At 33.8% G+C, this 288,358-nt stretch overlaps 1 protein-coding gene across 1 annotated transcript; it reads left to right on the forward strand.

Annotated features, from left to right (window-relative positions):
* The first annotated feature begins 83,709 nt into the window (after positions 1 to 83,709).
* On the forward strand, positions 83,710 to 236,280 carry LOC146998075 (uncharacterized). The gene is made up of 2 exons (XM_085813250.1): positions 83,710 to 83,937; positions 231,660 to 236,280. Exons 1-2 carry the CDS (start codon positions 83,836 to 83,838, stop codon positions 231,819 to 231,821), a joined length of 264 nt encoding a protein of 87 aa, XP_085669376.1. The 5' UTR covers positions 83,710 to 83,835; the 3' UTR covers positions 231,822 to 236,280.
* The last annotated feature ends 52,078 nt before the right edge of the window (positions 236,281 to 288,358 follow it).

Genomic DNA, 288,358 nt, shown 5'->3' on the forward strand with positions numbered 1-288,358 from the left:
GTTCAGCCTGGCAATTTGCCTAATAGAAAAGAAAAAAATATTACAATAGTACAAGAGCATGGAGACTGTTTTCAAGGGAACAATATTGTTCATAATGATAAAATTCCTAGAAGTTTTATGAGCATCAAAAAGTGAAGAAATTTCTGTCAATTCACAATTCAACAAAATTCTCAAATAAATGAATCCCCGAGAAATAGTAGAACCACGAATGCGTCCAAGTAAAATAAAGGAGAAAAAATTTTTAGTAATTTTTGTTGTTGTTGTTGTTTTGTTTTTGTTTTGTTTTGTTTTGTTTAGAAGAGTGACAAAGTCTGCATTGGGGTGGAAAGGAAACAAAAAAGAAGTTTCTGATAAATTGAAGTACTGAAATTAAATTTATTGCCTGTAATTAGAATGTCGAGGAAAAGAACGAGCTAATCTAATAAGGCTGAATTTTGTTTGATTTTGAAGCTCAGGTTATCACGTTCTTAAGTTGCGGTTATCTAAAAATGTCTTTTTAATTTAAGTTCTGGTTGTTTTTCATGTGCACTGCATTATTAAATGTAACCCGATTTCAAGAAGAATTTGGTGATCAAAATGCAGCAATCTTGAAATTGCGTACATGATTAGATTTCTAGGAAATATCTGTCTCGAAAAATCTGTTTTTTGAAGGGAATACAAAAATTCTGATTAATTGCTGTTAAAGGCACACTTCAAAGTTCCCTTGGTTGGGTATCAGTTCACTGCAATTAAATAGTGACATATAAATATATATAGGAAGAGAAAATAATAAATTTAAAAAACATCTTTATAAAATAAGCCTTTATTGAAAACTCATTAAAAGAATTAATGAAAGCGAAGGGTGCTCTTGATAAATTTTCAGGATGATGACTTATATTTTTGACACTTTAATTCGATTGCTCGATTTTGTTTTTTCAAGTCCCACGTTTTATTATTCATGCTATAAAGACACATTTTGCAATAAGAACGACTTAATCTCTTGTTCCTATTAAGATTTCATAAATTATTTTTCTCCTTTTAGTTCATTAATTATTTTATGATTTTTAAATGGAAGCTTATTTTACAAAACAGTTCCTAATTTTTTTTTAGCCAAAATTTACAATTAAAAAAAAAACGAAATTAATAGCCCTTCTGGGCAATTTACCCAGAAGGGCTATTAATTTCATTTTAGCATTTTGCGTAGTCCACTATAAAACGGCGTTTCATTTTTCAGATTGTTGCCACCAAATATTAGGGCCCTGCATTATATTTAAAGAAATTAAATAATGAAGAATATGCATGTATGTATGTATGTATCTCGCCCTGCTAAAAAAAATGATACCTAGAGACATCAAATTTTGAATGACGTAGTCCTCCTCTCGAATATGGGCATCTGGAAGCCCAAATTTGGAATTTGTTTCATTATCTATTTCATATTTTGTAAAATTTAATGAATTTTTGATTAACAAATTCAACGATTTCAAAGCGAGCAATGACAACACTGTGCGGGGGAAAAAAAAATTATCTACAAGTGCGCGAGACGGTGTACCGGAAATTCTAAAGATATGCTCTTTTCGAATATTTTGTGATATTTTTGTTGAATTGAATTTTATAGTTTAAGTGCGAAGAACAATATTTAATAAAAAAGGTAACGCGCAGAACGTTAAAAAAAATGACCCTTTGGTCGTTTACCAATTATATTCACTTCCTCGAGCGAAGTAAAGAAAGTATTGTAATCACGAAATATTCCGGGTATTATATTTCAACGAAAATATCCATTTTGACCGCTATCGAATGCAATTTAACGATGTTTTTACGTTACATCTGTAAGTAAAAACTGAATTAAAATGAACTCAGAAGAGGTTATTTTTCGTGGCGTCTGTACGTACGTACGTATGTATGTATCTCGCATAACTCAAACACGAGTAGCCTCAGAACGTTGAAATTTTGTATATAGGACTGCTATAACACTTAGTTGTGTACCTCTTACTCGGGTTGCAATCGGCCGCACCAAAAGTGTACATATATACCCATTCTGTCTCTCGGATCAGTGAGCTCAGTTTTTTTCCTTCTTATGTGTTGATAAATTGTGCACGTTTTGCTTTAAGATGATTGATTTATGTTATTCTTATCTTCCGGTTAAAGGTTTTTTGCCTTTAGTTAATCTGCATGCAATATGTATAGAATTATCAGCAATTTTAAAGTTGCTTAAGTGCGACCTAACCCTTTTTTTACCATAGCAGCCATATTTGTTTGCATTTGAAATTTAGCAAAATAGTGAATTAAGTCTTTCTACACATTCAGTGTCTGATGGGACCAAAAGGACTGCCAAATGGGACCAAAAGGATATTTTGTATTGTATGTTTTTTATATTTTTCAATTATTAGTGAAGATATTTTAAGGTTTTATGTATTTTTGCTTTTCCGCGAAGTGAGAAGTGAATTAGTTGAATAAGAAATATATCTCTAATGAAATTTCGAGGAAATAAATTTAAATGAAATGGAGGAAAAAATGCGTAAAATTTATTATTACATACAAGAAAGTCATGTAGTGTACATATCATATTTTTTTTTATATTCCGAAAGTAAGAGTTGGTCATTATGAAATTCTGAGCAAAATCTTTTAAAAGAAATTTCACAGTTGTGCCCTAATAAATATTTCACATTTGAATACAGGGTAATTTAACTTTGTAACGATATTCGAATGTTCGACACCACAACCGAGTAATGTTTTGGACTTAGAGGTTTTTGTTTCAGGTTCAATCCCTAAATTTTCCAGTCAGCAGAATTTCTAAATTTTTTCAGAAATTAAATTTTTCTTGTAATTACTTTCATTGTAAGGGAATCAAAGAGACCTTTAGCCAAAAAGCAGCAAGCAAATAAAGTTTCAGTTGCAACGGATTCCTTAGTAACACATTTATGCTTTCCTAAAACAAATGGATAACAGTAATCAGCCCGTATAAGAAATGAAATTTTATTATTTTAATATCCCTTGAAAGAGTCGGGTAGTTTCGCACCATTCAAATTTAAAATTTTATTTGATAAACCCGCACATGGGGACGAGACATGTGCAGACAAACTATTTTCAATTTCTAGCAACTCGACTTCCCTAAGGAGATTAGGTCATCATTGTTTTCCAATTTAATTTTTAAAGACATTAAAAGCTTTCTTTATTGGAACTTTAGTCGGTATATACTGAGTACTTCTTTCTGAAGACGTATGAGATTTCATTTCTCAGAAACGTCTCTATAAATTAAATTCATTACAAAAGAGCAATGGAATATTTAGAAAAAAAATAGAAAAGTTTTCTTTTGAATTTTGAAGTTTTTAAAAATATGGGAATGATATACAATATTGATTACAATCAAATAATTACTGAACACGGGTACCTGAAGAGATTTAATTTGCTAAATAATAATCTTTCTAATTTTCGTAATGCTGAAGGCAATGCAAGACGCGTATTTTTGCCGCATATTAAGGAGGAGAAATATGGCAACTTAAAGGAGTTCTATTGCAACAAGAAAGAACTTAAATTTGCAAATGAATTGATAAATTGTGTAAATGGTAATAGGCACTGGCAATTATAATTTGATATTTTTAAGTATTTATTTCATTTCCTGGATTAATATCGGATAAAGGAGGTGCCGCTCACTTGCATGTTACATTACAGTACTGATGTACCTGATTTCGATGTTTATTCTTAGCGTTTGGAAGAGAATGTAGACAATAAATTTGATTTAAAAAATCATTAGACACACGACAAATATTTTTTTTTCGAAAACCGACCCTATACATTATTGTATAGTGCATTCTTTAATTTAATTCCTTTTATAACTGACGCAAATCTGCTATTAACAAATATCAGCTATTTTCTTATATTAGTGTTTTATGCTTTAGGGTACAATCATTTTTCTCTGCAGTGATTGCATTACCATTGTAATTGCCTCGTTAACTAAATTGCATTTAATTGACTGGACATTTTTTCATTAAAAGCATGCACATTCGGTTTTCGGTAGAATTACATACTGGGAAAGAACTCGAGTTTTAAGTTAAGTATTTACCTCTTTTTACAAGAAAATAATTTCTCTTTAATTAGCTTGTCTTAATTTTTTTAAAAGGTAAAATCAGATGTGCTTGTTGTATGGTTTCTCTGCTTTCTACTTAAGAAAAATCATGTCGTATTTATGTTTCACAGATATTTTTTTGAAGTTATTTTCTCAAATTTATCTTTGATTACTCTAAAATAAATTGCGCAATTAAGTGATCTTCTAAATATTTAGTACATCACATGGTTAATGCTGGTAAATGGCTTGTAGTAAAGGAATCAAAATTTTTGAAAACATAGGTTTTTAAGTAAGTGGTCGTTTCCTGCCTTTAATATGCGTGTTAAGTAAACTTATAAGGTTTACTTCCTCCTTCCAGCATGTCTTCGTAGTGTAGCGGTAGCACACTCGGCGCGTATTCCAGAAGTCCAGGTTCGAGTTCTGGCGACGGCGTTGCACTTTTTCACTTCTCCAGTTTCAAAATAACGGAATGATTCTACAGTGGCGCCCAAGCTAAAAGGTAGGGGACGATAATTCGTCACCACCAGGATTTGGTGATTGGTTCCCCTAATCCCTAGTCGCCCTTTAAAATGGGGAGTGTATAAGATAATTTCTCCCTCCTTGCAACATCCTTCGTTATTATCTATACAAACTATAATTACAAGTCCTTCTCCATTAAAAAATCAGACAGTTACTGTGCCTTTTTTAAGTCATTTAGGTTTTTGAAAGTTAAAGGCTCTTTATCTTTTTCACTTCGGCTTTCATCGTCTGTTGGTGTTATAAGATCTTCCAGTTTTCCATTTGCTATTTCACGATCTTCATTCTGATTTCTCCTTCTCCTATACCTGAAAGTTCTTCGCCGCCTATTACTTTTACAGTCACTGGCTTCATTTTCAGGTGTTGGAAATTGTTTAAAATAGTTGACAACTTATAGCCAGAAATGATGCCAGCAAACATTGCTTGTTGATGACTTCATTTGTTCCCATGAGAGGTCAGTGATTTCTATGCAATGTCGTATGTTGAATTGCCTCCAGAATGCATTAATGTAACGTGCTTTCCTTCGTCTAGTGCTTTATTTAGAGAGATGTAAATATCCTAAATATAGTACTTTGAATGCTTTCGTGATTCTTTGATCCATTGGTTGAATTAAGGCAGTGGTGTTAGGTGGAAGGAATAAAACCTCCACAACTGGATAGTAAAGACTGCAGTACTATATCCTGGAGCATTACCGGGATTTAAGAGAACATTAAAAGCTCAGGGTTTGCTACTCTAAGGAATATTTGACTACTTTAATGAGTGAATTTTTAAATCATTCATTAACCCGCGAGCACACGCACCGATCCGACGAACACGAGAACACGCCGCGGGTATGTCATACCCGAAATAAAAAAATCGTAATTAAAAATTTGTCGAAAAAAATTAATCGGTTTTTTAAAAGAAATTAAAATGTAAAACCAAGTTAATACTTCATTTTAGACAAAATAGGAAACAATAAGGAGAGGAAAAATTATTTACTTACAATTTTTTGAACATTGTTTACAAAATGAGGTCATATGTTCCATACACATACTTTTGCTACAATTTTCACAAATGAATCTAGCCTTTCTATCTTTTTTCTTGGAGTGCTCTGTACACCTCTTGTAAGTCATTTTAGGTTTTTGGAGGGCGGTCCATTGTTAATATGTTCATCGGTGGTTCGTGTTCGTCCAGAATCAGGAACCACAGATGCTCATCGTCGTTCATTTTGAACATTTTTTTAGCTGCATCCCTAAGGCTTTGAGAAAAGTACTCATCCCATTCACGAGTGAAATTTTCTCGTATTGAATCAATATAAATATTTGAATTATCAACTACATGTTTTAACATATTTTCATCGATAAGCAATGACAAGGACATCGATAAGAGGTGTTGAGACGTCTTTAGAATACTTTGTATTTCCAGGGAGTTTAGTTATAATATTTTTGGCGCCAATTCCAACATTAGTCCGGAATTTATTTTTATTCCAACATAAAACTCATTGCTACATTCCAGAGTTTCCTTTTCTGTTTCTGTATCTGAATAACTACTCTATATGGATGAATCATGATTACTAATTATATTCTTCGTCATCAACATCTTCCTCTTCTTCACTAAATGAATCCTCATCAGAAGAAACTGTTTCAAGGAAATTTCTCAATTTTTTCATCACTTCATCGTAAGGAATATACGGTGGCATGATTACAACTCAAGAAAAACTTATACTAAAAGCTTGAAAACGAGAAGTGCGAAGTGACTCACTGAGAAACGCCAGTACACGCGCGGGTATGACATGCCCGAACAATGCTGGTCCTAAAAAACCGTTGCACTCGCCACTTCAGGAATTTCCCTTATTTAAGTATGTGACCTTGAACTCAGTTACACCAAGTTTCGTCCTTTTATGAAAGAATGGGAGAGAAATATAAAAAAAGAAAAATGCACATGGGTATGACTTACCCGCCGCGTGTGCTCGCGGGTTAAAGAGCACTAATCCAACGCGAACGACTCTCTGCAGCGTACCACGTATAATTGAAATTCGTTTACTGCACATATTAAATGGAGATAATTAAGATAATGCATATGTGCAAAATCGCATTTCGCAAGTACGCGTTAGACAAGGGTGTTAACAGTTACTCCACTTAGAATAATCGCTTTTATGTAAGCTGTCAGTTCAGAAAGTGGTTCACAGATCATTTTAAGATTCTTCCTTCTAATATAAATGCGCGAAAGCACGCGAATGGACTTAGGAATGAAAAAGCTGAGAACAATGCTCCATAAGTCTTATATATATATATATATAAATTGTTAAACAGACTAATTCGTCTTAAAAAGTCAGCCTCCATCCATGCGGATCAACAATAATTAATTACCTTTTAATCTGTGTTTTTATTTTTATTTTTATTTTTTTTACTTTTGTGTTATTATTATAATTCAAATACAATTTAATGCCTCTACTAAGTTTTAGTTTCCATAGTTTAATGTCAGTTTTCTAAAGAATTAACTTTTAATAAATACCCTGTTACAATAGTTTTTCTGTTTACTTGCCAGGGAATAATAGACATTAATAATTAAAATTTATATTTATAATTTTCGCATCGTTAGCACTAGATTGGACATTAAAAGTTCATTTCTTAAAGAATTTCAGGTTCAAAACTAGTTAAAAAATTTTTGCAAATACCTTCAGATACATAGAAGATATAATTACTATCAATAAGTTTGAGTCTGTAGAAATATTTCAAATTGATTCTTTGCGCTGAACACTTAAAAAAGCCAATACAGGTAAAAAATATTAATTATCTAGATATGCAAGTCATTAACGAAGAGTTATTGGCAACATAATAATCAATCAAATAAATAGAATCAAAACTTAGCACAGAAATACACTATTTAAAAAGATGAACTAATTTTAGTTACACAAGAATCTGATAAAAAATAAAATTCCTTCTCAATTTATTAACTTTTCTCTTCAAAAATCTGGGTTTAACTTTTAATTTTAATCTTTAAACTAATTGATTAACTTGTTCTAAACCGAAAGGAGCGATAAGCCAGGATATTTATTAGTTTTGAAGATTTGTATATTTTATGTTTTAACTTTTAGAATATTTTACTGTGCATACTTCTGGTATTATCCTCTTAATAACCAAAGGCCAATTAGTTTCAAGGACCGAAATACAGACGAATTTGATTGAAGACTTTTTTTTTTACTATAATTGTTGCTCTTTTCTATTTCTTTGACATTCAGCCTGAAATAATTATAATTTTACAGTTTTTACTCTTAGCTAATTTGCCATTCTAATTTCCTGCAAATTGCTAAAGAGAATTAACAGTTTTCGGCAATTCCCCTCTCTCCGATACAATTTTGATTTTCTTGGTCAACAGCAAATCAGAACGTTTCTTTCTTAACTATTTCTCGCCAATTCAGAATGTACTAAGTGGAAGTCTAGTAATATATTCTCTCCAAAATATAATATTGCAACCGTAAGTGTCCTTAGGCGTTGTTTCAAACGAACCTCTTTTTCTAATGGGACAATGAGCAACTAAACACCACTGCAAGCATATTCAAATAAAAGTAAAAATTAAAATTACACTTTTTGCCTTTCTGAAATTAAGGTGTTACTTTTGAAAATTTTAAAACCGAAATTTTATTTGATTGTAATTAAACATCTTGCTCATGTATTACTTTTTTTGGTTTATAAGAATAAAATGAAATGCTTTTAAAATTGATTTTTCTCTTTGTTATAAGGAGTAATCCATTTTTTTTAAATTTCTTTTGTCAAATTGTAGATTGCGTAGGGAATTTTTTTCGTGTTTGAAATTAATTGACTTAAATTTAAAAACTTTATATGTTTTCGTAATTTGAAAGAGATTACATTCAAATATACGTAAGAGACAAATTCAATCATTCCCTTATTTATTGGTGATTTCGTAGAAAAATACGCCAATTTCCTTTTAAATGTCAGCCATCTTCCATGGGATCAGCATAAATCGTTATATTATGTTTTTTTTTTTTTTTTTTTTGGTTTTGGTATTTTGTATTACTATTATTACGAACACAGTTTAATACTTCTAGTTAGTTTTACTTTCCATAATTTAATCGCAATTTTGTTTGGTGTTGGAATGTTTACCGAATCCTTACGCATCCGGTTGTTATCGTTGGTGGCACGTATTGCCTCTGCTTTGTACACTGTGCATGTTTAAAATATGTGCGGCGATAGAAAATCCCGCCAGTTATGAAATGCGATCAGTGATTAAATTTTTGTTCGCAAAAAACTGAGACCAATTAAAATTTATCAGGAACTTTGTACGGTGTATGGAAACGACGTAAGGGTGAAGCCAGAGTGAGAAAATGGGGCATCAGTTTAAAAATGGCCGCACAAAGTTCCACGAGGAAGCGAGAAGCGGCCGATTGAGCATTGCTAATGCTGAACTCATAGAGAAAATCGATGAAAAGATTGCCGAAATCCACCACTTTACAATTTCAGAACTCTCAAATTTACGAACTTTTCCTCAAATTTAACGAACTTTGTTGTTTGGTGTTGTGCCTCAAGATCTAGGCTATCGCAAGTTTTGTGCGAGATGGGTTCCAAAACTCTTGCCAGAAGACCACGAAATGCAGCGCATGGCAGCAACTTTGACATTTCTCGAAGCGTACCACGAACAGTGAATCACTTTTGATCGTGTAGTAACAGGAGAGGAGACTTCGGTAAAGTTCGACACTTGTGTGTGCCTGGCTTGAAACACAGCTCTTCGACGATGACGAGAAACTGCATGCAGACGTCCGTACATGGTTGAAGTCTCTGACAACTTTTTATGACGATGGAATTAACAAGCTCGTGTAACCTTATGATAAGTGTCTTAATTTACGCAGAGATTATGTAGAAAAATAGTCGAATAATGTGCCTTCCAAATGTAAGTAATAAAAAATGTTTACTTTCATTTTTTTTTTTAAATTCTAAAACGTAAGTTACTTTTTGAACAACCTACGTATATGCTAAAGTCAGAGTTGCGATTGTACGTCATGTTTGTGCATATATTCTTTTGTCTCTAATGCTAAGTCATATCAACTGGCATATCAAACGGACTAAATCGCTTCTTTTTACTTTTATGTAATTTTCAAAGTTTCTTCCTCAGAACTTTTGCTTGCTAATGAACTCAATTATTTGAGATCAGTTTATAAGACCTAATTCTCTTAGCTATCATAAAGTAAACGGATCCTCCTAGGAAACCTGGCGACTTCTCGACCAGGCGTGAATAATACCAGCACAGAAGAAGGTATAATAGCCGCTACCAAAAATTTTCATCTTGCCATCAAAGAAGATATTGCTGTTAAAAATAACATTAATAACCTTGTTGTGCTTTCGTTTCATTCTTCTGTCAATTACAGAATTGTACGGATTCTTCAGAAGTTAAATTTTCAACCCATTTTCTCGTCTATCAGTAAAATGCATGGCTCGATTGTTAAAGGTTCCCTTTATGAATTCCTTTCATTTTTCTAGATGTTCGAGGGGCGATGTATCGGAAGAACAGGCAGTCAAGGCAGCAATGCGAAATGGTGGATAGTGAAGAAATGTTAAAAGTTCCATGGCCCATGCAGTGAAGCGCAGCAGCAAACCCTTGAGGACAAGGGGGGGAAGACAGGTACTAAAGCTTTAGAGAAATGACAATGTTTGTTGAGTTTGCCGGAAAGTCTATTAGGCGGATTAAGGAGCAAGATCTAATAGCACCCCAAACTATAACTTCAGATTACAGATGGATATTCGATACCCAGTCCAAAGCTCATTGTATCTGTCACTGCGGTGTCGCCAAACTCGGAGATGACAATAAGAGTGTTATAGATTGAATTCAGGTTCATCGGAAAAGACAATGTTGAGCTATTCGTTTATCCATGCCTGGGGCCATTTTTTTATTATTTTGCTTAAAGCACATGCAAGGACAAAAGCCAACGTGGAGGCTGACATCCTACCCAAAGAAGCAGCTAGGTGTCAAAATGCTCAAAACTTATTAGTGTTATGGCTTGGCTTGCATCTCAAAATACTCATAACCAACACATCTAAAGCTGCATGGCAGAACTGTGGGACAATGCGAACAAGGGAATAGGCCCTATCAGCTGTTCTCAAAGTAGGAATTACACTCAGTTCAATAACAAGAGAAATAACATGGTTCATAACAGAGCATGGCCCCTTTCCCACGTACTTTTATGTAAGGAAATTAGCTACATCAGATCAGTGTTTATGTGGCAAAACAGGCAGTCATGAACTCTACTGATTTAAATGCTTACTGAACATCATACTTCCAACCTAAGAAATGGAATAATTATTAACCATAAAACTTCCACCCTAAGAAAGCGAAATAAATCTTTTCATAAGATATTTTATCAAGAGCAAATATTGCAGAAAAAAATCATAAACATAATGAACTTTCTGGTTCGCAAGAGGCATGGAGCTGTGCAACAGGGCACAAAACCCAGCAACGTCTGGCGGAGCCCCACGTGGGCCAATGAAGAGTAGTTATCTGGATAATTAGTGTGGCTGGAGGATAGCCACATTGGCTATTGTTAAACAATGTGTATCTACCACATTTCATCGTATCCATATCCGTAACCATCTTGGCATTTAACACAGCACTGCAGCCGCACACGCCTGTGGTGTAAAATACATGGTACTCATAACGTCTTGTAAGATTTAGCACTCTGCAGGTAAGTCAAATGGTACCTGCTGACACAGTTTGTTATGCAACAGACCCTAATATTTGTGCTAGAATTCTTGATGCTACTGTGCAATTTATTATTACCAGGTGCACAACATATTTTTTTCCTTTGCTGTTAACAGGAGATAATCATTATGTATACGTTCGCATCATTATCGACTATTTTTGTCCAAAACTCCAATGTATCGAAAAGATAATCCGTAGCTTTTTAAGCCACAATTCTTTCTCTGCCAAACTGAGATTCTTGCTCAAATGACTGTCGCTTTGTTTGACGAAAGATTTCCTTTGAAGTTTCTGATTAAGAAGAGGAAGAGCAGAAGAGCACATATTTCCAATATTCAAAATAACGTATTAATCTTCCTTTTACAGTTGTTTTTATAGATGGCCATCTGCATATGAGCTTAAATACTAATTATTTGCATATTGTTTCAATGTCTACGCATGGTACAAATTTAAAGCACATCCGCTGATACGCCACATCCATTAGCTCCTTTTGAAGGTGAATTATATACTCATGTCCACATTTATCTTTACATACTCAAAAATAATGATATTTCATGAAATTACCAATCGGTATAACTCGTGTTTGCAGAATGTGTGAAAGACAAGTCTAATTAGCGCAATCCAATCAATAGTGAGCAATGGTTTCTGAAATGCATTACGTCATTATCAAGGCATTACGCCATCTTACGGTGAATCAAGCACTTTGGCCAAAATGAATATAAGATTTAACACAGCGCTGGATTTCCGTAAGGAATTAAAACGGTTTGCTATGTCTCCAAAGTACAAGTATCATCTGGAAGAATTTGTGAAGTGATCATTTGGAAGTAGGGCACACAATCATAGAAGTAGTGAGACGTATGAATATTTCAAGAGAGACTATCTCTGCGTTATAGAGAAAATTTTAAAACTCTTGATCTGTTATAAAGACCGTAAAAAAAGTAACATTATTCTTCACCCCCTGAACTCTTCGTATAACATATTATAACCATTTTTATTGTTTCACACAACAGTTTTATAAAATATGCAGTGTTCAAATCCTTTGAATTTATGTAGTGTGATCTTATATATCATTTCACACAAAATAAAAAATTCTAGTTGCATTTTCTGAGAAATTCGTGATTTCATGCAGAGATAATTTTGGATATGAGTGTATATTAGAAGTCAGCAAATTGATGGAAACTGTCTTTTTTAAATTTCTGGCAAGTAGTGGTTTTTGCAGTCGGACGAGAATTTTTATTATCCTCAGCTGTCTTTGCCTTAATGTGAACGCTACTAAACATAAAGGCATGGAACTTCTCTAGAACCACTTCCTAGTTCTTATTTAATACTTTCGCGTTTCTTCCATCATGCACACTTTCATTGCGTTAGAATTGAAAAAAGTTGAGATGTTCTTCAAAATATTGTATGCATGAAAATAAGAGTGCTTCTGATTGGACGACCCGGTCCCCCTTGTCAATGAAGACCATATGATCAATGTAGGTCGCTTCATTTCTTGGTAAATCTGGAGCAAATGGAACAAACGTATGGAGCAAAATGCAGCAAAAATGAACGCGAGCCTAACAAATACACTTTCAAGATCAGCGAGAAAAGGGTTTCCAGAAATTGATACAATGAAATTGCTTTAATAGGGAGATGAGAAGCCATCACCATTCTCACCCTCCGTTAAACCCAGCTCAAAAGAATTAACAAAGAAAGGAAATGTAAATAAAAACTCTCATCTTTCGAGAAGAATCTAGAGCAGCTTCTATGGTTATCAAAATGTTTATAGAAATCAATCAAGAATAGTATTTTTTGGTGATGTATCGGTACAAATCAGATTGTTACAAATGCTGATATTTCTAGCATCAAAGATACGCATGATACAAATAAGTTCCCTGCAGAATTTAATACGTTTTTTCTCTAGATGAGTTTATAAATTCTTCGAGCAATTCGCTATTTAGCATTTTCCTGTGCATAAACAGATCGAGTATTTTTACTTCAGTCCAAATTTATGTTCAGAGTAAATAAGATGATGTCTATACACTTACTATTGAATTTCCCAAAATGTAGTAGCTATAAAACTAGAAATCAAAAATAAAGAAAGCGGAAAAACGCATCACTGCTTAACTGTTGCCAGAATAAAACCTAAGCTTCTTAATTTAAGATGCCAACAGATTAATCGCTCTTTTGAATGGCTACTTGAGCTCTTTTTTATTCTTTTCTTTCTCTGTGCAACCACAGTTAATTTTAGCGGAATTTTATTTTACATTTTTTTGAGACTGAAAAGATTTGACGAAAGTTTTGTTTCCATAAAAAAATTGCTATAAAATGGATTCTGTGAACTGCGAATTAAATAGCAGAAAGGAGAGCAATCAAATAAAAAAAAATATTGGTTAGTGGAAATGCAATATGTTGGGATTTTACTGGTTCATAATGAGCTGAATGCACACAGAACCTATGACGGCTTGATTAAATTTATTTTCTAAAAAGCAAATCTGACATTAGGATTTTTGGAAGCCAGAGAGATGAAAAATGAGCAATCGCCTTCGCCGGGAATCGAAACATGGTCCTCTGGAATAACGGCCCAGCGTGCAGAACCACTACACCACGAAAGGACGCTAGGAAAGTGGAAGAAATACTTTATATACTCCCCTTTTTAAAGGGCGACTGAGGTTTTTAGGGAACCCAATTGTCAAATCCTGGGTGTGGAGAATCATCATCCAACACCCTTTTAGTTCGGGCACCACTGTAGAGACATTAGGTAATTTGGAAGCAGGAAAGACGAAAAATTAACAACGCTTTCGCGGGGAATCGAACCACGGATCTCTGAAATACCGGCTCAGTGTGCTGAACACCACGAAGGTTCGTTAGGAAAGCGGGAGAAATACCTTACATACTCCCCTTTTTAAAGGGCGACTGGGGTTTTTAGGGGATCCAATCGCCAAATCCTGGGTGTGGAGAATCCTCATCTAACACCCGTCCCTGTTCGGGCGCCACTGTAGAGACATTAGGATTTTTGGAAGCCAGAGAGATGAAAAATGAGCAATCGCCTTCGCCGGGAATCGAACCACGGAACTTGGAATACCGGCCCAGCGTGCAGAACCACTACACCACGAAGACACGCCAAGAAGGTGTGAGATATAACCTTATAAGGTTTCAGATTTTAAATTACGTCTAAAGGGACGTTTTTTAAACATTTGTGTGTTATATTTATTTATTAAATATCAGGTTCTTCGGACTTAAACCATAAAATTCAGTACAACAGCAATATCGCAAAATAGTATTAAAATGAGCATATCATTAGAATTTCCGATACAGAGACTCGCGCTGTAGATAAAAATGTTTTTTCTTTACAACGTTGCCATTGCTTGCTTTGAAATCTTGAGTTTGTTAATCAAAAATGCGTTAAAGTTTTACAAAATATGAAATCGATAATAAAACGCATTCCAAATTTCAATTTTGGGCTTCCAAATGCCCATATTCGCAGGAGGATTACGTCATTCGAAATTCGATGGCTCTATGTGCCGTTGTTTTAACACAATGCGAGAAATATACATACATTCATGCAGATTTTTCATTATTTAATTTCTTCAAATATAATGCAGAACTCTAACATTTGTTGGCAACATTTGAAAAGTGAAACGGACATTTATAGTCATTCAACGCAAAATCGCAATGCGAAAACAATAGTCCTTCAGGGACAAACCCCTTTGGACTAATAAAATTTGTAGGGTATAATTTTTAAATAATTTCCTATCACAAAAAGTATGGTTGCTTGTTTACGCGATGTAATTAAAAGTGGGTTTTTTTTTTTTTTTTTTTTTTTTTTTTTCACAGTCATTTATCTACTTGTATGTACAGTTACATTTTGTGACAAAATATTTTGGTGGAACAACATTAATATCTATAACTTCTATATCATAGTTTTGGAATTTAGAACTTAAGATTAAAATGAATGGTGAAACCATATGAAAATTCAAGTGAACAGTATATATAAACAGAAATCAAAGAAGAAAATCAAATCAGTTACTGTTATTCTGCTGAAAATATGCCACTAATGAGGAAGAAATGAAATTTGGAAATTTCTGATCTTAGTTTGATACTTTAAAGAAAATTTTATGATTAAAAGTTTATAAAATATGAAAAATTACACAAACGTTTGCTTTTCCTCTTCAGAATAATATTTTGCGATACCAACTCTTAAAACGTTTTATAATCTTTACTGTTGAATAAAATTAAAACTTAACTCAAAAGACAATTTTGACAGCTTCATTTCTTTTTGCTCTTTTCTCTACTTAATATAAATATTGTGATTATTGTTTTTCTCATTTCTTTAATTCTGTAATTCTTCTGATCTTTGGTTGAATTTTTAAATATTTTTATTTGAATTTCTAAAATTTTACTGTTATGAATTTCATTTCTTTTGGGTCTTTGTGGACTTGGATCTAAATTTATTACTTTTTGTCTGCAACTGTTTAATTTTTGGTAGCATATTGCGTAGAAATAAGATTGGGATATTATTTTAAAATACAAATTTGATTTATGTAATGTCCAAATATTCAAAAATATATTATTTAAATTAGAAAATGATTCATATATATATATATATATATATATATATATGTGTGTGTATGTATATATATATATATATATATGGAGAGAGAGAGATAGATAGATAAAGAGAGAGATAGTTGTATTACAAAATTCCATCACAATCATTACGTTGTATTCTGGATGCAGACGATAATATAAACAAAAATTAGATTTAAAACTCTTATTATAGACTAATTATAAAATCTTAGAAACTTATTTAAGATACTCATAATGTAAAATATAATACTTACTGAAAGATATTATGAAGATTTCCAGATAAAATTGTTTTTAAATTATTATCGATATACAAGCAACACATATTTATATTATATTCAAGGTAAGTAAACGAATTTTCCATCCTCTGTTGGCAATAGCATCTACTTATCACACCGGATGTTACACCAAAATGAAAATAATTAACACATGTTTACAGCGAAAAAAATATAGTCATTTATATTTGACTTTCTAGGAGCCTATATTCGTCAAAATGGCAAAGGACATTTTTGCTACTTGAAGAAGAGAAATGTGTGCCAGTGTGCTTCAAAGCAGACCAAAACCAGTATCAGTCTTATATTGATTGTTGCTTAATTTTAATTTTATGATTAGTATATTTTTCTCTCATTCATTCAGCAATAACAATTACAAGCAAGAATAGCAAGTACTGATGTAAGACTTTTAAATAATAGTAAGATTTCAATTTTTGTTTAGTTTCCTGCTTTGTCTCGTAATTTTTAGAAAATACATTTCCTTTTATTCAACACTTCAATTACTGTTAGGCTTTTACTATTAATTTCCATTTTCCAACCTAAATAAGACAGAATAAAATAAGTTATTTTTGTTGCTTAAAGAAGAAAGATCCATATCATTTTCATATGAAATATGTAGATACTTAATATACACTCTAACAAAAAAAAAAAAAAAAAAAAAAAAAAAAAAATCGACACACCAAGAAGGAATCATTCGATTGCTTTGAAATTTTGAATGCGTAAATGTTTTGACCAAATATGCAAATTGTTAAAATTTGGTGTCCTATGAATGAATAGTGCGGTCTCCAGCGCATCGGAACTGCGAATCCAGCAGATGTATATAAGGAGCTGTTAAAAATTTCTGTTGCATTGCGATTTAGGATACCTTTTAACGACTGTAAAATGTCTCGCTGCAGGATTCGAGTTCATTACGGGCAACTCTCAGAGTTTGAAAGAGGTCGTATCATTGGATTGAAAGAGGCAGGTTGGGAAATTCGGCGAATCGCTTGTCATAGCGATGCTGCGATTGGTGTCGAAGCGATGCTGCGATTAGAAGATGCTGGCAAGAATGGGTGTACAATGGCAGATTTCAGCGTCATGATAGTAGCGATCGACCTATGGCAACAACAAATCGAGAGGACAGAATGATTGTCAGATCAGTTGTCACAGCGCCTGATTCATCGCTATCAATTATCAGACTTGCGACCCGCATATGAGTATCCACCATGACCATTTACAGGCTGATAGAGGGAAATAGATACAGACGGCTGATAGAGGGCGTACCTACTGTTACGCCACTTGCCACTCACGCCGGCACCCTGTCGAGCCAGATTACAGAGGTGCTTGGCTCGATCAGGTTGGAATGATGCTGACTGGGGACGTATAGTCTTTAGCGACAAATCTCGCTAACTGTGTTGTGACGATCATCGAAGACGCGTCTGGAGACGCACAGAGCAACGTGCTGGTCCTGCTTTCACTGTAGCACGCCACACTGTCCCTCAACCAGCAGTTATGGTGTGGGGTGCCGTTGTTCTTTGTAGCCGAGCCCCTTTGGTCGTCTTTAGAGGCACACTTACAGCACAGCAGACATTCTAAGACCTGTTTTGCTACCGTTCCTTTGCAGTTCATAGCAACATGTACATACGGCACGTGTTGCTATGAAGTGTCTTACAGCTTGTTAAACCCTTCCTTAGTCAGCCAGGTCGCCAGATCTCTCTCCTATCGAGCATTTCTAGGATATAATGGAAAGGCGACAGCTTCTACCAGGAAATGGTGAATACCTAGCCCGACAATTGGAGCAAATTTGGAAGAAATACCACAGGAGATTATACGGGAGCTTTATCAGTCTATGCCACACTGTGTGGCAACTTGCATCCAGGCTAGAGGTAGGTCAACACCTTATTACGCTCGTTAATTTGTAACTATGTAACTCTGAAATAAATCATTCAATTGTTCTGAAATTTTCATTTTCTATTCTGTACATAATCTTCCTAGCCACCAATTTTTGTCTCCATCGTACAATTCCTTCTTGGGAATCGAGTTTTTAGTTATAGAATGTATAAGGTCAGTCAAATGAAAACAAGACAGATGAAAAAAAGTAAGTAACCTGTTTATTATTTCAAAATTAATCGCCATAACTGTTAATACATTTATTCCACTATGAGACATGATGGTCGATGCCGTCATGGTAAAGTGTTTTCGGTTGCCCATGGAACCACTTCATGGCTAGGCGTGCACCTCTTGGTCCGAAGCAAATCGAAGGTCACTAATGCCTTTCTTCAAGGCCCCCAAAATAATGGAAAGTGCAAGGGAAGAAACCTGGAATGTCAGGGATCGGGGTTTAACTACCCTTTCAGTCAAAAAATGTCAGGGTGACTTTCCCAGAGTTAGCGCATGGCTTTGGGTTTCTCCGTTGGGAGTGAACCAGTGCGCATTCCCCTGACGCTTGCTGCCTGGCTAAAAATGATGGTACCAAATTTAATTAACTCCATCATCATTGTATGTTCCATCCGCAAGAATATGAGAAAAGAAAAAATATTTTTCCTCATAATACTGTTCCAGGCGCTGAAGTGATGTCGATATTTTGTTTAACTTCTACTCCTCTGTCAGGCTGTGGGGTACTCACTGTGCACTCATTTTCTGTAACTTCAGATGCTCTGTCAAGATGCCATGAGTGGTATTGTGATTAGTGATTAAAGTCCAACATGAGCTGAATGTCCCTCATCGTCTGCCGCCGGTCTTCTCTGACGGCAGCATCCACTGCAGCAATGACAGAAGGATTAATGATACGATTAGTTTGTCCTAGCCGACTGCTGTCTTTCAATGACACCCGACGCACGTGTGACGTACATATTCGCCTTACACAGCAGACATTAGGCTTGAATTTTACTTCCTGAGACTCCTTCCGCAATAAAAAAAGGCATCACAGCAAGCTGTTCCTCTTTCTTGGCCTCCATAGTGATGCCAGACGCACACATAACTCGCTGACCTCACTTCGAGCCCGTCTAACAGACAAATGACATAGTGGTGAGCATTCATGCTGCTGCATCCTGATTCTCAACAGAGGGCGCTTCTATACGCAAACCTACTTCTGTTACCAAATTCTGCACCATACTCGTTATATTTCATCTCTCGCTTTCCTTTGACTGCCCCTTATTGTAAAAGAGGAGAAGAGAAACACGTTCATTAAAACTTAAAATTAGGCAAAACAACAAACTTGTATTTGGCGTAGATAAGTGAAACTCTATCGATTTCGAGGGCGAACAGGTACAGATGCCTTTTCGTTAAAAAGCAAAAACATTCTGCAAAGAAGGGAGAAGCCGTGATATTATTTATACCAAACAAAAGGGAATAGTAAAGAACACAAATAATTAAAATGTAATAATTTTAAAAGAGTTAGGAAGTACTGGATAGGAATTAATGTCATTAACTAACCAATACAGAACTTTTTGTGATAAAGAAGGTCATGCCAATACTTCTTTCTGAGACTGAATTACTTTAATTGGATTACCTGATATATTTAAAAGTTTTGCTATCTGTAACTGGTTCGTGAAAGACAGAGCTGAACCAAAGTTTAGCAAGCGTGTTTTGCTTTGCGTTTCATATTTTCCTGTACTTGAGCATTTGTCTTGAACTTCCCTTAAGCTGAGTAGCCCTGAATTTCTGTTATTAAATAGCTAACGTAACCGTCAGGTTAATGAATAAATATACTGACTTCCAAAAGTTAAGCACGGAGAGGAAAATGCTAATTTCCGGAAGCCAATCAGAATTGAAGAGGATGCAATTCGCTACAGAGGTAGATGGAAGTATGGAAATATTTTAGGTCACACCAATCGTGCTTTCATATCAAGAAATATGCAAAAAAGGCAGTCCTATAAGAAGTCAGCTTTATGAAGAGTTACAGAAGTTGATTGAAGTGCTAATAGAAGGAGTTTAAAACTTTCGTACAATTTGTTTTCAAGACATACGTGTTTCTATGACTTCCAGAAGACGAATGGAAGATTCTGAACGCTGGCGTGCTGTGGGGCGCATTGCAGCAGGACAATCGATCACAGATGTTGCTCTTTTCTTCGGCGTTCATCATTCTGTAATTTTACGTTTATGGAAACAATTCCAAATCACACAAACAGTTGTACTAAGGCCCTTAGCCAGTCGCCCAAGGGTTAAAACCCTCGCGGAAGATCGATATATTGCTATTGTAGCCAAGCGGAATCGCAGAGCGGCCTCCACACGTGTGACATCTATGGTTACAGCGTCCATTGCTAAGGCGATATCTGCAGCTACTGTACACCGAAGATTACATATGAGTGGACTGTAAGGCCGGGTACCTCGAGTTTGTGTTTCTCTATCCGTCCAATCAAGAGGGGCACGATTACAGTGGTGCCGGGAACATGTCAATTGGAATGTGTCTGACTGGGGCAGTGTCATGTTTACTGATGACTCAAGATTTGCTCTGGAGCCCGATGACAAGTGTATAAAGATATGACGAGAACAATGAACACGCAATCAGTCCCAAAACATCACCGAACATCACGCATTCCAAGGCGGAATCATTATGGTGTGGGAAGGGATTTCATTAGGATACCGCACCGACCTGCATATCTTTAAACGGGGTTCTTTGACGACTGTCCGGTATCGAGATGAACTCCTAGAAACCATTGTGAGATTGTACGCTGCAGCAGTTGGCCCTACTTTTGTTTTAATAGACGATAACGCAGGTCCCCATAGAGCTGACATCGTCGATGACTACCTGGAGAGTGAAGGGATTGCGCGTATGGCGTGGCCAGCATATTCGCCCGACCTTAATCCCGTTGAAAATCTTTGGGTTGCTCTCAGCCGTCCTGTATCTTCACGTTTCCCACCTCCAGCCACTATTATTGAGCTGGAAGCTGCTCCACAAGAAGAATGGCGATTGCTTAATTCTGCGGTGGTTGACCACCTAATTGAAAGCATGGTCACAAGGTGTAAACTTGTGTATACAGATGGGGGGGATCACATATCCTAGTAATGTCTTTTTTCGCTGTTTATTCATGTTACATAATTCAGTTTAAGTCTCCAGTATGTCTTTATCTGATAACTTACAAAAAATTATTATTGTTTTTATTTCTGTATATAATTATTGATTTTGTTTTATGCATATATGCTACATTATCTGCCGAATTTTGTGTGAATCAAAGCAGTATTTGTTGATTGTTTTTTTGCATTTTACATCTTCCTGCTTAACTTTTGGAAGTGAGTGTATAAAGGCTTAGACTTCATATCTGAGTCTGTTTCTCTGTACTTTAAAGTTATGACGAGACGTGATAGCTAAAGTAGTGAGAAACTGTACAAATATTTATATTCTGTCACGTAGGAAACAAAGACCAAGAGATACACATTTTCAAAGATTAATGCAAGTGATATGAAAACGAAGAAACGTCATTATGCCTTCCATGACATTTATTTCAAATTATAAGTTTGAAATTAATCTTTTCAAGACAATAATGTTCTATAAACTTGACGAAAACTAATTCCTTCACATCTATGACTAGAAGGGCATAAACAAAGAAAAGGGAGAAAAAAAAAAAAAACAGAAATGACAACTTCTGACTCTCATGAATTTATAACGCGATTATGATTCGACAAATATTACATTAGTTATTTGTTTTCATAAGAATACATATACACATTTCAGATGAGACGTAAATATTTTCTCCATAAATGTAAGTCACATGTCATTTTTTCCATTAACTCTAAAATCAGAAATAAAGTAAATATCGACTAGCCTTTAACTTTTACTTCCATTATTCAAAGCATTATCTAGAAATGTCACAATTTAGTATATATTATTTTTCACTCCCATTTTGCCATTTTTTTCTAATCAACTATGCGAAATTTTTGGAAGGTAGATTATATTACTATTTGTTCTACGGATGCATTTCTATTAACATAAACTATAGATTTTATCAAACAGATCTATATTTAGAATATTTTGAAATTTTCTTCCTGTAAATATTACGTAAGCAATTTGTTTTTGTCTGGCATAAATATTCTAAAAATGGAACTAGAATAGGAAATAGGAAATAGAAGTAGAATTAATAATTGACTGAATGTTAAAGTCAAGAATCGACAAGCATCGAAGTAATGGAAGTAAATTTGCAGGACTATACTTTCGAAGGTTAAAACAAAATCTTCTTCATCATCTACGAGAGTGATACTGATGTAAAAGTAAAATAACAGAAACAATTCTTGAACTTTCTTCTTAAATACTAGAAAGCGAACATTAAGAGGAAGCTAAGTTAATGAGAAAAAAATTCTCAAAATACTCATTATAGAGAAGGTTATTTAGCAAACTGAAATCAGCAGACGTCAAATAATTCCTTTGGCAAAATTGTTCTGATTTCGACTCGTTGAAAGGAAAGACGGGTAATTCGATTGTTTGGGAGAAGATTTTGGTTGATTTTTGTAATTTAGGACAAAGAAGTCTTTGAGTTTGGAGAGCGAAACTTCCTTTTACATTTTCTCATAGTAAATGTTAGGAAATAACATCCACAGTTCGTAATATATTAAATAGTTTCATATTTTGTTGAAGACTAGATGTAAGTAAATGGACGTTGTTTTATTAAAAAGTACTTCTTTAGATAAAAAAATTCTTTACGTGTGGGATGGTAGGTGACAGCTTTGAAAAGATATTTCCTTTACTTGACCAGCGTTATTTATAATTAGAATTGCCCATGGAATTCGTAACGGAGTAATAAACATACAGAATGTCTATGTGGCCTATATAATCGTTTCTCATGAAATGCCTTCGTCCATCTCTACGGGCTAGGAGATATAGAAAAATTAGAATTCTGTATCGGGTGTAGACAGTAATCGAGCTTCATTTCTTCATCTTTTCCCTTGGCATGTTGTTTTTATGATTAGTTCTGAAAATGTGGTATGAAATATCTTCTACCAATCATGATTTAAGATGACTTGAAGTATAGTTGCATTAAGTGACAATTTTGATAATTAAGAAAAAAATAACTTGTGAAAATACTGTTGAAAGAGGGGCAAGAAAGAGAAAGGAAATAGTCATCAAAATGTGAATAAATGTGATCAATCGGCTCTGTTTAAGAAAGAGAAAAAAAGGAAATAAAGATATGAACGATGTTCTGAGTAAAGAGAAACTGGAAAGCAAAAAGTGATTTAGTGTAAAACTGACAATAATAATAATATATTGCAATAAAGAAACGGAGGATTTAAAAATAAATTAGTTTTATTGAAACTGAGAGGAGATAATGTGATGAACTTTTAAGATGGAATTATACTTCCTTATGCATTACGTAAAACTGCCATATTTTTCGTCTGCTGTTTCGGTCTCTTCAACCTGATGTTCGATGGAGTGAGCCTGTCTACAGTAAGTAGAAAGGACAATGCTTCCTCGAAGATCTTGTTTTCAATTTCGTATCCGTTATTTCTCTGATCCATATTTTATCTGAATTTCGAAACCAATCCAGAGGAGTCAGTACAGCGATTTTACTCGCAGTAAAGCTCGGGGTATTGGAATCAGATGCTTCAAGTAAGGTGAAATCTGACAACGTTCAAGAATACTGATCTTATGTAAAATGAGACAATAATTAGTCTGTTATTACGATATGCTGTTGAAGGCTACCTAGGTAAATCAACTCTTGTCTCTTCGAGCTAAATATTTGTAATTGTATGCTGAGCACCATGACCGGCTTTATCCGGTCACGAGATTTCTTGTCGCTTAGTATACATTAGTTTAAAATTTATTTTGAATTTATTTTGCTTTCCTAGATTCTTTAATAACTGCCATCCTAATAAATACAAATTTATGAAAATAAATATTAAAATAAGTAAATATACAATACAAATTTAGCTAATAAAGGCTGTTTAAATACAGTGTTCTTTATGACGGATCCAAATATCTGCGCTGCTCAGAGGGTTAAAGATGTTCTTTTTATTAGTTAGCTGTTTTTCATAGCCTAAATATGTGCATGACTAACTGACTAACTTGACAACGATAATACAGAAGTAAATTCTCTTTGAAAAATGCCATTCGATTATTTAAGATTTTCTGGATATATTTATATGTTACCTGTTTTGTCCCCTGTAGATAAAGTATGTGCAAGTTCAAAAATCAAAACGAGTGAAATACAATGTTGCATTTACAACTGCAAACTCAAAAAGAGAGGGAAATGTGCTTTCGAATCAAGTCAAGATGAATTAGTGAAGTGTTGTGAAGGAGACATTTATTTCTAAAAAAAAATCCGAAAGCTTTTAGATTTCATATTACGCCCAAAGGGACCGTGTTTTAACGCTTTGCGAATTACCTTTATTTATTAAATATCATATTCTTCACAGTCTCGCGAGCTGGAGATCATTTTTTTAAAATTTTGTTTTGTAGAGTGTTGCCATTGCTCGCTTTGAAATCGTTGAGTTTCTTAATCAAAAACTCATAATTGCTTTACAAATTATGAAATAGATAATAAAACAAATTCCAAATTTGGGCTTCCGATGCCCATATTCGGCTGAAGACGTATGTTATTCAAAATTTGACTGCTCTAGGAACCGTTGTTTTATCACCAGTGAGCGAAGCATACATTTATGCAGATTCTTCATTACTTAGTTTCTTTAAATATAATACAGCCCTCTAATATTTGGTGGCAACAATTAAAAAAGTGATTCGCCTTTATAGTGAATCGACTCAAAATGCCAAAACGAAATTAATAGCCCTTCTGGGCAAATTGTCCCTTTGGGCTAATAAAAACAAAACTTTCCTTAAATTGAGGATAGAAGAACGATCAACAGAATCGAATTTCACTCTCTTAAATTTCATTTAATAACAGACTATATTATTTTAATAATAAGAATATTTTTATTATTTTTAATAATTAATTTCCATATAAAAATTAAATTTTTTCAAAATATTATTTTCGCTTGCCAAAAAAAATTTAATATCTATTAATTAACTTTAAAACTTTATGATTACTTTTAGAAATTTATATTGTTTTCTATAGATGAAGTTCGAAAAGCAGGAAATAGACGAGATATCTGAAATTTTCATTCCAAACGTTTTTAATTAAATCTTTCAGATATTTCTCTTTTTCATTTTATTGAATGAATCGTATATGGCTTTCAGCAAACAGTAATCTTGCTTTTGGATATGTGCCATTTAAAATGAACTAGTAAATCTCCAACGCTTATAATACTTTACGAAACTCAATAATTCTTATGATTGAAATGTCACAGTCGATCTGTATTGGTTCCGTAATTAAAATTTTACCCTAAAAACAATATTTGCTTTCCCTTCAATTTTTTTCAACTCGTTGTCATGGAGATAGCAGGCAAAAATGAAACGCAGGGGAGCAGTTTTGTTTTCCTTTAGGATAGATAAGCACTGATTCAAACCATGAACAGCATGACATGTGACAGGTAGTCCTACCGACACTTGACAAGGATTCAGTATCGCATACCCTCTCACATTTCTAATACGTAAACTGAAATTCTTACCATTTTATTAAAGTTCAAAGGAATTCATTTTTAAAATTTTTATTCATTAACCTCTTTTGGATTTAATTCATTAATTTTTTTAAAATTTCAGCATGAAGAATGAACAGTATGATTTCATGATAATACATTTCTTACTACGCATCGGCAAAAACGCAAGAAGTAATTTAAAGGAAGAAGACGTTTTCTGCATCTAAAAACTTCCTACGGGAAAAAAAGTCGTGAAGAAAGAGCCGAATACTTTTTCGAACACATTTTAGACGATTTTTAATGTATTTATAGAAATATTTTACCTAAAGGTTTTGGGTTTTTAAATGTTCAGTTTGATAACCGTTATTCATCATTATCTTTCTACACCGTAATTTTCAAGACAATAAAGCCTTTTCAGTAACGAAAGACGTATTTTATCCCATTCTTCTTGAACAGCTTTTAAAGTCCAAGGAGGGTTGTAGGTCGACGTCTGAACAATCTGCTTTTTCCACTCCTGAGGAAGTCCAAAAACAGAAAAATCTGTGGATGATACATCAAGAGATTTAGTAGGGATATGAGTGAAGTTTATCGCCTCGATACACGTTTCGTCTTCCATTTTTCCAGGAAATTAACAGCGGATTTTGACGTGAGGCTGCTTGCTTTGTCTTGATGAAGTTCTATTGATTGATGGCACTGTGAGTTAAGAGAAGGTATTTAATATTTGAAAATTGGGTGTAAAATATGCTCCTGATAATATGTGGAGTTGATCATAAGTTTTCTGCACTCTCTTTAATTTTTATTTGTCATTATATCAGAAACCAGCAACAATCATAAATCCTTTTGAAAACCTTTCTTCAGATTCCTTGAACCATGCTCTAAGATTTTTTCTTCTCTTTGATGATAATAAAATCTTTCATTTAAATGTATCCAAGATTCATCTATTATGACAACACTTTCTATTTTTATCAAAATAATTGTTTCTTGTAGAGAATTCTGTGCATGTTCTGCTTCTGACGATATGCCGTGGGGAAAGACGATGCATATTCCGTTTTTTCGCCTTTTAAAATTCAAATCAACATTAATCACTTTATGTACATTTGACACTGAGCATTTTAATGATTATGCAACTGATAATGCTTGACTTCGAAGATTTTCTTTTAACAGTTCTTACCTTTCCAACATTCGAAACATTCCGTTTTTTTCTTGTATTTTGAATAATTTTTCTCTTTGATACCGAACTTTGACGTGCCTTTCCTTCCTTATTGACAATATTAAATTAAAGACGGAAAGAGCACAAACACAGCTTTCCATCCATTGTTTGTTTATTTAAAAGTGAGATTTTGTACGAAAACAAAATTGTCAAATATCAGACCATAATTTACGCTTTCAAAAATGTAGTAGCAGTTAAAAACATTTCCAAGCAGGCGATCTTTTATACCAAAGCAAAGTCATCTAAAAAATGTACGAATAGAATCTGTACTTAAGCAAAACTACGATTAAGAAGTAAAAGAAGAAATTGAAGCACACTTGATTATTTATGGCAACTAACTATAAAAAATGGTGATTTCGGTTATTTTTTTCCTTTTTAGATATTCTAACTTACAAACATCTTGTTACGAAATGTCCAGGCGCGGTAGGATAGCTTCCCCGCAAAGCAGTTTTAGGGTTGCCATAAAATGGCGTGGGTAGGCAGGGTTGCCACATTTGGCGAGAAATCGTCCTTTGGCGACATCTGGTGAAAAATCGATTATTTGGAGACATTTGGCGACAAAATTGGCGATATACCATTGACGGATGGAGAACCTTCTGGAACGAATTCTTACCAGTTTAGTCCAGAATGTTCTCGAACACAAGCCGAAAGCTATATAAACCCTGCTCGTCCGCAGTCAGTGAGTGTGCCTCGTAGAGAGGGTGAGTCAGAGTGCCTCGTCTAGAGTGCGAGAGAGTCAGTATCGAGTTGGTGTCTGGTCTAGCGAATCAATCGAGTTGACAGCCGGGCAGCGAGTGCCGAGTGGGTCGTCGAGTTCACCGAAGGAGTCTCCTAGTGTATCGCGGTTAGTGCACTGCTGTACTCTAGTGCTTTGCCGTGAAGATGTCTCCACCGTGATAGCCCGATAACCTGGAGGCTGTGTCGCTGATCGTGTCAGCGTGTTTATTGTAGTTCACCGACGACTGTGAAAACGTGTTTTGGAGCTGTCCTGACAATACTGGCCAATAAAGTGTGTTATTTGATTCTTCATCAAGTGTCGTCATTATTCACTCCAAATCCTCACTAACCCCGTAATGAACGTACCAAAGGAAGAAAATAACGTAACAACTGGTGTCAGAAAAGAAAAACGCAACAATATGATTTGAGGACAAATATCTTTGTCTTTTCGCAGTTGATATCATGTGAGTAAGATCTTATTGCTGTGCAAAACTTAAGCGTAACCAAAAGTGAATACTTACATTTTGAAAGCTTGGAGGCTCTGAATAGGAAGCGTAAGAAACATTAGAAGAGTTCTATTAAGACTGATGGATGAACATACGCATATGAAAGTCAGCTTTTAACCTATAGAAAGCCTACGCTGAAACACATTAAAACTGCAATACATGCAGAAATCGATAACAGAATAGAAACCCAGAATGAATCAACTTCTAGAGATTTTTCATTTGAGATCTCGCCTGCTATTATCAGAAACGGAATGGAGTAATCATTTATAACGTTGCGCGCCTCTAACTAGCACGCAACCAAGAGGTGACTGTGAAAGCTTGTATAAACCACAGAGTCTTATAAAGGGTTTAAGTCCCTTTTTATTCAACGTAATAAATTACAATGGCGTCCTCTTGACGCTTACAGACTGTGCCCACTAGGCAGTCAAATAAAAATAAGAACCTGAAAAGAAAGTAAAGACAATATTCTAACTACGAGGCTCTCTAAAATAACTAACTCACCGCGTTTTACAAATACCGCAGCTAATTCAGCAGACTTGAAGCTCACTGGAACAATTGCAACTACTTCCCGCCAAGCACATAGGCCGCAACGCGGGGTTCTTCAATTCTCGATTTCTACCTCCGCGCTCGCTAAGTAAGAATAACTCTCTCACCGAACTCGTTTCCTTCTATTTAAATCATACTACTTCCGCTGATAATTTGAATGCTTGCGCGTTCTACTCAAATTTACATATTCTGGCATTGGCAGTTCCAGGGGAAAGTAAGGCTTGACAGGAAAGATAGTTTAAACTTAAAATAAATGTTAGTTAAAATAAATATAAACCGTACATTTGCCGCTGCCAGAATTTGGAAAACTTGGAAGCAGGTCCTAAAAACGACCTGTTGTAAGTTTATCTAATTCTGAACTAACTGGCGAAAGCCTCGTTTACACAAAAAAAAATCTTATGTAACAATTATATATTAAAATTCTGTTATTCGTTACAAAGCTTTCTTCTTACAGCAACTTTTCCTGGACTTCATCAATCAATCTTGGTCTTTCCTTCCAGCATCTGGAAGGAATAAGTATCAGTATCTTTCTACATACATTATAATTTACACTTTCTTGACACAATAAATTTTTGTTTTTAAACGATTCGTTTTTCTTAGTTATTGCTTACTTCACATTCATTCAATTTTTCAAGCATTAATTTAACTTTACCCTGGCTCTCCACCGTGTGTGGTGTCAAACGGGAATATTCGTGTTTTAGTCTTACAACACTTCCCCTAACCACCATGATTTGTTAGAATTCAACGACCAAATAGACACACCTTACTCGACATTCTACAACTCAATGAGCTACTTTAATATTCTTAAAAATTCAAATGTAGGTGGAGAACCCTACAAAACACATTCATTCTAACTTCCCCCTCATTCATCTTTAAACATGCAGGCTTTCGCTCTAAAGCATGACTTTACAGTTTAATACTTAAATTTTGACTTCATTGCTTTTAAGCATTCACTTTTAGCATCTACAATTTTATGCTTCTAGACTAAATTCTACTTTTACATAACATGCAAGTATTTACATACATTTACAAAAGTTTAATACATATGCTTTTTACAATTTACCATAAAATGAATAAGAGAAAATAAATTTTTACTTTACTCATTCTTCGCCAAGCTGGCGTCACTGAAACTAAAATTCTTATTAGTACAAGAATACGAAGTTATTTTTATCTCCGGCCAAATTTTGGCTTTAACATAACAGAATTAGTCTTTCGACCAACAGAAAATGCTTGTTTTTAGCTTAAAGAGACAGAAAATGCTTGTTTTTAGCTTCTACACTTAAAGAAAATAATACTTTTGCCTTAGCTAAATAAAGTAAAACAAAACTAAGTCTCAACCGAGACATATTGACTTTCGTCAAAACATAGAACTTCGTACTTATGCATAACATTTCGGAACAAAAGAGAAAAAAAATTTATAGAAGGTTTAACTTATCTTTGAGTTTTCGATGCTTGAAACTCCGTCATCCGTTTTTGACAAAATTGATCCCAAGTTAGAGGTGTCATGGATGTCAATCTTCTCCTTATTGATCTCCGAGTGTCGTCCCCGTTGCTCTTTCTTTTGCGTCCTCTACATGCTGGCCTCTTGACGGAGTAATCGTCTGGTTGTTGACCTTTCCGCTTCTGCCTGGGACGGCTGTCTTGACGTCCTCCGGTCTGGAGTCCTTCTTGAATTTCTTCTGCTCGTCGTATTTTTGTGCTTCCTGTTGGCGTTTCAGTTTCCGGAACGGCGGCCTTGCTGGTACCTGAATCTGTGGCCGTGTGCGCGTTCTCCTTGATGTGTCATTTCTCCTGCTATCCTTTGTAGGTGGTGTTTTTCTTTTTACCACGGTTTCTTTACCCGGTTCATCTGTATTTTTCTTAAACGCCGGAGTTTGAAAATCATTTTTTCTTTTTGATACCGACGTCCGGGTTGTAGAAGTGCTAGGTCTCTCTTCAGTTCTCCGTTTCTTGGGTGGTGGAATAGTTGTTGTTATCTCTGGACCTTCTACTTCGTTTAGACTTGAGTCCTGCAAGAAACTTTTAAGGATTTCAAAATCATTTGGATTATAGTATTTTTTCACCTGGTCGGGACTTGCTTTACAGATTTCCCCTCTCTCGTTTTTAAGATATAAGACTACTCCTTTGATTTCCTGAATTACATAGGGGCCTTCAAACTTTGGAGCTAGCTTTGCCATAAAATTGTCTGGGGCACTTGATAAAGAAAATTTCCGTTTCAATACTTTATCCCCAACTTTAAAATCTGCTTCACGGCGTTTTCTATCATAATATAACTTCTGTCTATTTCTTGCCGTATCCGAGGTTTTAAGCGCCTGATCAATCAACTTTTGCACGTCCTGTTGTCTAAATTCCTGCTCTCTTTGTTGCACAAAGAATAATTTATCTAAAGGCGTAATTAACTTTCTGCCTAAAATAATTCTGCTGGAGTTTTTCCCGTAGTATCATGATGTGCCGTTCTTAAAGCATAAGCTAACTCATTTATGTAGCCATCCCAGCGCTTCTGATGTGTGCTAACGTAACTGCGAATTATTTTTACAATGTTTTTATTAACTCTTTCTGCTATGTTAGCCTGTGGTCTATACGGAACCATTTTGATATGGCGTATATCAAGTCCATTGCATATGTTTTCAAATATTTGACTAATGAATTGTTTTCCGTTATCGCTAATGACTTTTATCGGTGCACCGTATTTTAAAATGTATCTGTGTAAGAATGCATCTGCGACTGTTTTGGCTGACGCGCGTTTAAGTGGAACAATTTCTATCCATTTTGAAAAATGATCTACTATTACTAAAAGAAAACGATTTTTATTTAACTCGCTCTGGGGGAAGGGACCAAGGAGATCTATGCCTAAAATTTCATTCGGAAATGTAGCGCGAATACTATTTAAGTACCCGGCCGGGCTGTAATTAATATCATTTATTAACTGACATTGATTGCAGGACCTGACCTACGCCGTTACTATTTTGTATAATTGCGGGAAATATAACGCCTCGCGTACCCTTTTTATAGTCTTTCTGACCCCGAGGTGGCCCGCTGTTTTTTTTTCGTGCAACTCCCTCAAAATGCTTAATCGAAGCGAGGCTGGGATGACTGGCTTATACTCAAGATTTTCGTTTGTTGTTTTCGTATAGAATAATAAATTATCTATTATTTCATAGGTTTTTGCTCTATTTCTTATCGCATCGATATCTGTATGCTCAAAGCTTTCGGGGTCTTTCAAATAAGCATAGATATTTCCAAATTCAGGATCAGCTTTCAGTTCAGTAATAACCGTATCTCTAGAGTCTAAAATTTTTGAAGTCAACACAGCGCATTTAAGTTCATTACCTTCATCGTCCAGTTTTATACGAGAAAGTGCGTCAGCTACATTGTTTTCCTTACCCGGTTTATATTTTATTGTGATATTATATTCTTGGAGTTTTAAAGCCCATCTTATTAACCTGGGCGTTAGGTTTTTTCCCGAGTAAAGTCTACCAACAGCCGCATGATCCGAAAAGACTGTTACTGGCGATTTGCCGAAATAAACTCGAAATTTGTGTACAGCCATTAATACGGCTAATGTTTCTCTTTCTGTAGCTGCATAATTCCTTTGTGTCTGATTCAATGTTTTACTAAAAAATGCCAGCGGATGGTTATTTTGCATAAGAACCGAACCCACCGCATAGTCTGACGCATCTGCCGCAATTTCCAGGTTTTCGTCCTCCTCAGGGAATTTTAAAACAGGGGCATTAATAAGCGCTTCTTTTAATCTTTCAAAAGCTGTGTTAGCTTCCGCTGTCCACGTAAATTTACTCTTTTTTCTTTTGATTACTAAGAGTGGTTCAACAATATTAGCGAAATCTTTTATGAAAGATCGATAGTAAGAACATAATCCAAGGAAAGAAGAAAGTTTCTTGGCGGTGTTGGGCGGTGGGAAATTCTTAATAGCTTTTATTTTTGAATCTTGCGTTTCTATACCCTTTTGCGAAATTTTATAACCGAGATATTTAAGTTCTTTAGTTGCGAACTTGCATTTTGAGGCGTTAATTGTAAGACCGGCCTCTTTTAATAATTTAAAAACTTGTTCGAGGTCATTAATGTGTTGTTCCAACGTACTACTCGTTATAATTATATCATCTAGATAAATTAAAGTTGATTTTCCTAGGACAGGCTTTAGAACAATGTCCATAGCTCTCTGGAATGTTGATGGGCCCCACACAACCCAAAAGGCATGCGTAAAAATGCATAAGTGCCCGATTTTGTTATAAACGCAGTTTTATGTATATCTTCGGGTCTCATAGCTATTTGATAGTAGCCAGACGTTAAGTCCAAAGTAGACATATATCTCGTCGATTTGATCTGTCTAATGATCTCGTCTATAACCGGCAAAGGGTAAACTGGAAATTTAGTTATGCTATTTAGTTTTCTATAATCGATAGCAAACCTCCAAGCCCTTTTATCCGAAGGAGGAGACTCGTTCTTTTTTCTACATAGTACGACTGGACTCGCGTACTCACTATTTATGGGCGTTATTATTTTATTCTTTAACATCTCCTTAATATGTTCTTCGATGATTAAGTCTTTTTGTTTATCATAGCAATACGGTTTAGTCCTACAAGGTTTTTCGGCATTTAATTGAATCTTGTGAGTCACGATCTGACAGTTTCCCGGTTTTTCTTAAAACAAATGAGAAAAATTACTCACCACTTGCTGTATTGCTTTACTTTCCTGGTCATTCAAATGGCTAAGGTCCAATTCAGGTGTCTCCACCGGTTCCACCACCCTCTGGTCCATCTCCAGCACCACGGAACTATCTTGAAAATTTAATTTGGCCCTCGCGGCCCTTAAAACGTCCATACCTAAAATAAGAGAGTGTTGGAGGTCTTTCACCACAAAAATTAATACTTTGAGATTTTCGTCTTTTATCTGTAAGTTTAATGATACTTTCCCGATGCAGTGACATGTTTTTCCTTGCGCCGCTATAATTTCCGTATTTCTGGTTTTAAAGAGTCGTATCCTAAAAAAATTCTTTTTGAAGAACTTTTCACTCATGAAATTTCCTTCTGCCCCTGTATCGATGAGGGCTTCTATTGGTACATCGCCAACCAGGATTTGTATAATTGGTAGCTGTGAATTTTTTACGATGACTGTATTTAGATGTCTATTTGAGGGTTTTTCTAAACCTTCCGGGGTCTGGATCCTCCCTTTCACAGGCCCCTCTAGTCGTTTAAAGCTTTCCTTTCAATCTGTGTCTTCTGGGTACGCGGATGCTTATTTTCAAATTTTCTTTTTGGGCCTTGACCTTCGAGTTTCGATGCGTTAGCTTGATAGTTCTTTCCCCCATACGAGCGATTTCCATTTCTGGTTTCCTCCTTCCTTCTGGTACTTTGAGAATATGTTTCCCCTCTCGCTCTTTCCGCTATTCTGCGATTTTGAAATTTCACCGTCAATTCGAAAAGTTCCTGCAATGTGGTTGGGTTTCTAATTTCAAAGTAGTCTTGAACAGCGGGTAACAATCTTGGTAATATTATTTCAATAATCTCCGCATCGGGTTTCTTGCCCTACAGCATATCCGTTAGCTTGATTTTTCGTAAAATAAAGTCCGTCAATTGTGCTGTATCCCGTTGATAGAAACTATATAGCTCGGCTTCCAGCCGTGCGCGATCTTTCACTATGGGGAAGACCTTTACTAACGATTTTTTGAAATTTTCAAATGTATACGTCGGGCTTCCAAATTCACCTAGAAGAAATTTGCCTATATTTTTCCACCATAGCGCGGCCTGTCCTCTTAGTGCTGATGTGGCAATAGCAACTTTTTGTCTTTCAGGCACAGGATAGAGCTGAAAGTGGTTTTCTATACCTTCTAAAAATACGGACACCGAATTTTTTCCGTCGAAATAGACGTTTGGCTTGATTGATGCTCTCAAAGTCTGGACCAGGTATCCAAATCCTTCTAACTGCGTTGTCATATCTTGGTGTTGTCCATCGGCTTCCATCCAGTTTTCGGCCATTTCAGTTCGATAAGTGTTCGGGCGCCAATATAACGTTGCGCGCCTCTAACTAGCACGCAACCAAGAGGTGACTGTGAAAGCTTGTATAAACCACAGAGTCTTATAAAGGGTTTAAGTCCCTTTTTATTCAACGTAATAAATTACAATGGCGTCCTCTTGACGCTTACAGACTGTGCCCACTAGGCAGTCAAATAAAAATAAGAACCTGAAAAGAAAGTAAAGACAATATTCTAACTACGAGGCTCTCTAAAATAACTAACTCACCGCGTTTTACAAATACCGCAGCTAATTCAGCAGACTTGAAGCTCACTGGAACGATTACCACTACTTCCCGCCAAGCACATAGGCCGCAACGCGGGGTTCTTCAATTCTCGATTTCTACCTCCGCGCTCGCTAAGTAAGAATAACTCTCTCACCGAACTCGTTTCCTTCTATTTAAATCATACTACTTCCGCTGATAATTTGAATGCTTGAGCGTTCTACTCAAATTTACATATTCTGGCATTGGCAGTTCCAGGGGAAAGTAAGGCTTGACAGGAAAGATAGTTTAAACTTAAAATAAATGTTAGTTAAAATAAATATAAACCCTACACATTATATTCGCTAACGTAAATGCTGTAAACGTTACGCTGTAGACGAGAATCCGATAGGCCTGGATATACTGATAATCATTCGCGTGTCCGATGAATTAATGGTGAGCTTTAGCTTTCATCACGTACCAGAGGTGCAATCAGGATTTTTACTGTAAGATCCTATAAATCACATTTCGCAATCAGTTTGGTAACTTCGTAGTCATTCCTGATGCTGTAAATAATACTGTGTATATCAAAATCATGACTAAATCAACATTATTCCTTTTTAAGTACTATTCAAGAAATAAATTATTTCATCCAGAATTTATTCTTAGATAAGCTGCACTGACATTCATCTTTACCAGATCCAAACTGATTGATCGTGCATCAAACTGGATCGAAAAGCAATGTTTTGTTTCCAGCATTCTTCTGCAAAAACCATAACTAAATTGCTTTTTCAAGTTTAGAAATTATGAAATAAACCTCCGCAACATATATTACCTGAAGTGATGACATGTTTTGCAATATTGAATGATTACTCCACTTATAAAATTACATTTATCTATTACATAACGCAGCAGCACATACTGAGTAAAAATATCGTAACTTCTAGAGCTTCTAGCCGTGTCCTTCACCTGACATAGCGAAATTTTTAGTTTTATTTCAAAACAATAATGGTGTTCATTCCTGAAATTCTCTCCTTTTCGGACAATTTCGTGTTTTTTTGGTCCAGAATTTTGCAACAATTTTTGCAATTACTTATTTTTAAATCACACTCATATTTCTACCAATTCTGCAGCAATAAAATGAAGCAAGGCAAAGGTATTGTGTTGCTGTTTTATGTTTGCTTTTCAATATGGAAGAAAGAGTGTTTCTGATTTCAAAACGTTTTTGTGATTTTTATTTTTAGACTGATTATCCCATATGTATATATAATGTTTCTTTTCTGTAAGCAATACACAAGCTGGCTCTTTCACATCCATCTGGTATATTTTCAAAATCCCCAAAGCAATTTAAATAGTGTTATTTGATGTAACGTAATATTGAATGCACTCAAACGTATTTTAGGTATTTAATTTCAGCGTAGAAATTTAAATCAATAAATCACACATTCTTAGGAATGATTTTTTAAAATTCGAATTTATATATGAGAAAAAGATCATTTCCATCATTAATCAAAATAACAAAATATTTTTTTCCTGCAAATATTAAATTAGAATTATTTTTTATTTTCAGCTTTCCGTACAAAATAATTTTTTAAATACAAATTAAAAATATTTTTAAGGAGCTAGTTTTAGAAGCAAAAGTATTGTGTTAACAACGCTTTCTTTGTATTTAATTTTAAAATGCCGCCACATTAAAAGAGATATTTTGCTTTATATATTCTTCGAAATAGTAGTTAGGTAATTCACACAAAAATATTACAGTAGTATAATTTAAATTATAAATTTTAACACTTAAAGTTGTGAATTTTTAGTTACATTATTAAAATTAAATTTTTTTACATATCTGAAATTTTCTTTCGATTCCAACAAGAAAATATCTTCGAGTTTAACGTAATGTTATAAGTATGATACAACCTCGCAAACACAGTTTTAATTTTGATAATTGTGTAGTTCTGGATAGAATCGTTATGTATGGTTTTAGATAGAGCTATACATAACGGTAATGAGAGAAAATACTGAAAGAAATTAGGAGACAAATGAAATAAGACAAAGCTAATAGTTTTTGCTACTAAATAAGAACTAATAGCTGAAACAGAATGCATTCGAGAAGAATCATTAGTATTAATTTATGTTAATTTATTTACACTTGTTTCTTGTTATCAGTTAACGAATGTTTTATTTCACAGAAAATTGGATTGACTAAAGGAAACCTGGATTCCTAAAAGGTTTTATTAATTCTTAAAATTAATCGTCATTAATATAAATAAATTTTTTCGCATGTCAGAGTTTACTTTCGATGATTACAGTAGTAAAATTCGTTTTCAAACATTTGAAAGAAAAAAAAAGATAAGCCTTAGGTTGCTTTTTCAAGACTAATTAGCTCAATTATTATAAATCTTACACTTTCATCACGCATTCAAGTAAACACTCTTCGAAATCCTTCTAGGGAAGAAAAGGTCGGCAACATGAATTTGTTATTATAAAGAGTGCCTCGATATTGAGTTTTGAAACTCACGGAGAATTCTATAATTTCCGACAAGCCGAAAAATACCTTATGAACGGATAGTGGGAAGCGAATTGTTGGCGAGTTTGGGGGTGAAAAATATTGTTCTACAAAAAGACTATTACTTGTGTAAAAGCTTTCACATAGAACTGATTACAGTAAAATGAATGACAAGAAGTACATAAACGGAAACGTTAGAGTAAACGACCGAATAATTTATTGGACCACCTTTTTCACGTATAACTGCTCTGAATCATTCTACATGCTTCTGGAATGCATTTACGTCGACAGAATACCATGCTTTGGCTATGCAACTTTTTAGATCTTGTAAGTTAGAAGTACTGACTGATACTGAAGTGTAAGTTAGTTATACTTGTAAGTTAGAAGTACAGCACTGAGGACAGGGCTGTCGGATGCGTCTTTCCACTATATTCCTCACATTTTCTATGGGGTTAAGATCCGGGCTATGCGGTAGCCAGGGAAGGTGTTAGAAGTCAGACTGCTGTTCCGCGTACCAAGTTTGAACATTTCTGGCACGGTGCATAGTTGCATTATCGTCTATGAAGTATCTTTCGACATCAGGGTAAAAATGCAACAGAGTGCACTTGATCTTCCAGTATATCTAGGAATCTCATGGCTGTTTGTTTACTCCCGAAAAACACTAGAACACCACTTCAATGGCAGCAAAAAATGCCCTATATTATGATACTCCCACCAGACTCTTGCACAGTGCGAGTAAAGCAAGACGGATTCATGGCTTCATGAGTTCTCCCCAAACTCGACGTCTTCCATCAGTGCAAAATAAGGTGTAGCATGATTCGCCTGACCACATTACCCGTTAATCCTCAGATGTACAGTGTGTTCTTTCCCGACACCACTGCAAACGAATTTTTGCATGTCAGATAGAAATGAATGCTTTTCTCACAGGCACCCGACTATGCATTCTCATCTTCTGCAATTCTCTGGGCATAGTTCGAGCTGAAATCGTTAGAAAGAGCCTTGGTTGACGATCTACCTCAGTTGAAACACAGTAAGGTCCCTGCTCTGCCGTACAATCCACTGGAGATGATGCCGATCACGCTCATGGAACAGTGCACGAACCGCAGTTGGTCTTCTAGAGAAGAACTGTGGGTTCTGATTCCAACTTTTGAAAACCTTTGATATGGCTGCTTTTGAGTACCCAGTGAGATTTGCTGTCTTCTAAATCGAGGTACATGCTAAACGGGCACCAGGAATAACCCTTTTTCAAATGGTAACAGATCTATTGTTTTTCCCATTTTACTTCATTCATCGTGAAAAGCACTCTTACACCTCACTTAGCATTCTAACCACGTGTAACCTACATCATAAAAAAACTGCATACTTCATCCCTAGCACGCATTCAAATGAAAATATCAAAGGTTTCTAAATTCATTGGCTAATGTGTGTATCTTAGGATTTTCAGTCTTCGAAATTTTTCCACCATAAGAGCTTCACAAAGTCGCGATCAATTTCGGCCACCTTTCAGTTACTGAAAGAAAGCTTTCAGTGTGTTTGAAATAATTCCTACTATACTTTTTTTAAAACCACGTTAAAACTACAGCTATTTGTTTTCGACAAGAGGTATTAAATACTGATCTTAATTTGGTAGTTGAATTTTCTTTAAATACTCTTCTGTGCCGTAGGTAATGACATTTGTTTTCAAGGATCTCATGAAACATATTAGTTAACTCTCTCACTATATTACTGGGAAAAAGTACGCTACACAAGAAAAGGAGGGGGACAGTTCTATATCTCTCATTCTACTTGGCCGATTGACGGAGTTCAACTTGTACTTTTCATGTCTCGAAAGCGCGACTTAGGATATGTGTTACATTGACACAAAATCGGACTTTTCTGAAATGACATGCCAATTTTTTCCATATTTCTATTCTATCACTCAAATTACGCCAAACTGGCAAGTTTTGTAAAAATGTCACGAGTAGTTTTTAAAAAATTGGCTCTCAAAATTTTAGCTCGTCAGTGTTAATTGAGATTGGTATATATTTATTAACATTTCTTTATTTTATTAGACTTATTTGATTCTTCCTTTCACATTTTGAAATTTAGGTTCATTCCAAATAAAACTCGCCCTTTTTTATGATTTTTTTTTAAAATTTTAATTATAATCTGTAAAAGTTTTACCATCATCTTAAAGTATATGTATTTAAGCATGCCTGCAAAAAATTACAATTTTTTATTCAAAATTTCCGAAGATATATGTGAATTTATATATTAGCGCGTTTTAGAATTTGGCATATTTGTTGAAAGCGATACTAACATAAATGTGGCGTAGGCACTTTGTTAAAATTATTTGAAAGGAGGAACGATGTGACTTTTTTCCGCTCATGCACAATATGAAATGCTAGGAACGGTGTGACATTTTTCCGGTCCTGCACAATAGAAGGGAAAGGAAAATGGATTGTCATATATTAAGAAGGTTCGCCAAATGAATTATTCTTGGCGCTAAGTGAAAAAAAATATGCCAAGCTAAATTTGTGAATTTCTCCGTAAACTTCGCACCAAAATTTGCAAAATTTAATATTTAGGCATAATTTGAATCGTAGAATCAAAATATGGAAAAAATTGGTATGGTATTTCAGAAAAAGTCCAATTTTATGTCAAAATACCTATGTTAGAACAATGCTATATATAAATTTAATATATATCCCAAGTCGCGTTTTCGAGACATGAAAAATGCAATTTGAATTTCGTCAATCGTCCTAGTAAAATGGGAGATATAGAACTGTCCTTTTTTCCCTTTTTTTTTTTTTTTTTTTTTTTGAGCAATGTACTTTCATATTCATCTAAATTTTCGATTTAAATCCATTTGTATGCAATCGATATACTACATCCTTGTTTGTACTTAAATATTAGAGCAACCACCCTGGTGAAGGTTTGCAAGTTTTACGGAGGAAAAAGACAAGTGACTTACTTACAAGTGTGGTTTTGTTTCTTTTCTTCTAGTTCTTTTTTTCTTTTGTTGCGATTGTTTTAAGAATAGATTAAAGAAATTGTCCTCTTTACCGATTTTGCTACAAAATACTGTATCCCTGTAGAAATGTTACCACATGTCCATAAAGTGTAAGAAAATCCCATAGGTTCATAATTAAAATGGAATTTAGGACAAAAAGTATTATGAATTGTCTATAAAATCAGGTGAAACTCTGAATAAATAAAAAAAAAGGAACGCATACTAAAATGGTAACGACTGTGTTTAAAACAATGTTATGTGCATAATTGCCGGAGTTTGGCGCAATCTGAGACTTTGGAGACTCCTAGTAAAGTTGTTGCTGTAATGTGTAAGTACGTCGTTATTTAACTATATCGAAAGTGTTCATCAAAAGTTCTATTTCTTTAACCTCAGGTAAGCTGACGTCGTGCCGGTACTTTTACTTTCGCCGGCGCAAATCTCGCCAAGCAGACTTTGTTGGCGACAGCATACAGTATACACATAAAAAATGCTAACAACTGTTAGTTCTAAGAATTTTTTATTTTGAAGACATAAACATTTTAATATAGTTTAAAATTTTGTAAAAAGACAATAAATTAGTAAGATATTAATTTAAGAATTTAATATGTTTTCATGGTTCAACATCCTGATTCGCCGGTTCGTATCATGTGCCCCCAAGTGATCTCATCTCACGTAAACTACTCTACAAAAATCTGATTCTCTCAGTAATTATCTACATTAATTTCAAGTTAAATATTAATTTCGAACACAAGTTTAAATGCGAGAATTATTTCAATCCGTACGAATAGCTTACACAGAAATTATGCAAAACCGCAGTGCCTTCTTGTTAGAATTGATGAATTTAATGAATTTAACCCTTAATTTAGTCTTTTCTATATTTTCGCCTTTGGGTGAGCGGTGTGATTGTATCCTAATTGACTTAATTACCGCGAATAGTCTTAGGGCATAAAATTTAACTATCTTTGTAAATATTCTATGTAATTGTATGCCAGTATTGAAAGAAATAATCAATCCAATAAGAAAAGGCTGCAACTTGTTTTGAAAATGAAGCGTAAAAGGTTACCAGCGAAGATATTCCGTTTGGCATCAGTTAGTTGTACCATTATTGGCGACTTTATCGTTTGCGCCGGCAAAACTGAAAAGTACTGTCGTGCCTAACAACCGTTTCTTAATCGTTCTTCTTTTCATGGTTGATTTCATGGTTTAATATCTGTTCAGTCTCCAAAGCCCCAACCATCTAAATTTCCCAGGCTTTCAGTATTTGTAGATTCAATTAACATTAGCAGCATGACACATGATATTCATTACGTGTTTTCCGATTTTCATTAAGAATTTACCCATCAAAAGCCACCTTTTTTATTTCTATAAATAATAATTTATTCCCTCAATCTTCCCTGTTAGAATTTTATGGTAATTATTGGTGCCTACTAGTAGAGAAATATTTTCACCGAACGTTGAACTCTCACACGCATCTAAGACATTACTTCTCGACTTCATTAAATCATAAATCTCCAAAGGAGGTGATCCAAAATCTACGTTGTTCACTTCGTCAATCTCTAACGACTGATCAACTCTGTTACACCAAAACGCTATTTAAGTTCATTTACCGTTAAGTTTCATTACATTATCATAAAAAATTTAAGTTCATTTTTTAATTTCTTGGCTATTTCGATCCGAAACGCAATAAATAATTACTCTTCTTTTATGCATTTTAAATATAACGATATAAGTAAGTTCCTTTTAATGTTTATTGATTCCTGTTAATGGTTATTTCATCACTAAACTACTAATTTCAGTATTGTAGAATTATTGGTCTACAATTTTTTGTAACTGGCTTAGCCTTTCATTTCCTGTAATGGAAAAAAAATATTTTTCATTTGCAATATGATTTGCAACTTCATTTAGTTCAGTAGACATTTTTACTTTATTTAGTTCAGTATTACCGACATTAGACTTTTATCCCCTGCAGAAAAAAGTAATATTTGAGTCAACTGGCTCCTTTGCTGCTTCTGCAGGAGCTATGTATTCCGCTTCAGTCGACGACAGGGTTGTTTCCTGCAATTCCTTAAAGTCACCTACTGTTGTTTTCTGCAATTACACGTAAAATCACTGCCTTGATATGTAAAAAAATATTTGGAGTTACTTTCTGTCGGTAGAGTCATTTCCCAAATCTGCATCCACATAGCAGAGTTATTTTCCTTCGCGTTTATATTTCCCATTTTCCTTTTGTATTTTCTTATATTTCTTCTCATTTAAGATCTCTAGTTCATTTGAAATATCTGAAGAGCCTTTTGACTTCGGTCAAGTCGGCTATGGTAGGTTTTGTCATTTTTCTGGCTAAGACGGACACTGCAGCTGCGATGTCTTGCCTTGTATTGACTGCTAGGTACGGTAATGATCCTATTGAACTTTTGCATATCTTCATTTTAATGTAAGTTTACGAATCTTTTTTTTGCTTATAATATCTTGGATCAATAGGAAACTCAGGTGTTTTACAATTATTAATATTGTTACGAAATGTCCAGCCGCAAAGCAAGTTTAGGGATGTAAGAAAATGGCAAGAGAAGGCGGTGTTGCCATATTTGGCTAAAACTCGCCCATTTCGCGATCAAACTGGCGATATAACATATACAGATCTAATTTTAGGCGCTAATCATGAATGCATTCCACGTGGGTTTGTTTCGTACGAAGTGCACATGTACTTTAAGAACATATAACATAACATACCTTAAGAACAAGACCTTAAGAAAAACGCCTTAAGAACACATTAACCTTCTTTGACGTAACCGAAAACTAGTGTATTATCATTCTTAAAAATATGACATTCTGCCCCCTTAATGTTCACTTCATATGCATTTTCAGTTACTTCTTTGTGGAGAATAAATTTCCAGATAGTTGTGTAACAAACAACACATTTTGATCCGTATTTTATCATTTTGGTGTTTTATCAAACAGTTTCTTTTTCCTTTACTAAACACTGCATATCCATTAACTAAAGTTATTCTCTCAGGAATGGAATAACTATCAGAATTGCTGAACAAGCTTTTAACATTGTGGCTCCAGACCAGTATTAATCTAAATTATCCACCAGTATCAATATAAATTATTCACAATTGCAAGACAGTGATGATTAGAAACTTCTTTCTTCATTAGAAGTTCATTAGAAATTGTCAATGCACTAATTAATCAAAGTAAAACTGATACAGTTTTAAATCACGACATAACACAACCACAAATTCCATCTATAAGTAAAAGCTATGAGGATAATGAGAGGGCAAGAAGCCCAATTAGTTTACATGATAACACAACTATCACAGATGATGAAAAAACACTAGATAAAGATTCTAGCTCAGAAGACGACTTCCCACAACGTTTTGGAGACAAAACAGTCCGAACAAAAAATCCCAGACAGGGTATAAAGAAGATTAAATTAGATAATTATACACAAATTATTTCTCCAGTCATAAATAATAAGGATAACAATGGTACTACTGTGCCGCAGGAAAACACACAAAATACTCATGAAGAATCAGTTATTCCTGAACCAAAAAGAATAAATTACCTCCGATAATTCTCAAAGAAACACAATTCAAATATAAGGCGTTAACAGGGTTATTCCATCAACATAAATATAAGTTCATAGGACAGAACATTAAAGATGGTGTAAAAGTTAAAACTTCAGATCCCGAAAGTTATAAAAGAATTGTTAGGATCTTAAAAGATATTCATATATTTTGCCAGAGGATAAGAATCTGAAAGTAGTAATTAATGGGCTACTTCTCACGACTGAAATTGAGGAAATTAAGGAAAATTTAACAGAATTAAATTATCAGGTTCTCGAAATTAAACAAATGTCACGACGTAGGGGTGGGGAAGTTCAGAAACTCCCATTATACCTCGTTACCTTACCTAAAAACGAAAATTCAAAACAAATTTATCATGAACGCTATTTATGCGACCTCAAAGTCAAAATTGTAGAATACAGAAGCCGACAAGGACCATTATAATGTTTTAGATGCCAGGGTTTTGGCCATACTCAGGCGGGTTGTAATTACGAACTAAAATGTGACAGATGTAGTAAAAATCATTACATAAAAGATTTTCCTTACAAGAATAAAAATAATGTCCCCTTAGTTTGTGTAAATTGCGGTGGCAACCACACATCAAGTTTCAAAGGGTGTGAAAAATTCCCCAAAAATAAGACAGAAAAGCCTAAAACTTTCTCTAATAGAATAGTTGAAGGAAAATCATTTGCAGCAGCACTTTCAACAGGTATCTACACAGATACAATTAATGAGGCCAAAAAAGTCTTCACAGATCTCGCTGAATTAGTTTCAGCAATAAAAACCGCTGGTTTTTTCCAGCTCACATAACAAGTTAAGGACTTGAACAGAAATAAACAGGAAAGCAATCAACCCAACATTACAGATAATGGGCCCACACAGAATTAATAGATCCCCTATCCAGATCATGATTTGGAATGCACGGAGCATACTTAATAAAATCCAGGAGTTTCATAATTTCTTACTTATATATGATATTGATGTTGCATTAGTTACAGAAACGTTTGCGAGTCCGTGCTTCAATATTAAGATCGCAAACTACAATTGTTACAGGTGCGACAGACTGAGTCACCGAGTTGGGGGGGGGTCGCTATTTACGTAAAGCACTCCTTACAATTCTGTCTGATAAGCGAAGATAGAGGAAATGGCTACGAAGCTGTTACAGCTTCAGTTTTGTTACCACATTATGTTATAGTTTATTTTATTGCATTGTACAATCCCCCACAGACTCCTATAGATCAGCATAAACTCGCACAGTTATTGCCCAATTTTTAACACATCATTTTAGCTGGCGATTTAAACGCAAAGAATGTAGAATGGGGGTGCAGGCGCACCAATAGAAACGGAGAGATCTTATTTGATTTCATTAATAATTATCCCATCTACTTTTATGCTCCTACTGAATATTCTTATCTTCCTGATGATCCAAGAAAAGGAGACATCCTCGATGTAATTCTCACTACCACATCAATCCCGATTTACTTAGAAGTGAATGTTGAATTGACCTCGGATCACGTACCAGTTTTATCCACGCTTGGAACGAATAAAAATACTGACGAAAAGTTCAAAATAGCTACAGACTGGAATAGGTATCATAATCATCTCATAGAAAATCCTCCTGCTATTAAGCACCTTAAAACGAAATTTGATATTGATTATGCAATTGATGTTCTCAACAATGGCGTCCTAAGTGCGTATAACAGAGCCAATGAGAAAATTCCTGCTGATAATTACAGCACCAGATTGCCAAGTAGCATTAGAAACATGATTAAACAAAGAAATAAATTACGCAAAAGATGGCAAGCTTGGGACCCTAGAGTTAAGAAAGACTTAAACAAACTCAATAGAGAAATTATAGCTTGTATTCATAGACACAGAGAAGAAACTTAGAACGCAAAAATAGAAAGTTTCAATGAGCCTAATAATGCATTCTGGTCATTTGCACGTAATCTTCGTGGCAAAAAGCCGAATAATAAACCGATTTATGGGGACAACAATATTGCTGTCACGAATAAAGACAAAGCTAATGTAATGGCTGAGTACTTAGAAAAACAATTTGTTCCAAATCAGGATCCGAGTGACTCTTTATTTTCATATGACATAATGTACTTTATATAAGATTCGACAAGCGGCCCAGGTGCCAAAAATAAAATAAATTATACGTCACCTAAGGAAGTTAGGTATATTATTCAAAGGATGAAAAATAGAAAAGCTCCCGGTTCTGATAATATTACTAATTTCGCTATTAAAAACATGCCCATTAACGTCATGACGAGATATGTTAGCATTTTAAATGCATGCCTAGAGCGAAATTACTTCCCTGATAAATGGGAAAATGCTAAGGTGATTTTGTTACCTAAGCCAGGTAAAAATGCTACTTCCTCGGAGGGTTATAGACCTATAAGTTTACTGCCCGGCTTGGGCAAAATTTTCGAGCGTGTCATATGTTAAAGAATTGAGCCCTACATGGGAAAGTTACCACATGAACAGTTCGGCTTTCGAAAGAATCTTTCAACGACCAAACAACTTGTCAGACTATGTGAATATATCGGCTCTGCCCTCTTCAAACATCAGTGTCGCCTTACTCATGCTAAACGTGGCGAAAGCTTTCGACCGCGTCTAGCATGAGGGGCTTATTTTCAAGCTTATCTCCCTGGACTTTGACAGAGATTTCATTTTATTGATTTATTCGTTCATCAAAAATAGAAATTTTTTTGTTAATATTGGAAATGATAACTGATCCCAGAAGACTTAACGCTGGAGTGGTACAAGGGTCAATTTTAGGGCCCATTTTATTTTTATTCTAGGTAGCGGAGTTTCCGAAAATGTGCACAGACCCAAATTTTTATTTAGAATGCTACGCCGATGACACGACACTTGCATATAAGTCACATAACCAGGAACTTGCCATTTCCAAACTTCAGGAGAAAATACAAGAAATCGAGCACTGGTGTACGAAATGGCGTATAGCCATCAACTCACAAAAATCTCAACTTAATATTATAGGGAAAAGACATTCTAGAAGTCCTTTTGAAAATAAACTAAAAATTTTTAACGTAAAATTTCCGGTTGTAAAAAAGGCTACCTACTTGGGAGTTGTTTTAAATAATACATTTACATGGAAAGATCATATCAATAAGGTCAGATGTAAGACTGCAGCTACTACTAATGATCTTATTCCACTGATCGGAAGAAATTCAAAACTTGATTTAAGAAGAAAAAGGCATATTTATACTGCCATTGTTAGACCAATTTTTTCTTACGCGTCTCCAGCTTGGGCGACCTATTCGAAAAGTTACCTCAAGAAATTACAGGTTACACAAAACAAATTTTTAAGACTTATCACGAATGCCCACTTTTACGTTTCAAATGAAACACTTCACAGGGATTTGAAAATAGAGAATATCGAGAATTTCCTTCACAATGCAAATCGTAAATTTTTTGATAAAGCGAGAAACTGCTCGCACATGAATTACTTTAAGGTTTTCGATTACGTCGTGTTTCCAGAGGACGCCAAGATCAGACCTTCAGCGGCCTTCCTCACTAGGGACTCTAATTTTCCAACATAGTCAGATTTACCTATGCAACATCCTCTGTTTTTTCTGTAAATACTGTATATAATTTTATTTCGTATTGTACTTTGAAATTATTCGTATTTGTATATATTCACCTTTGCTGTATTTTTATATTTTGAAATAAAATTGTGTTTGCATTATTCATGTTTTTTCTCCACATACCTATCATGAACAACATTATTTCAGACACTCCACATCATGCTGCCTCTCCTGGTCTTTGGCCTTCATGTTCGATTCCCAGCTTGTGACGTTCTGCAGTCACCCTCTTTTTCCCAATTCTGATACCTCCTGTCCCCCGATCCAGACATATGTATGTCATGCGTCCGTTGGGCATACTTGTCATGAGCCCTACACGTTGCATTTAAATGCAATATCTCGGCACAATTAATAATGAATGAATGAATGAAAACTTCTTTCACTTCATTAATAGCACTTGAATTCATGGCTGCATTTACTTGTGGCTTTCGATTACGTTTAAGGTTCCGTTTTAGAATCAGAGTTTAAATGTCCTGATTTCTTGCAAGAAAAACAAGTAGGTACTTTATTTTTATTTGGATTGTTACGCGTTGAAAAAAATAAGACTTTAAAGCTTTATTCTCGTCAACTGCGCCCGATTCTTTATTCTTATTTTGATAAGGGTAGTCTTAACTAATTCAGCAGTTAAATATATTTCTGATCGTGTGTAAGTTGCTTAAGATAAATGAAACGAATAAAGGTTTCTGAAATATTTTCATCTAGCTCTACGATTAGATCACAGTACAGTACAATTCCAATTATCCGAACTCCGACTAACCGAATCTCTGATTATCCGAAACCCTTTAAGAATTTAAGAAAACAAAATTAAGACGGACACGTAGTGTTGCATAATCAACGATTTCAGACATTAAAAGGAGCAAACCTACACATCGAGTCACTGCTTGAAAACGAAAATAGAAGTTTTTCAAGAAAATCAATGAAAAACTAAGATTTTAGCTTAGAACTTAGTTGTTCATTCTTTAAAGCAAGTAACGGCTGGCTAAGAAATTTTAAGCGCAGGCACGGTGTCCCTCAAACAGCTTACTTTGACCGAGATGTTCAGCAAGCAATGACTTTCAGTATTTGTACATTATGCTATATAACATGTACGTAAAAATGTTGCCGTAAAATTTTAATTAAAAACCTCTTTTTATTTAAAAATATTTTTTTCTTCCGTTTTCCCCATACTGTGCATACAGTAATTAATTAAAGTGCACGTAGACCCTTTCTTTGGAAAAAAAAACCTATTATCCGAAATTTTGATCATCCGAATGGGGATCAGTCAAAATTGATTCGGATAATCGGAGTTCTAGTGTACATTCTAAGACCATAAGATGATCACTCACTTGTTCTTCATTGCTGTAGTGCAAATTACACAGCTCTATCAAAAGTCCAACTTTTGTGGACAGTGTTGACTTTCATGGTACTGTCTGAGAATGTTCCATGTTTCTTTCGAAGTTATTCACTTTCCAATATGCCCTAACTGATTATCTTCCATTAAAAGTAGACCAGTTGCTCTAGTTTTCGGTCTTTCGAAATCCACTTTTCAGTTATTGAAGATAGAGAGGTTCTGTAGTAATAACGTTCTACAAATTCTTCTTAATCAGCAGAAGTTCCAGTTTGAATTTCCAAGTATAGTAATTCCGATCATTCAGCTTTTCGAAACACATGCGATTTAGATCCCTAAGCGCCATTATTGCGTAATTGTTGAGGACGAAGGAAGAAGCGAAAGTAACCACACTTCACCGAATTTAATCCAAAACACTGAATGAAAATTACCATACACTTTTATGAAAGACTTCTCCCGACCGTTGAGCCCATAATCTATTGAAATTTACTTCATCACAATGGATGAACAAAATGTTTATTAGGAGAATGAAAAAGTAAGCATTCACAATATGGCAATTTAGCTGTGGATTTGCTTTAAGTATGTTTGGGGTTAATGTGAACAATACAGCTAGCTGTATGAATCTCATTTACAAAGTGCCACTAACTTCCTTTCCCAAGTTATCGAGATGGAAGGATAATTGCATGCAGACCAAGTAGCATTAGTTAAGATTAAACTTTAATGAGTCTCTTCTTGAGCATTACAAATAAAACTATGCGATAACAGTCTACTTGACAAAACTAAAATTCACAGTTCAACGATAATCCTACAAGGAAACACAGTTCCTATTTTTTTATCAAGCTCGTGATTAAAATCACATTAAAATAAGCTAAGATTACTGATTTATACCAAAATGATTTCTTGCCGTCATGTACTTCGACATGGATAATCAACAGCTACTTCCTTTCGTAGTTCCATCCATATAGTTTGACATGCTTATGATCAGACTCGGCGGCCATTGTTCGTTGGACTCCAACTCGGGCGGGGATAGACATCAGACAACTGCAGACTAATGACTGACTATCGATTTCAGTTAATTGCATAAATCCCTACGCTGTTAAGTCTGCAAAACTCTGTGGAAGAAACGAACTCGTGACTACGTGATAGAACAATATGCAAACTGTCACAACAATGCAGCATCAACATTGCAATTACAGAATTAAGAGCTTAAGTTGCATAAATCACTACGCTGTTCTCAAAATCTGCTTAAGTTGGCAGATTGCGAAAAAACAAAGGTTACGTCACATAACGCTCTGAGAGACGAGCACAAGCTAATAAAGAAAAGAAATTGCATTTGTAAAGATCGTGAATTATGAATAAAAGAAAAAAGGGTTGCGCTTTTCCGGAATGGTAACATGCAATATCAAAGTGATATTCTTAAAATTTTGGGGCATATAAGTAATATATACGTATTTTGTGAGAGAGTAGCTAATATTTTTACTCTTTTAAAGTTTAAATAAACTTGTCGATTTTTACGAAAATGGTTTTAATTATTCCGAGTTTTAATTTCAAGAACCATTATTAACTGAAATTTAATAAAGTGCGAAAAGAAATGTGTTATGTATTAATCGTTTTTACTCGTATTTTCAAGCTTAAGTTGTTTTGCTTATTATTTCAGTTTTGTTTTGTAACTGAAAGTCCTAATTTTTTTTTGTTGTTTAAAGTCGGTTGTAAGTTTAAATTGTAACTTTTGTAAACTTTAAATTTTGGTTAGGTTGCTTTAAAAGTTTTCTGGAGTTGAAGTTGTTTAATTTTAATTTGAGTTTAGGGACTTAAGATATTTTTGGTTTTTGTATCTTGTTGTTTTGACCCTTAAGGTTGTTTAACTTTTAACTCTAATTATTTTAAAGCCTTGCTGTTGCACTTTTGGTGTGTTAAATTTTTTTTTCTTAACCTTAAGTAACTTAATTTGTATCCCTCTTTCTTTTAAAGTTAAACGAATACATATTTTCTGACTGGCGGTAGGATAAATTTATTGTATTTGTATTTCAATTTGGATAATATGTGTGTATACTTTAACTGTGGCTGAAGAAACAATTATTATAGTGCTGACATTTTTATTATTAATTATAATGTTGTGTAATTAGTAGTTTCATTTTTTTAAATTTCCCAAAGTCATTTTTGTTATTAACTTGGTTCAGAGATTTTTCACCCCTTGCCCTCGGCTTGGATTTCATTCTCGGAAACTCTTATCAGCGGTTTTACTGCACCCCAAAATTCCTTTTCCCAAACGAAACACCATATGGGGGGGTGAAGTGCTGGATGGATGCGCCATATGGTTTTTCACGAAAAGAGGACCCTGTTTTGCTCGACAGGCGAGCATGGAGAGGTTCTACAGCATATTTTATGGTGGGGGAAAATATCCGTTGAGTTAGAAGCTTTACATTGTCGATTGGGACCTCGAGCGGGGCTAGTTTCTTCCCCCCCCTTGTTTTCATCTGCGGAACGTGTTCACGCATTTTGGTGGGGCCTTGGAAAGTTGAATGATGGAATAGCGAAAAACGGCTCTTCTGGTAGTCGGGAAACCCCTTCCCGTGAAGATCGCTAGTGTTCAGGTTGCTGGTTTTGGCTTCCTGTTGTTCAACATCTACGCCAAGTTTTCAGAAAACGCGCCAACTATTAAAGTGGCTGGGCAGTGTTTTCGTGAGGAGAGGAAGACGAGGAAACCATTTTTGAATAACACCATACTGTTGAAGGAAGGGTTTAAAGGATATTATTATTGCTGTTTCCAATGACTTCCAAGATGCAGAGAGGGGACCAGCCGACGGCGTGCCATGGCAGTCTAAGAAATTAGAGAACTTGCCCGACGGACGCAGTGTAGCACCTGAATCGCAGAATGGCCAACATCTTGGTGATGACCGGAGTCCTGCCGGACGGAAGCGGCTGTGGGGCGGAGAGCTTGGCCTCCGAAGGGGTTGCATATTATTAATTCTCATATTGTTTTTTTTTTACAGAAGTAATTTACAACGAAAAATTGTTATTACCTGCTTCGTGAAAGTGTCCATCTGAGTTGTATAAAGTACCCAAAATTTTGTTTGATGCCTCCCAAACGGGAAAGGTGAATTGTTAAATTTGTAAAGAAGGTATGTAAACTTCAGTTGTTTCTTCAGATATAGGGCTGACTAGTCGCCACCATTTTAAAATGTAACTACCTAACTTGTAATTATTGTATTTAATTCCTTACATTGGACCTTAAACAATAATAATATCCTTTAAACCTTCCTTCAACAGTATGGTGTTATTCAAAAATGGTTTCCTCGTCTTCCTCTCCTCACGAAAACACTGCCCAGCCACTTTAATAGTTGGCGCATTTTCTGAAAACTTGGCATAGATGTTGATCAGCAGGAAGCCAAAACCAGCAAACTGAACACAAGCGATCTTCACGGAAAGGGGTTTCCCGACTACCAGAAGAGCCGTTTCTCGCTATTCCATCATTCAACTTCCAAGGCCACACTAATGTGTCATCATATCTGCAGACGAAAAACAAGGGGGGAAGAAACTAGCCTCGCTCGAGGTCCAGTCGATAATGCAAGTCTTCTAACTCAACGAATATTTTCCCCCACCATAAAATATGCTGTAGAACATCTCCATGCTCGCCTGTCGAGCAAAACAGGGTCCTCTTTTCGTGAAAAACCATATGGCGCATCCATCCAGCACTTCACCCCCCACATATGGTGTTTCGCTTGGGAAAAGGAATTTTGGGGTGCAGTAAAAGCGCTGATAAGAGTTTCCGAGAATAAAATCCAAGCCGAGGGCAAGGGGTGAAAAATCTCTAAATTAAGTTAATAACAAAAATTACTTTGGGAAATTAAAAAAAATGAAACTACAAATTACACAACATTATAATTCATAATACAAATGTCAGCATTGTAATAATTGTTTCTTCAGCCACAATTAAAGTATACACACATATTATCCAAATTGAAATACAAATACAATAAATTTATCCTACCGCCAGTCAGAAAATATGTATTCGTTTAACTTTAAAAGAAAGAGAAATACAAATTAAGTTACTTAAGGTTAAGGAAAAAAACTTAACACACCAAAAGTGCAACAGGAAGGCTTTAAAATAATTAGAGTTAAAAGTTAAACAACCTTAAGGGTCAAAACAACAAGATACAAAAACCAAAAATATCTTAAGTCCCTAAACTCAAATTAAAATTAAACAACTTCAACTCCAGAAAATTTTTAAAGCAACCTAACCAAAATTTAAAGTTTACGAAAGTTACAATTTAAACTTACAACCGACTTTAAACAACAACAAAAAATTAGAACTTTCAACTACAAAACAAAACTGAAATAATAAGCAAAAATACTTAAGCTTGAAAATAAAAACGGTTAATACATAACAAATGAATCTCAGCATGGAATGTAGAATATAGTAGATAAAAGGAAAGGTTTTATTAGCGAGCAATAAGAACATGATATTTCTGTAAATTCTGACATTCAAATTGAATATGGAAGAGCTTTATTGCATTAATCATGACATTCTTTCACATAATCAGCTAAAGAAATTAAACTTCAACCAGCTGTAAATGAGTCGGATTGCAGTTACAAATGTGACTCTACGTGGTTTATCGATCGGAGTCGCATCAAAAAAAAAAAAAAAAAAAAAAAAAAAAAAAAAAAAAAAAAGCGTAGATATTATGTGGTCACGCTTATTGTCGCTAAATAGCCCTGCTTGGTAACAGCTTTGCAGTCGACGTGATAATACGTAAACACCAGGACGCTTTTTTAATTTTTAATTTTACAAAAAAATGACACATAAAAATCAATTAAATAAAACAAATAATGTACAGGTACTCCTTACTTTATGACCTAGTATCTGTCTACTTAACGACCATTCGCACTTACGATCAATAGAGTCTTGACCTGAAATTCTGGGAATCTCCTCTCTCAGCTTGAGTGTCGTTCAGTGGCGGACGGTGACAGGTACAATGTGTATACTACAGGCCTGTTATGCACGTTTTAGTCAGTTTCATTCTGACAAGCAGTCACTGTGTGCCCACATAAATGTTTTGCATATCTGTAGCCCTAAAACACTATTGATGTGTACGAAAAGGAAAAGTATAGCATCATCTAGAGAAATTCTTAAGAAACAAAAAAAAGCTATCACCCATAAACTGAAAATAAAAATCATGCAAAACTACAAAACGTAAGAAATGGTTAACGAAATAGTATGTGATCTGACGTTGGCACATTCGACAATTTCAACGATTTTGAAGGATGAACTTAGAGTGAAAAATGCGGTGAAATCATCGGCAGGGATTTAAAGCCATAATAATTAAGCAGCGAAAAATTCTTATTCATGAGATGAAAAAATTATTGGTATGCCGATAAGCCTTTTGAAAATTCAAACTAAGGCAAGCAGTAGTTTTGAGGCTTTGAAGGCGCAAAATCGACAGAATCATTTACAGAAAACCATGGGTGATTTCAACGGTTTAAGAGAACATTCAACCTGCATAGGTGGAGAATCAGCGATGAGGCTCCAATCGCGGATGTAGAAGCAGCAGAAATTTTTTTTTGATGAATTGGATAGAATAATTAAAAAAAGAAGCTGCTGCTTGGAACAGATATTAATTGTTAATGAAAATGGGCTGTAGTTGCAAAAAAATGCTTGAAAAGTCCTATATGTACAAAAAAGCTTAAGCAATGCCAAGTTTCAATGCTGTTCAAGATATGATCGCATTGTTGTTGGGAGGGAATGCCATTGGGTTCAAGTTAAAGCCTTTTTGGATCTATCACTTCGAAAACTCATGTTCATTAAATAGCGTTAGTAAAACAATCTGCCTATTTACTATTGTGAAAATAAAAAGGCATGGATGACGGAACTATTAGTTGAAGCTTGGTTTTTGAGCTGCTTCTTACTCTCAGTCCAGCATTAGTATTTGAGAAAGGGAGTTCATTTTAAAATTATTCTTCTACCTGATTATGCTCCAGGTAAACCCAGCATCCTGATGATCTACACTCAGACGTAAAGGCAATGTATCTTCCTCGCTAACAATATACCGAATTGCTTGATAATCTTGACCAAACGTATGTAATTGAAACAATTGTGGTCCTTGCCATTACGCTTAATTTTGATGTTAAAATGAAAGACATCGCTAAATTAGTCATTATGCCGATGGAGAGATAACAAATTAAAACTGAACAGAATTAGAAGGGTTGCAACATTTGAAAGAAGAATAAGAGGAAAGAACTACAGATGTACAAAAGTAGTTCACGGTACACGGGGTTAACTGTGTGGTTCTCAAACATTAATGCGGCAATGTTAAAACGTAAGGTTATGGATCCAAATCCTAAGCGTTTTAATAAAGCTGAACGTGGAATGAGTGAAGTTTTAAAGTGCTATAGAGAAATTTATGATGAAAAAACGAAGATTACAAAGCAGACCACACTTAGTGTTTCTATTCGACTGTTACATCTAGGACCTCCTCCTCAAAGGTAAAACTTCATCGCCGTCAGTTCTCTTACTGGAATCTTCTATAGTTCCAGATAACCAAATAATAAATGGTAATGTGTACATACAAGCATGTTTTTTTATGAATCAATTTCAAATTTGTTGCATAATTTTTATAATTTTATATGGTTCCTTTATTCCCGGCACAAGCTCGTTGCTTATCGACCGATTCGCTAACCTGTCATAAAATAAGCGAGGAGTACCTGTCATAAAATATTTAATTTTCAATGACTTTGCTGTGTGTGAGTCTTCAGATTATAAATTAGTTTGATGTCAGGCTCTGAATTCTTGCAAGAAAACTGAATTCTTGCATGAAGCTTCTTTCGTGAAGAATGCAATATGAAGCTGATTTTCATATTTGGGTTTTGTTACAGAGTAATGTAAAAACCTGGCGCTGAACATATCCGTGGTCGCATAAGGAAGTAAAACATGAGTAGCTGGTATTGATAAGTTCGGATATTATTCTGACAAACTTACCCAAACTTCGTTTAATGGTATTTCTTTAAAAAATTAATATGAAATTAGGTCTCACATCGGTTCACTACGATTTCATAATTTTTCTAGGGACACTTAGTGAATGTTTTTAGAACACTAGTATTCCTCGGAACGCAGTCTGGGAAAAGCTGTTTTAGACAGTTCTGAATTCTGCGTTTCGGTTCTAAACACAAGCAACATCTAACCTGTGCTTTTTAACACTTGTGATTCGCCTTTATGAACTTTTGGGGTATATGTAACTACTAAACACCCATTTATAAGACTAAATTCTTTTAATAAATCAAAATATGTACACAGCGTTAGAAAAACATTAATCACAGTGATTAACAAAGTGTGTACACGAACTTGTCAAAACAGAAGGCAAAATTTCTTTTTTTTTTTTTTTTTTTTTTTTGCAGTCGCGCAGAGATGAGATTTTTATCGCGCATGCGTTAGGAGGAAAAATCGAGGCTTTGAAGAAATGTGGGGGGGGGGAGGTAAAAACCTACATCAATATCCCTTCCTAGAAAAAAATGCGCTAAAAATCTGGAAAAGAGGAAAAAATTAGCATTGTAGAAGACGTTTTGGAAAATGAAGATGATGTCCTGAACGAGTTTTGTAATTTGCTTTCATGGAAGCACTTTTTTCAGGTGACTGTTTACTGCATAGGCTGGTTGCTGTGATGAGGTCTTATTAAAGTCAGTTAAATAGGAGGTGCAGATAGATCTTCTGGGACTAAATAAGCAGGTTTTACCCTGTGGATAGACACAGTGATATCACGTACTTTTTTAGAGATGGTAAAAGTTTTATCGCTACTTTGAAGCATTTTATAAGGACCAGCGTAGCATCTGCAATGAGGGTTTTACTGCGTCTACACGTGGAAAAACATGAGAACATTTATCTAAATCTTTGTACACAAAGATCTGTTTTTTGGAGTGATTTGTAGTAACAGTCGGTCGAAAGTGTTCTATATGGTCATTTAATATTTTTAAAGTCATTCATAAGGAAGTCATTCTTCGGATTGTTGCTGTCGAGAGGCATAAAGAATTGTCCTGGAAGACGTAAAGTTTAACCATTCAGCTAGTGAGCATTTGAGTTCCTTTTTAAAAGCGGTTCGAAATCCTGAAAGAACTGAAGGTAATGCAATAGTCTAATGTACAGATGTATGACACATTATGGACTGTTTACGCTGTCTGTGCCATCTTTCAAATCAGCCGTTAGCTTGTGGGTGGTACGCGGTGGTATGAGAAAGGCGAATGCTAAAGTTTTTAGCTAGTTCTCGAAAGAGTTCACTTCGAAATTTACTACCACAATTACCAGTGGTGACCTCGGCAGGCGCACCAAATCTTGAGATCCAGCCTGCATAAACAGCTGTGGCGACGGTCTCTGCCTGCCCGTGTATCTTTCAATGGATAAGCTTCAGGCCAGCGAGTATACCTATCAATGCATGTCAAACAGTAAGGCATTCCTTGAGATGAAGGAAGAGGTCCAATCAAATCTATATTGATATGATAAAAACGTTCATCTGGAACTATAAAAGTAGGTAAAGGAGAGTGTACATGACGAGAGACTTTAGCCTTTTGATATTGTATGCAAGTTTCAGCGAAGTTCGTGACATTCGTTTTCATTTCGGGACAGACAAATCGGTCACTAATCAACTTCAGCATTGCTTTAGGTGCAGAATGGGAACGATTATGCAGAGCTGAATAGGCAAGTTTTCTGATTGTCTGGAACAAAAGGACGGATTTTACCATGTGAAATGTCGCAGTACAGTTCTACAGAATTCTCAAGCATTTTTAACTTCTTTAATTTCAGAACTGTATTTTCTTTGTCTAAAAAGGATTGGAGTACTGTGGCACTCTGCTGTGCTTGTGACATAGATTCATAGTTAATAGGAATGACATTAGCAATCATTTCTATGCGAGAAAGAGCATCGGCTGGTTCATTTTCTACACCACTCACATGTTGAATATCAGTAGTGGACTGACCTATGAAATTAAGTTGATTAATTTGTCGAGGTGAAAGCTTGTCATACTTTTGGAAAATTACTTTTGTGAGTGGCTTTGATCTGTAAATACTGTAAAATTCGTATCTTCAGATATCTAAAGTATTTAAGAGCAGAAAATATTGCTAGCAGGTCTCTATCATAAGTACTGTACTTTTAATCCGTATCGCTCAATTTTCTGGAGAAAAATCCTTATGTTTCCCACGTTTATGCATTAAGCTGTTGGATGCAAGCGCCTATGGCTTTGTCTGATGCGTCGCACATGAGAGCAATTTTCCTTTTTGGATCTGGATGGACTGAATTTGTAGCGTGTGCCAGAAGCTGTTTACATGATTCAAAGGCTGTTTCAGTGTCTATTGACCAATTTAAAGGTGTTTTGTCATTTTTCTTACTACTTCCCAACTGACCATTTAAAAGAAGTTGAACTTCAGCAGCATGGTTTAAAAATCTCCTATAGAAATTGAGAAATCCAAAAAACGTCTGAGTTCATTGGCAGTTTTGGTTCGGAGAAAATCTTGGGTAACTTAATTTTTTTCTCGTAAAGGATTGATTCCATTTTTATCTATAATGTGACCTATATTTTACTCGTTTCTGCAGCAAATGTGCATTTAGGAAGGTTGATAGTCAAATCATGACTTTTTAATCCCTTAAAACCTTCTTCGATATGACGGATATGTTCATCGAGAAATGATGAAGTAATCAAAATATAACCTATATATACGAGACAAAAATTTAAGTCTGACAGAATTTGATCCAGTACTCTTTGCATGGTTTGCTCAGTATTACCTAAACCAAATGTCATGTAGTTATAATAAAATAATCCGAAAGGAGTAACTATTGCCTTTTTTGATATGTTCTCTTTATTCATTGTTAAATGGGAATATGTCTTCTTGAGGTCTAATGTTAAAAAACAGATTTATTGCTCAAATTCGATGCAAAATCATGTTGATGTCTAATAGGGTAATTATCTGGAATATTGATTGAATTTAATTTACGGTAGTTCCCGCTAAGCCGCCAAGACCTTGCGGGCCTTGTTTTTTTTTAAACTCTATGCAGAGGATTACTCCAGCAGCTTTTAGAAGGAATAGAGATGCCTTTTGCACTAACTAAATGAATTCTGCTTTTGCGGCAGTCAACTTGTCAGGCGATAGGCCTCTAGCCTTAACTGTTACTGGAGAACCTTTAGTTTCGATTACGTGTGTAATACCAAGAGTATTCTTATTCAAATGCTCTTTTAAAACATCTTGAAACAGGGCATCATATTTTTTAAGTAAATCATTAAATACATAAAAACGGTTGCAAAACTGCATTTTGAGCACAATATCCCGGGATATCTTACCATCTAAGTCAACGTTAGTCATGCTGTCAATTAATTTTTTGGATTTCAGATTAGGAATAATATCATAATTACTTAAAACATCTGTGTCCAAAAATAGTCGCAAAACATTAGGAATAGTAAAAGTCCATGGAAAAATTCGGCGTAGACCTATGTTTGAATTGACTAAACGTTTTCCATATATATCAGTTTTGATACCATTTGCTGCAACTAAATTGAACAATGATGTTGGTTTACATCGTTCTTGTGGAGTAGGAGGCAAAATAGACAATTCAGGTCCCGTGTCAACCAAGAAAGGTGTTCGTAAGGATTTTTCATATACCAGGAGGCGACAATTATTTTGTCCTATGGCGTTCGTCGCCACACACGACTTCTAAGTTTCCGATTTAAAAGTGCAAGGTTTGTTGCATTTAACGGCGTTTTCGCGAAACATGGTTGTGTTTTCGGTTTGTTTATTCGTGGGCAAGGATCTAGATCTAGAATTAGAACGACCACGAGAGCGAGATCGAACACGAGAATACAACGTAAAACGTTTATCTACGTTTCTATTTAAATCAGGTATTTTTTCTGTAAATTATCTAAAGCATAACTTGAATTAGTTAATTTCGATTTGACGTCAATTACATGAAGCTGAGCAGAACTTGTAATGTCGGAGATGCTGTCAGCCACAGCTGCTAATTTTTTAAGTTCGATATCAGAAGAGGTTAATATGGCTTGCATCTGGGCTGGAAGGCGCTGAAACCACAAAGATTTTAGTAATTCAGTTCCGACGAGAGGTCCCGCCAGTTCTTGTATTTGTCAAAATAAAATTAAAGAATTGCACAAACTCGGTATCCATGTACACATCGACCTATTTTCAGTTAGAAAAGCATCAGAAAATTGCACAAACTCGGTATTGCACACTCTCTTGACTTTGTCCATGTATAAATCGATCTATTTTCACTTAATAATTCAAAGGAGCACCCAATTCTTCTTACTCTTGTAAAAAGCGCCAAGCAAAACGCGTCAAATAAGTGTGCAATTCTGCATTTCACATAACAGATGAGCGTTTTTCACCTAAATCTATGTCTCTCAAAAGACTTTTTAATTCCTGTTCTTCAGAGTTAGAATAAACTTCAATTAATCCTTTTTAAGAGTGTTATAAGCATCAATAACTGGAGGAGGATCAATTATATCACTTACTGGACTTAAGGTGTCAGTCTCGATGTGGCCCATTACGATATGGTATTTTGTGATATTGGCAGTTATCCCACTATTAAAAAATGGAGTTTCAATCTGGCGAAACCAAATGCTTGAACTATCTTCGAAACTGCGATACTTTAACTGAGATTCTGTTGATTTCAGGTGCTTGCGTTGACACGATAGTATCGTATCGTCATTGAGAGACATGTTCGAACGATTAAAAACGTGTTTGTTCTCAAGGCCGTAGTCACCAATTTGGGGCCTATGTAAATGCTAAACACCCATTTATAAGAATAAATTCGTTTAATAAATCAAAATATGTACACTGATAAAAAAATGGGACAGTTCTATATCTCCCGTTCTACTGGGCTGATTGACAAAATTCAAATTGCGTTCTTCATGTCTCGACAGAGCGACTTAGGATATATATTAGATTTATATATAGCACTATTCTAACATAGGTATTTTGAGACAAAATCAGACTTTTTCTGAAATAACATACCAATTTTTTTTACATATTTCGATTCTACAACTCAAATTACGCCTAAATATGAAATTTTGTAAAATTTGGAGCAAAATTTACGGAGAAATTCACAAATTTATGTTGGCACTTTTTTTCAGTTTGCGCCAAGAATAGTTCACTTGGCGCACTTCTTAATATATGGCAACCTAGTTTCCTTTCCCGTGAGAGGAAAAAAAGTCACCATCGTTCCTTTTTTACAAATAATATTCTTTATATTATATTTTTAATTATAACTGTTATTATTTTAAGTAATTTTTCTTTTTCGAATTTCATTTTAATTGTTTAAGTTGCATGGTTTTTTTCGAATTACTGTTTTAAAAATTTCTGTTTACCTATTCGAACTGCGTAAATAAAGGTGCAGCGTTTATTTATTTTTCAAATAGTTTTCTTTATATATATTTTTGTCATAGTTATTATTTTAAGTAATTTTTAAATTTTTATACTTTTATTTTAATTGTTTGTGTTGCATTGTCTCTTCAGAATAGAAAATTGTCTATTTTCTATTTGTTCCTTCGAACTGAGCTATTTGTTCCTTCGAACTGAGCATTTTAAATATATTTATTAATATAAATTTTCCAGAATTTGATTTTATTTATTTCAATTGCGTTTCTTTCGGAAGAATACTTTGCAAGCCAGACTACGATGCGTTTGAAAACTGCATATATTAAAAGAGAAAATACAGTAAAGTACAGTTGAAACGCCTTACAATGTTCCATTCAGAAAAGATATATATAAATAAGAGAGATGTATAACCGATATTTTAACTTAGGATGACTTGCATACACTGCTTTAAACAGTTTGATCATTCTGCCCATTGCTTTACACAATTGTATCCTACATTTGGTTTCTTAAAATGTTATTCATATTTTAGTCAAATATTTTATTTTTGAAATCGCAAGAATAAAATAGCATAAGATTAAAAGGTTTTAAATTTAAAAAAAAAATACAAATACTAAATTTTACGCAAAAATTTATTTTTTCTTCTCTTTTTCTTCAGGCATTCTACTTTATTCTTGCTCTTTTTCTTTAGGCATTCTGCAAGTATATTAAAAAGCATCCAACTTTTGTTAAATAGCTTGGTATTTCTGACAGTCGTTTTAAATAAAGTTATCGCCTTCCATTTCATAAAGGCCCACAAACGGCCGAGCGGCAAAGTCGCTGAACACTGGTCGTTCACTCCGGGGTTCGAATTCCGGTAAAAGGGGTTGGTTGCATGGGCGTTTTCGTGGATTTTCTCATGTGTACCGTGTATGCCAACTGGTTTCCCTTAGAAAGTTCTTCAAGAAGTATTTGGTCAGAGTCTTTATCAGTCTTTAGAGGCTAAACATTTTGAAGGTTTGAGATGAAAGGAAAGACTGGTTTCATCAAGTGGTTTTGGTTTATTTAATTATGACAAAGCACACTAGGGCTATCTGCCTAAGGGAAGGGATGCCTTCGGGGAGGACTTTCTAAGGCAACTGGTTCGTATACACGTTACACATGGGGAAAACAACCAAACGCCTATGCAGCCAGCTCGTTTGCGGGATTCGAACCTCGGATCGAACTACCAGTCTAAAACCGAACCATATAGTCTAAAACCAGTCGCTCTTCACTTTAATCAGCAATGATATCATTTTTGTCTTTTCTGTTAACACAAGCTGAATTCATGGTATTTGCTGGTGTACACGTCCAAGTGTCTTCTCTTTGAATACCTAAATTCTTTGAACTATCCTGAAAGTATATTCAAAAGCGCCCAACTTTTTTAAACATCTTGGTATGTCTGACAGCCAAATTTCCTCCCTAATTTTCTTCTTTCCTTTTACAGTTATTTTCAGTGCTGACACAAGAAATTAAGATTTTTCGATTGCTAGACTTCCATAAATTTTGCATTCTTGTCAATTTTTTTTTAAATATCAATTGCATCAACTGCGTTGCAGCTGAAGACAACTTTTCATTTTCTACACGTTTTAACTATAAACAAAGTATAGAGCAAAGCTCAAAGGATTAATATTTTAATTAAAAATTTTTTGCTAAATGACAAAAAAATAAAACAGTCCAGCAGTGTTTATTCTTCACCACCGAGTAACCCGATTCTTATATCGGCTGAAACAATCTAAATCATATTAAAGATCATGTTTTTTTATACAATCTATAATGCGAGAGAAAAATTAGCTTCTTAAAACATTCTTTTTAAGAGGATTAATATAAAATATTATATTTATATATATATATATATTTTTTAAAGCTGGGACTTGAACCAAACTGTCAAACTTTTAAAGTTTAATTTGCATGGTGGTTATAATTAAAGTTCCAGGTTGAAATGGTCATAAAAGGAAAACTACCGGACCAAATGTTATCAAACTTGGGAATCGTGTAAAGGAGGTTATGGAAATTTATTTTCCGCGGGAAAAAAATGAGTTGCAAAACTCACCGCCAGGGGAAAAATAGCGCTGTATACAATATTGTTAAATGAAATAAGAAATGAAAACATCGGTTTAAAATGTGTTTAATAGTTTCCGAAACATGTTACAAAGAATGTTCAATGTAGCTTCCAGCATTCTCCAAAATCAAGTTAAATCCTGTTACTGCATACTCAACAGCAGCTCTTAGCATATCAGGAGGAATGTTACGGACATGTCAGTGTATCACATTTTTCATTTCTGCCAAATTGTTTAGAATATCACCATAAACAGTGCTTTTGAGATAACCCCATAGCCAAAAGTCACAGAGGTTGAGATCTGGTGGGAAGAGGGGAAGTGTCGGCCTATAAGACGTTCATTCGTGAAATATTGCCTAAGTAACTGTGCGACACACGTGAGGGGGGGGGCAGTCCTGCATAAAAAATTGTAGTATCTAATATGCCACGTTACTGCAGTTCATGTATCACGAAACATTTTAACATTGACTCTAAGTGAGCTGCAATCACAGTGGTCCATCTGTCGACTGCTCTTCAGAGAAAAATGGTCAGTTATAAAACTAGCTGTCATTCAACACTAAATGGTGTGGAATGACTGCTATGCAATCGAATGCAGTAGAAGAATGCAATGGAACAAAATAGATAACATGAGGGATTTCTTTGGCCCAAATTGGCCGAATTCAGGCTTCAAAAATTACAAATTAGCTCTCTGTAAGAAAAGATTTCCAGATCATACGCATTTGTGCGAGTGATTTGCGATCTCACATTTTCTAATCGCTAATTCGTGGTTTTCACGGAAGAATTTCTCACTTACACGGATGGCGCACTCGACTTTTACCGAATTTAACGCCTTTAAATTGTAATTTGCTTACTTCAAAGTTTCTTAAGGGTATATAACACATCAAACCCGTGTAACAAAAAGTTAAGTTAGATTCCGACCCATATTTCGTTTAACAATATTGCATACAGCGCCATTTCTCTCCTGGTGGTGAGGTTTTGAACTTTCTTTTTTTCGCGGAAAATAAAGTTCCATAACCTCCTTTACATGGTTACCAAGTTTGATAACATTTGATCCAGTAGTTGTTCTTTTATGACCGTTTCAATGTGGAACTTTATTTATAACCACTCTGAATATTATTAAATTTAATTTGAAGCTATGCGTTATATGTATACCATGCGTAAATTTTTCGCTTTCATGGAAAAGTAAAGAATCGAAGCAAATATACTTAGGATAATGGACCAGAACTGAAAAATTTTCCCCTCCCTCCGAAAATCAAATATTGAAACTTCGACCTTGAATTTATTGGGTTATCAAAATATTGAATTTGACTTATCTTCCAAGTCCTAGTTCCGGCAACAATTCCGAATTACTTAAGCTGAAGTAAAAGATTTAGTATATATTCACTGTATGATAATAAAGTAATCAGAGTGTAATAAAAATAGATTATAGAATTTACGCTGATGCAACTATACTGTCCTAGTACCAGGAACATTGAGAACTGTGTTTACACACATGGAATAATTATTACCAGGTAGATTTATCTCTATCAAATCTTTTATATGATATATTCAGTATTGTTTTAAAGGAAATAATAGATACTTTACCATTTTTATGGCAATCGGTTTTTATACAAATTTTATAATGTGCTATATAAATGTTTTGTCATGAGTATCTATTATTCTCACCCAATTGCTGAAGTTTTAGATTACTTGGACGTAAATTGCTAAAGACTGTATTCTTTTCTAGCTTAATAAAATAGGATTGAAGGGGAAAAAGTTCATTGCTTTCTATAGTTATACAGCTTCTTCTTTAATGAAACTTGTCATCCTAACCATTTGGTTTTATCGCCAAGCTAAAGCAATCAACCCTGAATCGGAAGTAAAGAACGGCAAATGTCACCTCAGTAAACACGGATAAACTCGAAGCTTTAAACTTCTCAGAACCTGTCACTTTGCTGTTAACGTTTTGTCATTTATTTCTGGGAGGATCTGTCACAGCTTTGGAAAGCTAACATCAAATTTATTGCCAAAGGAAAAATGAATAACAATAAAAGCAAACTATTCTGATCTCTCAGTTTTGATTTCTTTGGTTTTGCATAGCTTAAGTAAATAGTAAATTTCTTTTTATTAAAAAAGAGAGCAATTAATGAAAATATACTGCCCTTTCAATTGCTACTAGTTTAATAATTTAGTAATAGTCTTGGGAGAAATTAAGTTTATTTTGATAAAATACGCTAGGAACGGGCATGATGAAAATATCTTGGTATAAAAGTGGTGTAATAATTAAATAATTTCGCAGATTACTATATTTATAACAAATTAAAATATCTTGATCCTTAATTATTGCAGTTGCGAAAGACTCGATTCCTAAAACTATCAAAATATAGTTATCCAAAAACTCGTTTTTACTTGTTGTCACGATTAACTACCATTTGGAAAATGTACGGGATAAAAGGGATATGATAAGACACATTAAGAGCCTCATACACCTTGAACTTAATTTTACACCTCAGTTATGAAAGTGCGGTACAGCACTCGGCAGGCAGCGAAACCTCAGAGACTTGAATTATGGGTCAGTTGAGGTTCTTCCTCTGCTGATGTTGGACCTAAGCGGGGGAGTATCACGTTTGTTTAAGAAATGGAGTATCAACAGCAAACGATCTCTTGTGGTTAAAAAAAAAGAGTTCTGCTTTTCCATAATGGCAACATAAAATGATATTCTAAAGATATTTGCATAAAAACAATTGAGTATTTTATGATAAAATAAGTAATATTTTTGTCCTTTTTAAAATTTAAAATTAATGATATTGTCAATAATTCTTTTTTATCTTGAAAATCCTAGTTTTCATTTCAAGAACCGTTATTAATTGAAACAAAGTTTAACAAAGTCCAGAAAGAAAATATATCTCAGGATGGAATGTGGAATGCAGTAAGAGTACGGATATATATGTATTTCGGTAGACAAAAAGGAATGGACTTCACACTAAAAAGAAAGGAATAACAACAGTTTCCAGGGCAGCTCTATAGAAGGTGAACGAATATTCCTATTAAAGAAATTAAAACAAAACACTTTAAAATTTGATAGAATTTAACAGTGAGTATGTATTTATAACGCAAATATTCAGTGACTAATATTATTGAGGTTATGGAGGTTATCTGAATATTATACCTTCACTATGAGTTTATCTTCACTATGGCCACTGAGCATTCAGGATCTATACCGAAATATTTAATGACTATTAACATCTAACTGAAAGTTAAATCCGCCCAGGTAAATTTTAAAATTAAACAAAAAGCTAGCTTTGAGCATAAGATACCTGATAGCATTCTAAATTAAAAAAAAAATTATTAAAAGCTTCTTTTTCCAAGTTAACCCATTAACCGCTGGTGTTGCGTTGACGTAACGGTCAAAATAAATGCGTATATAAATATAACTACCTAAGATATTTTATACCAGCAGATGATTTTGTGTAGGGAACATTATGAAGAATATTTCTGTAAAAAAATATTTGCCTTCAGCAATCATTTTGTTTATAATAATTAATCTCATACTTTAACCAAAATTTTCGACTGGGTATTTTTGCTGAAAATATTTAACGAAAGAATCGCCGTCTTTATGAGTGATCTATTTTTAGTCAAGGTCACCATTGATCAAAACATTACATCAGTCAGATGTTTATATTTGTGTTGGGAAGGAAGGGAAAACAGGTGTTGCATTGACGCAACGTCAGCAGGAAACGGGTAGTCAATCTCCTTTTTCACTCATTCCTTTCGATGTTCTGGTTCATGTTCTGGTTGTTTAAAAATGCCTATAACGAGGTATCTTACATTAGAAGAAGCCCTTCAAAGGTTTTTTTGATGAAGAAACAGATGATGATAATGTTAATAATGACCAGAATGAAACTGATATTGTTGTTGTTCCCCCAGAAATTGCAGAGGCTAGTGGCAAAGAAGAAAGGAATGGCAATGTTTTAAATAATGATAATGATATTTTACCAAATGATACTGCTGGGGAAGTTGAAATTCACGTAAGAAGTAAGTTTCAGCCTTCTAAAAGCAGTTATAGTCATACTAAAAAGTTTAAAAAGCAGAAGACAGAAATCTTGAAGTGGATAAAAAAGGAACTGTTAGTTATGACTCAGGAAAAACATGAAGAAAGATACAGAAGAAAAATTATAAAAGACAAAACACAAGGTAAAATTAGCCCACAGATTTTCGATTTTCTTTTTGGTTTAGACATTTACTCTCTTCTCGTTGAACAGACAAATATATACGCTCAGAAAAAAAGTGCCCAGAATTTATTGCATCTGAAGCCTATATGAGAAGATTTATTGGAATATTATTGCTTACAGGATATCTTTCTTTACCTCAAGAAAAAATGTATTGATCTTTTCATAAGGACATTTCTGTTCCTGTTGTACGAGAATTGATATAACGTTTGCAGTACAGGAATATGAAGCAGAATTTGCATTTGACAATAGTCAAATTGACAATACTGATAAATTATATGAGGTGAGACCGTATTTAAACTTACTAAATATCACCACTTTTTACTACTGGAAATATAAAGTCTCTTTCAGATTTCAGACGCGAGAATGCGTTATTCCTTTTGCAAACTCCTATTGAGAGTGTAGAATCAGCCAGAAATAGATCAGCAACAGGAAGACCTAGTAAATTCAGCATTCAAAAACATTGCATGGAGATAGCAGACATTTTATCGTAAAGTCCGTTGATAACAAAAGACTTTGTTGTAAAGAGTACTATAGCCAGACTGTTTATAGATGCAAAGTATGTAATGTAGCTTTACATCATGATTGTAATCAAGTTTTTCATGCTTGAATCTTTCAAATGAAATAATCTGTATTTGTAAAAGAAATACAATATATATTTTAACATTAAATTAATTACAAGTAAAGTGATTTGTAGATTTATAAAACGTTATACAGCTAAAAAGTAATCCTGCGCTCCACTCAAAAGAAACATCACACGAGTACAATCTTACTCACTAAACATTCGTAGTCTTATTCCGATGACGTTGCGCGAACGAAACACTCGCTTTTTCCCCAGGTTAGAGCATTTTTTTTAATTTTTAATGTAAATTTATGTTATAAATGCTTAATTTAATATTTGTTATTATTTTCATGAGAAAAGAAACATTCCTTGTAGTTTTGGCGGTTAATGGGTTAAGCAGTTTTGCTTAGCTGTAGACCATTAACATATATTTTTTACAGAAGTGTTTAAGTGAGTGTTGTTCAATCTTTTACCTTAAGAAACTTGTTCATATTGCGAATTTCATTTTCTTAAGGGCTTACAATGCTGTTATAAATTTCACATATCTAATACATGTAAAGAAGGATCAGAATTCTTTACAGCGACGAGTGCCTGAAAAATTCATTATTCCTTTGCCGGAAATCGACTTAGTGTCTATAATGAAGTTTACTGTCATACTGATCTCTAGTCCATAAACATGACAGAAACTTCATTTAGTTTTCTCGTATACAGTTAATTTTCTCACTGTTCTCTTTTATGCTTATATTATAACATTTAAAGTATTAACAACCGAACAGTTTAATTAAGGGTAAGTTTTAGAGCTCTTGCTCTAGAAAACTAAGGATAGTCAATATTCTCTCTACCGGCCACTAGTTGGCGATTTCAACATTCAATGTTTTTGTTCGATGATGAAGTTCAAGGAAGATGAAAACACATTCACAATTACACACACACGCCCATATGCATACGAGATTTCAGTTCTCTAGTTGATCTCCCCTCCCGGCCAGACTTTTTTTCCATATATTTATAAGGCTTTATCATTTCTCCTAGGTGTTATTTTGTGACTATGATAAACGTTCTGGGTTTTGTGACTACAGTACGGGACACGGTTTGTGTAAACAAGATCAAATCCAGCATCAAACATGACAGAATGTTTTTAAATTATGTCAGGATTATAATAAGGATTTTTTAAAGTTACTTATAGAAGTTCGATAGCTATCAAAGAGTACATGCTTGTCTCGTTCTATAATATTATATGATACTATTATACACTTTTTAAAGGTATTACTATCAGCCTTTGTCGAAAATTAAAAACAGTATAAAATTATGCCTTTGATTTGACTGATATTTTAAAGAGATGCAACGAAATAAATCACTTTGCAGCTTCAAGGAGCCGATAAAGCTATAGGATTCTCCACTTTGTAATTCTAAGTTATCATTGAAAGTGAAGAATCTTAAAAAGCGAACAACCGCTTGAGTTCGTGAGATAGAAAACAACAAGTAAGAAGGTTGAAACAACCCTTTATTATTACAATTAAAGCTTAATAAAACTCCGTCTTGGAGTTGTACAATAAAGCCGACACTTGGGCTTGAATTTAAGAGATTAAGAATTAAACTAAACTTATCTAAAAAGATATAGCCGAAGTTATCAAGATTCTAGCAGAGTCGGCCTTTTAACGTTAATTGATTGCAAAGCTATCAAGGGGCTAAAGTACGGCCGAGCGTAATAACAGCTTACGAGAAAGTAGCCTAAAATGGCGGACGCGTGCAGCCAGAATATCTGGTATCTCTCTCACTAAGACTTCAGAACTTCGCGGTTGAATACCGTTCTTCCTCATTAGCATTCAGACTTGATTCGAAAACTGCGTTCTGGGCGGAAGTGGTAAGTTGAAATTAAGAATCGATAGGAAAGGAAGTTTAACTCAAAATTTAACTGTTAATAAAATTAACATAATCCTTACATAACTCTCTATCAGACTTTAAATAGTCGTAAGCGAAAGGTCTTTAAACGACCTTGATTAAGACTTTAAAGTCTAAAACCTTTCTAACGTTAAACTACATACTTCTAACTCTTTCATTAAACTAGATTCACTTAAACTTCTGTTCTTAGGGCCAACTTTACAGCAATTCTAAAGCTAAACGAAAGCTAGAAAATTTTATAAATTTTTCCTCTGTTTCTCGAGAAATATCAACTTCTTTTAATCCAAAAGATATTCTGCTGCTTTTAGCCTTGGTCCTTCCATATCTGGAAGGAAACAATATTAGTTTTGTACTTCACAAAGATTTCCGTCTTCCTTACAATTACTCCTTTATTGCCTCATTCGGCCCTCATACACTTTCATTCATACTTAAACTTCTGTTCCCCCCGTGCTCTTCAGAAATTTGTTCTGAAATATACTTAGGGTACTTACAGTTAGTCAAAAAAGTCTGCGTACATCAAGAAAAGTAATATCAAATCCAAATTTTAAGGTGCGAAAAGGGTAGTTTCTTAAAGTTTTATTTTTTAAATATTTAGTTTCAATAAGGGACTTTGAAATTATTTAACTGTAATATTTTCATATCTAATAATTTACGCACACTAATTTTTAAAAGATAAGTGGCCAGAAATCAAAGCCAATAAATTTTGCGTACAACGCGAAGGAGGCAGGAGATTTCTTATCTAACTTTTAAACTTCAAACTTGAGAATGCAGAGAAGGTTACACTTTCAAGGTCATTGACTTCCGAAGCAAATTTCACGTTGATTGGAAGTTGTTATTTCTATTTTCTTTGACGAAAATGACAACCAATAAAGAGATTCCTTTAGTTACGAGACAACTAATTATCAAATTGAGAGAAGAAGGTAAAACTCTTCGCTATATTGGTAAAACCATTTAAAAACCATTTTCTAGTGTGCAAAAAGTTATTCAAAACTATCTTGACACTGGTAGTCTTGCTGTAAAACCAAGATTTGGGAGACCGAAGAAGCTAACGCAAAGAGAAGAAAGAAAAATTTTTTTACGAATTAAACAAAATCCTAAACTTTCTGCTGCAAGCATTGCAAAAGACATTTTTTTAACTAGCAACAAGGAAATTTCTCCTGGAACTGTACGAAAAGTGCTGCTAAAGGCCGATAATCATGGACGCAAACCTAGGTCTAAGCCATACATTTCCGAGACAAGTAGAAAGAAAAGAATTGCTTTTGCCAAAACATATTTAAACTCTTCGCAGGACTTCTGGAACAATCTAATTTGGTCAGATGAAAGTAAATTTATAATATTTAAAGTTAATGGCCACCCTATTGTATGGATAAAACCAGGAACAGAACTGAATCTGAGAAATTTAAATCCAACTGTCAAACATGGAGCTCACGGTGTGATGGTATGAGGGTGTATGTCGTCGAAAGGATTTTCCCATTATTGATAAAGTCATGGATAAGTATGTTTATCTGGATATTCTGAAGAAAAATCTACGAGACAGTGCCCGAAATTTAAACCTTTCTAATACCTTTATTTTCCAACAAAACAACGACCCGAAACATACAGTTAAAATTGTGAAGGAATATCTCCTCTATCACACTCCAAGACAGTTGCGTACTCCTCCACAGTCACCAGACCTCAGTCCAATCGAACATTTGTGGGCAAAATTGAAGAAATGAATTCGAAAACACAATATTACGTCGCGAAATGAGCTAATTAGTAGGTAATTATTAGGTCTGCAAGCTGTTTTGAAGAATAAAGGATATCCTACAAAGTATTGAAGTAATGTAAAAAACTTATATTTTGCTTTTTTTTGAAAGCGTATGCAGACTTATTGGAGGGAATTTCTGACTTTTTTTGACAAAATATATTTTTGAAAAGATGTAAAAAGGAATTACACTGATATTATTTACTTTTTATTTAAGCTTACAGTTTTAGCTAATAGAAGAAAAAAAATTCAATGATTAAAATACATTTTTCTATGCTTTAAGTGTTTTTTTAATTTAAAATTTAGTCTGTAAGCAGACTTTTGTGACTAACTGTATATTGTGCTACCTCGCACAAAACTACAGCTACACAACATCTAACTTGTTAAATGTTATATACTAGACCTCACAAGACTCCCTACGCACCAACACTTTCCTAATGTACTAAGCGAAAGTTTAAATTTACTTTAAAAATGTTAACTGGAGAGCCTAACATTAAACACACATATATATTCTAAAACATTCAATTCTTTCAAAAATTCATTTACACAGAGGCCAAAATCTGTCTTTTGTACAAGTTTAACTTTACGATACTTTAACACAGAGATTAAACACTTCTACTTTAACAAACATTTAGATATTTACCCACCACTTTTAAATTTATTTTACATCACAAGTTATAGTTGCTTAATTACAATTTACCATCTTTACACGAAATCTCAACTTTAAGTTAACAGTTTCAATATTCAAAGAGTCTTTCCGACTAACCATATTCACAATTTAGTTCTTGCGAGTTTTTAACAAAAATATTTACTGCTAGTAGCTTATCGCCAAATTGCAAATATAAAAATCTAAGATTACAGCTATTTACAACCAAAAGTCTCCCTATTTGCGATTTAAATTTTCTAAAATCTTTAGCATCTTAGAACAAGATGATATAATTTGAATCTGTTTTCAAAGTGAAATAAGCAAAAAAAATTCTTCACTTATCTTTTCTCTTTCTGTATTCGTCCATTCTTATGAAACAGAATTGCTCAAAACGTCGAATATTTTAGGACCTACAGCCTTTTTCTGGAACTTTGATGCTCGGTGCCGTTCCCTTCACTCCTTTTCCTCTTCTGTCCCTTGTGTACGAATCTCGGATTTTTGCGATACAGCTTCGGGTTTTGTAACTCTTTGGTCTCCTCTTGAGCTCTGGTGGGGCCATTCGTTCTTCAGGATCTTTGAACTTGCGCTTGGACCTTCTAACTTCTTGGTCAGGCAGCGTTGTATCGGTTGATCTTTTATCTCTTTTCGTCCTCAATTCAATCGTCCTCCTCGGTCTTCCCTCGTAGTTGTTGCCGCTGGGAAACGTGGTTTGGGTCTTGTTGAGTCCGTCCGTCGTTGAAATTGCTGTTTTGCTGTTTCGCTGGAGCCTCCTCAGCAGGCCTCACTCTCTTGGCCGGCGCTATTGGTGTTTTTGTCTAATCCTCGGTTCTGGCTCGTTGGTCTGTCGGCTTTACCTTCCTCCGTTTTTGTGTGCCTGGATCTTTTCCGGATTGAATTCGCTTGGTCGGTGATTGATCCGGCTGTTTCCTTTTTTGTGTTGGGGGACTCCAGCTGGGCTTTTGAGCTGGCGAAATTCTTTCCTCCCTTCCAGGATCCTGTAATAAATCCTGTAAAATTTGAAAATCATTACGACTGTAGTAAGGCTTGATTTGTTTAATATTTGCAACCAGTTGTTGGCCATTTTTGGCCTTCCCGTATTCTCTCAACTGTGTACGGGCCTTCAAACCTGGGTTTGAACTTCGCAACCCTGTTTTCGGGTGCGGATGATAATGAGCGTTTCAACTTGAGTCGTTTCTGCCCCACTTTATATTCCATTTCCCTTCTATTTCTATCATAATACAACTTTTGTTTCTGCCTTGCTACATCAGAGTTCTTAATTGCTGCCTCGATAATTCTCTGTATGTCTTTTAACTCGAATTCTTTTTGCCTTTGCTGTACAAAGAACAGCTTATCCAAAGGCGTTAGAATTTTTCTTCCTAAAAATAACTCCGCGGGGGTCTTTTGTGTAGAACCGTGATTTGCTGTTCTCAAGGCAAAACCTAACTCATTGACACAGCTTTCCCAGCGGTCATGGTAATTCTTAACGTATCCTCTGATAATTTTTACATTATTCTTATTTACGCGTTCCGCAATATTCGATTGTGGTCTATATGGTACCATTTTTAGATGGCGTATGCCAAGTCCTGTGCACAAATTTTTAAATATACTGCTAGCAAATTGTCTTTTATTATCTGATATTACTTTTAGTGGGGCCTTTAAAAATTTAAAAATATACTTATTAAAGAACGAATCTGCGACTATTTTAGCTGAAGCTCGTTTAAGAGGGACTATTTCTACCCATTTTGAAAAATGGTCTAGAATTCTTAACAAATATCTATTTTTATTTATTTTTGTTCTAGGGTAGGGTCCGAGCAAATCTATGCTAACCATTTCATTTGGGAAAGTGGTTTTTATGTTTTTTAAATACCCGGCCAGGCTATAATTAACATCATTTATTAAATGGCACAAATGACAGGACTTAACATATGCCGTAACTACTCTTTGCAATTTCGGAAAATAAACCGCTTCGCGTACCCTCTGTAACATCCGAATTCCGAAATAACCAGCGAACGGCAGATCATGCAATTCTTCTAAAATATTTAAACGTAGACTCGCTGGGATCACTGTTCAGTATTCCTGATTATCATTTTTTACTTTCGTATAGAATAGCAGTTTGTCGATTATTTCGTAATGCTCCGCCCTATTGAAAATAGCTGTTAAATCTATATGTTCAAACTTTTCAGGGTCTTCAAGATATGCTTAAATATTTTTAAATTCCGGATCATTTCTTAATTCTTCAACGACTGATTCTCGGGACTCAGTAATTTTTGACGTGAGCATAGCACACTCAACTGTATTTCCCTCATCATCGATTTTTTATTCTTGAAAGGCCATAAGCAACTAAATTTTCTTTTCCCGGCATGTATTTTATAATTAAATTAAATTCTTGTAGTTTTTAATGTCCACCGTATTAGGCGAGGCGATAAATTTTTCACCAAATTCAAGCGACCGACTGCCGCACGGTTCGAGTATACTGTTATGGGAGAACTTCCGAAGTAGACGCGAAATTTCTGAGCCGTTTATAAAACAGCGAGCGTTTCTCGCTCTGTTGCTGTATAGTTCCTTTGGGTAGAATTCAGCGTTTTTGAAAAGAAGGCTATCGGTTGCCCATTCTGGGAAAGCACACATCCAATTGCATAATCGGATACATCTGCAGCAATCTCTAGATCTTGTTCGCCTTCTGGGAATTTAAGGACTGGGGCATTTATTAGGACGTTTTTTAGTTGTTCAAAAGCGGTGTTCGCCTCTGCTGTCCAAGAAAATCTAGTTTTCTTTCTTTTCAGCACTAGTAGAAGCTCCACAATTTTGGCTAAGTCTTTAATGAACATTCTGTAATAGGAACATAAGCCCGAAAACGAAGATAATTTCTTATCCTGTTTGGGGGAGGATAACTTTTAATCACTAATATTTTGGAATTATCGGTCTCTATGCCCTTATTCGAAATCTTGTACCCAAAATACCGCAACTCCTTGGCCGTGAACTTGCACTTTCTTGCATTTATTTTGAAACCCGCCTCGTTAAGCAAATTAAAAACTTCTTTCGAGTGTTTCACGTGGTCGTCTATTGTTTCGCTGTTTACTATTATATCATCGAGATAAATAATTGTACTTTTTCCCAAAACTGGCCTTAAAAGGATGTGCATTGCTTTTGAAAAGTAGTCCGTGCTCCGCTTAAACCAAACGGCATTCTTAAGAAGGCATAGATGCCTGACTTTGTAATGAATGCAGTCTTTTCAACATCTTCGGGTTTTACGGCGATATGAAAATAACCAGACGTTAAGTCTAAGGTTGTCATAAACTTAGTCGAATGAATTTTTCTGATGATTTCATCAATTATTGATAGGGGATACGTAGGATACTTCGTTATACTGGTAAGTTTGTGATAATCAACTGCAAACCTATACGCTTCCGGGTGCTCGAGCGGTAGCCCATTTTTCTTCCTGAAAAGGACCACCGCACTTGCATATGGACTAGTGCTTGGCACAATGATTTTATTTTCTAACATTGTTTTTATATGATGTTCCAGAATCTGTTCCTTGACATTATCATATCGATATGGTTTCGACCGGACTGGAGGGGCAGCCTTGCTTGTATCAATAGCATGATTCACTACTTGGCTGAAGCCAGGTTTATCCTTAAACAAAGAATTAAATTTTCTTACCAACTTTTCAAGCTTGAGGTTGTCTAAGCCCATTTCCAGCATCCTCTTCTTCCACGGGGCCCATATGCACCTGAAATGTAGAATTCCGGAAATTAAGATTCGCGCCAGCTACTAGTGAGAAATCGACCCCTAATATTACAGATGTGAGTAAATTTTTTACGACTAAAGATTTAACTTTTAACACCTCGTTTTTTATTTGTACATGCAGGGCGGTTTTCCCCAAACATATGCACTGTTTATCTTGGGCGGCAATTACTTTTTGTCATGTGGTTTTAAATAGTCTATAAGGAAGAAAATGTTTTTTTAAAGAAATCTTCTAAGAGAAATTAACACAGAGTCCCAGTGTCTAGGAGGGCCGTGGTTGGTATGTTATTTACAAGAATATGTATCTCCGGCATGGCTAGATTTTGCATAACCGACTGCATTTAAACGTATTTCTGAAGGGCTTTTCTTCCCACTCGGTGATTCTGATTCCCCGTCCCCTCTTTTCGCTGATTTTTGTATCCGCCACCCTTAGATTTATCCGCGCTTTTTTTATTGGAAATTCCTCCTTTTCCCGTCTGCCGATACGCATTCTACTGAACTTGCGGTTTCTTCTGAGGAGTAAACCTTGAATGTTTTCCAAACTGGTTCGCACGAGTTTTCTCCGAGTTCCTTCTGCTTTGGAATTTCACCGTGAGTTGAAATAGAACTTCTAATGTTTGCGGGTTACGGACTTCGAGGAAATCTTCAGCTGACGGTAGTAGACGCGGTAAAATCACCTAGATGAATTCATTATCGGGCCTCTTCCCGTATAATAAATTGAAAATTTGGATTTTTCTTAGATGAACTCCGTCAAATCCTCGAAACTGCTTTGGTATTTACTACAGAATTCCGACTCTAGCTTCGCAGGGTCTTTAACAACTGGAAATTCTTTTAGCAAAGCAGACTTGAAATTTTTCCAGCTGTATAATTCCGAACTTGGGTCCCCAACAAAAATTTCCAATTCCTATATTCCAGCTGAAAGCTTGACTTTTTATGTTTAATGGGGTGATGGTAACTTTCTGCAGCTAGTTTACTGGGTATAAAGTAAAATGCAGGTCCAGTTGCTCCAGGAAGGTCATCATTGAACCTTTGCGATCAAATTTTGCGGCTGGCTTCATAGCAGTACACATCGTTTCCACGATGAATCCAAATCCTTCCATTGGATTCGTGGACGTCTGAGGAACCTGAAAGGTCGGAGGAGTCAACGTGAACTTCCCGAACTCTAACGACATGGTCCGTTAAAAAATTTTCAGACGCCAATTGTAGGATTCACCACTGTGTAATTCTAAGTTACTGTTGAAAGTGAAGAATCTTAAGAACTGATAAGCGAATAATCGCTTGAGTTCATGAGATAGAAAACTACAAGTACGAAGGGTGAAATAACACTTTATTATTCCAATAATAGTAGTCCAATAGTTTAATAAAACTCCGTCTTGGAGTTGTACAATAAAGCCGACACTTGGGCTTGAATTTAAGAGATTAAGAATTAAACTAAACTTATCTTAACTAAAAATATATAGCCGAAGTTATCAAGATTCTAGCAGAGTCGGCCCCTTAACGTTAATTGATTGCGAAGCTATCAAGGGACTAAAGTACGGCCGAGGGTAATAACAGCTTACGAGAAAGTAGCCTAAAAAGGCGTACACGTGCAGCCAGAATATCTGGTATCTCTCTCACTAAGACTGCAGAACTTCGCGGTTAAATACCGCTCTTCCTCATTAGTATTCAGACGTGATTCTAAAACTACGTTCTGGCCGGAAGTGGATAGTTTAAATTAAGAATTGATAGGAAAGGAAGTTTTACTCAAAATTTAACTGTTAATAAAATTAACATAATCCTTACAAAACGTTTACCAGTTTCAAAAAAATATTGAGTCATTATTTATAGTTAAACTTGATCTTCTATACCATAATCTATTGAAGAGAGAATTTCATCCGTTTTCCAGTCATGTATAAAACAGGATGTAACTCCAGAGCAGACTAAAATGTTTAGTGTCACCTTACTGAAGTTAAATAGGTTATGGAAAAAGATTTTGAAGATATTTTAACTTGAAGTCTACGACTCGATGAAAAATCATTTCAAATAATGTTAAAGCTGATATTGTTTACCAAAAAGAATTATTAGAACTCAACCATGAAGAAGACAATAAATATACTTTTCATAGTGGCGGATACGAAAATCTTCCGTTCTGTAAAAAGTCTGCCTTACATGGTTACATGGTCTGTGGGGTCGCCATCAGGAAACGATTGCTATTAGGTATATGCATTTCTCCTTTCCCTACAAACAAACTCATGGGCATAAGTGACGTCATCGCCAATATGGCGTCATCTTACAATACTGCATTACGTCACTTCCTGTTACACAGAAATATTCTGAGCTCGGATAATACTTTAATATTGTCAGCAAAGATCCTTAGCATCAAAATTCACCACAAAGGAGATATCAGTTGCACACAGATATTGATTACTAGTGAAATGGCTGTTTTATTGATTTTGCTTCAAATATTCCAATTTTTGATACAAATATTTTGCAGACTTTTCTAGACTGGTTCGAAATTTATAAGTATGTAGTACTGTGTAATGATCATGCAAGTAAAAGTTTTCATTCAAACACAAGAGGAGACAGTCTTTCATTTTGGCTGATTACAAAACTCCAGTAGTTATTCATCTTTTTTTCAATCAGTTACCTATAAAATTACTTAACTTCCATAAGTTTAATTTTTATATCGTATTTCTTACTAATAAAATTCACATTTCTTTATTAATTACGCATTATCTAACTAAGAAAATTCCCAATTAGCTATTTCAAAACCACATTTTCAAAACCTACCTTTTTCAAAACATTTTCCACATTTGAAACCACATTTTCAAAACCTTATGAACTTTTGAGCAGTTCATACCTAGACATGGGTTATTCTTCTTCTACAGTATTCCACATCGAAAGGTATGAGATTATATTTGAGGAAAGGAAACTCATAAATCCTTTACTGTCCATTACTGCTGATCAAAACATCACATATTCCGTTTATTTGTAGCCAAATTATTAAAACAAAAATTCTTCCGTGGGCGAATTAGGTTTCATGCAATCACTCAATAAGTATTGTTCAGATGTTTCACTCACTCATTTTTCCGGTTCTGGTCAAGGATTCCAGATCTCCATTTTGTTCCTCATTTGGTAACAGATAGCGCTGTTGGCTTAGTTTTTAATCACTTTGAACATTCTCTAAATTTTTCTGTTCTGTTGTCAGGCAGGCAAATACTTTATTTTTTATTATTATTTTCATTCCCATTAATGATAAAAAAGATACTATTTCAGTTTCGAAGTTTACTGATGTTACTTCAATTCTTATAGCTGATATTAATCGCGTTAGCATTTTAGTAAAAGTCTTGATTATACTGTTACGAATTTTGTACACATATATAAATAATTTGAGTAAAATTAAATATGGAATTTTTTTTTTTTTTTTTTTTTTTTTTTTTTTTGTTTTGTATAATGTAACATGAAAATCCAGAGAAGCGAGAGTTTCCTGGAAAAGTGAGTCTACAGGGGCAAGTCTATTTAACATTGGGTAAATGGGTATCTCGCCTGTATAACTGTAATGGGTATTGTAACTGAATAACTGTATTTGGTGCTATATGTAGTTGCATCCATATCTGGCCCTCGTATGCCTTCCAGTAATTTCTAGAAGTAGAAGATTCTAGAATCTCTCAGCGGCAGGGAAAAAATTATGTAAGACCGGAAAGAACATCATGTTACTTCAGCGTTAATTCGGATTATTGAAATATCTCGAGCAACCTTCGCTTTTTAGACGCGCTTTGCATTACATTTTGTTTAATGTTTCTAGTAGTTTGAAGCGTCATTACTTATTGTGCTCTGTGATACTGTGAAGAGCTGTATGAATATTTTTATGGAAATTTTCAGAACTGTGCAGTGTTTCTTTTGGTATAATAAATTTTATTTAAGCAATTATCAGTTCTGTGCATTCAAGTCATTACAAATCCGTGCGCATGCAACAATACTCTAACATAAAGTAAACGAACATAAGTATGTTACATTTATAAGGACCGTTGATGATATATAGTCATGAAAACTTAATTTACTTGTTACTTTCAGTTATTTTTCTGCTGAAATTTTATATGCAGTCGATTGTTGGATTATAGAGGTTTATAATATCCGTTTTTACGGAAATGTTCTATCCAAAACTTTCAGAATAATCTTCTAAAATTACATAGTTTAGACAAAAAGAACTTCAGAATTTTTGGAATACTTTTATGAATTTTGATAAAGTAAATCAAAATCGCTAAAGAAAAATCTAAAACCAGTAAGGCTGTAGAAGTAAAGCCAGAGCTTAACAGTACTCAGACAATATGATATCCGTCCTAGGTCGAGAAATGTAGAATTAAATGTCACCCGAGCGAGAAATTTTATTGGGAAAAAAAAGAAAATAAGAAGAAAAATAATAAAATAGATATATAAAAGAGCACAAACTACATGCGTAAAATTTGCAGTGTTTCACAACAACCGTATTATAAATTGAAGATAATTATTATTAATTTCAATTGCCTACTCGTGCAATACCGGCTCACACCATTACGCATATTTTAAGGAGAACATTACCATACTTGTTATAGATACGTAACACTAAGGTATATGTAAAAGCTTATTAGAAATGAATATAAAAGAGTACTTAACAAATTTGAACGTGCATATGAGCTATGATACAATCAGTACACGTGAATTAAGAAAAAAATTTAGACAAAATACGTAATTATAAATCTACAAAATAAAATGCTTATTAACATACGAAATATGCATACATAAATAAACAAAGTATGCAAATTACATAAAGCAGATAATATTACATAAAAATACGTAATAAAACTTAATAAAAATAATAACACAAGTTACATAAAGTAATCTTTTGGGTGTCTGTGACGGTCTGTAGTAGATTACACGGTCAATAAACAGCGTTTACAATTTAATAACATTAAACTTTTTGTCATTAATTGTCACATTGTATATACTACAAATGCTAATAGGCAAGTACAGTTTTAATGAAATTTTTCCATGATTTATTATTATTTAAAAAAAATCTTGTCTTGAATCTTATACTGCATACCTTTTCTCAAAAGCTTCCAATAAGTTCTACTTTTATACATACAGGATGGACATGAATAACTGCAAATACGGAGTAGCGTGGATAACCTGTGATTGTACATGTTAACCGTAAGTAAATTAAATAGTGTACATTAAAATGTACATTAACTAATATGGATAATCTGGAATACACGTATAATTCATCCGATTGAGATAGTCTAGTTTTTTGTTTAAAAACTTGTTTTTTTAGTCCAAAGGGATTTGAATCCCGAAGGACTATTAGTTTCGTTTTGGCATTTTGCGTCGGACTCATAAATGTCGGTTCACTTTTCAAACTGTTGCGACAAAATTTTAGAGTCCTGCATTATATTTGAAGAAATTAAATAATGAAAAATCTGCATAAATGTATGTATATTTCTCGTATTGTGATAAAACAACGGTACATAGAGTCATCGAATTTTGAATAACGTAATCCTCCAACGAATATGAGCATGTGGAAGACCAAATTTGAAATTTGAAATTTGTTTTATGATCGATTTCCTATTTTTTAAAACGTTGACGAATTTTTGATTAACAAACTCAAGGATTTCAAAGCGAGCAATGGCAACGTTGTGCAGAAAAAACATTTTTATCTCCAGCGCGTGAGTCTGTGTATCCGAAATTCTAAAGATATGCTCGTTTTAAAACTATTTTGCGATATTGCTGTTGCACTGGATCTTATGGTTTAAGTGCGAGGAACATGATATTTAATAAAGAAAGCTAACACACAAAATGTTAAAAAACGCCCTTTTGGACGTAATTTAAAATCTGAAACATTTCAGATTTTTTTTTTTTTTTTTTGCTTGAGTAGTCATGCTCCAAGAAGTAAAGGAAATATAAATCGTACTTTTATTCTACAGAAGCTTCAAGTACTATTTCTTTCTTTAAATAGCAGATAGTAATGTAAATTTGAACTGACAGAAATTTTATGTCTAAAGACCGTTAGACATTTCAGACCAAGAAACTAAATAATCTTTCCACTACCTTGGATTCGAAATCACGGTTCAATTCACCACCATAAATTTCACTTTTTTTTTTAGCTGAACATGTTAACTATGTATACCACAAGAGCACTCTCGGAAAAAAAGGATAATTCCTTACAGGTTTCCCTACTTAAACGACAGCTGGAGAAAGGAAGGCCACACAGTTCACCAAATGCAGATGATGAGAGTTTATTGTGTGCCACGCTTTAATTTTGGCATTAGTGTAGAGACTTCCGGACATTTCCAACCAAGGAACAGGAAAAATCAATACTGTCTTCTCTGAGATTCGAACTAAGGATCATCGGACTGCTGAACGGGAATGCTAAGCAATAACCTGCGTTATTGGTAGTATATGGTATGCTTGATTTTCTAACCTTATTTTACTGGTTTTGAAACAATTTTTGAGGAAAATCTTAGCTTTTGAACATAAAACTGAAGTATTTCAGAAGCTCCATAATTAAACCTTTCTAGGAGAATATATAAGATAAAATAATATAAGAGCATCTCCATCCACCCCATTGAAGTTAATACCATAAAAGAAATAAAATCAGATTGAAAAGTAAACAAGTTGAAATTAATAAAAAATAGCTAAATTAAAACCTTGTAGGGATTTATACTATTTATACTTTATTTTAACTGTTATATACTTATTTTAACTGGATTTATACTATTTAAGTTTTATTTGAAACTTTCCTATAAGCCTTCATTCCCCTAATTGTCAGTGCCATAACAGTTAAATGTTGTAGCGCGCGTGAACGAATGCAAATTTTCTATGTTGTAGGAAGTAGTTAAAAGCCAAGTTTCGGTAGGAGGAAAAGAGAGTTAGGCTCTAGCTGCCGTCTCTGCCTTAGGTGCGTTTGTTTTTTGCTGGTTCAGGTGGCTTAATTGCATTGTTTCGCTGCCACTAGCTTAGAAGGGGTCTCGCTGAGCCCTGTATGCTAGTTTATCACTTGTTAAACATTTCAACTTTTAATTTCAATTATCTGACTTTCAGTTACCGCCCAAGCAGAGGCGAAGTTTGCTAGCGTCGAGTTGATGTATTGTAAATTTTAAAGAGTTAATTTCGGTTCTACTACTACTACACAGAAGAAGGGTTCGAACCCTTCTTCTGTGTAGTTTCCTGTTACTCCAGTATACAGACAGAAGTTAATCCACCTGGACTCTACAACCTAATAAATAAATCTCATATAAATAATATAAAAGAAACCCCATTTAAAAAAAAAAAAGGTCTCCCTTTGTCAATTAAATAAATAGTGTCTTGTGTTTAATCTGATTATGTTTACGATGGCTTCTTGATGGATTCAGCTCCAGACTCTTAAAGAGGATTTAATATCTTAATATGTTTTTCCAGGTAGAAAACCGCCCACTCTTTTCTGTTTCCAGAACTACGTAACATAGCCCAAGCTGAAACATACTCTCAGCAATGCTTTCATCATAACCACCCACTCAGGTTTACTCATTTATTAGTGAAACATAAAACCAGATACTTCACTTCTCTTCTCTAAATTTTTTTATTTATTTTTTCTTCTTCTGCTTACGTCCAGCCTAGGGACAATCATAACAAAGAAAAAGAAGTTACTCCGACTTCTTTGGCTGTTCTCGCCCTCCTATGAACGGGCTTCGGTGGGTCTGGTGCTGCGCGCGACCGCCCACGCCCCCTTCTATAAAAGCGCCCTCCTTCCCTGTCGCCGTCCTCAATCAAACGATCCCGGCCGCCTGTTGCATCTCCCTCTTTCCCTGAGCATTGTCAAGTTCTATCGCAGACGACTCCGGAGAGAACAAGTTTTGCTCGTCGAACCCCGAAAAAGATGTTGAAAGTTTACATTGTCGCCTTTGTACTCGTGGCTTGGGTTTGCGGAGAGGCAGCCGCTGCGTACTTCAAGGCTTGGGAAGATGGAGAGGTACATGAGGTAAAAACCTTTAAAAATATTAAAGACTAGTTGCAAAAGTATTATAAAATTTGAGCACTGTGTAAGGTATCACACGTATTATGCGAAAGTTTTATCTTGTCATTTCACACGCAATTTTCTTTAAATCGGTTTAACGTCATATATCACACTTTGGGAAAACATTTGTTAGTACAAAGGCATATAAAGGCTTGAACGTTTTCATCTTCTAATTGTTTTAACTAAGCGGATGGATTAACCAGCCTTCGGTGTGATATGTCTAACTCGTTCAAATATAATAAATAATTTCATTTTCGAGATGTAGCGGTGAAACGAGGCTCTTTAGACACAAAAAAGTTTTAATTTTAAGAATGTCTGTTTGTTGCTAAAGTTCAGATTTTTGGAAGTAAAGAAAGTAACATTCAGAAAAATTTAAAGTAAAGTCTTAACACCATTTGTAAAGATCATAAAAAAATCTAAATTTTTAATGTAGAGATGGAACATACATCATTTGAGAGAGTTTTTTGTAGTTTACGTTGATATAAAACTGATATTGTGCAATATCAAAATACTGTCTGTATATGCAGAAAAATATAAAAATTTCTTCCATTGTATACAATACAGTAAAATAACTAAGTAAAAAGTACTCAAAATTAAAAAGTCCGGCTTAGAGTTCCACATGTTCTGGTGCAGGACTCCGTGAGTTCAAAACAGTGTGGCTCTGAGCATCGCGGTCTTTGTACAATGCCATTCACATACGCTTCACATTTTATAATAATAGAAAAAAGTGCTTATTGTTACATAAATATATAAAATAAATCAAAGTATATGTCATATAATTATTTTGTGCGTAATAATATTTTTTATTTCGGAATCAAATTATGATTTCGGCAGATTAGAAAACTGTTACTTTAACATATGTTTTATCAGAATACGTGACAAAATTAATTTAAGAAATTTTCAACGAACGGTAATATTTAAATCAGTGAAAAGAGCATGTATCAAACAACTGTTTTCTTTATGAATATTTAATATATTCAAAGTAATTGTAATAAATTATTTTTTAATTGCTGATTAATTGTTGCTTTTTATTGGTGCTCTTTAGTATAGATCGGTATCTCTTTGGTATAGTTTTGGGAAGAAATTGTATTACTTAGATTGGGAAGAAATACAGTTCGCTTTGCAAATTGTATTAATATAAATTTTCTTTACAAATGAGAAATGTATGATAATTTTGTAAAATAAGTAAATATATTCAGGAAAGACGTCATTTGAAAATGTACCTTCTTTAAAAATTAAAACAAAGCATTTGCTTTTAGTTTCATGAATATTACATGAATATTATATTTTAATTCCATGAATATCTTTTGTTTATTTATTCCATACTTTTCCCTAAGTAGTTCGTGTTGCCATACATTTAGTTTCTATATTTAATTGAGCATACAGCTTCTACTTTGTTATTGGACCGAATTTGACTTTTATTTTCCGATTCGCAAGTCTTTCAGCGGAATTTATTGAGAATTGTTGAAGTGAACTGCACAGTATTTTTTATATTAATGGATAAATTAGAATTTTTTAATCAGCTTGTAAAACTATTATTATTTTTCACGTCTGAAACTTTTATACACCTGTTATTTGCTGTTCTTTAGACACATTACATTGAAATGAAACAGACAACGAACACAACATTTTCTCTTTACTATATTAATATTTAATTTATTATGAGTTAATGAATGTTGTGGGCATTCTTATTTAAAATCCTCACATTGCTTCACTAACAATGTAACATTTACGATAACGTAAAAACTGTTGCAACTGTTGCTGGCAGAAAAGTTATTAAATTATTTCGAAAAGTATGTTCATTTTATTTAAAATATTAAGCATACGCATATAAAGCAACTGATGCTTTAAAGGTATAAAATTTAATTTTAGTTATCAGTTATAAATAAATTTCCGTGTACAAAGAACTGTACTATATTTGATTAAAAAATAAACAAAGTTAACTCTTTTTAACGCCTTACAGATTTGAAAGCAAAACATTTCTTTAGCCTAATAGGACAATATCCTCAACTGCTATTTTTCTTGTAGAGACATTAGGGTACTTTGAAGCAGAAGACATGAAAAATGAACAGTGCCCTCGCCGGGACTCGAACCTGGACCTCTCAAATACGCTCCGAGTTTGCTACCGTTACTCCACGAAGGCATTCTGAAAGAAGTAAATACAGGGGAAAAAGGAAAATAAGGATAAAAAGAAAAAGTAGAAAAGAATAAAAAGAGAAGGATAAAGAACTTTGTAGTAGAAAATTTTTTATGAAGAAAGAATCTAAAATGGCTCGTATATTCACCTTATTATTTATTTATTTCCCCGAATATTCGGAAACATCTCATTACGTATTCTGAGGAAGTAGTTAAGCCCATCCATCAAGTCGCCAGTTCATTACGGAGAGCATCGTCAAGGCTCCCCACAGGGTATTACTGATACTTTACCGGCAAGAGTGGGGATACAAAATTATAAGCATCCACATTTTCTCCGGAATTCGAATCCCGACTTAGTGATATGGCAGCTAGATTTGCTGGTGACCATACTGAATAGGGGGATAATGTATGGAGAGGCACCCGTGCAACTTGCCTATCCGACATTGCGTCCAGTTTTCAGCGTTCAGCATTCTCCGTTCGGCCGCTAGTTCATCGCAAGCAGATTGATAAGAACGAGGAAAATATAGATATAATTTTGAATAGATAACTATATTAAACGTTTTTGTTTCTCTCATGTTTTCTGAGCCACACCGCCCATAGATATTAACCTCCATGTTACCAACTATAAATTTAAAGCAGAGACAAATAGAAGCATAGTACGAGTTATTGTGGTTTTCAGTTTCAAAATAAGAAATAAATCATTAAAAAATGTGTTCTCCTGTTTCCCTTTTTTTTTTTGTTTTTTTTTTTGCCACCCATAAAAATAAAAATCATAATAAAATCCAGAGAATAAAAAATGGTACTCATATTACATATACAGTGGTCTGTAAAGCAACAAGGCTATATCTCTTACTTATATGTACTTCGTTGGTAAGGTAGCATTTTGAATATCCTATATAAATATTTCCTTTGCTTTCAGAATACTGCTAACTTTTATGACGCAAGATGACAAGTTTTCAACCTTTCTTGATCTCTAACATTTCTTTCTCTAAAAGATTACTTTTACAAGCTTTCGACTTAAAATGAAAAGTGTTTTGCGACTTAAAATGAAAAGTTAGATGTGACGAAATGATTATAAAAAATTTTAATTTTTATATGTTATCATAATACTTATTGTATTTATCAATTATTTTTCGATTAATTTTATTCTATATCTTCTAGTTCTTTCGTCAAAATGCATATTAATTCGAATTTAAATAACGAGCAGCTTTGTTGTACCGTGGCAACGATCCAGTGTTAGCAGTCCACCTAGCCGACCAGGAAATTTTTTAGGTTTTTTTTTTCTTCCTGTTAGAGCGCAGTGAGAGTTTTGGTGTAATTGGATAGAAGATCAAACTAGCAACTGGAAGATCCGTGATTTGAATCCCATTGCCAATACAGCTGATGTTTTAATTTTACTGCTTCGAAATATCTAATGGTCTCTAAGATGTTATTTTTTTAATAATGTGCAATGTTAAAGAATAATGTTTTGGAAGACTTAAGTTACAAACGTAGTAACAGGTATTGAACTTTTTTTCCAATTGAGTTTTACCTTCTGTCAATCTTGCATTTGCTTTTCTGGAGGATCTGAATCTCAGTTGCAGTTGTTGGCTTCTTTTATAACAATTTGCTGACGCCTCTATTCAAGCCTCTATTCAGGTCTTTGGAATGCGAGTCCAACAGATTGCTGACGTCATCTCCATAAAATTAATAATTCTAGCAATACTGACCACTTCTTCTATCGTATGAATGACTTGATGAGTTTCTTCGCTTTTGTTCGCTTTTGTGGGGTCGCTTTTGTTCTCATTAGTACAGGAAAAGATAATATTTTTGCAGATGCTATTCAAAATTTGAATAGTGAAAAATTTGTTTGAAAAATTTGAAACTTTCTTTTGAAAAATTTTATTTCAAGCTTCTCCAACGATCCTTAGGTGATGCAAAACACTGAACGGAGCTGGGAATAGGAAGAAGGGAAAATAAAGAATCTCATAACTTTTGATTCGCGTTAGTCAAGATATTATAGTGTTGAGGCGCTCCCTGTCATATTGTTAGTTTTTCTGGAAAGAAAGTTATAGTTACTGCAGCATTGAAAAGCACATAAAGGTAATCTTCCTAGGATAAGGGATGCCTTCGTGAAGGTGTTTCTAAGAAAAACTGACTCGTATTCACTAACATATAAGCACTAATACACATGTTGAAAACCACAAAACTATCCATGCAGCCAGCTCGTAAGCGGCTCTTAATCACTCGGCCACCGGTGGGGATTTACAGAAAAGAATTCAGCTTCCCGTGTTTAGCATTTGTGTATATTAACTCCTAAAATAATCTCTACCCTCCTCTTTACACTTACTTCGATTTACGAGGATTCTGGAAAAAAATTGTAAAAAGCTTAAAGTCTTACTCATATGTTTACGTCAAAGGAAGACTTCCAACTGGTGTTTGCGTAATTGATTAGGACACATTCCCGAAACTTTAGACATTCCCGATTTATCACTGATGAGGATTTTTACGTTCGTCTAGTTAAGAATACAATTAGCTTATATCTTTTGCTAGTATCCTCAACCATTACGCTTTCTCACAAGCTATACATATTGTTCGCACTAGAAATATTTAATAGCAGAATTTAGATAACTGTATAGCTAATAACCTTCTTTTTACAAACACATCTCATTTAGAAAAGAGTTCAGTCTCATATATATATTTTAAAATGAGACAATATCACCGTGCATTAACGTTGCTGAACGAAAGGAGAAATATTATGCTGCTATTTTCCAAACTATATTTTATCCTTTCCTTTCCGCTTTTATAAACAAAGGTTTCCAACGAATTTACAAGCATTTAGACTAGAAAATATAATTATCAGAAATTAAATTACTGTTGTTTTTTCCTTAACTCAATCATTTCTTTCGAAAAGCTTTTATGAAGCCTTTGTCTCGATTGAAACTCTTAAAAAGGTTTAAGGAAAACCTGATATAAAATTATTATGGCTACATTCGTGATTTTTTTAATATGGGTAGTCAAACATTTGTCATTTCTTGCTCTTAGTCCTTTCTCTAGAACAGACCTATTAATTATCATGAATAAAATGGAAAAGGCTTTTGTTTCGTAGAATTCTGGCGCCAGCTGTGAAAGTATGCCAAATGTTTTATCAATTTTGTCCCGAGAATCCCCTGAAATCAAAAGTTTCGTGTCCCCTTTACCTTCCGGTACCTACATCATTTCCTAATGGATTAATTTCAAGTACTCCTATTTTACCGTTAAGAAAATTTATTACAACCAGGAATCTCCATCATTTAACAGAAAGTCAGCGTTCAGGGAATGTCGTCTTATATCACCATCCAGAGTTTCAACATGAAACCAGCCAACAAGACTACTTTACTAATAGCGAAACGGTAAGTACTATACTAATAGGATTCAGAAATTCATAACTAATTTCCGGTAATAATAAGAGAATATTTTTCTTAAACTATTTTTATAAATTGCGCGTTTAGTTATATCATCAGATAGTCAGGGTTAAATAATGAACCTCATCGTTTAACAGAAGTTATAGGCAGTTTGTAGGGTTTATGTTTATTTTAACTAACATTTATTTTAAGTTTAAGCTATCTTTCCTGTCAAGCCTTTACTTTCCCCTAGAATTGCAAATGCCAGAGTATGTAAATCGTAGTAGAACGCGCAGAATATTCAAATTTTAGCAGAAGTAAATTGAGTTTAAATAGAAGGGAAACGAGATTGTAAGTGTGCTTCTTGAATCACGAGCGTGAAGGTTGCTTGGTAGAAAGTTTAAGAACCGCGCGTTTCGGCCTGTGTGCCTATTTCGACAGTTCGTTGAATCTTTCAAATTCTTAATCAGAAAGTTTGCTGAATCTCAGCTGTATCTTAGAACGCGGTTAAGTTAGTTACGATTATAGAGCCTCGTAGGTAGTGACTTCGTTATTTATGCATCCTGTCATTTATTTTTAGTTGTATTTTTCTATTTCCTTACACCGCCGGGTCGGCGTAGCTTGTGAGCGTCAAGTGAACGCAACTGTGATTTCTAAAGTGAAATAAAAAGAGAGTTAAACCCTTCTTAAGAGTCTGTGTAATTTCCAGTTCATAGCAGTCACTACTACTGTTGCTGACAAGTTGGGGCTTCCCAACATCATATTGGCGCCCGAACACTTTACGAACAGGCCGAAAACTGGATGGAAGCTCTTGTACAACTCCAACAACAAGAAATGGCGAACCAATTAGAAGGATTTGGATACCTGGTCCAAACGATGAGAGCAACGATCAAGCCAAACGTCAATTTCGACGGAAAAAATTCGGTGGCGATATTTTTAGAAGGCTTCGAAAATCATTTCCAGCTATACCCTGTGCCTGAAAGACAAAAAGTTGCCATTGCCACGTCTGCACTAAGAAGACAGGCTTCGCTATGGTGGAAGAGTATAGGGAAATTTGTATTAGGAGAATTCGGAGGCCAAACATATACCTTTGAAAATTTCAAAAAATCATTATTAAAGGCCTTCCCCATAGTGAAAGATCGAGAAAGGCTAGAAGCCGAACTGTATAGTTTTTATCAATGAAATATAGAAGAGTTGACGGACTTTATTCTGCGAAAAGTTAAGCTGACGGATATGCTGTATGGAAAGAAACCTGACACGGAGATAATTGAAATAATCTTACCAAGATTGCTACCTGCTGTCCAAGATTAGTTCGAAATCCGAAACCCAAGCACCTTGCGGTCAAGTTCCAAAATCGCAGAATAGCGGAAAACGCTAGAGGGGCATCGTATTCTCAAGGTCTCCGAAAGCAATCCTCAAACCAGCAGACCGGAAACACAAATCTCTCTTATGGGGGAAAAAGCTATCAAGCCAACTCATCGAAGCTCGAAGGTCAAGGCCCAAAAAGGAAATTTGAAAACAACAGTCTGCGTACCCAGAAGACTGAAGTTGAAAGGAAAGCTTTAAACGAGTAGAAGGGCCTGTAAAAGCGAGGGTCCAGACCCCGGGAAGTTTCGAGAAAAACCCTCAAGAAGATACCTAAATACGGTCGTGGTAAAGAACTCACAATTACCGATTATACAAGTCCTGGTTGGCGATGTACCAGTAGAAGCCCTCATCGATACAGGGGCAGAAGGTAATTTTATGAGTGATACATTTTTCAAGAAGAATTTTAATAGGTTACGATTATTTAAAAATAAAAACACAGAAATTATAGCGGCGCAAGGAAAAACCTGTCAATGCATTGGGAAATTATCATTACAAATACAGGTAAAAGATGAAAGCCTCAAAGTATTAATTTTTGTGGTCAAAAATTTGCAGAGTCCAGTCATTTTAGGTATGGAGGTTTTAAAGGCCGCGAAGGCCAAACTGAATTTTCAGGAAAATTCGATTATGCTGGAAATGGCTCGGAGGGTGGTGGAGCCAGTGAAAGAACCACAAGTGGACATTAGCCATTTGAATGACCGTGAAAGCTAAGCCATTCAGCTAGTGGTGAGTACTTTTTCGAACTTGTTTTCAGAACGGCCTGGTAATTGTCAAATTGTTACGCATGATATACAATTAACTGCCGACAAACCCTGTAGGACTAAACCTTACCGGTATGATAAACAGAAAGAACAAATAATTGAAGAACACATTCAGAAAATGCTGCACAACCAGATAATAACGCCCATAAATAGTGAGTACGCGAGTCCAGTCCTACTATGTAGGAAAAAGAATGATTTCCTTCCCTCGGATAAAAGGGCTTGGAGGTTTACTATCGATTACAGAAAGCTTAATAGTGTTACTAAGTTCCCAGTTTACCCTTTGCCGGTTATAGAGGAAATTATTAGAAAGATTAAGTCTACGAGATACATGACTACGTTGGACTTAACGTCTGGCTACTATCAAATAGCTATGAGACCCGAACACATACATAAAACCGGGTTTATCACAAAATCGGGCACTTATGCATTTTTACGCATGCCCTTTGGGTTGTGTGGGGCCCTGTCAACATTCCAGAGAGCTATGGACATTGTTCTAAAGCCTGTCCTAGGAAAATCGACTTTAATCTATCTAGATGATATAATTATAACGAGTAGTACGTTGGAACAACACATTAAAGACTTGGAAGTAGTTTTTAAATTATTAAAAGAGGCCAGTCTTACAATTAACGCATCAAAATGCAAGTTTGCAACTAAAGAACTTAAATATCTGGGTTATAAAATTTCGCAAAAGGGTATAGAAACTCAGGATTCAAAAATAAAAGCCATCAAGAATTTCCCACCTCCCAATACCGCCAAGAAACTTTCTTCTTTCCTTGGGTTATGTTCTTATTATCGTTCGTTCATAAAAGATTTCGCGAACATTGTTGAACCGTTGTTAGCAATTAAAAGAAAGAAAAGTAAGTTTACGTGGACAGCAGAAGCAAATACTGCATTTGAAAGGTTAAAAGAAGCACTCATCAATGCCCCTGTTTTGAAATTCCCGGAAGAGGACGAAAACCTGGAAATTGCAGCAGATGCGTCGGGCTATGCCCTAGGTGCGGTTCTCATGCAGAATGGCCATCCTTTGGCATTTTTTAGTAAAACTTTAAACTCTACGCAAAGGAATTATACAGCTACAGAGAGAGAAACATTAGCCGTATTAATAGCTGAACACAAATTTCATGTTTATTTCGGCAAAACGCCAGTAACAGTCTTTTCGGATCATGTGGCTGTTGCTAGACTTTACTCGGGGAATAGCCTAACGCCCAGGTTAATAAGATGGGCTTTAAAATTTCAAGAGTATAACCTAATAATTAAATATAACCCGGGTAAGGAAAACAATGCTATCTCAACATTGCTGACGCACTATCTCGAATAAAACTAGACTATGAAGGCAATGAACTCAAATGCGCTGTGTTGACTTCAAAAATTTTAGATTCTAGAGAAATAATTATTGCTGAATTGAAAGCTGATCCCGAATTTGGAAGTATCTATGCGTATTTGAAAGACCCCGAAAGCTTTGAACACACAGATATCGATGCGATAAGAAATAGAGCAGAAAACTATGAAATAATATATAATTTATTGTTTTATACGAAAGCAACAAACGAAAATTTCGAATTTAGACCAGTCATCCCAGCCTCGCTTCGATTAAGCATTTTGAAGGAATTACACGACGCGAAAACAGCGGGTCATTTAGGGGTCAGAAAAACTATAAAAAGTGTACGCGAGGCGGTATATTTCCCGCAATTATACAAAATAGTAACTGCGTATGTCAGGTCCTGCAATCAATGTCAATTAATAAATGATATTAATTACAGCCCGGCCGGGTACTTAAATAGCATTCGCGCTACATTTCCGAATGAAATTTTAGGCATAGATCTTCTTGTTCCTTTACCCCAGAATGAGTTAAATAAAAATCGTTTTCTTTTAGTAATTGGAGATCATTTTTCAGAATGGACAGAAATTGTTCCACTTAAACGCGCGTCAGCCAAAACAGTCGCAGATGCATTCTTACACAGATACATTTTAAAATACGGTGCACCGATAAAAGTCATTAGCGATAACGGTAAACAATTCGTTAGCCAAATATTTGAAAACATTTGCACTGGACTTGGCATACGCCATATCAAAATTGGCTCCAAAATTTGAAGGCCCCTATGTAATACAGGAAATCAAGGGAGTCGTATGGTACCTTAAGAACGAGAGAGAGGAAACCTGTAAAGCAAGTCCCGACCAGGTGAAAAAATATTATAATCAAAATGATTTTGAAATCCTTAAAAGTTTCTTGCAGGACTCAAGCGCAAAAGAATTGGAATTTCCAGAATTAACGCCACCCTCTCCACCACCCATGAAGCAGAGAACAGAAGAGGAACCTAGCCCTTCTACAAGTCATTCTAGGGTCCCGAAAAGAAAGAAGGAAAATGGTCAGATTCCAGCATTCAAGAAGTGCAGGAAATCAACGCTGCCGCGTAAAAAATCTTTGGTAAGTAGGAAAAGACCAGATACAACTTTCCACAATAGAAATTCTGCGTCGAGGAAACCATTTCCAGGGCCAGATAGTCAGCAGCAAACAAGGCCGCCGTTCACGAGAAGAAAAAGACAGAAGGAGGAATGAAAAGATTGTCACCTACAGAAAAAATTCAAGCAAGATTCCAGACCGGAAGCCGCCAAGACCAGACGTCCAGGGGCAAAACGGAAAAAACAGGAACCCGAAGACTACCACTCCAAGAGGTTGACGTACAGAGGGCGAAAAAGAAAAGTCACCATGGACGAAACTCGAAGAACCCAAAGGGGAAGATTGACTTCTATGAATTCCATAACTTGTGATCAATTCTGCTAGAAGAGGATGTCGGAGTTCCAAGCATCGAAAACTCAAAGATAAGTTAAAATCTTCTATAAATTTTTTCTTTTGTTCTGAAATGTTATGCGTAAATACGAAGTTCTATGTTTTGACGGAAGTCAATTTGTCTTGGTTGAGACTTAGTTTTGTTTTACTTTATTTAGCTAAGGCAAAAGTATTATTTAAGTGTAAAATCTAAGAGCAAGTTCCTGTTGGTCGAAAGACTAATTCTGTTATTTTAAAGCCAAAATTTGGCCGAAAGTAAAATAACTTCATATTCTTGTATTAATGGAAAATTTAGTTTCAGTGCCGCCAGCTTGGCAAAGAAAGCGTGAAGTAAAATTTTATTTTTATCTTATTCATTTTATGGTAAATTGTAAAAATCATATGTATTAGAATTTTGTAAATATAGGTAAATACTTGAAAGTTATGTAAAAGTAGAATTTAGTCTAGAAGCATAAAATTTTAGATGCTAAAAGTAAATGCTCAAAAGCAATGAATTCAAATTTAAGTATTAAACTGTAGATAAAATCATGCTTTAGAGCGAAAGCCTGCATGTCTAAAGATGAATGGGGGGGAATTTAGAATGAATGTGTTTTATAGGGTTCTCCACCTACACTTAAATTTTAAGAATGTTAAACATAGCTCATCGAGTTTCAGTATGTCGATTTAGGTGTATCATATTTGGTTGTTGGAATTCTAAAAAATCATTGTGGTTAGGGGAAGTGTTGTAATACAAAAACACGAAGATTCCCGTTTGACACCACACATGGTGGAGAACCAGGGTAAAGTTAAATTCATGTTTAAATACTTGAATGAATGTGAATTAAGCAGTTAATTAAGGAAAATAAAAGGATCGAAAACGAAAACTTTATCTAGTGTTAAGAAAGTGTAAATCATAATGTATTTAGAAGATACTGATACTTATTCCTTCCAGATGCTGGAAGGAAGAGAAAACATTGATTGCTGAAGACCAGAAAGGATCCTGTAAGAAGATATGGTAATTTTATGCATCTACAGAAATTATTGAAATTTTTGAGGAAACTGTTTTATGTAAACGGGGCTCTTGAGTTTTAGATCAGAATGTGGAAACTTTTTCAACAGGTCGTTTCTAGGACCTGCTTCCAAGTTACCAAATTCTGGCAGCGGCAAATGTAGGGTTTATATTTATTTTTAACTAACATTTATTTTAAGCTATCTTTCCTGTCAAGCCTTTACTTTCCCCTAGAATTGCAAATGCCAGAATATGTAAATCGTAGTAGAACGCGCAGAATATTCAAATTTTAGCAGAAGTAAATTGAGTTTAAATAGAAGGGAAACGAGATTGTAAGTGTGCTTCTTGAATCACGAGCGTGAAGGTTGCTTGGTAGAAAGTTTAAGAACCGCGCGTTTCGGCCTGTGTGCCTATTTCGACAGTTCATTGAATCTTTCAAATTCTTAATCAGAAAGTTTGCTGAATCTCAGCTGTATCTTAGAACGCGGTTAAGTTAGTTACGATTATAGAGCGTCGTAGGTAGTGACTTCGTTATTTATGCATCCTGTCATTTATTTTTAGTTGTATTTTTCTATTTCGTTACACCGCCGGGTCGGCGTAGTTTGTGAGCGTCAAGTGAAGATTTCTAAAGTCAAATAAAAAGGGATTTAAACCCTTCTTAAGAGTCTGTGTAATTTCCAGTTCATAGCAGTCACTACTACTGTTGCTGACAAGTTGGGGCTTCCCATCATCATAAGTTGATTAACGTCTTTTGAGAAATGGGATTGAAAGAGCATGCATCCTTAAAGATGAAATCCTGGTTTAGATCTCGAATGAGATCTTAGGTCGTTGCTGTAAAACCTCCTTAAAGTAGAACCCTTGAAATGGCAAGAGTTCCTTCACCGTTGCTGCATTTATCTAAGATACGTTCCTCTCCAAATAAGATCGGCCCACCAGCGACCGAGCGGTAAAGTCGCTGAACACTGGTAGTTCGGTCCGAGGTTCGAATTCCGTGAACGGGCTAGCTGCATGGGCGGTTTCGTGGTTTTCTCCATGTTTAACGTGTATGCCAGCCAGTTTTCCTTAGAACGTTCTCTATGAAGGCATTCCTTCCCTTAGGCAGATAGCCCTAGTGTTCTTTGCCATAATTAAATAAACCAAACCAAACCAAATAAGATCAGTTATCTCAATAAAAACTCTTATCTTTGGTGAGGTGATACTGAATTTGATTCTTAGGTGACTTCAAATGATTCTTAGGTGACTTCAAATGATTCTTAGGTAACTTCAAATGATTCTTAGGTGATTAAAATGAAAAGTTGACTTTTCTCTCTCTCTCTCTCTGCATACGAAATATCTGCCCAAATCTTATTCAGATGTTAAGAAATTTTCGGAGGATTTTTTTTAAATTTCATATTTTTAGAAATAATTTTATTTCATGCAGATAAATTCTGGCATTATTCACCTACATGCAATACTAATTCCACATTAAACATGCAAGAAGAGTTCATTTCTCATTTAAATCTGAAAATGACTTCTCAGTACACCTTACTTGGAGTAACCCTAATTAGGCTTAGTTAACATTTCTTGGAAGCCAGTTGTTCATTTCCTTTTCTAGTAAATTCTCTGGAACACTTTTTCTTCGATTGTGCCAATTAGGCTTTCCATTAACTCTTTATTATTTTTCTGCTGCTTATTTCGTGGTTTTGCAATTCACTTTTAACATCAATAGATGCTTTTAAATATACTTTAATATCAATATAAAAGTTTTATATAGATTATTTGTGTTACTGAAGTAGAACAATTTTCTCTTCAAGATGCATCTACATTCGGGGCAAAACGTTTCTCCCTAAAGGGATTATTTCCCTATTCTCAAATGATGTTATTCTCTAAAAACCCTTTAGCGAAAAATCTGTATTTTCTAGAAAACTTTTAAGAGCTGTTCATACAAAAAAGGAAATAAAAGTTTCATTATTAATATTTACATTTGCTCATTTTGATGTCAGAACGGTATTTACCAATAAACCTATTTTATTTAATAATTTTTCCTGGTAGGTAATTCGTTTAAGCCACCTCAGGAAGAAAGGAAAAAAAAAATTTTTTAATAGCAAATTAAACTCTAATTTTTGGAAATGCGCACATTAAATTTGCTGTTTAAAAATGTCACTATAGTTTGTTTAATTCTTTTCTGTTTATTTGTTTAATTCACAAAAACTGCGAAATAAATCTACACGTAGTTTGCATGAGCTGTCTAAAGTTTCTAATTCTGAAAAATACAAAGAGTAAAATTGAAGGTATCTCTGTTAACTAGTTATTTTATGTTACGAATCTACACTTCCCCTTCTCTCTTTTCGTTTTCCTGCTATAATACAAATTTATCTCAGGTGTATTTAAGTGAGGATTTGATATTGTTTTAGTCAGGGCGTGTTTTGCCTTTCTTAGGCAACGTTTCTAGTTATATTCTATTGATAAGCATTTTTGTCTACGGCTTTGCCTTAATCTTGCCGACAGTGCTTTCACATCGGTGTGGGTTAAGGACCATCTTAAATATCTCTGCGGTTAATAAAGACTTCCCTTTAATTTTAATTTAAAATTCTACGTTTGAATTCACGCTATAATTGATAGCTGATTTGTAAACATTAGAAGTTCTTTCTGTTCGTCTTATTGAGTTATTAACAAAAGGGGTTTTTACATCCTTAGCAAGTCTGTGTTATACTTTCCAAGACTTAACGATAAGTAGCTTACAGTCTTAAAAGTCTTGACTTAGTGTGTTTTACCAAAGAAAATGAGACTCTATAAAGAGATCAAATAACGACAGTTAATGCTGGATAGAATTTTTATACTCACGTGAACAAAATTCCGATAAATATTTAAATGTGATATATACAGATTCATGAAATTAATGTTCAGGCTAGAACAAATTGCTTGTTAATTACTTACGTAAACAACTTAAAATTCTTAATACTACTCTTTTGGTACTTTACAACAGCAGCATGTATTTAAATTTTATGACTTTAACATAATCAGTACAAGTTCAAAATCGTACATTGTAAGTCTTGGCTGAATATTATAATCTTTTATGCATGGCTATCTTAAAAAATCATTTTACGATGTAGAAGTTAGTACAATTTCTGATGCAAGGGGAAAATATTAATATTTTGCTTAAGTGTATTTAAATAAATCACTTTTATAATATAAAATCACACTAACATGTAACATTTAATCAAAAAATGTCTTCACCTTTAAGAATTTGAAGCTTAAATCTATTATAATACATCATGAGGAATAATCTTTTATCACCTTCTCGTTACCCATTTCAATGCAAGCATTCAAAAATAATGATGATTCTGTACTTTCCTACCATCTGTTGCAGTCATCAAACTGTAACTATAACGAAAAAAATATTTTTCGCAAGAAACGTACAGCGTAGAAAATAGGATTTAAAGGTAAACAACGCTTTTTTCTTTTGTGTTTCATGAGCTATTCTTTTAATTTCCGGTTTCTAAAAAACGGATATCACACGTCACGGGAAACGATATCATGGTCATTTTACCTTGAACGAAGATTTGCAAAGTAACTTCACTTGTTGATTTAGAGTTATTAAATGAGCTAAATGTTTTTGCAATATACAGTTATAATAGTGATAGATCATTATGACGTAACAGCGAAAAATTTTTTATATTCTTAATGTTGGAAATATTTCGTAATGATATGTATGTTTAAACTGCCAATCTGAAAGCAAAAGAAAGAAACGTAGATAAATAAGGGAAGAATAATTTCTCTGTTTCTTACAAATATATGCATTAATTCACAATGCATCTGCAAAGTTACATGACTTTGTAAAAACGCTCTTGAGAAATCAAAAATGATGAAAACAATATTCTTTAATTTTGCCTTCAATACACAATTCTTGCAAATTCGTAGAATGGGGGGCTTTGTGCATTCATACTTCTGCTTGTTTCTATCGAAGATATCTTTTGAAATACTTTTGAGTTCCTGGTAACTACTGTTGTTCCTGGTAACTACTGGTGTTTCTGCACTACTGTTGGAGTAATGGACTTTCGAAGTAACACTAGAGTTTAGGGAAGAAAACATAGTGTGCAGGGGTCAAAATTTGGTGGCTGTCTTTGCTAAGAGCGTGCTTGAAGACAATGGAATTCTGTGACGGTGCAGGAGAGACAAAATTTTTATTCAGAATTTGCATGCGTAACACGCTGAACTTTGTTTTTCAGAAGTTTGCTCATTACGTTTCTGTAAAATATCCAGTTTCTTATCTGACCATCAGGAATATTTTTTTTAATTTCCTGATTTAAAAAAAAAAAACCTAATGACTCTACAAGTAACGCCAGAATTTAAAAGGTGGTGGACGATAATCTCCACCAGGATTTGTCGACTGGGTTCCCTCATCCTCAGTTGCCGTTTAAAAGAGGGAATACATAAGGTATTTTCTTCGTCCTTTCAGCATGCCTTCGTGGTGTAACTGGAAGCGTACTCGACAACTGTTCGAGAGCTCCAGGGTTCAATTTCCGTCACAGCAAGGCACATGTTTCACGTCTCCAGCATCCGAAATCTAATGGCCTTACCTTAGATTTTTGCAACCGAAATTTCTATGAATATGGTGAATTTTCTTCAGCATACTGTTTTGCCTCAAGATCGCAAACAAGGCATCAAATTTCATTTCTAGTCAATTGTTTGGGACAGAATCAGTTACCGTTTGGCAAGCTTACTAGAATTATTTCTAGAACTTCTTTCTGTGTTAAAATATTAATCCTAGAACTTTACAGAAGCACTGTGTAAATGCTAATTATGCGAAAAGTTTCTCTACTGGTATAATTTAAGAATAATTAAGGATTGAATTAAAGTTTGCTTCATATTAAACATGTATCACATTTTTAATCGCATTAATAAAATTAATGTAAATGGATTTCGTTATAACCTAGCTTAAATCGAATTAAAGCTAGGCTTAAAATAAAAGTGTACCATATTGACATATTTAGGCATTATGAGTGGCGATTTCGAAAAACAAATAAAGAATATCATTAAAAATACATTCAAGATGCCCATATTAGTCGTGAATTCGTCACAATTTTGATTATCTCTTGTACGGACTATTAGAATTTTCGGAGTAGAAATCCTGAAAAATAATTGTTCCCTCGTTAATATTCGAACATCAGATCGTTTAGTTGTTAGTTGCATGTGGCTACACTATGTAAGCTCGAATGAGAGACTGCGGCAGTCTTTTATATACTTCTCCAATTAAAAGGCTACTGGGGAACGGAACAAGATCCAATCGATCAAAGACCAAATCCAGTCTGTAACGAGTATACTTTAGCTCGGCAATATTAAAGATACAATTAGGTTTCAGAAGCTAGGGTATGTGATAAATCAACTATGACTTTAACAACCTTTAAAACACTGGCACTCCAATCGCTAGCTGCCCACATTGCAACAATTCCTTACATACTATTTAGGACAAGCGACTATGCTAGTGAATATGTCTTAGCTCTTGGTTATATTGTGCTTGAGACGTTCTACTTGCGCAAATATAGTGAGTAAGTGAAACATGTAAACTGCATAAAGTTATATTTTTCGCCTTTAACCGTCTTAATTTTAACATGTAAATCAAATCAAAAACGACATGATAATGTTTGATATTAACGTTGCAAAAAAGAAATAATGTTTGTATCAGCCTTTATTGATCAAAATAGAAATGAAAAGTTTGGAAAAAAGTGTGAGATTAGACTTAAAAAGTTCTGATATAACTGGACTAGACTCAGAACTTCTACTAAAAGATGAAAAGCTTCGTCCGATTCATTTGTTGACATATTAAAATTTCCTGAAAACCTCCTCAATATCAGCTTACAATTTTAATATCAGGTAGTTTCTGAGAGGTTTTCGAAAGCTTTATCTCGTATAGTTTCTACCCATTTCCCTTTTATTTTGTATAACGTAGTATCATAATGTGAATTTTTCATACTGCTTAATTTTAAATTTCGAATGACACGTTTTACTTACACTGCTTATTTTTAAACAGCTGTTTAATAGCATTTTTTTTTCAAAGTGACCAATAAATTCTTATTTATGAAAATTCAAAAATCATTCTGTCCCCCCCCCTGTGCTTTCATGTTATTTGGAAGAAAGACCTTAATTAATCAGAATACTTCATTTATATAAAAAAATTTACTCTTGTGAAATGTTTATTTAAATGAAAGAAATAATTTTAAAAAATCCGGCTTTTTGATTTTAATATTGTTTCTTTTCAGATGGGTTAACTTACTTTTAAAAATTATTTTTAAATGTCACTAGTCCATTGCACTCAATATTATTTCGTTAGTATGTATTGAATTCAGTATTTCTGTTTCCAGCGCTCTTTTCGTCCCTTTGTAACGATGCTCTTTTCTTACCTTTGTAACACGCTCTTTTCTTTCCTTTGTAACTTCCTTAGCTTTGGTTTTTATTTAAAGTTAATTGCATTTATTTTTCAACGTTGAATTTCCGACGGAAAGGAAAATATCACACGGAACATTTTATTAAAGTGTGAAAATAATTGAATTAGTTGAACAAACATGAGCTTTTAAAGAACTTGAACGACTGAAGGCATTACGATCTAAAATTCTGTTTCATAAGAAAACTGATGTTTTTATAGTAAAAGAAAGTTTCCCATAGGAAAGCAATAGAAGAATTTAAGGAGTTATAAATTGAATTTAAACAACCGAGTTCTAAAATGTACCTGATATTCAGCTAACTTAAATAAATCGCATTGTCATGTAGATCATGACTGAAAAATTTCAAACTTTGAGAGTTACGATGTAATAGATAAAAATTTATTATATAAAGTGGTGGTTTTTAAGCATTATATATCCTCTGAGTGTTTATTACAAAATTTTCATTTTACAGAATCTCTAAATTTCTTCCTTTTGTATTTTGTCGGATTGAGACATATTTTCACGTGCACGAAGATTTTTATAATTCACTGTATAAAATATTAAACTATCTTGCTTAGTTACAAATTCCGAAAACATTATTTGTTAGTAATATTAAAAAAACTGTATACTATCCATCATTAATGGCTAAAGGTTCGTTGATGGCTCTTTAAATAATCATTCCATATGAGAGAGAAGCAACTGACAATTTATTACAAAAATAGCAAAACTAACACTTGTATAACTCGAGGAGAACGAAGAGATGAAATAACTTCAAACACATGAGAGTTATCTCAGATTGCAGATACATTTAGAGTATACTATAAAACACAACTCAGAAAAATCTTACTGGTTACTGAAGCTGTATTTATATATGTTGGTTGCCCAGTCTTTTGGAAGCTTCGGAAAAAATCGCTCCTCCAGGTTCAAAAGAGCATTTTTCTTAAACTATTAGAAGGTCAAAAATGTCGCCAACGCTGCCACAAAAACTGAACCTTAAGAGGTTTTCTCTATTAAAAGTTCTGCTTTATACTATTTTTTTATTATTATACTTTCTATGCTAGTTTTACAGTTAAAACATTGCTGGATTCGGAATCATAATTCTGTACGAGAAATTAGCATTTATATACAAAATACTTGGCCCGGCAAATTTAATTAGACAAAAAAAAATTCTAAAAATATAGCCTAAAATTCAACAAAAAAGTAGGTAAAATAATACATAATATTATAATACACATAAACAGCAATCCAATCGAATGGTATTCAAATATTTACAGAAATTCACAACATCGCGCTCTTCTGAATATCCTCTCTCTCCCGCTTATCCCGCGATTCGAGATTAATCTTCATGACTATATTAAGGTGAAAATCTATCATAGTGCATGATTTAAAGTTTAAAAGAATAAGTTTTTTATATGCAGACGATCACGTTGTTCAGTTTGTAAAGTCATCAGCTTTTTTTTAGAAGCATATGACGTGAAACTTTTAAGTCGTTAGTTCATCAACTAGTGTATGACTAAGGCGTTTCTTTATTCGTACAAGTGTATAACACTAGTAAGAATAAAGAAAGGTTTTGTTCCACGTTCTGCTGACTTTAAGGCGAACAAAGGAGAGAACAAACAGAAATCGTACAGTATTTTTGGATTAAATGATTCTACAATGCCGACTCTGGATGTAAGTGAGTCTATAAGGTATATTCTCCCTCCTTTCTACATGCCTTCGTGGTGTGATGGTAGTAGACTCAACGCGTATTCGAGAGTTCTAGGTTCAAGTCCCCGCTAAAACATTGCTCATTTTTCATATCTCCAGCATAAAAAAACAAAAGACTCTACAGTGGCGCCCGAACTAAAAGTTGATGGATGATAATTCTTCAACACCAGGACTTTGCCATTGGGTCCCCTAATCCCCAGTCGCCCTTTAAAAGGGGGAAGCATATAAAATATTTTCTTTATTTCTGCATGCCTTCGTGGTGTAAGGTAGAAGAGGTCCAGTTTCGGGTCCTTGCGAGAGCATTTTCATTTTTCGTGTTTCCTACTTCAAAAATCCTAATGACTCTAAAAGTGTCTTGAGAGTTTTCCATTCTCAGAACTCTTCACAGTTCTTTTTTCATAGTGAAACGTGAAAGTTGTTCCTTTGGGAGAATGAATACGTAGGAGCCCACCAAATCATCCCCTAGAACTTTTGTGAAGGTGGAATCATCTTGATCCTGGAGAGCATAAGCTTCCGGGCACTAACTTAAGTAGTCTACGACAATTAAGATGTACTTGTTACCCTTAACTGTATGAGCTAAAAGATCCTAAGATGTTCAGGGAGATCTTTTTGCATAATGTTCCTACATCGCAACGTTTTAATCCTCTTCGTACATGTGTTTGCAAGCTTTTACGAGCTCCCCATGCATCACAGATTTTGTGCCAGTTCATCTGTTTCAACCTCAAACGAAAAGAAAAGTGGGCGAATAATTTTCATATCTTCGAGGGCTATCTCTCGTATCTAGTGGGGGTACTGGGAAGGTCTAGGTGCCCACCAAAACATCGCAGCAAAAACATCGCGGTCAAAAGCATCTCGGAGAAAACAACGCAAGGTGAAACATAGCAGCATAGTTCAAAACATAGCAGAAGAAAAAGAAAGCAAATAGAAAACAATTCTAAAACAGCGTGGTACGAAATATCGTCGACGAAAGAGAATCGTCGTCGAAAATATAGTGATAAAAAAAGCATCTACAAATAATCGCATGACGATAATATTACAGGCATGCATTTTTGAGGCTTTAAGATGTAAATTCATATTTGTATAATGATTTGTGAGCGCAAAACGGAAAAAGAGACATTTTTACTTTTTATATTTCATAATTTTGAATTAACTAATGATTTAAAAAGGGAAAAAGAAATTTAAGGTTTTAAAAACTGAAATTGAGTAGAAAATAAATTTAACTTATAGCATTTAACAAAATTTTAAACTTACATAATTAACTAACAAAGGTCAGAAGTAAATTAATATTTTTTTATAAAGTTTTAGTGATAAATTAACAAACGTGAAAGAAAATAATTTGATAATTAATTAAACAGTTCCTACAGATGTAATCTCATGCAGTTATTTATCTCCTTTTCCTAACTTTTTAAGAATATATTTTTCATGAAAAATCATTAGTAAAACTTTATGAAACAATTGATTTATTTATATCCTTTATTAGTTAACTATGTATATTTAAAATTCTATTAAGTGATTGAAGTTGCATTAACTTTCTATTCATTTTCAGTTTTTAAATACTTAAGTTCATTTTCGGCAAAAATTTATTAGTTTAATTCAAAATAATAAAACATAGAAATAAAAATGTTCCTTTTCCCTTCTTGCGCTCAAAAATCATTATGCGAATATGCACTTACGACTTGTAAAGCCTGAAAAACTCATTTCTGCGATGTTATCATCATGCGACGATTTGTAGGTGCTTTATTTTTTACCACGATATTTTCGACGACGACGTTCTTAGAACTTCGATGTTTTCTCTCTACTTTCTTTTCTCCCACGATGCGACAAATTTGCCTTGCGTTGTTTTCTCAGCAACGTTTTCGTCCGCGATGTTTTCGGCTGTAACCGTTATGTTCTTTTTTCGTTCTAATATAAGTACATAGAAAGTGCTGAGTTAGGCCTTTTGACGCATTTTGTGTATTTTTACAGCCTCCAGAAAATAAAACGAAATTGATAGTGTGCTGCTAGAGCTGTATATTGTTTTTCAAAGATTAATTTTAAATTTAAACTTTGACGGTTCAGAACAGGCTTTTCGCATGTGAGTTTTCCCGAATTCAATATGTAATGAATTTTAAACGCATTTTTTAATTTTATTTTGCATTATCACTACTACTTGTTGTTGCTATTATATATATATAAATCATAAAAAGGTTTTAAAAATTATATATGTATATATGTGTGTGTGTTTGTGTAAAGAAAAGGACGTAGCACTGCTGTTGGCGTAGAATGTATATGTATACTGAAGAGGAAACTCGGGAGTTTAGTAAGATTAAATATTCATTTCTATTTCATTTGACATTTGTGGCTACATTTTACTTGGCACTCTAATCTTGCCTATTTCCAGAATATTTTTGAAAATATTGCGATAGGAAGAAAGTAGAGAGGCAGCGTCCTAACGGCAGCAGATGTATACAGAGGCTGTTCGCACATTTTTTAGACGATTTTGGTAAGCGGTAATAAAAACTCGTTTGCTGCAAAAGAAGTAATTGCAAATGTACTATGTTTTTAAAAGTCAAAATTATCGTCTGTGGCTTGAAAGTTTTGTTTTTATTCAAAATGGCCAATTTAACAAAGCAGTGGTTCGAAGGCTACATTTACGCTCTTTCTGAAGAGAAATATGCATACTCCGTTATCCAAAAACGATGTGAGAGTCATGGTTTTGTTATATCTAAAGCGTCGATAGGTAATCTCATCAACAAGAAAGGAAAAAAAGTCAAATTGGAGCCTCATGTGGGACAAAAATTCCAAACAAGTATCCAAGGAAAAAACGGACATCTTCGACTATTGCAAAGGTACGTTGTTTAATGTTAAAAGAAAATCCCCCTAGTCAAAGGACAGTTGCAAAATCATTAAAATGCTCGGTGTCCACTGTAAACAAAATGATAAACGTTGATTTAAATCTTAAGAAAGCGAAAAAAACGCAATGTGCATTGTCTTCTTCCAAAGCATATCGCTCAACGTAGGACACGCTGCAGAATTCTATATGAGAAACACTTATCCAAAGAAAAATGGAAAACAATTGTCACAATAGATGAACCATGGGTGTATTTAAATGATTGTAACAAAAAAAGAGCCATTTATTATCATAAAAGGGGAGAAAAAAATTTAAGTACATGTTTCAAAGAATTGAAAGAAAGTTTTTCTAAGGAATTCATAATTGTTGCTGGTTTTTCTTATAATGGCAAGTTAAAAATAAAGAGAGTGCAAAAAAATGTCAAGATTAACTTCAAATACTATCAGGAACATATTTTATCACCAATGTTTCTGAATGAAATACCATCACTTTACCCACAGTGCCATCAATCTGTGAGACTCCATCAGGACAAAGCTAGCAGTCACACATCAAAATCCACTGTAAATTTCCTAAAAGAAATGGAACAAAAAACTGGTATCAAGGCCATAACCCTTCCCTGATATCCCTACTAAATCTCCCGATGTGTCGTCACCTATGGATTTTTGTGCTTTCGGATTTTAAAAACTGCATTATCCAAACGTTGTCCCAAAACCCTAACAGGACTCTTGAAAGCTGTTCGGGCGGAATGGGATAGAATATTTCTTCTGCCACTTCAAAAGGTATTATTATCCTGGAATTTGCAGTGTCGAAAAATAGTTCAGAATAAGGAATGTCAAATAGAACATTTAAAACACAAGAATTTTATGTAATTTAGTTTTGTGAATACAATATACAAAGTCTAAAAATTGTGTGAACAGCCTCTGTAGAAGCTAAAACACGCAATTATTCAGCTTGGAAGATCCCCAAGAAAATGTTTTGGTTTAGGTTGCTCATTAAGAGAAACGTTTCATTACCGAAATTTCGAGTTCAGGTTCTGTGACGTAGACTGATCTAGAAATGACGCAGTCCAGAAAAGTTATTACGATTTTTAAAATACAGAGACTACCCAAATTAAAAATGAGGAATTAAAAAGGTTGTTGCTAAATTAAATTATAAAGCTGATTTATATTTTTTATGTTATATATATATATATATATATATATAGTGGACTGATGCGTGTGTGTATATATATATATGCGTGTGTATATATATATATATATATATATATACACGCATCAGTCCACTTTCTTAAAAAAAGTCCTTTTTATACCCGACCTTTATTTTCGCAATCACTTTTCGTAGACGTTTATTTCCAATTAGAGAAGTGTTTTAAATGAAGAAAATATTCATGTTTTTAAATTTCAAGTTTAAAAATATCAATTTTGGACAAGTAACGAAATCTAACTTTCAATGCGGTCTATCAATTACTTTACTTATATTTGGAAAAGTGTTATAACCGTTACTAAAAAATAAAAATATAAGAGGTTTGATTCTCATGCTAATATATATGACCGGGATGTTTAATCTCAAAATTTGCGATTTTTGATGTCATTTTCAACTTGCTTTGAGGGATCGGTTTATTAGGTTACAGCAATTTGAGAAAATTAATTTAAATGAAGCGCAACAAAAACTTTGTATAATTTAAGGAATGTACAAGCAAATCATGTGGTGCCCACATCAGATTTTTTCTTTATTAAAATTCTGATTAAAGTATCAAAATAAACTTTTAAGGATCGCTTTTACTTCTGCATGTTAGTATTTTCTTTTTCCCGTTCTAATAATTTCAACGTAGGTGACTTATGAAACTATAACAAACTAAAAAAATAGTAAATTTGTATTTGTATACTAAATACCAAATTATATACTAAATAGTGATTTGTATTTGTATACTAAATACTAAATTGGTACTCAAGCTGCCTGTCCTTTGTGTAAAGGCTGATTGAAAAACTTTCCTCTGAACTCATATATCACAATATTGTACGATTGATGGATGAGAATAGTCTATAAAAATAATGGCAATCAAAAGAAAAGTATTGTAAAACAAGTATAAAACAAAGTTACGCACTTATGAAACTTTTATACAAAGCTATAGTGGCGACTATATTGCTATATAAGTTTTGTTTTTAAGTGATCAATCCCCCCCCTCAGTTCCAAGGTGATCATGTGTCAGTTTGTGGCCCGTGTGTTGTATAATTGAAATTCAATCTCTTCTTCAATATTACTAAAAATTAAGCAAATACAGTGACTTAAAAATCAAAGCAGCAACAGATTTGGAAATAACAACACAAATAAATTGAAAGGGAAAGACGTTTATTAGGAATCAGAATCTAATGAAGTTAAGTAAGTTCTACCATTAGAATGAAATGTCAACTTAAAAGCTTTAATAATTAAAGTGAATCAAGAAACATCAAACAAGAAAAAAAATCGCCGCCAACTCAAAAGAATAATTACACACACACAATAGCAATCCAAAGGTGAGGAAACTTCTAACAATGAATATGAATAAATTAACTGGAAAATAACACACTAAATAAACTGAGAATTATTTAAAAGAAGATATAGATACTGAAAGATAAAAAATTAGCTTCTGTATTTGAGATTTTTGTCAAAACTAATATACACTCACTTCCAAAAGTTAAGCACAGAGAGGAAAATGCTAATTTCCGGAAGCCAATCAGAATTGAAGAGAATGCAATTTGCTGCAGAGATAGATGGAAGTATGCAAATATGTATGCAATATGCAAATATGCAAATCGCGCTTTCATGTCAAGAAATATGAAAAAAAGGCAGTCTTATAAGAAGCCAGCTTTATGAAGGGTTACAGAAGTTGATTGTAAATGCTGATAGAAGGTGTTTAACACTTTCGTACAATTTCTTTTCAAGACACACGTGTTTCTATGACTTCCAGAAGACGAATGGAAGATTCTGAGCGCTGGCGTGCTGTGGGGCTTATTGAAGCAGGACAGTTGATCACAGATGTTGCTCTTCTCTTCGGCGTTCATCATTCTGTAATTTTATGTTTATGGAAACAATTCCAAACCACACAGACAGTTGTCCGAAGGCCCGTAGCAGGTCGCCCAAGGGTAACCACCCCCGCGGAATCGCAGAGCGACCTCCACAGGTGTGATATCTACGGTTACAGCGTCCATTGGTAAGGCGATATCTGCAGCTACTGTACGCCGAAGTGGAGTATTGAGTGGATGTACGCCCGTGTACCTCGAGTTTGTGTTACTCTATCAGTCCAATCAAGAGGGGCACGATTGCAGTGGTGCCGGAAACATGTCAACTGGAATGTCTCTGACTGAGGCAATGTCATGTTTACAGATGAGTCAAGATTTGCTCTGGAGCCAGATGACAAGAGTATAAGGATATGGCTTGAACAACGAACACGCAATCAGTCCCAAAACATCACCGAACATCACGCATTCCGAGGCGGAAGCATTATGATGTGGGCAGGCATTTCATTAGGATAGCGCACCGACCTGCACGTCTTTAAACGGGGTTCTTTGGCTGTCCGGTATCGAGATGAAGTCCTAGAAGCCATTGTGAGATTGTACGCTGCAGCATTTGGCCTTACTTTTGTTTTAATGGACGATAACGCAGGTCTCCATAGAGCTGACATCGTCGATGACTACCTGGAGAGCGAAGGGATTGCGCGTATGGCGGGGCCAGTATATTCGCCCGACCTTAATCCCATCGAAAATCTTTGGGATGCTCTCGGCCGTACTGTATCTTCACGTTTCCCACCTCCAGCCACTCTTATTGAGCTGGAAACTGAATGGCGATTGCTTAATTCTGCGGTGGTTGACCACCTAATTGAAAGCAGGGTCACAAGGTGTAAACTTTGTATACAGATGAGGAGGGATTCACATACCCTATTAATGGCCTTTTTTTTTCCTTTTATGCTGTTCATTTTCGCTTTATGCATAATTCTGTTTAAGTCTCCAGTATGTCACTATCTGTTAACTTACAAAAATTTAATATTGTTTTCATTTCTGTATTTAATTATTGATTTTGTTTTATGCATAAATAATATGCTACCTTCCTGCCGAATTTTGTGTCAATAAAAGCAGTATTTGTTGATTGTTTTGCATTTTACATATTCGTGCTTAACTTTTGGAAGTGTGTGTAATTATAACAAAGGATGGAATTACAATCCGTAACCCAAGAGTCCTCGCACTGAATTTGTGCTGATGCCAGGGCTAAAACACTTATGCCAAAATTATAATATTAAGTGATAAAGCACGGGAATTTCGAAGCTTTCTTCAAACGGAGAATTCGCCATTTGCAGTTCAGTCTTTGATCGGAAGTAACAGAAGGCGCCATTTTACTTAGCAAAGACTCTAGCTCATGCTATGCTGTACGAAAATGGAAAAGAAAGTGTAATAGCTAAGAAGGTATTATGTTGTATTGGCTTGCAACGACGGTTTTGCGATAAGCTGTCTAAAGTGCAAGCTGAAAAAACGTTGCAAAAACGGAGTTTTTAACTAAAACTATTTATCAGAAATCTGTGAGAAAAAGGCCAAGATGACTATTAAGAAAGAACCTTGAGATTATTAGCTGGCGAATCACTATTAAGTGAAGTACGTGAAAACAAAAATAAACTGATTTATCCTGCTAAAGAAGGTGTTTAGAAGTATCACGTTTTTCATCACGTCTCTTCAATGGCTAACTTTTAATATTTTGCCAAAATAGTATTACTCATTTTACATATGGCTAGGGAAAAAATCATTATACGAATATAATTCGTATATTTCCTTCTTTGCTTCAAAATTGCTGGCAATCTATATGTTTCTAAATATTTTATAGAATGCCTGTTTTCATAAAATTTCGGCAAACAGATACTATATACATATATTGTGATTTTTTATGGTATATGAAATTAATCTGAAATATCTATGAGGGCATTTTTATCTGAAAACAATTTATTTTATTTAAATTATATCTAAATGGTAATTTAATTCCTCCATTATTTAAAGTTTAACGGTAATTTAGTTATTCTATTATCAAAAGCTCAAGTAGAATGAAAGTATATTAATAAAATACTTTTATTTTCCAGCTTCCGAGCAACAATGCCCCTTTTTCCAGATTCTAGAGTATCTTACAAAGCGAGTTTATATAAATTTGTTTTAAATAATCTTGCAGGAACGGAACGTGACTAACTTAATAATAAGTAGGGAAATAGAAAATCTTATTTCTTCCCTTCTTTTGTAAAAATTGTTAGATACACATAAAAAATAGAGTATAATCGGGCCTTTCAAGCAAAAACACATTATTACGGAATTTCTTTGCAAAAGAGTTAAGTCGTAGTTTAAAGGTTATTTTCCTTTCGTTATCAAACGTAGCATACAAATATTTTGATTTTGTCATTGTAGCTTTTTTTCTTCCGAGAATATGTAAATATCCCTGCCTTATTTACGTATTTATATTTAAGTCCGTTGCCTTACATTTATATTTCAATGCACTCTGTTCGCAAAAGATATTGTTTTTTTTCCATTTCTTTTCAATTGCAAAAACATAGAGTCCAAATAATAAGGAATGCAATTTCTCTTATTCGAAGAAAGCGTATTTTTTAGAGATAAATGTTTGTTGTTAGCAAGAAATGAAATCGTATTTTTTGCATTAATATCAGGAGCATATTCTGCGCATAGTAATACTTGGACTCGCCATTTAAATTATAATGCTTCATAATGAATAACTAAGGTAATAATAAACACTTCATAAATACCAAGAGTTGGACAATTTCGATTTCGTTATTTCTAGCATTAAATGCTTTGTTATCTATGCTTCATAAAGAGAAAGCCAATTAATTAATCAAGAAAAATACATATAATAAAAGGGCGAATATAAAGGAGTTAAAAGTGAATGAGACGTTAAAACCCAAAACTAGAAGGACTTTATGAGATTTTAGTTTATTTCACGTATTTTTAATTCAATTAAAAACTTGAAACGCCACAAAATAAAAAAGCGTAAATAAATATAGAATTAAGGTTCCCTGGAACTGGTATCATGAAGAAATTCTTTATGACATTTCACTGAGGAATCAAAACTTTGTTTTATGAATACAAGACCCTGAATTTTACCTAAAGATGTCCAATAGTGTTTATTGCTTTATCTACGAGTAATAAATGCGATATCCTGTTTTAAAGTGAGTAATATTTAATCCTATCGGATGAATACCTTTTTAGAGAAATTAAATATTCTGAACTAAATTATTTTTTCTATACCGAGATTTAAAATTCTGCGAAAGTAAGCTTCTAAATTCTACTAGCAAAATAATATGGGCTGTGTTAATAAACAATAATACTGCTATGGTATAATAATACTTGATATATTTTATTTCAAATGTTAAGCGAACTTTGCTTCATTACAGCATGCCTTTAGAACAAAACTCTCAGTCATAGCAGAATAACAGCTTTTTAAAAATAAGTTTAATTATCATAGAACGAAATTATACAATATAGTAAAATTTTAGAATATGTAAGAATAGAAAAACACACAGAAACAAATGCACTTTCAAACCAGCAAAAGCAAGGTGCAGCTATGAATACATTGAGGATTAAGTTAAAAAAACAGTTTGCAATTTCCATTTAAACTGCGCAAAGGAAAATACAAAAATTCAAAGTATCAGCTAAAAATTCAAAGGTGTTTCTTCTTTAGCACTTTCTCTTTAATTTTAACTTTACAAAACTCAATTACATGATGTCTTTTCGATTTACACATACACAGTACATCTTCAAAATTTAAGGGCTAAAATGTTTACAAATTCCACCAAACTTTCTCAAACAATTAAATTATAACATTTATTTCTGTGATATCTCAATTTACTTTACCCAAAATATCGTCTGCTTATTAATGCAGAAGGAAATTGATACTTTGATTTCGACTGTGAGACAAATTGGCAATCATCTGCTTGATCTGGAAAAGGTTATCATGGCCACAGGAACTTCGGTTATAGAAATCTTCAGCAAAAATCATTTTGTGAGATCGTTAGCGAGATCACTTTTGATTGGAAAGGGATAAGAAATTTGTTCCCAAGAGCAAATGTTTTACAAAGATTCATATTTTATAAAGACATAGGCAGACATCTGAAAAGAATTCAATATGTTAAGCCGTACAAAGCTCGATCGAATAACTGCATTTTCACCAGATCTATCATTTGAAGATTCATTTAGCTCAATAATTTGAAAGCTTATGTCAGAGGTATTATTTTAAAAGCAATGAAGATATTCAGAAACGCGTAATCAGTAACTTAAAAATTGTTAAAAAATATGAGTTTTACAAAGGAATCGAGCAGGTGCATGAACATGCCAAGCGTAATATAAACTCACAAAAATTTCATATTAAGGACTTAAAATGTAGGATATTTTTTCTTTTTCTCTTTTAAAATTTTCTATTTTATACAAATTTAATTCCAAAGCTTTGTAGACGCACTATGTACAAACATACCTGCGATCGTATGCATTTAGATTTTGCGTGTAAGCTGTTGTATTTCGCTTTGTTTAAAATTTGTGTATTCTATTTGTGCAACTGGTTTGACTGAAACAGTACTTGAAAATGGTTTCTGAAACAGCAAAGTTTGAAGAACGAGATTAGAAAGCGGTGTTTTTCATGTACGTAATACTTATTCTAAGTACTTCATTCTAATTATTCGTTTATCAATCAGTAAAAAACGCTTCAGTGTGAAGTATAAATGCCTGTTGTCTCATAACACGGTTTTAATTTTGATACCATCCTTAGCATTACAATGTGAAAACGTTGTAACATTCTATATTTCTTCAGTATTCTACCTTAAACATTCCGTCAATCTTTTTTTTTCCTTGTTCGTATAAAGTATTAACCTAAGTTTTGGAATCTCTGAAGCGGATACTTTGCCGAAGTCTGAAGTTAATAAACAAGAGAAGTACGAATGATGTCTTTAATGACACACATGGGATTATCCTCAAGAAGAAGGATCAAGAAAGAGAGCAGATTATAAGTCACTACCTTTAATCTCGTTCTGGGAATCATATGCTGTCTTAAACGAAGCAGAAAAGTTCGCCTCATTAGGAAAATCTTGGTGATAAATTACTCAGCCCGCCTTCGTGATTTAGTTTTCTTTTTGTTATATGAACTTGAGTAAAAGAACCATTTAGCATTAAAACTAACACTAACCTAGGATGTGCGGTGTAACAGCTTGTTTATTATTAGATCAAATGTCGAACGTACGGTACGTCTGGTGACCTTTGACATTTGATTTCATGATACAGGGAGGTATCTTTAATTAGCAGATTGTATCTCGATATGACTCTACCCAGCTTGAGTTGGTTAAATATCATAATACGACTATGCTATACGTATATCATAATACGTCTATCAATCGCCATTTGACACTCCGTATTTTCAAAATACGGTGACACGTTTATGGCATTCAGTAACAACTGCAATTGAAAAAAAATCAGGTCAGTGTCTTGAATTAATTATACAGGTTCTTATTTCTTTGATACAGTATCTCAGAGATATTCAATCAAGGCATTGCTCTCTTCGAATCCCCAAATCTTACTGCAGGTAATTCTATAAGGGATTAACTTTTCACATTTAGATTGGTACTAAAACTGAAATTCGTAAGGCTATTGTGAACATTTTGCAGGATCTATCGCAGCAGGTCTATCTGAAGAGGCAACAATAATTTGATTGTCATGGATAACATATTTAAGACATTATATTGAAGAAGTGGAGCCCGTTTTATAAATCCAATATACTGAAGTACCTAATTATTTTCAACTGTGTTCATTTCCATGCACATCAAATGTGTTTCCCTATTCTGAACACGGGTCTTCTTATGTCAGCTTGAATTTTCTGTCAAACCACGGCAAGGCATATTTTCATTAGGACTGTACCGAAATATCTCAGACTTCTAGATTTCCCCAACAATGCCTTTAATGTCTTAAACACTTGTAATTATAACGTTCCATGTTACTAAATGACGCAAGTTGTTTATTATTTGGCTTTACCATTAATTTATTTTTGTCAAATCCCACCAGAATGAAAGTCCGTTAAATTGCAAATAAACGAAGAGTTCTTTCTCTGTTGTTTGAATTGATTAATCGACTGTAGCCTGGGTAAGCTGCTTTTGCTTTGCCAATAATTAAGGCCGATGGAAGGTTTATTTAGGTGCTTGTTACTTTGTATTTCATCCTTCGTTTGATTGAGACGTCTTGTTCTAAATTGTTTTTGTTATATTTTTGAATTTTATACAGCCGTCAGGTTGTTTTGTTAATAGACAGATTTGTTTTAAGTTCAAAGTTTAGTTTAGTGTTTGTCTTTTAAAGACTAAACTTTTTATAGTTAGAAAGCAAATTGCAGAACCCTACAAATTTATTTATATTAGACCTTTTTTCTCGAGCGGGTCTAAATGCCTTGTGTCTAAAAATGTTTGCCAAAGGTAATTCAAGAAGGCGTTGTTATTATTAGATTTATTGACTGAAGTTTTTGTTACTGGATATCCAAGGAAAATAATAGCGGTGAAATCATTGCGGACAAAAACGTCTCGGAGAAAACAACCGCAAAGGGGAAATGTCGTACGAAACATTGTGGTAGAAAAGAAGGCAAAAAAAAAAAAAAAAAAAGCGATGACGTTTTCCATTGTGTTGTTTTGCATTGTAATGTGTAGCAAAACAGATTCCTAAAATAACCTTTGTATTTTAGTCACTGACTCAAATTCTAACCTGTTTTTCCATAAGCAAATTATTACTGATTATATTTTCTGCGCTAAATGGCAGCACTTGCTTTGCTTTCGTTATTTTTCTTTTTATTTTCATTATAATGACGCTGTAGTTAGCTATAACACTCTCTTATAAAGAAGCTAGAAAGCTCAGCGGTCATACGAAATGACCGCTGTTTTAAATATTATAAATTGTAATTAAAATGCTTCGTGCAAAGGTGTCTGCTAATTTAAACGGAATTACCCAGGCCAGGCGGCGAGGATGCCCCTTTGCTAACTGCCCCACGGGGTTTCCCCCTTCTACTTGCTTAATTGCTTAAAGTAGAGTACAATGAAGGAAACCACTGGCGGTACATTTCTTAAGAGCCCACCGCTAACTCAATCAATAAAGGTGACTTAAGTAATGAAATGTTAATTCACGTGTCAAAGATCTCTTTGTACACAACATTTCTTGTTTAAATCTTTCCATCATTTTTAAGCTCGTCTTGCAGAGGACCATCTAATATTTTTAATTTTACATCCGTTCTTTCACGAACTCTTGAACAGGCAACATAAAGTTGACCGTGTCCAAATGCAGGCCCAAGTAAAAAAATGCCAACACGCTTAAACGTTTGGCCCTGAGACTTATGGATGGTCATAGCAAAGGCAAGTTTTACAGGAAATTGTCTACGTCTCAATTGAAATGGCAAACCTGTGCCGTGGCAACTTCATCCCATTTATTAGTACAGTTACGCAAGCAACCAATAAACTATCGGCGACAAACAGACACTTAAGCCGCATATATATATATATATATATATGGGGAAGTAACATCATCTCCTCCGAAACGGCTGGCTCCCGGGCTTAGCGAAGCACACCGTTGGATTCCGCAGGTCCGTGGCACGCCATTTTGACCATTCACGTCTTGTTGGGACTTTAATTAGCCGGTATATTAATTAAAAACTAATTTTTCCCTAAGTTTTCCACTTTCTTTCTTAGGTTTTCTCTATTAGAGGGATTTGGCTACGTGCCAAATTCTTTTTTCTCGAATATCTACGGAACGGCCCCGAGTTGAAATTCGAGAGACGCCTATCATTCGGATTCCAAAAAAATTCTCCGAATCCATCGATACCGTTCTCATTTTCGTACGATTTTAATCGGATGAGATATTAATTAAAATTCGCGGAAACGTTTATTTCCGCGCTCATTTTTCGGAGTGGCAACAATAAACTATCGGCGACACACACTTTAGCGGTTTATATACCGGGTGATCAAAAAGTCAGTATAAATTTGAAAAGTTAATAAATCAAGGAATAATGTAGATAGAGAGGTAAAAATTGACACACATACTTAGAATGACATGGGGTTTTATTAGAACCCCCCCCAAAAAGTTTACTGTTATCGGGCCTTTTTTCTTCGAGGAAATGCGTGATTCTGGTTTTGTAATTGCTACCGTAACGGGTGACAGGTACGCCGATATGTTACAGAATCGCATCGTCCCCAGCCTGGCTGATAAACACCTGCTGGAACGTACGATTTTTATGCAGGATGGCGCTCCACCCCATATCGCTAGACGCCTGAAAGATCTCTTGCGCGCGTCGTTTGGTGATGACCGTGTGCTCAGCCTCCACATTCGTCATGTTTGGCCTCTCAGGTCTCCAGACCTCAGTCCGTGCGATTATTGGCTTTGGGGTTACCTGAAGTCGCAAGTGTATCGTGATCGACCGACATCTCTAGGGATGCTGAAAGACAACATCCGACGCCAATGCCTCACCATAACTCCGGACATGCTTTACAGTGCTGTTCACAACATTATTCCTCGACTACAGCTATTGTGGAGGAATGATGGTGAACATATTGAGCATTTCCTGTAAAGAACATCATCTTTGCTTTGTCTTAATTTTTTATGCTAATTATTGCTTTTCTGATCAGATTATTGCTTTTCTAATTATTGCTTTTCTAATAAAACCCCATGTCATTCTAAGTATGTGAGTCAATTTTTACCTCTCTATCTACATTATTCCGTGATTTATTAAGTTTTCAAATTTATACTGACTTTTTGATCACCCGGTATATAAAGAAGTTGTCGAACATTCGTCAGACTCTCTTTCATTTGAGGTACTTATGTACATTTCATACATTTGGATATCAAGAAGACGATAATTCTAAATCGCTGAACACTCTCTTGCGAAAACAAAATATGCATCAATCAACGTTGCTTTCGATATACGGTTTTTACATGGCATTTTATTCTCTCTCAAGTGTATGGTTAGTTTCCTAGCTTGCGCTTTGCTCCAGTTGGTAAACGTAACTAAAGTAAAATATATTACGAGTATTATTTTGTTTAACAAACGCCTATTTAATCTATGCAACACGTAATCACGAATGTGATGCATTTAATATGTTTTGTGAGTGTTATACTAGAATATTTCTAATAGGAATGACTGTTTTGCACTAATAGAATTTCCAGATTTCACTGCGTTCTAGTAATAATTTTCAAAAAATTAATTTTTCTTCATTTCGACTTAACCTTTGTTATAGCAAAGGAAAATATAATAAAGGAAATATTCACATTTTTTATGCTTTATACTTATTCATTTGTAATTTTGCATCTTGGAACAGCATTTTGGAATCTTTTTCGTAATAATATAACAGTTGGCGAGCAATTTTCAACAGAAAGCTAAACGCACCAATGTTGCTTATTGGCCATCATTAAATTAATTGCGTTGTTCTTCTGGATAGCAGCTTTATTATTTTCAAAATAGGTATTGCCAATGAAACGTTTTTTACTTCCTTGTACGAAGTAAATGAAGTATTGTAATCGGGAAAATTTCGGGTATCATATTTCAATGAAATTATCCATTCCAACCGTTTTCGAAACCATTTGAACGTTGTTTAAAGGACTGTAAAATGGGTTCAGAACAGATACGAGTATTTTCTTGACGTACTTAACGTACGTTACGTACTTAAGTACTTATGTATGTATATCGCATAACTCAAGAAAGAGTAGCCGTAGAAAGGTGAAATTTTGTATATGGAACTGCTATAACATGTAGTTATGCACCTCCCTTTTGCACGAGTCGTATATATGTTCCTACTCGGTTACCTGGATCGGTGAGTTTAGTTTCTTTATTCTTATATCTTGGTAAATTGTATAATTTTTCTTTAATTTAATGTCTTCTTTAATCTTTTATTTTTACCTCTCTATCTGCAGCAATTCTGCACCTGAATTTTTCTATAGTCATGTAATCATATTCAAGAACGCTATCACTATTATAAAATAGTATGATCTGTATTTTTCAGAAGCATTGATCGCTTTAAGTTGAAAGATCTTGCTTGTAGATTTGGGCAATAAAACAGGATCCATTATCAATATATAGCTGATATCTTCGAAAAACGGCCCATTGAAATCACTTTTGGTGTTAAATAACCTCACTGCGATTGCTGTAGCAGATTTCTCAGCCAATTTTCTGTCTCGCAAGACTCCAATTGAATCACGCCTGAAAATAATCGGGTTGTTTACCTCCGCTCCGTCGGAACTAATTGTCATGTGATCTGTGACCGTGCCAAGGCAATTTCGTTCGTGTTACTCCAATTCACCTGACAATTGCGACGAAAACAAAAAACCGCTACTTACACAGGCCAAAGAATTCCGTTTTACTGCTGTGTTCGGACTCGAGTTATTCGATGGTACGAGAAATTTGATTCGAATGCTGACCGCGATACAACTTTGCCGGTTTCCCTGACATCTGATGACCGAGGTCAGAAAATCAATTACGAACTGAGGGTGTAGGTTACGTAAACTTCGAAAGTTGAAAACAAATGTACACACAGAACTCATATTTTGCATCGACGTTTGTGATCGCACAGAAATGTGATACATCCACGAGAAGTTTAAAAGATATTTTCTCGGTTATTTCAGTTTCGACGCCCTGTATTAAAAGAATAATAATTTTATAATTCTGGGTGCATGCAGCTTTATATATATAAAAGTTGAAATAAAATTTCTGTTGCGAAGGGTCATGAATTAATCTACATGCAATATTTGTTCCTATGTCCTTGCTAATAATCTTCATATAGTGCGTATATAACGTTAAGGGAATATGTTAAATTATAATCTTTGAAGTGATACTTCATTTTTGGAAATAGAAAGCAATCTGAAGGTATCATATGGGCTAAATAAAAAGGATTATTGAGAATCGCAACAATTACGTTCGCTAGAAACAGCTTGACGAGAACGGAATTGTGCGTTGGCGTATTGTCCAGTTGCAAAAAACCAGTATTCAATAGAACCTAACGCGCTATTATAAAATGGCGCATTAACATGCTGCCTGTACCAATAACTCGACTGAGATTTTTCTTCCTTTATATGCTGAATTCTCTTCAGAAGTCTCTATAAAATACTGAGTTTATTATCTGTTCTTTATGTCTTTATAAAGTTCATCGTCTGTCCTTCAAGTGCAAGTTACTTTTGAATTATCCTTTTTCAATCAAGAATGTTCAAAAACGTATACTTAACTCCAGATTTCTCCCAAAACTAAGGTTCTGTGAATGCGTAGAATTTTCTGGGAGCGTACAGCGTACAGTGGTGGTGGTGTATTTAATTATGGCAAAGCACACGAGGGCTATCTGCCTAAGGGGAGGGATGCCTTCGTGGAGGACTTTCTAAGGGAAACTGGCTCGTATACACGTTACACACGGGGAAAACCACGAAAACGCCCATGCAGCCAACCCGTTCGCGGGATTCGAACCTCGGACCGAACTACCAGTGTTCAGCGACTTTACCGCTCGGCCGCTGGTGGGCAATTTTCTGGGAGCAAGTTATCAATTTATTCGAGCTGATCAACTAGTGATTTAGCTTCTTTCTTAAACTTAATAGGTAAGATATAGGTCTTAAACTTAATAGGTAAGAGGCACTTAATAGATAAGCCACCTTGATTATTGAGCCCAACGCATTCGACTATCGATGCTGACACAGCTGGTATAAGCAGAAAGATAAATTTAGAAATAATTCTAATTAGTTCCAGAAAATGATGCAAATACATATAAGAATTACCAGCTGGCATATGATAAATTACGTCATTTAAGCATGCTATGAATTTTATCACTAAGCTATATTATTAAAAAATAAAATGACGTTGTTAGTTATAAAAAAACATGTAACTTCTTTTAAGTTGCTCAAATGTTTTAAGCAATGACCGTTGTAATATGGAAAGTAAAGTTGATATGAAGGACTGAATGGCAATACCCTGAAAAATGGTTTATATACCAGGCTTTGTAGAAGACAAATTAATAGTCTTTTATCTCGGAATGACAACATTTTGAGCTATGATTTGATTACGCATAGCCTTTAATTTTGTCATTCCGAGGTATGCGTTTATCAAATTGCTTTTTTGTATCACTATATGAATGTAAAAAATGGAAGGATTAAACAAGGGCGTATCCTGAATTTTCATAAAGATGATGTTGCTGAACATCATAACATTCATGACATTGCTAACATAACATTGCATAATCATAACATTGCTGAACAAGTATATTAACAAATGGAATTTAGTATATATTCGAAAGTTGGCTATAGTATTATTTTATTAACATATTGTTAAGTATTGCATAGTTATTAAATAATGAAATATATACTATACCAAATACTGTAAATTTCCAGATAAGTCTGAATTCAAAAATATTTCTGGTGAGATTTGCAAAACAGTTTATATCCTAGTGTAATAACTCAATTTGTCTTAATTTATGCATATCGCACTATAATATATTTTCAAATATAATCAGTAACTAAATTCCATTAATCAATTATTGGCTCATCTTATTGCGTGATAAAAGTTGAACATTGGTACAGTTAAGTGCTGATAATAGGAAAATTTGTAATTCAGTGCTTTAAATTTCACTTATCGTGTTACGAATACTGATGGTATAAATACATGTTATAAATTACGTTCATTTTCAATCTCAAGAGAAAAACTGAGAACATTCAACTCAAATAATTCATGGAACTAGTGTTAATTTCGATTAAGTGGGATTAGAAGAAGGAAATTTCTATGCTTTTTCAGAAGCTCGTAAATTCACACTTTTTATTAGAATCAAGCTTTTCGTACATTTTCTTATACGTATTACAATCTTATAATATAATTAACTGATTTCACATTTTTCGATACAAAATTCTGTTTGCGAAAAAAATCGCTTGTTTTTGTTTCCTTGAGTACTGGCGATTGCTGAATTGGCCGTTTGATCAAATAAACTGAAAAATCCTTATTTCTTTTATATAGCATTCATATGACTTTTAAGTGCAATTTATAAAATCCTCCTAAGCAATCAGAAATATCAATGTTAAATTGTACCCACTTTTTATGCTGTTGCTTAAATTTATCAGTTTTATGTAAGCCTCTAAATGTTGCTCCTATTTTATGAAAATGTGAACGTAATTTATCATATGATTAAATATTTTATTTGCTTTTATTATTGTATCTTTTTAAAGCTTTACAGATACTTTCGTTCGTGTACTTTACTGTAGATCTATTCTTTATCGTAACAAGGAAAGAAAATAAACATAAATAAATAAAATAATAGTGAAACACGGAAAAAAAATAAACATAAATAAATAAAATAATAGATAAAGCAATAAAATTGGATAAAAAAATTTAAATCTGAAATGTTTCAGAATTTAAATTACGTCCAAAGGGGCATTTTTTTAACGTTTTGTGTGTTACCTTTATTTATTAAATATCATGTTCTACGTACTCAAACTATAAAATTCAGTTCAACAGCAATATCGCAAATTAATTTTAAAATTTTATAAAATATGAAATCGATAATAAAACAAATTCCAAATTTGGGCTTCCAGATGCCATATTGGACAGATGCCATATTGGATGTCTCTGGATACCGTTCTTTTATCACAATGCGAGAAACATACAAACATTTATGCAGCTTCTTCATTATTTAATTTCTTTAAATATAATACAGGGCGATAATATATGGTTGCAACGATTTGAAAAGTGGTGCAGCTTTTTAACGTTTTCAACGCAAAATGCCAAAACGAAATTAATAGTTCTTCAGGTCAAATTGCCGCTTTGGATTAATAAATGTATACAGAGATAAGGTATTTATAAATTAAGTTAATAATAAATAAATAAATAATGAATTAAAATATCATAAAATTTAAATGAAAATGAACAAATAGAATTAAGATAAACTAAAATTAAGATAAAAAATTTAAGGAAATGAAAAAGTAAAACATGACGAAATTCATTATAACAAGTTAATTCTCAAACATTTAGTTTACTATCCTTATCTCAAACTACTTCCATCAGAAATCAAAACAAATGTGTCAAGAACTGAAAAATCAATTTTCGTTTCATAGACGTAAAGTTTAACTCCCTTCTATATCATCCAATGTTAAACTCTAATTAGACGTTAACAGCTGAGTTAACGTATAATTAGAATATAAAAACTGAGAACTAAATAAGTATAAAAACTTATCGCTATGTATAAAAACTAAATAAGATGAAAAGGACGAACTCCTGGTGCTTACAAATCCACCAGCACTTATTGCGAGAAACTTTAAACAACTGTTAGCCAAAGGATAATCAGAGCAAATTTACGCAAAGCTGATTCAGAACTTCACCGGCGAGAAGTTAACTATCGGCAATCTAATGTAAGGCCGAAGACGGGAAACTCTTATTCAAAGTAGCCAACCTAGCAACGTGACCTTCAAGAAGCAGAACACGCTGTAACTTAACAATCTGAAAACTTCCCATTTAATACACGCGAATTCATTTACATTTTTGCTGTGAAAGAAAAAGAGATTCTAAACATAAAGTAATTGATTATTCAAATTAAAGGAAATCTCACATAGTTAACAGGAAAAAAAATCTTAAACACAAATTTCAAACCCCCGCGTTTCGAGAGGACTTTTGCTCCGCATATTTAGAGTGCCCCCATGCCGCATAGTCACATTTACAAACATTCATATCTTCTCCGGGATTCGAACCTGAGCTCTTCGGCACAGCAGTCAGCAACGCTAACCACTATACCGGTTAGGCGGCTTTTTATAACATAAATTTATGTATAATTCTTCAATAAATATGCTTGAGTGTGGTTTTTTGGTTTTTAAGAAAGCACGAAATGTTTGCGTATTTAGACAAGATAAAATGTACTTTTTTTGCTTTTTTTCATATTATTAGGTTAATAATACTTCATTTTAAATATTAACAATAAGCAATATCCCTTCAATATTGTCACTACATAAAGGCGCTCGCTAGACATTTGCACGACGGCGACGATTAGGCTTGGCGAGGGCCTGATGAAATCCCATTTAAAAGTTCGCCTGAGATCGAAAGTTCAAGTTAGTTGCTTAAAGTCATATACTTTAATTTCAGTATTACTTGCAGCAAATAGCTGTAGAGTAGTAGCAGTGAAATGCTTTCCCTTTGGCAAGCATTTCGGAAGGCAAGAAGTGTCACTACCTGTGTCAATAAAAAACTTCATGTTTGTATGTTTGTCATTTATATGTAATCTGTTGGAAGTGTTCGTTGCTATTCGAGTATCCGAAGACCCTTAAGAACTGATAAGCGAATAATCGCTTGAGTTCGCGTGACAAGAAACAACAAGATGGAAGGGTAAATAACCCTTTATTATTCAAATAAGATTTAACAGAACACAGTTTTGGAGTGTAAAAGCCGAGACTTGGGCTTGAACTTAAGAGGCTAAGAAATAAACTGAAACTAATCTAAACTAAAGAGATATAGCCGAAGCTATCAAAATTTTAACAGAGTTGACCCCTTATCGTTAATTGACTGCGAAGCTATGAAGGGCCTGAGTACGGCCGAGCGTAATAACAGCTTTGAGAGAGAGTATCCAAAAAGGCTGACGCGCGCTAATCAGAATCTCTGATTCTCTCTTACTCAGCGAGTAGAACTACGCGGTTAAATACCGCACTTCCTCATTATGTATTCAGAAGTGAATCTAAAACTACGTTCTGGCCGGAAGTAGTAAGTTGAAGTTAAGAACTTGACAGGAAAGAAGTTAAACTCAAAATTTTACTGTTAGTAAAATTAACATAATCTTTACAACCTTTCTAAGCAATTATTAATGTTAAAAATTATTAAAAAAGAACAAAGTAATTAAAGTAATCTTTGTATAATTTGGAATATATCTTTCAAACGAAACTTAACACCTAATGAATATCGCAAATTTTGTCCATTGAATCGTTTGTCTTATAGATTCACTGTATCTGAGTTAAAAAGAGGTAATAAAATAAACCACAGATTACTTTAGCTGAAATTAAACTCCAGCACTCAATAAACAATATCTTCTCACATTTCCCAATTATATTCTATAAAAACTATCACTTTTGTTTTACGCTCGCAAAACCTCGTTTCTAAAATCCTTCAAAATGACTCTAAATATACCTAAAGGTCACAAACTGTCGCCACCAACAAAATTCATTGCCAAACTTCCTTAAAATTTAACATTTGTTAACTCTTTCTACTCATGCTATTTACACAACTTCAGCACGCATTGAATAAATGTAGGCATAACTCCCATGAATAGTGTCTATTACAAAATAATAAAAGCAATTTATTAATCACGCGAAATATAATTATTACACAATTAAATATTTAAAATACACAAAGAATGCTTCCAAATTTTTAGAAAATGGGACACATTCTTATTTATTAATTATTTTCAAAATTGCCCTTCTCCCCCCCAAAAAAGCTACGAATAAGTGCATTATAACATAATTCAATAAAAAAATTCTGACAGCAAAATAACGTTAACCGTTCTTTTCTTAAACGTGAAGCTGTTGCATGTTTTAATTTAGAGCACTTGGAAGCTTAGTTTTATTGGCGTCCAAGAGAGCTTTCATCTGAAGCTTCATTGTTTCATTAAAAGACAACGAGATTGATTCAGCCAATACCACCTCGCAGTGATCCATTTGCAGTGATCATCGCAGTGATCATCTAGCGAAATCTACCAGAATTTTCAAGTGGTTGATGAACTACGCTTTCTTTTAAATTCTAGAGACTAACTTTTGAATCTTCCTGATAATTCTGGGCGAGGATAAGATTAACGCGTTTTAGAAATTTCTAGCAACTTATGCTATAGTATATTAACAATGCGTTGAATAAACAGTTCCAGTGTTTTACCGTTTAGACTTCTCAGCCAAGTATGCCGAAATTTAAACATTTTACTGAGGCTTTCTGGCGTTCAAATATTGTTTGTCAAATTATGTTGAAAAAAGTAGCCTCAAGATTCAACAGCTTTAACTACGCACTTCATTTATCACAATTTCATTTAAATCTTCTTAATAAAATAGGGGGCATTTGAAAAAATATATTTTTATTGTAATGTGTTTTCCATCAATCAGATTCGAGAAAATTTAGGATTCATTCCACTTCTATGAATAACGTACATACTATTCGTTTCTGAATTCAAATATAGCGGCTTATTTTTCCCCTTTGGGAAAAAGAGCAACAACTTGGAACCTTGCCCAGCTTCTGGGTATCTTCCAGGAATCTGCGGCCGGTTTCCATGACAACTGCTTCTATCACATGAAGAGTGACATAGGGCACACTAATAAAACTAGCCGAAGGAAAAGTGAAGCCTGATACCGTTAAATCTGATCTTGGCTTCTTAGTCGATAGCAGGATTGAAAACAAGAAAAATACTTGCTAAATATTTGCGTTAATTTGTAGTTTGCATTAAAGATTGTCAATATTTGCTATAAAGGTTATACATAATTTTTAACGCTTATTGCTGTGCGAGTTAAACGTTATCTTATCACTTTTTGAACTAATAGTCGCATGACAGAGTACGTCGCATCCTTCATAGCACCATGTGACTAAACTTCTGTTACAATCTACGCTTTAAGGTGTTATCTAACCCTAATATGAGTTGAAGCATAAATTGATCAATTGTTTTTCCTTTTTGTTTTCAATTTCGTTCGACTCTCTAAATTCTTACTAAAATATTTATTCTTTTTATTAGCTTAACATTTATTTAATTAAATATTTTTATAATTATTAAATCCAATAAACGCTATTAAAATTCAAAGTGAAATCCTAAGATTTTTTTCATATTTGTTTTAACTATACTTGACTGGGCGCATTCTTATAAAAAGTCGCTCTTAATCAACTTTTAAATTTTTGATAAATGCAGGTTAATTAAAGGCATAAAATCCTTAATCGAAACATAAGAACAACATAATTCAATCACTTTTAAAGAAAAAAAATCACACACATATATATATATATGTGTGTGTGTGTGTGTGTGTGAGAGAGAGAGAGAGAGAGAGAGAGAGATAAAATAAAGAATATGTAAAAGATTAAATTAGCGAAAAATAAACACAATATAAAAGATTAAATTAACAGCACGTAAATTTCCCTTCTAAATTCTAAAAATAGTAACCTCTCTCTGCACTTGCGTCATTTCTAGATTTATCCCTGTCATATGACTCTTACATAATTCTGGTGATGTAAATGGAACTAAAACTCAAGCAGCCAATAGTAATTTCACAGCAATATTAACTATCCAATCAAAACGCTTTGAGAACCAAAACTAACTCAGTCTGAATTAAGATTTCACTCTGAACATAATGCACTTGCTTTCTAAGCTTTCGGCCTAGATGGACTGCAGTCTTTCTGTTTCTCCTTTCTTACTGCAAAATTATCCAAAATATAAGCTTTTTGGAATAGGCACACTTAAGGTGCCAACTTGTTTATGGCCGCAATACGGTTGCTAAAATAAAAAATGAATATTTAATATGCCTTCGCCTCCAATTTCCTATTTATTATAGATCAACACTATATAAGTTTGATTTTATTACACATATATGTATATTTATGTAGTTTTAGTGAGGCCGATTGCAACCAAAAGGAGAGTTGCACAACTACATGTTGTAGAAGTCACATATACAAAATTTCCAAATTCTGAGACTACTCGTTTTTTAGTTTTGCGAGATACATACATACGTTTGTATTGACGTCACGAGAAAAATCTGCTCTAAATCCATTTTGAATATATAATTTTAAATCCCTTTTGGAAGAAAAAGACCTTTATTCTGTCCTTACATACAGATGTCACGCAAAAAAATCGTTCAGATAGCTTCCGGCCGTCAAAATCAATATTTTCGTTGAAATATGATACTCGAAATTTTTCGGTATTACACTACTTAGTTTACTTCGTACAAAAATTAAAAATTATATTTACTGCTTAATACCTGTTTCACATAGTTATCTTTGGAAATCCTAACTACGCACTATTTCAGCGATGGTTATAGACATTTTCTTTGTCATGTGTTTTATTTTCTTTTTCCCATGTTTTGACAACGTCTTATGTAGGTTTGATTTCTGCTTGAACTAATACAATTAATAAACACCTTCTTACTATATATATGCACTTAAATTAATATAAATATTTAATTTTGCCCCAAAACAGAAAAATTCAAATACTATTGAACATTACGTCTCTAGAATTTCAACTCTCGTGGCTGCCAATTTAAAAAGGTGTTCCTTGAAATGTAAACAGTATTTCCGTTTATTGGCAAACGATTATTCTACTATTTCAGTATTCCCACACACATATATATGACCTCGTAATGTAATTAGTAACTTTTAAAAAAACTGTCTAGACAGTTTTTAAATCAAAATATTGATATTAGAAAATATTATTATATCGCTGTTCATTACTACCGCATCTCCATCCAGACAATAGGCAATCAGTTAACTTGGAGAGACTGAGAAACCGTCTCACAGCGAATTTGTGTTAAATGCCAGAGTAATTAGTCTCATAGGTGCTCCATATTTCGCATTTTGTCGCTTCCGGAGGATTTTTCTGTGTTAAGCTTTGGCTTCCTACTTTTCGAGTTATTAACAAGCAAGTTAGGTATCTGATTTTTTTGCCATCCTTCGTTTCGCAACTACCCAGGAGATAAAAAAAATAAAAACCTGCGTATACAGACAAACAGGAACTGCTGAATAACAGAAACGCCCTTATTTATTGCCTGCAAGTTTGGAAGAAAATAGATACCCGATGATTATAAAAATTAATGCTACAATATTTAATAAAATTTCATATTAAAACATTACTCAAGCACGATGTTTTTTTCATTAAGCGGAATTTTGAGTAAATGCAAATGAATTTACATTTTTATATCGATCGCAACAGCCACGTATGAAATTCGGAAACATTTATTCAGAAAATGAATGAATTGGATTAAATTTTATCGATTATTACAAGCACATTCGAACTATCTGCATAAGGAGAGGGATGCTTTCATGGAGGTCTGCCTGAGAGAAATTGGCCAGTACTCATATTATACATGGGGAAAATACATGGGTCGAAAATAATGTTTAAAAGATTGTAGGAACACTGCATGTGCCATTCTCAGGATGCCACTCGTTGGTGGTCAGGCGGTGATAAAAAAATGGCAACATTTGTCTCCAATCTAGATATATGATAAATAGTTAAGTTTTCTGTTTAATTTTAGTGTTCTGTTTGATAGTGTGATAGGCAGCTACGGTAGAGAGTTTTGATTGTGCAAACAAAGAATTCTGCTCGATAAAGGTGCCTAAGGCCCAATAAAGGTTATCGGTATTAGATATATATACATATATATATATATACGCATATATATATATATACGAAAGATATAATAAAATACAATAGCTATGTTAAGAAATAATAATTTGCTTACTCTAAATTTGATTGTCTTCACCTAAGTTTATCCTTTCTCCTAAATTCGAGATCTTTCTAAATTACATAACACTGCTTGAAAAAAGGAACTAAAACCTAAAATTAACCAATCACGACTTATCTTTACATATACGCCTACGTAGTATAAATACTGCTTCGCGAGTAATCATGGCTTCCTTTTTCCTGATTTCTGGTATGCAAACAACTCTGCGACGCTTGTGCTTTCCTGTCTAAGAAGATGACGTCTTGCTTTTTATCATGTGTACATAAAGATTATTGTATTCAACGATTATTGAAAAGTAATTGGTCTGCCAAAAAGATGATTTGAAATGTGTAAAAATAAAGATGGTGATTCTAAAAATTCAGTTTTGTTAGCTTCGTTTATATGCCTTCACCCTCAGCCACTACTGTCTTCTCAGCCATGACTAGTGATGAGTCGGTACTACCGAACCGGGTATTTTGTAACGGGTACTTAGTTGTAACGGGTACTGAAAATCGGTACATCCAAGTACCCGTTACTTCAGTAACGAAATCGGTACTTTTCGGTATTCGTTACTCCTGTACCGAAACGGGTACTTTTCGGTATTCGTTACTTCTGTACCGAAACGGGCGCTTTTCGGTATTCGCTACTTTGTAACGAAAATATGCATCTCTTCTCGGTATTTCGGTATTCGTTACTGGAGGATCGATGAGTGTTCAGCTCACTTCGGTTTTGGTACGAGGACGGTAGTATCTGGTTGTATTTGCGAAATGGTGATATGCGCTCCTTGTGTCCATGAATGACCTTGAAATAGGGCATGGAATGGCAAACGTGAAAGGGGGAATCTTCCGTTCCGTTCGTCACGGAGACTGGAGTTTGAGGTAGTATAATTAATTGCCTTTGTGTGCGCGGGGTGTGTGTGGGGGGGAATAGTAGCAGTTGGAGTCATTGTCGCCGGCATTGCTCGCTTGTGATTGGAGTCGGTATACTCAGGAGGGAAAGGGAGGGGAGCGCTAGATGATTTGCAATCCGAATTGTGCATGTTTTAATTTTACATCGTTTGTAGGAGAAAAACTGCGTGGATCTGAAATAAATCTGCACGAGAAACGCGCTTTGCCGAATCAAGATGTTGATGATATTGATGCCGCTCCAGCCCGTTCTGTCGTCATTAGCCCTGCAGATGGTGGGCAACCATGCACATCCCAGCAGACTACACAACTTACGGTAGACAACAGTGCTTGTGATATTGTTGGTGTATTTTCACAAAAATCCCAGTCCAGCATAATGCAGTTTGTCCAGAGAAATACGATGGATGTACATAAAAAAAAAGTAATTGATCTCGCACTGATCAAAATGACACTTATTGGTTGTAAATCCTTATCCTTTCTTCCTGCTGCTTATGAAGAAAAAAAGAATAGTTTAAAAAACGTTCTTAGTGCTGTACAAAATATCTGTTTGACTGTAGACTGTTGGAGCAACCAATAGGCTGAAAGTTACATGGCCGTGACAGGCCATTTTATTGACGAACACATGCAACGGAAAACGGTACTGATTGACTGCTCAATTTTTGATGAACGTCATTCAGCAAAAATATTGCAGAAAATATCATACACATTTGCCAACCATATTTTCCGATGGAAAAAGTGTCTTTAATAGTGACTGACAGTGCCAAAAATATGATTAACGCTGTCGACAGCGAACTAAAGTTAAAGCATTTAGGATGCATTGCACACTCTCTCAATTTGGCTGTCACAAATTCTTTAAACGAGGTTAACGACCTTCTAACGAAAATTAGGGATATTGTGATAGTTTACAGGAGAAATAATATCGCTGCAAAATATTTGCGAAAATATCTGTGCTCTAGCGAGGAGAGAAAAGACTTAAAAGTCATCTTAGATGTGAAGACTCGTTGGAACAACACTTTTTATATGGTAAAACGTTTCCTTGAACTGAAAGACGCTATTCGTTCTACAATGGGTTTGATGAACGACCCCCCAGAGGCTCTTGATGTGCCAGAATGGGAAAGTGTCCAACATCTTTGTGACGCTTTGAAACCTTTTGAAAAGATGACTTGCGAGTTGAGTTCGGAAAAATACTTGTCAGCATCTATGGCGCCTGTGTTGATCGGCGGACTTCAAAAAATCTGTGAAAATCTGCTTAGTAAAAGTGTTAATGAACAAGTGCAAAATGTGGTACTAGTACTACAACGTGAATTGGGTAATAGATTTACAACTATCGATTCAAGAGAAGACATTTCTCAAGCCGCTTTCCTTGACCCCCGAATAAAAAAATTGGGGGCTCAAATGTGATGTCGCCAAAAAAATTGAAAATGATATCATCTGTGAGTTATCGGTAGTTACACAAACTACCCATAATCTTGTTGAGGATGTGGAAGAGGAAGATGAAGATATAGACGAATCATCGGTTTGGTTCGAGTTTGAGAGTAAAGACTCTCGAACTTCATCAGCTCCCGCAGCAGACGCGGCGATCGACAAAGCTGCGGCAGAAGTGAAAAGATACCTGCAAGAGCCCATTCTTTCCAGGAAATCTGATTCACTGGAGTGGTGGGAAAAGAATAAAAGTGTATTTCCTAATTTGTATGAATTATCACGGAAAAAATTAGGCCTTGTGGCTACTTCAGTGCCATGCGAAAGGGTGTTCTCTAAAGCTGGATTAATACTGAATGATCGGAGAAACCGTTTGAGTGGACAAAGGTTGAAACAACTAATTTTTTTACATTACAATTATAATATTTAATCATTTGTTGACCTTCTTAAAATTCCAACCTAAGTTCAGCTTAAAATGTTTATTTTCGCTGCATTATTTTCAAAGCTGTTTCTGGAAGTCAATTTTTTATGCTTAATTTTTCGTTACATATTTTAAGTGGTCATTATAGAAAGAAATAGAAGGAATTAAATGCCTAAAATTTCCATAAAGTTAAAAAATTTGATACTTTTATAACGTTTTGCACAGCCTATCAAAGTTTTATCTGTTTTAATTAAATGAAATATTACTTCATTCAAATGTCAATTTCTTAAAAAAAAATATTATTTTGAAATTGTATTTAGATCATTAATATAATATAAAGTTCTACAGTTCTATTATTTACTTAGCTGTACTCACATATGTTAAGTTATCATATAGTTGAAAGCATGCTATCTTATTTTCTAGTGTTTAAATCATCTTTAATTTAAATTTTTATATCGAATGTACTTATTGAATTCATATAATGTGATTTTACAAATATTTTGTTGCTTTTGCTGTTACAGCATCCAGATATTACGTTCTCGTAGTTTTAAAGACATGCTGCCTTATTTCCTAGTGTTTTTAATAATCTTTCACTCAAAATTCTTATGTCGAATGCGCTTTGGCTGTAATTTGAGTTTTAAAAATATTTTTTACCATTCTGTTGCATTTTTGTGTTTACAGCAGTTACTGCATCCAGGTATTGCGCTCTCACAGTTTTAAACCCTTTGCTATCTTATTTTCTAGTGTTGTTTGATAATCTTCAATTCAAAATTGTTATATTGAATGTGCCTTTTAAAGTCTTATTGTGCGTTTTTAAAAATATTTTTAACCATTTTTCTGAAATTTACTTATTACTGTATTACATCCAAATATATTACATTATCTCACTTTTCAAAACATACCTCATTTTCTAGTGCTTTTGGTAATTCAAAACGTTTAAATCAAATATATATGTTTATGCATTTTTTAAAATCATATTTTTTGTTTTTAAAAATATTTCTAATCATTTTGTTGTGTATTGTACGGTGCCAAATCTCCAAAAGTACACGTTTAACTCAAAATAAACCTAAATGTATTTTAAAAAGGAACAGTATAAACTTTTTTGTGGAAAAGCTCTTCAACCATGTGTATATGAATAAATGTGTAAATTTTATTTTATGCCAGTATTGTACAATTAAACACACAAGGTCATTTATGTTATATTTAATGTTTAAATTATCTTACTTTTTTATTCAGAATTTTTAATATATATAGGGGAGAGTAGAGAATAAGGGATTTATCTTTTTTAAAATTTGGTAGCTTGAATAAGTTTTATTTCGCAGTGATACTGAAGGTCATTATCTTATCTATAAGTGGGATAATGGTTTGTGATTAATATAATGTCTAGACCCTACGCACCCCTATGCCCTTTACTACCGAATTGTAGGTATTAAACGACTTCTGTGGTATGTTACTTATCCGTATAAATAAAAAATATCATGTTAAAACATATTGATCATTAAATTTCTGATATTTACTTAGGAAACGGCATCCTATCGGATTACTACACAGCTAGTTAAAGTTAATTTTCTATTTTAAATTTATTGCGACATTTTTACTCATAGTATAAAGTTGCATCAAAATTTCTATTTTCCGATTTTTTTTCCTATGTTTTCCTCCAACAACACAACACAATACAGCCGAAAAAAACATAGTGTACTCTCCCTTCCTTCAATATCATACAAAGAAAATCTTCCAACGTTTTTCAAGTACGCAACTATGCTCATTTGGGGCTGTCCATAAATTATGTCACACTTTTCTGCAACATTTTGGACCCCCCTCCCCCTCTTTGTCACAAAGTGTCACACTTCAACATACCCCCTCCCCCCCTTTGTCACATGTCACGCAATATTACGTAAACTTATACTTACAGTTCAAAAACGTAGCACTACGTTATAGATCATATTTCAGACTTTATTTTTAAATTTAAACTATGTGTTTTAATGACATCTGTAAATATAACAATAATAATGATTCGTGCACTTATTTTGTATGAAATAAGAGAAAAGTTTACAGAAAAAACATAATTAATACACAATAGGAATAAAATTACAATTTCTGCCGCTACCCTATTCTCAAAACCTACTCTGAAAGCCTTTTTTTTTTTTTTTTTTTTTTTTTTTTTTTTTTTTTGAAAGAAAGGAATGTAAGTAAAAAAAAAATCACATGAAAGTTGCTTTCGCCCCAATTAAGGAAATACCTTCAAATTTTGGTAATTTTAAAATAACTTCAAAATTCAATCTGCTGATTTTAAACATTTTTATTTTAATCAAAATATGATTCCCCCCGTCTTGTCACAAACTGTCACAATTTCACTAACGCCCCCTCCAAGCGTGACATCATTTATGGACGACCTCTTTCACGAAATTGATAGAGCACCCATCGATTTTGCTGCACCTGCACACAAGACACAACCGAAAGCGAAAATGTTTCCATCCATCAAACTTCCCGCGCCAATCCTCCCAACTCCCACTGGCCATCAAAGACAATCTACACAAACACAACACCAGAAACAACCCGCCGCGCTCTCCTGCTCCTCAGACACTTCCGTAGTTCATATGTTTTCTGATATTCAAAATCTTACTCCGTACAGATAAAATCAAACACGTGGTGACGTGGCAGAGCTCCTTCAGTGCGCAAAATCGCTAGCTGCGTATTTCGGTACTCCAAATCGTTACTAGGGCACTTCGGTACTATAAATCGTTACTAGGGTACTTCGATACTCCAAATCGTTACTAGGGTACTCCGGTACAGCAAACCGTTACTCCGGTATTTGGTTACTTCGATACTCCAAATCGTTACTTGGATACTCGGTACTTGAAATCGGTTTTCGGTACTTTTCAAAGTAACGGTTACTTGAGTAACGGGTATTTTGTACCGGGTACTTGTCTGTACCCGTTACTCTCCTACCGGGTACAAGAAAGTACCGAAGTTGCCCATCACTAGCCATGACGACTACGCACTTAAAATATGATATATAGTACATTGAAATGCCACTAAATGTGGAATAGACATGGCTATATAAATTTTGTAACACTGCGCTGCATTTATGCTCATGTAAGAGCGTTGTGGTAACTGCATATATAGGTGGTACTATGGTTGTTGTTAATCAATCGTTTCAATTGCTAGAACGATTTCTGATTTAAATACCTTCGATCGCAAACAGGTAGTAGGGGCTCGACGCATCAACCACTCAATTTCCGAAATCGTCAGAGAAGTAATATTTTGAAGATCGACAGGGTCAAACGTATACCAAGGATACACGGTTGGCGGGGGGTGGCGAAACCAGCGGTTGAGCAAATTGCAAAGAACAATTAACACTGAACGAGCTTGGTGGAGACGACTCAGCCGTCTTGTACATAGCCAGCGAAGCTACATGCCAGCTTAAATTACCACCCAGTCAACTCCTGACGCTAGCCGTATAGTCAGTAATAGTGCAACGCTTACTTCACCATATAGGCTTTGAAAAACTATACGAAAGTCACACCTTCCCTTTTCGTATGTCGTTATCACTTTGAGAAGTCATAAGCCTATCACATTGAGCAGAGTCTCCAGTGGAATCCTGTCCGTCCCAAAAACGTTTAAATCATTCTCAAAACTTTAGAGATACGTCAAAACTTTAGAGATACGAATACATGTTTATAAATTTGTTTTAACATGTTATGATGACTTTGTAAAGTTTATCTTAAGTTGCTAACAGCTATGTTTAGTTAAAACCACTGTCCTATCTCTCCTATTTTCAGTTTACAATTTCCTTCCAGAACGTGTTTTCAGAATCGCGGTTAAATGCAAATGAAGAAAGAGCAAGTATTTAAAGTTGAAGTTCTACTGACTTCGTTAGAGAGCCAGAGATTCTGACCAGTGCGCATTCGTGTTTTGGCTGTACTATTTTTACGCTTGGCCGTACTTTAGGTCTAGGATAGTTTCGCCGTTTAGTTAGCATTAAGGAGCCAACTCTTCTAGAATTTTGATAGCTTTCGCTATATCGTTTTAGTCTAGTTAAGCTTTATTTCTTAGTTTTCCTGAGCTCAAGCCCAAGTGGAGGCTTTGCTATAAACTCCGAGAAGGAGTCAACTGTTAAATTCTTATTTTGAAAAATAAAGGGTATTTAACCCTTCCTGAGTTCTGTTGTCTGTATATTGAACTAAAGCGTTTATTCGCTTACCAGTTCTCAAGGTTCCACACATTTAGCTGTAAATTATAGAATTTACTAAGATTAGAATTGAACTTTAAATTCGTTCGTTATTCAATTTCATAGAATACACACATACATACATATATATATATGTAATATATAATATTATTTAAACGCTGTTAAAGCATTATTTGATGACAAATTACACGCATGTTCTAGATCTTGCATGCGTATTTCTATTCATGGTAGTGATTGCTGTAAGAAAATCTACGATTCTTAATTATTAATGCTTGAGAATCTAAAAATTCATGTTATTTATATAATTAAGAAAAACACTTTCTAACACGATTAACTCTATAGCGGTTTGCTTCGTCTATAACGGTTTAGTTTCTTTCTAACGCAATTTGTTTCAGAATTCTTTTTATTTTACATGTTTGCTGTGAAAAATTCAAGAATTACGGATTCATGTTTCGATGCCATTAATTTCGAATTATCTCCCTAAAAAAAGATATCAGGTTCTTTACATCTGTATTTTATTATTTTCATATTACGAAAAAAAATAATCCGAATACAGTATCATGAATTTGGATATTAACATTCCATAGTATTACAAAGAATGAAATAAACTTTCATTTTCTTTTGCAGACAACACAATAACTACTTTTTCAGAATACACAACAGCTGAACAGATCGTCTGAACGAAAATAAATCTGAATTAACTGTTTTGTAACCATGCATTTAAAAGACTTCCCACGGCTTTGTTAATAGCCTGCTGAGGGACTATTTCTTACACTGTTTGACGCCGTAATAGCTTCTTCGTGTCAATCAAGGGGGAGCACTTTGGTTTGTTGTTTCTGTGAGGCATTAAAAGAGCTTTCCTGGATTGTAGAATTGGTTAACATGTATCAGCTTTATTTTTCATTTTGCTTTCTTTCATAGAAATCTTAGAGTAGTCAGAGTTGTTTATTTTGAAAAACAACGATGAATGTAATATTATTTTAATACTTTTACCTAAAATCATTGCGTAGCTATGTTATAAAGAAAGATGTTAATGCAGATAATGTTCAGTTATTTTTATACAGAAATATAGTACACTACGTTGTGTTGAGCAAAACTGAAGACTGATGAGAATAATCTTTCTTAACCAATTGCTAGAAAATAATAACTGTACTTACTTTTTACACTGCATAATACCAGTTAGAGAAACCTTTACGTTTCATGTGACATTCTTTATTTGCTAGTAGCTGCTTAAAATTATTCATTATGGAGATATAGAAGGCATCTAAAGGAAACATACAATTACCACAAACGTCTTAACAGTCTTTGAACGTTCTGAAACATAGATGCGACGCAATGTAGATTATGAAGCCATGTCGAAAATAAAGATGGTGATTCGCCGAAATTAGTTTTGTCAACGTCTTCTTCCTACATTTTCCACTCAACCAGGAAGACTACGCACTTGAAATATTACATATAAAAGAAGTCTACTATGGAGAATCTCTGCTGCTAACTCCAATGGATACCTGGAAAAAAATGACGTCAGTGAAATGTGTTGATTCCGGTTCCGAAATCAACAGTCTCGGTCTTCTAGTGATTAAAAAGTGTGCCGTAGGAAAGCATTTCACTCAGCAAAATCATTGTACCTAGCCACATTTCTTATCATAGAATAGCTCTTCTGCTTCAGAATAGCTCTTCTGCTTGATTAAAAAGTGTGCCATAGGAAAGCATTTCACTCAGCAAAATCATTGTACCTAGCCACATTTCTTATCATAGAATAGCTCTTCTGCTTCAGAATTAATCTAGCCTAATGTAAGTGAATAATTGTGTATGAAAATTCCGAGTTTATTTCAACAAAGCATTATAGTTATTATCGAGGTTATCGTTCTTTCTGTTATTACAGATATTCCATCGCGTAATTTATGAGTCAACAATCTTCTTGAAAAATGGAAATAATTTTTCTTGCACGATTTATTCATCGACTTCTGATTTCTAAGTTTTGTGATATGGATTTGTTTAAAAAAGATTTTATTTAGTGCAACTAAAAACATCATATTGAAATTTCTAATCTAATTATTTTCATATTGAAAATCTGAATACATATTGCTATTCCTTCTTGCATTGGATTAAAAGTATAGCATTGTTTTATGAAAAATGTTATTAGAAATTCGAATTCTAATAATTTAGTAACGTAAGTAAAGAATAGTTAGATTTTTAATTATTTTTAAGGAATGCTATTAAGATAAATAATTATATTTTTGAATTTGTGTTGAAAATTTTGAATAAGAATTTTGTAATTATTCTGAAAATAAAGTAGATATGAAAATAAGTCAAGTTAGTACATATAAGTAATATGAAATTATAGTAAGTGCATGTTAAAATTTATGACTGTATGTTAAGTATATATGTTAGGGAAATAACAGTTCCTAAATAGAGGCCTGTTATTACTTCTGCACAGTTGTTCCTTTTAAATCCTTCATATAACATGATGTTAGAGGCTCTTATTTTATTAGTGAATGTAATTTTATTATTATTATGGAATGTAATAGTGCAGTTCACAAAGACCAGTTACCTTAGCCAAAGAACGGAGGCCTTTTCAAGTAACTTCCTAGGTATCCCTGAGCCACTTGTGCAGAAGAACACACTGGTTAGCTCAAGAGAAAAGCCCTACTGATGGAAATGTTTATTTAGAAGTGCTGCGGGGCCTTCCACTTTGGTGAAATCCGAAATTGCAAATGAAAGATAATAACGGTGAAACCATAATTTCTGAAAATATTAATCCTATTATATATTTATTGTGTTAAAATATAATTTATCAATATTTAAATTAGTATCATGAATAATTATGCGTGTTAAATTTAGTTATAAGTAATAATTATTTAAAAGTTTTTATTTATGATACTCTGTGATTACAAAAACCTTCCCTGAAGAATTATCATTAAGCGGACTCTGAAACAAAAAGGCTTTTGGACTAAAATGCTGAAAAATTTAATAGGACTCTAAAAATGAAATTTTTTAAAAAAATTTTATATAAATGATTTACGTTTTTCTTCATTTGCTAGTGATTTAACACTTTTACTTTAAAAAGGCTTCTCTGTCGTTGCGCTTTTTTTTCCCTAAATGGGGGGAAGAGGGTGAGAATACACTGGTGGGCAAAAATTAAGGACGAGACGGTTTTTTCAATATAACTTTGTACAAAATCTTTCCAAATCAACACATTTAATACCGTAAGATCCCCAATACGTAAGGACATGAGTAATGTAAGCAACACTTACTAAAAGAGAAATCAGAGGGATAAAAAGAAGATTTATTGAAAAAGTAGCATGGAGCGCAATGCGACTGAAGGCCGAAACATCCCTGTGATGGGTGTCCAGCAAGAAACATCCGGTCTTTAATAGGGGATATGATCTCCCCTGACTGCTAGGCAGGCTTCACAGCGTCTGCCCATGCTGAGAATGAGGGTGTCAATGAGTTGTTGAGGCATTGCTGCCCATTCGTCTTGCAGCGCCAATCGAAGCTCCGGAATCGTTACTGGTGGTAAGGTACGAGCTGCCAAGCGTCTGCCTAGAAAATCCCATATGCTGGATGGGATTGAGATCCGGAGATCGTGCCGGCCAATCCATACGTTCAATATAATCACTCTCTAAGAGCTGTTCGGAAGCTACTGTGCGATGACATGGTGCATTGTCGTCCATGAAAAGGAACTGCGGACCCATAGCGCCTCTAAAAAGACGCACATATGGAAGAAGAATCTCGTTACAATAACGAGTCCCGTTGACTGAACCTGCGTCGAAGATGTGAAGGTCTGTACGACTACCAAGCATGATGCCTCCCCAAACGAGAACACCGCCACCTCCATACCTGTCCCTTTCAATGATGTTCGAGGGATGATTGCGGCTTCCCCGCTCTCTCCAGATGAGTATGCGATGAGAATCTCTACTCAGACTGAATCTGCTCTCATCTGTAAAGAGTACTCGTCCCCATTCATTGTCTCTCCAATTCCGGTGTTCCCCGCACCACAGAGAACGCCTTCTCCGACGGGCAGGCGTTAGAGGTACACACCGTACAGGGCGTCGGGCAAACAGACCACCACCGTGCAGTCTTCTGGCCACGGTAAAACGCGATATCGGTCGTCCAGTCGCCTGCGTCGTGTGTCTAGCGATTTCTCCCGCTGTCTGCCGCTTGTTTCTTCTGGCCTGTAAGGCAATATACCGGTCATCTGCGGGTGTGGTTCCTCGTGGACGACCACTACTAAACCCCCGGATAGCTGTTCCTGTAGTTTGAAATTGTCTCCAATGTCGTGAAATGATGCTGTGAGCAATTCCGAACTCTGCAGCCACACTTGTCACACTGCGGCCTTCCTCCAAGTTCCCAATGATTCGACCTCGGTAAAAGCATCCAGATGTCGTCTAACAGATTAATTATTCGCCATTTCTCGCTGAGGCAGCAACTCGGTGTGATTTTAACTGTTATACGGCGTGCAATCTCTTTGCCAGAAATACTGATCTTACACCGACATCATGCTTTATACTACTCAGACACTCCCCCATTACGTCTACCTGCATATCTGCGCATGTGCTACCGTACATCACCTTACTTAATCTCCTGATTGGTCTTTCTGTCCGCTCTGCCTCTTCGTTCAGCTGATATGCTAATTTTTCGACTTCGTCCTTAATTTTTGCACACCAGTGTATGTAAGCTAATAATAAAATACGGTGGCTACGTTAAGAAATAACTGGCAACCTTAAAATTGACTATTCTGTATTTTATATCCTTCCCCTATGTTTATGTTTTCTTCCAAATTCAAGATCTTTCCAAATTACATAACACTGCTTGAAAAAGGTAACTTAAACGAAAATTAACCAGTCACAGCTTGGCTTTACTTATGCACCTACGTAGTATAAATACTGCTCTGCGAGCATTTACGCCCACCTTTTTGGGTGACTGAGATGCAAACAACTCCGCGCTGCTATGCTTACTTATCTAAGATGACGTCATACTTTAAAACTCATGTACAAGGAAATTATTGTGTACTCACTGTGTTTAAAAAATATCTGGTCTGCAGAAGAATGATTTGATATGAGTAAAAATAAAGATGGTGATTCGCCGAGATTAGTTTTGTCAACGTCTTCTTCCTGCATTTTCCACTCCGCCATGATGCGTATGCACTTACATTTAAATACATATTTCTAAAGTATGCTCATTTTGTTTTTACCGAAACTTTATTTATTTTTTTGCATTAATTATCTTACCGTATCTATGATTTCGTACTATACTTACATTTTTTTAACGCGTAAAATTGCGTAAATGTGTAACTGTTTTGAATAACACATTATTTCTACGTTAAATATTTCCTGCATATCTACGTTCTATCTATCTTTCGTTCATTCCATCAGAATACGTAAATGAACGGAGTTTTAAATAGGAATGAAAACTTAATCTAGGAGCGAAGTCTAGCAGTCAGCGTAATGTGGTTAAACTCTTTTCTTGATGTTTGCCGTCAATGCTGTTGCTAAGAGCTGATGAGTTTGTCTTACACTGATATTATGTTAGGATAGCAGAAACAAGTTTTCAGGCTTTAAACCTTGATTTGTGAATAACTTTAGTTATTGATGTCTGTTCAGCTGCAAGAGGCGAAATTGAATTTCGTAATTGTTTGGTTTCCTGTAAATTCGAGCTAAATTGCGAATAAATCTTTTAATTTTTAACTTTTTTGTAATTACTTAAGGTTACAAGATTATGCTAGTGATAACATTAAACCAAATCGAGTTTAATCGAGTTTTGGTGATTAGGTAAATCAGCAAATCATGCCACTGTAATCAATGGTAAACAAAACTCATATAATAAGAATGAAATTAAATTTATTGGTATATTCCTATACTTCAGATACTTTGAGAGCACATATTCTGTAGACCAAATTATGTCCATAGTTTGTATTGTCAAAAGTGCACCATAAGCTAAAATTTCAAAGATATTTTCAGTTATTTTGTCTTTAATTTATGTCATGTTAAGCCACGGACAGGCAAAGTGATGTTGCCAATATATGTTTCAGCTCACCAGGTATAGTGATTAGCAACACTGACTGCCGTACTGATGGACCATCTTTGGGTTCGAATCCCGGAAAAGGCATAGATGTTTATTAGTGTATATTGTCTGTGCGGCTTTAAAGCCGGATACGTACAGCATCACGCGGAAGATAATATGGCAGAAAATTTCAAGCTCCGACGATTAAGCAGGTCGTTTAAATAAGTAAAACTTGAAACGCACCGTTGTCTTTTGTTCCACTCATAGACAACTACTTTTTTTTTTTTTTTATCAAGTATTATTTAATCAATAAGATCAGCATGGAGCAATGCTTCTCTATTTAATTCATTAATGACAACAATAGGCGTTAACTTGACGAAAGCGTAACAATGTAAAATCAGTTTTTTATACTTATTAGTCAATAAAAACATTATTATGCAATACTTTGCTATTTTAACACTTGAGAAATAATAATTTGAAAGGGTATGTATGATTAAAGTTGACTTTTTATATATACTTGTTAACAACTAGAAGTATTGTTAGAAGGTAATAATAGCGTGTATTTTTAATAAAAGAATGGCATAAAAGTAATCTTAGAAACTTTAAAATTAAATGTTTTCTGCAATGTCATTCTTTAATGAGTTAATAGAAAATATTTTATTTTTCAAAAAGCATTTGAAATAAAATCACAAGAAATTAATAACTCGATATCCGTTAAATATTTTTACGAAATGCCATTAAAATTTAGTTACTTCCCTCATAATTTCACGAACCTAAAACAATAATGCCTAATGTGTTATTTCTATGACGTTTGGAACACAAATTTGAGATAATATATTTTATAAGTGTTACCGGTAGTGCACTGTGTTAGCAGTGATGATAATGAGACGTTTCTTTTCATCAAGAGAAAAAAACGGAAAATTGCAGTGATATTTAACAAATTTTACGTTTTTTATTCAGAAAAATAATCTTTATTTACTGTAAAAATTGCGAATAATGCCAATTTCAGAGATACTTCAGCAAATACTTATGCATTTATTTTTGGGATTGCATATTTTCTGTTACTAATAAACTGTCTTCCCTTAAAGGTTCCCCACTAAAACATTCATATACTTAAACAAAGAGACCTCGCATGTTCAGCCGTAATTAATTAAAAAAGCAAGCAAATAAATGTCATCCCGAGTTCCATTCACGCAAAGGTATTAACTGCATGGTACATTCTTTATTTTCATCTCCACATGGAAAAAAAATTACTTTAGAACAACAGGTACGAAAGTATCCCTACAAAGATAGATAGCCATCAAATTCTTTACTGAATTAAATTAACCAATCAGTTATGGAAAGGAAGTGTTGCCAACTGATGTCTCCTAATTCTTAAATTTCAATTTTTTTATTTACCGTATTTGGATATACCATAATTTATTTATTTATTTCAGAAGTTTAGATATCATATTAACGTATTATAAAATATTTCTCTTTGCAAAAAAAATCTAATTTTTTCTCCTTCGAACATTTTATAGCGCAACGATACAAATATGTATAATTTTTCAAGAATCTGCAAAATCTCACAGGAAATTTCAGTTGATCTTTACATACATATATGTTACATATGCCAATATTAAGTAAATGAAAACAATAAAAAGATAAGAACATGCCCCCCCCCAAAAAAATAAAATATATAGCAAAATGGAAAATTTTTAAATACAAGACAAAACGTAATATTTGTAATGAAACTGTGATATTTTAAATTTAAAATAGTACCACTGTATTATACTTTTTATTTTTTATTCGCATGTTAATATATTATTTCTGTTTTCGTATTTATTTTTGGGATTGTACATTTTCTATTATTAATAATCTATCTTAAATTATTAAATAATTCTTTTTTGAATTCAATAAGCCAATTTAAATCTTTATTAATTACTTTTATACTCTGAAATTATATATGTGTCTTAAGTTAGTTGCGTATGATATTATAATTTGACTTCATTTGTGAATTTTATCGTATATATTTTTGTTTCATATTAATTTTAGAACACATACATGATAAAGAGTATGAAAGGTAAAATTCTAGCTTTAATTTGCTAATTTACAATAGCCTCTTAAGGGTTATTTTTAATTTGGTTATTTTCTCGTTCTATACTGCTTATAAATAATAATATGCTCATACTAAATCTCACTCAATCACTGAATTATGTTATTTAAAATTTGATATGGACATCACGTGACTTCCTCATACGGCTTATTAAATTATTAAATTATACATATAAAAGACAAAATTTTCACAATTGAACGGTAACGTCCGCCCCCCCGGGCAAAAGAACACTGAAGTTGGTGCACGAACTGAATTAATTCTTCACTATTCTACTAGGTATTTCCAATGCAAACAAATGTTAAGTGGTACTAAACCTCTACCACTTAAACAACTTTTAAATTGTTGATCATTCTAACTATTGTATGCAAATGAATTAAATGTATAAATACCTTACCGGAACATATGAACATAATTCAATCATTTTTAAGATAAAAAATGCTCAGCTTACCAATATATAAAATAAAAAGACTGAGCTTACCGAACCGGGGGAACCATAAATGTATGTACATGTTATATATGTAGTTTCGGGCTCTGGAGAGAAGAATGTTTTAATTCGCACAGTGCACCGCTCGCTTTCAAATTGTTGAGTTTGTTAAAAATTCATTAAAGTTTTGCAAAATATGAAATATAAAATTCGAAATTCTTCCAGGTGCAAGACTAAGTTATTCAAAATTAGATGGCTTTAGTTGCAGTCGTTTTTTACAGTATGATAAATATGCATACATTCATGCAGATTCTTCTTAATTTAATTTCTTTAAAAGTAATACAGGGCGATAATACTTCGTGACAACAATTTGGAAAGAGCTTCAGATATTTAAAGTGATATGCCGCCAAATCCCGTTCAAATGGGCATCGAGCTAACGCCCTTTTAGACTAATAATATTAAACGTTTAGTCCTGTAAAATTTTCTAATTTATAATGTGTCATTTTTTTTGGTAAAAAAATTCTAATTTTGAAATTCATTTTGAGTTAAATTAATTAGTTAGATATCTGGCTATATAGCTGGCATGTCCTTTTATGAGGAGGAATTTAAAAAAATAAACTATACATTTGGGAATTAAACTGGAGATTCTCCAATTATTAGCAACAGTTCTTGTTACTAGCCTTTTATCAGTTTTTTTTTTTTTTTTTTTTTTTTTTTTTTTTTTTTTTGAAGCTGGAGACTTAAAAAATGTGCAATGCCCTCGCCTGGACTCTGGAAGACTCTCGCCTGGACTATAATGGTTAGCAACACTGACTGCCGTGCTGCTTGGCCAAAGTCCCCTCGAGAAGCTAGTAGTAGGGGAAAAAGGGAAGGAACACCCTCGGATCTCTCGAATATGCGGCGATTATGCTTCCAATTACACCACTAAGGCATACGGAAAAGAGGAAGATACACGATCTTTTGAAGGGTGACTAGGGATTAGGGGACCCAATCGCTCAATTTCTGCTGTTTACGAATTATCGGACAACTTTCACTTCGGTGCCACTGTAGAGTCTTTCGAGTTTTTGATGCTGGAAGCATGAAAAATTAGAAGTGCCCTCCCTGAGACTCGAACCCTTTTCCTCCCGAAAGCAGGTCGAGTGTGCTTCCAGTTACACCACGAAAGCATGCCAAAAGAAAATACCTTATATAGTCCCCCTATTAAAAGGTGATTGGGAATGTGGGGAGCCAATCGTCAAATCTTGGTGGTGACGAATTATCATCCATCACTACCACCTTTTAGTTCAGGTGCCACTTGTAGAGTAATAACATTTTTTTTAGCAGTAAACGTCGTGAAAAATGTGCAGTGCCCTCACCGGAACTCGAATCCTGGATCTTTCGAATTCGCGTCGAGTATGCTTCCAATTTCACAACGAAGGCACGCGAAAAGGAGAAAGAATTAGCATATTAAGTAAAACATAGGAATGTCTTGAATTTATTATTATCTTTCCCCAACTAAAAGCAAGGAGAAGAGCAGAAATCCTTAAAAATTAATTATTTTCTCGACTAAAATCGAAATAGTGACCTACTAGTTCTTAACTAGATACTGTTGATCCCTTCGTTACAAAACATACAGGAAGAATGCTCGAATTCCTAATGCGTTTAAATTAGATAAGATAAAAAAAATACGAAATTTTTATTTTTGATGTTTTCTTCTTCGTGATATATATTTTGACGAGAAGCCTTTTGGCTGTTTGTTTTCACTTACCATCCTTTTCCAGTATTTCCAAAAATAGAAATTCTGTGGGAGATTCCCCGTCTCCTGAGAACATAATATGCACCGTATCAGAATCCAAAGACTGTTTTGTATGGTACTAAAATACATCAGAAAGATACCAGATTACATCAAAACATTGTGCGAAATCTGATACAAGCCTAGCTTTCATGCAACTTTGGTATATCAGCACCCACTAAAAGTAGAAAAACTACTACAATAGATTTCACTCCTACTAATACCTGCTATTCGTGCAAGTTAAGTCAGTGTGAGAAGAACAGTGCTAAAATATTGTTCGTTATATAATATTTCTATAGAGTTTCATTTAATTATCCGTGAAGGATTTATCATGCACTGAACTAGAATTTTGTTTCTCTCCTTTATATTTGCAAACACGTATTAGAGGAATATAAATATTAATAACATTGGCATTTATTACTCGGAATACTGTTTAAATTATAAATATTTTATTAGTAGTCTTGTTTCTATTGAAAAGTATCTGGAGCTTGGTAAAGATATTCTCAGTAAAAGCTTTCAAATTGGATATATAATTATTGTTGCTAATCCTGGAATTTTATTTCAAAAAGCTGAAATCAACTATATAAAATAATAGGTATATATGGCTGTAACGGAATAAATTTTTCTGAACTTGGAACTTCTACAAAAAAATTCGAAAGCAAAAATCTGCGATCAACAGGTCTATCCAAGCTCATGATGGTTTCGCTTTTCTAAATATAGATAAAACTAGGACATTTTCACTTCACCTTTTATAGGCAAGTTTTTCTTATTAATGACTCATTTTTGCCAAGAATTTTATTAGTTTCGTGAATGATTCGATTAATTCCTAACTGGTAACAATTTGTGCAAGGTTTTACTAGGCTCACTAAGCCTTTTGAAGCCATAGGTAACATCAGCAAACTATGAGCTCAAATAAGTTACTTAAAAGATGTATATTACCAAACTGAAATACTATTGCCAAAATTACAGGCATCTACAAAATTTGCATCTTTCTTTAGGTAGATTTCTAAAGCATTCAAATGGAAAACAAGAGTTCTTATCTCGAAGGTGGTCAAGTTCACTCACTCAGTACAGTTATAAGGTATTTTCTCCCTCCTTTCTGCATGGTGTAACGGTAGCGCACTCGGCACACATTTGAGAGGCCCAGGTTCGAGTCCAGGCGAGGGAAATACAAATTTTTCATGTATGTTATTTCAAAAATCTTAATGAATCTACAAAGTCTCGGAAGGAATTATTTGATTTAGACTTTCTCCTCTGCTTCTGGAAACATCATAGAAGAATAATTTGGTTTACAAGAAGGTACAAAGTAACTGGTAGGAATTCTTGAATATATATTGTAAGATCTATCTCTAACTGTCCACATGCATAAACTTAGATCCTACGATGAACCTGGCGAATTCTCGCACAGCCGTGAAATAAATACCAGCACAGAAGAAGGGTGAAAATAACCCTTTATTAACTCAAACTAAAATAACAGACCGCACGGACTTCGTGCTTTACAAAAACACCGTCCACTTGCGGCGATAACTTAAACGTAAACGCGAATACAAAATCAAATCTGAAAAATAAAACGAGTGCAAGAACGCACTTCCAAATTACTTCTAAGAGATGGACTCACAGAGATCTAACCGGCGTGATATTAAACTGAAAACGGCCAAAGGGCCTAACTCGAGTGACCGCAAAATAACAACGAAACATGCGCTAGGCTAGCGAAACACGCTCTGAATAAACTGAGATAATCACACGTTTAAATAGCACTTCACTTAACTTAAAATTTACATCCTGACGAGAGAATGTGAGGGGAAGTTTGAGAAGTTGAGAACAAGTCAACTTAAAATAAATTTTTAATGCAAATTAAGAAAAACCCTACAATACAATTGTAAACGGATCAGACGTGATCAAAACATGTCAGATGCTATGTCAGACGTGATCAAAACATGAAAACATTGGACATAACAGATTAATCTTAAAAATCATCCAAGTTATATATCAGCAACAAACTTCATACTCTTACGAAAGACTTCTTCGAAAATCAGATTTTCTGTGTGCGATGCTGACATTCCTTTGCATATAGAGATATTGCGTCGTTATAAAGATGTAATTTGGAAACGTCACTTTATTTATTTTATGAGCAGGCATTTTCTTGTGCTCAAGAACGATGTAAATTGCATTACACCTATTGTACTCATTAAACCTCTCATAAAACCTCTCATTGTTTTTAGCCCCATGCATCCTTTTCACCGTTTCACCGTTCATCCTTTTCCAAAACTCATAAAATAGATATACATTTATTTAGATATAGATCATTTTTAACAGCACAACATGAAATAGGTGGAGTCTAACCTCATTGCCCCCTTATGAAACTATAAATGCCTCCCAATATAGAAACCCTGGTATAGTCGATATTGGTGCATAAATCCCAATCTTGCTATCGCAAGTTCTCAGAGTAAACCTAATGTTACTGAAGATTGTTACCTTAAATGGATGACTTGTATTAATACTATGAAATCCAAAATATTGGTATAAAACGTTAGAGGATAAGTAAAATTAATACTGACTTTTTCTTTTTTTATGAAGTATATCTCCACACTGGTTGAAAACTCGCTATCTTCGAGGCGAGTTTAATTCAAGAGTGACATAAATTGTTCATATTGCAGTGTGATCTGCTTTACTTAACCCCTTAACTGCTGCGGGCGTATATATACGCCTTGCTCAGCCGATGCGTTAACTGCCCCAGATGCGCAGCCGATGCGTTAACTTTGCGAATAATTTTAGGTGTAGCAGCGCAAAGCAAATGATAGCAGTTTGGAAGGACGTATATATACGCCTGGGGCAGTTAACGCATCGGCTAAGCAAGGCGTATATATACGCCCGCGGCAGTTAAGGGGTTAAAAGAAACGTATAACGTTTTCATTTAATGTACAAGATCCTTTCCTGGAAAAACTAATCAATGAAAAGAATGGAGAGACAGTAAAAGCAGCCATCTGGCAAAGCAAAACGTAAAAAATGAATTATGTATGATGTATCTCACAGCTAAAATTTGAACTTTGTTTTATTTCCAATAGATCGAATTGAAAATTTTATAAATTCATGCAGCTTTGATGTAATTAATAGTAAAAGTTACTTTTAATTTGATATGTTACGTAAATGGCCGAGAATCATTTACTTCCAATTTTTATTATGTTTCAATTTTTTACATAATTTTTAACTTTCGTAATATTTAATGATAAATTCTTCGAGATGTTAGACAGTAACCTAATCTTTCTGTAATAATCAGATCACAATCCTCTTTAAGTTGTCGAAATTTTTTTCTCCCAGGCTGGCTGTGAAAAAAATCTAGTCATTTTATTTTAAACTAATGCTAGAACTATCGAGTGACATACGATTATAAACAGCATAAAGACGTAAAAGCAATAAAGCAAAGGGATAATTTAAAAACATTAATTAATTAAAAATAAAACTTCCACGCAAAGTGACAGGATTTAAACTTTTAGTGGAAAAATATTTTGAAGCGTCATTAAGCTTTGCATAATCTTCCCTAAAGTACAAAAATTCTGCATAACAAATTAGGATGTTATAATGGTGAATTACGAATTTACTGGCATTACTGCCGTTTCCAAATCATTCTAATAAATAAATTTTCAAAAATTGAAAAAAAGGCTTGTTTATTTCCCCTTAGCTTCTAAACTAAAGTCAAACCTCAATAATACGTCACTCCGCGGATTAGTGAAAAAAATATAAGCATTAAGCATGACGACACTGAATGGCGTTTTAAAAAAGATATAGTAATTTGTTTTTTGATATTATTTATTTAATTCTTAATTTAATCTTGGAATGTTTTGTTTACACTGTGCGTTTATACCCTTTTATGCCTAATTTATGTAAGCGGTCACGTACTTTTCATTAATTAAAAAAATCGGAATTCTCTTATACTCTTTTACTAAAACTTAGCCGAAGTACCGGGATTACCCAAGTTTTACGCAGAGTTAAGAGGCTTCATTTAGAAGCATGAGGGTAGCTTTTTGAAATTTTAGGTAGACAGTGATTTTCTTCATATACATGGATCAAGGTGAATTATACAAAATTTTAGAGAGCTCGAATAAAACTGCAGAACCAACACAATAACGGTTTTTGTAAGAGCTGGTACTTGGTTCGTTATCCGTTTCCGAAATGTATACGAGCCAGTTTCCCTTAGAACGTCCTCCACGAAGGAATCCCTCCCCTTAGGCAGATAGTCCTAGTGTGCTTTGCCATAATTAAATAAACCAAACCGTTTCCGAAATGAGTTTTAGGGAACTATAATGCGCTAACTTCGCCGTTTTTGAAATAGTCACGAAATTGGCGCAATAGAATATACAAAGCACCGTTCAATTATATTTTAAAGATTCTACGCTATTTTTAAAGAGTAAATTATCGCCATCTAACGTTTTTAGTAAGAGCTAGTAGCAGCAACTTTAGCTAAAAGCAACAACAGCGACGTGATCCTAAGGATGGGTGACACGATTTCAAAATTTTAACTCTGTATAATTACTGATATTTCCTTTTTGTGAAAAAAAATCTAATGTGTGCACCACATGACTTCCTTGTACGGAATATTAAATTATACGTTTTTTTTTCAGTTCATTTAAACTTATTGGACTGAATTAAATCTTCTTCGTCGAGAGCGCATAAACCACAATAGAATAAATGCACTCTTTAAAATTCACTATATTTGTTTACCATAGCGACACTCTGGCCCTAGGTTCACTTAACAGCGTTACATTTCATTCATTTTTTTAACTCAGAATGCACAAAATTTATCTAATCGTTGTCACATGTTCTATTCAAATACTATAAGGAATATAAAACGATGTATAAAAGAAATTAAGCAAAGAACAACAACAACAACAAAAAAGAAACAGTTTTCACAGACGATTCTGTATTTCTCATTCCATTAATTCAGTTCTCACTTCGCGACAAAATAAAAATACATTAAAACTCAAGATGTCTGTATTGAAAATTAGGAAGCAAATCTTAAAAACTTATTTCCTCGAATAATTTCCAGAATAATTAAGCATGATTTAATTTGCAATAATAAAAGAAGTCGTTATCTTTGTTATTGCGAAGCTTACTTTCTCTAGATTGGCAAAAAAATCTATTGTTCTGCTGTTTCAAATGTAAACAAACAATGGCCGCCATGGAAAAAATTATTAGGCTTAGCGGCACTTGAACAACTTTTAAATTGTTACTAATTCAAAAAATATTGCATATAGATTTATTAAAGACATAAAAACCTTAACCGGAAGATAATAACAACATAATTCAATCATTTTTAAATAAAAAAATGCACAATTTACAAACATATAAGAATAAAAAAACTGAGATCACTGAGCCGAGTAGCAGAGTGGATATATATATACATATATTTAAATACTTTTGGTGCGGCAGATTGCAACCAAAATACGAGGTGCACATCTACATGTTATAGCACTCATATACACAAAATTTTAATGTTCTGAGGCTAGTCGTTTTGAGTTTGCGAGATACATACGTACGTACGCATGCACAAACGCAACGAAACATTATCTTCAGAATTCATTTTAAATTAGTTTTAGAATTTTTTTGATTGAAAAGAGGCCTTTATCCTGTCCTTACGTACAGATGTCACGCAAAAACATCGTTAAATTGCATTCGATAGCAGTGAAAATGGATATTTGCGTTGAACTGTGATGTCTGAAACTTTTCGCAATTACAATACTTCCTTTTTACTTCGTACAAGGAAGTAAAAAGGACGAAAAAGAAAATTTTAATTTCCTTGCTCAGTATGTATGACTTCCACTGCCAGCGGGAAGGCAACAATGGCGATATGAGCTTTAGACGGATGACATGAAAACAACGTTCTACTAATATAAACGCCCTGAGTGTGTACTTCATGGAATGGTTTTTCGAAATCTTATGTATACAAAGACCTTTCTCTTGTTCTGAACGTCAGGTGTGCAAATTTTCATCAAAATTGAAATAAAACTCTAGATTTGTATGATTTACATACACACAAATTCCTCTCTTCTACACATTTGTAGAAGTCTACACATTTGTAGACTTCAGATTTGTAGATGTTTTTAGCGAATCCAGCTAATCAAACCTCACGAGTCTAGTTAGTAATTAATAATTAGTTTTAACTAAATCGAAATGAATCTGCATTTATTGCTTTCATATAGCTTAGTTTGTTTATGAAGTATTTTCTCCCTCCTTTCCGAATGTCTTCGTGATGTAATTGGAAGCATACTGGATGCGTATTTGAAAGATCTAGTCCTGGCCAGTTCATTGCATATTTTTCTCGTTCCCAACATCAAAGAGACTAATGTCTCTACAAGTGACGCCTGCACTAAAAGGTAGTGGACGATAATTCGTCTCCACCAGGATTTGGGGATTGAGCCCTTAATCCCCCGTCGCGCTTTAAAAGAGGGAGTATATAAGGTATTTTCTCCCCCCTTTCCGCATGACTGAACGCATATTCCATGCGTGTTCGAGAGGTCCAGGGTTCGAGTTTCGGTGAGGGCATTGCACATTTTTCACGTTTCCAAATTTCTTTTAAATCACTGAGTTTATTTCTAAAATTTCAAATACAAATATATTGCAAATTGCAGCGCACTTCTTTTATATCGCCACTTTTCTTATTGAATTTGATTATAGTGTAAGGTTATACTTGCTTTGCAACTGGAAATTTAGTCCCGTAAACTTAATAGATACATTGCATATTATCCTATGTCTAAACCTGCATGGCAAAAACTTACAAATGTTTAAGCAGTCTTTTATTAACTGCGTTAATCTAGTCTATGTTAATCTTTTAAAACTTCGTTTAATTGAATTATCGTCTACTGCCGTCAAACCTTGGCTTTCGTTCCACTACAGGTCTGCGAAAATAACCCCCTCCGTTTGCTCATATCCTGTTGTACGAGTATTTGTATTCATTGACACTCGCCTGCTTTCAAATTTTTCTGCCAATTCAAATAGTTGTTTTAGCGCCTGGTTTTCGTAGCTCAGCAAAATCCTCAATTTGAGGTAACAGTCTATTATTATTTTCGTGTTCCGCCCTAAAACACTGCTCGGAAGGAAGGGACGCCTTTGTGGAGGACCTTCTAAGGGAACCTAGCTCATATTAATACGCTACACACGAAGAAAACCACGAAAACGCCCATACAGCCAACCCGTTCGCGGGATTCGGATCTCGGACCAAACTACCAGCGTTCAGCGAATTTACCGCTCGGCCGCTAGTGGGCGAGGTAACAGACTAGATAATATAATTTGAATAACCTTCCCGTTAGGTTTTTTTCCCATTCAATACGTTTAAGAACTGTACGTTTCGTAAAATAACGCTTGCTAAGTAGCTATTTGGGCAGGTAATGTGTACATTGTGCACAACATGAGAACGCAATGTACACATTACATTTGGTGCTACATGTATTTGTAGCACGCTTATAGTTCAGTAACCCCAAAAGCAATAGTTTTCGATTTACGGGTTATTTGATAGTTAAAGGTGACTATTACAAAACACACACACACACACACACACAAAAAAAAAAAAAAAAGAGAGAGAGAGAGAGAAATGGAATTGAACCACAGTAGAGTCTTACGCTAGGCCTCATCACACCTGGCCATTCGTTTCTTACGGATAAAATCCACGCATTTATTTCCTCTTTAAGTGCATAATCACATGCAGGTCACATTGGGATTGCAGTAATTATGTTAAAGTTGAGCTTAAGCATGAGCGAGTTTCCCGCTTTAACCGATTGAGTTAATAATGCGTGTTTTACACTTTGTTCAGATATGTTGCATTACACACTTGTTGAGATATTTTAGAACAGTTGTGATTTACTCATATTGTTTCGTTAACCTTATGATGTATTTAGGTACTTCATACAATTTAGAGGGAGACTGGGAGGAGTGAATTGAAGTACTTTGGCTATTTGCTGCGGCCTCTTGCAGCTAGAAATTCAAATAATAATCATTGCAGGTTTTCTTTTTCTTACTGATTTCTATGGAATCACTTTGTTTATATGGTTCTAGACTTGTTGACGCTAGAATGTCTATTATTTTGGTTATGTTCCATTATTGATTGCGTACTTGTGTTAGTCCTCACATCTCGCTTTATTCCTGGTCTTCTCAGGTGTAGACTTATGGTGCCTGTGAATCGGTAACGCTCTGGATCAATGCACTAAAATATGGAGATGGATATGGTGAACGCCTCGATATGAACCATGCTATTTCTCTTGTTATTTAACTGGGTGCTGTGCTCACTTTGAGGAATAGTTGATAGATTTTTGTCACTTGTTTTCGGCGTTGTCCCCAAGTTCTGCCATGCTTCTTCAGATTCGTTGGTTATGAGTTTCTTGAGGTGCAACACGGGTCATGCCACTGATAAGTTTTGTGCATTTTGACCCATAGCTGCTTCTTTGGCTAGGGTGCCAGCCTCTTCGTTATCTCTTTACCTGCACCTGTTTTCAGTCAAGTGACAAAATGTTTAAAAAACGTCTCTTTGGACTAATTTAAAATCTGAAACAGTTCAGGTTTTTTTTTTAAATTTTTATTTCGTTTTTGTTGTTAGTGTTAACTGTAATTTCATCTCGTCACATTCCAAAAAGTATACCTCCAGGCTTACACAAGTAAGTTATGGCACTAAGAAGAAAATTGAAGGGAGGCTGTCGTCACATTTTTTTTTTCCAAACGTCCACTGAGTGTAGACAAGTAATGTGTCTTAATTTTTATTTTATTGATTAATTGATCTTTTTGTTTATTTTACATGTTATTTCGTTAGTTAAAAGAAAGAATGTTTAAGAAAATTTAGAGAAAAATAAAATATATCTAATAGTAGTGTATTATTTATTTAATTTCTAACATTATTCCTGAATACAACGTAGAGTAGTTATAACGTTTTAAGCGAAATTGGTCGATGATTTGAAAAATTACGAACATAATTCAATAGTTCAGCTGATGTTCCTCGTAGAAGTAAGGTCTTTATATGAATTACCTAAAGTACTTAGATAATTGGTTGGTACCATATTAACACTAAAAGTGCTGTATTATAAAGCTGAATGCCTTCTTATTTCTTTATACATGGATATTAAAATCTCCCATAAGAATCATTGGTATGACCTTGTCGACGTCAGCAACAAAGATAAAATATTTTCATTTTTACTGGGCGGTGTGACTCTTTTCATAAGTATTGCAAATATGTCCAAATTACCATTACCTCTGAAGCTTTTGATAAATATTGTGTGCACAAATGATCAATATTTTTACCTGACAGACACCGTTGAAGAATTTCTTTAATATCTGATGAAAGTGCACCCAAATTTAATAATTTATTACTGATAGCAGCAGAAGTTGAAACACATTGATTTATTTGAAAACTAAACAACATCAATCGATTTTATTTTCTTATTATTATTCCCATATTATCGCTTGTTGCGTTCTTTCCTTTTACATCTAAATCTTCTTTCAATAAATCTTTAATTTTTCTGCTTCTCTCTCCTTTTGTATTTTTAGTGCAGCTTTATTTTTTCTCATCTTATACAAGCAAAATCAGTACGTTGCTCTTACAATCGCTCGCTGTGGTCTCCAACATAGAATTGAATGGTGTTATAGACAAATTTGAGCTCGCACAGTTTTAAAGTCATCAAAATGTTGCGTATTTTGTGCTTAATTTTGAAATTCTGTGGCTTAATCACAATTCCAATTTAATTTTTTTCTGTGTTTTGTAATGGTCTCCTTTAGTTATCAAATAATCTATAAATGAAAATTATAGCTTTTGGTGTTATAGAACTTGAACATTCTACAAAGGCATGTTTTGCGTCTTAAAATGTTTTTGTCCTTGAGACCGTCATCCAGGAGCTTAGTCTTACGTTAAAATAAATAAACAAATGTACAAAAGCAATGAAAATGCGGAAAACATTAATAAGAAATAATAACAAAAGATAAAATAAAAACTAATGCAGTAAAGAGAATTTAGTAATCTAAATTGAGAATAAAATTCTAAAACGCAGAAAGTATTTCTTTTGCCCGAAAAGTTCAGAATAAATTGGTCGTCAACATACAAACAGGTGCTTCGAATTTGTCTGAGATACCTTCTTCTACTAGACATGATGAAAGCGCTCCAGAAGAATAGGCTTAATATCTTCATTACCGCTACCGGCGCTGCCCAAAGCACTTTAATCAATTCCACAGTGCTTTAAACAGCTCTTAAAATGTCCATGCCTAGTCAAAAAGTGAATTACTTTAAAATCTGTTGAAAATTAATTAGCTTTTATTCTGTGAAATTTGTATGAAAAATGTATTGGTCCATTGGGCTTTTTCGAAGACTAAATATTCTCTGTTCCAAATACACATGGCAGCATTTCCTTTAAATCGCTTCCGGTGAGAAACAGGAACACGGAAATTTAAATGTGTGAAGGTTCGCAGTTTGCCAGAGCATCAGTTCTCTCATTTTCAAAATTTCCACAGTATCCATGAACGAAAGCAAAATGAATGCCGATATCAAGATCTTGCAAGGTCATAATAATAACCTGAATTTCAATGACAATTTTCTTTGAAACACTAATTTTCTGTAAGAATTGTAGCAAAGAAAGAGAATCATTACATACTGAAACGGTCATTAATATCAAATGATTTATATAGGGCTTTTCGTCGCAGGAATTGTAAACAATCAACTGATCGTTCGCCTCGAATCAGGCTAAATATCTACTAATTGCTGAATCGAAGTACTAAGTTGCGCACCAAGAGGCATATTTAGGAGAAATGTTATAATTCCTTACATTTTCTTCCACTTTAATGATGATTGTGATAGTCAGGAGAGCTAGAAAGCCAAGGTGGTGATGAGTTATCGTCCATTGGTTTTTAATTCGAATATCCCATGTCAAATTTGTTCGATTTTTCAGAGAAAAGTGCTCCAAAAATTACACTGCGATCTTTTCGAAGATTGAATCTTCAAGGTGTTGCAAACTACTGTGCGATAATAGTGAGCACTGAAGCAATCGAATGATTCTTCACAATGTCAGAAGATTTTGGTGGTCAGTTGTAAAGTTTCATTGGATTATCAAACTCATCTCTCATTACCCATGGTGATTATTTTCCACAAATATAAATCAAGGTCATACGGTATGTGACATTCATAAATCAATTTTCACCACAGTATATCCAACCAGCCACTCAAACTAAAAGTTACGAGCTTACTGCAAATTATATTGCATGAATTCGATTATAATTTAGAGACAATATAATCCATGTAAAAAGGTTATAACTACACATAAAGCAAATGAAATTTTAATACATATAGATAAGTTAGTGATTCCTCTGTTGCATTATTATTTTGCAGCAAATCTACAAAGTATTTTCATATATTTTTATTTACCCTGAATAGGTTTGTCTCTCACAAGATTGGCTGTAACTCTCAAAATTGACACATTAACAGAAAATAGATAAAACATTTCCGAGTGGTAATATTAAAACTACCAAATCAAATGAAAAAAATAAAAAGGCGTCTTTCGGCAGTTGCAGTTTGTTATACTGCGGAGATGATTAATCTTATTAGCTAATATGACGTAGAATGTGGGAAGACCGCATAATATTTCTAACATGAAAAGTAATAGTAACTTATGTACAATAAGAACATAATATACATAAGATGAAGCTTTGTTCATCAGAGTCTTCTCTTTTTCGGGATCTCAAATTTCTGAAATCGGTTGCTATCTAATAGCAGAGGATTCCTTCCCACGTGCATTGATAAAGTTTTTAAAACATTTCCTCCCTTGATATGATTAGAAACTTTCCGCTACTTGAAGCATTCATAACAACTTTGTTGTCATCCCATTTTATAATTCTTCCAGAGCCCACCAGAGGCCGAGCGGTAAAGTCGCTGAACACTGGTAGTTCGGTCCGCAAACGGGCTGGCTGCATGGGTGTTTTCGTGGTTTTCCCCATGTGTAACGTATATACGAGCCAGTTTCCCTTAGAAAGTCCTCCACGAAGGCATCCCTCCCCTTAGGCAGATAGCCCTCGTGTGCTTTGCCATAATTAAATGCACCACCACTTATAATTCTTCCAGTTATAAAACTGTTTAGATTATCCACAGTCCAATATTCAGGTTATTTTGTGAGCTATGAGAAAATTCGCTGTTCAGTTCTTAAAAAGGCCTATGACCGACTTTGAATTTTGGGAAATGAATAACATATTCTGTCAGTGTGGCTTACAATATATCGGCCAAATTAAAAGGGTATTAAAATTTCCAGTCGATTAACAGTCATTCTATGTTCTAAAAGAAGAAATAAGAAAATACTCAATAGCTAATTATAGTTATCGAACAGCACTTATTCAACTTTTCATTTTGATTCCGGGAAATTTATGCGCAAATCCTCAGTTGTTTACCTTGCCTTCCTTGAAGCTTTCGACGTTCTCAAATGTGCATCTTTTTGGTGGATGATATTAATTCCAGCGTTTTTCTTCCCAATGCTTTTGTAATTCTAAAAATTAACTGCATTTCCATTATGCTTCATTATTATGTTTTTGAAGAGATAGCACTACATTAGTTTCCGCTGGCTGAATTCGATGTGCATTAGGTGTAGCTGCTTCCAAGTGTTCAAATTTTTTTTTTTGCTGTAGAAGAAGCAGAATATGTTTTGATGGCTCTCATAATTGATACAGAGTTTTACGCAAAATCTGTGCTCATATAAGGTTACATTTTGTCCAATTTTAAATACATATGTTTGTTGTTCCGAAGTCGATCAGTTTGCTACAGTGATAATCAATTTACTTTAATGATTTTAAAGGAAAAGGAATTCCCTTATATTGTCGTGAAATAGCAACAGCTCTAAGACTTACAAACCGTTTAGGCGTGATAAATGATTAGAGGGTTATTAATACAGCTTAAAGTGAACTATACAAAACTGGTTGTCTAATGTAACGTAAAAACAAAAAAAAGGTAAAGAACAAAGGTAATTATAGATAGTTTTTATCATATTTTCAAAATATTTCATAAGTCTTCATATCTCCTGCCATTACTGATTCTTTAAAAGTGACTTCAGCGATGAATCTTTGCATAAACTTTCGTGTTGCTTTGGTAGTATAACTACAGAAATGTGCAGTGGTCAGATACGTAATATTCTACAGTTCCAAGTCAGCACCTGTTAATTAACACCTTATCAGTGTGAAACGGACTCCGTTAAATTATGCGGCAGTACCTAATTGGGATTCATATTTTAATGGCGTTACTCAGTAAGACATGGCAAATGTTCTCGTATGTAAACGGATAGATACAAGCTATCCCAAAGGCCCCCGTAAAGCCTGTAGGACAAACAGTCTGGCAAACACACTGTCAGAGTAAATGCACCAATACTTCCTTCGCCATTCCGGGTTCTACAAATACTGTATCCAATCCATTATCTTTATTGTATTTCTCGATAACGTTCGTTATACATACGTAGGAGTAAGTTTATGTTAGAGAGAAACTTCCACTGGGATTTTCTCTGGAATCTGTGTCACTTAACTAAGTTATTGTATTTCTAATCCTATAGCGTTTGTCGATGTATATCGAAAATGCATTTCCTCTGTTTGAACATGAAATGGTCATTCTTCATCACGGATAATTGGATTGAAAGCAATTATTTTTTATACCTTTCCAAACGCGTGTTAGAATATAGTAGAACTTTAATATAAATTTAAACAGATGAACAGAAAAATATCAGATTAACTGAGACCGATTAGGAACTTAAGTTCGTATATTGGCTTGCGATATCAAAGTCTATGTAATAATTTGATTATTAATGGTAACTGTAAAAAGTAAAAGAATTAATATGATGCTTTCATTTAGCTATGTTTAGGATAACTGAAAAATGTTGGTGTTTTAATCGTCTTCGGTTATTTATATTTGATTAAATTATCAAATACCTTTTAATCGAAATATTGAGTAAATTATATTCATATGAGAGATAAATATTTTATGAGCTTTTTTTAATCTGCTTTTATTATACACCAAAAAACTTAATATATATCCAAAACTGTTTGCTGATTTGCAGGTATTTTTAATTTCATACTTTCTTCGGTTACACATACTTTTAGTTCATGATTGCTGCATGATCTAAACTGAATTTAACTTTCTGAGACACACTAAAGCTTAATTTACATTTAAAACTTAAGTTTTTATAACAAATTTATTTAAAATGTTAAAATTCCTTCTAATATTTGCTATTTTTACTCATTTGTAGCTCAACCAAAATATCATAAGAGTTATTTTATTGTTTACAGGTTCCACTATCATCACTAAATCAAAATATTCTAGGAATTTCTTTTAACATTTACAGTTGCCATTTATTGATAACTAAATCAAAACATCAAATCAATTTTTTTATATTCACAGTTGCCATTCTTCGATAACTGAATAATCGCATTCCTTTTAAACTCGAAGACATTAATTTCCTGAGGGAAAACAAATCTTCATCCCTATAGAATTTTGAGCACTATAAAGAAATCATAAGACTACCTTATCATACTCGCAATTGCATTTAGTCAATTTTAGAACTGTTTTGAACACTCGCATTTATCGTATAGAAATTAACTGCCAGTAGCATATTCTATGCATCTGAAGGCACTGAATTTCAAAATATCTATGTGCAGAATAGAACAAAACAATTTTTTTTTCTTAAGCAGTAGTCTTAATAAGATAGCACACGAGTTTAGCTTCAACATTGAGTAGAAGTAGGAACGACATGCAATGAAAAGGGAAGTAGAGGCTCAACATTGTTGAGAGTTAGTATTTTTTTAATTTTTTGTATGTGTTTCTGAAAGTTCCAAAACACGTTTCTTTTAAGTTAGAATGCCATAGATGGTGACTACCTCGTTTACTTTGTTATTTTAAAGAAGGAAGGTAAAATATTTTGCTTTTTATCTCTTCTCTTGAAAGGTTTTAAAATGTCGACCAAAAGCACAAATGGATACTAATTGACATTGCCAGTCTGCGAAGTGGAAATTCGTTTTTATGCAGTCAAACTGGTCTTTTAAATACTTGTATTCAAGAATAAATGTTATAAAGCATTTGAGGAATATTTTTGCCCTGTGAACAAATATCATTGATACCTGCTCACGTATATTATTGTCTTTCTGTCTCTTTTTTATTTCATTATAAATTAGTATATAGTAAAAATGAGACAAAATTCAACACATTTTTATTTACATTACAGAAAATATTCATGCAAGTTACAAGAATTTAATGTAGGTTTCTCTTCCTCAAAGATAAACTGCTGGAAATATACTAATTTGAACTGCTCAGAAACTAGCAGCCTTAGAAGCAGTTTTTCTTAGTAAAGTATCTTGTAATTTTTGCCAAATCCTTTTCCCTAACTAAAATAGGATTTATAAAGTGCTTCTTTCTGAATATTCGTTTCGGTGCACTCATAAGTATTAAATTTTCTTGTCACGTTTTTTAAAAGAAAACTTTCGAAGCGATTTTGATCGTTGCCATTCTAGAGAAACTCTTGTGTGACCTTTTAAATCTTTTCATCTGATATAGTTCTGCAATCCTTATTCAATAATACAATCAATGGTTTAAACTGAAGACGGCAAGAACAACTTATTTCTTACTAGTATATTTCATTTTTGAAAAGTATCTCCGAGGACTTGACTCGAATTTTGAAACCTCTTGAGAGTTTCTTCGCAACATAGAATGCGGATATATTATTTTTCGAATCAAATCTTTAAATGCGAAATTCTGAGCACAGAATTTATCTGGGATAGAAAGATATTAAAATGTCTGGAGTCTGTAGTGCTCTTAAAGAATTCATATTAGTTTTTTGTTTCGGGTACGAATTTTAAAATACTTATTTATTTTGGAATAATGTAATATTAAATTTAAAATTTTATATTCTTTCTATCCTTAAGACACGGATGGATGAGAAAGATGAACATGCGTTAAATACCCATATTTAAGGTTTAGCAAAAAGTTTCTCAGTTATTATTGCTATCTTTTTTTGTCCTTTTATGAAAAACTTAAAACAGTCTTTTTTTTTAATTATTTGCTATCTTATGAAAGATTCTATTCAGTTCCTGATGTTTGCATAAGGAATAAATAAATAAAAACACTGTTGCCAATCCACTTGATATGTTCTCTCTGATGGCATTATCATACGATTTTTCATTTATTTCATTTATCTTAAAAAATAGATTAAAAAAGATTAAAATAAATGTTTGTGATTATATATATATCAGAATGTTAGAACAATACAAAATATTTACTAAAATATGGGCTTAATGTTTTGTTATCATCTAAATTAAATATGTCATCATCAATTTTAAGTCTACTAATATTGTAATAAGCATAAATATTTCTCACTTTGTATTATCATTTTCCTCCACAGAGGCCACTTCGTTTGTTCTTCTACGTTCCACTTTGCTGCACCTATTGATTTCCTTAACGCTTGGGGCACTTCCATATCCCATCCTTTCAAAAATATTTTGCTGCCGACATTTATTTAATTGCCCTGAAAATCATTTATATTTTGTTCAAATTTGCATGAATGTTTGCATTTTTGTCTAATTTTAAATAATTAATAAAACATTCCTATAATAATAATTTAAGGTGTCTAGCGCAGTGTATTAAGTAATTTAGAAACGTGCCACTAATACTTACTAATAACAATTGTGTTTTCTAATGCTGAAGTATTGTCATGAATATATGTTAGTAACCGTTGAGGGGGACCTCTGACATCCTGAGTCTTTGGATGGTATTTTGGATTTGAGCATGAATTGCAGCTAAGGAAAAGTAACTGAGTTTAATAATACTGAAACTTAATAACCTCTTTTTGTTAAAGGTTGTATTAGTTACATAATCAAAATGCATATAATTTGTATATATAAAGGTCTCTTATATCCAGATTAAATTGATAAACGAAACTTCCTTCGTTTTAAAAGTGCATGATGCCTTTATAAATGTTAAATTATTAAATATCGCTTATGACCTTTTAAACCGACATCGATAAATAGTTTATAAAAACATTCCTATACACTTTGAAATTTTCACATATCTGAAATTTTAAGATGTGAATATTCGATCTGCATTACTGAGGCTATTTTGTAAAAGCGAGAAGCAAGGAGCATTTCAGATGCTCAAGAAACATACTGATCGGTTGGAAAGACGACGCTCAAAATAGTAAGCTGTAACTAACTTGCAGAAAGTAATTAACTTGCAGAAAAGCAAAACAAATGAATATTTCTAAACATCTTCTATAAACTACGAAGATAAGAAGTGAAAAAAATTTCAAACGCGAAACGTGTTCCCCTACCCCTCTCTAAATTTTGATACATTTGAAAGAACATGCAGAACATTTCATTCCCGAGATATTTGCCGAAAATTGTAAGGACGAAGTACCTGTCAGTTTGGATTGTTAGTTGAAGTTTTCAGCATTATGTGTCACTAAATGTCTCCGAATATTTCTACTGTATTACAGAATCTAACGGCTTAAAAAAGTCTCAGTAATCTTAATTTTGAAATAAAACTAAATTTATTTTTTTAGTAAATTACTTTTTTAATTCTTACGTTATTAATCACAATTTAACAGATACAGATTATTGCTGTTTCTTTCACATAAAACGGAAATAACTTTAAATTCCATGCAATACATAAAGGCAATACAAGACATCAAGTAAAACGTACTCTTGGACACATATATCTAGTTTACAAACAGATAAAATATGCACAACAGTAAGGCACTGGTAATCATTGATGTTCATTGTAGTTACCACAGTTGTGCAGACATTTATTCTGATAGTACACTAAATCACCAAAGTAGCATAGAAAACAATTAGCACACAACCTCATCACGATGGTTTGCCCAAAACCCGTATGCTTTGTAAGGGGAGTAATATTAAATATTTCAGAGCGAAGGTTACGTAACAAATGGTAAATGACGATAGTTGGATGCAATCGGGTGTTGTCATGTAACAACACAATGGCTTTTGAGAAAAGTTCTGGGCATTTTCTGCCAATTCCGTTTCACATCCACCCTGTTGTTTCACAATGATTGGCAGCATTCACTGTCGCTCATCTCGTTAGGATATCAACCAGGAACTGTACATGTGGTCCCTGAAGACCGTCATCATAAATGTTTTCCAGGATAGAACTGCGTACGTTCCTTGGAAAGAATATTACAACGCGGATTCACGCTTGCTACGAATCAAGTATCATACGATGCCCTATATTTCCTACCTATAAAAATATGCAGCAGTGGAACGTTTTTGTCTGTACATGACATCAAATTCATGAGAAAATTACACCTCGCAGCTTGTTCTTGTTTGTAAGCTGCTTACGCACCCGTTAAGAACACATGTTCCGATTAATCAGTTGCTTTTCAGACGATACTGTGCACCCTTTCCACTAAGATGCTGAATTCCTTAATAGTAGCGTTAAGTCGAACGCAGCGATCATATTGAACAGCATCATTTGCCGCGAACTTTCTTAGCCGAATATATCGCTCTAATGTTGCACGTCTGTCCGGGCTATTTCGAAGTCAATGCAACACAACCAAACTTGTTTACATGATATGGCATTGACAACATGCACTTCAACAATCTGGTGATGAATTTCCGCTGGTCATGTTCGCTTTAAACCTAGTAACCTTGTAGAGGTATTTTTTTGGTACCATTAGGTATTTTTTTGGAAGAAGGCAAGGTGAAAAATTAACAACGCCTTTGCCGGGAATCGAACCACGGACCTCTGGAATACCGGCCCAGCGTGCAGAACCACTACACCACGAAGGCACGCCAAGATGGTAAGAGAAATACCTTATAACCTTATCATACTGTTCACTTCGACATTAGACCCCGTTTCTATTAGAGCCATTACACATTTGATTATTTCGGAGTCTACATCTACTAGGATCGTTCAAATGCTGAGGTAGTTTGATGCTTCCCAGTAGGACATTTGAACAATAGAAGGAATATTACTAACTGTGAAAGCTCTTATAAGCATAATTTTTTATTTACCGTTGTATTAAATGTAAATGAAAACTTTTAATATATTAATTTATATTAATATTTAATGTATAATTTTTGTTCTTTTAAGATTTTTTAATACTGTGTGATTAATACATTTTCATTTAACAGAAATCCTAGGTAGGGCAAGCATGAATCTGTTGCCAGTTAACGCCAGTCTTTCATTTATCATTTAGATTATCACAGTAGTTGCTCATGAGTTAAACACTAATAGCAGTTTAAAGCCCAGATCATTTTAATAATATTTTTCAATAAGTAAAATCTGTATTTTAACTATTCCTTCATTTCATAGAAACAACATTTATAATCCTATGCATTTCATATTCCTACAACAGGATTTTCCTAGAGCTGTCATATCTGCACAGTTATGGACAGCAGTTATAGTAGAATGTAATAATAGTGCTAAATATTATTAAAATCATCATTATAAGGACTGGTAGTAGTGCTAATTTCGTTATGCGATATTTGAAATAGCTTAGTAATCAACCTGTTTCAAATGTTTCTTGGGTATTTTGAGACTCTATATCTTAATCTTTTCAGCTGCTGCTCCCAAGTCACACTGCTAGTGTATTTTGTTTATTGTTCTATTTTGTATTATACCTATCTGAAGTTTAAACATGTAGCTATTTTCTAGTACTCCTTTTGGGATTCAGATTTCAGTGAGAAAGAATTAGGTTAGTGAGAAAGAATTAGAAAAAGGTTAGGGGCTTCATTAAGAAAAAATTATTATCTATCATTTAAGTTCCGACTTATTCTTTTCGTTTTATTAATTATATATTTATATATATATATATATAAGATAAAAAATATGAAAGCAAACTTCTAAATTTAATTCACTATAACTTCTTTCATTTTCTATTTCATTTGAGAATTTCATCTAGCTGTCCTAAAAATGGCCCTTAAGTCTAAACTGCGTCATTCAAATTAATCATGTGATTTTACGTAACCCTTAGTGTGTGTGTGTGTTTGTGTGTAATAAACTTGTATAAAAAGCGACAGCAATAAAAAGGGAAATGCTCAGCTGGATTTTATAGCAGTTCCATATACAAAATCTCGACGTTCTACGGCTAATTGCATTTTAGTTATGTTAGATGTATATGTATATACTCACGTATTCTCTCCTTACGTACAGACGTCACTAAAAATAGCCAAAATAGATTCAGGAACAGTCAAAATGGATATTTCGTTGAAATCTGAAACCCAAAATTTTTTGCGATTTCAGTACCTCCATTTCTTCGTACAAGGTAGTAAAAAATGAAATTATATATTAAAATATACCATTCGACATTTCGGTGTAAAATATACAGTAACATACTGTAGTGTTTAAAATTTGTAGCTACAAACATGTAGCTATTTCATACTCGCCATGTATACCATGCCACAATAGACTTCAAATTGTGTCTGGTGTAATTCATATGCATAAAGGGTAATGCATATGCATAAAGAGTGTAAATTCATATGCATAAAGGGATGCTTACATAGAAATCAATTCCATATTGTTTGGGTTATACACTGCATGCAATATACAAAATATCTTTTCACATTACGAGCATTTTATGTAATCTCAACATTCCAAATACAAATAAGGCACATTCTATCATTTTAATCTTCATCACTTTATTCGTTCCTGGCAGTATAATAATGTATTGTTAAATAATCCAGATATCCATAGGTATACATCAAGATAACCTCACGTAAAAAAAAGAATTTTATTAGATGCACAGCAACGGCACAGTATGCTATTCTGAGACCATAATGATGATCCATAATCTTAACGTTCTACCCATTACCATACATCTCATTCTGGAAGGAAACAGACAGGATCGCAGCAGTATTTTGCCCTTGATGCAAAAAAAGGAGCCATTGATAAGCCTGAAAGATAATAGTTTTTATGACAAGCAGTTTTGCATAATTACTGTCTTTGATTGTTAATGCGGTCGCCGTCCTTCTCCAATTTCTAATCAGCGTTTTCTTAAAATAATAACTTTTTTTCTGTCTACACGAACGTTTTCATGTACAAAGATTTTTAATCACTAGAAGAGATAAGTAATTTTTTTCTAAATTGCTTCAATGTATTACTTGAAATACGAAAGCGCAAAAATTAAGTAACACTTTCAAAATTTATTTACGGAAAACTATTACATTATAATTTAATTCTCACCTGAATATTTGGCTGAAGTATCAAAATAATTAATTATATTACAAATAATTTTTCTAAGTATTTATTCTGCCAGATCTTTCTTTTAGCTATCCATCTGCACTTTTACTTCCATAACAAAATGGCATTTTTTTTTAGCTCACCAACAACATTTTTTTCTACCTTCTCTTATGCTATTTTCTCTTAGCTTGGCAACAGAATAGCTTTTTTGTTGACATGTAAAAAGTACGATTTTAATATTCCAAAATCAAAATGGTTCATCGTTGCCATAATAGGAGACTTTCTAAGGACATTTCAAAGAGGTATATACTTTATACAAATCTCTTTTTTCACTTTTTTATGAAAATATGGTTTCAAACGTTAATCTTAAATCGTGGCTTCGCCGTCGAAGAATTTCGCCCCGTTTAAACTGTGGGGAAAATGAGCGAATTAGTTTTTAAAATGTGAGGGTCCAATCGTTATTTTTAATATTACTAAAGTTTATTAACACCAAAGAGGATTTACTCTCAATTTCCATTTTTGCACTGAACCACTTCTTCTGCGTATCACTATAAAGTCATTAGGTTTTACTGACGTAGGAAAAGTGAAAAATATGCAATGCCCTCGTCGGGACTCGAACCTGGACCTTTCGAATATGCTCTGAGTGTGCTACCGTTACGCATGCTGGAAGGACCGAGAAAATTCACCCTTTTAAAGAACGACTGGGGATTAGGGGACCCAATCGTTAAATCCTCGTGGTGACGAATTATCACTCACCACCTTTTTGTTCGGACGCCACTGAAAAGTGACAGCTTATTTTGAAGCTGGAGATGGAGAAAACGTGCCATGCCCTCGCCAGGACACAAACCTGAATCTATCGAATACACGTCGAGTACACTTCCAATTACACCACAAAGGCATGCTGGAAGGAGGGAGAAAATACCTCATATCACTTCGTGGTCTGTTATGACCATAAGTCCAACTTGTTTGGTTAGGTAGGTCGGGTTCTGGTACCTTATATCACTTCAAAAATAAAAATTAGGGCATATGTGTACGTACAAAATTGAACCGTACCTTTGCTACAGAATCGTGTTTGGGGTGTATCGCGTTTCAAATAGCAATTAAAATGCATATAACTAGTCTTTGTTTATCCGTCAAAAACCACTTTTATGGTATCTTATTTTTATAATGCTTATTTGCTTTCCAAACAACGATGGATACATTTGATAATAAATATTTAATTCATTTTAGATTTTTTGTATGTGAAACGCCTTTAGAAAATCTAAATCTGCCATTGGTGAATTAGATTTAATAGAAGCTTTTCACATTCAAAAAAGTCTTTCTATGCTATTTAACGACCCTAATTCCAATCCATTTATATCTCTTCAGCCTTTGAGGAAATTATATTTTAGTTTCCTTGTTTCATCAATAGATGGCGCCTGTAGCTTAACTCTTGTCTACCCATTCTTATCTTGTCACCATATCTTATCTTGTCCATTTTCACTCTGGTACCTGCGGAAAATGGTTTGGTACCTAACCCATCGAAACTAGACCTGAAAAATTTGCAAATATAATATATATAACGCTGACATATATAACGCTAACAATAAGTATATAACGCTGACTTTTGTTGTTTGACTTCTAAAATAAATTTTCATTGCTTTATGATCGTTACCACCGTAAAAGTTTCTATATCTGGTCTCAAACTCTCATACATATCTCAAAAATGCTTTTTTAATATTTAAATGTTTTTGCCCACGTTCACAGTAGAGATAGACATTCTAAAAGCAGTATTGTCCACTGACTACATGGGTCCTTTCTTAGAAACAAAGATATAATTTTTCAAACAATCATATTTTACATACGTTTTTAGAATACACGCGTGCCGACATTTTCTGTAGAAAAAGTGATTCTTCTGTAAACAAAATTTACTTTAAATGTTCGGGCAATTTAACATGAAGTACATTCAATTCTTATGAACATAAACATCTTTGCCTCTATTTAATTACTTCTTTGCTGTATGCAATCGCGGGTACAAAGTAACTGGAGTTTAAAAATTCACGAAGCTGATTTACATTTTAAAAAAATTAAGAAAATAAACACTTTTATGTAATATTTTAAATAAATTTTGAGATCACAAGAATCAAAAATAAATGTCTTTTCTGCTCTAGATTATTTTATCTTTAAAATCTTTTTTTCTTAACATACCACATAATGGAATGTGAAATTAAAATCCTAATGATATTGGCAATGAAAATAAACAAAAACAAACTTCTAAAAATTTCCAGGGAAAAAAATATGCAAGCCTTATTTCTTACTAAGAATTGCTCAAAATAATTAAATCCAATTACATAAGTTTTGCAGACGAAATTGAATTAAAAGTTATAAAAAAAGGTTTGAGAAAATATTACCGACCATGAATCTATTGTTCTCAAGAATAAAATTAAATACTTTATATTTAATGTTTCTGAAAACAAATATTCACTCAATATCAAGACTTTTTTAATTAAGATTAATCTCTAAACTAAACACATAGCAGATTAAGACTAATTAAAATTTAAAAGAGGGAATAAAGTATTAATTCTTCCAAAAACTTTTCTACAGAAGATTTCGATAAAAGAACTCATGAAGAATACCTCACGTATTACACACAGCATATGCTTTAAATTTATTAACCATTAACTACTAAATTATAAAAAGGAAACCTAAATACATTTTCAAAGCTCTCGAGATTAATTGAATAATTATAATTAGCTTTACTTTATGCTTTTCTGTTAATGATTCTAAGAATTATTTGTACAGTTCTTTAAAACTGTTTTATGGATCTAATAAAAGAATAAGAATGGGAAAAAAAAAAAAAAAACAGAGTAAGCTTACTTTAACAAAACAAAATATTTTCCCAAAAGTTTGTTTTTAAAATCCTCAGATCCGAATCATAGAGAAAACATACTAGCTAGAAGAAAACATTTGTTATCTGAACATAAAATTATTAACACTACCTTTGCCAAATATGATAGGAAACTGAAGTTTCAGCGAATTTTCCGCTTATTTCTTCAGTCTGAATGAAACGTTAACAAAGGTAATGAAACGTTTACAAATCATCTTTACTGAAAAACATTTCGTTGAGTAATTATGCAAATAACGTAATACGCACATACAGATTTAACATACAGACATCATCGCTAAAAAATATGGAAACGGATACGTTAACAGCTCCCAAATGCGTAAGGAAGATGCGAATATTACAATATTGATGCCAGATTAAAGGCAGCAAAGTTACTCAGCTTCATTTCTACTGGTTGCTTAAAAGTTTTAATTACACTCATGTCCATAAATTAAGGATAATGCAAAATCAGGCAAAGGAAGAGTTAGAAGCAAAACAAATTTGACTTATTTGTAAAGCCCATTAATTAAACAAAAGGTAAAGAGCAAAACAAGATGCTATATGTTTGATATTATTAAAAAAATTAGCGATTTTTTCTCCCTGGAGCAAATTACAAAAAAAAACCTATTTACAAAAACCAATATTACATGGTTGGTATGATTGTTAATACATTGTATGTCTCCCAGACGATGCAATACAGTCCGTACAACGCCTAGGCATGCTGAGTATCAAATTATCCATCTGATCTTGGGGGATATTACACCACTCAAAAAGTAATGCTCTCCGAAGTTCCGGTAAACATGTAGGAGGAGGTTGACGGGCTGTAACTCGTCGGGCAAGCATGTCCCACACGTGCTCTACTGGATTCAAGTCCGGTGAGAATGCTGGCCAGTCCATACGGGTGATATCCTCCGATTGAAGGCATTCGCTTACGATGTTTGCACGGTGAGGACGGGCGTTGTCATCCATAAACACAAATTGTGCGCCCATGGCGGCCCGAAACAAACGTACATGTTGTTCCAGAATGACTTCCCGATAGATTTGGCTTGTCATGGTTCGAATTTGAACATGCAAGTCAGTTCTGGAACCCAGAATAATTCCACCCCAAACGTGCACTCCTGCACCACCGTGACGGTGTCGTTCAATGATGTTTTCTTGGTAGTAAGGGGTACCTGGAGCTCTCCATATGAAAGTCCGGCGAGAATCAGACTGCAAGATAAACCTGGACTCGTCGGAAAACATCACACAAGCTCACTGTCGCGTTGTCCACAATGCATCTCTCTACTCCAGCCTAACCGCAGGCGAGAGTGAGTTGCAGTAAGTGGATTGCATCTGACAGGTCTACGAGCATATAGACCAATCTACCCTAAGCGTCTGTAAACGGTCTGCCTTGAAATTGTCGTACCAGTGGCTGAAGGGAGCAAACGAGAGTCTGAGCCTGTGCTCCGCCTGTTTCTTTTGGCAGTAACTGCCAAATACCGGTCCTCATTCGTCGTTGTAACTCTGGGGCGACCTGTGCTGTAACGTCTACTCACATTACCATCTTGGAATCGTTGCCAAAGCCTGGGGATGACGTTATGGGCAATTCCAAGTTCGTCTGATACTTCCAGTTGGGTACGCCCACATTCCAGACGGCCGATAATTCTACCACGTAAAAAATCATCCAAATGCGTCCTTTGTGTCATAACTGTTCGATTATTGCACTGAAATGCTTATAAAGCGCCTGCGAACAATTTTACTCCTTTGCCTGTATTCCTTATATATCACTCTCTTACACTCTCGTTATTGTGACGTACCATCGGTGTCATCTGGTTACTTCCTGAAATTTGCATATGATTCTTGAAGATGTGTGTAGTGATTTTACAGGTGATATGTTTATTTTAGAGTTCGATTTTCGCGTGACTCCGAATTATCCTTAATTTATGGACATGAGTGTAAATACTATTGCCAAAATTCCTTCAGTTTCAATTTTGTTCTTAAGTAAAGACGTGCGTAAACCGCATTCTATATGACAATAAGTATATAAATTCTTCCTGTTGTGGAAAAATGGAACCTAGAGTCACCAGATTTTGAATGCAAGTAATCTTCTACGCGAGCATGTGAATTTAGAAGCCCGAAATTTGAATTTTGAATTTCTATTTTTATTTATTAGCACCAGGGTTACTATTTGTCTCGATATACTTCTTTTTTGGGCCCATATCACTATTCAAATTAAAGGGTGTGTTGCCACTAAATGTTGTCGGCACGTATTATTTGTAAAGAAATAATATAGTAGCGAATAAAAAAAATGCATAGCAATAAAAATAAAAGTATTTTGGCGTCAGATGTTATTGCCATGTACTTATTATCTTTAAAAAATATTATAGCGAATATAAAAAAAATCTGATGTGTACACCACGACTTCTTTGTACGAAATATTAAATTATACGCAATTTTCCTGCATTTCATTTAAACATATTGAATTAACAGTTAACGAATTTTTAATTAAATCTACTTCGTCGATAGCGCATAAACCATAATAGAATAAATGCACTCTTTAAAGTTCACTTTATTTATTACCATAGCGACCCTTCGGCGCTAGGTTCCCTTAACAGCGTTACATCTCATTCATTTTATAACTCAGAGTGCACAAGAATTTGTTACAGCCGAAATCATCGCGCAAAACATCGCTGCGAAAACGTCATGATACAAAACAACACGGGAGAAAATAAAGCAAAGAGAAAACATCGCAGTTCTAAAACATCGTGGTGTAAAATATCGTCGTCGAAAGTAAAGCGGTTCAAAAACTTCGTAGTTTAAAAATATCGTCGTCGAAAATATCGTGGTAAAAATAAAGTACCTAAAAATCATCGCATGACGATAACATCGCAGACATTATTTTTAAGGCTTTAATAATTGCAAAAGGATATTTGCATAATGATTTATGTGCGTAAGATGGAGAGAAAGATAATTTGCACATTCATATTTTTTATTAATTAATATATTTTAAAAAAAGCAAAACAATAAATTTAAATAAAACAAGAAGTAATTTTCTTTATAAGAGTATCAGATTAACAAAAGTGAAGAAAATTATCTCATAATTAACTTAGCAATTTTTTACTTATCTTTCTTTTTCTATTTTTTTTAGATAATACTTTTCATGAAAAATTACCAGTAAAATTTATAAAAAATATTTTATTAATGACCTTTGTTAGACCTAATGTTACCTTTGTTAGACCTAATGCGCATGCGCTACTAATTAATTCAGTTCTCACTTCGCGGCAAGGCAAAAATAAAAAATAAAAAAATCAAAACATTTTCATTAAAAATTGAAAGATGTAGAAAAACATAAAACATCAAGTATAGTTAAAACAATTTTTAAAAAAAATTTACAATTAAAATTACAGTTTCTACTCAAAAACAAGCTAATAACTTAAAAGATAATTCCAGAATGAATTAAGCATCATTTAATTTGCAATAATAAAAGAAGACGTTACTTTGTAGTTGCGAAGCTTAGCTTCTCTAGATTGGCAACAAATCCACTATTCTGCTAAGTTTTAAATGTAAACAAATATGACTGCTATCGTAACCAAAAATTAGGCTTAATCACGTCTAAAAAACTTTTAAATTGTTATCATTGATAATTATTGCATGCAGGTTAAATAAAGGCATAAAAATCTTAACCAGAAAATAAGAACAACATAATTCAATAATTTTAAAACAAAACATGCACAATTTACAAACATATAAGAATAAAAAACTGAGCTCACTGACCCCAGTAACACAGTGGATATATCTATAGATATATTTATATACTTTTGGTGCGGCCAATTGCAACTAAAATAAGATTCTCGGTTAAGATTTCTCGGAACTTTAACTTTCCTACAAGCGAGCATCCTTTCTCATAAAGAGTTGACAAGAATTTCAAGAAATTTTGTCTGATCGTATAAACCCTATATTAACATAAAGTGACTAACTATTATGCTTCTCGCAAAGCATTTTAGAAATTATCTTCAATTTTATGTTAAAACAATAATCAGTTTTGAGATTTCGAAAGTAAAAAATGTTATCATTTAAGGAAAAAAGTTTATTTTAATAAATGAATTATTTTTCTAACTTCGAGAAAAATAGTGATTTATTTGCAATTAATGCTGAATGCAATGCAAATTACACTTTCATGTCAGCGAAAGAAATATTTTATTTAAATTTTGCAATACCTTGGAACATAAAGGAAAACCGCAAACACAATATCAAGGATATAGAAATAAGAATAAAATCTTTCATGATCATAAACTAGTTGGTTTTAAAGATACTTTAAAATGGGTTGTACTTTGGACATTTGATCAAAATTATGTAATTTAAAATACATCAAGGCTTACTGTAAATAAATTACTGCAATTATATTTCTGGTGCCATATATTACGCATCTAAGACAAAATAATCGAGGTTTTAATATTTTAAACACATTTTAGTTTGTTATATTTTTTATTCAATGAAAGAATCGAATATGTTAGCTACCTATGTTTCTGAACACCACTTAAACATTCCCGCTGATAAAATTAACTTCCACGATATGTTTCTCTCGCAATTATTTGCATCACTTTAAGGACAGCAAAGGATTTATTCGAATTACAAATTCTCTTTATGGAGTCATATGAACCATTTAAAGTGCTTTAACAAACGTAGTTTTCAGGAAAGGATTAAAGGATTTGTTTACCATTAATGCACTGTCAGAGAAATTCCAGATCAAAGTGTCTTAAAAGTGCGCATTCTGCAGCACTATGTATGCACAGCACTCTTCAAGAAAAATAAGTTCTGCAAATAGGGAATTCTGAAAAATGGTTTCAGCAATTTAACGATAAAAGGATTACCTTAAGTTAAGAGTTACAAATAAAATACGAGGTTCCTTCATTATAGCGCTTTCATTTTATAACTTGCTGATGTTGACCCTCGTGGTAGTAAATATAAAAATTTCTCAAATAAAGAACTTATCAGCTATTTATAATGAAGAAATTAAGTGTGTTTGTCTTTAAAAGCCACTTTTAAACACATTAAACAACACACTAAAGTAAGCACAAAGTAACAAATAAAACATAAATATAGCAATACTTCGCTCAGTCCGGTTCGATCAGCCCGGATTTCACTACAGTTCAATTTGAAAATTTCAACAAACTAAATTTCAACTGAGTAAAAATAAGTTCTAATGCATATACATATATGACATAAGTATATGAAATTATTTTTTATGCATAAATTATAACACTAATAATTTTATACATTATTTCATATACATAGATGATTAATGCTCTTCTTTTGTACAATCAAATCTCATTTTGTGATGTACATTTTTATGAATTTTTAAAGCTATGCGATGCAATATACAGAGTATCCCAGCGAAGATGTTACAAACTTCGAGATGAGGTAGGGTACTCCTAGACGACTTGGTTGCGTCTGGTTGAGAGAGTGGTGGATAAGAGACGGGAAGGGTTCTTGGCAAAACGTTTCTCGAGAGAGTGTTTAAGGGACAATATGCAACTTTCTCGGTGGGGAGTTGAACTAGCCTCAGAGGGGACTCTACGATAAGAATGAGTCGCGCTGAGATGAAGCTTCATTTCTCACCCAGACAGAGAGACTGCAGGATAGCAGACTACACGAACACAGAAAAACATATATGATTCTGGCATACGGAACCGCAGACTGTAAGGATCGAGCCGCTCAGAGGTTTTACCTCCAAAAGTATCTGTTGAGGCGAACTTCCGCCCAAACTATGTTTGCTTGTTTACACCGGCAATTATGTGACAGCGGTTCTTTCCATAAAGCCACATGTAATCGTGATCGAACGTCACGTACGTCAGCCAACGAGAAAACTGTGCTAGGTCTGGTAGCACTGCCAGTAGAAGCAGGCGAAGTATCGTGAAAGAAATCGGAATTTAAGCAACACTGTGTGGAGGATTCTGAATAGCAGTGATATGCATCCATATCATTTCCAAAGCGTTCAATTACTAGAAGAATGCGACGTGCAACTTCGTCGGGATTTTTCACATTACTATTTGCAGAAACGAGCTGCAGATCCCCGATTCCCAGCCTCCGTGTTGTTCACAGATGAGGTGTATTTCTCGAGAGAGGGTATTTTCAAAACTCATAACAACCATGCGTGAGCAATGGCAAACCCACATGCGATACGTATTTGGGATGTACAGACACGCTTTATGGTAAACGTATGGGCCGACATTGTAGGGAATCGCTTCGTCGGGCCATGCCGATTGCCTGATCGCCTGAAAAATGCAGACTACTTGATAATCTTGCAACAAGTGTTACCAGAATCATTGGACAACGCACACGTTTCCACTGAGATACATCCTTTCCTATGGTACTACCCCAATTGAGCCCTCATCCATCTCAGCCTTTCTATACGCAACGATATGAATATGCAATATTTGGCCAACGATGGATCGGCCGTAGTGGTTCAGTGAATTGGCCTGACCGATCGGCAGATCTATCGTTTATGGATTACTTCTGGGGGCATATAAAATCTCTTTCCTACGAAATCCCCGTTGACAGTGCCAAAAACCATATAGCATGTATCGTTACAGCTGCCAGAGAAAGCCAAGACACTTCCGGTGCGTTTTAGAATGTTCGAACTTCCATGCAGGGAAGATGTAAGGCCTGCATTACATGGGAGAGTCGCCAGTTCGATCACCTCCTATAATATGAGCTGTATTTCTCTTTTGTTACTTTTGGATTTTTATATTTATGAACAGCGAGCAATACACAGCTATTTCTTTTCCATTTTGTGGCCTTTCCTTATGTTTTATGTCTAAAACGTGCGAAATAGAAAATGAAGCTTCGAAATAAGCGCCCATGACTATTCATTGCCCTCTACTGCGTCAGGAAGTCGTTTCCGAGCCGTCATTCCTATGCGATTCCGAGTCGTCTATGTGTACCCTACCTCTCTTCGAATGTTGTAACATCTTAGCTGGGAAACCCTGTATGTTTCAGTTTTTTCTCTGGTTTTCCATTGTATAATTGTGCATTTATGCTTGCATCTTCGATTACTGAAATCTAATAGCTGCAACTCTGGAGCAAGTGTGGAGAGAAACTACGATGCATGGCTAGCATCAATTTTTTATCTCGATTGGGCAAGCAAATATCTCTGTCAGAATTGAGAGCTGAAAAACTACAAAAACGTTTGAAATGATTGAACCATTGTCAAAACATGTTAACAAAAATTTGAATTCTGAAGCCAGTGTTGTACCCTTACACTTCGCCGAATCATAAATAATACAGTTCTTTCTACAAAGATTAACAACATACGTTTTTGAAAATTTATTTCTAATAATGATATTTGGGTTCATTCATCGCGTCCTATCTACTGACAAGTAATATAAAAAATGTTTAATCAATTCCTACTTAGGTCAACAAATAAAAATTTTTAAAAATACAAAAAACATTTTTAAAATATAAAAAAAAATTAAATTACAAATTTTTAGTATGTGAATAAACTGTATTAACGTGTCACTCACTATAAATTTAAAAAAAAGGTATTCGAACTTGATGAATAAAACGTATTTTATTAACGATAGAAAATTTGAACAAGATATAAGGAGAGTGAGTAAGAATTTAATAAATAGAGAGAAAAAGCGTTTTTTACCCGAGAGAAAGAATTCTCATTTTTTCCTACATTTATATCCTTTATTAAAAGGGTTTCAAAATGACCGGGTACAATTAAAACGGTTTCAAACGGACAGTAACTAATTACTTCAACTAGGTGAAGTACTGTTGTAAGCAAAATGCAAAGAACAGTAAACAACATTAGATGCATACCATCATTCGTACGTTTAAATGTGTAAATCGGAGCCAGACTGTATATTTTTGTTTGAAAATTGGTTTTCAAAAACATTTCTTAAATTTTCAGCCGTTCTTTGATCCTTACTTGCTGTTAGAGATGTGTATTTATTTTAGTATAAAAATTGTTTTTCACTAATAAATATAAGGTTTTAATGAACTTCTAGCCACTGTTCAATCTCATTGACTGTACTTTTATAAGCATTTCTGGATATTTGTAGATAATACGCTTTTGAGTTTTTGTATTGTAATTTTTTATTTATTCATTTATTTAGAGCTCTTTGTGTAATAACTTTGTGTTGATTTATTGCGCATCTTTGTTTTAATTGAAGTTGTGGCCATTTATGTTTTTAAGTGTTTATTTTGTGCAATATTTTGTAGAGCTTTTAATTCGAGTTGATTGCCATTTGAATTGCAAGGATAGCTCAGAGAAGGTAAGAACCTAAGGTATAAGTAGAATCCAAGGTGTGAACCGAAATTCTTCTATGACCTTTAACGAAAGCTTTATGGCCAACTTGGCAATATTTGGAAATTACGTTATTTAGTTTGTAAGAATTATGTTAATTTTAATTAACAGTTAAATTTTAAGTTCCTTTCCTGTCAAATTCTTAACTTCAACTTACTACTTCCGGCCAGAACGTAGTTTTGGAATCATTCTGAATACTTAATGAGGAGGAGCGGTATTTAAACCGCGAAGTCTACTTGCAGAGTTAGAGAGAATCAGAGTTTCTGATTTACGCGTCTGCCTTTTAATTACTCTTTCTCTCAAAACTGTTACGCTCGGCCGTACTCAGGCCCTTGATAAGCTTTGTAGTCAAATAGAGTTAAGGGGCTAACTCGATTAGAATTTTGATAGCTTCGGCTATATTTCTTTAGTTAATCTTAGTTTTAATTTAATTTTTAGTCTCTTAAGTTCAAGCCCAAGTGTCGGCTTTGATTGTACACTACAAAGCGGAGTTTTGTTAAATCTTATTGAAATAATAAAGGGTTAGTTACCCTTCCATTTTGTTGTTTCTTGTTACACGAGCTTAAGCGATTATTCGCTAACTAGTTCTTAAAATTCGTAACTTTCTTCAGTAACTTAGAAATACACTACGGAAAATCTTAGACGTTCATTTCAGACAGATCAAAACAGTTTCATTCTTGTAACTGTTTTGAGCTTCTCTTTTGGTAATATTGCTTTAGACACTACCGTACAAACAGTTTTCTTGGTCTGATATTCCTTGCGCGTTAAGAAGAGTTTCGTCTTATTTCTGTTATTCTCCATGGGATGCTTACAACTGTTTATTTTGTTGCAAGAAATCTTGTTTTTTTAATAAATTTTCAAGTCTAGCTGCTCGTATGGCTTAGTTACTTCAAAATATCGCTACTAACCTGGAGCATGCATTCAATTTTCCCAATTTCTAACACATGTTGTTTTGAAGATGATTTTTCTACATCTTATTGCTCTTTCTATTTGTTCTCATTCTCGATTTCGTTAGGATATAGTAGTACTTTGAAGATAATTTGGTTTGTTATATAAATTTTAAAAAACACCGGCGCTATATCCAAAATAGCCCTACATTGAGTAATGCTATAATAGCAGAATATTGGATTTAATTTTGATTTTAAAAAAACGAAACTTGTTGATAACTAAGCTATTCAAGCACTTCATATCCTTTTTGTTTTAGAAAATATAACGCATCATTTTTAAAATTATTTCGCTCAAACTTATTAGCTTAATTATTTTCATATTACTATTATTTGTTATTTTTATATCATTACTGCTATATTATTTTTATAATATTTTTGTTATTTTTATATTGTTGTCTACATTTATTTTTATTGTTACACTTTCTACATTTTTTTGTTACTTTAGTTATTTTAATGTTTTATTACTTTACTTCTATTTTCAAATTTTTTGTAAATTTTGTTTACTTAAAAAGGAAATTAATTTTTTTTTCTTTACACGTCTATCTTTCATTATAGTCTAACAATTCTGAAAACAGCTTCTGTCTTTGACAGCTTCAGGACGAACTCAGCAGGGTGAAAGAGATTGGCAATTAAATGTTAAACTGGTACCAATAACGGAAAATGTAAGAATACATAGTACTTTTTACAGTCTTAAAGTACTTTTATTAATCTATTAAGAACGTATCTCGGCGAAATGCCGAGTAATTAACAGTTACCTGAAAATCAAAAAGTACTGAATGTATTCGAGCTCTAAAACTTAGTTTTCTGCAGAGGTCATTTTCAAATATGCTAGATTATAATTACTGCTTGCAATTCCTTTTCTATATAATTCAATTGATTCTGTGTTAAATGTGCCAAAGCTTTTTTAAATTTGGCAATACCAAGTTACATGAGTGATAATCCTTCTGTTTCTTACAATGGGCTGTACGTGAGTATATTGTATGTTAATATATGTCTACTTCCTTATTCATACTGTTATTTTATGGTTATATTGCAATATAATGCCTATTTATTTCCTGTAGGAATCTTTCAGCCTTAATGTACTTCGCAAAATTTCTCAGTAATATGTTCCTTCTCCCTGTTACAAGTTCCAAACATATGTAGCTGCAAACCTATCAAGCTTGTTTTTTCTAAATAATTCGAATTATATTTTGTTCAATATATTTATTATCGCTGGCAAAACTTAAACGCAAAAAGTGACTGCCTTAGTGGGTACGATGAACTTAAAAATACATTCTTCGAACATTTCAAATAACGAAAAAGGAACTAAAATATAAATAGACCCAAGCAACAGATAAGAACTTCCTAGTTTGAAAATTCATCTGTATGTTCAGCTATGAGTAAATTCAGAATAAAAAATGAGTATTGCAGAACCTTGCAAACGACTAAAAGCCTTGTGAGAATTTTGCAATTCAGATGGGAATGTGAGACATATTGCAACAGTTGACTTTTTCTTTACATTGTGTCAACGGCAAAGTGTTAAAAGGAAATAGAGATTCCAAGTCAAGCTGCATCCTGTTTTCTGACTAAGATCCTTCTATAAGATCAGTACTCGAAGTGATAGTATATACTTTGTTCCCTTTTTTCTCCGCCCCCTTCCCAAAAGTGAAGAGTGTCGTGAAAATCCAGAGTCTACAGTATTAGAAAATGCAGTAGAGTTATAGCTTCATTTGTCCGAAATAATTATAGCTTGTTATTCTAAAAGACTTCAAGGTCATTACTATTCTCCCGTCATTTACGATCATAACGTTATGTTGCTATCGCTTCAGGAAAAGGATTAGGAGTTTTAGTAGATTAGAAGTTTCGAGAATCTTCCGCAGCATCTGCTGCCATAATTAAGCCAGAGTAGAGAACAATGGCCTGTAGTATCTATTCTAAAGACAGAGACTGCAGAAGGAGCAATTTAGAAAATTTCTAATAAAACTTTTTCTGATAATCTGTACTTAGAATTGTTTCGATAAAAGTTTTAAATATATTAGCATTATTTTCAAAAATGATACCTTTTATAAACACATATTTACCAAATTAAATTTCTAAATAAACACATTTTTAAGAAATTAAATTTCTAAATTTCCATTTTAAATTTAATCTATATTTAAATATAGAATAAATATTTAATATAGAATTAAATTAAACGTGTAAATAGAAAAATAAAAATTATTTTGGCAATAAAGTTATTTAAAACGCATTTAGCATAAATTAAACTTTCAACTCTATTTTTAACAGTTTTTTTATTTAAATCACACAAAAAATTGATGTGTAATTATAAAACGAAATTACTGTAATACACTTTGATTACTGCGATCCCCAAGAAAAGTTGCCAATTCCCATTTTTACAGCCAAAGAATGCCGCTAGAATCTTAAATTTCTTAATCCTACAGATGTCTACAACTCTATTTAGTACAGAAGAATACAATATTTACCCTTGTCTATGGATATTCACCTGTGCACAAATGCACTTCTGCTCGAAGATGAGATATTCATTAACAAAAGTCTCAGTCAAGTTGTGCCGTCTCGAGAGAAGTCTTGTTACAACCTCAAATTACTTCAAACAGGGAATTCAAACACGCGTATGCCATCCGTATGCCAGAATAATGTACTCGGGTATACTCGAAATAAACCAAAAGCACAGCAGTTTTACCTCGTTTAAACCGGGGATGTGGATTGTCAAAAAGTTTAAATCATTTTTCACAATAATGTTATTTGTATATACATTTAGAATAAATTAGTTAAAAAACGGAAAGTTTTTTGACATAAGATGCTATCTATAAATGCATTTAGCATAAATTAAAATACCCCTTTTAATTTATTTTTCATGTCTGTTATAGAAATTAAGTCAAATAAATGTGTAATTAAAAAAGTGAATAAACATTTTTTAAATAACGCTGTTTATAAATGCCTTTAGGTAAATGTTAAGCTTAAGCACCCCTTTGAAGACTTTTCTTCCGTCGTATTATGATGACAATGTAGCACCATTTTTCACAGAATGCAAAAATTCACTTGAATGGCATCGCAAGGTTTTTCATTAATTTATTTATATGTTTATTTCTTCCGTTTTGGGGAAAATTATTTACTTTGATGGATATCAATCTTTTAAAGCACATAACTTTTGATTATGCGGCATTGGCGTAAATAAATCGATGCGTGTAGAGAAAAAATAAATGTGTACGACAGGGACCTCACACCCTTTAATTTTACATGCAAATACACTACAATCACATATTTATGGAATATATATTATTACTTCATTGTTAAAGTGACTACCGCATTTAAAATTTGGGAAGATTTGAAATTTTCAAAATTATATTCATAATTTTGGAGGAAACATGCTACCCGGAAGAACTGTAATGAGCTTGTAAGGAAATTTCTCTTTTCTTATCTTTATAACGTAACTGGAAGCTTGTCTGGCTAGCAGACGGAAGGCCTTGAGTTCGAATCATGATAAGAACGTCGCGAACTCTTCCTGCTTGGTTTCAACAAAATTCTAAACGGTTCTACAAGTGGTCCACAAAAAATCAAAATAACGGATGACAGTAATTTGTCATCACCAAGATTTGGCAACTAAGTCCTATCTTCTTATTCACCGTTAAAGTGAAAAGAATGTAAGGCATTTTCTTTCTCCTTACAATGTTCCTTTGCGGTGTAATTGGAAGTACATGCGGCTAGCATTCGGAAGGCTTATAGTTCGAATCCCGATGAGAGCACTGTTGAATTTTCACGTTTCCTGTCCGAATAAATCTAAATGGCCATATAAAATGAGTAAGTGTCATAATGCAGTGAGGCATATTGATTATTTTACAGTATTGTGAAACCCGTCACAGTTTGAAAAACGGTTTTCTGTGCAGAAGAGTTGCTACATGTTTTGATTTGAAGTATTTTTCGTTAAATTATTTTCTTTTGATGTTCTCAGATAAGAGCGTGTTTAGGCTGGCAGTCAGCACTAATGAGTTGTAATCTAAAACTATAAGATTTTCCCCTCTTTTTCCAGCAAGTCTTCGTGTTGTAACGGCAGCACACTTGGCGCGTATTCGAGAGGTCCAGGTTCGAGGTTCGGCGACGGCAATACACATTTTTCATACCTGTTGCTTCAAAACCTAATGATAAAACCTAATAATAAGTAGTAACAAACTAATACCGCTGTAATAAACATGAGCTAAAATTTAGCCATAGTTCCTTCTCTCTCAAAATGAAATTGAAAAGGATCTGACTTCAATTAGTAAATTTCTATAAACGATTGATTTTTTTTTCCTTTACAGTTTTCCAGTTGTCTTCATTATTTTATTCCATCTTCTATTCTAATAAAGGTTGAATAATTAGTAAATTTTGCCCCAAAGCTTAACTTACATGTAATTTGTAATGCAATCCGAATCGAAGGTAAACTAATAAGAGGCGATTATACTTTAACTTTTAATTGCTGTTTATAGTCAAAATAAATACATGATATTTGCAGAAAATATGATGCTTAGAAATGATACATTTATAGCAGGAAATCCATTTTCATCCGAAAATGTTTCTTATTGAATTTTTTTTAATTAAATAGAGAACCTTGTACATAGAACTACATATTATTAGCTATATATTTATTTATTATTACTCTGAAAATTAACTATAAAGAGCAATTGGGTATGGAGATGAAGCCATTAAGCATACGTCTGCAATAATGCATATACAATTTTAAGAGCTGTGATGTTTTTAAGTATGATGACCAAATAAAATGTTATCTTTTAATGATACAATAAATAAATGAATAAATTACGTTAACTATTTAATGGGCTCCTTCCTATTCGCAGCGTTAGATAGTTATCACAAATTTTTCCGCCATACTTTAAGAAATAATGGAAGTATATATTTTATATCAGTGCTTAGGAATATGTCTATGATCAATATTTATGTAAATAAATCCCCTAGGGAAAATTTTCGAACATTTTATATAAAATACGTTGCTAAAGTATTAAATCAAAAAATGTGTTTCTAAATTTATTTTTATGACATGTTATAGCCTATTAAATTAAAGAGAACCCCAGCTATTGAGTAACTTTTAAAGTAATAATACTGAAAATTTTTCATAAGAAAAATTCAATTTGTTTTTTATTTTTTTAAAATCTACAGTTTTATTAGTGGCTTAATTTTAATGAGATGTTTCCTAAATATCGTTTCTTTTAACTTTTACGTTTTTCTAACATTTACATTTATCTCATCATGCGAATCATGTACTTGCCAGAGGGTTATTAAATTCTTGAATGAAAGTACTTTAGCCAGGAGGTAAAACTGCCAAAATATCTGTTGATATTGAAGTAAACCTTGTATTTACAACAAAGCATTTTATTTCTAAATTTTTAAGAAGTTTATTTTCTTGATTGACATTTGCCTTCCAATTGAACCTGGAAGGCAAAATTCATCTAAACATTCAAGTCATTACCTATTATTATATTACTTACACTTTCTTCTAATATTCCTTTTTTATTTTATTATTTTTCAGTAATTTATCTCGTTTTCAATTAAGATACTTCAGTAACACTTCACAGACACTCACACATACACATACGTGCGTTATATATATATATATATATATATATATATACATACATATATATATATACATACATATATACATACATACATACATATATATATATATATATATATATATATATATATATATATATATATATATATATATATATATATATATATATGTATATATTTTAAGAACATAATTTACTTTCTAAATAAGATATAACATTTTATAAAATCTCATCAATAATTACATCGAAATTAAAATATTAAAATACTTTAAATTACAACAAATTACTTACCATTAACTTTTACAGCAATTTGCTTGAAACCCCCATTTGTGTTTTGATGCCTTAAGTTTGGATTATATTTCACTTAAAACATAAAAATTTCATTTAGCTTTTTGTTCTGATCAGCGTCGTCCTTCTGCTTTTCGTTAGTGCAAATTGTGGTACTTACACTACTTTTGAAATTCTTCTACGTGCAGTATTGATTCCTTCTACGTGCAGTTTGAATTTTCTCTTTCCTTAGCTTCATAGGGTAACTGGAAGCCTGTCTGGCTAGCAGACGGAAGGCCTTGAGATCGAATCATAAGAACGTCTCTTTTCTTGACAATCAACCTTTTGGCTAGCAGTCTCAGGTTTTCAAACAGCTGATTGTTCGACATTCGTTGGCTTGTTTGCTTATAGCAAATCCTAGTGGCTGTTATATGTTTATTACTCGTTTCTGTGTCCTTTCCACTGTTTCCTGTTGATACTGTACTTTTCTTTTCAGGCTTTGAACAGGTGTTGATTTTTTCACTATTAAAGTTTCAGTATCTCGGCCGCGCTTGCTCGTTTTCCTGCATAACAAATAAGCCTAAGTGTTCTTTTTTCTTAGCCTGTTTCTTTGAATTATTTTCTTATTTTTATTAAATTGTCCCTTTCGTCATCGGCACCCGTGCTTTACCATTTTCATGTGTTTTGCACCTTTTTGTATTCACATTTTTCGCCACTTTGCCTTCTACATCATGTGTTGACTCTCTTTTCCTTAAATTTCTGCCTGACTCGTCTAACCGATCCTTTTCCCTTAATTTCCTTTGCTCATCTCCTGTTTGACTTAACCTCTTTTTTTGGCCCATCTATCTTAGGTCTTCTTCTCAACCTACTTTCTGCAACCTTTTCCTACACACCTCTATTATTCGGCATTCTTGGACACACGGTTGATACTTCTAACTGACCCAGCTATTTCAAAAATAGCATCTTTTCCCACTCATATTAAATTTCTGGCTGACCTACGTTCGTGCAGCTTGTCTGTCCCCTGTTATTTTGCATAATTAATACATTACATTTTATATTTACAACAATAAAGTGTCTCTCAATTTTCAGATAATATTTACCTTTTTCTGTGCAAATGACAGCATCTAAATTATTTCTAAGACTTCTTATCCGATCTTAATATTCATCTGTCTTCTTTTTCTTTCGTAATATACTTTTTGATTTTGTCTGGAATTTTAAATGCTTCATCAATAAATTTTTGAATGCATTTTTGTTGGAATTTTGGTTCTCTTTCCTGTAAGAAAAGTAGTTTGTCTAAGGGTGTTATGATTTTTCTTCCCAAAAGTTATTCAGTGGAGTTTTCATCCGTTCTTTCGTGGTTCACAGTTCTTAATAAGTATGCTAGTTCTTCAGTGTAAATTTCTTGTCTGTTATGATATTTTTGCACGTAACAACGTATTATCTGTATGATGGTCCTATCGACACGCTAAGCAATATTTTACTGGCGGCTGTAAGGGGTCATTAAAAATTGCTTTTATAAGATATCTCTCCAGCTTTCTTAGCGTGTCTTCGTGGTGTAGTGGTTCTGCACGCTGGGCCGGTATTCCAGAGGTCCGTGATTCGATTCCCGGCGAAGGCGGTTGCTAATATTTAATCTTTCCTACTTCAAAAAAATATCTAATGTCTCTATACTTTATTTCCAGTTTTGTACATATTTGTTAAAAGTATTACACATAAATTATCGTCCATTAACTAATATTATATTTAATGAAACCCCTATTTTAAAGTATGTATCTTCAAAAAAGAATTTGCTCTTATACTAGCTGATGCGCGCTTTAGAGAGATCATTTCGCGCCATTTACTAAAGTGGTAAACGAAGACCGAAAGCTGTCTGCTTCGCTTTTAGGGTAAGGACTTAATAAATCTACTCCAATGTTTTGATTAGGTAAAATAGATTGTATGCTATTTAAATAGCCTGCCGGGTCGAAATTTACATATTTACATTTCTCTCGTGTTATGCAGCTACGGTTGTATTTTCGCATTATTTGTTGTAATTTGGGAACAAAGGAAAGAAAGAACTTCTGTTACTCTTTGGATTATTTTTTGGTACGTCCATGTATATTAAAATTGGATTATCGTGTAATTCACCCAATATCGCCGAAGTCAAACAGCTGGAATAACTGGTCTGATTTCTGAATTTTAGTTTATAATTTTCTTGTGAAACAAAAAATTGTCAATGATCTCGTAGTGTACGACCTTACCCTTACCTGCGTTTACATTTACTGAGTGAATATTTTCAAGATATTTTAATGTTTAGATTTGTCTGAACTCTGGTTCTCTTTTAGTTTCCCTCGAATCTTATATCAGAGATGTTAAGATGCTACAATTTATTCTAGATTCATCCATCAATCTTAATTCAAGGTAATGTGTCTGCCACTTTATCATCGTTTCCGCCCTATTTTCAAAATTGAAGTTACACTCAGAAGTTTAATGTCTATCGATCATTCTAGGCGTTAAATATTCTGCATTTACTAACTCTTTCAAGGCCACATCGTCTGTAAATATTTTAACGGATTTTTCCAAAGAATAGACTCTAAATTTCAAACTGCGCATACACACGCTAGTGTCTCTTTTTCAGTCATTAAATTATTGCATTCGGTATAATTCGGGGGACGTTCTTGAATTATTACTGCCCTTGTGACGAGTTTTCGTGAAACGATATGAATGCAATTCATTCAAAGAAGAAACACTAAATAAAAGCAAATTATGTTTAATGGGTCTCTAACTGAGGTGTTCTTAAAAGTATTAAAACGTAACTGTCCACTTTACTTGATATTAAATGCAGAATAAAATTTAAGCTCGATGCATTCATAGTATTTATATATTAGGAAACACAATTTTCTAGCGGATAATAATGCGTTTAAATACAGTCAAGGCTTACAATTTGTCCAGATATTCCACTGGAAATCTTTACCACAGGCAAGTTGATTTTTGAGGAGCCATTCGCCAGAACAACTAATTGAATTTCCTATCTCTGTTTCAATATTTTTTCCTCGCTCGCTCACTATCGTTAAGTCTCTTTTATACATAGACTCTTGCCACTGAAAACTTACATATGTTTTTGGAAGGAACTACTTGTGTGACTGAAGTACAAAAGGATGGTAAGATCCTAAATAATTCAAATAACTTATTAGTTAAGTTAAAATCCAGTTGTCGCAATATAAGCAAGACCGAATACTCCTCGGACCTACTACCAATTACACCACGAAAGCACATGGTTAAAAGAAGGAAAACATCTCTTACATTTCCTCTTTTAAGGAGCGAATGAGAAGGTCCAGTCGTCAAATGTATGTGATGATAATGTTATAATACATAATTCATTACTCTAAAAACTAGTGTATACATTCAAGCATCTCAAACAATTTATATTATTTTATGGTAAACCACAAAAAAATAGTATGAAAACACAAATGATTTTATAGAATTCGGTTACGACTTTAACAGGTGGCAGTACACTCAAATTTAGTGCAGACGAAAATACAAAATAGAAGCATACCTTTTTTTTTATCAAATAAGGCGGGATTTGGCCAATTCACAAAACTAGTATTATTACCAAACGTATTACTTGCCAATACATTTTCTGCAAGGTGACAACATAACATTAACATCCAGTGAATGCTATAGAGACGCGTTGACACCGGGGGCACAATAATAAAAGAATTTAGATCAGCATATATCCACACATATTATCTATTACAAGAATAGGCATAGTAAAACTTTTAAAACCGGATGTCACCGGAATAAATTAAATATGAACAAAATTATTTTTAGACACAATTTTAACCCACCTATTTATCCAGGAAATTTAGTTATATGTTAGTCGCTACAAAACATAATTGTATGAATAGGCTAAATTTCAACTAAGAATTTTAATTACACAGACATATACTTTCTCTTTTAAAAGCGAAATAAAATAAATTAAACGATTACACTGGGAGTCAATTAGAATATCTTGTTGTTTCTCCATTGATACAGATGGCTGAAACGAGACCCACCCTTGTCACTCTCTTCACAACTGCCTAATACCAAATCTGTAAAAAGAAAATGAAGAAATAAGGAAATGTAGTATAAGGAAATTAATCGAAATTTTTTCTTCCTTCTGGTGGATCTTCGGCGCTGTGGCTCCCGCCTTTCTCATATCGCCGCTTCCATCTAATTTTTCAGCCTTCCTCGCACACCATCAGACAGCACCTCCTCGTCTACAGCTAGCACTAAGCACGTGTTTTTCGTGCAAGATCTAGCGTCTAGCCCTAGCATGCTTTATGCTTCACGCATGCACGATGACAAGCTTTGTTGGCGTTTTTGCCTGGCGTCCACTATACAGAATTGGCGATGTATCATGAGATTCAAAATAGCAAACAAGTTTGAAAGAAAGTTCACACTAGTGAAAAATACTTAATGACACTAATGATAAATGCTAATGAATAAGGTACGAGTATGTTTAGTCACTAGAAATTTATTTTAAATCATTGCTTTTTTGTTAACAACTTCTTTATCAGTACCTTTTCAATCATAATAGTAGCATTTTCATTTCCTGCTGTGAGTATTTTCTTAAATTGTCCCAGTTTGAGCAAAACCAATTATGATAAGCTTATTTAGAACTCTTACAGGATCGATGAGAAATAAAACGCTATAAAGTGTATGCTTTTGGGTTACTAATAGGTAAAATAATTTAATCAAGAATAAGTAAAGAAAGGACCAGTCTGTGATTTTGCTGAATGTCTAATAACAGAGTAACTTTTATGATAATTATAAATATAAACTAAAAAATTTTTTAAAAAATAAATGCAAAATGAGATTAAATTGTTTGATTATGTCAAAGCGCTCAAGAGTTATTTGCCTAAGATGAGATATGCCTTCGGGGAAAATATTAAAAAAGGGAGAGAAATTGCTAAATTAACTTTTCTCCTTAAAAGTTAAATCTTTACCAAAATTAAGTAAATCAGTCACAGTTCAAATAAAACTTTTAAATAACCACTTTAAACAAAATTAATTAATCGGTTACAAAAATTAATATTAATTAAATTAGTTAACAAGTTACGCAACTATAATTATCGTCCACCACATTTTAGTTCAGCCCCATTTGCAGAGAGATTAGGTATTTATCGGGACGAGAAACGGGAAAAATGCGCCGCGCATTTGACAGATTTCGAATTCCGAATTTCACGATTGCTAGCCCGGTATACTTCCAGTTACACCCCGAAGGCACATTTTAAGCAGGTAGAAAATACATTAAAAATAATTAGAATGATGCTAATTGAAGATTTAGGCACCAATAGGCTTTCTGCAAATTTGTCTCGCTCGCTCAGAGTCATTTTCTTGTCTAAAAGTGTTTCTCTGATTACATCATTATAGGTTTTATCTGACTTACATTTTGTGATTTTTCGCTAATCCTAAAATCCGAAGTTGCATTGGAAAAGAGAAGATTTTCTAATACAATTGTGATCCAAAATGATACGATAAGGGTACTCAGAAGCGTTCGGAAGTGTGAGATCGAATACTACTTCCAGAAAGTAATAACTATTTAAATTCTGGGCGGAAATGCCCAAGGAAGAATTTTTAAGAAGGTGGTATCCACCAGTGTACACAGATGCTTTTAAAAATACATTCTAGGAATTAAACTATATTCTCTTTTCTGAATCATATGGTATTAGCCTATATGGGTATTAGGCAGCTGGTGCCTTTTAACGTCATGTACTTGCACGCATGATGTAGCTTATTTTGGCCAATATTAAGGCTAAAGCATTTCTAGTCAGCATATCAACTGTCACATCAAAGCTTAAGGGCTGCTTAAATCAGTAGTGATTCTATTCAGAGCTTATGTTATTAATGTCTTCCAGGTATAATATTTCCACTTCTAGAGTTAAACTTCTAATTGCTGTCATTAAAGACGCATATCTAAAGCGATCAATTATGATGAAAAGTTATTCATTACTATTTGCTTGAATATTATTCGGGAGTTTTGTCTCCGATATCATCACATCTAATTATTATCAAGAGTTGTACTGATGCGTTTCCTGGTATTTAATTTTGTCAAATCTCATTCTGGTTGGATTTGCTTTCAGCATTTTCATAGTGAGATGCTATATTAATATGATTAAACTTAAACCATAACTATAAGGAATTCTCATCAACTGCTTTCGGAGAAGATGGTAATTTCATTGCCTTAACCTTTCAATAATACTTAGTAAAACTTCTGTTAAACTTAAAATTATATGCAACCCCACTCCTAAGAAAGTTTTATTTAGTAAGCTGCTCTTTGTTTTTCTAAAAATCTTTCAGAAAGAAAACAAGAAAATCCGCTATGTATAAAATTGCCGCCTAAAAATAATTTACAAAGCTATGCGACTTATACAATTTTCACCGAAAGGAAGCAATCATCGTATAAAATTATACTGTCTTAGAAAACTAAATTTCGTTAACTAGTTTTTAATTTTAGAACTTTTTCGATTATTAAGTTTAGCGTTTTTAACTTAAATTTATTTTTTGGAAACTTACTTCATGCGCATCGTTATTTCTACCCCTTTTCCTGTATTCTCAAACTTTGTAATTAAATAGAGAATAATTTGAGTGGTAAAAATGCAAACATTTTTGTTTACTAACTCAGCTAAGGAAGCGACTTACAGTTTGACATCTTTCTTACATGACAAGTTGAAACATTTAACGTTCGTTTACTTCTTCCGTAATTTTCATAATCTGAAGGTTTGTATTATTTCATTTATTTCTTAAATTTTCATTAATTTCTTCATTTATTTATTCCTCTTTTATTCTTATTCTTGCCTTGCACTAATTGTGAGTGTGATACATTTAACGCGATGTGAGTGCAATGCATAAACACTGAAGCCACTTTCTGTCGAAAACCTTGTAGGGTTTATATTTATTTTTAACTAACATTTATTTTAAGTTTAAACTATCTTTCCTGTCAAGCCTTACTTTCCCCTGGAACTGCCAATGCCAGAATATGTAAATTTGAGTAGAACGCGCAAGGATTCAAATTATCAGCGGAAGTATTCTGATTTAAATAGAGAGGAAACGAGTTCGGTGTGAGATATTCTTACTTAGCGAGCGCGGAGGTAGTTAGCGAGAATTGAAGAACCCCGCGTTGCGGCCTATGTGCTTGGCGGGAAGTAGTGGTGATCGTTCCAGTGAGTTTCAAGTCTGCTGAATTAGCAGCGGTATTGTAAAACGCGGTGAGTTAGTTATTTTAGAGAGCCTCGTAGTTAGAATCTTGTCTTTACTTTCTTTTCAGGTTATTATTTTTATTTGACTGCCGAGTTGGCACCGTCTGTAAGAGTCAAGAGGACGCAATTGTAATTTTATTACGTTGAATAAAAAGGGACTTAAACCCTTCACAAGGCTCTATCTTTTATACAAGTTTTCACAGTCACCTCTTGGTTGCGTGCAAGTTGGAGGCGCGCAACGTTATATTGGCGCCCGAACACTTATCGAACTGAAATGGCCGAAAATTGGATGGAAGCCGCTGGACAACACCAAGAAATGACAACTCAGTTAGAAGGATTTGGATACCTGGTCCAGATTTTGAGAGCATCAATCAAGCCAAACGTCCATTTCGACGGAAAAAATTCGGTGGCGGTATTTTTAGAAGGTCTAGAAAACCACTTTCAGCTCTACCCTGTGCCTGAAAGACAAAATGTTGCCATCGCCACATCAGCACTAAGAGGACAGGCCGCGCTATGGTGGAAAATATAGGCAAATTTCTTCTAGGTGAATTTGGAAGCCCGACGTATACATTTGAAAATTTCAAAAAATCGTTAGTAAAGGCCTTCCCCATAGTGAAAGATCGCGCACGGCTGGAAGCCGAACTATATAGTTTCTATCAACGGGATACAGCACAATTGACGGACTTTATTTTACGAAAAATCAAGCTAACGGATATGCTGTATGGTAAGAAACCCGATGCGGAGATCATTGAAATAATATTACCAAGATTGTTACCCGCTGTTCAAGACTACTTTGAAATTAGAAACCCAACCACATTGCAGGAACTTTTCGAATTGGCGGTGAAGTTTCAAAATCGCAGAATAGCGGAAAAAGCCAGAGAGGAAACATATTCTCAAAGTACCCGAAGGAAGGAGGAAACCAGAAATGGAAATCGCTCTTATGGGGGAAAGAATTATCAAGCTAACGCATCGAAACTCGAAGGTCAAGGCCCAAAAAGAAAATTTGAAAATAAACATCCGCGTACCCAGAAGACACAGATTGAAAGGAAAGCTTTAAACGACTAGAGGGACCTGTGAAAGGGAGGGTCCAGACCCCGGAAGTTTTAAAAAAACCCTCAAATAGACATTTAAACACGGTCATCGTAAAAAACTCACAGCTACCAATTATACAAGTCCTGGTTGGCGATGTACCAGTAGAAGCCCTCATCGATACAGGAGCAGAAGGAAATTTTATGAGTGAAAAGCTCTTCAAAAAGAATTTTTATAGGATACGACTATTTAAAACCAGAAATACGGAAATTATAGCGGCGCAAGGAAAAACATGTCACTGCATCGGGAAATTATCATTAAACTTACAGGTAAAAGAGGAAAATCTCAAAGTATTAATTTTTGTGGGGAAAGACCTACAACACTCTCTTATTTTAGGTATGGACTTTTTAAGGGCCGCGAGGGCCAAATTAAATTTTCAAGATAGTTCCGTGGTGTTGGAGATGGACCAGAGGGTGGTGGAACCTGTGGAGACACCTGAAGTGGACCTTAGCCATCTGAATGACCGTGAAAGTAAAGCAATACAGCAAGTGGTGAGTAATTTTTCTCATTTGTTTTCAGAAAAACCAGGAAACTGCCAAATCGTGACTCACAAGATTCAATTAAATGCCGAAAAACCTTGTAGGACTAAACCGTATCGTTATGATAAACAAAAAGACCTAATCATCGAAGAAAATATTCAGGAGATGTTAAAGAATAAAATAATAACGCCCATAAATAGTGAGTACGCGAGTCCAGTCGTACTATGTAGGAAAAAGAACGAGTTTTCTCCTTCGGATAAAAGGGCTTGGAGGTTTGCTATCGATTACAGAAAAATAAATAGTATTACTAAATTTCCAGTTTACCCTTTGCCTGTTATAGACGAGATCATTAAACAGATCAAATCGACAAGATATATGTCTACTTTGGACTTAACGTCTGGCTACTATCAAATAGCTATGAGACCCGAAGATATACATAAAACCGCGTTTATAACAAAATCGGGCACTTATGCATTTTTACGCATGCCCTTTGGGTTGTGTGGGGCCCCATCAACATTCCAGAGAGCTATGGACATTGTTCTAAAGCCTGTCCTAGGAAAATCAACTTTAATTTATCTAGATGATATAATTATAACGAGTAGTACGTTGGAACAACACATTAATGACCTCGAACAAGTTTTTAAATTATTAAAAGAGGCCGGTCTTACAATTAACGCCTCAAAATGCAAGTTCGCAACTAAAGAACTTAAATATCTCGGTTATAAAATTTCGCAAAAGGGTATAGAAACGCAAGATTCAAAAATAAAAGCTATTAAGAATTTCCCACCGCCCAACACGGCCAAGAAACTTTCTTCTTTCCTTGGATTATGTTCTTACTATCGATCTTTCATAAAAGATTTCGCTAAAATATTGTTGAACCACTCTTAGTAATCAAAAGAAAAAAGAGTAAGTTTACGTGGACAGCGGAAGTTAACACAGCTTTTGAAAGATTAAAAGAAGCGCTTATTAATGCCCCTGTTTTAAAATTCCCTGAGGGGGACGAAAACCTGGAAATTGCAGCAGATGCGTCAGACTATGCGGTGGGTGCGGTTCTTATGCAAAATAACCATCCGCTGGCATTTTTTAGTAAAACATTGAATCAGACACAAAGGAATTATACAGCTACAGAAAGAGAAACATTAGCCGTATTAATGGCTGTACACAAATTTCGAGTTTATTTCGGCAAATCGCCAGTAACAGTCTTTTCGGATCATGCGGCTGTTGGTAGACTTTACTCGGGAAAAAACCTAACGCCCAGGTTAATAAGATGGGCTTTAAACTTCAAGAATATAATATCACAATAAAATATAAACCGGGTAAGGAAAACAATGTAGCTGACGCACTTTCTCGTATAAAACTGACGATGAAGGAAATGAACTTAAATGCGCTGTGTTGACTTCAAAAATTTTAGATTCTAGAGATACGGTTATTACTGAACTGAAAGCTGATCCTGAATTTGGAAATATCTATGCTTATTTGAAAGACCACGAAAGCTTTGAGCACACAGATATCGATGCGATAAGAAATAGAGCAAAAAACTATGAAATAATAGATAATTTATTATTCTATACGAAAACAACAAACGAAAATCTTGAGTATAAGCCAGTCATCCCAGCCTCGCTTCGATTAAGCATTTTGAAGGAGTTGCACGAAGAAAAAACAGCGGGCCACCTCGGGGTCAGAAAGACTATAAAAAGGGTACGCGAGGCGGTATATTTCCCGCAATTATACAAAATAGTAACGGCGTATGTCAGGTCCTGCAATCAATATCAGTTAATAAATGATATTAATTACAGCCCGGCCGGGTACTTAAATAGCATTCGCGCTACATTTCCGAATGAAATTTTAGATATAGATCTCCTTGGTCCCTTCCCCCAGAGCGAGTTAAATAAAAATCGTTTTCTTTTAGTAATAGTAGATCATTTTTCAAAATGGATAGAAATTGTTCCACTTAAACGAGCGTCAGCCAAAACAGTCGCAGATGCATTCTTACACAGATACATTTTAAAATACGGTGCACCGATAAAAGTCATTAGCGATAACGGAAAACAATTCATTAGTCAAATATTTGAAAACATATGCAATGGACTTGGCATACGCCATATCGAAATGGTTCCGTATAGACCACAGGCTAACATAGCAGAAAGAGTTAATAAAAACATTGTAAAAATAATTCGCAGTTACGTGAGCACACATCACAAGCGCTGGGATGGCTACATAAATGAATTAGCTTATGCTTTAAGAACGGCACATCATGATACTACGGGAAAAACTCCAGCAGAATTATTTTTAGGCAGAAAGTTAATTACGCCTTTAGATAAATTATTCTTTGTGCAACAAAGAGAGCAGGAGTTTAAACAACAAGATGTGCAAAAGTTGATTGATCAGGCGCTTAAAACCTCGGATACGGCAAGAGATAGGCAGAAACTTTATTATGATAAAAAGCGCCGTGAAGCAGATTTTAAAGTTGGGGATAAAGTATTGAAGCGGAAATTTTCTTTATCAAGTGCCCCAGACAATTTTATGGCAAAGCTAGCTCCAAAGTTTGAAGGCCCCTATGTAATTCAGGAAATCAAAGGGGTAGTATTATATCTTAAGAACGACAGAGGGGAAATCTGTAAAGCAAGTCCCGACCAGGTGAAAAAATACTATAATCCAAATGATTTTGAAATCCTTAAAAGTTTCGTGCAAGACTCAAGTCTAAACGAAATAGAAGGGCCAGAGACTACAACAACTATTCCACCACCCAAGAAACAGAGAACTGAAGAGAGACCTAGCACTTCTACAGCCCGGACGTCGGTATCAAAAAGAAAAAATAATTTTCAAACTCCGGCGTTTAAGAAAAACAAAAATACAGATGCACCGGGTAAAGAAACCGTGGTAAAGAGAAAAACACCACCTACAAAGGATAGCAGGAGAAATTACACATCAAGGAGAACGCGCACACGGCCACAGAGTCAGGTGCCAGCAAGGCCGCCGTTCCGGAAACTGAAACGCCAGCAGGAGGCACAAAAATACGAGGAACAGAAGAAATTCAAGAAGGACTCCAGACCGGAGGACGTCAAGACCAGCCGTCCCAGGCAGAAATGGAAAGGCCAACAACCAGACGATTACTCCGTCAAGAGGCCAGCATGTAGAGGACGCTAAAGAAAAAGCAACGTGGACGACACTCGGAGATCAATAAGGAGAAGATTGACATCCATGAAACCTCTAACTTGGGATCAATTTTTCCAAAAACGGATGACGGAGTTTCAAGCATCGAAAACTCAAAGATAAGTTAAAACCTTCTATAAATTTTTTTCTCTTTTGTTCCGAAATGTTATGCATAAGTACGAAGTTCTATGTTTTGACGAAAGTCAATATGTCTCGGTTGAGACTTAGTTTTGTTTTACTTTATTTAGCTAAGGCAAAAGTATTATTTTCTTTAAGTGTAAAAGCTAAAAACAAGCATTTTCTGTTGGTAGAAAGACTAATTCTGTTATGTTAAAGCCAAAATTTGGCCGGAGATAAAAATAACTTCGTATTCTTGTATTAATAAGAATTTTACTTTCAGTGCCGCCAGCTTGGCGAAGAATGAGTAAAGTAAAAATTTATTTTCTCTTATTCATTTTATGGTAAATTGTAAAAAGCATATGTATTAAACTTTTGTAAATGTATGTAAATTCTTGAATGTTATGTAAAAGTAGAATTTAGTCTAGAAGCATAAAATTATAGATGCTAAAAGTGAATGCTTAAAAGCAATGAAGTCAAAATTTAAGTAGTAAATTGTAGATAAAGTCATGCTTTAGAGCGAAAGCCTGCATGTTTAAAGAGGAATGAGGGGGAAGTTAGAATGAATGTCTTTTGTAGGGTTCTCCACCTACATTTGAATTTTTAAGACTATTAAAGTAGCTCATTGAGTTGTAGAATGTCGAGTAAGGTGTGTCTATGTGGTCGTTGAATTCTAACAAATCATGGTGGTTAGGGGAAGTGTTGTAAGACTAAAACACGAATATTCCCGTTTGACACCACACACGGTGGGGAGCCAGGGTAAAGTTAAATTAATGCTTGAAAAATTGAATGAATGTGAAGTAAGCAAAAACTAAGAAAAACGAATCGTTTAAAAACAAAAATTTATTGTGTCAAGAAAGTGTAAATTATAATGTATTTAGAAAGATACTGATACTTATTCCTTCCAGATGCTGGAAGGAAAGACCAAGATTGATTGATGAAGTCCAGGAAAAGTTGCTGTAAGAAGAAAGTTATAACGAGCAACAGAATTTTAGTATATAATTGTTACATAAGATTTTTTTTGTGTAAACGAGGTTCTCGCCAGTTAGTTCAGAATTAGAGAAACTTACAACAGGTCGTTTGTAGGACCTTCTTCCAAGTTTTCCAAATTCTGGCAGCGGCAAATGTAGGGTTTATATTTATTTTTAACTAACATTTATTTTAAGTTTAAACTATCTTTCCTATCAAGCCTTACTTTCCCCTGGAACTGCCAATGCCAGAATATGTAAATTTGAGTAGAACGCGCAAGGATTCAAATTATCAGCGGAAGTATTCCGATTTAAATAGAGAGGAAACGAGTTCGGTGTGAGATATTCTTACTTAGCGAGCGCGGAGGTAGTTAGCGAGAATTGAAGAACCCCGCGTTGCGGCCTATGTGCTTGGCGGGAAGTAGTGGTGATCGTTCCAGTGAGTTTCAAGTCTGCTGAATTAGCAGCGGTATTGTAAAACGCGGTGAGTTAGTTATTTTAGAGAGCCTCGTAGTTAGAATCTTGTCTTTACTTTCTTTTCAGGTTATTATTTTTATTTGACTGCCGAGTTGGCACCGTCTGTAAGCGTCAAGAGGACGCAATTGTAATTTTATTACGTTGAATAAAAAGGGACTTAAACCCTTCACAAGGCTCTATCTTTTATACAAGTTTTCACAGTCACCTCTTGGTTGCGTGCAAGTTGGAGGCCCGCAACGTTATAACCTTGGCTCTGGTAGCTCTTGCTTTTTTTGGTGTTTCACTTTTACTGGCCAGCTACCGTAAAGGTTTTTCGTTAACAAGATTCTTTTTAAGCAGTCTTTTGTATATGCTCGTAATCCTGAGACTCTCAAGTGGAGCTCATTATTTTCATTTCAATCCTCCATAAGTCGTATTAGTATCATAAGGAAGATCATAATCAGCCACAGATAGCTTTCTATCCATCAGTATAATTTATTTACAAATCAATTGACAAACTTCACGGAATATGTTTGGGAAATTGGAAATATCTAAAACATAACAAATCGTATCTTACGTTAATTTCTAAAATTCCATTAAATTTGTACCTAGAACAATTGTTAATGATCTTCATTGCATTGCAGCATTAGACCTTGTTATTATATTATTAGTTCGGGAAGTAAACTATACAAATGTTTTTTACTGCAGAATTTTTATTAATCAGTTTAGGCTCTTTTTAACTTATTTTGAATAGGTTATTAAATTTTAAACAAATGAACACAGATATATTGATAACAAAAACTGAATATTGTGCAATGAACCTGATTCCAGCCGGATAGTAGTGAACAGGCATGAAAGTAACAAAACTAACATTTGCAATTATAGCATTTGTTATTTTCGTTTTCGGAATATATACTGTTGTTTAAGATATGAGCATCAGTAACACCATGATGGGGTTTTTGAGACCTGTTTCAGATCAAATTGTTAAAATTCTATGAAAGAAAAAGAAAATATTATCAGTACTAATAATTTAAGAAATACTGAATGAGAAAAGTTAATCTGTCTCAAAGTATAAGTAATCTCATTCGATAAAATATATACATATGTTTAAAAATAAAATGATATCTGGAAATATTCTAGGTTTAAACAAAGTTAAGGTAATTTTGATGCCTTTAATTTGTATTTTCTAAGCATCCGCATCTCTGTTAAACCTCTCTAATTCATTAGAACTTTATGAATTGGAAAAATAATGTTTGGCTATTTTTTGTCTTATGAGTACTTTTCGCAAGTAAGAAAAATATAATAAAAAATAAGCATTGTATCAGAAAAAAATTTATTTAATGGGGGGATGTATATGGCTTGTGTTTATATTTTTACAGCTGAAAGCTCTGTTAGTTTAAATATAACACACTAGAAAGTCCGGCGGTCATACGAAATGCCCGCTGTTCTAGATATTATAAATTGTAATATTGCACAAATCATTTATTTATTGATATATTAATAAATGATTCGTGCAAAGGTGTCTGCTAATTTAAACTGAATTACCCAAGGCAGGCGGCGAGGACGCCCTTTGCTTATTGCCCCACGGGGTTTCCCCCTTCTACTTGCTTAATTGCTTAAAGTAAAGTGCAATGAAGGAAACCAATGGCGGTACATATCTTAAGAGCCCACTGCTAGCTCAATTATTAAAGGTGATTTAAATAATGAAACGTTAATTCACATGTCAAAGATCTCTTTGTACACAACATTTCTTGTGTAGATCTTTCCATCATTTTTAAGCTCGCCTTGCAGAGGACCATCCATTATTTTTAATTTTACATCCGTTCTTTCACGAACTCTTGAACAGGTAACATAAAGTTGACCGTGTCCAAATGCAGGCTCAGGTAAAAAAAAATGCCAACACGCTGAAGCGTTTAGCCCTGAGACTTATGGATGGTCATAGCAAAGGCAAGTTTTACAGGAAATTGTCTACGTCTCAATTGAAATGGCAAACCTGTGCCGTGGCAACTTCATCCCATTTATTAGTACAGTTACGCAAGCAACCAATAAACTATCGGCGACAAACAGACACTTAAGCCGCATATATATATATATATATGGGGAAGTAACATCATCTCCTCTGAAACGGCTGGCTCCCGGGCTTATCGAGGCACACCGTTGGATTCCTCAGGTCCGTGGCACGCCATTTTGACCATTCGCGTCTTCTTGGGACTTTAATTAGCCGAGATATTAATTAAAAACTAATTTTTTCCTATGTTTTCTCTACATTTTCCACTTTCTTTCTTGGGTTTACCTATTACAGGGATTTGGCTACGTGACAAATTCTTTTTTCTCGAATATCTACGGAACGGCGCCGAGTTGAAATTCGAGACGCGTATCTTCGGATTCCAAAAAATTCTCCGAATCCATCGATACCATTCTCATTTTCGTACGACTTTAATAGGCCGATATATTAATTAAAAACCGCGTAAACGTTAATTTCCGTGCTCATTTCTCCGAGTGGCAACAATAAACTATCGGCGACACACACTTTAGCCGCTTATATATATAAAGATGTGAAGCTACGTGAGCTTAAACACATATATGATGCGTGCAAACGGGTAAGTGACCCGGCAGGTTTACAGCACATTGAAATTAAGTGTCGGATAATAAGAAAGTACCCATTTATTTCAATTTACTAATTTTACGTGTGCATATCTGTTTCAAATTTTAATATCTTCAACATATTAGTTACACTATTTAATGCAAAATGGCATTAATAATTTTCATAAATTTTCAAAACTTGAACCATTGCTTATGATAACTACTAGTGCAGTATTTAGAATTTTTGAAGCTAGGAAAATAAAGAAATCCCACTGTCCTAAGCGGAACTAACTCGAACTCCGAAATTTCCGAATGCTGGCAGGACGTGCTTCAAATTATACCAAGAAGAAATATGGTAAGCAGGGACCAAATACCTTACATACTTATGAAAAGTGCTTTCACTTACTATTAAAAGCATTAAATGTGATTTATACAATTGTAAACAAGGAAGATTTCGACATGGAGGAAACTATCGAAATTGAAACATAAAACCAGGTTTTGCTGTTTCATATGTCAGGTGCAGTAATTGGACGTAAAGATACTAAATGCAATATTAAATCGCAGACTAAACACATACTAGCGTATTTCTTGCCGCTCTCGAGGATAATGATGCAAAACATTTATCGAATCAAAAGTATATCCTTTATGAGATATGTATATCAAAAGTATATCCTTTATGAGATAGAAAAGTATATCCTTTATGAGATATGTTTATGTGTACTCCATTTAAGTAATATGCGCTTTAATCTAGTGCGCTTGTTCGGTTTATTGAAGTAAAAGTGGCAACTGCAGCGGAATGAAAAGTGCGCTTGCGCATTGAAGATAAAAGTAAGCGAAATAAAAATGTTTGAAAGCTGATGTGTAATATCTTATAGAGAAGCAAACTGCTATAAATGATGGATTCGTCTGAACTGCTTCGATAGCATTACTGCAAAATAATGATAGACGCACAAAGCCTGTCGAATTTATCGGCGTGTGTGGACGATATATAATGAGGAAAGTATGTGAGAGCATAATGTTATTTTACGAGAAATCTTGTGAAGAGACGTTTTCGACGGCCGAAGCTGGATGGATAAATTAACCAAATAAGGAAACCACAGTAAATGTAGCTTAGGTTAATTTCCATTTTAGAGTATAGAATGTTACATTATTTAATATTATTATCTTTGACTTTATTTTCCCTTTTGCTTTCTCCAGCCCTCATCAGGATGCAAAATTAGTTCATGTGTATTTGCGCAAAGTTTTTAAGCTTGAGCGAAAGCGTTTGGCATCTATGACAAACAGGCCACTCTGCTAGATATCTCTACTACTGAGTTGATTGGCAGGCATAATGTTAGTAATTGCTGTTGCTTCGGGAAACCATTGAGGCTTGAACCAGAGCTTACTTAGGTGCGTTTTATTTTAATGTAAAACTTTGACTTGAACATTTATTCTAGATATCCTGCAAGCCGCGGAGATTGTGTTCTGTTGTATTACGTTTTGTGCCTCCATCAGGCTGAAGAGTATATAAAAGGACTATTTTAAATATTAATCTAAATTTGTATTTACTGTATCTTAGAAGTAAGAATTATGGATAGTCTACCTACCATTACAGCTCTGGAAGTTTACGGTTAAATCAGTGATGAATAGTACAATTTAAAATGTAATTTATAAATATGAGGATTAGTTTTCTAAATTTTTTACATTTATCTGTAATGTATCGAAATCACTTGTTATGCAAAAATGTTATATTTGTTTTGTATTGTATGATAAAAGAGAAGTTTCTAAAGCCTTTTCTAAAAAATCATAACTGAAGCCTGAAAAATCCAAGAAGTTTTAAAAACTGGACTGAATTACTTAAATATTGATAGGACTTTAAAATTTGTGATTGTATTTCAAATATTCAATAATGAAACTTTATGTTCAACATATTATTTAGCTCAAAATTTCATAATTTGTATTCTCAATTATATTTCTTTCATTTTCTAATTCTTTAACGCTTTTTTCTGTTTCATTGTCGCTAAACCTTTTTTTTCTTTGAAAGGATAGGCTATAAGATAAAAAATATGTAAATAAATCGAAATTCTAATTTTAATTTGCAATAGTCCCGTCTATTTTTGTTTGAGCCATTTCCCCCTTTCTGTTCTAAAAATGGTATTTGCATGTATAATGTTTGAAATTCTGTTATTTCAAATACTTACTATGATTCATTTAAAAATGAAAGTTTTTACATCAATTCAGTTTTTAATTCAAGTCTTTCAAGCTTTTATTTCAAAGCGAAAATATCATCCTCGGTCAAATATTGAAATTAAGAGGTAATGGAAGAAATAATTTAGACATAAATTATTATTAATTGATATTTGCTAAAACAATCCATGGAATCATACCTCGTAATTCTTCTACACAAACTAATTTCAGTGTCTTCGAAAACCTATCTAAAGCATTCTTCACATATTTTCAGAGCAGGTATTTTAAAGTACGGTATTTTTCACTATTTTGTCTTTTCCGAAATTCCTTCACATTCCCATTTCAGGGAAACCCGACATAAACTATTATTATATATTGTAAGTATACTGTTTCTTTATTTTTCATATATAAATCAATCAATTTTCAAAGTTTGTACAGCAATTTAAATTTTGTATTCGCCATTTTATGTCATTTCGTCAAACAAAGTATTTCTAAAACGTTCACTTGACAGCCCGTGGGATTAGGTCTGCCTGTATATCTACTTACTTAGTACAGACACTATTAGGACAGAAAAACTTCAATACAGTACAGCATGCAGACGAACAATTTTTCCATTCTCGTAATATTTAGCAGCTGATTTTTGAGTCAATTTTGTTTATATTCTTCAACAATTTGAGCAATGAGATAACTTCTTCCGGATGTGATCCAAAAATTAATCTGTAATTTTAATCAGAAAATATAATCTGAAATTCACAGATCGCAAATTTTTGTTGATATTATTGTGTTTGCAATAAGTTTCCAGGAGAACTTTAACATTTCCCTGAAAAACATACAGTGTCTCAAAAAAGTGATGGGACACTTGTGCTTTACAAAAGGAAACTGCAATAAATTAAATTTAAAAAACATGTAAAATTTTTTGTGGGTGTGTTTCATACTTAAATTTAGTAACAATTATTACATAACATATATTTTCTCAAAATATTAAAATATTAATTTAATAAAAATACAATTGTTTAGAACGGAGCAGAAAATGGCTGACTTAAGTGATGGGACACTACGTACTATGCAACAAAAATCGTCTAAAGTAAGCAATAAAAATATCTTTTGGGGTATTTATTTTTACTCAAAAGCAATTGCCAATAATTTATAAAATCGTCTGCAGTATTTCTCTCCAGTTTGTTTTGGAATTTTTGTGTTTTTAGCTCTGTGCAGCCATGAATGCTAAACGAAAAGAAACTTTGCCTGGTTTTCGTAAATTAGTTATTAGTTTGCATATTGAACGTGGAAAATCTATTAGAGAAACTACTGAAACAGTTAACTTCAGTCATTCAACAGTTTTCAATATCATTAAACGATATAAAAAGAATCATATGATTCAGGATAAAAGAAGACCTGGCCGACCATCAAAGCTATCCAATGGAATAAAGCGAATTATCGTTCGAAATATTTTTAAAAAAATAAAAGAATGAGTGCTCCTAAAGTTGCTGCTGATTTACAAGCATTATATGGAGTAATTGTTAATTCTGAGACTATTAGAAGAGTAATTCGATCTGCTGGATATCACGGTAGAGCAGCCAGGAAAAAAGTCTTCGTAAGTGAAAAGAATAGAAAACTCAGACTGGCTTTCGCAAAATCCTACATAAATAAGAATTCTGAGTACTGGAATGAAGTTATATTTGCTGATGAGAGTAAATTTAATATATTTGGTTCTGACGGTAGAATCTTGGTGTGGAGAAAACCCAGGGAAGAATTTCGCAAACAGAACTTGGTGCCAACAGTAAAGCATGGTGGAGGAGGAGTTATGGTATGGGGGTGTATGTCGTCCGCTGGAGTTGGTAATCTTGTTTTTATTGACAGTATAATAGATCAGTACAAGTATATTGATATTTTAAATCAAAATTTGAAATCTTCAGCACGAAAATTGAACCTTCATAACGATTTTAAATTCTACCAGGACAATGACCCCAAGCACAGTGCTTTGAACGTTAGACTCTGGCTGCTGTATAACTGTCCTGAAATAATAAAAACACCCCCACAATCTCCACAATTAAATCCCATAGAGAATATTTGGCAAGAATTGGAATCAAGAATTCGCAAACACACCATTTCTTCAAAACAAGAATTAAAATCGGTGCTTCAAGAAGAATGGGGTAAAATCACCCCAGAAATCACAAAACAATTAGTCGAATCCATCCCAAGAAGATTAAATCATGTTTTAAAAGTAAAAGGAAATCCAACAAAATATTAAAACCTTTTAAAAAGTAAAATTTTTGGATAAATATTTGATGGAAAAGTAAGTGTCCCATCACTTAAGTGAGCCATTTTCTGTTCCGTTCTAAACAATTGTATTTTTATTCAATTAATATTTTAATATTTTGAGAAAATTTATGTTATGTAATAATTGTTACCAAATTTAAGTATGAAACACACCCACAAAAAATTTTACATGTTTTTTTTTAATTTATTTTATTGCAGTTTCCTTTTGTAAAGCACAAGTGTCCCATCACCTTTTTGAGACACTGTATGTTTAACATTAACATGATTTTTAGGACATTTAAGTCTTCAGTTTACGTTCCTGAACAATTTTAGCTGCAAAATTGCTTCCTCAAGAGTTAAATAATAATATAAATTTTGTTAATTGCAAACTCTTATTATTATTATTTATGGATTTGAAATAATTTTCAAGGAAAAAAGGGAAACGTGAAATAATTATTTTTATGCAGAAATGCGTGTAAATCATTTATGCAGAACTATGTAGTAATTAAAACGGAAAAAATATTTTTCACATCCTAAAATTTTGAGGAAGTCACAAGTATATCTATGTATTTTACGTTCATTAAAATTGCTAAAATTTTATAAATTCTATTCTGAAGAAATTTTGATGGTACATCGTCGAAATGGAATAATTTCTCCCCTTCTAACATAAATATGTAAAATAAGATTTCCATTGTATTTAGGTAGATGAAACGACATTAAAATTTTGCTCCAGCATTACAGCTAAGCTTTGTTTTACATCTCGAATACCAAAGCAGTTTTCCGATATGCATTCATATGCAACAAGATCGAAAACTTGCTGTCAAAACCTTTTTTTTTTTTTTTTTTTTTTTTTTTTTGAGAGTAGAAACGAAGGGAATATTAAGCAGGAATCCAAAACATAATTTTATTCAAATTATCCTTCCATTTGTCATACAAAACCAAAGCCTGTCTCTTTTCCTTTTTCTTTTCTGATACGTTATCTTTGAAAGTTTTTTCAAGAATTATTAAATCTGTTTACTATGCTCTCAAAATACTAGGACGAATATCGGAATCGACAAAGAATCAGCAGCTGAAAGTCGTTTGATATAATTCCATAGCTACGAGTTGTATATTTCTTCAAAAAATAAAACAGACTACACATAAACCTGCATATTTACAGGAAATCTGTTAGATATGCGATTTCATGTATATTTGGAAATCGTTATGGAGTTTTTAATTTTTTTAAAAGGAATTCGTTTATTAAAAAATTGTCAGCATAATTTTCAGTATTTAGGAGATTTTAAACAATCATTTGTTATTGTAGGATGAACTTACCCTATAAATATAACTAATATATCATACATTAATGTCACTGAATAAGAGCAGGCATAAATGCATAAGCATATAATTCGTATTTCTTTACAATATTAATAAAACATCGAATATATTAGTAGCCGTAAAATTTATTTCTGAGTAACTTTCATAAAATATTAAAGGTGTTATTATAATGCACATTTATGAAGATTATACACATATAAGTATTTCTATTTAATATTTATAAAAGAATGAATAAATTTTTATAAGTGTATATTCATAAAAACGGTTCCGAATAATGTCAATAAAATTTCGCATATGTTAATGTAAACGTAAAACTGTTACACATAGCAGCAGCAATATCTGTGCGCAATATTCATAAAATATGGGAAATATTCCTTTAAATATTCGTGAGTAATAGGTATTGTATTACCTGAAAATTTATGCGGTTTTTTTAAATCAAAGTATGTTTTCTTTTATTATTTTGATACTCTTGATACGGAGTGACCTTGATTGAACCGGATGTTTAAATAGAGTTCTGCTCACGTTGCCTAATCTAGCATATGTTGTGGTCCAAATCTTTTCAGTGCAATGCTAAAAATGCAGAATTTTTCACTATAATGCTAAAATGGAGAAGTTTTATGTGCAATGCTAAAAATGGAGAAATGTTTGTAAGTATTATGTTAATTTATCTAACAGTTACATTTTGAGTTAAATTTACTGTCCTACATATCTTTTTTTAATTTCAAGCTTACAAATTCCAACCAGAACGTATTTTTAGAATCACGTTTAACTATGAAGTTCTACTGACTTCGTTAGAGAGAACCAGTGATTCTGACAAGCGCGAGTTCGCCTTTTTAGGCTATTCTCTCTTAAGCTATTATTACGCTCGGCCGTACTTTAGGCCCTCGATATCTTCGCCGTTATTTAGCGTTAAGGGGCCAACTCTTTTAGAATCTTGATAGCTTCGGTTATAACTTTTAGTTAAGATTAGTTAAGTTTTAGTTCCTAGTTTCCTAAATTCAAGCCTGAGTGGAGGCTTTAATTTAAAACTATTATTAAATTCCAATAAAACTAAAATTCCAACTAACTAAAATTCCAATAAAGTTTAAAAGAAGGAGTTCTTTTAAACTTTATTGGAATAATAAAGTGTAATTTCACCCTTCGTAAGTTTTGTTCTCTGTCTGACGAACTCAAGCGATTATTCGCTTATCAGTTCTTAAGATTCTTCAACTTTAACTTAAATGTACACAGGTTAGAATCTTACAAGTTTATTTTTGTCATATTATGTTCTATTATTTAAAAAACGGAAACAGATGTTATTCAGACTGTTCGTAAAATTTATATTATATGTAGAAACACTGCTGTTTCTGATGACACAATTCGAAGGTGGAATGAGAAGCATAGAAATTTCAGCCTCGAAATTGATGCCCGCTCTGGATGACCACACTCAGTGAATAAGGACGTACTAAATGAAGCTATCTCTGAAAATTTACGTTATACAGTTGAAGAACTATCAGACAGAATATATATTCCTAAACTTACAATACATAATGTTTTGAAGAAAACTGCGTATATAAGCTAGGATGATCATAATTAAACAGAGGATATATGCTTGTTCAAGATTTGGCATGTGATTCTTTGCTGGAAAAAAAAGAAGCTCGTAATTAGAAATAAACGGCTCGTAATTAGAAATGAGAATAATATTTATAATCAAGCTATTAAGATATCTTAATTAAAATTAAAATAAAGAAAAATTCCTTCGTCTTCGACATAAAATTCTAATATTTACTGGGAGCAGCTTTGTAGCTAAATAAATCAATATTTTAACTGATATTTTTTCCAAGTGGAAGAGTTACGAATCATTAAAATGAGCTACTTATATGTAACAAAATCTTATTTTCTTAAAAGAATTTAAAATTTAATTTTTGAGACCTAAAATAGGCTATTTTTAACATAAAATAATTAGATTTCTAACATTTAACGTTTTAAGACAGAAGCATACTAGTTAGTTATTTTGTAGCATACATATCTATGTAATTTTCCAAATTTCTTGAAATCCTGACCAGCAGTTTCAGAGAAATAATGCGCGCAAACAAGAAAATTATAATTGTAAACAATGACTACTTAACAATACAATTACCTTTAAATCCTGCAGATGCATATAATTTTCTTAGTATTAATAAAAGAATATAGAAATATATTTATGTGTACATTTAAACAGTACTGCATATACAATCTTCATAATTTTAACTTAGACAGCGAAAAGCGAGGAGTAGAAATTTTTATACGATTTCAAATTTAATTATAGTTTAACAAATTTATATGGCAGAAGCCCAATAATTAGTGGTTTTATAACTATGTTGTGTTTACCAAATTAATCAAAATTTTCTTGAATCACATACTTGAATCAAAATGAATCAATAAATTTATTAAGAGAAATCATGTATACAAACGACAAAACCAATTTTTTATGACATTATCTAGAAATCTTTGAAGCACATTATTTTCTTTAAATAAATAAATGTATAGACATATACTATGCTAACACATTAATTTTTCTATCATGCATAACAATATTTGTTGCACACAGAATCATTATATGTATGGTTCAGGAAATGAAACTTCGAAGATTCAAAATATCCATTTCAGTTTCAAATATATAAGTTCTTTGAAAAGGTTTCAGGTTCTTTGAGCAAACAATATAAAATAAAAGCAAAAGCGCACTTTTGCTTTGGCTATATTATATTTGATTTCTAAGTGCATACCACAGTTCGACCTCCATAGATCATTTACGACTATAAAAGACATTGAAACGCTCGTAGAACCGCATTTTCCAATCTTACTAGCAGATAGTGCCATGTGATAGAAGCAGTAAAGCGAGCTAACGCCGCGTCCATTGCAAATCTCTACTTACACTGTCTAAGTTTCATAGCACAAAATAATTGCATGCACTCCATTTAGGTTTTAATTAATTGGATTTGTTTTGTTTGGTTTAAAAATCATCAAATTCGAATTTTACAAGAAGTTCTCTTGCCAATAAATTATTTTCTATTCCCGACGACTAACCGCAGTGCTCTTAAAAAGCAGTTGAACATAACTCTTATAAAACTTAAAGCTAAATTTTTAAATTAATATAATTTTTATGTATGTGCTCTTAATCAATTGTTAATAAATGAAATAGTAAATAAATGACATGAGCTCATATAAATCCATGTACAAAGCGCTAAAAACTGCAGACAATTTATTAGGAATAATGCAAAATAGTAAAAGAGATTTTATTATCGTTTTCATATTCTGCAGGATTAGATCCTTCTATGTACAGAGAAGTTTCAAAAACCAGATGAGAACTCGATATATCCAAAAATGTATGCATGGATTATTTTTTTCTAACTTGTATGCACTAACACTTTCTAAACTTTTATGCATCAGGTTCTTAATTATTTTTTATTCCTCATTCTTTACATCAAAATATAGAGAAAAAAATAATCAAAAGAATTCAAAAATAAATAATAACTCGATTTATCGAAATATAAATGAAAACTGGATACATTAAAGCATAAAAAAGAATAATGAAAAGGATACAAAAAATATAAATGAAAATGGTGACTTAAAAATGTTGTTTCCATGTAATAACATTTCAGGAGATCCGCACTTTCATCCTTTTGAAGAGATGTCACGAGGTATGAGGCATCCTGTTTTATCTTATCTTTTAAATTCTTTTGTTAATTCTTTTCTCTTAGACTTTGTTGTATCTAATTCTGGCTGATCTAGGGAGGATTACAAAACAGTTTTGGTTTTTTACTTCTTTGTACGAAATAAAAAGGAAGTATTGTAATCGCGAAAATTTTCGGGTATCATATTTCAACGGAAATAACCATTTTGACCGCTATCGAATGCAATTTAATGATGTTTTTGCGTGACATCTGTAAGTAAAGACAGAATAAAGGACTCTTTATCCCCCAAAAAAAATTATAAACTGATTTAAAATGGATTTCAAATTGTGCACTTTTTGCTTAAAAAGGATTGAATTATGTTGTTTTATCTTCCGGTTACGTTTTTCATGCCTTCAGTAAATCTGCATGCATCATATTTAGAATTATCAACAATTTAAAAGTTGATTAAGAGGGGCTAAGCCTAATTATTTTACTATAGCAGCCATGTTGTTTACATTTGAAAGTTAGCAGAATAGTTTATTTGTTGCCATTCTAGAGACACTAAGCTTCGCAACAACAAAGATAGCGCCTTCTTTTATTATTGCGAATTAAATCATGCTTAATCCATTCTGGAATTTATTCGAGGAAATAAGTGTTTAAGATTTACGTCGTAATTTTTAATATAGATATTTTGAGTTTTTATGTATTTTTGTCTTGTCGCGAAGTGATAACTCAATTAATTGAATGAGAAATACTGAATCGTCTGTGAAAAACTGTTTCTTTCCGTTTTTCTTGGGGGGGGGAGGGGTGTTTAATTTCTTTCATACATCGTTTTAGATTTATTATAGTATTTGAATAGAACATGTGGCAACGATTAGATAATTCTTTAGATGATATAAATTTTGTGCATTATGCGTGAGATGTAACGCTGTTAAGTGAACCTAGCGCCAGATTGTCGCTATGGTAAACAAATATAGTGAGTTTTAAAGAGTGCATTTATTCTTTTGTGGTTTATACCCTATTGACGAAGTGCTTAATAAACTTAATAAAATAATTAGATTTAATTCATCCAATAAGTTTAAATGAAATGCGAGAAAAAAATGCGTATAACTTAATATTCCGTACAAGGAAGTCATGTGGTGTACACATCAGATTTTTTATAGTATACTTTCAATTCAGCTACACACATTTTTAAATACTTTAGGACAGTAGGTTACTTTACAGTAACATTCAAGTGCAGTTGGAAGCGTGGTTACTCAAACATCAAACCTGGCTTAGGCGGAATTCAGTCAATTGTTCTTAATGGAAATATAATTCGCATACGTGATCAGTTTACGTGATCTGTAGACTGATTTATGAAACATACTTACATCTATAATGAGAATCTGACCAAACATAGTTTATCACAGCAGACAGAGTTTCGTAGCTCTGTCGCTATCGAAATATTATTTAATATAGTTATGCTCTGTTATAAAGTTCCTCAATTTGGTATATAGTTTCTGAATTTACGCAAGTGTTGCCTATAAAATCAACGATGCCATCCTAGGCTAATGCACTTAAAAATAGCAAGTATGGCTCTGAAAATGCACATAGTATATTCTAGAGGATAGATTATGCGTTTGTATAATAATGTAACGATAAATTATATATTTATTTTAGGAACTATTTCAAACGTCATAATTTCTTTCAATAAATAACATTATTTTAAAATAATCCATTTAATTGCCGCTTGTATTCCAGCAGCTTGAAAACAAACCTAAATTTGAGCAAACCTGAAAATAATGTGGTCTATTTGGATGTATTTGTTCATCGATTAGTAATTACTGAAACTTGATATTGATCTTTCATACAGTGTTTTATATTCTCTATAAGTTCTTTTTTTCAAACTCTATGTTGTAACTCTTCGTTTCATTGCTGTTGTCTTCCCCATATTTCATGGATCAATGTTTGCCAGAGCCTACTCCGAAGAGAGGTTGGACTTCTATTTTCCATCTTCAATTTTGAGGAAGAGCTACTCGGGGGGATCCGGGTGTCTCCTACCCCTCTCCATTCCCACCAATCCACACGAGAGGACTTTCGGCTCGCTGCATATTTAGAGTGCCGCCATGCCACACCGACAGTATGCATTTACAAATACCTATGCCCTCTCCGGGATTCGTACCTGGGCCCTTCGGTACCGTAGTAAGCTCCCCTAACCCCAGTTGTAGACTCATTAGGTTACACTGATTCAAGATCGGGAAAAATATGCAATGCCATCTCTTGGATTTGAACTCCGGATCTTCCAAATATGCGTCGACGATGTTTCCACTTACACCAGGAAGGCGTGCGAAAAGGAGGGAGAAAATATCTTATATAACCTATTTAAAGGGTGACTGGGGATTAGGGGACCCAGTCGCCAAATCCTGATGTAGACAATTTATCACTCACCACCTTTTACTTTGAACGCCGCTTTGTAGAATCTTGAATTTTCGATACCAGGAAACTAAAGAATCCACTTTGCCCTCGCAGGCGTTTCGAACTCGGACTTCCGAACTCGGACTGTGTTATTATTATATGCTTTAGAACTGTGTTTAACGAACTTTTAAGTACTGGTACTGCGAATCGTCTGCGTGACGTCAGAAAGATAAGCGGAAATATTTTTTGCTGCTTAAGTATCTTGTTGAAGTTATTTGTGCTTATTTATCATTATTCATGGTAATAATGACAGAATTAAGTGAATCTGATCTTAAAAGATTACGAGGACGAACGAAATCTACCCTAACGCGGCTTCACAATAGTTTCAGTAATCAGTTAAGTTTAACGGAATTAAAAGCACGATTAGAAAGAATTGAACAAATATTTAAAGAATTTGATCAATATGATGCTGCTTTACCCGAAGAAGCTTCTGAAATTGCTGAATTCGAAGCTAAATATTTTGAAACGAAAGTAATGTATCAATCCGCCATTGAATCCGTAACGGCCAGAAATGTTTTGATTTCAAATCCCACTGCAGTTGAGGCTAGCTTTAAACTTCCGCGTTTAAACATTCCGAGTTTCAATGGTAAATATACTGATTGGCTTAATTTTAAAGATCTGTACATGGCGACAGTTCATTACCAATCAGTCATTAGCGAAAATTCAGAAATTCCAATATTTGATAGGACTTTTAAAAGACGAACCAGCTGCTATTATTAAGCACATTCCGATTTCCGAAGCTACATAGGATGAGGCTTGGGACAAACTGATGAATCGTTATGATAGAAAAAATCAAATTGTAATGTCGCTTGTCAGAACATTTCTTGAGCAACCCAAAATTACTAGCGCTGATTCTGTTAATCTAAGAAAACTATCTGATACATCTGATGAAGTTATCCGTGGATTAAAATCTCTTGGCGAAAAGGCTTCGTCTAGAGATGTTTGGCTAATTTATTTTTTGTTAGAAAAAGTCGATCCGGAAACGCGCCATTTATGGTCACAAAAAAAAATGGTGAAGAAGAATTTCCTACCTTAGAATGTTTTTTGGAATTCTTAAACTCAAGATGTGTTTCACTTGAAATGTTAAACACTCATAATGCTGAAAAGCGAGTATCGCATAAAAATCAGTGCTCTGTTTCGAAGAATGTTTCACATAATAATAAAAATTCTGTTCTAAAATGTCAGCATTGTAATGGTTCTCATTTTTTATCAAAGTGTTATAAATTTAAAGGTGCAGATATTACGACTAGGAAAAATATCATTCGCAAGAATTTATTATGCTTCAATTGTTTCGGAAATCATCAATTAAAATTTTGTTCATCGCAGAATGTGTGTTCTATTTGCAAAGCAAAACACCATACTTTACTGCATGAAGATATTAAAAGTAATAACGTAGTTGTGTCAAATTCATCTCCATCTGATGAACAAATTTCTAATTCAAACGAACAAAATAATATTTCGAATTTTTCTATTCAGGGTCAGAGTACTTCATTTTTACCAACGGCGGCAGTAATAATTTACGATTCTGCTGGTCAAGGTCATGAATGTATCATTCTTTTTGACAGTGGAAGTGAAGCTTCTTTCATCAGTGAATCATTTATTCGACAATTAAATATACGCAGACAAAATGCCCGTATTTGCGTAAAGGGACTTGGTGATTCTGAAGCAGCTTTGACTCGTGGTTATGTAAATGTAAAATTGTTTCCGAAATCTGAGTTGAAAAAAAATGGTGTTTTAATACAAGCATATATTCTTAAAAAATTAACTTCGCATTTGCCTTCAGTAAAGATTGACAGCAAGGAACTTGATTATTTGAATTCAATTAATCTTGCAGATCCGAATTTCAGTACGCCCAAACAAATAGACATGATAATTGGAGCTGACTATTTCTTTTCTCTGCTTCAGCCAGGGCAGATTGTTGGCTATAAAAATGTAATTGCGCAAAATACTATTTTTGGTTGGGTTGTATCAGGCAGAATTAAAACAGAAGGCAATACTCCGCATCCCATTAGTGTTAATCGCATTAGTTTACATATTGAGGATAACGTCGATGCAACACTTAAGCGTTTTTGGGAGTTGGAAGAATTAACGTTCCAAAATCAGAAATCAACGATTGAAGAAGAGTTTTGTGAGAAGCATTTTGAAGAAAATTATCGAGTAAACGGAAATGGCAGATTTGTTGTCCGACTGCCCATTTTCAGTAATGCTGAAGAGTTAGGCGACTCCAAACCTTTGGCTATTTCTCGTCTTCTATCTATGGAAAGAAAATTTGATTTAGATAAAGAACTTTGTAGGCAATACAAGGAGTTCATGCAAGAATACGAAACTTTAAATCATATGGTTCCAGTTGTTCAGACTGAAGAAAATAAGCGAGTATATTATCTACCGCATCATGCTGTTGTTAAACCGAGTAGCTCTACCACTAAACTTCGTGTAGTATTTGACGGTTCATGTAAACCTAAAAATTCAGTTTCTTTGAACTCTGTTTTAGGGGTAGGTGCAACACTACAACGAGATATATTTTCAATATTGCTCAACTTTCGTATACATAAAATAGCTTTTTCTGCTGACATAGAAAAAATGTACCGCCAGATTTTAGTAGATAATGAGGATCAACATTTACAAAGAATTGTTTGGAGAGAATCTGTTAATTCAAAAATGCAGACATATAAATTATGTACAGTTACTTATGGCACTGCATCTGCACCATTTTTAGCAACATTTTTAGCTGTTTGTGGCAAATTGCTTTGGATGCAGAACAGGATCATCCTCATGTATCCTCCGTTCTTAAAAGTGATTTCTATGTAGATGATTGTTTATCTGGAGCAAACAGTTTAGAGGAAGCAGTTGACCTATGTTCTAAGCTTTCACAGCTATTACAGAAACGTGGATTTAATTTAAGGAAATGGAGATCAAACTGCTCAAAGCTTCTCGAAAATTTATCCATTGATAATCATGAAGAAGGTGACCTGGAAGTTCACTCAGATGAATGTGCCAAGACTTTAGGGCTGTTTTGGAACTCTACAGAAGACGTATTTTTATTTAACATTTCTGTGGATTTTGGGACTGAAATTACTAAAAGAAGGTTCATTTCTCAATCTTCTAAAATCTTTGATCCTCTTGGCTTGCTATCACCATGTACAGTCAAGTTGAAAATGTTTTATCAGCAATTGTGGTTTTTAAAACTTGACTGGGATGCCCCACTGCCTAAAGAATGGGAAGAGAAGTTGCAGCGACTTCAAGAAGATCTTAAGGCTCTCAAAAATGTTAAAATTTCGAGGTGGCTTCAAACTACGTCTAACCACATCTATCTGCATGGTTTTTGTGACGCGTCAGAATCTGCTTACGCTGCTGTTATCTACTGTGTTCAACCAACATCTCACGACAGAAATGAAGTCAATTTGGTGGTTGCTAAAACCAAAGTTGCTCCCATTAAACAAGTGTCCATACCTAGACTGGAACTCCTAGGTGCATTGCTCCTTGCCAGATTAATCAAAGCTGTCCGTAAAGCCTTCTCCACTACTGAAATTTCCTTTCACGCTTGGACTGACTCTAAGGTTGTTCTCTGTTGGTTAGCAGCTCATCCTCGAAAATGGAAGCCTTTTGTGGCAAACAGGACCTCAGAAATATTAGATGCTATTCCCTATCAACAGTGGAGCTATATTTCGTCGAAACAGAATCCTGCCGATCTTCCTTCTAGAGGAATCGATCCTAAAGTTCTACCGAACATATCCCTATGGTGGCATGGGCCATCATTCTTAGCGTTCGACAGTTCAAAGTGGCCTCTACAATGTTCTGTCAGTAATGATACTAACAGTGATGCAACTGTCTTAACTGAACAAAGGACAAAATCAATTTTTTGTACAACAGCTTATTTGACTAATGACACTCTGGACAATTTATTTCAGAACTGTTCTTCTTTATCTAAAATAGTTAATGTAATTTCTTTTTGTTTAAGATTTATTTCTAGGTGCAAAGAACGGGTCTTTGGTTCTGAAGATAATAGGTTAAAAAGTCCTGCAGTAGTACTTTCATCTGATGAAAGGCAAGCAGCTATGAAGTTGATCATTAAATGGATCCAGTTTGTGCACTTCCATAAAGATATAAAGGATCTCAAAAATAATTCATCTTTAAGTCCTAAAAGTGTTTTAAGCTCACTTTTTCCTTTTCTAGATGATGATGGTGTTTTACGGGTGGGAGGTAGGCTGCAAAATTCTGACTTGTCATTCAATGCTAAGCATCCCATAATTATACCAGGTCAACACAGGATTGCTTTGTTGCTTCTTAAACAATATCATGTAACTTATATGTATGCAGGGCCCAGTTTACTAGCTAACATTTTAAAGCAAAGCTATTGGATTGTAAATGGTAAGAAACTTATTCAGTCTTTTATCCATAAATGTATTGTTTGTCACAGATATAAATTGTCATCTAATAATCAGTTAATGGGAAACTTGCCAAAACAAAGAGTAACACTTGAGAGACCATTTTTTAGCACAGGTATTGATTATGCCGGTCCTGTAATTTTGAAATGTTACAAAGGTCGTTGCTTTAAGACCACTAAAGGTTATATAGCTTTGTTTGTATGTCTAGCTACCAAAGCTTACCATATTGAGGTAGTTAGCGACTTAACTGCAGATTCTTTCATTGCTGCTCTTAGGCGATTTGTATCGAGGCGTGGTACACCTCGATACTTATTTTCGGATAATGGTACGAATTTTGTTGGCGCAAAAAGAAAAAGAAAATTGTCCGAATTGCAAACTCTGCTACTTTCACTTAGCAGCAATGAATTGATTTTAAATTATTTGGCTGAAAATACTATGGAATGGAAAATGATTCCACCTGCTTCTCCCCACTTTGGTGGTTTGTGGGAATCAGGGATCAAGTCCATAAAATTTCATTTGAAAAGAATGATAGGAGAGACAAAGTTAACATTTGAAGAATTAACTACTTTACTAACTCAAATTGAAGCTGTGTTAAATTCACGCCCCTTATCTAAAACTAATCACAATGATGTAGGTAATTTAGATGCTTTGACTCCATCACATTTTTTAACTGGAAATGGTATTACTAGCATCCCAGAACAGGATTTTTCTAATATTCCCAAACCCACTTTATTAAAACGATGGGAATTTACAGCAAATGAAACAAGGCTTTTGGAAGAGATATTATAAGGAGTATTTAAATTCCTTACAACAAAGATACAAATGGAAGCAACAACTTCCAAATTTGTCTGTAGGTGATATTGTATTAATTAAGGAGGACAACATGCCTCCTGGTGTTTGGCCTTTAGGTCGCATTGTTGAAATCCATCCAGGAAAGGATGGCAATGTTACAGTTGTTACAGTAAAAACTGTTAATGGTTATTTTAAAAGACCTATAGTAAAACTTTTACCATTGCCATTGCATCGGGAATGATCTATTGTTAATGCAATGGCAAGGGTGGGAGTTAATGTTGGATGCATATTTAATATTTGCATTTCTTTTTTTCTTTGAATATTTTATTTCCTCACTGCTTAATTTTATGTTATGATTTTTGCAATAATCTTGTTACTGGCAACGTGCTTTATTTTACTATAAAGTTTGTGTGAATGGCAACAGTTGTTCATGTTTATGTTTCAGTAGAATAGCGTTCTTAGCCACACTGCGCTGCAGGCAATTTTTCTCTTAAAGAATTTTATGTTTTAGAATAGCAAGAAAGTTTATTATACAAAGCTGATGCTTTTTAGTTCAAGGCAACTAGCTATCGTTTAAAATATTCGTAATACTTCAAAGCATGCCAGATCTTCCAGTCCCCTGCTAGCTAACTTAATTATTAGTCAATTTAAATGCTTGCTAAAATTTCAATTTGTGTGTGAGTTCAATATCCATTGCTTAAAACTATGGGGCTGATAACACAAAGGATTAAATATAAGTTAAAATAACCCACCGAATAATGATAATTGGAGGAGATAAGGCAATACGAATCCGAGGAATATTCATTAAATTGCAGAGCTAGTTTCGAAGGTTCTAGTCATGCAGTTTAATGAATATTGCCCTGATTCTTGTTGTCTTACCATCTCCAATTAAAGCATTAAATACGCTGATTCAAAATTCCCCTCACTATTATTAAATATACGATAACTAAAACAACTAGATGATTTTTTGGAAAACTGCCAAAATTTGATAAATTACTCTAGAAGTTCCACAAGAATCTTTATTTGAAATATTGTTTTTCCGATATTTCTAATAATGTAGAGACCAAAATTCCTGAGATAATTAGTTTGACCGTTAAATAAGAATAGGGGAGAAAAAAAGAACTAAATTTAAACCATAAAAAATTCATTCTGAATTCTGAAAAAATTTGTGATATAACGTGTTAACATCACGAACTCGTGAATGGAAAAGTTTCAGAAAACCTATTCGTAAAAGAGGATCAAATTACATATCAGATTTTATTCAAGCAAACAAATAAATGAAGAAAGAAACCACGTAATATAAAACTATGTTGAAAAAGAAAAGAAAAATATTTTAATCCATAAAGGTTGTAGACACATTAGGTTACTTCGACGCCGGAGAGATGAAAAATTAGCAATCTCCTTCGCCAGGAATCGAACTACGAACCTCTGGAATACCGGCCCAGCGTGCAGAACCACTACACCACGAAGGCACGCTAAAAAGGCGGGATAAGTACCTTATAAGGTGAAATTTTACATTTTTATATAATTTTTTTCCAAAATATATGCACGGTTTCTCGAACTAATCTTCACTTAGATATCCCAGTGGCTGAGTAGATAAGACAAAAGTATAGCTAATTTGACTAAACTTCGAGTCCCGGAGAGGAGGATGCCTGGAATGTGTGCTTTCGTGACTCTTTTGATACGTAACGTGAATATGAGCGAAAGGCATCCAGGAAGTCATACTATTCTGTAGACAGATAGCTTTGGTGTGATTCATTGTCATCAAATAAATCTAAAAAATTCAATCCTTTTTTTGCTTTTTCAAGTTTCTTTATGAGAATGTTTTCCTTTGAACCTATTTAAAACTAACGTCAAATCAAAATCTGGTGTGATGCTATGTTTGTAACTTTATTTTTATAGTTTCAATATCTTACCATTCGTAGATCTTTTGATTATCAATGCTCATGTAGGTATAACTCAAAGCCAAAACAAGCTCTGACCCTATACGCTCGTGTAATGTCCGTAACCCAACTTTACAGATAATATTTATGCAAAAAAAAAAAAAAAAAAAAAAAGTGAACCGCACAGTGTCCGCACCCCGAAAACTAAAGATTTCTTACTTTAAAATATATTTTTTAACATCGCCTTTTTCCCTTTAGTCAATAATATTAATCAAAAACATCTTTAAAGAAAGAATATGAATCTGCTTTGTCTTTGATTAGCGCCAAGGATGGAAACAGATTTTCCTTGCATTCTGGTGCAGCTGTATTCAGTCATAACATCGGCGCCAGCAATCCACTTGGCAGACGCGATATTAAATGAGGGGTTTCAAACCAAACAGGTTTTCACCACACTGGCTTCCAGGAAATACTGTTTTGTAATGAAATTATTTTCCCCTTCTTCCTCCTTGAAGCATTCGCATATTTCAAGCTTTCTCTTTTCATTCATATTATCATTTGAAATTCGTGGTAGTTAACAAGTAGCGTGCTTGAAACGGGAAAATACAGCAGCTGTATAGCGGCTTTTAAACTGAAAGTCGTAGGATTTGCGCAGGAAAATGGAAAAAGAGCAGCAGCAAGAGTATATATAATTTGGACGAAAAGTGTGTGCGCAATTGGAGCAAACAGCATGATCAACTGGCAAAAAAACAAGATGTGCGTTTCGTGGTTCGAAATGTAAGTTTCCGAACTTCGAAAAAAAGCAAGGCTGGTTGTGGCGAATGATAAAACGAAATAGATTTTCATACAGTGCGTCAGAACGGATTTTTTTTAAATAACGAGTGCAAGATATTAAAAGAACCAACGTTTGTTTAATTTGTGTAAAAGTAAATATTAAAATTGCAAATGCTGGTTAATTTGTGCCCCTGTATTGTGCTTCTGTGAGAACTAATATGCGCCGAGCGTTGATAACGTAAACGGAGTAATTTATATTATACATGTGAATGGGAAAAAGTGAGTTTGTAAATTTTAGGTAGCTATTAAACAACTTTAAATTCGATACTTTTATTACTAATGCCATTTTCTTCCACTTAGAACTTAACTTGGCTGTTTGAAATGAAATTTACACCCAAAATTACTCACGAGGAAAAGCGCGATATTTGAATGACCCGTATAATGACCGCACAACATGTGGCATTAAATGGGTTACATGAACAAATTTTTAACCCTTGTGAAAAAATATTTTAATGCAACAGAGCCTAGCTGCGGTAATTCTGAGTTTTTGCGTGAAATTGTAATTCCATCGCAAACCCAGACCTTTTAGAAATTAGCAAACCTTTTAGAAATTAAACACTGCCGACACATTCTATAGCTCACCAGCACTATGACTTAAACCATTGGAACAGAACTGCGAATAACGAAGATTGTTACAACGCAACAACATCGTTCAAAACCTCAACCATCTATAATGAAAGAATTTTAGAAAATCTCTCTAATAATTCATTCTATGTATGCTTGAATATCATCAGTGAGGAGAGAAACATTCCCACCGAGATTTATCACATTTTCTTTGCTATTACTGCGCATTAAGATTATGTTAGGAGATAACAGACAAAGAGTTCGTTAATTAAAAAACATTCAGATAAGAAAGTTCAGTCTCTTTATTCCTGTTCCTCAATCTTCAATAATCTGCTTACTGTTGTATTTTAGTTGATTATTTATTTACTCATTTTTAACAAGGAGAGTGAGGGTAGGCGAAATTTCGTGGAGAATCTTCTAAAGAAGACTGATTTGCTTGTTACACATGGAAAAAACACAAAGAAGCTAGTACGACGAGACATTCGCTAGGATTCGAATTCTAGAGCCAAACTGCCTGTAGGAATGTACCATCCGTTCGTGAACTGGTTCAAATGTCCGATTTACTTTAATGAGCAAGCGAAAAGTGATCCCACAAAGGTGAGCGCAGTTTCTTCGAGAGCTCTTGTTGAAAGCGTGCTAGGGAAATTCGATTCCCATTTTAGAGGATAAAGAAATGTTTGCTCTCTAAAATAAGAATGAGCTTAATTTTTTTAATTTCTCAAATTTTGTGAACATTCACATGCCAGAATTTAACTGTCAGTTCTATGCTGAAGGGATCTATAAAACTATAGTTCAAATAAAGCAATTCAGAGAATTAGCGATTTGAAAGAGACAATTATTCCGATTCCACTCCTCGTTCAATTCTTTTCGCTGTTCGTTCCATTCTGGCTCATCGGTTTTGATTCCCTCCTTGTTCTCGAACATATTCTTCAAGATTGCTGCTAGAGAGCGATGAGTCGTAAAAAGATTCGATTTAGTTAAGTGAACAAATGATCCATACGGTTCGGTGAGCAAACGGCCGCTTGATCCTAAAAACGTGCCGTTTTGCCCACTTTTAACTACTAGTGCTCAGCATTTTACTACTCGAAACCTGGTGGGCCTGTTCTGTCAAATCCTAGCTTAGTTTCATCTGTCTGAGATAGTATGTAGCCGTTTACATCGGATCCGTCCACGCCCATGTAGATAAACCAACCCAATCCAACTGCAGCGTTTTACTACTCGAAACCTGGTAGGCCTGTTCAGTCAAATCCTAGTTTAGTTTCATCAGTCTAAGGTAGTGTGTAGCCCTTTACATCGGATCCGTCCACGCTCGTGTAGGAAAACCTTGTTGCCAGAATATTATATTTATATATATATTAGCGTCTGCATACTATTCGCTTAAATTTCTACTTGATAATTTTTAGTTAAAAACGTTATTCTTAACAGCCTCAGCATTTTATGGTTCGTCACATATCATCAAGAATCTTATAGTAGTTTTAAAATCATTTTTTTACTTTTTCATTCATCCGATTAAAGCCATGGCTATGTAATTTTAAAAACGGTTCCTACACAATTTATATCAGAATTTTTGTATGAATTAATTTAATTTTTGTATGAATGAAATTTTAACCTACATTCCGAAAAGCAATATTGCATGTCCAACTTCAGTTTATTCAAATTATATACACATTGCCGGAACTAAATCGGCCAAAATTATACGTTCCTGTTATTTTGCCGGCTCCATGATAAATGAGCCCAAATGCACATGAATAAAAAGTTCTGACGTGGTAGTCTCACTAAGAAGAAAACGAAGGCTGGGAGTATGGGGGGGGGACGAAAAGCCGAAGATCAGAAAAGCAGTCTGAGAGATAAAAGACATAAAATCTTATTGGATTGCTTGGGTGAAAAACAAAGTGTAAAATCCTGTAACACAGGTGAACATAAAAATTTAAATTGCAGTTTCAAGAAAAGAAAATCATACATAATACTGCATATCCAAGTGGGATTTGCATTATTTATGCTGAGTTTAAATTGTTTTCATCGTCAAAATCGTTTGCCCGGTTTACTCCTCCCATTCCCTGTCCCATTCATCTCCATTCGCCTCTTTCTGTCAAATTGGGGTTGTTATGTGGGGGACGGAAATATTACTCATTAAACTTCTCTTGAAAGCCAACGCTTTAATTGCTTTCCTGCATTCCCTAAGTGGATGGTCACATTACTTCCCCCCCTTCTGATCTCTTTCCTCCTCTCCACATCGTTGCGAACGTCAATCAAACGACACCCATTACCTACTCGATACATACACACATATAAGTAACGTTCTGCAAGCGGGCCACAAATTTCCGGAAAAATAAATAATTTTTCATAATTCGCGTGATTAACCTGCTCCGTCTGCAAAGTTACTGAAGGTAATTAAATTACTAAATATGCTATTACATATCTTTTTTTCATCCATAAGACTCATTTTGTTTCTTAAAAGCTTTTGTGATTTTTTTTAATTCGATTTCCGTAAATTTTGAGGTGTTTTGTTGCCGTCCGCCAATAAGCTTTCACCTCAGTATAATTAAAGGGAAAAAACAGCCATTCAAAATCCCGGAAGATTATGCTATACGACGTTGATTAATTGGATAATAATTAGTCTTGAGTATAGAATCGGTTGAGTTTATGAAATTAGAGCCACCCCGTTGTGCGCTAAAATTGTTTTCGTTTGAAACGTCAGTATAATTTGAATAGATGAAAACAACATAATTTGATTAGGCTATAAATGATACTTTATTTACAGCAGAAAATTTAATTTCATAATATATACCAATTAAAAAGCTTGTTAAATATTATTTGATGCTCTGCATCTACTCTTTTAAGTCAGACTAATGTTTCAAAGTTTAATGTAAATGCACATCATTTTAAAAAAGCGATATTCCAGGTATTAAACTGTGGTAATAACTGGTTCATGCATTTTTGTTGAAATAATGGTTAAGAATATTTATGTAAAGTTAATTAATTGATAAAGGGTGGATTAAACATTTGCGAATTAACTCTGTGTAAATATATGTCTATTGTTAAGAGTAATTTTGCGTGAGAAAACAGAAATGATAACAGATGACATGATTGTACTTGGGAGTTGTTTTCATACATAACAGTACGTAATTTAACTGTGCATAATACGAACTGTACATTGGGTCAAAATAATTATAGACACCCAGGACTAGTTTGCCACTGAGCTGAAGTGACATAATAGCCAGGAATCGTTTGTATAAACCACTGTCATCTAGGAAGAAATAATTATACCTATGGTTAATGTGAAAATAGATGAAAAAAATGATTTGATGAACTTTTAGAATTTCTGACAAAGTTTATGAATCTATGCTTTTATATAGCTAAAGGATCCTATTATCGGAAAACTGTTTTTTTTTGGGGGGGAGGTAATTAGGACTTACGAAGTAAGGGGATATTTTTCAAGTGAACGGGGCATGAACGTTGGTGCAAAACGGTCGTTTCCAGAATTTCTAAAATAGACAACAAAGTTCTAAGCATTTTTTCAGCCATACGAGAATATCTTCGACGTTTAAGGAGAGGCAATTAAATTTCACTGACAATTCTTCAAATAACAATGGCAATTGTGTCTGAAGACAGAAGGGCAATAACATGACAAATTGAAGTTCAACACATTTCAAGTGCATCTCAAAGAATATCGGAAGTACAACACATAAAGGAAATTTTAACAGCAGAAGACCATCAAAGATGCCTATGCAATCACTGAAAACATGAAATCACAGTTGCTGAGGGTTCAATAATACCAAGCTTGGACCCTCTAATGGTCTAAAAACGTTGCTTGGTGCAATGATCTGATTTCCTACTCCATTATATCATATCATGATAAATTTTAATGTTACTATGCATGCAATAAAAGTATGGCCTAAGCAGTTTTTGAGTATGAAAGACATGTACAAGCATCAGTGATGTAGTAACAGCAACGTTAGTTTCAGTAAAATTTCAATAATGAAAACTATAGATCGTGTAAATCAGTGCATTCATGCGAGCAAGATCATGTGAGCATCAATTTCTTTATGAAATCAAGTGGTGAATTATGCAACTTGTAGCCTTTCTGAGAAACTAAGAAATTTTGTTATCTAATTTTTTATTGGAATATTTTCTATCAGACATCATTATGCCTTAAGCTGTAAACATTGTACAAGAAGACAGACAAGCATCGGATTTCGCGGCATTCATGCAGGTTGAAACATTATCAGATACTGTTTCTCTTATACTCTGAGCTACAGAATAAAATCTCCGAGGCTTTACATTTTGGGCTCCCAACTTTTGACGAAAATGGAGTAAAATCTATATTGAGCTAGTTTTTTGCGGTATGGTGGCTCCTCTTAATAAAAGTGGTAACCGCTACACTACTGCCTCGGCGTTTGATAAATGTCCTTTGGGATCTTGGAGGTATCACTGAGATATAAGTGCGTTTTATTTCGTTTCCGCAAACAATATATTAGTTTTTATTTTTTTTCTTTGAGTGAGCAAGTTGGTCGGTCACATAGTTGCTGCAAAAATATTATTACGAATGGTTATCCAGACTCCAAGGCAAATTTCTTTATTATGAGGATGTCGGAAGTCCCAAGTATGCAAAGAGGTCATTCAAAGTTGCTGATTATGTGAGCAAAAGCTATAGAGCTCAGCTTATCAATGATTCCTGCAGAAATGCTGTTCTTACTGTCAATACGATCTTGTTTTCTGGCGCACTAGCGCCTCAGTATATAAAGAAAGCTTCCATAGACGTAATGTCAACCAGTTTGACTATTGCACCGCTATATCGAGGAGGGACAAATTCCTGTCGCCACCTCTCGTCGCGAGGTGTACTATAAATTGAAGTATACGGTACAAATTAAAAAAACTTCTCGGATTTGTTCTTTAACAAAACTTTTCCCAATAATTTAAACTCAGATTTTTGTAAATTTATTATATTATATATATATTCAAAATATATAATTCATTAATTAATCTACTTGCGCGGATCACTGATTCGATTTACGTCTACGTAGAAGGAAAACATGCTGTCACTGAAGTATGAACTCTTGGACAAACGTGACCTTCGACAAGTATTCTGCGCATGGCCAGAAAGGTACTAAGGTTGAATTTGCTTCGACAGCTATTCGCGCATGCGCAATTGTTTCCCTCTACGATGTGACGCAGCTACTCCTTTGGTGAAGCTTTCCTTCTTAACAATACATATTCTTTCTCTTAGTTGTGGCCGATAAGGGGAACCACGTGTACGAAACCTAAATGTAGTGCTTAATGTAGCAGAATGAGATATTTTGCACTCTTTTCTGGTTGAAAAGCCGCTTCGCGAACATTATTGCAATTAAAAATAAGTGCATAATGAAATTCCATTAAAAATTACTGTAATTTTTTGCATGCTTTTATGTATTAAAACTCAGTAAAATTTTTTTATTTAGTACTTATTTTTGAAATATATTTTATTTAATATTTATTAATACAAGTTATTATGCAAACTAGCTTGCATTCATTTTGTGGCATAAGGAACTTATTATCTGACACTGATTAACATCAGGGGCGATTCGGACTGATTTTCCTTCGAAATAAGATGTAAAACTATTGGTTAAGAAAAAAAAAATTATGTTTTTAACTCTTTCTGTCTATAATTCGCACAGTAATCTAGAAATGCAGAAAATTACTATTGCGCTATAATACACTAATTAGAAAGATATTCATACATCATCACTTATAATCAACAGGGACAACATACTAACTTAAAAAAACATCAGTTACGGAAAATTGCCTGCATAGCAGCAGATGATCTGTTTTCTATCTTTATGATGCATAGAGAAAACTGCTTTTAATGCAACGCAATCGGTTTGAGAGAGAAATAAAAAGAAAAAAGAAGATGAAAGAGAATAAAAAGATCTTAGCAACAAAATTTAACACAATTTATCATTTTCCTTTTCAAATTATTTTAACCGAATCTTTTTCCAATTCAAATTTATCAGAGGTTTTCAACTGCACCTAATATGCTAATTAAAATAGGTTAGCAAACTTTTGTGTTGGCTGGAGAGCCTAACCTTTCAATTTCACGCATACTGCTAGCTTTTACTTTAACTTAATTTTATTTTACTTTGCTAGCTTACATTTAAGCATTTCATTCACACTTCAAGAATTCAACTTTTACAGTTATGCCAGCACTTACTTTTACTTTAACACTTAGATTAACAGAATTTTTACGTTTCCAATCCTAAACTATTGACAATACATTACATTGAGAAAATTCTATTAAAACACTTAGTATCATATGTACATGAGTTGCTCAAAATTATTTTACAGTTTTGCAGAACTTACGCAAAATTGGTCTGATGAACTAAAAGCAAATTTTCTATTCTTAAACTAAACTGATAATCATTAAGCTGTAAGATTCTCACTAGTGTATTTCTCAGCTACTGTAGAAAGTGACGAATTTTAAGAACTAGTTAGCGAATAATCGCTTAAGTTCGTGTAACAAGAAGGAAGGGTAAATAACCCTTTATTATTCCAATAAGATTTAACAAAACTCCATCTTGGAGTGTACAATAAAAGCCGACACTTGGGCTTGAACTTAAGAGACTAAGAAATAAACTAAAACTAAGATTAACTAAAAGAGATATAGCAGAAGCTATAAAGATTCTAAACGAGTTGGTCCCTTAACTCTATTTGACTGCGAAGCTTATCAAGGCCCTGAGTACGGCCGAACGTAATAACAGCTTTGAGAGAGAGAGTAGCCAAAAGGCAGACGCGCGCAAATCAGAAACTCTGATTCTCTCTAACTCTGAAAGTAACTTCGCGTTTTAAATACCGCTCCTCCTCATTAAGTATTCAGGATGATTCCAAAACTACGTTCTGACCGGAAGTAGTAAGTTGAAGTTAAGAATTTGACAGAAAAGGAACTTTAATTTAAAATTTACTGTCAATAAAATTAAAATAATCCTTACAAAGCAAAATGCTTAGTTAAATTCAAAAGCAACATAACAAAACTGAAATGACCGCGCTTGAGATAAAATTTAAGGTAACTGCAACTGTTGCATTTTTAGATATGAAACAAAAACTGTATGTTTGAAGGAAATAAATTGTACTTAATCTTTTGCTTCTCTTCATCTTCTAGCTGGACCGAGAGCTCTGTTTTCTAAGCCCTCTCCTATTCTATGGAACTTGCACTATTCCTGGGAGAACTCCGCTTCCTACTCTGTTGGTTAGCTGGAGTCGTAGCCTAAATTCCTATATACATTATTTCGCTGCGGTGAATCCCCTATTCAGTGTTTCGGCCGTAAAGCTTGCCGTGCAGAACAGTCGTTTGCGTTTGGCCTCGGAACTTGAAACCTTTTTCATTCATCTCTCAGCTGGCGCTGTTTGTTTGATAGGTTACTCTATGGAACTCAGGAATGGTCGTATTTTCCGTTTTCTTTTCGAAAGTCTCCTTGTTCTTGTTTCTATCCCTGCTCCTTCTGCAGCTCCTTTCCTTTTGAATCTTTAACCCTCAGCTTTTTCGTCTCCATTAGTTGTGGTAATCTGTCCTTTTTTTATTAGCAATTTGCGTTTTCGATATAGATGGAACTTCTGTAATCTCCCTTGCGGGTACTGCGTTTCTGCCAGGCTGTAAGTCCTGCAAAATATCTTTTAAAAGAGACATGTTAGATCGTTCATAATACATTTTCAACTGATCAATATATTTTCAACTGATAATATTGTAACCACTTCTTCCCCATTTCCTTTATTTAAAAAAATAAGTTTCCCGAATCAGCTGAATTACATATGGGACTTCAAATTTTTGGCAAACGTTTCCAATTTTGCCTTCAGTTGTGATACATGATAGAGAATACTATTTTTTAGCTCTTTCTTTCCCATCTTAAAAATTACTTTACTTCGTTTCTGTCATAATACAATTTTTGCTTTCTTATTGTAATATCAGAATTATTTATAGTTTCATGAACTAACTTTTGAATGTCAGCCATTTTAAATTCTCTTGCCTCTTTTTGAACAAAAAAATATTTTATCCAAAGAGGTAATCAATTTGCTTCCAAGAAACAATTCTGCTGGCGTTTTCCCTGTAGTATCATGTTTAGACATCCTCAGAGCAAATGCTAATTCGTTGACGCAGCTATCCCATCCCTCACAATAGTTTTTTACACAGCTACATATAATCTTAACTATATTCTTATTTAATCGCTCTGCTATATTTGACTGTGGCCGATAAGATACCATTTTTAAATACCGTATTGCAAACCCTGCGCATTCCGATATCTAAAATTACTTTTAATGGAACTTCATGTTTTAAAATCCATTTATTTAGATAAGAATATGTTACAATTTTTGCAGAGGGTCTTTTGATGGAAAATATTTCTATCCACTTTGAAAAAATGATCCGCAATAACGAGTAAATACCTGTGTTTTTTACTTCACTGCGGGGGTATAGGCCTAATACGTCAACTCCAATTATTTCATTTAGTAAAGTAGCTTTTATGCTATTTAGATAAATGGTCGGGGTATAATTAACATCGTTAACTAACCTGCAATTCTAGCATCACTTGACATATTGACTAGCATACCTTTCTAGCTGTGTAAACTAAGCCGCCTCGCGAAAGAGCTTTACCATTTTCTTATGCCAATGTGGGCTGAAATTGGGGAATCATGCAATGCCTACAAAATGCTCAAGGATAAACTACCTGGGATAGCTGGTCTTAATTCATTGTTTTCATCAGTTCTTTTTGTATAAAATAAGAAATTATCAATGATTTCATAGTTCGCGGCTCTAAACCTAATAGCTCTTAAGTCCTGATGTTCGAAATGAAACATGATGTCCTAAACTTTGAAATAAGCATAAATGTTTTTAAATTCGGGCTCAGTTTGTATTTTAAAAATGATAGTTTCAAGGATTTTAGCTGTTAGCAATTATTTTTAGTCTTCTGTTTAAATTTCATTTTGAAATATCTTATAGCCTAAGTAGCGAAGTTATTTGACAGAGAACTAACATTTTGAAGCATTTATTTTTAATATTGCTTCAAGTGAAACCACTGCTTGCAAATTCCTAATATATTCACCTATCGCCTCGTTAGTTATGATTATACCATCTACATATATGTCGTAAGTAAAAGTATTTTTACCTAGGACAGGTCTTCATAGCGTATCCATGTCCCTCTGAAAAGTAAACAAATTAAACAATTTTTTCTTCTTCATTGAAACATTATGTTTAACACAAAGCACAGACTTTTAACACTAGTTTTTCCTTTTTCAGAGACCAAGTCCTTACGAGCAAGCCATGTTGAAAAGACTTCAAACTTACTTGGATACGGAAGAAAGACAACGCTTTTCCGACGCGGAATTGCCCGCCAAACGTCAAATGCGTTACAACCAGTGCTATTTCAATCCCATTTCCTGCTTCAAGAGAAGGAAGTGAAGAAGACGGTCGAAGATGGGAAATTATGTCCTCTTCAAAGGTGGCCGATAAATAACCGTCAAACATTTGAATTCTTTTGTTAGTCTGTGCCATTCACAATTGTCTTTTTGTGGTGCCAAGCGAAATATTGAATAATTTTGTCTCTCTTTTGCAAATGATTTGTGATTGTGTATATTTCTCTAGAAAAGAGAATTAGTGGAAGGAACATCCTCGAACGATAGGATTTTTGTAATCATTTTCTCTTAAAACATTCTTTAATAGAGAAACAAATTTTCTTGTAGTTTTGCTATAATAGAAGAATGGGTAAGCACAGTTGCTAATGCAGTTTTGTGGCTATGAAACACATACCAAATAAAGATCCCATTTTACTCTCTCTTATATTTTAATCAAATACTGAAATAAATCTGTCACATTTTAATATTTCCTGTACCAGTGATAGTGAACCTTTACTCTCAAAGTGTTAAAATTTCAAAGAATGCCCAATTTGGCTCTGCTGGCATATCATAAGTAATTCTTTGTATTCATCTATTAAACAAATGCAGTTCAACTATGTGTATTACAAATTTCAAAATATGTTGCATATTAAAATGCCAAATAATTAGGGAATTGAAACACAAAAAAACTAAATTTACAGATTTACAGTAAAGAAGTACTAAATTTAGAGTAAAATTTACAGCAAACTAAATTTACAGAGAAAATAATTAGTAGAAACATTTTTCCATACAGCCCATCAATTTAATAGGAGAAAAATCTCAATTATTCAGAAATAAGAAAATTTAGAAAAAATATCAGTGATTTATGTTGAAAACGTAATATGTTCATTGATACATAGTTATAATAATACAAATTTTAACATTTCACAAAGCTTAAAATAATACACTAAAAATTACCTTTTTTATTAGTAGTTTTAAACTTAATTGAAAACATTTAGATCATATAGCATTTGATTTATTAGAATCAAACTAAATACATTGGGTTCTATAGTTTGTATTATGAATAAGTCTGAATAGGAAGATAAGCATTTCAAAGCCTGAATTAAAAATCAGTTGTAATCGAGTCTTTCAGAACGTTGGCGAGTCAGCCTCACTGTGCCTTGTCAGACATGAATTTTTGTGTCAAAGGTTCACGATCGCAACATAATGTATAATTTATTTCTAGGGTATGCTTTTTATTTGCTTCTATTGCATTATTTTAACTTTGGAAGTAAAATTAAATCTAAATACAATTTGCTACAAATGTTGCTTTTAAGATTTGCACTTTTCTTAAATAGATTAAATTTATTTTGTAGCATTAAACTGTAAATATTTAACATGGCAGTCGGAATGACAGAACGTTAAATTCTATGCATTTCTTGCAATTAAAAAAAATAAGCATTTTGAACTGAAATATGAAAGCCTTCAAAAAGGCTAATATGATCTATAAAACATTTCTTAGAAAAAAACTCTGATATGAGCATTTTTGTGTTTGAAGTGCTTCATTGATTTTCTGTTTTACTTATTGCTACGCATACTTTTATGCGCGAGATTATAATGCATAAGTAAAATATTAATAAGAAATGATATGGTTTATATATATTACACATTTTTATAAAAATCTAAATTTCTTTCAGCAAGCAATTTTGTAGAAAATAAGTAATTACGTTGCAAAATCCATTGCCGATTTTTTTTATTTAATGCTCCTTTACTTCCCCCTCCCAAGAAATTTTGGCTTTAAATCCTCCCCCTTTTTAGTTAATGTTTTAAGTTAAAATTTATAACTGTTTCCAAAGTTTGCAAAGGTGGCTTGGCAACACTTTCGCGGGATAACTTTCATTTAGAAGGAACACATTTAACAGCTCTTTCTGAAGATTAATTAACAAGGTTCATTTAGAAATATTTTTGCTAATATAAACTTAATAACCAACGTTTATTGCATAAATGTACACATCAAAACATCGTTTCTCGTGAAAAGAGTTGCAAAAGTAAAATTGTAACATGTAAAACATTAAAAATCACACTCTGTGATTATACTTTCTATGTATGATCATTTATAAAAAAGAGAGCCAAATGTAGAAACTAGTATCCTTGATTTGTATTGAACATATTATAAATTAGTTTTAGTACAGATAACAAAGCGTTTGTCCAGGTGGATTGACTTTAGTTACGAAATACTCTCACATTCAAGTAAATACTAAGCTCAATTAAAATCAATAAAATGAGATTACTGTTATGTTTCTCTTGAACGCTTAGAAAAGAAATTCTAAAGTTTACTACTGTTCACTAATGTTCCTGAAAAGCAAATAATTCTGTGTTTTGAAAGACATCTAAAAATATTCTTTCCAAATAATTTCAGAATATTTTAAAATTTTCTATATAAATTATTCGTATAGCCTCATTTCCCTACTTCAGATGAGCAGTGAAGCTTTATATTGTATGTTGGCCATGTTGCCATTCTTATGAACAAAAAACTATTGCAAAGTTATTAAAGTGTAAATTTTCCATTTGAAGAATGATAAAAATATTGTAAAAACAATTTTTCGAGAACATATTTCACCTATTTAATATATTAATTTTGTAGCTTGTTAAGTATTTATAAACAGTAATATACTCTACCACTCTACGCATCCTGCTTTTGTGTCTACATTAACGCCTTTTCTAAATGCAACTTCTTTCTTAAATATCTTATTCTTTAATAAACATGTAGATGCCTGTTTTATATGTACCTAAATTTTTGGGTCTGTAATTTTGTTATGGATGTGGAGAAAACTTACACATAGAAAAGCATTTTCCTCTTAATTTCAATTACAGTAAACCTTTTATAGTAGACATATGTTTATTAAAAGGACTTTGGAATTAATTGGTTAATAAATCTTTTAACCACTGTAACCTCTGACACTAAAGAAATTATGCACTAAAATGTACCGTATTTGACGGCATATAAGACGCACTTTTTTTCCTAAATTTGGTCTCAAAAAAGTTACCTGCGTCTTATACGTAAGGTAATTGTATTCAATAATTATTTATTTGGCTTTTACGAAACGTGAGAACTGAAAGAAACAACTCTATCGAAACTTTTTTTCCTTGTGTGTGGCCGTCTAAATAAGGGTGCATCTTATATGCCAGTGCGTCTTATACGCAGTCAAATACGGTAATTAGCCTCTAGGATTTACAAATTCAAAGGAAAATCAATCTGATATTTTTCCATTACTTTACAATTAAAGATCTGTATTTTATAAAGAAAATGTATCAGATTTTGCTTGATAATGTAGCACATATGCTTCTGTATATTATTTGTTGATGAAATGTTTTTACAGTATCGTAATCTCAAAAAAAAAAAAAAAAATCTGTGGGTAATTCTTTGAAGATTTGTGAGAAGAATTTTATTAAATTAGTTATATTTTTCTATCGTATTATTTAACTCTTCCTGAAATTAGAAGAGTACTTAAATGTTTGATTACAGATTTATGTAAATCGTCTGAATTAAAAATGCGCAGTGACAGAAGTTGTAAAATTTGGATTTCTTTCTCTGAGATCATTTAAATAACTATTTTATAATAGCCCTTTTTTTAAACTTAAATGAAGTCTGAAATTTAGGATCTTATTTTATAATTTAAAAATATTTGCTTTCGTTTTGTTACATAAGCATTACAATCAATTTTCCTTATTTACGTAATTTGATAAATATGCTAATTTAATAAAAATGTATTCAGATTTTTAAGTAAGTGAACTATAGAAGTTCTAAGATCATTTTTTTAATTATTACTTTAATATATTCAATAGATATTAACGTATTTTAAAACTCCATTTTTTATAGTGGTGTAACGAAGTTACGAATCATTTTCGATACATATGTTATTCAAATTTTAAACTTGGAACTTTAAACTTATGTATTTCATTTGAATAATATTATTCAACAAGCCTTTATTTCCCCCATTTCCACCTAAGACAGGTTACGCTGAGTTGGTGCACATTGCCTTTACTTCAATAACTGTTCCCTTTGTTTCATTAGCGAATTTGACAAAATGAAAAATATTTCATTTTCTATTTTTTATTGCTAGAAATTTAATCTTCTCTAATCTCAATATAGTGAACCAGTTATCTTAATACGCAAGAACTAAAATCACCTAAAGAATTACTTTTGTTGTTTTTAACATGTTTTCTGCTGATTAATTAATCATAAATATTAATTTAAAAGATCAGTTTGACTGAAGTTAATATATAGGCAACATTTTAATAAATGTCAGTATAATAATTTTAGATTTATTAAAAGTAGAAATGTGAACTTAAGAAGGAAACCTCTTACTGTAACAGTATATTTCACTTGGCACCTATAATGTATCAAATTTTTATATGTATTAAACGTTCCAAAATCATACTAATTGATGATGAATATGTTGATTACACTATGAATGTTTCGTATATTTTGTATTTTGTTTGCTTAAATAAAAGCAGTTTTGCTTTCTTGTCATAAGCCATCTAAATCTACTTGTTCTAAGTGTATTTATTTCTAATTCAAGAAATAGTTACTAAGCATATAACTTTCACAGATTTTGGCAGCATTTTGTTCACTTATTTCAGCCATTAAACGAATATCATTAAATATTATCCAGTAAACACACCCATATTTTCTGAATTTGATACGATAATGAAGCTCATTCAAACTAATTCACAAGTCAAACAACAAAAATCAGCGTTAATTTTCAAAATTTTCACAGGACTAGTTTCGATGGTTTTACCGAACCACCATCCTCAGCTGCGAAACCGCAAATGAACAAGATAGGAAATAATGATTAAATAAGATAAGAAAAAGCAAGTGGTGCCCTCTGTTGGTGATAAACTAAACTAAACTAAAACAGAATAGAACTAAAAAACTAAACTAGAAGAAAAAAGAACTAAAGAACTAAAACATAATTTCTTTAAAGGCCGAAGGCAACGATGGATTGGAATTAGGATCGTTAAGTAGAACAGAAAGATTTTTTTGAATGTGAAATGCCTCTAGAAAATGCAGTTCTCCAATGGAAGATGTTTTTTGAATAATTTTGGCAGCAGAAAAATTGAAAGTGTGATTTTCGGACCAACAATGTTAAGCAACAGAAGACTTCTGTGTTTCCTTTTTTCTAACATATGCCTCATGTTCCTTGACGCGAAATTTTAAGGCTCACCTAGTTTGGCCAATGTAAATCACACCACACTGGCAAGGGATCCTATAAATACCCCAAGAATTCATATCCGGAATGGGGTCCTTGAGTATGGAACTCGGAATTTTATTGATGGGAGAATAAACAACCCGAAAGTTAAATTTCTGCAAAATATGTGCGACTTTATAGCTAATTGATGGAAAGAAGGGAATGACAACAGAATTTTTATAATCTCCTAAAACAAGAGTGTGCCTTTTAGTGTGTTGAGATGAGAATTTTTTAACTGCTTGATTAATAATGTTGGGTGAAAAGCCCCTGTCAATAGCTATTGCTTTTAAATAATTTAGTTCTTCATCAAGGGCTAGTTTGGAGGAGCAAACTTGAAGAGCACGGAAAACATAGGAATAAAAAAAGGTATCATACCCTATATATGTTACCAGGAGCAAGCTGACATTTCAAATCACTTCAGAGACATGTAAAACATATTCTGGAACAAGTTTTTCCAATCGACTAAAGCTCGGAACACTTTTGGGAGTAAGATTAAAACCATGTTGCGGAAGCTTTGTTAGAATTTTCCTTGATTTTTAATCCTATATCATCCCCCATATATGTTACCAGAAGCAAGTTGAATTTTTAATAAATGCCAACTTAAATAAGTAACAGTTCAATTAAATATCAGCTAGAACACTAACTTTGTTCGTTCATTGAAAGATAATATTAACAACAAATATCATGTTGTTCTTAGGACATCATTCAGACGATGCTCATGAATTTATTGGGCCTAGAGGTAGCGCCAGTTGTTGACCGCGGGGTTATAGGACACAGTATGAGCTTTCCAAACTTCCTCCCAGTTTTGATGTTCATAAGCGGATCCAGATTTCTCCTATCACTCACTTCAAAATATTTTTCGTTCGATGGTATTTTAAATGCCTCCATAGTGCAGATGTACTATATGTTTACAAACATCCATCTCTTCCCCAAGTTCCCAACGACCTACGACCCAACGGCATGGCAGCCAGCACCGATAAATGCTGTAGCAAATATCATAACAATATACTGTTTAGAATGGAATTCTGCAATGCAAATTTCCAAAAAGAGTTTTATTTGATTAATGACAAACTTACGACATAAGTTTAGAGGTTAAACGTTTGATACTAGGTCTAACGTATTGAAACGAAATACGTATATTTTCCTCGAGATTTTGCGGTCTGTTTCTTGGTTTGGATTCTACTGTGGTCAAATCAGAAAACATTGTACAGATGTGAAGTTACAAATCAGTCAAACGCGGTTCCACTGTTTTCTCATTCGGGTGCTTGTCAAGCCAAAAAGTTAAAAGCTTCATTTTTGGCGAACTTAACTTTGAGTGGGGAACCTGCGTACAGATCAATGACTTCATCTCATTCGCAACCTGTGAAATATAGTTTTTTGCATACTCTGCAAAATCAAATGATGGCACAATAGATTCTTGGTAAAAAGAAATGAATTTTTGCATCTTGAAATATTTATTAGTGACTAACAACGTTCAGTTCCAAAACTGGTGGCAGCGCACCTGCTGAGAATCCTTATTCTAAAAGAAAGATGCATAAATGATCTAACTGCTATACCTTGGGACAATACTAAATAGATATTTTTGCTTACTACAGGTTAATCAAAATCTTAAATAACCTGGCCAGAGGGAAAAAATTCTTAAAATTTGATTTATGTTTGGCATGCTAATAATTTCTGCTCATACAATGCACAGTTATTGCTCAACATTAACAAAGATATAACTTGAAATTATCCTTTACACTAGACGAATATCACAAACTATAATATGGTTCACGTAACAATGAATAAAAAATCACTAAATACTGAACTCAGTAACACATCAGTCAAGCACAGACTAAATTTTAACCCTACACTGATTACCGACTCTTCACAGCCTTCTGTTTCTAGCATTTATCCAGAAGGGACATCACTATTTGAAAAATCACTGTGGACCTCAAAATTGTTCAGAACGTCGCTTTATTTATGAGAGATTGCCAGAAGAGCCCAAGGCAAGAATACTGTGCTCAACCTACATTATAGTTTTTCTAAGCTGTTTCTACAATAATTTAGCATCAATTGATTCCTTTGAAATTTCTGCAAATTAATATACTAAATCGATAATGAGTGACCAGAAATAAAAGATTTTACAAGAAACACGACAAATAAACACAAATTTACCTTAAAAATGCATTAAATAAGCAAGCTTAAATCTGAAGACTTTAAAAATTCCACAAAATTTTAAAAGCTTAAATAATAATTAATTATTAATATAAATTTATGAAACACAAGTTATTCTACACCGGTTCTGTAATATATAGCATCAGAAATACCTTTAGTAATAAAAATAAAGCTACGAATATTCTTAAAGTGATTAGTTGCATATATTGTATAAGAAGTACATTTTAATTTAATCAATCATTATACGTTATTAAAAAATATTTCATTTTTAAGAAATGCACACTTATTACTTTTAAATCCCGCAGATGATTAATCACTAGAAATTGAATTAAATTTGAAAGTCCACACCTCCTTTCTTCTTGCTCAAAAGCAAGATTGCTACACATTGCTACAGACTGTTTTATGTTCTTTTATTTCGCACACTAGTAACACATTTCTTTTAAGCTGCGCAATTTTGTAACTTACAACACTTACATTGAATTTGAAAAACACTTTGCTGATTGAAAACATTACAAATCCTCTGTACGTGAGGGCAGATGAAAAGTAAATTAAAGACTACTTTTTTTGTTGTTGTTGTTTTGGGCAGTGGTAACATATCTAAAGGGCTGCTTTTAGACCATTGTTCTCATTTGTCGATTTTATCTTGACAGGATTTTATATGTTAATCAAAAACAATATACCTCATTTCAAATACAATAAAGAATGCAAAACATTACGCAATGCTATCAAAATACAAAAAGAGAGAGAGAAATAAAAAAGTACAACTCTTTATTATAGATTACGCTATGCTTATTGTTTTAAAGTAAAATTAATGCTATAAGTAATAACTTACGATAATGCACTTTTTTTTAAATTCGAGGCTTACAAATATAATAAAATGGATATAATTTTTAAAAATTTTAACGACCTCACATTATATTACAATGCAGCTAATGCAGTTGTAACTTACTTGGTTACTTATTGTTAACGATATGGCAATATCTCTTGTGAACAAATATATAATGATAGAGTTCATGTCTAGTTACTATAAAGATCATATCATCAAGCCAGAGAATGATTAAGAAGTGTCATCTTTCAAACCAAGCAACAAGAAGTACTTTTCATGCGATAAGGACTTTTACTGCTTCGTGCATTTCATTTTATGACGTCATAAGGACATTTAATTTTATATATAAAAACTTTTAAACTTTTTAATTTTATATATAAAAATTTAATTTTATATATAAAACTATAGACTAAATACAAGCCATTCATTAAAATAGAGTTAACTCCTGATTAAGTTAACTAAGGGTTTAACTTAATTTAAGTCATGAAAATCCTAGTTTATTACGTGAAAATTTACCAAGATCTATTGTGTGAGTAATCGCGAATGCGAGCAAGAATGAATGACGGTAGCTAAAACATTTGTGTACAAGTTCAGATAAATAATTGATCAAACCATACCAATAATTAATTGAACAAATACATGTTGTGAAGCATAAAATTTAGAATAATTAATACATTAAATTTTGATAGCTGTAATTAGATTAATTACGTTATAATTTGCTACACAACATATAGCAAACATCGGGAGTCAGTTGTAATAATTAGGAGTGGGATGCCTGGGATAAACATTAAAATTTTTCCTCGTATGAACTGTCTCACCGTGTCTCTTAAAAACTCTCCAATAGCCAACATCCTAAGCAGTATTCAGCAAACGAAACAGTTATTAATAAACATACAACAATAATCGAGGACAGAATCTTCTTACTCAAATGTCAAAATCTAAAGTTTAACCTAGTTAGCTATTAAACTTTACCTATTTAGTCTTCATATGCTTTTAGATAAATCCTCTTCTTTATATTTATACACAGATAAGACGTCAACATTAACTGTGATTCATTAAAAGCTATGCCTTTTAGTGCAACTGAAGTTTACTAAAAGTTAGGCACCGCTATTTGTGGAATCTCAGAAATTCGAATCCTTAAATATGTACAATGCTACAGATAAGCTTCAAAGCCCCCGTAAACTGATAGTAGTTACTGGAGCTTCTGGCGTAAAAGTTAACTGTTATAAAAATCGCTCACCGAAACAAACGTCTCAAGGATAAACAGCTTTCTAGCAAGTTGCTCCTACTGTCTTCATAAATAACAAATTCGTTCGCTATTCAGCAGATTCTAATACGCATTCTAGTGATGTGTTAAGAAATAAATAGAAGGTACAAGAAAGAATTAACGTATTGTCTAAAATAAACCCTGGAAATGCTGAGATAACAGCTACAGGTCTATATACAGCTTCTCATAGTGAAATATGATGCAAAATGCTAGATTCCAGACTTATACTAGAAACATGCCTAGTTAAGAAAGCACATAGAAATAATTCCAGAACTAATGCAACTGCATTATCTCAACTAGTCAAATACATATTCCACTGCTTCCAATATCTTTCTTATACTGTAATGCAGAATTAATTTTAATTTGGACGTATAATATTCCACCTTCTTCGCTATCTCTTCCTATCTGAAGAACCGGTATTAAGAATACTTACCCCAGCCGAACAAATAGAAGGAGCTCCAAATGACATGCAATCAATAAAAAATTATTTAAAGAATTAAATTATAATAAACAATAAATAGCTTGAAATAAATTAAATTTTCCCCCTGTATATTCATCAGGTTACTTTGAAAAATGTGCAATGCCCTCGCCGGAACTCAAATCCAGGACCTGCATCGAGTATGCTTCTACTTACATCACGAAGGCATGCAAAAAAGAGGGATAAAAAATACCTTATACCGCTGGTTAATGTCACTATGGGATGACCTTTTTTATAAGCCGTACCTGGAGAATAAACAACTTCTGAATTACCTGAATTAAGCTTTATAGTTTTAGTTTTATAGTTTGTTTTCAAAATAATGTAAATATGACTTTCTTCTTAGTCTTCATGTATTCGTATTTCTCGATTGATTTGTCCTAGATCATGATGGATGTAAAAAGCAAGATAGGGAAAAAAGGAAAGTAATTATATATTTTCAGTTTCCAACGCTTGAAGTGGATTAAATTAATGAGAATTCTATCTCAAAAGTGAAGAAATCAGCAAATTTTTTCACCTGCAAAGATTCGGCAAAAACATTTTACAGAGAATTTCTCTTTGGTATGAGAAAATATGTGGAATGCACATAACTAAACACAAATGACAAAAAGTAAGGTAAAGGAAATACGATAAACGTGTAAAAAATCTTATTAACCCGTGAAGAAAGTGGCAAAAAGTCCATGCGGAAAAGTAGTATTTAGTTTAACAAGTTTTTAAAATTCTATTTGAAGTAGACAGTAAATGGCGTATAAAACTACACAATAAATGCAAATTATGTCACTGACGCAGCACCTTGAAAGGATATAAAATCGATCGCAAAATATTTCAGTTTTATTTTTCGTTTATCATCAACTGAAAACAATAGCAAAATATACGTAGCATTACTTTGGGATTTTGTTGCGCGGTGAACGTCATCGTAACCCCTGTGTGGTGGTAAAGCAAATATACACTGGTGTGCAAAAATTAAGGACGAGACGGTTTTTTCAATATAACTTTGTACAAAAGCTTTCCAAATCAACATACTTAATACCGTAAGATCCCCAATACGTAAGGACATGAGTAATGTAAGCAACACTTACTACAAGAGAAATCAGAGGGATAAAAAGAAGCTTTATTGAAAAAGTAGCATGGAGCGCAATGCGACTGAAGGCCGAAACATCCCTGTGATGGGTGTCCAGCAAGAAACATCCGGTCTTTAATAGGGGATATGATCTCCCGTGACTGCTAGACAGGTTTCACAGCGTCTGCCCATGCTGAGAATGAGGGTGTCAATGAGTTGTTGAGGCATTGCTGCCCATTCGTCTTGCAGCGCCAATCGAAGCTCCGGAATCGTTACTGGTGGTAAGGTACAAGCTGCCAAGCGTCTGCCTAGAAAATCCCATACATGCTCGATGGGATTGAGATCCGGAGATCGTGCCGGCCAATCCATACGTTCAATATAATCACTCTCTAAGAGCTGTTCGGAAGCTACTGTGCGATGACATGGTGCATTGTCGTCCATGAAAAGGAACTGCGGACCCATAGCGCCTCTAAAAAGACGCACATATGGAAGAAGAATCTCGTTACAATAACGAGTCCCGTTGACTGAACCTGCGTCGAAGATGTGAAGGTCTGTACGACTACCAAGCATGATGCCTCCCCAAACGAGAACACCGCCACCTCCATACCTGTCCCTTTCAATGATGTTCGAGGGATGATTGCGGCTTCCCCGCTCTCTCCAGATGAGTATGCGATGAGAATCTCTACTCAGACTGAATCTGCTCTCATCTGTAAAGAGTACTCGTCCCCATTCATTGTCTCTCCAATTCCGGTGTTCCCCGCACCACAGAGAACGCCTTCTCCGACGGGCAGGCGTTAGAGGTACACACCGTACAGGGCGTCGGGCAAACAGACCACCACCGTGCAGTCTTCTGGCCACGGTAAAACGCGATATCGGTCGTCCAGTCGCCTGCGTCGTGTGTCTAGCGATTTCTCCCGCTGTCTGCCGCTTGTTTCTTCTGGCCTGTAAGGCAATATACCGGTCATCTGCGGGTGTGGTTCCTCGTGGACGACCACTACTAAACCCCCGGATAGCTGTTCCTGTAGTTTGAAATTGTCTCCAAAGTCGTGAAACGATGCTGTGAGCAATTCCGAACTCTGCAGCCACACTTGTCACACTGCGGCCTTCCTCCAAGTTCCCAATGATTCGACCTCGGGTAAAAGCATCCAGATGTCGTCTAACAGATTGATTATTCGCCATTTCTCGCTGAGGCAGCAACTCGGTGTGATTTTAACTGCTATACGGCGTGCAATCTCTTTGCCAGAAATACTGATCTTACACCGACATCATGCTTTATACTACTCAGACACTCCCCCATTACGTCTACCTGCATATCTGCGCATGTGCTACCGTACATCACCTTACTTAATCTTCTGATTGGTCTTTCTGTCCACTCTGCCTCTTCGTTCAGCTGATATGCTAATTTTTCGACTTCGTCCTTAATTTTTGCACACCAGTGTATGATAAAACTCTCTTCCCGAAGTATCCTGTGCAGAATTATTTCTAGAGCGGGTTTTCGCCTCAAGAAAAATGGATGTAGAAAAGAGCCAGCAACCATATAACTTCAGAGGTTATTTGGGGGCGTTGTTATCCGTAATCCTTTAACCGATCATTGAAGCCTATATATGGAAGACATCGGGGAAGCACGTGTGTAGAAGCTATTAAAAATACTGGGGAAGTATCCGTATTGTTCTGCAAGATTTGATTGCTAGTGAACATGAAGTATATTAGGATTTCTTCAATCTTATTTTGAAAGTCTCACATGAAAATGCAACCTTTTCCGATGATAGTGTTTTTAATAGACACAATGCAGTTTTCAGGGCATTAGACAAAATATCTGTTTATTAGCTATTCAGAATTATCATCCTAAATAATCTAAAAACATCAGATTCATTAACCTTAGTGCGTAGAGGACATTTACATTTAGATCGAGATATGATTGTGGTGCATAAACCAGATACAGATTAATATTCTTCATGGTCTAGTAAACTCTTTATGGGCTCTGATGATTCTTACCCGTACGTGACACGAACATGGCTACGCTGTTTTGCACAAGAAAGCTTACGTCTTTCATATTTTCATAAACAGTTTTGGAAGTATGATTTTAGGTTAGTATGGAAATAATGAAATAATCATTTAGAGAAGGGGAAGCAAAACTACTGAAGAATCTGCACACTTTCCAGATTTTAATTTCCGTGGATTTTTCTGTTAAAATATCTAGAGGAGCCATTTCATACGTCTCAAATATAAGCCGTTCAAGATACTGAAAATCACATTACCGAAACTTTTACCCCTGCCTTATGTTACCCCCTTCAAAAACCGTTTTTTATATTCAAATGTTCATTCTAAAATTCAAATGGTCATTGCAATTAAACTGAAAATTTTGAAAAAAATCTGCAAAACATGTCTTAAAAATTTCCATCATTGCTTATCTTACTATAACGGCTATTCTTCTTCTTAATAAAGGTCCATACTTTGTCTTCATTTAGTCAAGTTATTTGAAGTGATCTTTACCTGTAACATGCTATAATAATATTAAAAACAATCGGATATCCTTAAAAAAATTTTAATATTGTGAGAAATTAATGCATTTCTAAAAGAACTGAAGACTTTTAGTATTAGTAATGAACACCGTGTTGACAATTTGACCAAAGGCTCTTCAATCAATATCCAGAACAATTACCCAGATTATTCTATTTTCTGATCACTAAAATCTCAAACGACACTGATGTAATCGTGAAACGCAGGACTGAAACAGATTTTCTATTTTATGTTCTTCTCTTACTAGGTCAAGTACCTCGTAAAGAATAAGCGATAAAATCATCTGGTTAGAAATTCATGATCGAGCAATAAAGTTTTACGGAATCGATATAACTGAACCTTTCAAACAAACTCCTAAATATTGATGTTGCCAAAGGCGTGGCTTCTCTTATTAAGTTTTGAAGAATTATGGATGTTATTTTTCTATCTACGTGGCAACACGATGCTCAGTACGTAAGTTTGATTTCAGATAATGGCATCAGGAAATGATGCAAACATCTATCATTTGTATTTCTTGAAAGTAATACTTTTTTTTCATAAACTTTAGAGAAATTAGGCAAAATCTTTTTCCTTACTCTTTCAGTTCTTTATAATGATTCACTTCATGCTATAGGCAATATATATTCTGAACCACAGACTCTTGTACCTGGCTTTGAATCCTCGTCACTAGCCTCGCCTCTATGCATAACTCGACAGCATATATTAAATCAGATTAAACTTAACTTAGATGAATGGAAATTTCTGGCGTGGCTATATTTATATAAATAAAGAAGAATGGCTGTTTGCGTGTTTGTTTGTTCCCGATTAGCTCATTCACTACTACAGCTACCGTCACCAAACTTTCTACATTTCTTTTCTGGGTCGTGGGAAAAGTTGACGTCCACTTTTTTCCAAAAAAGACAAATAGCTAAAGTCAGAGATATTAATTAAAACCCTCTGAAAACGCTTAATTTTCGCCCTCATTTCTCCGAGTGGCAACAGTCTCGCACGCTGAGATAAAAATCTGCTTCATTTGGAGAAATGTTGCCATTGCTTTCTTTCAAATCGTAGAGTCTCTCAATAAAAAATTTCTACAAGTCTTACAATAAAATAAAAATAGCATTCCTAAATATTAAATACATTATTCCCCAACCTAAAATTTCGTGGGAAGCCATTTCGACTATTCTCATTTTCGTACGATTTTAATCAGCCGAGATATTAATTAAAAACTCTGAAAACACTCATTTTCGCACTCATTTTTCCGAGTGGCAACAGTTTCGCGAGTTGGAGATAAAAATGCAAATGCTTTGTTTCAAAAAGTACGTTTTCAAAAACGTTGTTCTCCTCCTTTCTTCTTGCTCAAAAGCAAGATTGCTACAGATTGCTACAGATTGCTACAGGTTTCAAAAAGTGCTGCTACTGATCGCTTTCAAATCGTAAAGTTTGTTAATCAAAAATTTGTAAGTTTTGCAAAATCTATATATATAAAGAAGAATGTCTGTTTATGTGTTTGTTTGTTTGTTTGCGTTATTTATTTCTGATCAATTCTGATTGATTTTTTGCCACATTTAATCGAGTGAAATATTGGATGCAACTTGAGCTTTTACGACCATTTGATTAGAACGACGAAAATCATTAAAATCTGCGTGCTATTGTTGCTGATATAATGAGAGAGAATCAGTTTATTTTTTATCGAAATTTTTTATGTGGGTTCCAGATCGCATCAAACTGAAAAATGTGTGACTATGAATCATATTTTTTTGCATCATTATTAGAGAAGGATTACAGCGGTACCGTTTTCTCTGTTGCTAGATACATTACTCTCAATTTAACTTAACTGGCATCGGTTACTTCCACTAGTATCATCTAAAACTTTACAATAATTTTTATAATGCGTATATACAATAAACATTAATATCTATATAATCATTAAAGCACATCATTATGTAGACCCCTTAACACTGAAGTCAACCAATATGTTGATATTACTTGAATTCCCTTGATTACATCAATATATTATAATAAATATGAAATATACTTAATTAGCATTTTATCTTGGAAAGAAAAATACTGAAATATTAAATTTGCTCAAGGACACTTCAAATTTACACTTTTTATTGTTTTGGTTACGTGATTACGGAAAACCACGGGGACTATTTCCATCTCGTATCAGTATGGTAATCGGCAGTGCCCGTTATTAGGCCCAGGTACCTGATGTCTTTGAAGCATAGAGGCAGATAAAAAAGTGAAGCCAAAAGTCCCCTACAGAGGTTAATGGTTAGCTAAAAGAAATGAGAGATGTTTGTACATATAACCAGGGTGTTCTTCATCATATATGGAACGAAGCCTGACCAAAAATTATACTATCCCACGTAAGTTGCCAAAGTCTTTGGCCAACAAGAAGAACTCTTTCCTTCTTGGCCACATTTAATTCGTGGACATTCTCTAAATAGATATCTAAAGATTAGGATGATTAATAACAACAAAACGAGGCTTTTTCTAAAGGTAACTGGCTATTATTCTTAGAAAAATACATTATAAGGTATTTCTCCCGCTTTCGTGGTGTAGTGGTTCTGCACGTTGGGCCTGTATTCCAGAGGTCCGTGGCTCGATTCCTGGCGAAGGCGGTTGCTAATTTTTCATCTCGCCGCCTTTTCCAATTAACCTAATGCTCTACAACATTAACTCCACGTATACAGATCGTCCACGAGACTCCAATCAAGGCCAAACTACCACTGTTCAGCAGTCTTAGCAGCCCACTGATTAAAGGCCAAAAGAGATCATTTTGAATTAATTACGTTTTATTAAGATTACATATGTCTATACCTTAATGCTGCGGTTTTTCCAGGGTTATATCATGTAACATTAAGTTAATCTAGTATCGCGTGCTTCCATTCTGATCTTGCTAGCGGCTTGACAAATTGCCAGGCTATTGCCATAACCAGCTTTCAGATCATCTGCATAGTTTGGCAAATTTCCGTTTATGAGAATTCTTGAACTTTCACCCCACAGATAAAATTTTATTTACTTTTTTAATTGAAACAATGTATTGATTCTAACAAACTAAAAGATTTAAAAACTGCGTACTTCTTAATAATATTGTTAGCGTTTTTACTATTAATATCATAAAGCTTGTTGTAGCTAACACATTACATTGATGTTAATTCTTTTCTGCATCTCCTATTTCTCCGTCAGCTGTCAACAGAATGCCAATAAGGTTGAATTTAAATAGTGAGAGAATTAAAGCAACTTCTCAGAAAGCTAATAACTCCGAGACATCAACCTGTGAGCAGAATGTTTTTTAAAGAAATTTTGTATTTTATTAGCACGGGAAGTTGAACTGATTCATTCGGTAGCTAATGTAATAGCTAATTAAAATGAACCTTATAATTAAAAAACATATGTTTGGGTGTTATAGTATGTATGCTACAGAATTTACTCATTACAAAAGTTTAATTCAGTTTACGCTTTAAGAAAAGATCAACTATGAAAAAGTCATACAAACACATTTCTTATCCTATTAGGTTTCTAACTTTTAATTAGTGCTCTTTGAAATCATGTGACAATTATTTCTAAATTTTACAGCAGTTGAGTTACCTTCTTGCCTTCTGTCACAAGATTTGCTCATACCAGAGCGTGTACGCAAATTTAATGGCAAGAAGGTTATGTGAATTAATGTTAAACGTCAAACTATAGAAGCCTGAGCCACGCTGCTGCTATGTTGATCGACTAAGCGTTGTAGTAGTTCCAAATGGCCAGATATTTTCAATTTAATGCTATCGTGAAAAACGCCCAACATCCATCAATCTCATTATTTAAAACGTCCATGGTACGTCAAATAGTGCCAATTACAACGAGAGAGAAACACGTTCAGTCCCAGTTTTGATGGATAATAGTCTAGGGAATAGATCCGAAGGTTTCCCAACCCTCTTCCTCTCCCTCTAAGCCTTTCGGCTCGCCAGTATTTTAAGCCACACAGGCATTATACACTTGCGAATATCCAAGTGTTTTCCGGTATGCGAGCCAAATGATACATTCTGCTCTACTTTCCAACGAGATGACATCCGACCTGAGACCTTCATATGGACCAAACGGATTAAGTCATTACGATGGTATACAGAGGCTGTTCACACATTTTTTAGACGAGGTATATTGTATTCACAAAACTAAATTGCATAAAATTCTTGTGTTTTAAATGTTCTATTTGACATCCCTTATTCTAAACTATCTTTCGACATCACAATTTCCAGGATAATAATGCCTTTTGAAGTGGAAGAAGAGGTATTCTATCCCATTCCTCCCGAACAGCTTTCCAGAGTCCTGTTAGAGTTTTGGGACAACGTTTGGATAACTTTTAAAAGTCCGAAAGCACAAAAATCCATAGGTGACACATCGGGAGATTTAGTAGGGATATCAGTGAAGGGTATGGCCTTGATACCAGTTTTTTGTTCGATTTCGTTTAGGAAATTTACAGTGAATTTTGATGTGTGATTGCTAGCTTTGTTCTGATGGAGTCTCATAGATTGATGGCACTGTGGGTAAAGCGATGGTATTTCGTTCAGAAAAATTGGCGATAAAATATGTTTCTGATAGTATTTAGAGTTAATCTTGACATTTTTTTGCACTCTCTTTATTTTTAACTTGCCATTATAAGAAAAACCAGCAACAATCATGAATCCCTTAGAAAAACTTTCTTTCGATTCTTTGAACCATGTACTTAATTTTTTTCTCCCCTTTTATGATAATAAATGGCTGTTTTTTGTTACAATCATTTAAATACACCCATGCTTCATCTATTGTGACAATCGTTTTCCATTTTTCTTTGGATAAGTGTTTCTCATATAGAATTCTGCAGCGTGTCCTACGTTGAGCGATATGCTTTGGAAGAAGACGATACACATTGCGTTTTTTCGCTTTCTTAAGATTTAAATCAATGTTTATCATTTTGTTTACAGTGGACACCGAGCATTTGAATGATTTTGCAAGTGCCCTTTGACTAGGGGGATTTTCTTTTAACATTAAACAACGTGCCTTTGCAATAGTGGGAGATGTCCGTTTTTTCCTTGGATACTTGTTTGGAATTTTTGTCCCACTTGTGGCTTCAATTTTACGTTTTTTTTTTCCTTTCTTGTTGATGATATTACCTATCGACGCTTTAGATATCACAAAACCATGACTCTCACATCGTTTTTGGATAACGGAGTATGCATATTTCTCTTCGGAAAGAGAGTAAATGTAGCCTTCGAACCACTGCGCTGTTAAATTCGCCATTTTGAATAAAAACAAAACTTTCAAACCACAGACGATAACTTTGACTTTTAAAAACATAGTACAATTGCAATTACTTCTTTCGCAGCAAACAAATTTTTATTACCGCTTACCAAAATCGTCTAAAAAATGTGCGAACAGCCTCTGTATATCGTTATTGAGCATTGATAAGGAAATTATAAATTTCCAGTGGTATGTATATTTTTTTAGCCTTAGTAAGAAATTTACAAATTTACATAAGTTACAAGGGCCCAGCAATATTGCAGTCAGCATCGCTAAACCCTGTACCAATCTGAGTGAACTTTCCTTCTAGCGAATACCAAGCGTTGGAGGCTCGGCCTAACGATACAGCAGCAGCATCGCTAACCGCTATACCAATCGGACTAAGCTTTCCTGCTGTAATTTTGAAGTAGACACTGAGAGTTGGTGCCTGCGCTCGGTAACTGGTTTAAGAAAGTTAAATATCACTGATCCGACAAAGGTGTTGAAGTTTTGAAAATTAGAATACTGTTGTAATTAATTGAAATCTTATAACAAGGACCTATTTCATATTTTTTGCACAACGAGAAGAAATCTTTTCCATCTGCGTTATAATGTTAAGTTCGTAAAACCTCCAGCAATGGCTAATAAAGATCATTTTGATTTTAAATTTTAAATTTTGCGCTGCGTTAACATTTTAATACTTCCAAGGGGCGACAGCTGATCAGACCGGTTAGTTTATTTCTTTGAATAACCGCTAGGCTATAATGTTGGTTTATGTTAACTGCACACGGCAGAAATTACAAACTGTAATTGGAAAATATCAGGAAGGAACGATTTTGTGCGAAATCTACAGAAATCAGATATATCCCGAAATTCTTCATCATTCGCAATGCCTTAAAAGACTTAGTGATTATTACGAACTCCTATTCGTCAAATATTCCCTAAAGGACGGGGAAATCAAGCTGCATCAGACATTAAATTTCCCTAGAGGGAAGTTTAAATTCAAATTTGAATGGAGCCTCCTTTATAAAATGAGAAACTTGTTAAAGAAAGAGGAGGAAATGTTTAGATTTGACATCATATTAAAGATTCACAAGAAAACAATTAACTTCAAATATATAAAACGTCACTAATTATGCAGTATTTTAGTCGTTAATTATGCGCAGTTGCATGAAGATGAATAAGTTTGCAAAACTAATGAGGAACCCGTAATGAGTAATTAAGGGAAGGCTAATCAGCCGATTTTTCTCAGTAATGTTTGTCATTAAATGATAAAACTGCTGAAAAGTGAAAAACGTAATGACGCATTTATTATGAGCTTAAAACTTACTATACTTAAACTAAAAGATCATTAATTGTATTTTTCGCTTTCTAATACAATGAATCAATCAATTGCAGGTAATACTTCCCAAGCAGCACTAAGGATTGAGTTTTTTGCCCTTTGAGAATAAAAGGAAAATAAACGACCATCTAAAGAATTAGTAACAATCTAGTGATCTTTGAGATTCCAATCTAAAACCTAAAAAATACTTTTTAATTACCTTTAGATCTAAACCTTTCTTTTAGGAAGCACAAGCAAAAGTAATTAATGCCATATCTTGTAAGTATGCAAGGTAAAGTTGTTTGCATAGTTTAAGTCTTTAAATAAAGAAATTCTAGACCCTTTAGCTACAGAAGTTAAAGAATTTCCAGCAGCTTGTATTTCCAGTGAGGTGACTAGTGGTTTGGTTATGTGCTCAACATCATGAACTACTGTAACATTAAATTCTAACACGTTTGTTAATAAACTACAAAAAACTTAAAAATCTTTGATAACACTACAAATAATATCAACAACACATATCAAATGCGTAAGTTATTTTTATGAGGATCCACCTGTAAATACCGTGAAAATGAGTGTATGACAATGAGTGCGTGTGCGGACTCCCGGCATTTTTTGCTGAGAATCTGATACCACTCACATTCACGTTTTCTGTCTATATGTTTTGTAGTGTTATGTAGTAAAATGTCTGAATTTATTGACAAGAGAATTAATTAGCTTAATTGTAATTATTTGGAAACTAGAATTATTCTAGTGTAATTTTATTTCCTTATTCTTTGACTCAATAGGGAGTTTTTATTTCACTAAATTATTTATCTGAAAACAAGTGCTTCAATGCTATATTTGTTAAACTTTAATTGGAAAATTGTGAAAATAAGGAAACAATGCGTGTGTGTAAAATCAGGAAAGCTGGCAAGGTTTTTGCTGCGCCATTTTCAAATTGCGGGAAAGCAGTAGAATGTTCTCGAACGTTGCTTTATTGTTTCTTATCTTGCGTGGAGACCTGAGTACATGGAGGTAGGAAAGGGAGGAGGGGGCCATTCCGCGCTAGAAGTGAAGCAATGCTTTGAAGCTTGGGTCACCAGACGGGGTGTTCTTTGTTTACATTCAGAAGCTCGCTTGACAAGATTCTGATAGTATTTCGACACACGACAGTTCCATAGAAATCGAAAAAGAGACACTCTCGCATGAAAGAAACATTCATAGTGTGATGGATAATAGCAATTTGTATAGTTTACTGACATTTACGCAAAAATCACATCTTGGTTATTTTTCGATAACTAACAACAGCGATTTTGATTATGAATTTGTTTTATAAAATTCTAAGCTGTTGCACTACAAAATTATAGATTTTAAGAAAATTGCTAAAAGAGATCTGCCAAAATTTATTTTCTAGAAGATTTTAAAAGTTTGAAACTTGATGGCTAAATGTAAATACAAAATTATGTATGTTAAAATATTTGTAATTAGGCACATAGGTCAGATTAAATTTTTATTAAATAGAGTAACGCATGCAAGGACTATCTGCCTAAAGAGAGAGATGCCATCGTGGAGGAATTTTGAAGAAAAACTGACCTTTGAGTGGGTATTAAAAATAATACTTATAATTTTCATTCAAATTATATTCATATATATTTTTTATGTAAAACTTTCGGGTGTATGCTAAATTAGTGTAAATTACTTTACACGAAAAATATAGTGAATGCACAGAAATTAAAGATTTGCACATGCCGGAAATGATAAATAGGAAATATGTATGGGTATTTATGCATGTGCTTGCAAAAAGCATGTATCTGCTATTGACAAAATACTTAAATATTCATTAAATTATTTATAAATGTATTTGAAATGAAGAATTTATTCACTTATAAACAACTGTGAAATACTGTGAAGAAATCTAATGATTAAATGTATCTAATTTATAATGATTATAAATGTTATCTAAATATATAATAACCTTAATATTGAATTGTAAACATAAATTGAAATCCTGTTGACAAATACGTTATAAAACTATTTAAGCAAGAATTGTTCGTATTGGAAAGCAATCTGTTAAAAGGTATTGTAAAGCAAATGCTATGAGATGCGCACTTAAGAACGTAATAAAGAGTTTTGGAATATGTATTGTTGAAATGAAGAGTAAAAAAAATCTGATAAGTATAATTAAAAGAATTATTCCCTTTACATTTTATAATAACTCAGTTACAAGTTTTAAATAATACGTAATAAAAAAAACTTATTTTATTCCCTTTCAGAAATGTTCAGAGAAAGTCAAATACTATTTAATTCCTAATAATTCTCTAATTTAAAATGAACCGAATAGAGCATTAATTATAAATTGACTTACATTTTTCGATTTAAAAGAAGCCAAAAAATCATGTAATATTTAAGAAAGTATTTTAGGTGTGTGTGTGTGTGATTATGGCAAAGCCTCGAGGGCTATCTGCCTAAGAGGAGGGATGCCTTCGTGAAGGACTTTCTAAGGGAAACTGGCTTGTATACACGTTACACATGGGGAAAACCACGAAAACGGACATGCAGCTAGCCCGTTCGCGGGATTCGAACCTCGGACCGAAGAAAGTATTTTAGGAAGAAGCTCCATAAATAGAAAAGAAATAATGCATAATTTTAATATTAATAATACAATAAACTTTGATCTTAATTTTTGTACCTTAACCGAATAAAATCGAATTACCTTAATTTTTTTTTCTAATGTAATTAACGAAAACTTGTGAGAATATTTCATTCAAATTAAACCATTCTGAGAAAACTGTCCTGTGAAAAGTATAGCATTTAATTCCGTTCAGAATGAAATGTTGTTTAAAAATATGTTGTTTTCACATACTTAGGACTCTGAAGTGTTGTAGAAAAAGAAAATATATACATTTATATGTATATTTGCGACGTAATTACAAAATATTTACACCCGAACGCGTCAAATCCCATAGAACTCAATGGTAAAGGACCCAACGTTTTGGTCACCACGTAGGGATCGCCGATGCTTCAGAGCAGGGTACGGAGAAACTTGTTCAGAGCGATTCCATCTTACTTCCTACCTCCGTGCCTGAGTACGTGATTCTCCTTCAGTAAAGGTCAAGCGTTAATGTTAGGATACACAAAAAGGTGAACGGGTTTAGCCCCAAGGAGGTTAGAATAGAAGGAGGGAGGGTTCGCCGTTTCCTCCACTATCGGCGAATGAAACCTCGGCCGAACAAGCGGCGTCCATGTTTGTGACTTCAAAACATTGCATTACGTCAGTGACATGTACGTGTTTCTAAGCTGTTCCGTGCATGTATTTTCCAGTAAAAATATGTTAAATTTATAATGAAATGCCCCGCTACTGTTGAATTTTTGTTTTATACTTTAAAAAGATGATATCCATAATAAATAAAGATGATATCCATAATTTACTATGTAGAGCAAATTATTAAGAAATAGTTCGAAATCTAAATGCATGCGCAAAACATTAAAGCCTTTAAAAAATGATGTTCCTGCATATTTCACGGATTTGCTTAGGTTTCATTAGCAACCTGTTGGGTGCACTTCCCAATTTTTCCTTTGAAAAGTGATATTTCTGATTTATTCACAATATTATCATAATTTATTAAAGAATCATTTCATATACAAAGTTTAAGGTATAGGAAAGAAAGTTATTTTATTTTACTATGCTTAAATACATCAGCTTTTATTAGTAATACACTAAAACAGAAATTCACATATTATTTATTGGCTATAGCAGTTGTAATAGCTAATTTCAGGAGACTGGTACTTGATGCAAATAGTATTTCATTTTTTTCAAGCACTTATTGGCATACTTTAAGAATTTAAATAATTCTTAATTTCAATTAGAAAACACATTGTGACTTTTATCCTTTTATCAATTTTTAGAAATATTTTAGGGGAAGGGAAGATTATTTTTGTGGAAACCTGAGAAAAGTGTTAATTTTGATTAAGCTACGGTAACGGAAATAACTTCATGGAATCAGAAAATCTAAAATGCTGAACAAATAGAGATAAAAACAAACAGCAAATAGATTTGCATAATATATGTCAAAGTGACAGCTCATTAAGGGACGATGGATTTACATGGTTGCTCAGCTCAGTGCATCTCCAAGTTAAAAAAATTACAAGATTATTTAAATTATATTCTAACTTATTTGATATGCTTTCCTGATCAGAAAATTTCTACGCATAATGGGAAAATGTCTTTGTCTGGTATTGAATAAAAAAATTCAGCAGTGAAAAAAGTTTTGCCAATTTTTATTAAAATCATCACAATACCACAGTACAGCTATTCCTAATAGATTACAAAGGTATCTAAAGATGTTTATAAAAAATAAATTATATTCAATTCTATCCTTGGCAATTAAGTGAGAAAATGATGTTTTAAAGAGAATTCAGAAGTTTACATACAAAATTACAAGCAAATTTCTTTTATTAATTTACAACACTTTCTTCTTCATAAAACAGTAGATAAGTATAATAAAATATTCATTATATATATATTAATCATTTCTAGAAACACGCAACCAAGTATTTTTTTAACTTCGGGTTATTTACTAAACCTTACATACATAGAAGAAATACACCAGTAATGTCTGATACCTCCCTCCCCCTGGTATTCGAGGGGAAAAGTTTGTACAACTCCCTCTGGCGATTGATTGCCGCAGGGAAGAGTCAGTTAGGGTTTAGATAGCGTAGAAGGTGACTGCACGATTATCGCAGGCGTGCACTCACCGTATGTCTTAATAGGACTACACGATAATATGCAGGCGTGTACTCTCCAATTCACTTTAATTAATGTTAATCTTATGTAAATATTTTGTAATCTACTTAATACCTCTTATATATATAAAAAATAAAATAATGTGTGAGAAGAAAGAAGTCCCATTATTGGATTAACACCACGGATGACAGCAAACCAAAGAACCTTTCAAAAACAATCATCACAACACCTATATAAGTTTTTGGATACATCTTTCCACATGTTCAATTGTGTAAATATTTTACTTAATTTTATCACTATACTGCCCAGAAATTTGTAAGTTTATGCAAAAAATTTTTAACAACAGAACAGTTTATCTTAACTTAAAAAAGTGAATAATAATGAACATATAAAGAAAAGCATTGCTTTATTTAACACCTTTACAATTAATAAAAATAGTAACAATTGATTTCGTACTTTTCATGAAAGTTATAAAACGAATCACCTAAAATGTTCAAATTATACAATTTAAATCCTACCATATACCATTGTATCTTAAGGAAGGAAGATACCAGCTATAAACAGAAACATTAAAATGTATTTAACATTTTTTGATTATAGTTATATTATATAACATGTTTTGATTATTTAAGTCCTTTTTTTCACATCTGGAAAGAAAACAACATGACATTGTGATATTTTTTAACATAAATGTCATATTACATAAAAAAGAAAATCAATATTTACGTGTGAAAAGTTATGCCCGGAATTTTTTTCGAGAATCTATTTGTGCATCCATATGCAACACAAGCTGACATGCTTCAAAAAGAAAAGAAAAAAAATGTTGCAATGACAGACTTCCTTGCACAAGTCACGGTGATAACAGGAAGATGGCCGCGACGCTTCACCGTTTAAGTTGAACCTTCCCTTCTTCTATTCTAACCTCCTTGTTTAGCCCTGACTGTGTCTACTTTTGGCTTCCGGGCTTACAGGCCGCGCTTGCGCAAAGGGTTGTTTTTGAACGATTTGGCGGAAAAATGGTATTTAGTCGTTTTGGGGGTGCAATACTTGTAAATTTTGGTATCTTCGTGATTTTTCGTTATTGTGTAACAAACTTGGTAATTTCACCAGTTTTCTCCCTGTTCTTCATTAGGGTAAGACCATGTTCTTTTTTCTTGGTAATCTCGTCATTTTACATTTTGCTTATCACTAACCAGTATGACTCCACAAAAATACCTTCTGAACGTCGATGGCTATAGTCCTCGCAGCGATCCATGAGTTTCTAAGCTAAAACGGCGGGAAATAATGCAGCGTGTTTCAAGATTTTCTTCTCAGATTACTATCGACAGACATGCTTTTGCGAGTTCTTTGCTTAGATGAATTTAAGAAGCTCTAAAATTCTTCCGCTGAGCTCGTTTTTGTTTCCGGGAAATAAAAGTTTTCTTCCCCTAGATCCTGCGGCTCTATTTAGCATCTGGCTCTTTAGGTTACTGTTAAATATTTGCATAAGTCGCCTGTTAAATATTTGCAAACTGTTAAATATTTGCATAAGTCGCCTGTAGTAACGGCAACCGCCGGCAATAAAAGGAGGTGCTTTCCTTAGTGGCACCGCAGTTCCTTTTAGTTTGAGCCAGAATAGACCTGCCCGCGGAGAAGCCAGGAGATGAGAGATTCCGGTTTCCGCCCTGTTCCGGTTCCCGTCTTGTTGCGGATCCAGTCCTGTTCCGGTTCCCGTCTTGTTCCGGTCCTGATTCAGTCCTATTCCAGTTCCAGCCTGGCTGTTTAAGTCCAAAACACGTAGGAGCGGATGTCTGAATTCAGCGAAATGGAGATATACGCCGAAAGGGCTAGATGGATTCTGTATTTTAAAGGAAAGTGTTCTTCACCGTGCCGGCATAGCTGTTACTTTAAATCACTTTGAAGTTTTTCCACCCAAGATGTTAAGTTTTTGTTTGTGATGTTAAGTTTTCATCAGTGTTGAAGTTCCAGTTAAATAAACCTTTAAGTTTTAGACAAGGTTTTTGTGTTCTTCAGAAAATTTTAGATTCGAAGTCAGATACAGCACATAGGATTATTATCGGAAAAATCAACAGCTTATATCTATTTCGCATTTATCAACGTGTGCTGTCAAGAACGCTGAGCATGTTTGTCTCATCCCTGTTGGGCTGTTCCCGTGGTCCAGTCTTCCTGAATATCTGAGTTGAGGCGTCACCTAGAGCTCACCGAGTTTGCTGATTTCGACTAGGCATGTTTCTGAATTCTTCTGAGGAAGAGGTGCCTATTTTTCTCTCAAGCTTCCGGTTTTCGATGAAGAGAAATATCTTCATGGATAAGTTTCTTTTATCTTATCTTTATTTTTCTGTTTACATTTTCATCCGCTGAACGGATGGAATTTTGATGGGCAGTAATTAACTTTGCATATTCTCTTGATTTTGAATTAACGTAATCAGAATAACTTAAGGACTAAATTGATATCATTACTATATTAAGAAAATGCCTTTTTCGCCTGTCTGGCTGAGGAAAGAATTTTATTCCTAAATGAATTCTTAATAATGCTTGTTTTTCCTGTAACTGAATTATTAAAAGAAAAGAAAGAATGTTAAATTGAGCAACCAATTTATTCTCATGAATTGATTACTTAGTCAATGTTTCCATTGTAAAAATCAAATTCTAAACATTTAAATAAAAATGGATACTAATTAGCTTAAATTAATAAGTCGATTATTTGTTTTACTTTAGTATCATTTTAATAATGGTTCTCTTGAATGGTTATTCAACAGGCACGAACCGGTAACCCCTAACACAACACAAGCTACTGTATATTCGGTTTTGGATAAATTGAATTTAATAAACTATTTCAATTATACCTTACAATCTCATTTAATATTTGGAGAAATTTTTAAATTGGTTTTGAATGATACATATTATTGGTACTATGAATTCGGTACATAACAAAATTATAGTGCTGTATAAGAGGTACATTACAAATGTTACCGTTCAAATTTCAAGCTAAAACAGTAGTGGCAAGCTAAAACATTTAAGAAACTCGAAAGCCCACCACCTATGAAATGTCATCCGGTTCTTAAAACACGAAACATGAAAACTAAGGATATCTATCACTGGACGTGGAAGTGATGGTGATAATGCAATGAGTGACAGTACAATGCCAAAATCGGTGAAATTTTTTAAGGAATGTCAAGAAACCCTCCATAATAAAAAGCTCCCTTGTCGATTATCTGTAAGCATTGACGCTGAAACCTAAATTCACACAAACAGAGCATTTGAGCAAATGATGCAAACAATTGAAAACTACTGTTGGAGAAATGAAACCGACCGTGAATAACTGGTTGTTATCACCTGAGCAGAGTTCCATGAGGTAGGTATCCCAAAACTCATTGTTCTTTACTACGCTAAAGATCTTAACTGATAAGCAAATTATGTAAATAGAGAATTGTACGCAAATTTAGAAAATAAATAATGTTTTTTTGAAATGTGTTGCTTGTTTGATTTTTATTGCAAAACGGATCATACTTAAATATAACCCTCGTATTACTTGCATTGAAACATTAGTTAATTTGTCCATGGGCTTTCAAAACGAGTACAGTCAATTTCCTTTATCGTGTGAAGACAGAATTGTAACAGCAGGGTGTGTTTGACAGCTCATTGAATTTAGAATTTCGGTCTAGTGTCTGTATATTTACTCTGACCAACAGCACTTCTAGCAACAAAATGGCATCCTATTCCATAAAGGAAATTTTTGAAAGTTTCCGCTCATAGTTAGTTCACTACCTATGATGAATTTTTTTTATATATATTTAAGAATCCTTAATTTCAGCCTTTCTATTTATTCGATAGTTACGCAAAAGGAGGCAGTTTCTTTTAAAGCAACATTCATCTTTTGCACCAATAACATCTTTAATAATAATTCATCTTTTTCTCCTATGGCTCGGAAACGATTTGGCTCATCAGAGCAAGAGAATATAAACTTTCTAAAACGAGATATTAAAAAAGGAAACAAGTTCTGTATTCCTACTATTTTGTTTGCCTGTTTTCTACTAGAGCTTGCAGTTAACCATTGTACACCCAAATTATGAGGCGTTTCTTTTCTCAGATTCGAAACAAACATATAGTGTTATTTAACCTTTCTAACGTTCTTTGAAACCTTCTTTGCTTCATAGTAACATTATTAGATATGAGAAAACTAAATTAGGAATGGTACTAAACAATAATATTTAAAAGAGAATTTGAACGATATCGTTAAATTAAAACTCACATAAAAAGTCAGTTTTTTTTTTTTTTTTTTTGGTCATGCAATATTTATGTATTGAGCATTATATGTAACTAAATTACTTACTGTTATAATAAAAATTGCTTCTAAATATTATGATATCTTTGGCTATCACTGTTATTACTCCACAGATTTTATTTTTTTTCTCCCACATTTCCCGTAGAAGTTTTTGTTTTATACTGGTGATTTGAGACAGCAGTTTTCCCATTATTTTGCAATAATTATATTTAACATATCTATAGAGTCCGGTCAAACTGCAGCCCATTAACTAGCTTTAGATAATTAGGACACAATAACACGCCGAATAATTACTAATTCAGAAGTCAAACAATAAAAATCAACGTTATATTTACAAAATTTTCACAGGACTAGTTCGATGGTTTTACCAAACCACCATCCTCAGCTGCAAAACCGCAAATGAACAAGATAGGAAATAATGATTAGATAAGATAAGAAAGCCTGGACAAGAATAAACAAGTGGCGCCATCTGTTGGTGAAACCAGAACTAAAACATAATTTCTTTAAAGGCCGAAGGCAAATTTGGATTGGAATTAGGATCGTTAACTAGAACTAAAAATCCTTCTGTTCTACCCTATCTGTTTATCCTTAGATGATTCATCATGACAAGGTTCGATATATCGACATCGTTCTGGAAAACATGATGTTATCGGAATAAATAAGGCGATTACCGATTAAAAGAATGCATCAAATGATCCTTATTTATCAGTAAATGATTATATAAATAAGTTTAGAAATATTCGATCTCAGTAGATTTCTCATTTCATTGCAAATCTTGACGAATTGTACTTCAAAGCAGTCATTCTTAACTCTTACAATTCTCACGATGACCGAAATATTTGATGATCAGTTAATACTATCCTATTTCAAAGATTTTCATAGTAAAGAAAAGGCAAATTCTATTTTTAAAGAACTCTGTACGTATCCTTTCCAACCTGTGAAACTGAATATTTACGGCCACCAATATATTCCAGCTCGACTTTGTTGCGTTTTCGGGGATGAAGATGGACTCACCTACAGTTTTTCGGGCACATCAATCGTCGCCTAGGCCTGGACTCCTATGCTGCACCAAATTAAAAGTGAAGTGGAAGCCCTCACCCACGAAAAATATAATTACGTTCTGCTCAACAAATACCCTGACGGAGATGCGAAGATATCCGCGCACAGAGACGATGAAAGCTCCCTAGATCCTTCCTACTGCATTCCCACGCTGAGTTACGGTGCGACGCGAGTGATGCATTTTACAAGAGAGAATTATATGACTCGCATTCTGAGTCTGGAGCATGGTTCGCTTTTAGTGATGAAACCCCCCACTAATGTAGTCTGGAAACACGGTATCCCATCCCAGCCCGAAGTGAAGACTATTCGAATAAGTTTGACGTTTAGAAAAATTATATCTCCACAAGTGAAGCGTTCTTCTGATGAAATGGACTTTGGTTATTATGACAACACAATCCCTATACCGTGCATGAATAAAATAACTTTTCCGCGTAAGAAACCATGTTTAGAAGATGAGGTGCTCGAGATACCCCAGAACGACTGGTTGAGTCGTCCACAAACTATCCAAACTACCCTATTTCAACATGTGTTACCGCATGAGATAAGAAAACGGCAATCTAAATGCCAGCAGTTGGAACATTTAACTAGCGAGCAATGCATGCAAAAAGTTAACAATATTATTTACAAGGAGTACTTAACTAGTCTCAACGAGGTGTTTATCTGTGAGGGATGTGCGGTCAATCATCCAAGTCAACGTCGCCACTGCTGTATAATGGAGACAACTCGGGAAAAAACTATGAATAATACTGACAAAGCTATATTGTCAATGAACTTTAAAAGACTTGCTCAAAAACTTTATAAGGACACTTGCTGTTGTATTTATGATAATGAAGACTTTTTAAAGAATATTTCATTTTCACCTTTACGTGATCAAATAGCAAATTTGTAAGAAAAAAAATTTAGTAAGTATGTATTTTAATAAAAAATGTTTTATTTATATTGAAATGTATCTTTACTTAGATGTCAACTGTTTCTTATTATGTTTTAAATGAATATTTCTTTACCTTAATCTTACCTCTTAAGTCTTGATAAGTTATAAGAATACTCTTTTTTTACCGTATACTGCTTATAGGAAATGATATGTTACTCAGGTTTTATATTAATGCATTGCAAGATTTTACATTTCATTTAAGTGTTGGTAAAGTTTTACTGTTATTAATGAATGGGATTTTCGTAGTGTGTACGTGGATATTTAATTGCATTTATCTTAATAATGCTTCGGAATAATTTGATAATATGTCGCATAAATATATTTTCTTTTTAAAATCTTAATTGAAAGTTAATTAAAATTAGTTAATTAGTATTAAAATGTTAATTGTACTACAGAATGATTCATGACTTTTCTGTGTATACTGACGAGGGTAGATAAAGTGAACTTCAGGTTTTTCCCACTGATAGTAAACCTGAAGCCGATAAAAATCTGTTAAGACACATGTTTAGGTAAATAAGTTGCTTTCTATAGCACATTTTCTAAAATTTGTTGGAATTCTGGGTAAATAACTAAAATTCGGTAAAGGTTATATCCTCATTTGGGTAAAACCTTAAATATTCTATAGTGAAAAATGCTTCTTTCGTATTTAGTTCTTAAGAAAATAGTTCTAAGATAAGTATTCGGTACTGCGGGAAATACTGCAGGTGAAGATGAATGATTTGAATAGTCTTTGGAGTTTTTATTTCAGAAAGAGGTAATATTTAGCAAATTACAGTTCTCGAAAATGCATAGAAAGTTCGTGTAATGCAAACATATATGTACAATTACAAGAAAACGTAACACTTATTTGGGTGTAATTTTTTATTGAAAAGGGGATATTCCTCATTAAATGTGTATTAGTAAGGAATATTTAGCTGATATGATGAGTATTGTACGAAGAAATTTCTGTATTTGTGATGAAGAAGGTTAAAATATTCGAAATTATAGTGGAGATTTAGATAAAATGTCTCTTACTCTTTGGTTCCTTCTGTAAGTATAGGTATATTGGAAATGATATATGTTGTGTAAAGTACCTCACAAGATTTCTTTCATAAGAAAATAAATTGGTAAATAAATTAATGCAAACTGACATTTGCGAAAAGAATATTTTAGTCTAAAAAATTAAAAAATAGAGTATGTATGAAATTGTCTAGTGAATTAAGTTGGAACTGAACTAAGTTAAAAAAATGTGTTAACACTATGCGTTAGAAATAAATGCATATTAATAAAACAAACTTCCAAGAGATGAAATTGTAACATATGGGTAAAATCGATGGTCATTCATCTCTTATTCAATACTGGAAATGTTTATTTTAGAAATTTCTTTTATACATGTAACGTCGAATTTCGTCCATTTCACATGAAAGCCGTTCATGAAGGGAGAAATACCGTACTTAGTGTAGGAAAAGGTAATAAAGTGAAAATTTACATAGTCGAGACATTTAAAGTGATGTAGAATGCATTCAATTAGTACAAATTACTGAATTAAAAGGTACTGAGCTTTCAAAATAATAAGAAGGAATTTTTTATGAGTACATGAAAGAATAAATATGGTTCTAAAATTATGGATGAAAGTTGAGATTTCATTCTAAAAATTCGGAATCTATCAAACTAGCTTCATGAGAATCAAGATTCAAAACTGAACATTGGTAACACTGAAGAGCTTAAAAACATATATTCAGATATAAAGGGTATTAAGAATTAAAAGGAAATGCCATAATACGTAGGAAATGTTAAAGTTTGAAAATGCGAATGAAGTTAATAATGAAATAAAATAGTAGGATCAGTCATGGTAAACGTACTACAAAATGATAAATTGTAGAATTGCTAAATTAAAATAGTACTATAAATTATGGACTAAGTAGGGGCTATTCAACGAATGGGATATGAAGAACAGTTAAAGGTTGTAAAATAAAATGCTTAATTGAAATCTATCTCTATGTTTAAGAAATTTAAGCATGTTAACTTAGCTGAAATAGTAAAATCAAAAGCGTAATTACAATCAAAAATTATAAAACAGAGTTAAAATTTAGAGTATGTTGAAAACTAGAAAGAAACCTAGTGCCAGAAAAATATAAAAATTACATCTAAAAGTAACTAAAGTTCATGCGTATGGTAGGAAAATGTAATAAAGAAAGGTAAGAAAATAGAGGAATTAAGATAAAATTAAGAGCCTGTTTGAAATTAGGAAGGTTAAAACGTATGAAAGTCGTTACAAATTAAAGGAAAGTCATGTGAAATTATAACAAATTAGTTAAAAGTCTTAGTATGTTGGAAACTAAAAACGATAAAGAATAGAAAATGAGTTAAATTTTACATCTAAAATTAAATAAGTTAGGTATATGGTAGAAAAATGTAATGAGCAAGTTCAAAATTAGAGTACTTTAAAAATTACGAAGGTTTAAAATGTACGAAACAAGTTAAAAATTACATCTAAAATTAAATAAAATTCATATATATGGTCAGAAAATATAGGAATTAAACTAAAATTAAAAATATTTTTGAAATTACGAAGGTTAAAACGTATGAAAGTAGCTATAAATTAAATGAAAGTCATGTACATAGTGTGAAAATATAGCAAATTAGTTAAAATTCAGAGTATATTGGAAACTAAAAACGTTAAAATATAGAAAAGAAGTTAAAATTTACACCTAAAATTAAAGAAAAGTCAGGTATATCATGTGAAAATATAGCAATTATGTTAAAATTAGGACTATATTGGAAATTCTGAAGGTTAAAATGTATGAGAGAAATGAAGTAAAAGTCATGTACGTAGTGTGAAAATATATGTTAGAAACTAAAAACTATGTATAACTAATAGAGTATGTTGGAAACTAAAAACGTTAAAAAATGGAAAATAAGTTAAAATTTACATATAAAATTAAATAAACGTCAGGTATATGATATGAAAATGCAGGAATTATGTGAAAATTAGGACTATATTGGAAATCATAGAGGTTAAAATGTATGAGAGAAATCAAGTAAAAGTCATGTATATAGTGTGAAAATATAAACTGGTTAAAAATTTGAGTATATTAAATAGTGTGAAGGTTAAAATGTACAAAACAAGCTAGAAATGTTACATCTAAAATTAAATACAAGTCATCTATATGATTAGAAAATGTATGAAATAAGTTAAAATACAGAATATGTTGAAGATCGCTAACGTTGAAAAGAACGAAAAAAGTTAAAAATTACATCTAACATTGAATAATATAATACACGAAAATGCGTGTTTTAGTAATTACACTCATAAAATATAACGAATAAGTTAAAAGTATTGCCTAACAAGTCTGAAAAAACTCTGGGTAAAATGAATTTAAGAATAAAAATGAGTAATGTAATGAAGATTACGGAAAGTATATGTGATATTATGAACAGAAGATTTAAGAAATAAGGTAAAATTCTGAGTGTATAGGATCACTCAATCATTAAATTCGAAAATAATCCTCGTTCAGGGTAACTAGGAGATAATCATCATATACGTAGTAAAACAGTTGGAATACGAAGAAAAAACACAAAGGCTAAAAATTTATTAACGAAGTGAAATCACCTCCGATAAATCAGTAAAATATAATCTCTTATTAAATTGTGATGACATGTAGCAGTTTTGCAGATATTCAGTCATAGGATAAATAAAAGTAAGAAAATAATTATCTTCGGAAGAGGTTAAACTGTGAAGGAAACATTTTATTATATGCTAATATCTGTTTCAAGATAATAACTGTATCAGTCACTTAAAACAACTACTTGATATATGCTTTCAAGAACTCAATATAAATCAGTACAAATTATCATATAACTACTCAATGCTTAAATCACCAAATTAAAAAAAAAAAAGAAAATAATCTAAGCACACGTCCTTTTTCTGTGACGTAGCAACTACTCTACTCGCATCCACTTCCTGATAAGGCTCCCTGTCCCCATTTTCAGATAAGCCTCCCTTCCACGGCTGACCTTTCCTTCTCCGGAGCTCCCTCAACTCCCGCTCCCTGGCTCAGAACTCTCATTAACCTCTACTTACCACTCAAAGTTTACGTAGCGATAAAAAAGAACTCATTTCCCAGTTAAATTATTTAAACATTAAATTTCCTGTCTCGCTCTACATGTTTGTTCAAGACAAAATGGTAGTGTCTTCTTTCTGTATATTTATTTTTTACGTTTCATCTGTGAATTTGTAAATTTAATTTTTTTCGAGTTGTATTATTTTTATTGTATTTGTTACTTACCTCTATGAGCCTTGTGTTATATACTACGTGGTGCGCAAGGAATTAAATAGATTTCAAATAAAAAATATGTTAATACCAATAATAAATTTTAATGTTAGGAAACAGTGTGTAACTATGAAATGACAGCACCTATGCTAAATCAATAATTCTCTTAATGCAGCTGGGTTGTTTATAATACAAAATTATTGACAAACTTTGCTAGTATTCGCGAAGCTTTTCTGATAATTTTTCTGACATTTTTGTTATTTTTCTTATGGAAATTCCTGTTATTTTAATAGTTGATTTTGCACTACCTCAAAAAAATTAGTTAGTTTTTTTCTAATTAATTTACTTCTTATTTTAATAGTTAATTTTGCACTACCTCAAAAAATTAATTAGAATGACGATAGTGATATACCTGACAAAGTTCTACCTACAAAGTCAATAAAATTTTTAAAACTGCATTAAAAGTCATATAAATACAATAGTAAAATAATACTTGTAAGTTTTCATACATTTATGAGTGAGTACAAAACTTTATATTTGTTGAAAACTGGAAGACATTTTTCAAAGCTTTAATAAACCAAAATTCTTACTTTTAGCCCTAAATTACCAATATACTTTCAAATTCAGCCAATACGCATTTGAAAGGCTTATTTCAAGTGGATTGTTGGGTTAAAAATTCGATAAATTGTAATGTCATTTCGCTGATATATGTAACTAAGATTGATGAAAGCTGAAGCACAAGTAGATGAGAAATAATCATTCTTGATAATAACAGACGATTTATCGTTGTCACGTTATAAACAAACAACTCATTCTCCACTCCCTGATTAGTCCGCTAATCTAAATGAAGTTTTACTTGGCCGTAGCTAATTGACAACATGCTTAGTGAGATACAAGTGAAAATAATTCTTGCATTTGTTAACAGATTTCAGACAACTTTAGGAAAATTAATTCAGAAGGGAATGTTCCCAGACGTGTAACTGCGTGTCATCTAATTAAAAATTAAAGTAGCTATTCTGCTTACTGCATTCTATCTACAGTTTATATCCATAATATTCTTTATTATTTTTGTTAAGAATGAATTTTAAAAGGGAATGTTTATAGTTCTTTGTTTATAGCTTGTAATTTATCTTACTTATATTAACACAAAGAACACAAATGCTGGTCTTAAACATAGCAGGTATTAAGACCAGCTAATTAAACAAAGCTCAATTCAGAACTTATTACTTTCTGAAGGAACACGATACCAACAATCAAGATTAATATTTATATGAAGAATATTCAAATATCAGTAGGAATTCATCAGCTAAATTTTATCTGTTGAATGCAATAAAAACGACTTCTGCAAGTTTGTCTCTACTGCAATACACTTAATCTAAGGCCCAGGAAAATTCCGTTGTAGAAGAATAAACGTCTTTCGACTATATGCTGACCATTCTTGCATGGCGTAAATAACTTTCTCAATAGATTTAAATCACTTTTGAATATAATTAATTTATGAGGATCATGAACTTATGTTTCCACACTACCTACACTTGTTTAAAGTACCTTAGAGATTTGTCTTACTGCAGTTATCTGATCGACTCGAATTGCTGCATCAAAGCACTCAGTTTGCCTTCGTCGGTTGAGTCCCCTATCATTTGGCTGGTAAGCGTATGGTTCATATTTGATTCTGCCTTCTTTAAAAAACTTATACCAATCGTTCATTCTAGATCGAGAGAGGAATTGAATCCAAACTGATTTTTAAATCTCAAATAAATATCAGTCTCTTAACAAAAATTCTTTTCCTCCCCAGAAGGGAAGAAAAAATTCCGATGAATATTTGAATTATACATTTTCATCCTTGGGACATGAGGACAGGCCATGTTCTCTTTCAGATTAGGATGCTGAGTGATATTTACCAATCGAATATATGAAACCTTCAGTACTGTTGCTTCATTTAAGAGCCAAACGCTCCAATTAAAAATATGAAGAAAATAAACACACCAAAACGTTTGTTGCCATTTCGTAAGCCCGTGGAAAGAGTATTCTCATTTTATACACATTTAAAACACAATTATCTTAGCAAACCGTAAGGTGATGCTAAATGAATTACAGGTTTATTATTTTACTGTAGTACAATACTATTTCAAGAACGCCTAATATATGTCTAAATCTAGCCGATCAATTCACTTGCTTCCTCATTTCCTTTTTTCAAAAGTTGATATTCAAAATAATTAAAGCACATTAAAAGTGTTATGTTTTTTTAGAACTATATGTTATCCCTTTGTTGGTTTGAAATAAATAATGCAATAATCGGTCTCTGTTCGATTATGTTTTTGTGCTCTTTTTCCATTGTGATCTATTAACATTATTATCCTGCGAAAGGGGATGAAGAGTTGTAGGTTCTGAAAGGGAGGTCAGGGTGCTCTATAATTACAAAATTTTCTTAAAGGTACTTGAAAGAATAAAAGGTTTATAAAGTTCTAGCATAAAGGGGTAAAATTTAATATATAATTTCAAATATTCCTTTTATATATGTAAATTAAAACTACCATATAAAATAGAGGAGTGACAACTTCAATAAAAAGTACACAGAAAGCTGGTCACCGTACTGGTATCCAGACGTCTACTAAAGTACTGTCTTATCTTGTTGTATACCAGGACATACTTTTATAAATTAATCTGGGTATAATAAAAGCTTTTGCTGCATCCGGCATCTTATGAAATATAAAAAATATTATGAAGTAGGGAAAAAATTATCTTTTGCATCCAGATATTGTAGTGTCTGTTACTTAATTATAGAGTATATTATCCAGTGGCTCGAAATGGACCATAGAGAGAAAAATAATTAGTGGCCTTTAACAGCTGCAGCTCCTCTGCGTATTCCGAAAGAGAAGGAAATGTCCAAAAGCTTTGTTATACTACTCTATTTATTCAAAATTTCTGCGTAATGAAATTTCAGAGAGTGTTATTTTTGCAATCTGTAACCCTCCCATTTCCATTTTCTCCTATCCATACTAGAAAGAAGGAATGAAATATGCTAAAATTTTGAAGGTCTCAATGAAAGACCTTGATATTCAAAAGTACAAAGAATACTCATCTGAGAAATTCTGGAAATCGATAGTTCTTTAGAACAATTCTAATTTCTGATTTCAGGAATTGAGCTGAAAATTATGCAAATACATTAAGAGATTTTGAATCTTACTTAATAATGCTAGGTGGAATAGGCGATTAAATAAGGTATTTCAAATTCTTTTAAAGATTTATTAACGTTTATTTGGTTTCTTATCGTTCCAGCTATCCGAAAACAGAAGAAATCACATTTTTGCTTAGGTTTTATTGTACTCAAAAATAATATAGGATTTGATCATTTAATTCCAGTCAGAAAAATTATTTTATACCTTCCAGTGTTGAATAAATTTAATAATTAGAATAGAGACAGAATTTTGTTCTCCACTATAAATTGTTCTAATATAATTTAAAAATATGGAAAACTATTAATTTCTGAAAAAAAAATGTTTTAAGAATAACATGGTAAATATTTCATACAACGGAATATGAAGCTAGCGGAGACGTTTATTTCTTTTATACGATATTCACTTAACCCATGCTATGAAATATCAAACAATGATTTAATTTTATAACAGTTTTTCCTCCAGCAATGACTGCGAAGATATTTTATTCAATAGATGTAACTTAGCTACTTTATTCAAGTGTTTACTTTATCCATTGTTTCGGTCTCCACTGCTTTTATTTAATGCACTGCTATGAAAAATTTGATTTCCTTATTTCTCTGATTATGTTATACAACATGAACTGAAAATTCGCTTTATAGTCAAAATATCTAAACTATTTAAACACATCCAAACGCATGTTCTGTACATTTCACAAGAAAACAAAAGAAGTTTTAAGCATCGTGCTGCAAGTTAAATGTATAAAGGAAAAGAATCATCTAAAATGATGTTTCTGTCCCTCTGCTTCTTCATGAAACGCTTGCTTGAACAAAGAGAAACTTGATGAATAATGAGTCATCAACGATGGAATTACTTTTTTCTATTCTAAATTGAAACATAACAGTTTTATTTTAATGATTCAAAGCTTTTATATAAGTATATTTTAATTGTTTTCAATTTAAATTTTAAAAATTAAAAACTTAAATGATTTCTTTATAGATTTTAATTTCAAAAGGAAATAATAGGTCGCCAAGTATTTGTATATGATTGTAAAATAATAGGCAATGCGAAAGCAATTATAGTGCTGCTGAATACTTAATATGTATTATTTATATTTATTTACAAATTTGTGGCTTTGATGTACTTAAGCCATTACTCGTCTTACCTCGCATTACTTCTGGATTACAGAATTAAAACCTATTAAGCACAGAACACATCATTAAATGTTCTTTGCCCATAAGTTGCCCATTTGTGTGATAGCAAAGAAAACACGCTGGAGAATTCCTAAATCTAATATCGCACAGGTGAGCATTAAGGCAATTAGTTTTCAGTTAAAGGACGGAATGATGCCACTGCGTACCGCGAGGAAAATCTACAATAATATGTTCCTTATCTAAGAAACATTTTCAAGCCTTTTAGTAAAAATATTTAGTCACATATCTTGCTAAACTCCATATTATTAGTCTGTTAGCGAATTAGCATTATATCAAACATTATTACAAAATAAGTCATTAAATTTTTGGGTTTCTGGAGGACAGCGATTCTTTTCGTTTCCACGAAATATGCACTATAATTTAATTCTTCGCCACAATCAGATAGAACCTCATTGTGATGCTAGAATCTGTAATATAATTCAGATGATTCCGGTACTCATAACTACGTTTCGAGTCACAAATTCTGTTGCTGACAAGAGTCTCGAAAATAAATATAACGTACACAATATACGGCTGTATAAACATCTTTTACAAATAAAACTTTCAGTTTAATTAGTAAGAGTTAAGTTTATATAAATAGGTAAGTATATTATAGATTGTTCTATATTGGTATAGTCTTACATAAATAAGGCAAAAATTATTAGAAAGTATTCATGTTGTTTAAAAAACAATTCACATCACTACATTGATAATCAGGGGCTGTTGTAATTGGAAATTTAAGTTAATATCAACCAAAAAGTGTTTGAGATTTCAAAGATGTTAAATTTTGTGGTATCGAAATGTTTCGGGATATGAAAAATAGAAAAGCTACATAATTCCAAAGCACGGACAAAAGCTTTACAGATTTTTAAATTAAAACAGCTTCGAAAATTATGAGCATACAAAATCTGGGCTAGTTTCAAAGGATTTTCGTAGCTTTCTCATACGATATTTAAACTTATTCTTGCACATTCTTTACTATTGATTCAATCCTTCAAATTTACACTCAGCACTCAAATTAGCAATACATTCTTCTCTTATTATACTGTGCATGTTGCAAGCAAGATGTAATTTAGGTTAGGTTTTATGAGATTTCAGCAAAGCCTCAAGGGCTATCTGCATAGGAAGGGATGCTTTCGTGGAGGACTTTCTAAGTGAAACTGACTCGTATACACGTTACACATGGAGAAAACCACGGAAACGCCCATGCAGCCAGCCCGTTTGCGAGATTCAAATCTCGGACCGAACTACCAGCGTTCAGCGACTTTAGCGCCGCTGATGGGCCCCAAGGAGGTGTAGTATTTTAGTTCATTTTACTAATACTGAAATTTCTAATAACATATTTTATGAGAATTTTTATGTCGAGTGTCTCCCTTTTGCATGAAATAAAGCGGAAAGTCTCATGCGTCTCGTAAGTCCGTACACAGCATAGCGCGTCCTTATGCGACCTTTATTTTGGCAACCGTGTGTCGTAGACATGTACGTAGTTCCACTTACAGATATTTTTTTAAATGGACTAACTATTCGTGTTAGTATATTTTTTAATTAAAAAAAAATAATTTTCATAAAAATTACGAAACCTACTTTTTTACCCCGTCCTTTTCAATTATAATGAATAAAAATTTATGTTCTGTTTAAAAAAAATAAAGAAGTTCAACTGCGGTACTATACAAAAATTAACACGTTACGTGTAGTGCCAATTGGTGGTGACTTAAGCTGCCCTTTTCATTCAGACCGCGGCAATCACCGGTGACTGACATGAAGCCACAGAGGGACTCTGATCCAGGCATGAAGCTCATACACGATTGTTTCCCCAACCCTGGAGCGTATCTAATAGCCAGATGTTGCAACCCAAGACACCGTGAGACAAGTCTGATAGCACCAGTACGGTCACTGCAGAGCCTGAACCGACTGTACTGGTGACTGACAGAGGGACAAAGTTCTGAAGAGTCCCCCACATACTGTGCACAATTTAATCATTCAGTGTCAGACGACTCCAATGGAATCTACCAATCATGGAAACTCCGTGTAAATTTCGTAAAACGGATGGGAATATTTTCATCAATCTCATCCCTTAAGGAAGCGTGTTTCGCATGATCATCCGCCTAGTTCAATCATATAGAATGCTAAAGCCTGACGATAAACATTTGTAAAGTTACAGATGCCAGTTACCAGGAAGTGGCGGTTATTAGGGCTATACAGCGATGACAAACTGTCTGTATGAATAGACGTTCTTGTTCCCCTTCGGTACTGCACACACCACTCGAGAGCTTCTTTTATAGCGAAAAGCAGTGCTTAAGACTGTCTTAAGGTTTCTCAATCTGAATCTTTCTTCGCGGATCTCCACACCATAGCACAGTACTACGAAGGCCGTACAAGTCCGTCCCTCGAGCCCTGAACCATTTGTGTAGATTTTCCTTTCGTCCCCTCTAGGCTTTTTGAACGGTATCGCCAATCTTATGGATGGATGTTCTTGCCGGAGATTAACTTTGGACTCATAGTACTGTAGATCAAATATGGTGCCAGCCACCATTACAAGATTGTTCCATTAATCTCATTTGGAACTTCGCAAACTCTCTAATCGCCGTCAGGTCTAGTGGGAGAATTTCCGCCAAAATTTGCGCACTGAGTGTTGGCATATTCTTGTAAGCTTTTGCTATAAGAAGCACGAACGGTCTGTGTGAAGCGTTGAGCCGCTCTCTGAATTTACAGTTTGGGAGGCATGGTTGCCACGCATCGAAGTCAAAACTTGCGTACCTGTCAATGGCTGGCAAATATACCGATTTTGATAACGCTGGGGGATTAGAGAACAAGCTTCTGATTGCTCGTATGAGTTTGTAACTCATTTGCAGAACAGTCTTCCTCACCCCGTACAAGTGCGTCACAAAAGTCAAGCGAGAGACACAAACCACCCCCAAAGCATCGGAAGGATTCCACACTGGGTATGGGATTTGTTCCCAAATTAATGTTAGGTGTCCTACTACCTTTTATTTTATTGTCCCTTTTAATTGTCATGGCACTCATTTTGCTTAAGTTAAATGTTTGTCTTGCTTACTCCATGACTTTATTTTATCAACTGTCTTTTTGGCATGATTTTCAAGGGACGCTCTACTTCGACCCGACATGATCAAAAGATCACGTATATAGGTCGGCATAGTAACTCCCGCAGGCATCTGTAACTTTAAACAGGTTTCTACACTCAAATTCCAGAATAGAGGGCCACTGCAGGAACCTTGCGGACATTCTCTGTTGATCTCGTATTCTTTATAGCAAGTATTACTTTCATAAATGAGGACTCCATAACTAAAAGAGCTTTTTATCAAATTTTAGATACATTACCCGACACTGAAAATGCAACACCAAGAAGGAGTGGCCAGAAAGTGGTGAAACTCGGCAAACAAAGAGAGACTGCAAGCTAGTCAAACTCTGAAAACACACACCACCCCCAAGGCAAAAGCACAGTGTGAGATATTAACACTAAAATTTAAGTTTTCCTAGGAATGCATTGATGGCTTTTTTGCTTGATATTAACTGAAAGAAAAATCCGACTTGAAATATTTTGTCTTTTTAATTTACGCAAATAATGTTACTTATATGCTAATACTTGAAGCTTGCTGCTACTTTTTAGAGCACTATCATTTTTTCATTTTTCTAGAGCGCCTACTTCTATAAGATTCTGAAACTGTTTGAAAAATTTGTGTTGATCAAAATTTTCTACAAGTGCCTGTATATCAATGCTCAAAACGCGAAGTTTATCTAACTGATCGATCACAAGTGCCCGTATACTGATAAAATCTACTCAAACTCACTCTAACTTGTACCTGCTGCGAATCAAGGCTGAATGCCATCATGGAGAACGTCAATCATAAATGTTGAAATCACCATGAAAGACAGCATGATACAATAATTTGCATTACAATCCATCGTAAGACTTTCACAGAATACAATGTTGACGCGATCCGATCACTAAGCTCGATGTTGGAAACGTAGTCCTGACAGCAGCCGAAAGAAGTTACTATAAAGCTATAATACAGTTCTTGCCTAAAGGATAAATTAAACTTAATTACGCTTTAAGTTGGTCTTTGCTCGTCCTTCTACACCGACAATAAAAATCTGAAGAATTCTTCAATAAACAGATTTTCCCCCAAATACCACAATTTTCGGATCAACGTGAAACGTGCTTTTTGATTAATTTTACGTATATTATTACTATGCCTAATTACGGTAAGTATTTAAATTAATTGAGACAACGCAACTTTTTTTCCAAAATTTTAAGATAGTTAAGAGCTGGTGTCATCAGATCCTTCAAAGCAGTTTTATTTGTCTTAGTGTCGTCTGGATGTCTGCTTTTGGTTACTTAGAACATGTTTAGGCAATAAATTAGGATTATTGTATCATTTTAAGCTTGTTTCTCTTAAAGCATATTTAGCATTCGTTCATTTTAGTGTGCTAAAAATAGATATAACGCCTAGAAAGAGAGTAAAAATTATCACACCTAACAATCACACATCCATGACTGTAACAAATACTGTTTCCCCGATTGGTGTTGTTGGGTCGTTTTTGGAAAATGCCAATAAGGTAACCTACTAGTCGACCACAACACTAAAAATACTCATTTCAACAATAAGATACTAGTATCAATAAAAAATTATCATTTTGCGTTGTGTTTATTCCGGATTAACCCTAAAATCAATTTGAGCAATAGACTGGTGAAAATCATGAGCACACAAAATAAATTAACCACAGATTGATCTAAAATAAACTTATTTATTTAACTCTTATGGCAATTTATATATATATATATCCATTACTTGGAAAATAAAAATGTATTCCACAAATTCAGTACTATTGTTTTTCAAATCAAACTATTACTGAGTAATTATTTCTTTAACATTAGCATTTAGAATCTCTATTATAGTTACTTTTGCAATCATGTTAACATACCAGAAATAAACTATAAATTAATGAACAGTACCCTCCCCGGGGAGAAAAAAAAATATAAATTTTAACAAGTTACACCTTCCACTTCACACAGAATAATCAATACAGAAGAAATATTATTGCACTCAATACCGTCAAACAAAATAAAATAGTTATTACACATAATAATTTTCATTTTTTTCCATTTGATTATTAAAGTATTGTTTAACCGGATAAAAGTTAAGTAGTTACGTTATTACAATTCAACAAACAAAGTATATCCCAACGAAGGAACGCTGAAAACTCGAAAAAACGACTATTTTACCGGAAAGAGGGCAATTCTTCCCCCGAAGGAGAAATCACAATGACAACGGGAAAAAAAACTATTCATTAAAGCTCATAACTAAAATGCAATTAAAGTTAGGAGAACGAAAGTTAAGTCAAATTAAAGAGCTAATTTTTCTGCAACTAACGATATTAAATACTAAGAAATCAAATTAATTTTTATCATGAAAAACTGAGTTTACTACATGAAAATTCACCTATATCCATTGTCTGAGTGTACAAGATTGAAGACGCAGTTCGCGTAAACTCGAATAGCCGAAATAGATTACATTAGAATTAATAAGCCAAATAAAAGAATATAACCAAACTTGTTTGTGTAGCTCAAATTTTGAATAATTACAAATTAAAATTTTGATTTTTATGATTCACTTAATTATATTAAATTCGCTACATAACATTCCTCCTATGATCGGGGAAAATTTTTGGCTGGACCCACAGACAATGGAAAAGGTTTACATAAAGAACTAAATACGAAGAGAAAAAAAAAATCATAGTAGGTGTTGGTACCACATGTTAATCACAAAGAGGGATACACGTACCTATTTACAATTAATCCTACAATGAGTCATGGTTAGCATATATATAAATCCTACCAAAATCAATGGTTAGCAAATTCAAATTCTACCATAATTGTATGGTTAGCAAATTCAAATTCTACCATAATTGTATGGTTAGCAAAATCAAAGTCTTACTGTAATACATAATAATTGGTTAGCAAATATCCATTAGTGAACCGAGCAAGAGGGTCAAGAAGTGTCCCTAGCACAACTAAGCATACATCAAAACAAAATAAAAGTGTTGTCAAACAACACGTGACACGCCCTAAAATAAAATGTGTAAAGTAAAATGTAAAATCACGATACCCCCCAAAGGCAAATCAAGTGAAAAGTGTGTAAACAAACAAAATATATGTAAATAAACAAACACCACTGAGTATACGAGTGTTCAAAGCAAAACAATTCAAGAGCTACTGGCGCTTGACACACAACAAAAATGTAAACAAACTAAGTTCTTGCAATTACCAATTGAAGTGACAGTACCAACTCAAAAGTACGTTTAAGGAAATGTCTACTGCATAAATCATAATTTTCCCTAACACACATAATTTCACTTCCCTAAGTACAGACACCCCACCGATACGAGAGGGCATATGAGTAAACACCGCAACTGTACAGCGCAAACTAAACTACCAATAAATCCTTGGCAAAAGAAATTAAAGTGAGTTGCACTAATATGAACAGAATACAAACACCACGAAGTGTTGGCAAGAAAACTACCTAGTCAAAAATTCTAACCGAAACAAATCCCGATTACCATGGCTAAGGGATTTCAAGAGAGCAAAAAAAAATTTTGAACTTAAGGAAGTGGAGAAAAGGCGGGGACCAGTCCAGCAAAACATAAAAAAAAAAAAAAAAAAAAAGGCTATTGAGACTAGAAAGTTCCAAACCAAGACAACCTGATCACAAGTTCACATGCTAAAACATGTAAAATCCAAATGCAACACTCGAGCAAGGATAAGCCAAGATGACTACACAACTATACTAATTGATTACAAAATTTAGCTACATAGAATACAATTACCAGAAACAAATAATAATTTAACCTAAATTGTATACAAAACACATTATATATTCCCAAAATATTTCAATTCACTTTTTAGACACAAAACCATGTATGTCTCTAGGCCTTAGATGGTAAGGTGAATCGTGTGACGAGTTCTGTACATTATCTGTCAAAATTGAGTCATCCTTTTGAAGTGTGGGAAAAGTAATTCTCTCTGGTACCTTCGTGAGTTTGTCCACGTGTATCGTCTGAATCCGATCAGGATTTGTAATTGAAGAAATTTTATAGTTGACTTTAGTCACTTGCTCAATAACCCTGAATGGTCCCTGATTCAATTTAGAGAGTTTTCTAGCCATACCTGGCTGAACTATTGGAGTGTATAAATACACCAGATCTCCCACTTTTATGTCCTTATGAGAATTCTTTCCACGTGAATTTTATTGCTTATCAGCAGCCTCCGTTAAATTCTGATTGACTAATTTAAAACTTAAGCCTTCTAAATGTCATTTTCTGAAAGAACAAATTACGTATTTGGGATATAAAGTTACCAAAGGTATCGTACAACCTGACGATAAAAATTTAAAGACCATTCAGAGTTTTATTGCACCGAAAAATAGGAAGGAAGTTAGGAGATTTTTAGGCCTTATTGGCTTTTACAGAAGGTTCATTCCAAATTTTGCCCAAAAAGCATTTCCTTTAACTCAGCTAACTAAAGATAAAATTCCATTTTATTGGTCACATGAAGCTCAGCAGGCCTTTGATATTCTAAAAGCTGAACTTCTGAATGAACCTATTTTGGCTTTACCTAATTTTCTTAAACCTTTTTCCTTGTGTACTGATGCTTCTAATTATGCACTGGGTGCTGTATCCAATCTGTTATGCTATTAGAAAATTAAAAGGTCCTGAAACACGTTACAGTACTGTAGAGAGAGAAATTTTGGCAGTTTCTTGGGCCAACGCACATTTTAGACAATATCTTCTTGGTAAACCATTTACGGTATATTCTGATCAAGCTTCATTATCTCATGTTTTAAAACTTAAAGATCCCACTTCTAGAATTGCACGTTGGATTATGGGTTTATCCCAGTTTGATTATAAGATTGTTCACAAACCTGGTATATTAAATTTAACAGCAGACTATTTATCTAGAGCAGTAAATGTTACACAGTTAATTCAAACTTCCATTACTCCAGAATTGTTAGAATTATTCAAAAAAGAACAAGCTTCTAATCCTTCTTGCCAGCAGATTGTAAATGATCTTAAGAATAATAAGTCTCCTACACCTAATTCTCAGATATTTTTTGTAAAGGAAGATGTTTTATATTGCAAATACAAGAAACCCAAGTCACGTTGGCAGACACAAGATAGGCTAGTTGTTCCTAAAACCCTAGTATTAAGAATTTTGCAGGAACATCATGATTCTCCTACTGCTACACACTCAGGCTATCACAGAACACTTCATAGGGTTCAAAAGTCTTTTTTCTGGAAGGGTATGCATAAACAGGTACACAATTACATCAAGTCCTGTCACTCCTGTATCCAGAGGAGGGGTCATAGACCTGCTCATAAGGCTCCCCTTATGAGAATGCCTATGGCTACCCGTCCCATTGAGCGAATTGCGATGGATATAGTGGGTCCCCTTCCAGTTACTTTGACAGGCAACAGATATATTTTGGTCGTAACTATTTTTCACGATGGCCTGAGGCTTATCCTTTGAAGGACACCACATCCATATCCAATAATTGAGAAATTAGAACAATTTATTCCAACTCATGGTATACCTCAGCACATTGTTACAGATAAAGGTACTAATTTTATTTCTCAAGCTATAATGGAAGTTTATAAGAAATTGGGGGTTACTAAACATACTACTACGAGTTATCATTCACAATTCTGATGGTGTAGTTGAAAGATTAAATGCCACTTTAATTAATTCACTTAGCCACTTAGTTTCTCAAACTCAGGAGGATTGGGATAGACATCTGCCTTTTGCCTTATTGGCACACAGAACTGGTCGTCATAGTGCACTTCAGGAATATCCAGCTTTTATTTTATATGGCAGGGATTTGATTTGTGTTTACCAATTGATTTATTATTGCAAACCAATTTTAATTATGTGCAATAACTATTTTATTTTGTTTGATGGTATTGAGTGCAATAATATTTCTTCTGTATTGATTATTCTGTGTGAAGTGGAAGGTGTAACTTGTTAAAATTCATATATTTTTTCCCATTTGATTATTAAAGTATTGTTTAACCGGATAAAAGTTAAGTAGTTACGTGATTACAATTCAACAAACAAAGTATATCCCAACGAAGGAACGCTGAAAACTCGAAAAACCGACTATTTTACCGGAAAGAAGGGCACTTCTTCTCCTGAGGAGAAATCACAATGACAACGGAAAAAAAACTATTAATTAAAGCTCATAACTAAAATGTAATTAAAGTTAGGAAAACGAAAGTTAAGTCAAATTAAAGAGCTAATTTTTCTGCAACTAACGATATTAAATACTAAGAAATCAAATTAATTTTTATCATGAAAAACTGAGTTTATTACATGAAAATTCACCTATATCCATTGTCTGAGTGTACAAGATTGAAGACGCAGTTCGCGTAAACTCGAATAGCCGAAATAGATTACACTAGAATTAATAAGCCAAATAAAAGAATATAACCAAACCTGTTTGTGTAGCTCAAATTTTGAATAATTACAAATTAAAATTTTGATTTTTATGATTCACTTAATTATATTAAATTCGCTACACAACAGTGTTGGAAAATCGAAAGTTTCTCGAATACTGAGGAGACACAATGAAAAATGGATCCTTTTGTACTGAAAAGGGCAAAAAAGGAAAAGAATTCTAAAATCTGATCAATTCCTACTTCGAAATGGCATTATTAATCCAACAGAAACTATCAAAGACCTTAAAAGAGATCTATTGTCTATAGATATTGATATTTATCCTTCAAACTTGTAGCGTGGACTTTTCACTGCTAGTCGGAAGGCGAGAATGCCTATTAAAAACACAACTTCTGACGTGTCAAATGAAGTAAAGTGATTATTATTGCCCAAAAGTACAAATCTTGACCATACATGACTGCGGAACAGGTCATTCAGCGATGATACTAATTTACAGTGGCGTAGCTAAGGTTTTCAGCGCCCGGGGACACCTAGAGATTTTGCGCCCCTTTCTGTGTTCCAATAATGAAAAACATTTCATTCTGTAATGTGTATCATCAATTTGGCGCCCCCTAGATGCTGCGCGCGGGGACGGATGTCCCCCTTTGCCCCACCCTAGCTACTGCTCATTTAATTATTCATGCTTACATATCGAACATTATTAGGCGAAGCAGGAGTGAATCAATAAGATCTCAACATACCTGATAAACAGCAAAATACCCTAAAAATAAATGTTTGGTGATTTTTCACTGCAGATGGCACTGGAAATCTAGTTCCTATAGATAGAATTATGAATTCATCGAAGTATGTATAAATTTTAAAACATAGGATCGTGCCATTCACGAAAATTTTTCTAGGAACATGGCTTGGACATTCACCAGATTTAAATCCGATCAAAACTTGCCGCACATTCTCAATGAACATTTTAGGAAAATGGATTATAAGACAAAATAGTGCGTATTTAAGAACCCTATAAAAATGGGGTTCCATACTAAAGAACTAAATCATACATGCAGAAGACTAGTAGAGTCAATGCCTAAGCCCATTATAGAGGTCATTTGTGCTAAAAGAGGACATCGCTTTACTATTACCTCTGTAAATGAAAATGTGTACTGTTGATTTTATTTTCAAAATGACTTTAATGTAGTCTTTTCATTTTGGAACATTTATGTTGCGTTACGCTTTCTATCATACCGTTAGTTATCTGTGCGATCTCTTGTTGATGCAGCGGAAATATACTTGCACCAAACAGAAGATAGACATGATATAAGATGTTTAATTTTTCTTTCAAATTGTAATTGAATTATTCAAAAAAATTAAACGTTTAAAGAACTACACAAAGCATGCTAATTCAAATTTTAATTTTTTCCAAATATGTATGGATAGATATAATTTTAAACACATTTAATTTATGATATATTCAACAGATAATTACGAAAAGCATAACTGTAATTGCAAAAAGATGTTTCGAAACGCCATATATTATATCCTCCTGAAAAAAATTGTTTTATTTCTTTTTTAATAAGTTTTTACTCCATTAGCAGAATTAAAAGCACCTTTTTAGCATCCTTCGTTAAGTATAATACCTGCTATGGAATAATCGTTTCTCCACCGCTTTGTAATGAATTTGCCAACTTCTATTTTGCAACTATTAGATGTCTTATTGTTACAGTGGCATTATTCTTCAAATTTTTGTCTACCTATTTATTTTCTTGATCTCATCGGATGTTTACCCTTGTTGCTGACTCTGGTGTTAATTTCAACAATCAATTTAATCAATGCTTTTTCTTAAATTAAAAAAAAATATTTGATTATAAATATATATATACACATATATGTGTGTATCTGTACTTTTATTTTCACAAAGCAATTCATTTTAATCTTCACTTTTCGTTTTAATCTTATTGTTGCCTTCCTATAAGACAAATTTTCCTTTCGTCAGATAAACAGAAACAATGCTAAAATTAAATTCTTCATGAGCCAAGCGACTAGTATCCGCATTGTATTCATATGCATAGACACACTCTCTAAGACGATAGAGATTGAATCAAATTACGAATATTTAACTAAATCTAATCAGAATAAAAATAAGGTATAAAAGAAATAGCGCTGAGGATTGCAACTCTGGAATCCTCTCACGTCTCTTTTCGGCAAATATCGTGTCACCGAATAAACAAAGAAAGTGCGTTGCAGACATGTATAATAAACGGGATTTGTCTTAAGTTTACCTTAGAGATGTTTCGATTATGTTAGCAAAATATATCGCATTACCTTTCACTTAAGCCGATGTATGCCGTTTACTATTCAAAGGTCTTTTAGAAGAGGAAGAAATGTTCAGTCTGTCGTTTAACAAGATATAAGGAAAACTAAGGAAATAAATTAAATCCAATTGGTTACGATTAAATAGAAGCAATGCTGACCATTGCTTTACATTCGTCAAATTATTTATCACAAAGTAACTTTTCTTCAGTTTTATTTGAAGAAAGAACTGTTTTTGACAAACAAAATATTTGTAGGTGAAATTAATACAATTTTTAAAGTATCTGTTCTTTGTCAATTAAGTTTCCTTTCACCGATAAGTGCAAATTATTATCATACTGTGAGTTTATGAAAACTATGCACTCAGACGAATCCGCAGATTGACAGCACGCCCAAAAAAAAAAAAAAAAAAAAAAAAATTAAATGTAAATATGTTAACTGTGAGTTGTGGTGCGCATTGCGAGTGAAACCCATGCGTTATTTTGGAGATGCTATATTTGTCGAAGTATGCACGAACTGCGAGCAGTTAAATGGTTAAGAAAATAACCAGTTACACGGGGTGGAAGGCAAAACTTTTTGTATATTGCAAACCTTTTGCAAGACAGTTCACCTCGGATTTTCGTAATTCATCATCGCTACGTTATCGATTGTGCTTTGTGCTCTATATCTTCGATTTAGTTGTAATCCATCAGGTGCGACTAAATAAACTGCTAATTAAATTTAATCTGTGTTTGAGGCTCATGGAAAACATAGAAATAACAGCTCAGAAATAGCTCTGTTTTAAATACATAGGTTAAATTTGAAGAATAACTTAAGTTATAACATCAGTTATGTTTTCCGAAATTCTGTAATGCTACTACATCATAACAAAACGAGATCATCAACATACGTAATAACAGATGCTATTTAACTAAGTACACAACCCGTTTCATTCTATATGAAGCATATATTTTATACAAAATACGAGGGCTATCCAGAAAGTAGATTACGTTTTGGAATAAAAAAATAAACAAAGTATAGGAAACAAATTTTATTATATACAGATGAAAGCCACACTCAAATACTACTTTTCTACATAGTCACCATACAAATTAAGGCATTTATCGTAGCGATGTACGAGCTTGGAAATTCCTTCGTCGAAAAATTCGGCCGCCTGCGCCTTCAACCACTTCGTTACCTCTTCTTGCAGCTGTGCGTCGTCATCAAAACGCTGCATAGCCAGCCACTTCTTCATTGCTGGGAATAGGTGGAAGTCGCTCGGTGCCAGGTCGGGACTGTACGGCGGATGAGGAAACAACTCCCACTTAAAAGATTCAAGAACTTTACGAGTGACATTTGCCGTGTGGGGCCGGGTGTTGTCGTGAATCAACAAGATCTTAGAGCTCAACATTCCTCTGCGCTTGTTTTGAATTGCTCTTCTGAGTTTTTGGAGAATTTGGCAATACCTTTGAGAGTTTATTGTAGTGCCTCTTTCCAGGAAGTCCACCAAAATTACACCTTTTCTGTCCCAAAAAACAGTCGCCATCATCTTCCTTGCCGACATTGTTTGCATGCATTTCTTGGGTTTTTGGGGAGAACTTGTGTGCCCCCACTGCATTGATTGCAATTTCGTTTCACAGTTCACATGTTTCACCCATGTTTCGTCACCAGTAACGATGCGATCGAGTAAAGAGTCACCATCCTTATGGTAAGCGTCCAAAAAGTTCAACGCTGCAGCCATTCGCTGATTTTTGTGGTCCTCTGTCAAGATTTTTGGAATCCATCTTGCACAAAACTTGTGGTAACCAAGCTTTTCGCTGATGATTTCGTGCAACAAACTTCGCGAAATTTGTGGAAAACTCAAAGAAAGTTCCGTTATTGTGAAATTTCGATTTTCACGGACTTTAGCATCGACTTTTTCGAGAAGTTCGGCGGTCACTATGCTGGGTCTCCCACTTCGATCTTCGTCGTGAACATTGGTTCGGCCATTTTGAAATCTTATGACCCACTGACGCACTCCACCTTCAGTGATAATGTTGTCCCCATACACTTCACGAAGCTGCCGATAGATTTCTATCGGTTTACAGTTTTTTGCAGTCAGAAACCTTATTACTGAGCGCACCTCGCAGCTCGCGGGATTTTCAATTAACGCAGACATTTCAAACCGTCACAGTATCTGAACGGAGCACAGCACGAACCTCTCACTAGCACGGCTAGATGCAGACTGAGCTGCGCAACGCTCTGACCCCAAGATGGCCGCGCTAGCCCCGCCCCTAGCGGACACAGACGGAAACGTAATCTACTTCCTGGATGGCCCTCGTAGAAAGAGAAGTGTTCAAAGCTTTTACGAAGCATAAAGATTCTCGATGTGTTGTTCACACTTCGAAACCTGGCAAATATTTATTCTGTAAACATTTTTAACCTCTTTCTCCCTCGTAAGGCAATTGAAATATGTTATTTCGGTCGGAGGATGCCTTCTGGCAAGAACTGGCTCGTACTTACATTACAGATTGGAAAATCTACACAAACCAGCCATGCAGCCCTTCCGTTCGCTTGGGCTTGAACCCAGGAAGAACTTTCATTGTTCAGCAGCCTTTAGCCACTTGCCTGTTACATCACAAATTAGAAACTGAACTCGCAAAGGTGGTGCCACAGTTTGATATCAAGAAACATCTTCAGATTTGTAGATTCAGACACCATTTTCTCGAAACGATGTCAAGGTACCTCATTCGCCACCTTACAGCAATGCTATAAAACTGAGTACAATCCTTAAATGTTGATTTAAACACACTGTTCTGGTTTCTATCTTGAGATGCTAACACGGAAAATAGATTTTTACTTATTTCTGAAACACACCAGACATTTTCAAGACTTTTGATTTGATTCATCCCATTTACAATGGTCATTATCTTGATAGTGCCTTTTCCAATTGCTAGTAATGACTTTCCATTTGCTACAGTGATGCTATGGGCAAGCTTAAATTTTTCAAAGTTTATAAAGTAATGACTGTTATTGATGACATGCTTTGAGGTCCCATTATCAATAAATCAATCATAAGAATTTGTTTCTGCAGAAAATATTGCCTCATCTACAGCTAGAAGTGTCATATTTGCAGCAGCACTGTTCTTACCTCCTTTGTTTGGCACTGTATGTGGACTAGGTTTTGTGGTTTTCCATCAACCATCCACTTCTTGCATGTTCTAACCCAATGTCCTCTCTGGTGGCAATAATTGCACTTACCATCGTTTTTCTTGTTAATAGATGATTTCCGCTTAAATTCCGAATTTGCTATCAATGCTTCCTGATTCAAGTTTCTAAAAATTTTGGATCTTTCCTTAATTCGCTTTCATGGGTGCACAACTGTGTGGTTAATTCGTCTGAAGTTCTCTTTTCATCACTAAGAAGTAACCAACTCGATTTGGAAGTACAATAACTGGGACATTTCTGTCAGTCTGTTTTCTTCCTTATTTTCAAGCCCCTTGTTCAGTTCATTCCATAGATTTTTCAGTTTTGATAAATGAGCTGCCATATCATCATTTGACCAACTGAATTTGAAGAACTGTAAACATATGTTGTAAAGTTGATTATCGGACGAATCTTCGAATACTTTGTGAAGTTCCAGCCAAATGTATCTTGCTCTGTCGAATCTCGTTACCTTTTGTAAAGTATCTTCAATCACGGAGTTCGTAAGAACCATCATAACGTAATTATTGGTTTTATTAAAAACCTTCATGTCATCTCTGAATCTCTTCGGCGGCCGCATGATCAGGCTTTAGTGGCTTCTTCAATTTTCCTTCCACGACTTCTAAAGCGTTTTCGTGATAATTTAATACGAACTTAATTTCAACATACTTCCAAACAGGCCAATCACTTTTTCCGCATAATGGCTTAACTGATATCTTTGCAGCTTCCATTTTTGCGAACTAATTTGCCGGCTCACGTAAGGCTTAACACTGCCGTGTTAGACTTACGAACTGCTGCTAATGTTTATCTCAACTTTGCTTCTAAATTTTTCCGCGCAGTTATAGCATGCTGGGGGCCATTACCTGATAAAGTCTAGCGTTAGGAATGGAGACAAATAAATAGGCAGAGAAATATAAAATCATTACAGACACAGTAAATGTTACATGTGTTATGAATGTTTACTTCACGGCACCATTGTTAAATAAGAAACTACTTGCCGTGAGAGGTTTCCACTTCCTCTTAGGGAGGAAACTAAACTCTTAAGAATTTGCTAATTACCACACTTTTAGTGATCGTATAGGTAAAACGGTAATGCATTTGCGTTGTGAAAAATGCATCCCAGGACCGCGCCGTGAGAGGATCGTAAACATAAGAAAACATATACAAGATATATAGGAAAAACATATTAAATATATAAAGAAACATACTGTAATAGGTTTCCAGATTAAATATCAGTTTATTCAAATTCATCACCAATAAAATAAAATCTTATCCTCATCAGAGAGTCTAAGGGGAATTCTTCAACTTGTCATTTACCCTTTTTTTTACATTTAAATTCATATAAAAACCTTAAGGTTTGTCTTGAAAATTTAGAAGGGGAAAGGGAAACAATTCAAAGCCTGAGAATTAAATTAAGATTCGACGTTGTTATTTTACATTCCAAGGAAATCGTTGAAACCTTACTTAAAGTTCAAACACAAAAAATAGACTTATCTGGTCAGGACGTCTTGAAGTGGAGGACTCGTATCCTAAAAAGCGTTGACGTCGGCGGGGCTCATTTTTACGGTCACAAATGGAAGTTTCAGAAGACATCGTCCTGTCCTGGCACTACTGGCGAAACACACACGCAGGTAACTGGTTTTCATAACGACGGAGCTATTTTAACTCTGGAAAACAGAAACAGGAGCACTACTGCCCAGCACGGCTATCCGCCTGGTCTTGAAAGTCTTAAGTCACTCGTCCGGTTCAATTTCGCCTTTTAACCAGAACGCGGCAGGGGAGCATCTCTCTTCGTAAATTACATCTTTTTCAAACTAGTTTCAAGAGTAACCTCCAAAAGTAAGTTCAGCAAGCCAGTCTGTCTCGTCTCTTAACCAAAACGCGGCCGGGGAGCATATTTGCCTCTCCCCGCTTTGAAACATCTCTCTTCATAAATTACATCTTTTCTATCGCTTTCAAGCAAGTTCCAAGAGTAACGTCCTAAAGT

Source organism: Stegodyphus dumicola, chromosome 3, assembly GCF_044657685.1.
Source record: "Stegodyphus dumicola isolate Sdum_Otavi_A_Nest chromosome 3, ASM4465768v1".
NCBI classification, from domain to species: domain Eukaryota; kingdom Metazoa; phylum Arthropoda; class Arachnida; order Araneae; family Eresidae; genus Stegodyphus; species Stegodyphus dumicola.

Bases quoted from the DNA above. Each gene is read 5' to 3' on its own strand.
- LOC146998075 (XM_085813250.1), top strand. From the start codon at position 83,836: ATGTTGAAAGTTTACATTGTCGCCTTTGTACTCGTGGCTTGGGTTTGC. The intron at 83,938-231,659 runs GTAAAAACCTTT...TTCCTTTTTCAG, and splicing joins AAGATGGAGAGGTACATGAG to AGACCAAGTCCTTACGAGCA.